The sequence below is a fragment of the Schistocerca cancellata genome, chromosome 2 (genome assembly GCF_023864275.1).
Source record: "Schistocerca cancellata isolate TAMUIC-IGC-003103 chromosome 2, iqSchCanc2.1, whole genome shotgun sequence".
Lineage (NCBI taxonomy): Eukaryota > Metazoa > Arthropoda > Insecta > Orthoptera > Acrididae > Schistocerca > Schistocerca cancellata.
The window spans coordinates 588,636,595-588,907,863 of NC_064627.1; the positions used below are offsets into that span (position 1 = coordinate 588,636,595).

General features: G+C 38.7%; 2 protein-coding genes across 2 annotated transcripts; both read left to right on the forward strand.

The window, feature by feature from the left end:
- Positions 1 to 17,598: 17,598 nt before the first annotated feature.
- LOC126147067 (uncharacterized) lies at positions 17,599 to 20,826 on the forward strand. Its single transcript, XM_049915665.1, has 2 exons — positions 17,599 to 17,757; positions 17,918 to 20,826. Exon 2 carries the CDS (start codon positions 20,263 to 20,265, stop codon positions 20,824 to 20,826), a length of 564 nt encoding a protein of 187 aa, XP_049771622.1. The 5' UTR covers positions 17,599 to 17,757; positions 17,918 to 20,262.
- Positions 20,827 to 24,328: 3,502 nt separating this feature from the next.
- On the forward strand, positions 24,329 to 215,770 carry LOC126147082 (dynein regulatory complex protein 8). Its single transcript, XM_049915667.1, has 5 exons — positions 24,329 to 24,570; positions 77,757 to 77,864; positions 134,989 to 135,112; positions 159,482 to 159,692; positions 215,098 to 215,770. The coding sequence occupies exons 1-5, from the start codon at positions 24,462 to 24,464 to the stop codon at positions 215,104 to 215,106; spliced, it is 561 nt and encodes a 186-aa protein (XP_049771624.1). The 5' UTR covers positions 24,329 to 24,461; the 3' UTR covers positions 215,107 to 215,770.
- The last annotated feature ends 55,499 nt before the right edge of the window (positions 215,771 to 271,269 follow it).

Here is a 271,269-nt window from a genome sequence, read left to right on the forward strand (position 1 = left end):
TCCACATCTGTTTTAGCATGTAACACATATTACAATACCTGTTGTATCAGGTACTCCACATAACCCAATACAGCTCATAAAAATTCCAAGGGGAAGATGATTTAGATATGACATCAAGTACTGGAGGAAGTCAAGTATTAAGTGAGAAAGGAAGAAGCAAATGTGTAAAGAAGAAACCATAATATTTGACCAGTGGAAATTAGATTAGATTAGTACTTGTTCCATAGATCATGAATACGACACTTCGTAATGATGTGGAATATGGCAGGTTAATGAAAGATGCCTATACAAGATATTACATTACACAAAATATTACATGACACTTAATATTTTTATTTTTTTTGTAGGGGTTGTGGAAATTACCCACTTACTATATCCAAAAATTCATCTAATGAGTATGTATATGTATATGTATATGGCTGGAACTGCTATCATCAGGGACAAGGATCCAAACTCGTGTTCTGAAGCCTTGCAGTCTAGCAATAAAGATTAGGGGCTGCAGGCCATTCATGAAGAAATGAAGGAGAATAATATTTCGGTATTGCTTGAGCATCCAAGTGGTGCACCGATTTTGCAGAATCGTTGTGCCTTACGCAAGAAAACTGCAGAAAATGGGAATGTTCGCTTCATGGGTCGATTTGCTGCCAAAGGCAGGGATTTGACTACGAAGAAACATTAAGCCCTGTTGTAAATTATGATTCTTTTCGATACCCTCTTGGCTGCAGAGAAAATGAAGCTCGATCAGTTTGAGATCAAAACATGTTTTCCCAATGGTGTACTCGAAGAGGATGTATACGTGGAGCAACCTGAAGTTTCTGTAGATGGTACTGGACGTGTTTATTTACTGAAGAAAAGTCTATATGCTCTCAAACAGGCACCGTGTTGTTGGAATAAGCGTCTTTGTAGACGTAATGCGAAAGCTGGTTTTAAAAACAGTGGAGCTGATCCCTCTCTCTTCTACAGTAGGAGCAATGAGAATTGTTGGTATGTTGCAATCTATGTCGATGACAGCTTAGTTGTGGGCAGCAACAGAACATATACTGAAGAGTTCATGAGAATGTTGAAGCTAAAGTTTCATACGAGTGTAGGGTCTCTCAGTATGGGTATGAAGAGACACAAAATGAAAGAGGGTTGATAACATTTGACAAAGAGGACTGTTGTTGTTGTTGTGATCTTCAGTCCTGAGACTGGTTTGATGCAGCTCTCCATGCTACTCTATCCTGTGCAAGCTTCTTCATCTGCCAGTACCTACTGCAACCTACATCCTTCTGAATCTGCTTAGTGTATTCATCTCTTGGTCTCCCCCTACGATTTTTACCCTCTATGCTGCCCTCCAGTACTAAATTGGTGATCTCTTGATGCCTCAGAACATGTCCTACCAACTGATCCCTTCTTCTGGTCAACTTCTCTTCTCCCCAATCCTATTCAACACTTCCTCATTAGTTATGTGATCTACCCATCTAATCTTCAGCATTCTTCTGTAGCACCACATTTCGAAAGCTTCTATTCTCTTCTTGTCCAAACTATTTACCGTCCATATTTCACTTCCATACATGGCTACACTCCATACAAATACTTTCAGAAATGACTTCCTCACACTTAAATCTATACTCGATGTTAACAAATTTCTCTTCTTCAGAAACGATTTCCTTGCCATTGCAAGTCTACATTTTATATTCTGTCTACTTCGACCATCATCAGTTATTTTGCTCCCCAAATAACAAAACTCCTTTACTACTTTAAGTGTCTCATTTCCTAATCTAATACCCTCAACATCACCTAACTTAATTCGACTACATTCCATTATCCTCGTTTTGCTTTTGTTGATGTTCATCTTATATCCTCCCTTCAAGACACCATCCATTCCGTTCAACTGCTCTTCCAAGTCCTTTGCTGTCTCTGACAGAATTACAATGTCATCGGCGAACCTCAACGTTTTTATTTCTTCTCCATGGATTTTAATACCTACTCCGAATTTTTCTTTTGTTTCCTTTACTGCTTGCTCAATATACAGATTGAATAACATCGGGGAGAGGCTACAACCCTGTCTTACTCCCTTCCCAACCACTGCTTCCCTTTCATGTCCCTCAACTCTTATAACTGCCATCTGGTTTCTGTACAAATTGTAAATAGCCTTTCGCTCCCTGTATTTTACCCCTACCACCTTTAAAATTTGAAAGAGAGTATTCCAGTCAACATTGTCAAAAGCTTTCTCTAAGTCTACAAATGCTAGAAACGTAGGTTTGCCTTTCCTTAATCTTTCTTCTAAGATAAGTCGTAAGGTCAGAGGACTGTACAAAGGACATTCTGGAAAGATTTGGAATAGCTGAGTCTCATGGAGTTGTAACGTCGGAAATGCATATCCTCCTATTTCCATCTATTGTACTATCATTTTTTTTCCTTGCTTTGTTACCTCAAGATATGACATTCCTGTTTCTTTGTATATTGTAATTGTTTTACTGTTTGTATATATAGATTTATACATTTATGTCGATGTATAATTGGTTTGTTTCGTAAATATTATTTGTATTTTTACGCTGGGTCTTGCCTAGGGAAAACTGCTATCGAACGATTACATCGATAGGTCGTGTGAAGAATCAAAGTGTGTAGGATCTTTGGTGGTGTTAACTCTGCCGCGTGGAGCGCGGGCTGAGCGGAAGGAGTCTGGCGGGAGTAGCGAGTGGAGCAGGTGTGTTGTGTGACGCTCCCGCGAGTTGCCGCGCTTTCGGGGTTTGGCAGCATGTAATTGCGCTCGACTTGCGATGATAGTTTCTGACATGGTGTCGCGGACGGGAAACATTAACTAGCGCACATCAAGAGCCCGTTTCGTCTGGTGACCGTGTCGAGAAGAAGGCGCGCCAACATCCAGCTTCTGCAACAGCGACGGCCGACAATGAGTGACTGTCGCCACCTCCTCGATCGACGGCTTCAAACCTTCAATCAACCATCAAGGATGACTGGAAGCAAGTAAAGTTTTAGAACTGTATGGCAGACCTCAGCTTTTCAAACTGTACCATTTTCGTAACTATATTAACAGCAACTTAGCATGAACCTTTGTTGCTCATTGTCCCAATTGCATTACCAAGCAGGGTCCCTTCCTTTTCCGAAATGAACCCGAGTGTCGTTGAAATTTAAACGCCAGCATTAAAATTATACCATTCGATTTCACTGCTTTAATTTCAAAGTATTCATAGCTGGCTACAATATTCAGATTACATAAGCACAAATTAAGAGTGCGAGTTTTGTTAGCATATTTTAGCGTACCTGTGACTGCAGCTCAGCTTGGTACGTACTAAATTTTACTATTGCTAATTGTTCAGAATCATTTAATTCAAGTTCAAAGTTAAATCTCTTATTTCTAAATTGCGTAGATTCAAGTAGCTTTAGAAATGATTGTTGAGGTAGTCCAAGACTAACCGTATTTTACTTAATTTCGATGTGCTTCAGAAAGAAAGCTCACTATTAACTTCAGTCACTAAATTAACTTTCGATTTTTCGGTTTTATTAATTCTTTTGCTAAATTAAGTCAGGGTGTAGCGAAATTTATTACTTCTGACAAACTTTCAGTTTTCACACTACACGTGTCAACCTTCAGTTGCCACGCTTCTAGTGCTAATTATATGTGTAATAACCTTTCTTTTTCAGTTACTATAGTAATTGTCCTTAGGACTGGCGACCGTGATTTCCCCAAATCTCAAATACCTAATTACCGCTAGTTAATTGTTAACGTAATGGCTGCACATTTACTTTCTTTATTAACTTTACCCCTTTTCAAAATTAATTTCCACCAGTTTCATTAGCACATTTCCGTTCATCTAGATGTAACCCTTTCCTCCCTCTTTACCGACAGGTTAACTTCGGTGACGATTGCTTTTCCAAAACTCCCATTAGGTACACGCGGTTTCATTTTTCACTGTCATTAAGGTCGGAAAGTGAGGGGGAGGTTACACGTGGCGACCTGGTGACAGGACAAGCTTCAGATTTGACGTTGTTCTGGACACGAATTTTGCATTGTGTAAATCTCGTAACAAAGTACTGGTTACGAAATGGTCGTTACGTCAGCGAGAATATTAGTGGGAGTAATCCTAATTATATTTGAGATTTGTCATTTATATTGAAAATTATTAAAATGAGTGAAGGCAACAATTACCAAAATTTGGTAGACTTGGATACGGAACAATCGGTCGAACAGTGGGAAACGCGCACGGCGGTTCCCATTGTTCAGGGGCAGGCGGCTAGCATGAAAGACGCGACCGCCGAAACGCAACAAAGAGCAGAAATGGAATTCCAAACTTTAGAAAATGTTTCGGAATCGGAAGCGAAAATCAAATCTGTACCCCTTGATGATGAATACGGGGGAACATGTATAGAGGAACCAGCTACGGAAGTAAAACCGGTAGTCTCCGGGAATTTAACTGATTTATTGAATGTTTTGATTAATGAAATCAAGAGTCAATCGGCAGAGATTATAGCTCTGTCTGCCAAGCAAGAAGCTCAGTCTGCAAAAATTGAACGAAAGCTAGACAATCAGAAGAAAGCTATTAATGTTGTTAACAACAATGTTGGAGTTGTTAATACAAAAGTTGATAAAATCAAAGAAGATATTGTTGTAATTAATACCGAAATCGGTAATCTTAAACAGGAAATGATAGGCGTTCAGGCGGAAATTGCGAGCATAAATACTCGTTTTGATTCCGAAATTAGCAGAATCGACAAAAGTGTAGGAGAAGCAGTTGCTCCGATCATCGAGAATAAGGTGACGGAACAAATTCAATTAGTGAAAAAAGAGGATCAACAGAAGGTGGAAACTTTAAAGGCTTTAGTGTCCGAAGTAGACACTAAGGTGAGGGAGCAGGCTAATACCTGCGAAGAGAAAAAGAGGGAAGTGGAAACGCTTGCGACAACCACTTGCCAAGTAATTACGAGAGTGTCGGAATTAGAAAAGAAACTTGACGAAAAACAGAGCTATGTGCCAATCTGTTCATATAGTTCGGAATTGTTGACGAAAGAGGAGCGGTTCGACCCCTTGAAAAAAGGCGGTATACACGCGACGGATTTCATTAAAAATTGTGAAAGAGTTTTACCCAGATCATGGACTAATGAGAGAAAAATTAATGCGGTTATTGATGTGCTGGCTGGTGATGCCAAGCGTTGGGGCTTAAACCTCAACATTACGAACCTGACTTTTAACGAGTTTAAAAATTTGTTTCTGGCTGAATACTGGTCAGAGCAAAAACAGCAAAGTGTCTGGCGCGAATTTGTCGTATCGAGGCCTTTCGATGCGAATTCGCGCGGTTCGATGAAGGAGTTTTGTGAGGGCTGGATCCGCAAGTTGGAATATTTGCGTGATCGCCGCACAGAATCCGAAATAGTCTGGGAACTCTACAGGAAGCTTCCAGATGACACAAAACGCTACGTAGGAAGCAATTACAGGACAATCAATGATTTCCTGGAAAGAGTTGAGGACGAGGACAATTGGCGCAATAATCGCGACAGTGGTAGAGGCCGTGGTAACAACAACGGGTACCACAGCAACCACAACAACGATAACCATGGGAATAATGCATACCGCAACCATGGCAGCAATAACAATAATGGTTCGGACCGTAATAACAATCGGTACAATGCAAATAATAACAGGAATGACAGAAACCAGTATCATACTAACGTGATACGGGCTTCACAGAATAGTAATAACGCCAGAGGGTGTGATCAGTCGCCTCAGCAGCATCCGGGGAGCGTATCTGCTGGGACGAGACAGGGAAACCATTAGCCGCGCCGGTGAGGGGCCGAGCGGGCGTGGAGAAATTTTGGCGGCCCAATAACAGGAGAAAACCCAGGTATCGTCATTATAAAAATTCCGTGTGGAATAGTCAACGGCGGGAGTGTGTGCCAGTGTTAGGAGAAAGGAGTGCGCCCACAAGTAGTAGATCAGCTGTATACACGGCAGTAGAAAGTACATTCACTGTCAGTGAGAACAATTTAAGTAGTGTTCCGGAAATCGATTATAAAGTGGCAGCTGTAATACCCACAGCGGAACTGGAGATTGAGTTTAAGAATGATTCGCAACTGTTGAGAGAAGATCAGATGTCGGATAACACGTCCGTCATCGAGCGAGGGGATGCAGAGAGGGATGAGGTCTGGTTAAGGCAGTTCGGTCGCTTGTACGACGAACTAAGAGATTATAGGGGCCTGTATGGGAGAAGTGTTTATGGGGAGCGCGTGCAGGATTTTCCGTGTCTCGTCCCGCAGAAAGATAGTGTTTGTGGAATGATAGAAAGTTCTGGCCCTAACCGGCAGACTTTACTAGAAATAGTTGATGTTAATGGGGAGCACGAGCAAGATTCGTCGTGTTTCGTCCCGCAGGAGTTAGATGTTGAAGTAGAAACGGAAAGTTCTGGCCCTAACCGGCAGACCTTACCGAAAGTTTCAGTGGTAGAAGTAGCCGACCCATCCGACGCAAACCTCCAGTTTAAAAATTGCGAGAGTATTAAGGAGAAAGATTGCGAAAATTTTAGTGATAGCCGGACACGATTGGTAGAAAAGCACATAGATTACAGCGTGTATGAGGTTAGAGCTGACATTATACGGTCAGACGATAGCAGTGTGGGTTGCGCCGATCTAGAGGAAGTAATTGCAGAAACCACTGGGCACATTCCTCCAGGTAGATTGGCAGATGAGATCAATCTGGCCAAAGAGGAATCAACGAAGGTGACAATTAGTGAAATGATAGCAGGGCAACACCCACTAGGTGACGAGTTAGAGGAAAAGGTTTCGGTATTGGAGGCGAAGCTACAGACTACGCCTCAGGACAAACGTGTTGAAATTAAAACTGTATTTGAACAGAGGCTGAAAAAGCCACCAGATAAGCCGGATTTAGGATCAAAGCCGGATGGTTTTTTCTGGAATGACCTGGATATAGACGAGGATTTACTGTGGGAAAATAAAGAGACAGCCGAGGACAAGTGTAGACAGATAGTAGTGTCTGTTAATATGCATGACCTACAACTAAACGTGTTGATTGACACCGGTGCAGAATTGAGTGCTGTATCTGGGAAAATATTTGAGTTACTGAAAGACAGACCTGGCATCGTAGTTATGCCAGTAGCAGGAGTGAAAATTATCGGTGCTACTGGGAAGGCCAGTAAACCGGTCACAAAACAGATTTTTGTCAACTTCGAAATATGTGGGGCACGATTTGAACAAGAGTTTGTCGTCGTCCCAGACTTGACTACGGAAGTAATTATCGGGTTAGATTGGCTATTAAAATACCGTGCAGTGATTAATTGCGAAAGTAAAACTTTGACATGTACGTCACAAAATAAAACAATAGTAGTTAGTTTTGACGAGGCAGGAGACGGTGTGCATAGGCAATACCAGCCTATACACATTGTTAACTGGCCGGATGCTATTGACGTAGGTATGAATTTGAACTACTGTAATGTGAGGAATCTCGGAATTGACTATAGTGTAGAAAGTGAATTGGAAAGTATTGTAGACGGTGTGTCAAACGTAACACACGAACAAAGACGAGGCCTGTATGAAGTAATAATGAGGAATAAGAGTGTGTTTTCAGACAAACCGGGACTTGTGGAAGGATATAAATGCAAGTTGCATGTAATTCCGCACGAACCATTCTTCGTGAGACCGTATGCTATACCGCTGTCCAAAAAGGAAGCAGTGCAACGAGAGATAGATAAGATGATCGAATGGGGAGTGATTGAAAGAAGTACGAGTCCATACAATAACGGTTTGGTCATTGTAGCAAAACGGGATGGTAGTGTGCGTATTGTGATTGACGCACGCACGTTGAATAGGGTCGTTCAACGTGAAACAGACAGACCAGAGAGTATGGAGGAGGTTTTGCAACGTTTTCATGACGTTAAGTTCATGACTAGCCTCGATCTGACGGCTAGTTACTGGCAAATAGAACTCGAAGAAGAATCTAGGCCATACACCGCCTTCTTGTTTGCGGGCAGGTGTTATCAGTATAGAGTACTGCCGTTTGGACTTAATATATCTGTGTCCGTATTCATCAGGGCCCTAGATAAAGTGCTAGGACCGGCTTTGAGTTCAAGATTAACTGTATATGTTGACGACCTATTGTTGGCCAATGCCACTTGGCATGACCATTGTGACCTGTTAGATGAAGTTTTTAGAGCATTGCGCCGTGGCGGAATGACTCTAAAGCTAAAGAAATGCGAATTTGTGAAGCAGGAACTGAAATTTTTAGGGCATGTAATTACCACTGCTGGTATTACGAAGGACCCAGAGAAACTAGAGGCAATAAGGAATTGTCCTCCACCCAAGTCTAGGAAACAGTTAAAAAGTTTTCTAGGGTTAACAGGATTTTACCGCAAATTTGTAAAAGGACAAGTGTTTAATGATGAAAATTTGAATAACCTCTTACGCAAAAACGTTCCGTTTGTGTGGACTGACGGGTGTCAGGCCGCTTTCGAGAGATTAAAAGACGAGTTGTTAAGATCTATCATACTATTTCATCCTGATTTATCGCTACCCTTCCATCTGGGAACGGATTCGTCCAATTACGGGGTGGGGGTAGAACTGTTCCAAGAAGTTGGTGAAGGAGAGGATAAGGAACACCGGACGATAGCGTTCGCGAGTCGAACTTTATCAAAAAGTGAGCGAAACTACACGATTTCTGAGAAAGAGTGTCTCGCTATCGTATGGGGATTCAAGAAGTTCAAGGGTTACCTATGGGACCATAAGGTGATTATTCATACGGACCATAAGGCGGTCACTTATCTGAAGGATTGTAAACTACTTCACGAAAGACTGACTAGGTGGTCGCTGTATTTACAGCAATTTAACTATGACATCTGTTACGTAAAAGGGACTGACAATTGCGTAGCGGATGCGCTGTCGCGGTTGCCCGAGTCTAATCAAGATGTATTGAAAGATGAGTCAGATGGAGTTGTCAAATTATACTATTTTAAAGAAGTTGAGGGACGTAAATTAGTAGTGAACATCTGTAAGAATCTACGTCGTCATCAGAACGAGGACGGTTGTTTAAATATGGTGAAAACCCGATATGACGAAAGGAGTCCAGAAGGAGAGAAATTAAGAAAGTATTACAAGATAGACGATCATATCTTGTACATATGTAAGGGTGAAGATAGTAATATTTGGCGGGTATGCTGGCCCACCAAATACGTCACGGAAATAATAGACTACTACCATTTGGCGTATGGTCACTGTGGACCAAAGAAATGTACGGAAAAGCTGAGTGAAGTAGTGCATTTTAACAACATGTTAAAACGCGTTACTGACAGAGTGAAAACTTGCGATTTATGTCAGAAGGTGAAGGTTACCAACTGTACGAGTCGTGGTCCTATGCAAAGTATAAGGCCTAACGACACCTTTGAGTTACTGTGCGTGGACTTGTACGGACCTTTGCCCAAGTCATCAGGAAACTTTGCCTACATTTTAGTAGTGCTAGAAGCTTTTTCCAAGTTCATCAAGCTATACCCGATTAGGAAAGCTACAGCCAAAGCGGTCTATAGCAAGCTTGTGAACGATTATTTTGTTCATATTGGCAAGCCCAAGGCGATTCTATCAGATAATGGGGCACAATTTACTTCTAAGTTGTGGAATGAAGGCATGGAAAGTAATGGGGTCGAGGTGATCCATATTTCAGCTTACTGTCCGGCTGGGAATCCCGCTGAGAGGTATATGCGCGAGCTAGGCCGACTTTGCCGTACCTATTGCCATCACAATCATAGGGCATGGGGCAAATATGTAGCAGTATTTGAGAGAATTATGAACACCTTGAGACATGAATCGACGGGATTTTCTCCAGAGGAAATCCTGTTGGATGACAGAAGTAAAAGTTTAGTGGAAGAGATAATCAAATTCCCTCCACGGATTGACATTAGTATTGGTGTGAAAAAAGATCGTTTGCGAGAAGTAATGAAGCTAAAAGCCGATGCTCGCATACGTCGTCATGACGCTAAAACGCGTTTTGCTAAGTTTGCAATCGGAGACTTAGTACTTGTAAAAGCTCATGAGAAATCGAGCGAGATAGACAATGAAATCTCTAAATTTAAGTCTGCTTATAATGGACCATATAAAGTCATTGGTATACCTCACACAAATGCTTATTTCTTAGAATATCCAAGCTCTGGAAAACGATTAGGTATACGGAATATTGTAGACTTGAAATTGTACCAACCTAGGATCCATTAATACCACACAATGGGTAATTTGTACAGTATGTAAATATAGAGTGTAAGATTTAAGGATGTGCCATGTTACGATGCTTTTGCCTGACCTAGAGGTCATTAAAGAAGTTGTAATTAATAAGTAATTAATTTTGACTAAATGATTTAAGAGTAACTGAGTTATCCGCTGTGATAGTGTTTATGGACTCCTTGAGATTACTCGGGAGTGAGTTTTTCCGAAAGAATTCAGTCAAACGGACGTTCTGGAAACGCCGTTACAAGGGGGAGTGAGATCAAGCGTGCCGCACAGGCGGGCGCAACAATAATGGAAAGACTGAGCCGCTGTCGGCTCTTGTGTCGCTGTCGGCTCTTGTGCCGCTGTCGGCATTCTTTGTACACGCGAGTACGGAATGTGGAGTTGCTTTTCTTCCCGGACAGCTGATGTGAAAGAATTCTGCTGTCAATATTCATGTTTTTTTTCGATCTGCTGTATATTGTTTTCTTGTTAAGCGTTAACTGGACATGACGAGAAAATTAATTATGAAAAGGTTACATAAAAATGTGTATTCTATGTAATTAATCATTAGTTTGCGTATTTTGATATACCTGTTTTTTATGACCATGTACTCTGATTAATTTTGGAAATAGTGTTCCATTTCTTATAGTGTTACGAATTTTAATGTTTTTGGAATAGCTAAACCATGTTCTAAGCTTTCTACGAATTTTAATATGTTGTCAACCTGTTTTATTTTGTGCAAGATGACAGAGTGGAATAAGATTAGGGGTGTCTCCACTCAATTATTATTGTCTAAAAATTGGTTTATGGTTAATTAGACGAATGCTAAATTTTTTTGATGTTTTGAGCATATGCATTTCCGCTGTTTCTTCTTTGGGACATTTTCTGAGTCTGTTTACGTTACACGAACATCCTCAGATAATGTGGGGCACGTGTAACGCCGGAAATGCATATCCTCCTATTTCCATCTATTGTACTATTATTTTTTTTCCTTGCTTTGTTACCTCAAGATATGACATTCCTGTCTCTTTGTATATTGTAATTGTTTTACTGTTTGTATATATAGATTTATACATTTATGTCGATGTATAATTGGTTTGTTTCGTAAATATTATTTGTATTTTTACGCTGGGTCTTGCCTAGGGAAAACTGCTATCGAACGATTACATCGATAGGTCGTGTGAAGAATCAAAGTGTGTAGGATCTTTGGTGGTGTTAACTCTGCCGCGTGGAGCGCGGGCTGAGCGGAAGGAGTCTGGCGGGAGTAGCGAGTGGAGCAGGTGTGTTGTGTGACGCTCCCGCGAGTTGCCGCGCTTTCGGGGTTTGGCAGCATGTAATTGCGCTCGACTTGCGATGATAGTTTCTGACATGGTGTCGCGGACGGGAAACATTAACTAGCGCACATCAAGAGCCCGTTTCGTCTGGTGACCGTGTCGAGAAGAAGGCGCGCCAACATCCAGCTTCTGCAACAGCGACGGCCGACAATGAGTGACTGTCGCCACCTCCTCGATCGACGGCTTCAAACCTTCAATCAACCATCAAGGATGACTGGAAGCAAGTAAAGTTTTAGAACTGTATGGCAGACCTCAGCTTTTCAAACTGTACCATTTTCGTAACTATATTAACAGCAACTTAGCATGAACCTTTGTTGCTCATTGTCCCAATTGCATTACCAAGCAGGGTCCCTTCCTTTTCCGAAATGAACCCGAGTGTCGTTGAAATTTAAACGCCAGCATTAAAATTATACCATTCGATTTCACTGCTTTAATTTCAAAGTATTCATAGCTGGCTACAATATTCAGATTACATAAGCACAAATTAAGAGTGCGAGTTTTGTTAGCATATTTTAGCGTACCTGTGACTGCAGCTCAGCTTGGTACGTACTAAATTTTACTATTGCTAATTGTTCAGAATCATTTAATTCAAGTTCAAAGTTAAATCTCTTATTTCTAAATTGCGTAGATTCAAGTAGCTTTAGAAATGATTGTTGAGGTAGTCCAAGACTAACCGTATTTTACTTAATTTCGATGTGCTTCAGAAAGAAAGCTCACTATTAACTTCAGTCACTAAATTAACTTTCGATTTTTCGGTTTTATTAATTCTTTTGCTAAATTAAGTCAGGGTGTAGCGAAATTTATTACTTCTGACAAACTTTCAGTTTTCACACTACACGTGTCAACCTTCAGTTGCCACGCTTCTAGTGCTAATTATATGTGTAATAACCTTTCTTTTTCAGTTACTATAGTAATTGTCCTTAGGACTGGCGACCGTGATTTCCCCAAATCTCAAATACCTAATTACCGCTAGTTAATTGTTAACGTAATGGCTGCACATTTACTTTCTTTATTAACTTTACCCCTTTTCAAAATTAATTTCCACCAGTTTCATTAGCACATTTCCGTTCATCTAGATGTAACCCTTTCCTCCCTCTTTACCGACAGGTTAACTTCGGTGACGATTGCTTTTCCAAAACTCCCATTAGGTACACGCGGTTTCATTTTTCACTGTCATTAAGGTCGGAAAGTGAGGGGCAGGTTACAGAGTTTCTACTCTTGTTTGGCATGAATACAGTAATGTCAAATAGAAGATCACAGTCAAAGTTCCTTAACACGAGGCAGTGGGTTGCCTGACGTATTTGACTACAGTCTCACGTAGTGAACAAAGCGGTTAGAGTCATGGAATATCTAACAGTGGAAGTCTGGAATCAAGTGAAAGAAATTTTTAGATACCTGAAGAAAACAGTGGATTATGGAATTATCTACAAACACAAAGAAGGTCTGAAGGTCTGCAGTGACAGATTGTAATGGTGACACGGACACTAGATATTCAATGACAGGTGTTGTCGCAACTCTCAGTCATGGAGCTGTATTATGGACCAGTCAATTACAAAAGACAGTGGTAACATCCCTTTGTAAGCAGAAATAATATCAGTAAATGAAGGAGTAAACGAATTGCTCTCTCCATTCTATGTTGAAAGCACGAGTACAGTGATTGTCTAAAAATGTAATGTATCATCGAAAATAGTAGCACATAGAAGTCCGTCACTTCTACTCACGGAAATATTCTTGCATGAGGAGTTCGGACTAGGATACATTGACGGCACCAATTAGCTTATCTACAAGCCAAACAGTTGGAAAAGTGGAAAAGGTCCGACTCGAGAAGCTGCACGAAAGAATTAAGAGTGCAGCAGATTAAATCCATATGAAATTTTGTAATCACTTTCATATTTTTCTTTGGAGGAAGTGTTAACATTGAAAACAAGAATACTAATGTTTTGTCATACCTGTGTAATGTGACATTTTATGCAAGTACAGCTGAAACTGTGGACTAGTAAAACTGAAAGTGTCTTTGCTGTATGTTGGTGGTGCGGGTATCTCTGATGATAATTTTAGTAAATCCTTTGCAGTCTGTCTGAAGTAAATATTCTTAACACAAGAACCAGCTTTAAATGACGACTCTAGAAATATACTACAACCCTCTGCAAAACGCTCCCATAGGGATCTTGAGGATAAGATTATATTAATTGCAGCACAGACAGAGGCATTTAAACAATCATTTTCCCGAGCTCTGTTTATGAAAGGAACAGGAAAAAGCCCCAATAACTGGTACATTGGGACTTGCCCTTTGCTATGCATTTCACAATGATTAGCAAAGTATTGATGTAGAAGTAGATATCTCGATACAGAGTGACCATGTTTATTTTCATGCTGAATCGTGAAATGAGGTGGATTGCTCTTGGGAGTGGTTGTTGGCTTACATTCGTTTTCTGGTTCATGTTACCTATGTTTTTCAGTGGAGGAAATTCTTCCGTGTTATTTATTCTGCACTGCGTTACAGCTACACTGAAGAGCCAAGGAAATGGTAAACCTGCCTAACATTGTGTAGGGCCCCCACGAGCACACAGAAGTGCCGCAACACGACGTGGCATGGACTCGACTAATGTCTGAAGTAGTGTTAGAGGGAACTGACTCCATGAATCCTGCAGGGCTGGCCATAAATCAGTAACAGTATGAGGTGGTGGAGATGTCTTCCGAACAGCACGTTGCAAAGGATCCCATATACGCTCAATAATGTTCATGTCTGTGGAGTTTGGTGTCAGCGGAAGTGTTTAAACTCAGAAGAGTGTTCCTGGAGCCATTCTGTAGAAATTCTGGATGTGGCATGTCGCATTGTCCTGTTGGAATGCCCAAGTCCGTCAGAATGCACAACGGACATGAATGGATGCAGGTGATTAGATAGGCTGCTTACATATGTGTCACCTGTCAGAGTCGTATCTAGACGCATCAGGGGTCCCAATATCACTCCAACTGCACATGCCTCACGCCATTACAGAGTCCCCAACAGTTTGAATAGTCCCCTGCTGACATACAGGTCCATGGATTCATGAGATTGTCTCTATATCTGTACACGTCGACCCGCTTGATACAATTTGAAACAAGATTCGTCCGAGCAGGCAACATGTTTCAGGAATCAATAAACCAATATCGGTGTTGACAGGCTGAGGCGAGGTATAAGCTTTGTGCCATGCAGTCATCAAGGGTACATGAGTGGACCTTCAGCTCCGAAAGTCCATATCAATGAGTTTTTATTGAATGGTTCGCAAGCTGACACTTGTTGATGGCCAGCATTGAAATCTGTAGCAGTTTGCACTTCTGTCACGTTGAACGATTCTCTTCCATTTCTTGCAGGATCTTTTTCCGGCCTCAGCGGTGTCGGAGATTTGATGTTTTAGTGGATTCCTGATATTCACGTTACACTCGTGAAATGGTCGTACGGGAAAATCCCCACTTCATCAATATCTCGGAGATGTTGTGTCCCATCGCTCTGGAGCCGACTGTAACACCAACTGTAGCACCACATCTAAACTCACTTAAATCTTGATAACCTGCCATTGTAGCAGCAGTAACCGACCTAACAACTGCCAGACACTTGTTGTCTCATATACCGGTAGGTGTTGCCGACCACAGCGCCGTATTCTGCCTGTTTAGATATCTCTATATTTGAATATGCATGCCTATGCCAGTTTCTTTGGCGCTTCTGTGTGTGTTGTTCGTAATATTCTCTCCTGTTGAATTGTATGCTACCAGTGGCATAGCTATTTGACTTTAACTTGCTGCCTGCTTCGTTGCAACTTCATGTTAGCGGTTCCCTTCAGTGGAGGAAATAATTCTGAGTTATTTATTCTGCTGTGCATTACAGCCATACCGTTCATAATACTCTGTCTGATTGAATGCTATGCTACAGTGGCATAGCTATGTGAGTTTCACTTGCTGCCTGCTTCATTGCAGGAAATATTGCTGTAGGTAGCTGTTTCTCGTATTTCTTTACTTTCAGTAAATTCACATTGTTTTGTATCTGTGGCTTAAAGATTTTCTTGGCAGTATATACATAATAATGGACCGGAATGGGCATGTCTATGATGTGTGCTCTCCATCACATCTTGCCTCTATTTGTATTGGCAGCGCAGGCATTTGAAACATTGTCTCACTGAAAGTATGTACAGTTCTACAGAAAACTTCATTCTATGAGCACCGTGTACCAGCATGGGGAGGAGCAGCAGATGTACTGATTCATAACTAAGCTAACACCATGGGAATCCTGCAAAAACAAATTCAAAGAATTTGAAACATTAACTTTACCAAATTGTACATGTAACAGAAAATATTTCTTTTAACGGTAAATTGTACAGCACCTCTAATCATGGATTTTCATCGTCACAACACAAGAACTAGAGAAAATTACCATTTCGTAGGAAAATATTGCAAATGATAGATACAGACCCTACAAATACAGGAAGCTTATTTTATAACAGACTGCCGCTAAGCACAAAGAGCATAAAGGAACTGGGCACTTTCAAAAGAAAACTGAAGCAACATCTCATCAACAGACACTGGTGTAAGGTGAAGAAATATTTGCAGCAAAAATCCAAAGGACGAATTCAAATGTGAAATTGGAGATGAAGTAAAACACTTCCTTTTTCATATGGAAACAAACTTCTTGGAAGAAGGAAAACGGAAAATAAAGTACAGTGCTGAAAATATAGAAGAGAAAATATACACTAAGTGCATTCATGCAAATATGATTTAAATGAGTTTTCACTACTTATAAATATGTAAATATTTTCTGCAGTATGTTCAACATATATTTTCATCGAAAGAAATTAGTATTTTCAGCAGTATAGCAAAACATATAACTTGTAGACTTCCCTTACGTATTCAAGACTGTTGCATAAATTAAATCATTGCATAAATTAGTATACTGGCATGTCATTACTGTGTATTATTATTCATTATTTGAAAAACATTATTACAAAAAATTGTTTTTATAGTCAATGAAATATTTATAGGAAATTTGTTTTAGTCTGTATAAAACCGTAAAGATGGCATGTCTAATATCACTGTAAAATATGGTCTATGGAAAAAAACTAAATTCACTGTATACAAATGCCAATCATTCCTGATCTTCAAATCTACATACACAGGTTTGATCTCGCCAGAACAATTCAACTGTGGTTTTGACAACCTTTGTACATTTCTAACTTTAAATTCACTAACAATTAAGCCAATATCTCCACTCATTAGGAGATCACCATCCCTGATTACACCTTATTTTTTCACCATATGTGTGAGAATGTATGCATCCCAATTTTTCTAAACTTTTTGGTTTACTGCCTCACTTCATGTAAGCTATTTTTTTTCGGTTCTTGTCAATAGCAGACACATTCACAATATCAGACATCATAATCGATACCTTTGTATAAATTTGTTTACCCACAACCATTTCTACACTACATAGACTCTGTGTGGTCCCAGTTGTCTTCTTGTAACTATTTTGATTTTGAGATATCTGTTGATCTGTCGGAATTGAATGTGATCGCTCCTCCGTGTTCTCATTGTTGTATTGCTCCCAAGTGAAACTGGTCGGTTGTACAGGCTTTCCTGTCATTGCCTTTTCAAGAGTCTTCGCTAGAATTTTCACTTGCCAGTTTCCCAATGTCTTTCATTCGTTGTCCTTTTGCCGATATCTCTAAGTCGTCTGCCATCTCTCGAAAATTTATTCCGACCGTAATATTCACTTCAGCACATGATGTCTTACCTGATAACCAGAGATGTGTGTAGCAGCTGACACCATGCGCTTATGTGATGTCAGTTTTTCGTCTCTGCATATCTTTTTCTTGAAGTTACTGTATCTTGAATACCCCTATTCAGGTCTTCCTCCTGCAAGGCCTGTGCAACGGGGGTGAAAGCTATGTGGGCAAAGAGGCAACAAGCCACGTAGTTCCATTCTAGACCACTAGAGGCGCTAGGGGGCAAACGAAGCTGGAATTGACCAATGAGAGCTGCCTGAACTCCAATGGTGTTTTTTTTTAAAATATTCTATCGTCTTGCTCTACAGTCTACACTGAAGTCTGCGGTCCTGGGTTACAGTCGTCTTTGTATTTGTTTCATATTTACATACTACTCATCTTCATTATAAACAGATTTTTTACTTTAAATTCATAAAGTTCACCGTGGAACTGAAGAGACTTCATGCTGAAAAATGTCCACAATTAATTGTAAGGTAAGACATTTAATTTTTCATTAAATAGTCTTGTAGCCTATAAACGAAATGTATTCTCTTCTATCGTGAATTAAGCAGTGTGGTTTCCGTTTGTTTATTTAAATAACTTTGATATGTCTGTAGTAGTTTTATTTAATGAAGACTTTTATGTTGTTTTCAGAATATTCAACACAACAGATTGACGTTGAAATACTCCTGCAAGTTCCCCGGCTGTTGACCTGGCTATTATGTGGGTTCAATGGAGGAAATTTGCAACAAGTATTTGTACAGGTTTCCTAAACAACCTCAAGAGTTGCTTCTAAAGTGGAAGAGTGTTTGTAAACTGTCACCAGATGTGAACTGTGCTTCTTATTTTGTTTGTGAAGATCATTTTCTCGAAGAAGATTTTATGAATAAAAGTAGGCATAGGCTAAACAGGAGTGTGTTTCCAAAGCATGTGACAGGTGTTCCTTGTGAAATTGCCAAAATCGGTAGTGAATCAGGTGACACTGTTGTTAATAGTGAATTGGGCCTACCAAGCACTAGTGATGCTATGGCAACTGTTCATTTTACAGCTGCTAATACCAGAAGTGAAACTGGAGTTAATGAACTACAAAGTCTTAGTTGTGCTGTGACAAGTAGTTCTCATGTAGGTGTTTGTACCAGAAGTGGATCAGGTGAAACTGGTGTTAATAGTGAATTAGACTTACCAAACACTAGTGGTACCATGGAAAATCTTTATTATACAGGTGCCAATACCAGAGGTGAAACTGGTGTTAGAGAATTACCTAGCACTAGTTGTGCAGAGTAATTCATTGAGTGATGCACCTCTTAAATTTTTTATCTCCCTTCAAATGAATCTGCAGATAGTGAGTACACCTTCTTATCTGAAACATTTTGTAATGAGGAAAGTAGGGTTTTAGGTACAGGGGTTTCAAAAGCAGACTTAACTCCAACAAAATCAAAAATGTACAAGATTCATAGGAATACTCTAACAAGGCTATCAAAACTGAAAGCAAAGCTACATGATGAAAAATCAGAACTGAAAGCACTTAAAAGATTTATATGACAGCAGTACTTTCTCTTCCATAATCTAATTTAAACTCTGTTGCCAAAAATTTCATATACACCCAATTATGAAACGCTCATCGATCAGCAAATGCAAGGCGATGGACACCCGCAAAGTATTTGCTTTATCCTTATACAAACGAAGTCCCCGCCTATAGAAATATTTGTCAGTTCATTTTTATCTTCCCTCTATGAGGTATCTGAAATGTCTGTTGTCTTCTATACCTTTTGAACGAGGATTGATTACTTCGGTCATGAATGTAATGAAAGCTGAAGTGACAAATATTGTGCTTTGTTGTTTGATGAAATGTCTTTAGAAAGAGGGTTGTATTATAATGCAACCAAACAAGTAATTTCGGGGTTTCAAGATTTAGGGCATTTAGGGAGGTCAAATGTTCATGCAAATCATGCATTAGTTGTCATGGTTAGAGGCATACATAAAATCTGGAAGCAGGTTGTTGCTTATTATTTCATTCACAACTCAGTTTCAAGTATCACTTTAAAAAGTCTTATTACCTATGTCGTAAGGCAATTGCAAGAAATAGGGCTAAAGGTAATTTGTACAGTTTGTGACCAGGGTGCAACCAACCAGAGAGCACTGAAGGAACTCTGCTGTGAGAAATCTACTGAGTCCACTCCATTTCATTTTGTAGTCAGGGATGAACCTATTGCAGTCATTTATGATGTCCCACATCTATTTAAAAAATACTAGAAATACTCTGCTAGGAAATAAAATACAGTTTGGGTTTAAAAAAGAGACCATTTTTAATATATCCACACGGTTTTTCTTCTGGATCAGCAGAAGATGTTTGAGACATTGCCAAAACTAAATAGGAATCATTTTGAAGTAAAGGATTCTTTTACTAAAATGTAAGTCAAGGTAGCTACAGCCCAGCTTAGTCATACAGTTGCTGCAGTTATTGAAACTTATGTGGCATTTAATATCTTACTTGCTGAGGCAATATACACTGCAAAATTTGTTGAAAAGATGGATTGTTTATTTGATTCACTGAACAGTTCCTATTGTTATCCACAAGATGGTAAGTCTTATAAGAGTACCCTCTCTGCAGAGTCCCCACATATTGAAATTTGGTATAGTCTGTTAAAGGAAATGGAAAATTGGAAAGTGTTGGAGCTAGGCACAGGGAGAGATAAGGCAAATATGTTCAGTTTCATAAGTGGGTTGCAAATTACAATAAGATCACTGATGTTCATTTGGAACAGATTAAAAAAAATGGCTTTAATTTTTTAAGCTTGAGGGCTTTCAATCAAGACCCAGTGGAGAATGTATTTTGTTGTGTGAGGCAGCATGGTGTTGCAAACATCAACCCAACTTGCTTTCAGTTCAAAGCAGCGTTGAAAACAGTTATAGTCAATAACCTACAAATTCACTAGGTAATTGTGAGGATGATAGATGCATGCCATTAAGCAATTTAAGGTAATTTTTGGGAGCTAGTGATGACTGTGATGACAACTTCCTTGACTCCACAACACACCATTTCATCATATTGTGCCCTTGTTGATAATGAAGCTGTTTCTGGTAGTGGTGGGGGTTATGTAAGAAATGACAGACAAGCACTAGCATATGTAGCTGATTACATTCTACAAAAGAAGGGTGTAACACCTGACACCAACTGTAGTGACTGTAAAACAACTCTGTTCTCACCAACACCCACAGAGAATCATTTATTTACAAGTTTCAAAGAATATGATGCTTTAAACCCAAAATTATTGTATGCTAGTGACAGCTTAATGTCCTTTGTAGTAAATGTTCATAGTCAGTTGTATGCATGCTTAGATAAATGTGAAGACCAGGAACAATTGGAGACTACATTCTATTCACTGTTTACATTTCCAGAGGAAATAACATTTTGCAAGTCCCATTTTTCTGAACAGTATATTTTAAGACAATGTGTACCTCTATTGCTTTACAAGTATGTGAAAGATTGGAAACACACCATCAGTAATAAAAGACTTGATATTGTTAAAAACAAATTCAGCAAACGGTTTAAAGCTTTATAACAGTTAAAAGAAAAATTTTCTTGTAAGCTTGAGAAATAAAAAGCAAGTTTTGCTTTCATTTCACTGTTTTTATCCACCTTTCCTGCTTTTCGTACTTGATATTGATGTTTTCTTTTTTTGTGTTGAAGCATTTACAGTAGTAAGATGTAGGAACCTTTTTAAGAAATTAATGGTCAGTAGTGCAAGTTGGCTGCGCAGTTACTCTGAACTTATAGTCCTGAAGCATAGTTGTAACAAATTTTAGAATTCTTCATTAATTAATATTGTGATAAATATTTCTTAATTGAACCTCATTAACTGCTGCTTATTCTCCTAATAATAGGCTTTTTTCTCCATTGATCCAGCAGCTTGTATGGCGTAAAAATTATGACATTATTCAGGAATATTTGTAGTCCAGTTTAGCTGCTACAACGTTATTTTTCTTTTGCTTCAATTATTTACACTACAAGCTTGTTTCTTACTTACTTTCAGTTTCAAGTGTTGCATCTAGTTCTTTGTTGTTGTTGTGGTCTTCAGTCCTGAGACTGGTTTGATGCAGCTCTCCATGCTACTCTATCCTGTGCAAGCTTCTTCATCTCCCAGTATCTACTGCAACCTACATCCTTCTGAATCTGCTTAGTGTATTCATCTCTTGGTCTCCCTCTACGATTTTTACCCTCCACACTGCCCTCCAATGCTAAATTTGTGATCCCTTGATGCCTCAAAACATGTCCTACCAACCGATCCCTTCTTCTAGTCAAGTTGTGCCACAAACTTCTCTTCTCCCCAATCCTATTCAATACCTCCTCATTAGTTACGTGATCTACCCACCTTATCTTCAGCATTCTTCTGTAGCACCACATTTCGAAAGCTTCTATTCTCTTCTTGTCCAAACTAGTTATCGTCCATGTTTCACTTACATACATGGCTACACTCCACACAAATACTTTCAGAAACGACTTCCTGACACTTAAATCTATACTCGATGTTAACAAATTCCTCTTCTTGAGAAACGCTTTCCTTGCCATTGCTAGTCTACATTTTATATCCTCTCTACTTCGACCATCATCGGTTATTTTACTCCCTAAATAGCAAAGCTCCTTTACTACTTTAAGTGTCTCATTTCCTAATCTAATTCCCTCAGCATCACCTGACTTAATTTGACTACATTCCATTACCCTCGTTTTGCTTTTGTTGATGTTCATCTTATATCCTCCTTTCAAGACACTATCCATTCCGTTCAACTGCTCTTCCAAGTCCTTTGCTGTCTCTGACAGAATTACAATGTCATCGGCGAACCTCAAATTTTTTACTTCTTCTCCATGAATTTTAATACCTACTCCGAATTTTTCTTTTGTTTCCTTTACTGCTTGCTCAATATACAGATTGAATAACATCGGGGAGAGGCTACAACCCTGTCTTACTCCTTTCCCAACCACTGCTTCCCTTTCATGCCCCTCGACTCTTATAACTGCCATTTGGTTTCTGTACAAACTGTAAATAGCCTTTCGCTCCCTGTATTTTACCCCTGCCACCTTCAGAATTTGAAAGAGAGTATTCCAGTTAACATTGTCAAAAGCTTTCTCTAAGTCTACAAATGCTAGAAACGTAGGTTTGCCTTTTCTTAATCTTTCTTCTAAGATAAGTCGTAAGGTCAGTATTGCCTCACGTGTTCCAACATTTCTACGGAATCCAAACTGATCTTCCCCGAGGTCGGCTTCTACCAGTTTTTCCATTCGTCTGTAAAGAATTCGCGTTAGTATTTTGCAGCTGTGACTTATTAAACTGATAGTTCGGTAATTTTCACATCTGTCAACACCTGCTTTCTTTGGGATTGGAATTATTATATTCTTCTTGAAGTCTGAGGGTATTTCGCCTGTCTCATACATCGTGCTCACCAGATGGTAGAGTTTTGTCATGACTGGCTCTCCCGAGACCATCAGTAGTTCAAATGGAATGTTGTCTACTCCCGGGGCCTTGTTTCGACTCAGGTCTTTCAGTGCTCTGTCAAACTCTTCACGCAGTATCTTATCTCCCATTTCGTCTTCATCTACATCCTCTTCCATTTCCATAATATTGTCCTCAAGTACATCGCCCTTGTATAAACCCTCTATATACTCCTTCCACCTTTCTGCCTTCCCTTCTTTGCTTAGAACTGGGTTGCCATCTGAGCTCTTGATATTCATACAAGTGGTTCTCTTCTCTCCAAAGGTCTCTTTAATTTTCCTGTAGGCAGTATCTATCTTACCCCTAGTGAGACAAGCCTCTACATCCTTACATTTGTCCTCTAGCCATCCCTGCTTAGCCATTTTGCACTTCCTGTCGATATCATTTTTGAGACGTCTGTATTCCTTTTTGCCTGCTTCATTTACTGCATTTTTATATTTTCTCCTTTCATCAATTAAATTCAATATTTCTTCTGTTACCCAAGGATTTCTATTAGCCCTCGTCTTTTTACCTACTTGATCCTCTGCTGCCTTCACTACTTCATCCCTCAGAGCTACCCATTGTTCTTCTACTGTATTTCTTTCCCCCATTCCTGTCAATTGTTCCCTTATGCTCTCTCTGAAACTCTGTACAACCTCTGGTTCTTTCAGTTTATCCAGGTCCCATCTCCTTAAATTCCCACCTTTTTGCAGTTTCTTCAGTTTCAATCTGCAGTTCATAACCAATAAATTGTGGTCAGAATCCACATCTGCCCCAGGAAATGTCTTACAATTTAAAACCTGGTTCCTAAATCTCTGTCTTACCATTATATAGTCTATCTGATACCTACTAGTATCTCCAGGATTCTTCCAGGTATACAACCTTCTTTTATGATTCTTGAACCAAGTGTTGGCTATGATTAAGTTATGCTCTGTGCAAAATTCTACAAGGCGGCTTCCTCTTTCATTCCTTCCCCCCAATCCATATTCACCTACTATGTTTCCTTCTCTCCCTTTTCCTACTGACGAATTCCAGTCACCCATGACTATTAAATTTTCGTCTCCTTTCACTACCTGAATAATTTCTTTTATCTCGTCATACATTTCATCTATTTCTTCATCATCTGCAGTTCTTATGAACCATAAAACATGCTGGAGCTTTTACATGTTGATAGATAACAATATAAGCATGTCAATTTAAAAGTCTATTTTTGACGTTTGCACCTGACAGTCGCTGCTCCTATCATGTTTTCTTGTCTGTCAGACGCAAACGTCAAAAATACACTGAAAATATTACTGAATAGGTTTCTCTCTACTGTAGTACAGTGTGCTATAGCTGTGTTTCAATTATTTTGTTATGATGCCAGCGAAAATAATTACATAGCACACCCAGAAAATAAGGTAATAGAATTAAAATTAAAATAAAAACCTGCAACGTAAGTATTTTAGTTCATCTCCGTACCACTTAAGGCGCTGCTGTGTTTCCCACTTTTAACACGGGAGTTGCGATTCTCTTTTTTGTTGTTCTGTGGCCTGTGCAGCTATGGCAGCAGTAGCCTATCTTCTAAGATTTTTTGATAAATCATCTTGGCCTTCCTCTCCCAAACCTTCGCCAGCCATACTTGAATATCCACTATAGTCCTATACAGATCAAAATATAAATTATTCTTTCTTTTCTTGTTTCTAAGTATCACGCGCACTTTTAATGAGTTTATCGCTTGATAACCAAAGATGCTGCTGTTGATATCGGCGCAACTGTGTTGCTGGGCAACAATTGTCTTATTTTCTTGTCCTTTTTTACAGTATAATATTATAAACGAAATGGCAGCCGAAGAACAAGGTATGCTTTAGAGTTCTACTTATTCCACTCTAATTTGTTTTTCGAAATTGGTTAGAATAAACTATGTACAGCATCTTAAAATTATTTTGGTGTCTCACGTAACGATGTCTGACGTTAGGAAGTATGTGGTTAACATATGTAGCTCTTAAACCCATACCGGTAACGTACAATATTTTTATTCTGTTTATGGAGCTGACACGTGTTGGCAAACGTTGTATACAGTATATTTGTATTAAAATTAAATTCTCTGACGATATAATGTTTTTTGCTACCAGGGCACTAAAAACCTATGGAAAACCCGTTTAGGTGCGATTTATTATAATACAACTAGGAAATGACACATAAGTAACTAAACCTGCTCCCGTAATTGTATTTTTCTACAGTTATGACGCGACTATTGACTAAATAGACCTCTTATTTGTACTGTAAACAGGTCGTATGGAATAAAATTTAGAACTTATCAGCAGAGCTTCAGCGTCAGTGGATTCTGCAGATGATAAAAGCATCACGTGGATATTGCCACTCTGTCCGGACCTCTATGGACTTATTATATTTAATAAATCAGAAAGAATCGTGTTTTGTGTAGCGAAAAAATCTCGGCAATACATAGGCTGCAAGTGATGTGACGTCGAAAGAAATTGTGTGAAAAACAATAATCACAAAATTATGAAACTGTTTTGTTTTGTTTCTCTCAGTCAGTTTTAACAGCAAACCTTATGAACGGCAGCGACGTGAATTTAGAGACTTCTTCCATCATTACCAATCAGGACCAGGATGGCAGGCATTGAAGATTATACATATTGTTTCCTTGTACTGCTCATGAATACACGGCTTCACACGTTCGGCCAGCTTATACTGTCCTGAGGCAAGAGATTCACTGTTATTACTAGGGTCCGGAAACTTTCCATGCGCGTTGTAAGAAAGAACGGAGACAACGCCGAAATGTTCTGTTAGGTTACTGTATGCCTGACCTAGTACGTTTATGCATGTTATACCTATTGAAAAGTGATTTTTTGCTTTTTATAATACGAGGTAAAAATCAGTTCTGTTAAATGTGTTACTTCAAACAGGCGGGATAGCTTGAAACGACTTGCAGTGATCGTGTTTTAACGTTGGCATTGTGGTGTGCGTTATATGATCATCGGTTTTCTACATTATTCTGAACAATCATACGATGAGCAGTACTTCAGCAAGAAACTGAAGCACACAAATAAACTTACTAGATATCGTTTATGTTGTTGACCAGTAGTGCGCGTGTCTTACTTCTGTACCAGTATATTATATTATAAACCGTAGCTTACCAATCTCAAATAATGGGTTGGAAAGACCGCCATCGAGTTACCACTAGAATCGTGCAGCAATAACAAATCACTTGCCTCAGGTCAGCGATAGCAGGCAGAGGGTGTGAAATCTGTAAATTAATGATTAAGGAAACAGTTGCAGCCTATGGTGTTTTAAACGCCCTGCCATCTTGTTCTGATCGGTAAATGTCGGAGAAAGACTCTGAATTCGTGCTGTTGCTGTTTACAGGTTTTTCTCTTAAACTGACTGCGGGAAACAAAGCAAAATAGAATTTGTAAAGGTTTTTATGTAAATGTTTTTTTTTTTTTTAAATTACCGCTACCAGTCACAAACTTTGTTAACTACCGTATTGTATTGTTTATATAGCGACATGTTTCGAGGTAAACCTCATCTTCAGGCTAAATGGCATTACAAAAACAACTTTAAAACAAGGTCATACCGATGTTACATAGTCTTTCCGTAAATGCTGGGGTCATCTTTTTTCTTCTGGCGAGGCAGTCTCGTAGTGATGCGCTGGGGTGCATCCATTTCCGTGCCTCTCCTGGTCACTGTTCACAAATTGACACTAACATAGCAGTTTCCAAGTCACTGCTATGTCCACTGCACTACAGAACTGTTTGTGATCGTGTTTCGAGTTACTGCTATGTTAGTCACAATTTGTGAACAGTGACCTGGAAAGGCACGGAAATGGAGGCACCCCAGCGGATCACTACGAGACTGCCTCGCCAGAAGAAAAAAAAATGACCCCAGCATGTACGAAAAGACTGTAACATCAGCATGGCCTTATTTTTATATTATATTTAGCTTGAAGATGAGGTTTACCTCGAAACATGTCGCTAAATAAATAAGTAATACAATAGTTGACAAAGTTTGTGACTGGCAGCGGTAATTAAAAAAAAAAAAAAAAAAAAAAAAAACTTAACATATTTCTTGAGACAGTCATAGTCGAAAAATAGTCAAAATGGCTTCAAAATATAATTTTGCTAATATTATTTTTGAAACGATTTTTTTTCAAAATCACCACATCGTTTACATCCCATGTAATATGGAATATTCCCGAATACACAAAACAGTCCAGTTTCTCCATAATTTTTCTGAATTATTAAATGTAATGAACCCGCCTCTATGGCAGACGATGCGCACTGAGTGGAAGTGTCTATGACGCTATCACCATTCGCTGTGCTGCAGTGAATTCCTTCTAATGATAAATAACCAGTTTTCCGTTCGAAAACTATCATTGAAAGCCTATTACATGAAAATAAGAGGATCGGTCTCATACTGACAATTAATTCTGCTTACTGAAATTTAAACTCGTGAAAAACAGTGTACATATTTTTTTTAGTATAATAATTATTAAGATTACGACAGTATGGAAACACTTTATTCAGACAATAACATCACATGCGCATGTTAGAGACCCTTACAAAGACACGTACTGTTTACATTGATGGAAGCCCGTAGTCCAGGGATCAATCTGGGCCGATGGTACCTTATGTCCGGCCACTGATTACATCCTTCACTTGTAATGAGTTGGCTGAAGTCATGAGACAGCGATATGCACATGTACAGATGGTGGTACTATCGCGTACACAAGGTATAAAAGGGCAATGCATAGGCGGAGATGTCATTAGCACTCACATCAGGTGATTCACGTGGAAAGATTTCCGATGTGATTACAGCCACACAACGGGAATTAACAGACTTTGAACACAGAATGGTTGTTGGAGATAGGCACATAAGACATCAAGAGTGCACTGAGAATACCAAATTTCAGGCTTTACCTCACACGCCTGGTCAGATGAGTTTCGATTTCAGTTGGTAAGAGCTGATGGTGGGATTCCAGTGAGGCACATACCCTACAAAGCCATGGATCCCATTTGTCAACAAGGAACTGTGCAAGCTAGTTGTGGCTGCATAATAGCGGGAGCTGCGTTTACATGGAATGGACTGGGTCCTGAGGTCCCACTGAACCAATCATTGAATGGAAATGATTATTTTCGGCTACTTGGAGGCCATTTAAAACCATTAAACAATGGAATTTTTGTGGATGAAAGTGTGCTTCACCACCAGGCCACAGTTGTTAGCAACTGGTTTCAAGAACATTCTGGAGAATTTGAGCAAATGATTTAATCATCCAGATTGCCCAAGATGAATCCCATGAAACATTTATGGGATATAATTGAGGGGCCAGTTCATGCATGAAATCTTGCACCAGCAACACCTTTTGCAATTATGGATGGCTGTAGAGGTAGCAAAGCTCAGTGTTTCTACAAGGGACTTCCAACGACTTGTCGAGTACATGATAGGTTGCATTATCGCTCTACTCTGGGAAAAAGAGGTCTGACATGATATTGGGGTGGTATCTCATGACTTTCGTCATCTCAGTGTAAAACAGTAACAATACTGTATGTAGTATTGTAGTAGCTAACAGTGGCTAGTGAATGTCACATGATGCTTTTGGATTTGTTTGTTTCATAAATGTGCAACGAATAAATTTCCAACCAAGTGCGAATGCTATCTTCAACTCCTGGAAGAAGGTTCATTACAAAACTGAATGAGGCTAGGCAGATAATTATTGGTGTCACCGAATGCTGCCTTTAAAAACTGATATGAAATCTGCACTGCCATTCTTACACTTAGTGCTAGCGAACATTCAAGAATCATTCCTTCCCTGTGTCACTCATTAACAGAAATGTGTAGCATCAGCTACCAACTCTGTGTACGATAGGCAGGAAGAGTGTCGTAGCAGCTTTACTACTCCCTACCACAGAATAAACTACATTTTGTTTCAGTGCTGGTATCCACCAGTGATTATGAATAGTTGGCAAACAGAACTTCAGACATCAGTTACCAAGCTCTGGTCAAATTTCAGAGCCTTCACTGAACATCATTTTCTTTTATTATTTTTCCTGCCTTATCCCGTTATCTTCATAGGGTTGGTATGTTGATCTGAATTTCACAAGATTATTATTGTGCAAATTGTCAATAGAACATGAAAATAACTAACTAACTAATCAGAGATGGTAGCCAGATGCTCTTTCTGTTCCCACCTTTACTGAACATAAAATAAAGAAAATACCTTCCACTTTTTAGAACTGCAATATTGCATGCAGCAGTAAAAGTTTTTGGTCAAATATCTGTCTTAAAAGATATTTTGATAATATGTGAGGACAATCTTAAATGATATCACTGTATATTGTAGAGAAATGTAAATGAATTGAATTCTTAACAGGTATAATTAATGTCTTATAAAATTATATAAAACCAAATTATTACTGATGAGGTCTAATATGTTGGATACATACATATATTTGGGATACTGTTTTAGTTTCATGGCTATTTTGTCCCTGATTGTTATGTGTCACAAAAATAACAACTTTCATGGTTGTCTTTCATGAGATAAAAGACAATAAAATATTTTACAAGAACAACTCACATGACACTTACACTTGCCTCAGAAAATATCCCAGGTTCGAGTCTTGGTGCTGTACACTTTTTTAATCCACCAGGAAGTTTCAAATCAACCCGCACTTTGCTACAGAGTGATAATATATTATATTAAATATTGCTATTTTGCTGTTGCTCAAATTCCTCAGTGGAATTTGGAATAAAGACTAAGTTTTATCATAAATAAGAATATTTGTTTTCATATTGATTAACTAGTGCTAAAACCCTTATGCTTACAATTAGTAAGAGAGAGAGGGAGAGAGAGCAGAAACTATGGAGTGTAAGTGGTAGACAGGCCCGGTTTGAGGCCCAACAGTGCTCGGGGCACCAAGCTGAGAGGGATGCCAGAGGTGTCACAATTGTAAGACCACCTTGTTCCATCAAGAAAGATCTCTGACACTCTTTTGATAGCAGTCTGCTTGAACCTGGGGCTGTGCTGGATGGACTGGAATGAAGAAAATCCCAGGACTGGACCAAGTACCTCCAGGCCTGAAATCTAGTGCTCATACCCAGTAGAACACAGAAGGGTTGTCATTTTCAAATTAAACAAAAAAGACTCTGAAACATGAATTTCACATTTCTTATTACTGTTATTTCTTTCCTGCACCCCCAAATGGAGGCAGGTGGGCTGGCAATGGTACAATAACCCTTTTATCAGCCACAGGTGTTTTGAAATACAGTGATGATAGTGAAGATGTTGAAGGTAACACTGAACTGAGTAGGAGACATCTTCACTATGAAGGAATAAGATAAGGCAGGGAAATGTTGATTTTATGGAGTCTTGGACCCACCAATGGGTTGTGGTAATGGGGACAAATGTAATATGTGAAAAGCTTGGTGGTAGCGAAATATTCGATGGATTGACTAGGACTGAGGAAGTGCTGTGTTGATGTAGAGCAAAGAAAAGGGAACTGTGGGAAATAGGGGAAGCTTAGATCTGGAGAGGGATGGTGATACTGTGGGAATCCACTAGTCACTTCATAGGAAGTTCACAGTTTGTTATTATTTTTGGATGATTTTCAATATATGTTTCATTGTTGGTGTATCTGTTTGAGGAAAGTAGGATGAGACTAAAATACAACTTTCCATTATCTCCAGTTTTAATGTGCCACATATGCTAAGATCTTGATAATAATGGTAATATATAATTCTTAATATAATAATAATAATAATAACAATAATAATAGCAACGATTTGTGTAAATCACTGCTTAATACTTCAGTACAGCCTTGTACAGAACTGAAATGTGCACAATAACAATTTAGACAAGAAGAGAGTAGAATCTTTTGGATTGTGGTACTACAGAAGAATGCGGAAGATTTGTAGGTAGATCAAATAACTATTGGGGAGGTATTAAATCAAATTGGAATGGAAATTACACTGACTGAAAAATGGCTCTGAGCACTATGGGACTTAACTTCTGAGGTCATCAGTCCCCTAGAACTTAGAACTACTTAAACCTAACTAACCTACGGACATCACACACATCCATGCCTGAGGCAGGATTCGAACCTGCGGTTCCAGACTGTAGCGCCTAGAACCGCTCGGCCACTCCGGCTCGCCACTGACTGAAAGAACGGATTCGTTTATAGAACATATTGTGAGACGTCAAGGAACTGTCCATTTGGTAATGGAGAAAAGTGTTTGTGTGTGTGTGTGTGGGAGGTGAGGGAGGGGTTAAGAATTGTAGAGGGAGACCAGTAAGAAGGTTCATATGGATGAAGATTGCAGTAGTTTACAGAGATGAAGAGACTTGCACAGGTTAGACTAGCATGGAGAGCTGTATCAAACCTGTCTTCAAACGCAAGGTGACCACACTGATAACAGCATAATGTCAAAGACATGGCGGTTTAGAGAAATAACACCACTTGAAAAATACATGTTGCAAAATATGGGAAACATGGCATGCAATTGATATAAGAACTATAACAGCAACAGACTTTCACAGCTTTGATGACTTCATAATTTACACAACATAAAGTCCAACTGTGCACTCACTGTTGTTAGAGCTTCCCTTAGCACTGTGAATATTACACATCCTAGGCTAAGGCCATGTACATGTGTAAATGGGGGAAAATGGATTCATTCAGTCATTTCCACCTACTTTCAGGAAAGTTCAAATGTTCAGTTATGTTTTTCCCAGTGGAATGTCTTTCCTTTTCTTACTTTGCTCAGTTTCCTTTTTCTCATGAACATAGCAAGTGTGTTATAGGCATCACACATGCCCAGCTTGTGAATAGGCACCTTTAATTGACTGAAATGGTTTCTACAGCTGGTCAGTCCACCAGTCTGTCTTCAAACAAGCAACAGAAAAATAGAAAATGTTGCCATTTTCGAGACCATCTTTGTCATTCTTTATCATTAACTGGCTAAAAAGGTCAGAAATTGATGTATGTGAAAATATAAAGACTTTTAGCAAATTGTTTTTTAAGGGGGTCATGATCCCCCACTACTCTCCCTTGGATCCACACGTGAGTGATGGATATTTCATATTAGATGAGAGGGATTAATGTCAGACCAGTTTTAATTGTCTTGGAGTGGGTATCAGTTGAACTTGTGCTGGAAGAGGACTTGGAGAGAGTGTATATGCATGATCGGTGGAATATGTTGGTATAGTCATGACAGCATCTTAGTATTGGAAATTACAGAGGAAATTATTAGTTTTCGAAGTTGAGCACATGGCATGTGTAGCATGCAGGAAAGTGTTCACTGTTGATAGTGGAGGCGAATTTGATGAACTGGCACACGTTATTAATAGATGAGGTGAAACATGCAGAAAGCTAGGCACAGTTCATATTATTCAAGAATTTGGAGGGTGTGATAGAACTTGGAGGAACAGATCCCCAAGCGACATTGACATTCCAAAGGATATGTTGGATCAGAGCATTGACGGTGTTAAGAGATACTATCATCATGTTTTGAAAGTTAGTAGTTGTAGTCTATTATGGGCTTTCTGGGTGACTGGAGTTCAGTAGCAGGAAAAGGAAGGGAAGGAAAAATATTAGGATAACATGGACTGAGAGAAAGGAATGACAGAGGAAGCTAACCAGTAGAATTTTGTTCAGTGCATAATTTAATCATCACTAACACTTCAGGTTACTAGTAGAAGTTGCTTTTTAACTCAATTGACTCTCTATCTCATTTTCAGTTTTAAATTGTATATAGCATAATATCCATATGCTTGATGTTGTACTGACTACCATCATTCTGAAGTAACACACTCCACATAGTTTTTGAGATCAGGATTCATTTTGTAATTTCATTTGAATGGAAGAGGGAAGTTTTTGAAGCTGCTCACCATCATTGAAAAATACATTTTCCGGGAAGATGAAAACATGCATACAAGTAGTCCATAAAACCATGAGATAGGTATATACACTGATCAGCCAGAGCTTTATGACCACCTGCCTGATAGCCAATATGTCCATCTTTGGGATGGTTAACAGAAGCGACATGTTGTGGCATGGAAACAGTAAGGCATTGGTGGGTCACCAAATTTCTGAGAATTCCAAGGAGAGGGGCAATGAGCTCTGATGCCACCTTCAATCCATCTCAGATCTGGCGGTGTTGGGGGACCTGCACATCAATTGGGACTTGCCACTGTATTTCTTGAACCACTCCATCTCACTCCTGGCTTTGTGATATGGCACATTATCTTGTTGAAAAATGCCACTGCTGTCAGGAAATATGATCGTCTTGAACAGGTGTACGCGGTCTGAAACCAGTGTACAATACTCCTTGGCCATCATGGTGCCCTGCACTAGCTCCACTGTACTCATGGATGTCCATGTGAATGGTACAGACCATAATGGAGCCACCGCTAGCTTGTCTCCAGCCCACAGTACAGGTATCAAGGAGCTGTCCCTCTGGAAGACAGCAGATTCATGCCCTCCCATTAGCATGATAAGGAAGGTATCAGGATTCATCAGACTATGCAACACACTGCCAATGTGCCAATGTCCAGAGCCGATGATCACGTGCCCATTTCAGTCATAGTTGCTGATGTCGTGGTATTAACACTGACACATGCATGGGTCATCGGCTGCAGAGGCCCATCGTTAGGAACATTTGGTGCACTGCGTGTTCAGACACACGTGTACTCTGCCCAGATTTGAAGTATGATGTTAGTTCCACCACAGTTTGCCACCTGTCCTGTTTTATACCAATCTGCCCTGCCTTTCGATGTCCAACATCTGTAATGAGGGGTGGCTGCCCAATCTCAAGACCTCTGGACTTGGTTTCACCTTATGTTGAAGACACTCACATCAGCACTCTTCAAACACCTTCATAATCTGTCTGCAGTCAAACTCAGATAGATTTGGTGCCTTCCCCATTCAACACACAGACAGCACTCTCTTTGATACATCCTGTGAGAGAATGGTTTAAAAGTCAGGCTAGGTCAGCAGGAGCTTCACTAGGGACTGAGCTGTTGTTCTGTGCCAGTAGGCAGTGACCATAGAATGCAGGTATCTGGTCACAAGACAGGTTCGACAGCTTGGGACAGGAGTAAACACACGAGGGAAGACACTCATTGCCTTTGCAAATCACTATAGTGATATGGGATGTACAGAATTGCTAAGACAGCTGTGTGGTGCAAGGCCGCCACAGAGTCAAAGGACATGAAATGGAAGCCGTAATTGAGCTGTATTTGAGCAGCAAAATAATTGATGATGACACAAGTAGAGAGGATATAAAGTACAGAGTGGAAGTAACTAGAAAAGAATTTCTGAAAGAGAGAAATTTGTTAATATTGAACATAAATTTAAGAGTTAGGAATTCTTTCCTGAAGATATTTGTATGGAGTGTAGCCTTGTACAGAAGTGAAATTTGGACAATAATCAGTTCAGGCAAGAAGAGAGTAGAAGCTTTTGAAATGTTGTACTATAAAAGAATGCTGAAGATTATATGGGTAGATCAGACAACAGACTAGGAGGTACTGTACTGAATTGGAAAAAAATTTATGGCACAGCTTGACTAAAAAAGGGATAAGTTGATAGGAAATATCTTGAGTATCAAGGAATTGTCAGTTTCGTAACAGAAGCTGCATCAAACCAGACTTTGAACATAAGACCACAAAAGCAACAACAACAACAACAACAAAATGGGCACTCTGTTGGATAGTTAGTACTGCATATCTCCAAATGCAAGATGACTGCAAATAAAATATGACCTCCCATTGTTCGACAAGTAATTGCAGAATGTATACATATATGTGGTTTATTTTGAAAACTTACAGATGGTTACCTTATTACAAGTAACTTAAGGAGACAATAAAAATACTAGTACACAGAAAATAAAATCAGATAAAAACCTCCCTTAGTCAGCTACAGATGCCTTTTAGTCCTCCTCACTGTAATGGTCCATTGTCTGGTTATCTTGCATATCCTCTCATAGTAGATCACCTTCAGTCCCATCTAATGCACTTGTTACACAGAATTTATTCAAGCCATTCACAACTGATGCCATTGATCTGCACGTCCATGTAGTCTGGATTCTGCGCAATTAAAGATAAGGCTACATCAGCTTCCTGGAAGGAGTCAGGGCATGAAATAACAAATTGCTGTTCACCTGCTTCAGATGGCCTTTGAATGGCTTATTTGCCACGACACCTAACACTTATAGTTGAGAAGTCATGCGTCCTGGAATGATGTGTGTTTAATTTCAGGATTGCTTCTTTCACTGCTGCTGTCAGACGCCAGTATGAAGGATCAACATCCCATCATTTTTTAGAAGAGCACCTGGCCTCTTACTCCAGACTGTATGGAAATAATCTATAACCAATTCATTGGTCATCCATCCTTTTCCATCCAAAGAAATGTGTCACCAGGTATGGTATAGTTTTATGATTGAGGATGACACAGGGTCACATCTTCGTTCCATTGGCAAGCGCATGCAACATTACAATGATTCGCAGTTTCTCATAGTCTTTAGTGCAAACCAGTACACTTTTGGCACCATTTGTTTCAAATGTTGTAGTGGATCACATGTTGAAGTGAACAGGTGTCTTGTCATCATTTCTGATTGGCCCTAAGAGTAAGCATGTTCCTTTCTCAATCTTACGACATGTCACTGATACTGGACCAATTTCTCCACATACAATGCTGAGCAAGGGATGTTCAACATCACCGCACAACTCCATTGTATCACATCATCCTTGTACACCACCCAGAGCTGGCTTTAAATTGAACACTGTGTTCTTGTGCCAATTCATGTGCTTTATTTTGCATGACATCATGGCAAACTGCTGTTTCATCTTTACGTTTCTCATACAGAAATGCCACTATTTCCATTTCAATGTAACTCTCACTCTGCGGGCCACAGAAAGCTTTTCTCATCAATTTTGAATTTTTCAGATGTCCTTTGTCCTCTCGCCACCTTCAAACATTTGCTTCTGTGGCTCCATACTTTCTCAATGCCACACAATTGTTTGTTGCTTCTGCTTGCTGAATAACCATGATTTTGAAATTTGCATCATATTAATGTCTGAATACTGTTGAAAAATTCAATGTTGAACCACATGGTTGCACAGCATGATCCATTACGCACTTTACTGTGCAGTGTAGAAGTGGGATATCCAAAGTCAAACAACTTATAAAAAAATTTATTTCAACAAACTCTTCCTGCTATAAGACAACAACGCTCAAAGTGCGTGCTTATGTTCAAGGTTAAAAGCTTATGTGTGGCAGAGAGTGAAGTTATAGCTTAATGGAAGCTCAACGCTCTTTTCAGTTAAGAAAAGAAAAATTCCACATCATATGCAGTGAATGTAAGACAACCCCCTGCTTGTGGGGATGAAAGTTTGTAGAACAACATCATGGATTCGGAGGCATATAGTAGCTGGGGTTTCTATGTTAGTTAACTATAAAAGAGTAGTCTAAGATATTTTTGTGTATTGGTTCTTTGCATAGGGTAATCATAAATGTATGATTGGAGATTAAGGTGGAAGCAGCAGGTGGTTCATCATATAATTGTTACCTGAGTTTCAGAAGGATTTCAATTGAGGAGCCATTGGTTATATTAGGGGGTGAACTGGAGTTGGAGGGATTGCTGGAATTTGTGGAGGATAGGCCTGAGGGACAGTGTAAAGAAGAATATGAATGGTAGTAGACACTTTAGAGATATAAAACGTAGTGTAAAGGAAGGACATGAGTGGGTATGGGACAGCATTTGGTCACACTTGTCATGTATCAGAAATATAAAAACGAGCGTATGGCGTCAGTGGCCGGGAGTTCCCAGACGGAAAGTTCGACCACCAATTGCAAATCTTATTGAGTGCGACACTACATAGGGCGACTTGTGCGTTAACAGTGGGGATGAGATGATGATGAGGAGAGCACAACACCCAGTCCCTGAGGGAAGAAATCCCCTCGTCCCAGTCAGCAATCAAACCTGGGCCCCCATGCGTGGCAATCCAACACGCTGACTGTATGTATCAGAGACATGAGTATTAGCATTGTAAATAGTCACAAAGTGTAGATTATTAGATTGAAAGAATCCAATAATGTGTACATATCTAACTGGTAGTGCTTAAGACTGAAGTCTGCACAGGACATCAGGATTCTATACACAATCATAGAAGTCAGAGGACACAAATATGGTGGATTTTCAGCTATTAAACAGTTTGGATAAGAGATGGTTGAGGTACAGGTCAGTGGGTTATCAGAAGAGAGGCTGGAATGGAAACCAGACTCATTGACAGGAGGAATAAGTGCTTTTCTAAGTGATCTAGATGTTTGTGGATTCAAAGACCTTCCTAAATGCCAAGGTGACAATGTGTTGGTAGTAGTAGTAGTTTATTCATACAGCGACAACATATGTTGTATGGATTTCGTCAAAGAACATAGTATAACAAAAATAAGATATGGGTGTACAGTTTCCTACATAATACAATAGTTCATTGTACCCATCACAATATTTCTGGGCAATACAACTTTGATTACTGTAATAATATAAAAGTATGAGAAGGATCTTTTACATGAAATACATTACAAGTAAATAATTGATTTAACACTTTTGTTCAGTGCCTTTTACATGAAATACATCTCAAGTAAATAATTGATTTAACACTTTTGTTCTGAAAAATTAACATTGAGGCTGTGGCAAGCATTTGATTTATGGTACTATTAACATATGGTAAACGATTGTAGTTACTTGCTACAAGGTTACTGCAGATATTCATTTATACTATAATAACAGTTGGTCATTAAGAATTTAAATTTTGCTTCCTTGAATGTAGACAATGTAGGTTTGCTGAGTGTAAGAAAGAATAAGTTATGGGAAGTTTTCCATGGCTCAGTATTGTACCTTGTGAGAAAGTCACATAATAGGGGGTTACAGGCATTTTTAAAAAGAACTGAGAACATTCTGTCAGCCAAACAATATTTAATATACCCAAGACTTAAAGCAACGTTACAATTTTTTGTGAAGTACCTCTTTTGATATTGTGTGCTGAAACTGATGTGTTAAGTTTCATTTGTGATATGTTGTCTAGGTAGGCCTACTGGAAACTAAGATGATAGTAGGCCTACTGGAAACTAAGATGATAAATGGGATAGAGATGCTGTGTTTGTGCAGTATGAGGAATAAGGTGTAACTGAAATATGGGTCACCGGGAGTGTCAGGCAGGAGTGAGAATGTTTAGATTTGTTTGGGTTTAAGTATGAGCTGCTTATTGTGCAGGCTTGGGTTTTAGTAAATAGGATTGTTGGCACTGAGATGGTAATACGCTTTCCAGTACTTACAGCCTGGATTTATGAGTAGCACAGTATTAAGATTTCTGCATGATTACCACCAATCTCAATGTTCCAATACATTTAGTAGGTTTATTATGTGTATCTGGATTTTCTGGTGGCTATTAGTGTCTTGGTTGTAAGTCTGCTGCGAGTAGTGGTATAATCAATGTGATTGGTGAGGGAGGAGGAGAGTTCAAGGTGGGAGAGTTAGGTGATAAAGACAGATGATTTGATTGAGATATTCTCAAGATTTTTAAGGGTTAAGGGGCTGATTCCTGTGTAGGTATCCATGGATTTCTGGTTGCCTTTCTTGGATGAGTTTTGTATTTGCACTGGGGTGATGTACAGGTGGAAGTTGTGTAGGGTATGATGAGCAGAGTTGGTAACTGGTCACTTCCAGAGGGATTAAGGACTTTTGTTGTAATGTGACAAAGTAGATAGACAGTGTCTACTGCAGAAGTCACTAGTATCACTTAAATATTTACTTTGTTCCATGACTGTTGCAAACAGTAATTGTCCAGTTGGGCTCCAGCCTCCTAACAGAGTAGAGTCAACAGCAGCAGCAAAAGCTTATCATTTGTACACATATTGTATACATCATTTATTTTAGTGGTGTTCTATCTTTTGACTGAAAGTGAACAATAGCCAGGGTGAGGGATCAGTCACCCTTTCACCTTTAGCCACCTCTTTTTTTTAAACTGCTGTCACCTTTTTAAATATCTAGCCTCTTTTTCGATCTTTTTTGCACTTTTTGGAAGAAAATAACATATTTACTTTCATTTCCTAGTTTCTGCATTTGTATTCATTCATTTTAGTTTTGGGAATGCTCCAGTGATAAAAGTAGCTAAAATCTACATTGAGGGGCTTCTGAAATTTGAGGAAATTTGTTCCTTTTTGATTTTTTGAGTGTGTGTCTATATTTTGTGCAACTGCTATTTGTGTCAAATATTCCTCTATTACAACTGCTTCAATTTTTGTTCCTGATTTTAACCTTGTTGTAGTAACAAACTGCTACAGTGATATACTCCATTAAATTTTGGAAATAAACGTTTCGTATGGGAAAATGCAATTTCATAGTGACTGGCTTGAAAAGACAGTTCAAAGTAAAGTCTATGCATTTGGGGGGGGGGGGGGGGGGTTAGTGAAAATGAACTATTCTGCAGTGCGTTCTTGTCCTGTTAATTTTGAGACAAAATATTTTCAGACAGTTTTTAATGACTCACTTCCAACAAAATGTTAGTGTAACTTTGAGACTAAATGTGGATCACGTCAATTGTATTTAGGACTTTCTGGTCAGACACAACCTTGAAGTTCAGTACTTCTACCAACAATACAGTTGTTGCATACCAAGGATAGTTCCACCATCACTGAATTGATTTCCAATTACTCTGTGTGTTCTTCAAATGGTATTTGTTATCTTTTTTAAAGATGATGTTGGCTGATAGCATTCCTGAATATTTTTCACATTTGTCTAAGAAAATGAGATACCTAATAACTGATGGACTGGCACCATATTTCCAGGAATACATGTTAGAAGAAGCATGTTCATCATATTACACATTGAGTTTAGATGAAACTATAAGTGATAAAGATAAAAAAGAACTAAAAACAACCATTACATTTTGATGAGAGAGTTAGTTTTGTATAAAAATGCATCACCCAAGAAATTTACTGGCAAAGCAGATGGTGAAATGTTACATCAGATATTAAGTGAAGCACTTTCTGAAGCCAACATGCCCCTAAATAACTGCCTTAAGATGGGATCAGACAGACCTAATGTCAATTTTAGGACTTGAAACAGTGATGTCCAGAAGTCCTAAGGCAGACAACTTATAAACATTGGAACTTGCAACATTTGTTGTTGTCGTTGTGGTCTTCAGTCCTGAGACTGGTTTGATGCAGCTCTCCATGCTACTCTATCCTGTGCAAGCTTCTTCATCTCCCAGTACCTACTGCAACCTACATCCTTCTGAATCTGCTTGGTGTATTCATCTCTTGGTCTCCCTCTACGATTTTTACCCTCTATGCTGCCCTCCAATACTAAATTGGTGATCTCTTGATGCCTCAGAACATGTCCTACCAACCAATCCCTTCTTCTAGTCAAGTTGTGCCACAAACTTCTCTTCTTTCCAATCCTATTCGACACCTCCTCATTAGTTATGTGATCTACTCAACTAATCTTCAGCATTCTTCTGTAGCACCACATTTCGAAAGCTTCTATTCTCTTCTTGTCTAAACTATTTATCGTCCATGTTTCACTTCCATACATAGCTACACTCCATACAAATACTTTCCTGACACTTAAATCTATACTCAATGTTAACAAATTTCTCTTCTTCAGAAATGCTTTCCTTGCCATTGCCAGTCTTCATTTTATATCCTCTCTACTTCGACCATCATCAGTTATTTTGCTCCCCAAATAACAAAACTCCTTTACTATTTTAAGTGTCTCATTTCCTAATCTAATTCCCTCAGCATCACCAGACTTAATTCGACTACATTCCATTATCCTCGTTTTGCTTTTGTTGATGTTCATCTTATATCCTCCTTTCAAGACACTATCCATTCCGTTCAACTGCTCTTCCAAGTCCTTTGCTGTCTCTGACAGAATTACAATATCATCGGTGAACCTCAAAGTTTTTATTTCTTCTCCATGGATTTTAATACCTACTCCGAATTTTTCTTTTGTTTCCTTCACTGCTTGCTCAATATACAGATTGAATAACATCGGGGAGAGGCTACAACCCTATCTCACTCCCTTCCCAACCACTGCTTCCCTTTCATACCCCTCAACTCTTATAACTGCCATCTGCTTTCTGTACAAATTGTAAATAGCCTTTCTATCCCTGTATTTTACCCCTGCCACCTTCAGAATTTGAAAGAGAGTATTCCAGTCAACATTGTCAAAAGCTTTCTCTAAGTCTACAAATGCTAGAAATGTAGGTTTGCCTTTCCTTAATCTAGCTTCTAAGATAAGTCGTAGGGTCAGTATTGCCTCACGTGTTCCAATATTTCTACGGAATCCAAACTGATCTTCCCCTAGGTCGGCTTCTACTAGTTTTTCCATTCGTCTGTAAAGAATTCGCGTTAGTATTTTGCAGCTGTGACTTATTAAACTGATAGTTCGGTAATTTTCACGCCTGTCAACACCTGTTTTCTTCGGGATTGGAATTATTATATTCTTCTTGAAGTCTGAGGGTATTTCGCCTGTCTCATACATCTTGCTCACCAGATGGTAGAGTTTTGTCAGGACTGGCTGGCAACATATATACATTGCATAATTCTGTGTAAAGGCTACGGAGAGTTTTGATGAAGAAGAATCCAAATTTCTGGTTGATATTTACTATTTTTATGAGTGGCCTGTTTTCTGGGAAGAACTTGAAAGAATCCGGTCTAAGTTTAACATTCCACTTTATATGTTTTTGAGGCATGCAACCACAAGGTGACTTAGGTTCAGCTATAACCAACAGGATTTGGGAACAGCGGGACAGTTTTCAGTATTAATTTCTTAAGCATATACCTGTAAAAAAAATACTGCTACTGTTCAGTCCTAATCCTACAATGCCACTATAAATGCTTTAAAAAACCCATCTATGTAAGTGGACCTTCATTTCATAATTTCATATGCAGAACTATTCACTAGTCCACACATTGTTTTTGAAGCCAAGCACTTTTGATTCACAAGTTGCATAGAGAAATAGAAAACATATTTCAGACCTTTTTGACTCATGTTTTGAAGCTTTCTGCTTTGAGAAGAATTAAGAGTTTTTCTGAAGTTCTTCATAATGAACTTTTTACATTGGGTAACCTACTTCCTCTTAAACAGCTGGTTATTAGCCAGCAAGTAACCAAAGCACTGAGTAAAATGTGATGCAGAAAATGTAGAAAACTACAGACCATCTCCCTACTGTCCACCATTTCCAAAATTATTGAAAAAGTAATGAAAAATAGGTTAATACAGTATCTAAATAAGTTTAACCTTCTTTGCAAAGAACAGCGTGGTTCCAGGACCAAAAGAGGTACAGAATCAACTATTGCACAGCTTACAAAGGTCATTCTTGAGGCACTGGACAAAGATGACCATGTGAATGGAATTTTCTTGGTCATATCTAAGGCATTTGATACAGTGGATCACATAATTTTATAACATAAATACTTGCACCAGTGTGCAATATTTCATGACTCAAAATGTCATATTTTGGATACATACACTCAATCCTCAGTTGTGGAATCATGTTTTGGGGAAGAAGTGATGGGAATAATCAGTCTGTCTTCAAGGTACAGAAAAGAGCTGTACAGATAATAACAAATAGCAGCAATAGGTCTCATTGTACTGATTTGTTCAAAAAACTAGAAATTCTGATTTACATTTTCCAGACTGTAATAAATGTAAGGAAAAATATTAATCTTTATGCTACAAACAGCTCAGTAGTTGACCATGAAACTAGATACAGCCTCTACTTATACTTAAACAGGAAAAACAAGTGCAAAACATAGAACAGTATGCTATATAATGACCTAAAACTGTACAACAGACTGCTACAGGAAATAAAAGGAGTAAATGACTTTCATATCTCTAGCCAAAAGCTAAAAACATATTTATTAAGCAAAAGTTGTTACAAGGTAAATGAGCATAATAATTGTAGATAGCTATGTAGTAGACATAAATAACACGTAGGCCTATATAAAGTGACAGCATTTGACATAATTGTATGGGAACTGGATCGGTAATCGGGATATAGAAAACTTAATTCCCATACATGTCATAGCTCATATATATTTACACTTGACACTGCGTTCTTACAGAATGAACTATAACAAAGAACTGACTAAAGTAAAGTTAAGATGGAGGCTTGACAAAGCACTTAGAGTTCACAGATATTAAGTTTTGTGGTCGATATGAACTATCAACACCACACAGACCCCCCACCCCCGCAGTACAGAGTACTACAGATGTCCAAAGGTGAGGGCGTGTGGGCATTGACGTCGGTGGAAATCGTGTGCGTAGGAAGGCGCACCACAGGTACTTCCATCTCGAATGAGGTGGGTTGTGCAGGCAGAGCAGCAAGAGGCAGGTCCACTTCATAGTCAGTCAGCCACTGTGGCCGGATGATATGGCGGCCAGCCTGGGAGTAAGCCGGCGGGGCGGTTGACGGTGTGGTGGTGGCCTGTGTGGCCCTTAAGTGGATCAAGCCTACTGTAGAAATGAAAGCACATATAGATGCTGGGTCACACTCATGCGGAAGTGTGAGGTTGTGTGCAATGTTGAAGTGTGAGGGACCGTCCAATGGTGGGACCTCGGTATGTGTCAAAATAATGAGTCAAACCTCACTATAGAAACGTCATTCACTCGGTGCAGTGGCACGCCGCAGGATAAACAGATAGTAGGTTTGTGTGTCTCTGACGTTGGAGGTGAGGGCGCAAAACCTGTGCAGGGTGAAACGGGGCTAGGTCGGGAAGCCAGCGAACAGTGGCGAACAGTGTTCAGTGGAAGAGGTGTGGCGAGGTTGATGGGAGCACGTCTTTGTTCTCGATCAAGGATAGATCATCTGCAGAGTCCGAGACCATCAGGGCCGATGAAAGCCAGTTTCAGGCAAAGCAGAGAAACTGTCTGTGCGCGATCTTTAATCATGACATCGAAAGTCATGTCCCCCGCCGCAGGACCTTGTAGGGGCCAAGATAAGGAGGCTGAAGAAGCTGCCTAACCACATCATCACGCAGCATGATGTGGGAGCAGTTGGAGAGTTCAGTGGGAAGTCTCGGGTGGTGAGTGACTGATGGGCGGGTGCAAACGCATTTGTTGAAAATGTGCATGCTCATCCGGCTAATGAAATCTGGTGGGGGGGGGGGGGGGGGGGAAGATCCTTGCTAACTGGGGGAAGAATAAGTTCCCCCAGTAGGATCTAATTCTCGCCAAAAACATATTCAGATGTACTCCCGTGTAGGTCAGGCTTATAGGTCGAGTGTAGACCAAGCAGCACCCACGGGAGATATTCCAACCAGAGACAATCATGGCATCGAAGGGCCGTCTTGAGGGTGCGGTGCTATCTCTCCACCAACCCATTGCCTTGTTTGTGGTAGGCGGTAGTGTGTATTTTTTTAATACCGCAGATATTGCAGAGGATGGTGAAAAGGGAGGTTTCGAACTGTCAACCCTGATCGGTGGTGATAGTGATGGGCACCCGAAACGAGAGAGGCATGAGCTACCGTCTTGGCAGTAATGTTAGGGAGAGGGACAGCCTTGACCCAGCAAGACAATTGGGCGATAGTTGATAAGATATATCTGTGGCCCTCCGAAGGAGGAAGAGACCGGATCAGATCAACATGTACGTGATGCAATCGTCCTGCGGGAATGTCGAACTTGCCCAGAGGCGGGGAGGTGTGGCGGCTGATCTTGTTGCACTGGCAAGCGAAGCAGCTGCGTGCCCAGGTTTGACAGTGCCACTTGATATTCTTCCAAACAATGCATTCTGACACGAGGCGTGTGGTAGCTCAAATGCCTGGATGGGCTAGGTTATGCAGGGCATCGGAAACCTGTCGGCGCAGCCCGGGTGGGAGCAAAGGACGTAGGATGCCAGTCAAAGAACCACGCCACACGTCATGGAAAACGTCAGGAAATTTAGCCTTTGTGAAAACAAGTGATGTTAGTGGGTCTCGTAGGAGAGCCTGAGAATCCTCGTCAGAAGCTTGGAGGGAGGCCAGATCGGAAAGATCAACGATGCGGTAAACAGCACTGATCTGCGAGAAGAAATCCGCAGCAATGTTATCTGCACCCTTGATGTAATGGATGGCCGTTGTGAATTGAGAAACCAGGTCAAAGTGGCAGTAACATCGAGGGGGTGGGTCCTCAGGAGGGTTGCAGAACACTTCTGCCAGTGGTTTGTGATCGGTGAGGACGAAAAACGAATGACTCTCGATGTTGAGGTGGAAATGTTTGATTGCCTTGTAAACAGCAAGGAGCTCTCTATCAAATGCAGAATATTTTTTCTGAGCTGCAGATAGTTTCTTGGAGAAGAAGTGAAAGGGGGAAACTGTCTTGCCCTTGTGTTGTTGCAACACTGTCCCCACCGCGATGTTGCTGGCGTCCGTAGTGATAAATAACTCGGCCGAGGGATCAGGGTGGGTGAGTGTCACAGCATGAACTAAAGAAGTCTTCAGAGCCTAGAAGGCCTCTAGCATCGGAGCAGTCCAAGAGACGGGTTTGATACTGGAAGTTTGTTTGCCTGACAGCTCGTCCGTCAGGGGTGCCTGAACAGTGGCGGCAGAAGGCGGATGGCGACAATAGTAATTGATGGTGAGGAGGAAACGGCGTAGCTCTTTGTAAGTAGCCAGGGGCTGCAGAGACCTGATAGCCTGCACACGAGATTTGGGAGGCTGTATTCCGTTAGTGGAGATGGTGTAACCTAGGCAAGTAGACTGATGCCTGGCACAACTGAAACTTGTCTTTGTTGATCTCGACACCGTTGGAGTTCAATGTCTGCAGGAACATAGACAGATGATTTTCATGTTCCTCCGCTGAGATGCTGAAAATGAGAATGTCATCCAGATAAAGAAAGCAAAACTCGAACTGTCACAAGATAGAGTCAATGAAACGTTGCCACGTTTGCGCCGCGTTCTTTAGGCCAAACGATGTGAAGTGGTATTGGAATAAACCAAGCGGCATGATAATAGCCGTCTTAGGAATGTCTTCCAGTGCCATGGGAATCTGGTGGTAGGTGCGTTTACTGTCAATAACACTGAAAATTGCGGCGCCCAATAACATATGAGTGAAGTCATTGGAGTTTGGCACTGGGTGATTGTCCATGATGGTACGAGCATTTAAGCATCTGTAATCGCCGCACATTTGGAAAGATCCGTCGTGTTTGGGGACGAGGTGGATTGGTGAAGACCAGTAGCTGTCTGAAGGTTGCAGAACACGAACCACTAAAAGTTCATTAATCTGCTGCCGGGCCGCACGCAGCTTGATAGGGTTGAGGCGTCGGACCCTCTGCCTAATAGGAGGGCTGGCAGTGGTAACTATCTTGAGTATTGTTCCATCAGTGACGGAAGAAACTGAGAACTGCACATGAGATTGGTTAACGTCCTGGTGCCGAGTCTTCAGATGAGTAGGGCACGACGAGGCGTAGCCGGTAGCGCGAGTGGGGGAAGGTAGCACGAAAGTCACGTCTCTTACGGGAGCGTGGCATGCACTTGTGTGGAGGGGGTGGGTGCACGCGCAGTGCCGAGTGAAGGGGAACGGGTGGTGACTGTCCGCTGTTAACCTTGCACTGGGCAACCGGCATGGGCGAGACCAGCACTGGTGTTGCACGTGGGGCCACAATGGCCGCTGGGTTATGTGGCCGGTGAGTGAGAGAGAAGGAATGTTTATCAACATGCGCAGTAGGTGTCCGAGAGGTGGGCATGGTCGTAATATGCGTGCGACTGTCATTAACAGCACTGTTTGAAACCACACAGCACTGGATGAGGTGAGCGCGACGGGAGGTTTGGAACATCACACGTAAGTAAAGTTTGTGGACTAACCTGATGAGAGTTCAAGCTAGGCTCAACCAAGCAATCTTGTTGAGGTGGCGGTGCCGTGGACTGCAGTTACAGAAGCAGGTACGAGCTTGCTGTAAGTGGATGCAGTGCATTGTTTCAGCTTCTCGTTGTCCTGGTGGAGTTGTGTCGCTGAGTTGTATTTTGACAGTAGGCCGGTAACACAGGCCACAACGTTGCCCGTGAGGGCGGAGCACTCGCGTATGATATTGTATGTTACGGCGGAAACAGAGTGTTGGACATAGGTGCGGGTGCACGGTATGTGAGTGTTCATAGGATGGTGTAGCACTGAACCATATATGATGTTCAGAGATAGTTCGTAATGAGACAAAAAATCCATACCGAGGATCGGTTCATCGATGTCGGCAACGTAGAATGTCCATGGAAAACATAGAGGAGGATATGGGGTCACCGTAACCATTACTGAGCCTGAGGTAGGTAATGTTGATGCGTTGACAGCTCGTAGAAGTCAGTTCGTTTGTGAAGAAGCGGGTGGAGCCATTGAAGTAGGTATGATCGACACGTCAGCACCAGTGTTGACCAGAAAAGCGAGACCTGACGCAATGTCAGTCACATAGAGACAACCACTCGGCCATTTATTTCTGGATTCATTTACAAATTAATAGAAATTGATTTGTCAACAAAATTTATAAACCTTTTGGAATATTACCACAGATTGAGGAGGTAGTAGTGGGCATACCTCTGATGTGACCAGAAGTGTTTTTGTATTGTGGAAGAACAAAGTAATTTTGGCTTTGTTAATGTGAAAATTGAAAAGACAGTATGATATAGTGAAATGTGAAGTGAATAAACGTTTTAAAAAATCTGCACAGGCATTCATCAAATTTATTTAAGTCAACAAATGGTAATGAGATGGGGAGCTATTAATATCAGTGGGGGCTACTCTGGGAAGAAGGTAGAGCTGGCAGAGGCTGCAAGTAAGATGGGGCTGGACTTTTTAGCTGTTAGTGACATTCGGGTAAGGGGTGAGAAAGAAGAGGAAGTGGGAGAATACAAGGTCTACCTGTCAGGAGTCAAAGCAGGAATAGCACAATGGGGTGTAAGGCTTTACATCAGGAAAGAAATGGAACCCAGCGTAGTTGCAATAAGGTATGTAAACGAACGACTGATGTGGATAGATTTGACAGTGTCTAGCAAGAAAATTAGGATTGTGTCAGTATATTCGCATTGTGAAGGGACAGATCAAGATAAGATGGATAGTTTTTATGAGGCACTCAGTGATGTAGTTGTTAGAGTAAAGGACAAGGACAGTGTTCTGCTCATGGGTGATTTTAACGCCAGGATTGGAAATGAACAGAAGGGTATGAAAAGGTTATGGGTAAATTTGGAGAGGATATGGAGGCCAACAGGAACGGGAAACAACTCTTGGATTTCTGTGCCAGTATGGGCTTAGTAATCACAAACTCCTTTTTTAAACATAAGAACATTCACCGGTATACTTGGGAAGGCAGGGGAACCAGATCTGGCCTTGACTATATAATAACAGATCAGGAATTCAGGAAGGCTGTGAGGGACACACGTGTATTCAGGGGATTCTTTGATGACACTGATCATTATTTAATCTGCAGTGAAATTGGGATTGTGAGGCCGAAAGTGCAGGAGGTCAGGTCCATATGTAGGAGGATAAGAGTGGAGAAACTTCAGGATAAGGAAATCAGGCACAAGTACATAACAGTGATCTCAGAAAGGTACCAGTTAGTTGAATGTAGTCAATTACAGTCATTGGAAAAGGAATGGACAAGGTACAGGACACAGTACTAGAAGTGGCTAAAGAATGTCTTGGAACAGTAGTGTGTAAAAGTAGGATGAAGCAAACAGCTTGGTGGAATGATACAGTCAAGGCAGCCTGTAAAAGGAAAAAGAAGGTGTGTCAAAAATGGCTACATACCAGAACCCAGGTAGACAGAGAAAGTTATGTTGAAGAAAGAAACAAAGCCAAACAGATAATTGCAGCATCCAAGAAGAAATCGTGGGAAGACTTTGGAAACAGGTTGGAGACTATGGGTCAAGCTGCTGGAAAACCATTCTGGAGTGTAATTAGCAGTCTTCGAAAGGGAGGTAAGAAGGAAATGACAAGTATTTTGGACAGGTCAGGAAAACTGCTGGTGAATCCTGTGGATGCCTTGGGCAGATGGAGGGAATATTTTGAAGAGTTGCTCAATGTAGGTGAAAATGCGATCAGTAATGTTTCAGATTTCGAGGTAGAATGGGATAGGAATGATGATGGAAATAGGATCACATTTGAGGAAGTGGAAAAAATGGTCAATAGATTGCAGTGCAATAAAGCGGCTGGGGTGGATGAAATTAAGTTGGAACTCATCAAATACAGTGGAACGTCAGGTATTAAATGGCTACACAGGATAATTGAAATGGCCTGGGAGTTGGGACAGGTTCCATCAGACTGGACAAAAGCAGTAATCACACCAATCTTTAAACATGGAAACAGAAAAGATTGTAACAACTACAGAGGTATCGCTTTAATCAGTGTTGTGGCTAAAATCTTCTCAGGTATTGTTGAAAGGAAAGTGCGAGTATTAGTTGAGGACCAATTGGATGAAAATCAGTGTGGGTTTAGGCCTCTTAGAGGTTGTCAGGACCAGATCTTTAGCTTACGGCAAATAATGGAGAAGTGTTATGAGTGGAACAGGGAATTGTATCTATGCTTTATAGATCTAGAAAAGGCATATGACCGGGTTCCTAGGAGGAAGTTATTGTCTGTTCTACAAGATTATGGAATAGGAGGCAAACTTCTGCAAGCAATTAAAGGTCTGTACATGGATAGTCAGGCAGCAGTTAGAGTTGACTGTAAAGTGAGTTCATGGTTCAGAGTAGTTTCAGGGGTAAGACAAGGCTGCAACCTGTCTCCACTGTTTTTCATATTATTTATGGATCATATGTTGAAAACAATAGACTGGCTGGGTGAGATTAAGATATGTGAACACAAAATAAGCAGTCTTGCATATGCGGATGACTTAGTTGTGATGGCAGATTCGATTGAAAGTTTGCAAAGTAATATTTCAGAGCTAGATCAGAAATGTAAGGACTATGGTATGAAGATTAGCATCTCCAAAACGAAAGTAATGTCAGTGGGAAAGAAATATAAACGGATTGAGTGCCAAATAGGAGGAACAAAGTTAGAACAGGTGGACTGTTTCAAGTACTTAGGATGCATATTCTCACAGGATGGCAACATAGTGAAAGAACTGGAAGCGAGGTGTTGCAAAGCTAATGCAGTGAGTGCTCAGCTACGATCTACTCTCTTCTGCAAGAAGGAAGTCAGTACCAAGACTAAGTTATCTGTGCACCGTTCAATCTTTCAACCAACTTTGTTGTATGGGAGTGAAATCTGGGTGGATTCAGGTTACCTTATCAACAAGGTTGAGGTTACGGATATGAAAGTAGCTAGGATGATTGCAGGTACTAGTAGATGGGAACAATGGCAGGAGGGTGTCCACACTGAGGAAATCAAAGAAAAACTGGGAATGAACTCTATAGATGTAGCAGTCATGGCGAACTGGCTTAGATGGTGGGGTCATATTACACGCATGGGAGAAGCAATGTTACCCAAGAGACTCATGGATTCAGCAGTAGAGGGTAGGAGGAGTCAGGGCAGACCGAGGAGAAGGTACCTGGATTCGGTTAAGAATGATTTTGAAGTAATAGGTTTAACATCAGAAGAGGCACCAATGTTAGCACTGAATAGGGGATCATGGAGGAACTGTATAAGGGGGGCTATGCTCCAGACTGAACGCTGAAAGGCATAATCAGTCTTAAATGATGATGATGATGATGATGATGAACTAACTGGAGCCAGCTGTGAGAAAAGAAGATAAGTGAAAAGTTTATTGTAAATCTTACTCTTCTTATATTTTTTTGAAAAGACTTTACCATCGACAATGGAATATGAAGAAGAATGATGCAATGTTCCTTGCAACAAGCATGAATATGTGAAGGAACAGGCACTGTGGCAACTACAGCCATAATGAAATAAATGAAATGTATTCACTGTCACAAATAAGAACAGCCATCAGCTGTATAAGGAAATGATGAGAATGAAAATTTGTGTTGAACTGGGACTCAACCCTGGATTTCCCACTTTACACAATCAGTTACCTTAATCACTTTGGCTGCATCTACACAACCAATGGCCAACCCAAACTCCCATATGCCATGATTCCAGCATCACAACCTGTACTCATACACAATACATGCATTATGTAATTCCCATACAGTGGAGGACATTTTAATTGATTGTTTCTGTTTGGTGTGGATAAATACGATATTGCATTGCCCTTGTTCTTAAGAAGAGTAGTGCAATGTTCCTTCAGAAATGTCAAATGGCATATGCAATGACAGTGCTACCACCCACGAAGAAGTGAATGGGATAAATGGGGTTACCAACAATTTACTGGGAATGGTAGTAGAGAAGATGTAGATTATCAACAGGGATACAGTGATGTAGTAAAGGTAGTATGATGATATGAAGGGTGCTTTAAACTTCAACATCCCAGGGCTGCTGACAGGAGTTCCCGATGAAAGTAAATTCAGTGAAAATGAATGCAGAGGCAGAATGTGCCATAAGGAGTGTAATAAATGGTAGAAAATATAAATGTGGAACACACCACTGTACAACTTGGCTGAAGTAGGAGATAATGATATATGACCACTGAGGTCAGTAATGATGAATTTTTCATTTGAGGCTACTGAGCTTAGACAGTGTGTGGAGGTGGTGTCTCATGTAAGTGAGGGCTACAGCATGATCCTGGGGGTTAGACTTTCTGTATCAGTATCATGCCATAATTGACATTTGACAGTGTATAGTGGAACTCAGTGGGAGGACATTCCAGCTAGAGGAAACTGTTGTCAGTGTTGATCTGCCATGAGGAGCATCTGGTATACAAGACAATTAACTTAAATCATGGGTAATGGCATTAAGGCTTGATTCACATGATTGTGTGTCAGGAGGCATCGGAAAGTTGCTGGGGTAATGTGGAGCCTGGATTTACCAGTTAATGTGTTGTGTGTAGTGGAACCCATGAAGGACAATGAAGTATTCAATGTAGCATGTTGTTTAGTAAAGCAAAGTATCTGTAAGTGTACAGAGGCCAGGTAGAGTACCTATCAATACAAATAATTTGGGTGTCAAGGAAGGAAGTTATTGAAAGGAATGTTGTAGGCTATGTTGGAGATTCTGGATGAGGAAGATTGCTGCACAGAGTATAGGCCATTGGAAGGCCATAGGATGCTGCTAGAACTGCATTTCATGAAAAACTGAAGCGTTTGAAGGGGACAGAGTGGTCATAGATGGAAGACATGCTACTGGAGTTTCATCTCTTTTTTCCACAAGGACCATTGCCTGCTACACCAATGACACAGCCAGAATTCCAACATGAAATGAAACACCAGATTTGCTGAAGACCATATGGAGTACCGAGGTCACTGCAACAATTGTTAGAGAAATTTATGAAACAACAGTTGGCTGACAGGATAATAGAGGAGAGTTGTAGTCCCTGGGGAGTGCAAATTTTGCCCAAAAAATCTGAGAATAGCTCTGTTAAGTTTTGCTTTTGTTGTGATAACTGCCACTTAAATAGTAAGACCATAGCAGAAGCTTACATGATTCTAACATCATGGAGACAATAAATAATCTAGGACAGTTTCAGTTTTCTTGACAGTGGACTTAAAGAGTGGGTACCACCTTACTACATGTTGCTCCAGCAGATAGACCGAGAGCAGCATTTTTGGCATTATGGGGTCATTACCAATACAGAATGGTGCCTTTAGGATTGAAGAGTATGCTGCCAACAGCATGGACAGCATGCTGAGAGGTTTGAAACAATGGCAGTGTCTAGAGCAGAGGTTGTCAATCGTATTTGCTTAATAACCATTGTTGACATTGTAGGGTAACACTTGGGTTGCATATAAAGGGGGAGGGGGGAGATGGATAAAGTGCATACTCAAAAGAGAAATTAAATTCTAACCAAACCATATTGACAGAAGCTTACCACTTACACATTTTGCATCTACAAATTATAAGGTATCACTCTAAATATTTTTAAGTGAAAAAGGAAATAATATATTGGAATTATATACATTTTTCTGAAGGCTTACATAGTGACCAATTTTCCATACCTAAAAGGGTACTGTGGTCAGTGCCATTGCAGCAGAATCCCACATTTGTTTTTCAGATTTTCAGGTAAATATTCTAGGCTTGTTGTTGAGCCCTAGTACCTGTAACAATACCAAGCAACTGTAGCAAACCATTTTCAATCGGTCTTTCGTATTAAACCATACAGAACAGAGACGTTTTTAAATAATATAACTTAATTAATTCAAAATTTTCACAAAAGGATAGAATGGTTGATGATAGCTCTGTATATAAAAGAGTTTGTAAGTCAGTTTTATCTGTTGTATTATGCACGTTTTTCGGAACTAACTCTTACTGGGGTAAACACCTTGACCTCTTTACCTTACGAGGAGTGTGGCCACTTTTCCTGATCAGACACCATGTTAGCATTACTTATCCACAGAAGAAAGTATGAAACTGAAATAAATAACTAGGAACACAATTTGTAGGCCAAAAGATGGTGTCTAAACAGTAACATCCTAAAAAGTTGTTACTGTCTATACAAGTGAGATAACAAGAATATTATGAATGACGTATCTTATAAAAGGCAACTCAGAAACAAAAGTTTTTTTTTACTATAAAAGTAACAAGCTTCCCCTGTCAGTCTCACTGACAAGAATGGCAATGTACATTAGAACTAGTGTGAACATTTCTCAGCAGGCTGCAGTGCTGTTCAGGTCAACAAATATGCAGTGGCCACTTTTCCCATCCTGGTGCCTTCCCCCACCAGTCTTACTATTAATTGCTAGCCTACTTAAATTAATAGGTGATCTTAATTAGTAACAGTAATTCAATATGAGACAGGATCACAAACATTTACAAAATATTTTGAACATAATTTTTTTTAACCTAGTCATTTTTCTTTAACTTGTTGCATTGTGTCACAACAGCTTTCATTTGATTGTATACTACTTGCTACAAAAATATAACACATTTGAAGATGTCTGTCTCTATAATGTGTATTCATGATCCATGTTACTTCTGTTTTACATTTACACCAAAGCAGTTGTTCAGGGCCAGTTGTGCACACTCATGATTTGTCAGCATTGGAAGACAAACAGTAAAATATTCCCCCTCTCACTCCTGTTAATCTCACAGTGGCTGCACTACAGTCAGTTCCACAAGAAAGTGTACGCCATTATTTGTATGAAATAAAATACGCTGTTATAAATATATGTTTACCTGAAAAGATATGTTATTTTTAATTGCACAATCACTTAATAGTTAATCCAATCGCTGCCATTATCTATTATATTTTGGCACCTTAGCCCTCTCTTCAGTAAATCATCCACATTTCCAACCTCCAAATACCATTTGACCCACTTTGTAATGAATGTCTTAGACTTTCTAAGAATTTTAGCAACAGTTCCATATGAAAGCCATGGTCCATTTGCATGATTTACAAGGAACTCTGTCTTGTGACACTTCAGATATTTTGCACTCATTTTAAACTGCAGCCGATAAAACAAAAACATTCAACTCTCACACTGTTTACCTATATACTGTGCAAAAGTGGATTGATTATAGATTCGAGACCATAACCAGAGATATCGCTGTGGGCATTATGTTTAAAATTATGGTGCACACTTTCTTGTGGAACTGACTGTACATACTACTGTGCCCCTGATGTAAGCAGCAAATTTTACCTTTCTCATGGTTGAATTCCCAAGTATCAATTAAAATTGAGCATATCTGAAAATGTTACTGTCTGTAAGTATTTTTGTTTGTTACTGAGCATGAAGGTCTTAACATTAGTTGATGTTTTTGAATTCATATGTTAGTTGCTTGATGCATACTGTTATTAAATTTGGTTTAGAACTCCGGACCACATGAACACTTTATTCATGCCGCATGTGGGCCACAGTTTGATGACCACTGAACTAGAGTGTCTTGATCACATACTTATGTTTCAAGGGATATACAAGTACATAGACAACATGTGAGTGAAGTATTCAAGAGGCTACAAGCAGCCCGTTTGACACTCAGCATGAAAAAATGTCACTGTGAGATGGGAGAAGTTAACTGTGGGCTAATCGTTAATAAGGATGGTGTGAGGATGGATCCCAGGTTATGACAAGTAATACAAGATTTTCTGATACCACAAACAACCAAGGTATTGCAAACTTTTCTCCACCTTGCAAATTATTAAATGAAATTTGTGAGGGGGTTTCCTTGTATATAATGACCACTTATGCTGCTGTTAAAGAAGGGTGTTAGTTTTGTATGATCAGGAGAATGCAAGGAAGTGTTTGTCAAATTGAAGAAATAGGGTCCAGTGTTAGTATTCCCAATTTTCAAATGGAGTTCATATTGTCATATGATGTGTCAAATAATGCTCTTGATTGCGTTTAAAATCAGGAAGTGGGCCATCAGAAACATCCTATTCTTTAGCATCAAGGCAGTTGAACAGAGCAGAGAAGAACTACTCCACAACACAGAGGGAAATGCTTAGCTTGGTGTACACAGTAACAGACTTTCAGTGTTACTGGATAGCAGTAAATTCAAAGTAGTAACAAACCATGCTGCTTTGAAGTGATAACTTGGTTTGAATCACCCATCCAGTAGATTGACGAGGTGAGCATTGAAGTTTAGTGCATTTGAGTGTAAAGGAATGCACAAACCTGGGAAAAAAACATGGAAATACGGATGGATTGAGCAGAAAGATAGCGGTCAAGCAAACACTTGGTCAGGACTTTGGGGAATGGCAGGCTGCACAGAGCAGCAATGAGGAATGGACGCAATACAGCAGGCAGCAGCAGTTCAGCATGCATGATGGTTTGTTGTGCAGACAAACAAGCAAGAAAGATTAGGTCCAAGGGTGGTTGTGCCAGTGGTGCTGAAAAAGGAGGTTTTATGTGAGATGCATGGTCATGCCTTGTCTGGTCATGGGAGTTGCAGAGCAGCTAATCAGAGAGTGGCAAAGAAATGCTGGTGGAGGGGTAGAAAGGGTGATGTGAATCAATATCTTAAACGTTTTGTAGAGTGTACGCAGTGAGCAGATTTGAACCAGAAACAGGTACTACTGCAAATGTTATCGGAGGCTAAGGAACCATTCAGTTCTATTGGGGTGGCCATAATAGGACCATTCAACTTGACTCCAGCTAGTAAATGTTTTGTGCTCACAATAATACTATATTGACCTGAAAATAACCCATGTTTTTTCTCCAAATTTCACCCTTGAAAAGTTAGGGTGTGACTTATCTTGTCTACCTTGTGTTTTCACAAAAAATTGCCATACAAAAAATAAACTCATTGGCAACAATACAAGTAGTGTCTGTAGCTGGAACTGACAACAAGCCATTTTATTACGCAGCAGTGCAAACTTTTACCAATATCCTATTAGCATTAACAATGTACAGGTTTACCAGTATTGTTTTGTTAGCTTATAACTCAGTTTCAGTTGGGTGCTGGTAAGACAGCCTGATTTACGATGATATGCATGACCGTTTAGAGTGAAAAGCATTATCAAGCAAAGGAATTTGGCAAGCATCAAACTTATCAGTTGTGTGTCATGGCAAAACCACAACCAATAGGATGGCCAGAAGAAAGTATGGACTCTATGAATCTAATGTACGGCATTGGATTGGTTCAAAAGAAAAATGGAAGAAGGCAGTTTCAGTGAGAAAATTGTTCAGGGTCCCAATATATGCCAAGTATCCAAAAGTTGAAGCTAAAGTTCTTTAGTACATTCAAGATATGAGGAAGTTATTCAGCTGAAGGCTTTGGAAATCACAAAATATGTCACAACAAGACTCTTGTGTATATCTTGGTGTTGTCGGTTTATGTGGAGAAACAGCTTTGCTCTCCAGTAAAGTACTATACTAGCACATAGAACACCAGCAGATTTTGAGGAGAAGCTGGTCAACATCCAGCATTGTCTCATTCAGTTTTTTCATCAGATGGGTATTGCTGATGAAATGCTAGTGTTTTTTGGCATGCCAAGCAATATGGCAGTAGACAAGGAAGGTGTAAAAAGCATCTCCTTAAGAGGAACCAGGAATGAAAAAAATAGAATAATTGTGATGTTAGCTGTTACAGTTTATGGGGGAAAAGTTATCCCCTTCTGTCACTCTGAAGAGGAAACCCATGCCCAAAGAAAACTTTCCTCTGAGCTTCGTGACTTGCTGCCAAGAAAGGGGCTGGATGACAACACAACTAATGGTTGTCTACGGTCTGGAATTGCAGACCTGAGGCAGTGCTTGCTAAGAGAGCCATGCTAGATCTGGATGCTTTTAAGGGATGTATAACTGCTGAAGTAGAAGATAAACTTACTGCACAAAAGACAAACCTTGTTGTAGTACATTCAGGAATGACTCGAAAACTACAGGTACTAGATGTGGCCATAAACAAACCATTTAAGGACAACCTCTGAAAACTGTATTGAGATTTGCTCATGGAAGAAGACCATGTCCTTACACCATCTCGTGTGATCAAGAACTCACCAGTCATTCCTTTGTGTGAGTGGATTCTTGCTTCATGGTCCTCGGTATCATTGGAGTCCATCATCAAGGGGTTCAAGAAATGCTGCATATTGAATGTGCTGGATGGCAGTGAGGATGACGTATTGTGGGAAGAGTATGAAGAAAATGATAGGAGTGAGGAAGAGTGTGATGAATACCAATACTAATAGTGATGAGAGTAAATAAGACAAAATATGTTGCCAATGTGTTATATCAAATGTTAGATCAAATGTTTATAGTACATAACTATGTTTTACATGTAAGTACAAATGAATTTTTGCTAACTTTTCTCCTCTCAATCAGTATGTGGCCTATTTTCATGAAAAATCTATTTTTTTAATTTTTAGTTTTTAATTTTTATTTTTTATTTCTTCCTCAAAATTTAGGGGTATGACTTATATGTGGCGACAGCTTATTTTTTGCCCAATACAGTGAATCATGTTTCTCATTACGTAGAGATGGTGCCAATACCAGATCAACAAGTGTTAGCGAACAGGTGGATATTGAAGTTTGTCTGGGGATTATAATGATGGACCAGGGAACAAACTCCATGTCACACCTGATGAGAGAGTTGTGTCAGCTACTAAGAGTGAAAAAATTGACCACAAGTCCACCTCATCCTCAGGCTAACATAAGGACACAATGGTTTCATCAGGCAATTTGGAAAATGCTGGGTTATTACATGAAGGCACGCCATCCACTTTGGGATACTTGTTTAGGTTATATAGTGAGTGTATACAATACACACGCTAGCAAAGGCTTGTCGCCGTTTGAGGTGGTGTATGGGAAGAAGGTGCCATCACATTACAACATGATTAGGCAAAGCAGAGGCAGGAATGTTGAGTCAGGCCAAGAATCCACAAGAAAAGTGGAGAATGATCCAGCAAGCAAATACAAAGGCATTTGAGAAACAAGAAGGTGCATGCAATGAGTGGTAACATTGCTGTGGTACAGAGTGGGACAATAGGTGATGTTACCCAGTCCTTATACTCCAAACGGAAAAATGAAGAAGTTTGTAACACAGTACCAGGGCCCATATGAAGTGATCGAGACTACTTCAGCAGTAAATGTCAAGCTACAGTTGCCTACAGTGACAACAATTGTGCATGTTGGGCATTTATGATCATTTAAGGGTTCGTCATGAGCGATTCTGCAGGTAGGGGAAATTAAAACAAAGAAGGATCCAAAGAAAAAGAAACCAAGTGATAGACAATGAGAGGATGAGATAGAGATACCTCATGCATAATATGGGTTAAGGTCTAGAAAGTAATAGTTATGTATTACGTTTCATGATTATTTTTAGTTTTCTTTTGTTTATAGTATGGGTGGTTGACGTTGTTTTAGTTAAGACTGTGTTTTAATACTGATTTACCTACAGTGTGTAAAGATGTGCTGCCACGTAAAACAGGCTTCTGAGGGGAAGAAGGGAGTCAATCATCCCTGTCCTCAGGCTTCCTCAGGCTTCCATATGGTGGGGGGCTAGAAGAGATGAATGCTTGTGTTGCCAGTGCTGTACCCCTTCACTGGAGGCAGAGTGGGGGCTCTGCAGGATCTTCATATGGACAGAGGAGTTGTGTTTTACAGCAGCAAGATGTAGTATTGTCTAGCCATTTAGTTGGTTGCCGAGCTTAGTGTTTAATGTTTGGAGACTGTGGAATGAAGTAAGGGGGCTTGAAGAGGTGTTCTCAGAAGTGCAACTGTTAGCGCGTAGTAATGAAGACCTAGAGAAGTCGCCAAGAAGCATAGGAAGTTACACAGAGGATATGCATGTTTAAAGGAGCAGATTCAGGAGGTAATCAGAGCAGAACCAGCAACTGGCATATCACACAAGGTCAGAAGGTTAAAAAGGGGATGGATAGATGCAGGAGGTAGGATACTGAAATTGTTGTTCAGGACAGCAGACACAAGTGATGTGAACAGATCAAATGAAACTGCAGAACCCACAAATGAGTTGGCTGAGGTAAATAGAGCAAAAACAGATTCCTCACAGATCTGGAGGGTGGGATGCCAAAAACACATATGCTCCGGCAGCTTACCAAGGAAGTTATGGGTGTGTTAGATGTTGGCTAGCACTTTCAATCAAGATTTGGAACCTATGCAAGTACAAAGAAGGTACTGGATATAAAGATAACACTGACAAGATTGTTGTAATAACACTGACAAGATTGTTGTAATCCCTAGGTGATAGCATTTGGGATGCATACATGGAGTTGACAAACATACAGAAAGCTGTGCATCAGGCACTTCTCGAGCAGTTGAATTTGGTTTTGCTGTCCCCTGAGCAGTATTTGAAGGGATTAAGGAAGGTTCAAGAAGAGTTAACACTGGAACTGCAGTTAATAGTGGAGCTGGGTAGCCAGAACTTGCCGTTCCACCATCATAGTGTGGCAGTAGAGGTGACAATAGATAGTGCACAGTTGTGTGTGTCAGTGAGCATACCGGGAGCGAGCATTCAGTAGTTAAACATTGTGCAGTGCACACCTATCCAGTGAAGTTGGCAGTAGTGTGGAAGTTTTATACAAGTGAGAGAAGAGGGGGTTGTTGTTATTGGCAGAAGACAGTGACTGACATGTGGTGATGACCTAAGGTGAGCTTCAGCAGTGCTGCTGTAGGATGGTTACCAAATGCATGGCATGTGAGGTTGCCCAGGTGGAAGTACACGTATAATACAATTATTTAGAGGTAGAGCAGAGTGCCATTTGTGTCGGAAAGAGGTGATCGAGCCAGAACCATATTTTCAAACACCAGGTGAACACTCGATATACTTAGTAAATGACAATGTGCTAGTGGCAGCAAGCTCCTATGAACAAGGGAGGCTCATGGGAGCAAAACATTTACAATTACAAGGTAGTGGATTGTTGATCAACAGGACAAAATGTGATGTTATGGGCCCTATGTTCCATTTGCCAGACACTATGATAAGAGTGCCCGTTAAATGTACCACAGTCAAAGCTGTATTGGCCAGACGAGCCCCTAGAAAATGATGTCCAAGCAGAACCTTACCTTCCTTAGTGCCACCTGAGAATCAAGCTTGAACCATTCATTAAGTCAGTTGATAGCAGTGCAGGAAGGGTGAATCACAGCAGAACAACTGCTACAACGTGTAAGTCCGTTTCTAGATGGCAGACATCAAGTAACTATGACCTTAAGCATTGCAATTCCTAGTGCCATAGCGACTGATGGTGCTTGGGTTAGCCTTTATGTATCTGAAATGATGACGCTTTCAGAGATAAGTATATTTCTCTGTAGATTAAGGGTAGAGTTATCTTACTGGAAGACAGTCAAAGTTAGACCAAAGGGCCCGGGTCTCCTACATAGGGAGTGCTGCTATCTAGTCTTTGGATAGAAAATTATTAGCCTTTAACAAGGAGAAGTAGCATGGAAACTGCTGTAAAGCATTGCATTAACAGCCATGGGTCAGTAGCCACCAATGTGGGGATGTGTGGATCACAATAACAGATGCACCAGTGGGCTGCGAAGCAAGGATAGCTGAACTCAGTGGTAAATGGCACCACACAGTGGTAATCCTGTAGCAAGTGGGGCGGTGTCTCTTGTTATGGCATCATGACTAGGTGCCAGGTGTTAGTGAAACAAATGGGAACCGAAGGCATATAAATAAGTCTGAATTTTAAGGCAGGCTTCACTTCCCATCTCTGGAAACCAACAGCACCACCATGATGCTAGAGCTACACCAGATAGCAAGAAGACTGGACCCTGCCAGCAGAACCCATGGGTTTGTGACTGGGCTGTGTCTCCCATTGGTATTAAGTCCTTTATGGGGTTTGGTCCCACAGCCCCACTGATCCATCATCCATGGCTGCCAATGACACTGACTTCCTAGTGGGACTCGGTGCCATAGCATCTGATTCCTGTCCAAAGGCACAGGTTTAACCCTGTGTACAGTGGATTCTGCATGCCACCATCGTGGCCACATGCAGAACCATTTCCCGAGTGGAACACCACTACAGCACCCAAAGCAGGTACTGATGTGAACAATTGTGGCCTCTACAGCCTGCTGGCATCAACAGCACAGGGCATCAGCTCAGCAGCTCCACGCAAAATCTGACACCCTTTCACCAGACCCAGTCTGAGGCAAAGAGGAGAGACGTGCCTTCCTCACTGTGTCATGTATTGAAGTCAGTAAAAATCTTTTTTAACTGTTAACAGTGTTTTCCGTGGCTCTGCACCCAGTCACCACCACAGTTCATTCAGCCAGGTAAGAATTTAAGAACTCTATTGTTGGTCCTGAGATGCCATACATTTCTGATTTGCATAAAAGTACTGAAAGATTCATAAAACCAAAGGCCTTAGACAAATCTAGAAATGCCACAATGACTTTATTTCCTTTATCCAGTCATTTCATAAGAGACCTTTTGCTGCGCTAAAAATCAGTGAGATACAATCAATGTCTATAAAGGAAGCAACACTGGGATATAGAATTAAACCCCTTAACACTTGGTTAGGCACTTAAGTGATTAATTCTTGATCAAGTTAAATGTGTTTTCTGTTAGTATAACCTATTAAACAACCTGCAGTTTATGAGATAACCATTGCTGCATCTTGATTGATATGAGAATAAATATAGCTCCTGTGAGTAGCATAATGCACAAGTTAACCTATCTGGGCTCAACAATGAGTTCTATAGTTTTGGGTATATGCAACACTGCAGAACTCATTTGGCAGAGTCATTAAGAAAGATTCATTTAGAGCAATCATTTAGCATCTCATTAATGTATCATCATAATATGTGGTCAGTCACGTGTCAGAAAAATATTCAACGTCAGTTTGCTCTAGGGAATGTCATCGAAGACTGAATCATTTACGAAAGTTAAATGTTCTCCAAGTCTTGTGACATGATTTTATTACTCTGATTCAATAAAAGCAGTTGACAAATAAGTTAATAAATCAATAGTGGCATCTTTTGTGATGAATGAACTTCACCCAATGATCATAAAATACTATTCATTATGAAATTATCCAACATTGTCCATGGGAGATGCAATTATCAACAAAGTGAAGCAAGAAATGTAAGAAGCCAGTGTGTTTGTTGTAAGTTGCAAGAAGTGTTGAATAAACTGGGTAAGGAAACAGTCATTGGGACTTTTCTATATCCGCCTAAGGCTTTTGATTCTTTGTTCTCTGAGGCAAATTTGTAAATTATGGTATAAGAGAAGACACACTAGATTTTTTAAATTATCTTCATAACAGAAGACAGTTTGCCAACCTTTATTACATAAATGAAGGAAATTCTAACATTGAAAACACCATATGAGATGTGATGTTTAAAGCTATCCCGGTGTACTGATTGTTCCATAAAAACACGGGAGAACTGCCAGATATCAGTAACGTCCTGCCACAATATTTCGGCGCAGAGTCTTCTGGTCATCTTCCGGCAGTTCTCTTGTGTTTTTATTGAACCATATGAGATTCTTATTTGTGGGAGTCCCAAGGCCAAGCATTCTTGGGCTACTTTTGTTTCATGTGTGTGCTGGGTGACTGTCTGATATTTACAGCAAATCAAACAACACAGATCTAATGCTAAAAGAAGTCAAAAATCTTTGTACATTATTCATCCAAATCAATATTTAAGAAGGTGTCATTACTTTTCTGTAGCTCATAAGTGACAAGTTGGAATAAAATAAAAGTTTCTAATTCATTAATAAAATGACAATAATATGAAGATATCATGTAAGTGCTCCATCTGAACAAAACACATTGGTGACAAAATATATTTATTCATGAACAAAACCAAAGATGGCAGACTTTTCAGAAATGCAGTACTTCCTCTGGGCTTGGCAGGCAGGGCTGGTTGTTGAATTACACCAACAGATGGGTCAAATGTTTCCTCGTAAGTGAGGCCACAGGTGGTTTCCAAAGATCATTCCCTTGAAAAAAAACTTTGAAATTAATAATTATTAACTATAGTGTTGGAGGAATTTTTGTGGGCAAATTGTTTGTGCAGTCTACAGGTGACAATTCTACACACATTGAAAAGTCAGCCTGCAGTAATTATATATCACAGCCAAAAACCTTAAAATTACTAAACTATTGTATGTTATTAAATGGCAACTGCACAAAAATTTTTGTGTTTACATAGCCAATTTTGCCTCCTTGGCCATTGTCAAGTGTTCAATTCTGAATATAAAAAACAACAACAACAACAAAAGGCACAAGCAGCTAAATGTAATATAATTGTGAGTAATGTGGCATAACAACTCATCATAAGTAAAGTGTATAACTGACAAACATACAAAACTTACACAACAGGAGTTGCTTTGTGAGTCAGAGTGGTGTGAAATAGAGTACTAGTGAACTATGCTGATGATAAATTCTTCATTAACTGGGACAATATGAGCAGTTAGCAATGCAAATCAGCAAAGAGAAAATTAGTTGGATCACAGAAGATTTTGTCGAGAATAAATTTATGTTTAATAAGGATAAAGCAGTTAATAATGAAGGTTTTGTTAAATTATAATCCACTTCAAGTGAATGTAAATGCTGTGTCTTTGTTTTAGGTGTGAAATTTGATAAACATGAATTTCTGTGTATTGTGGTGGGTGAGCATCTTATGTATATGTGTAGCTGATGTTCATCATATAATCTGTTTCTCTTGGTGTATGTTAGAATGACATTAACAAATCTTAAAGTTTTATCTCCCTTTCCAGTTTTCTTCGTAATTTGCTTCATAGCTTGCCCACATGTGGATTGAATAACACTGCTGATAGGCTATAGCCCTATCTAATACCTTTCTCAACTACAGCTTCCCTTTCACATCCTAGGATGCTTATAACTGCAGTTAAGTTTTTGTACAAGTTGTAAATAACTTTTTGCTTTCTGCATTTTACTCCTGCTATTTTCAGAATTTTAGTCAGTCAGTTTTAATCCAGTCAACATTCTCGGAAGCTTTCTCAAAATTTACAAATACTATAAATATAGGTTTGCCTTTCTTCTACCTATTTTTAGTATGAGCCACAGGGTTACTATTGCCTTGTCTTTTCTGTCTCAAGAAAATTTATTATATTCATAGTTAGAATACTTTCAAGAATTGTTCAGCAAACTGATGTTAAAGGTATTGGTCTATATTTTGGTAGACTGTCCTTTTACCCAGCTTGCAATACATCCAATTCAAGTAGGGGTCCATGCTATAGAGTACTCTCTGTAAAAATGAATTGGGATTCCATCCCAACCTGGAGACTCCTGGGGGCATATTTGTTTTCAACTCTTTCAATGTTTCTGTATGCCAGGGATTTCTATTACCGTGTCCTCCATACAGGAGTCTGTACAACAGCTTTTTGTATGATGCTCCTGCTTGAATGATTTCTTGAGTGTGAAATTTAAAACTCCAGCTTTTCTTTTGGTGTCTTCTGGTGCCACACCAGACTGGTCGATGAGTGACTGTGTAGAAGCCTTTGATTTGTGTGCTTAATGATTTTATGTAGGACCATAATTTTCTTGGGTTCTCAACATGACCTTTGCTAAAATGTGATGGTGCAAGTTGTTGTATGCTTTGCATATCAGTTTTTTTAGATGCATGAATTTTTTGCCTGTCAATATTTCCACATTATTATGTAACCGAGAGTGCAGCAATTTCTACTTCTTCATTGTTTTTCGAGTTTTATTATTAGACCATAGTTATTGTTTCCACCCTTAATCAACTTATTCAACACATACTTCTCCAGAAGATGATTTACAGTCAGTTTAAACATTGCCCATTATTCCTCATGTCCATCATATTGGAACTAAATAATGTCCATTCACTGTCTGAGTAGGATGCTAACAACTGTTTGTCTGCTCTTTCCAGTGTAGATACTCTCTTAGCCTTCTTGATGGATTTACTGGTGCTGTTCAATAAAGAATTATAGTAATTTTTAGTGAATGTGCTGTACTTGTTTAATTGCTTTTGACATTCTGTTAGCTTAATGTGTAGCAAACACAATGTACTAATATCATTGTTGGCACTGCTGGTTCCCTTGTATGACAGGCGGCAAGCTGAGATGTGTTCAGTATTGCCTATTATTACTACAAAGGTAATGCATGATGAACAATATGCAGCTTTGAAATTCTGCATTTGGCTCACAGATCTTCAATTGAAGCATATGCGATGTTACAGGAAGCCTGCAGAGAGATTATTCTTCCTTATATCACACCTTGAAGATGATGTAAATTTTCAGGGAGGGAGACAATTTCATAGGAAGATGGGACAGGCACTCAAGTTACTACTCTCACAGAAGAAAATATCAACACTGCTGCTGTCATTGTGAGAGAATATTGATGAATAACCTAGCTGCAAACTCTTCCTGAAATTCTGAAAATGTCATTGGGTATCACCTTCATGTTGGTGGTAGAAGATTTACATGAGATGTGTTTGTGGATGGTGGGTTCTATAACAGCTGATTCACCAACAGGACTGCATGCAATTGAAGTTGATGTTAGAGAATATCCAGAGAGTGTTTCAAAGGTAATCACTGCTGACGGAACTTGGCTTCATCATTTTGATCCCGAGAGCAAACAGCAAAACTCAATATGAAAATCTCCATCGCCAACCCCCAGAGAAGCAAAAGCAGTTTTTTCTGATGGGAAATTTATGGTCACCTCAATTTGTGATATTCAAGAATGGTTTATCAGCATCTTGTACCTGCACACACATCAATAACTGGACAGTAGTGCAGAGATATCCTGAAAATTTTGCAAGCTCATATCAGACACAAAAGGCAACATATCCATGAAAGAAGTCGGACACGGGGCCACAATAATGCATGGTCACTTACAGAAAATGTTGTTACTGAATATCTTACAAAAACATATGTGAAGCGCACCCATCATCCTCCCTCGGGTCTGGATTTAGCCTTTTTTCTATTCTCTAACCCAAAGGAAGACATCCATGGGAGGTATTTTCCATCATCAGAAACAGCACTTTTTTGCAGGCTGGCAGAAATACAGGGACAAGTGCATTGCATCAAAAGGATACTATTTTGAGAAGGACCCTCAAAATTAATCATACTTTACGGAACAGCCCTTGTATTAACTTTAGTAATCATGTCTCTATAAGAACACTGTCAATAAGTTCAGCCCTGTTCTTATGAGGGCAGATAGAAAAAAAAATGTAAGTTACGCTTCTAAGCTGTGGCCATTTATTAAACCACTTACATGGCTATGACAACGTACAATACAAGTTCACTTTTCCATATAGTCCCCAGGAGACTGTAAACATTTCTTGGGACGGGTAACCAACTTTTCTATTCTGATTGCATAGAAATCACCTCCAATGCTATGTAATCACCTGGATACAGCTGCTTTCACCTCATCATCATTTCGGAATCATTTCCACTGAGATCATCTTTCATCTTGCTGAACACATGATAATCAGACGGTGATATGTCTGGACTGTGTGGAGGATATTGCTATACCTCCCACTTGATCGGTGCATCAGTTCTGATGTTTACCCAGCTGAGTGCAGTGTTGTGTTATACAACAAAATTACACTGGTGCTCAATTTTTCCCTGTCACTTTTCTTTAATTGCCTTATGTACCTGGTGCAACGTTTGACTGTACAAAGCAGAGTTGATTGTTGTGCCTTTCAGCATAAATTCCATGTGCACCAACCCTCCTTGTGAAAGAACAGTGTTGCCATCACCTTTCCTGTTGAAGGTTCAACCTTGGTCTTCTTTTGTTGTGGTGAGTAGTGTGCACCCATTCCATTAATGTTCTCTTTGTATCTGGGGTGAAATGGTGGACTCAAGTTTCACCCCATGATGATTCACCAAAGAAACTTGTTTCCCTCCATCAGAATACTGTTTCAAAAATGCCAGTGATGGTTGGAAACTTTGTCCCTTGTGATTATTGGTGAGCAGCCATGGGACTTGTCTGGCGCACAGTTTATGACATATAAGGTGCTAATGAGCAATGGAGAACACACTGCCATACGAAATGTTCAGCATGCTGGCAATTTCCTGCAGTGTTACGCCCTGATCCCCTGTAATGATCACATCCACATGTTCGACATTTGCATTGGTACTGGCTGTTGCAGGCCTGTCTTCACGATATTCTTCAGTGAGACTCATGTGTTCTATGTTAAACTGCTTATACCACTTTACAATACCTGGGTGAGAGTTAGCACACTCACCATATACAGCAATGATTTCACAATTAATGTCCATGCAATTGAGCCATTTAGCACAAAGAAATATGATTGTTGCATGCATCTCCAATTTGGAGTAAACATACAGTTGATGCGCTATTGAGCCTATTGTGTTCCACACACGCAACACGACAGGACACCACACCACCCATCTGATTGGACTTGTTAGCAGTTACTGTTGCATGCTACACATTTGCCATGGTCATGACACACAGTGTGCTCTAGCAGTGAGATGTGTAACTTACTTTCTGATTCACCCTCGTAGCTGAGAGGTGTGAAATATTTCTGTTGTGTGTGGGTTTTTGAATTAACTGTTCAATACACTTTTCAAAAAATGTATTCAGAACTACTTTACAAGATTGTCTGTCCGTACTGCATGCAATGAAATCATAGACATCTCAGTCTATACTCAGTAGATTAAAATTGCCTACAAGTAATATTGTGTGACTGAGGTACTTCCGCACCATTGAGTGTAGACTGTGTTTGAATGATTCCACAACTTTTACAACATAATCAGGTGGCCAGTAAAAACATCCATTGATTATTTTGAGTTCACCTAATCTACCTACTCATATCTAGATAACTTCAGAGTCAGACTCAATTTCGACTTCGATAAACATAATATTTTTGTCAGCTGCAATGTAAATTCTCTCTCTTATGGCATCTAGTGTCTTTTTTTATATATGTCCCATGCCTCATTAAATATTTCAGAGCTTTCTCTTCCTGGTTTCATCCAGCCTTCAATTCCCAGTATAATTTGAGTGCAAACAACTTTCTTGTAGGGCAGCAAATTCAGAAACTTTGTTGCAAAAGCTTCTGAAATGTACCGTTAAAGTTTTGGCAGTTGAAGTTTTGTTGGTTTGCACACAATTTTATTTCAGTCTATGCACATTGACTGTGAGAATTCGTCAGAGGACCTCAAACTATTGCCTAAAAACCCCCATGTGCACTCCAAAAGTACTCTGCTACTTCCTGTGTGTAGCACACCTCTGACCCCTCTAGGGGACTCCTACAATTCTGCACCCCATATTGCAGGTCCAGATACCTGCAGCCAAGAGAATCACAGAATCAACAGAGACTCTGGTTGACATCCTTGACTAAGCTCCAAACTGAAGGACCCTGATCACTTCTGTGTTCAATATTGCAAGTTGGAGCTGCACTTGCACACTGTGAGAGAGCCAGCAGCCTTCATCACTTCTGCCAGCTGCCCACACGAACTGAGGATGGCTTCAGAACCCAAGTGACAGGCATCTTTGGTGCCAACATGAGCACAACTTGCAGATGATGATATCCTGTACCCTCAATAGCTGGAGGCAGGGCCTCTTGAATGAGTCAGAGAGGAGGTCCACCAGCAAACATACTGAGTACACATTGGATTTATTTCCTGCCCTGAATGCTGTTCCCCTAACAGGCTCCATAACGCACCTAACATCGGCGCTCCTGATAACTAGCAAACCCCTTTACATGTGTCCCTGCTTGGACTCTGCTGAAGGAGAGGTCACTTATCCTCTCCTGGGGTGAATGGGCAATGCCAGATGGTCAGGGCACATATTGACTCTCTGTCTCGAGTGAATTGAATGCATTACAACCCATCACTCACTCGGCAGTGAGCACAGATCCCCCACATCAAGTACGCTGTAAGTGCCTTGGTAGCAGAGCCCTTGAGGGAGTGTACCGTGCAATGCACCAGATTTTCCATTGTCGCTATGCCCCAAGGCAGCAGAAGGCAGACCATGGCCAACAATGTAGACCACTGCTGATAGTGCCTTCAGTTGTTTGCTAACTGTGACCAGCTCTTCCTGTATCAACACAAAGCATGCACATTCGGTATTCATCCTACTACTACTAATTTAAGAATTAAATTACAAAGCAGATGGAAACAGCTAAATATGTAACTTGCTGTTCTCCTGATGTGTTACAAATGGAGGATGGTACCTGGCAGAGCTATCTCTGATGGTGCATGGCTTTTCAGAACGAGTGACAGCTGTGCTGCAGTCTGTGTAAATGTACATTACAGAGTTATTACAAGTGTTATTTGGACAGGAATGTGTGATTTCTTATATAAAAAAACCGTTACAGGTTTTTGCAAAAAACTGTTTTTCTATAATTCCATTGTTTCCCAATTTTTCCATTTAGTTTCCATATTTGTTTTTTGTAATGTTGTACAAGGTTTTTTATCCCTAAGTCATACACATCTCTGAATTGTGAGGATAACCCACCTTTTAACTGTTTGTTTCATCTCATCATCTGCTGTGAAGTGCTTGCTGCTGAGAAACTCCTATAGGTAGTGGAACAAATGAAAACACTCAGTGCCAAGTCTTAACTGTATGGTGAGTGGACAATCTGTTCCCATCCAAAAGATATGATCAGATTTTGGATGTGAATGGCAGAATGGAATCTGGCATCGCCATGCAGCAAAAAGACTCCAGACGTCAGAACGCCATTGCACTTATTCTGCAGTGCATGTCAAAGTTTTGTCAGGTTAGTGCAGTAAACCATTGTGTTTATTGTTCTTCATTGCTACATAAACTCAGCTAACAAGACTGTAGACATCCCCAAGGACTGTTGCCATAACCTTATGCACTGAGATTGTATACTTGGCCTTGACTTTGGTGATGTGTGATGCTGTTCCATTGACTGATGTGTAGACCCTGGGGTAATGAGAGAAACCCATGTTTTGTCCCCCATGACAGTGTTTTCTAAACACTGATCACCTTCCTTATGGCGTTGCTCCAAAAAATCAAGAGCACAATCAATTCATTCCATTTGTGTTTCTCAGTAAGGAGCCTGGGAATCCAACATGCACACAATTTGCAAAACTGCAGCTTTTCAGAGACAATTTTGTGGACAGTTTTTCTATGTATCTTTGGAAATTCCAATGCTAAAGTTGAAATTGTGAAGGCCGGTCTTCACAAATATTTTGTCCATGGTTTTGACAAAATCTTCTGAGATCACTGATACGTGGCCTGATCGTGGTTCATCACGGATATTGTCCGGTCTGTCCTTGAAAACTTATGCACTAGGCTGTCACTTATCTCATTTACCTGTCAATGAATTTCTGCTGTTGTAACATTCCTTGTTGTCAAAAACTGAATGATTGATTGTATTTCCCAGTCAGTGAGTTGATCAGGTGTTTAAACATTTTGAATTTTCGCTGTAAACAGCACATTGCGACAATATCAGTGCAAATGGTTTCAGTGGAGGAGCAAGTGTGCAGAGAGTCAGTGCACATGTGCGTTTGAATGTTTCTGCAACATTCAGTTAGTTATGTAATTTGGACCTTACCTTCTGAATAAACCTCATAAAATGCATGAATAAACCTCTTAAATACACAGATATGTAAGCACACAAAAAGGTGGAAATGCAATTGTCGCAAATGGATGTGAGTGAGTTCCTGACTGAGCTGTCTCCAATGATCACTTTCTGTTCAAAATGAATGACAACTGCAATACAGATTGCATGAATCTACACTACAAAGTTAGTAAACTGCAAGACTACATCTCCTCTGCAGCCTTCTCTATTTCATCCCTCAAAGCTACACATCTGTCTTTTATTATATTCCTTTCCTGTATCTCAGTCAATGGTTGTTTAATACTCTTTCTGAAACTCTCAGCTACCTCTGGTTCCTTCATTTTAGCCAGGTTTCATGTCGTAATTTCTTACCTTTTGTGCAATTTCTTCAATTTTCATCTGCAGTTCAAAACCAAAAAAATGATTGTCGCAGTAATCACATGTATGTGGAAATGTCTTACAGTTTAAAATTTGGTTTTGAAATCAATATGAAACCATTCTGTATCACCATCGCTTTCCATATACACAACCTCCTTTCATGATTATTAAATCAAGTGTTAGCGATGAATAAATTATGCTCTGTACAAAATTCTTCCAGGCAGCTCCTCGATCCAGTTCTTTCTCTCTATCCATGTTCTCCTACTATGCTTCTGTCTCTTCCTTTTCCTACTACAGGATTCCGTTACTCTATCACAATTAAATTTTCATCTTCATTAACTATCTGAACACTTTCCTTTATCTCTTCTTACATTCTTTCAATCTCTTCGTAGTCTCCATAGATTGTTGGTATATAAACTTAGACTACTGTGTGACCACCAAGACCTTGCTGTTTGTGACCAAACCATCCTATCCTATCCCGTATTAGTGTGATGAATGTTACTTGGTGCGTCTCTTTGCTAAGATAATGCATTCACTTTGCTGTTGTCGCTTAGCCATGTTTCTATTTTCTTATTCATTATTAGTCCTGCTTCTGAATTACTCCTATCTGACTTCTTGTTGATAACCCTGCACTGACCTGACCAGTTGTCTTGTCCTCCAAAACAAAGAGAGACCCTCACATGGCATGACAGTATGTGACTTTTGGTGTTGCCTAGATTTTTTTATGACTGTGCTAAGGTTAAAGAGTTTCCCACCTAAATTTGTTCTTATCATCTGTGTCCTTATGGAACAATTTCTCACACCAGTGCACCATATGTGACTTTCTGATTACCTGCTTACTGCAAAATTGCCCTGTAGACTCTTGATGTGAAGGACAGTGCTAAATGATGTAGTCCGGGCACAGAATAAATTTTAGAAATGGTTCATCCCACTTTAACTGCACTGTACGATTGTTGATGGACAGCTCCAGTTTTACAATTCACAGTTGATACAAGTAAGGAGATGACCATTTCTTCCATTACAAGCACTTGTGAAGAAACTCATCCAGTCATTAAACATCATCACAGTATCAGCTAAAGTTCATAGTGTTAGAATGTTCAATGACAGGAACATGAAAATTACAGTGCACACGAAACAGTTTGAGATATTGTCACCATGGTTAATAATGTAGTCCAATATAGTAGTGATGGAATATTAGCACTTTGAAGTTGGATGTTTATTATTTCACATTAAATGTAAAGTAGCAAAGATATTCCATGATTACAGACACTTAACATTAAAATGACAGAACTATTGCAAGTAAAACACTGGTGGTAGACTTTTACACATACTGACATAATGACATTATCTGTGTGCTAGCAGGTCTAACATGATATGACATAGAGACATTAGGTGTATGATCATTAGACGTGGACTTTTTTTCATACTGAAATTGAGATGTTACCCAAATGCTGCAAACCACCAACAGATTCTTACACAGTCTGACATGAAGATTTTGTCTGTGTGTTGGTGAGTTACTGTACTGCAAACTTTGGAACAGGGTTGATTATTTGAAGGCAGGTGTAAGGATACATTAATTCCGAAACTTATGGTTGGAAATTTTTCTGAGCTAGATTTTGCTGTTTTGCATTGAATCTAAGACTTCACTACTGTTTGGTTTTGTAAACTGTTCCTGGATAGTCATTCACAGAAGTTCATGGAACAATACTGTTATGCATCTTCTGAAATCCTCAGTGCATAATTATGGCATCCACCTTGAAATAAATACTTTATGTTACTAAATTATTTGAAATATTAATTACTGACTAAATTAGTGAGAGGTGGTGTCCAATTCAGAAAAATATACAGCAATAAAATTATGTCAAATTTCAGACTCTTGCAATCAGTAAAGCAAAGTAGGTGATTGAAAGTTTGGGGGTCTGAATTCTTGATGTCAATTATTTCATGAATTAATTAATTTCAGATAATACTAAATACATTCTCAGAAAGTTGGGAGTGCCTGTTTTCGAATGGGTGGAACAGTATCCCTGCTTATTTCCTCACAGTGTTTTTCCTATTATACATGTTATCATAACTTTAATTAGGTGTCACTTTTAATTACTCAAGCTTCCAGTAAAATTGCTTCCATCATTGTAATTAGGAAAGTAAATATAAACAACTAAGCAATAACTTTAAATGAGATTTTGCATAAATAACAGTTTTGGAGTCACCTGCACCTGCATTAGATATACACTGTCATAAAAGAGAATTAGTACACCTGGAAAAACAATGTTGATTTTGATCCGGTGACAGCATATGCCTTGTGGGGGAAAGTATGAGTATTGTCCGTAAAGTAAGATCTCCAACAAGCTCCTGTTAGGACAGAGCAAGCTAGCTTAAATCTGACAACAGTACCATGTTCCTTGCTTCCCACACCACTATTCTTGCCTGTCCCCGTCTCTCTGTGGCACTCATTCTTGGAATAGCAGCCATTAACAATGGATAGACAAATCAATACTCCTACCAAGTGCAAATAGTGTCTTGTGATTAGATTTCTGTGGTTTGAGGGGTCAACACCTATTGAAATTCTTTGCCAGTTGGCCAATGTATATGGAGAAAAGTGTATGGATGTACAAAATGTGTGTAAGTTGTGTAGGGAGTTCACAGACAGCCTTACGAATGTGCATGATGAGGCTGGCTGTGGGAATCCATCAGTTTCAGATGAGACAGTGACTAAAGTGAAAGAAGATTTGATTGCAGATTGGCGTGTAACTGTGTGAGAGATTGCCGAACTGAGAAGGGACATCGCTAAGACTACTGTGGGCAAGATTTTGGTGATTTTTGAGTATCACAATGTGTGTGCCAGGCATCTGGCATGGATGATCACTGATGACCATAAAAAGAAGTGTATCGAAAGTGCCTGCAAGTCTCTGTGCCAGTACTAGGAAGAGGATGAGGAATTTCTGGATTCAGCTCTAAATAGGGATGAATCTTTGGTTCACTACTTAATGCTAGAGACTAAGGAACACTCAAAAAAGTGGCGGTATTCCAGCTCTCCAAATCTCAAGAAGTTCAAGAAAACACCGACAGTGGGGAAGTGATGGCTTCGATATTCTGGGATAGGAAAGGCGTTTGCTGGTCGACTACCTAGAAAGAGGTACAACAATCAATGTGGCAAGGTACTGCAAGACACTAACAAAACTATGCTGGGCTGTACAGAACAATTGGAGGGATTGGCTGACAAAGGGAGTTTGTTTTGCACCATGACAATGCCCACCCTCATGTTGCCAGCACCACAACAGATTCCATTGCCAAATTTGGGTGGGAAATCATAGACCCTCCTTCATAGAGCTGTGATTTGGCTCCTAGCGACTACTATTTGATCCTCTACTTGAAACAACACTTGGTGGGGATGAAATTCTCAAGCAATGAAGAGCTCAAGGCAGCCGTTGATTCCTTCCTGTATGAGTCGGTGGGAGAGTGGTATGACGTGGGTATGAAAATGCTTCCAGAGAGTCTCCAAAAATGCATTGATTGTGATGAGAACTATGTGAAAAATAGCTAAAAGTCCAAGCTGTCAGAATATGTAATTGATTTCATAATAAAATTATGTTTACTATGTGAAAAAGCATTGGAGACCTTGATTTATGAACAACCCCGCAGATGTACTGATAGTGGTTTCAGTGTTGTCCACCAACAGATAGCTTAGTGGTATCACTACCAGAGCACCATCTGTTTCTACTCCGTAACAGGAAATGCTCACAAATAGAAGACTCAATGTGGTGCAAATGTGGGAAGCAAACAGGCAACTATGTCACTGAACACACTCTTGCTTCCTACAGTCAATTGAGTGAGTTTGAAAGGGGTCAAATTGTGGCCTTCCAAGTGGTGGGATGGTCCTTTTGGAGAACTGCCATGCAAGTTGGATGCATTGTGTCAGTTGTGCAATGATGCTGATATCAGTGGTCTCATGAACATTCTCACACTCGTAGATGATGTTCTGGACATCCACATAGCACAGACGCCTATCAGGATTGTTGTATTGTGAAGACAGCAGTGACCGATCATACAGCCAGCTTGTTTTGCTATCAGATGGTCACTTGGAAGATGCAATGGCATGGCATGGTCTTCAGTGAAGAAAGCAGATTCTGCCTACATGTAAGTGATGGATGTTTATGTGTATAACGTATACCTGGTGAGTACTGTCTCGTAGAGTGCATTCGTCCAAGACACACTGGCCCCGTTACAGGCTTTATGGTCTGGGGTGGGATAAACGATAACTCTTGTTCACCTTTGGTGTTTCTGGTGGGGACCCTAACCAGTGCTTGGTATGTGCAGAATATTGTTAGACCCATTATTTTGCTATTCTTGCAATAGGAATGTGATGCGTCCTTCCAATAGGACACACTGTTTGTGAAATTCAACATGCTCTGCAAGACGTGCAGCAATTTCCTTGGCTAGCACAATCTCTGGACTTGTCTCCAATCGAGCACTTGTGGAATATGATGTAATGAGAAGAGGCTCTTGCGACTTGTCAGTCATAAACTCTTACAGAACTACGTCAACAGGTCGAGCAGGCATGGAATAATGTATCCCAATATAGTATTCGCTGTCAGTATGATTGATTGGTTCCCAGAGTCAGCTCCTGCATTGCCGTCCTTGGAGGCTACACCACGTAGTAATGTGGGTGTTTCAGCATGGGTCGACATGTGGTTCCTCAGTACCGCTTGTGCTATTCATTTCATGTACTCCATATGCACTATTGCAACAATAGATCTTGAGTGAAATGAAAATATGTAAAAGATTGTACTAATTTTTTCTGGCAGTGTAGAATATATATATTACAAAAAAGGTTTCTCTTGGAGCAGAAAACACAATACACGGATCAACTTGTTATGTGTCAGACCTATTTATCGGGTAGGTCAAAATGTGATGGTAGGCAACTGATTTACTAGTATTGGCTTGATAGAAGAGTCAGGAAGGAAAGATGTTTCTTTTGTTGGGACAATGAAGAAAAACAAACATCTGATTCCTCTGGAATTTACTACCAGTAAAGGAAGGGCTGTTCCCAGTTCACTTTTTGGCTTTGATAAAAGTTGTATTGTAGTTTCCGATATTCCTAATAAGGGAAAGTACATGATTCTGGCATCAAATTTGTATGAAGACAATTCAGTAAATGCTGACAATGGAGATAATGAGAAGCCATCCATTGTAACATTTTATAATAGCACCAGAGATGGAGTTGGCACATCAGTTGAGTTCATACAATGTTGCAAGAAGTGTGCCATTGGCTTACGGTTGAATTTTTTTGCAGCGATTGATATGATGGAATCAATGCACAAGTAATTTATTGTGGCAACAATGAGAATTGTTCCAGAAGAAAAGGGTTCCTGAAACAACTATCTCATGCATTAGTTCTACCTCAGTTGTCTCAAAGAAGGTTGGACTCCTCAGGAATTCACAGGGATCTTCAACCAAGGCTACAACATTGTAGGCCAACATGACAGCAGAAGACAGACAGTAGAAAAGGTGAATAGGAACTGGGATCCAGAGAAAAAGATGTAACACCTGCACAGTAAAGAAAAGACTGAGAAAATATTGTTGCAAAATGTGTCAAAAGCCAAACTGATTGACACCCTCAAGTGTTACCACAGTCCAAAAGTGATGATGAGACAAATGAATGAGTAATATTATCATCATCATGCTCCAGTGTCACCTTTGCCTTTTTGTGAAGGTGTTTGTCATTTATAATAAGTTAATTAGAGAAATTTAATAAAGAAGCTAGTGAAAAAATAATGTTGTTGTCATTTGTTACCATAGTCCAACAGTGCCAATAAGGAAACTGAATGATTAATATTTCTATTGTTGTTGTGATCTTATGTCACCTTTGCATTTATTTAAAGATATTTTCGATTTATAATGCATTTTGCAAATGAAATTTAACAAATAATTATGCGATGAGTGATGTGATCAGTTTGACACACCGTGCCTAATCTCATTGTGAAAAACACCACTCCTGACAGAAGTTTAAGTACATATGAAAACAGGTATTAATTAAAAGAAAGTTATACTCATTTAAAGATCTCTCAAATAGTTTATTTTTAATACTATTTTTGTAGATATCCACCTCCATCATGTTAATAGCAGTAAATATTTTTAAAGATATTTGAAGTGTAGTATCTACTGTGTTATTTTTTGTATATATCCATTATATTTTTGTATTATTTTATTAATATTGTTGTGCAAGGAGTATAATATCCAAGACTATAAGGTTATTACGGCCAAATAAAGATTATTATTATTATTATTATTATTATTATTATTAAAAGTTTATTGCTGGAGTGTTTAGCTGAAAGGAGCCCCCTGTACTTATAAATTGTTGTACAGAGACAGAAAACCTTTATGGAATGTTACTGAGTAACATTCAAATGTTTGTTTAATATTCATGGTCAATAAAATAGATGTGTCATTACATGACACACACATCATCTTATAACAAAATGTTGTTTTATGAACATGATTTTAGCAATATTTAAATAATATCATTGTTGGAAATATGTATGCTTAGTTACTATCTCAAAAATCTCTGTGTGTGTGGTCCATTTGAATAATACATAAACGTAATTTTTTTATTTTCTTATTTAAAAAAGTGCCTTTGCACTTCTAAATTTCAGTAGTTTTTATAATACTTAAGATTCCTATTACATTAAATCCAAGATATAAGTAGATAAACTAACCATATTATGTAATATATTATTTGAACACATAATTTTCAGATCAGTCTGATTTGGAGAAGAGAATTATTGAAGCTTTTGAAGTATTTGATCATGCTGGGAACAAATCAATTGATGTTCGTGAAGTCTGTACTATTGTCCGTTCCTTAGGTATGGAGAGATGAAACCAAATACGCAAGTATTTCTAGCATTCTTATAATTAAAAGAATTTTTTTTAAAGATTAAATTTCAGATGTTTAACTTTTGGTACAGTAATTAAACATAAATGATATTTAATCTGATGTACAGATGCTCATGACAAACAAAGTCTTCTGCTTCTTATTTTAAGAGTAATTATCTTGGCAATATGCTGCAATCTAAGTATATATTTCAGCATCAGATAGTTCTATTTTGAACAAAAGGTGATTAATCAAGCACAATTTTAAATATCTTGAATCACTGTTACATACTTAATCAGGTACATTTTTAATAATTTTAAATATTTTCAGTATGAGTTATCTGTTTAAATGGATACATATTAATGTTTTATTCTTATTTTATTTTTTAAATCTGAAGATGATTATTAACTGATCTAAGCTAGTTATTTATAATCAGTATAATTGTTTATGTATAAATTAAGACTTTTACTGTTTTTAATTACATTCTCATCCTGTCCCTGTGTGTACATATTCCTTTTTCTTAACATGTGTAATATTTTTTTTATGGTATTCTCATATGGTTAAGTTGCTTATTTTTATCTTTTTGTGTTTCTCAGTAGTTTTCTTAAATTATTAATTTATGCCTTTGGAATGTATTACCATCCCTTTCTATAGTTTTCACTTTATCTAGTCATTTGTACTTCTGTTGTATTGCTATATCGGTAAGATCAAGCAGTAGGCTATCGAATTTCTTTTGTGGAATTAAGTTTCCTTACTTGGGTTGTTCTGCATTTACTTTACGAGATTCTGCACGAGCAGCTGTAATCTTATGCTGTGGGCTTATCACAAGCCTCACTAATTCATATTACTTTCTTCTCCAAAAAGTTTTCTGAGGTGTAAAAACATTTACGTAGTTACTCAAGGGCATTGCTGCTATGTTAGGACAACATTGATAAGCTACACAATCTCTGATAACCATTATCATTTGATTTTTAAACTCCACACTTTCTCAGTTAATCAGCTTTCTGTCAGAGCTTACTCTTAATTGAAATCTGTATTATGTTTATCATAACCTTTTCCATGTAACAATACTGCAAGCCTCTTCCACACCCAAAGAGTTAACTATAAATCCTAAAAAGTGATTGAGAATATTTGAACGTATAAAAGTAGAATTCCTGCTCTTTTGTCAAATATTTATAGCCATCTGCAACTATAGCTTCACTATCTACTGTGTATGTTACTGAATAGTTAATAGTCAAATTCATTGTCATATTTTTTAGACATTACTTTATAAATTCAGAAGAGTTTCACCTAGGATATTCATAAAATATATTATGTATATAAAAAAGGCCAACAGAGTTGAACTGTTAGAATTACAACATGGTAGTAAATTCAGCTAGAGAGAACATATTAAACAATTGCGAATCTACTTAAAAAATCATTATTTGTGATGTGCAAGTTGTCTAAAATTGGGTGCATAAAAAGAAAAAGTTACATATTGTGTTACTTTTATTCCATAATGCCATGTGATGTCACATTATGGGGTAACTCATCCAATGAAGCTAAATTTTCTCAAATCCCAAAAGCAAGTAACACGAATAATTTGTGCTATGAATTCAAGATTGTCTTGTAGGAAACTTCCTGTTGGAAAATTTTCAAAGAACTGGTGTCCTATCTACTGCTGCTCAGTATACTTATATTTTAATGGCATTTGCTGTAAACAGTATATTGGTTTATGCATCTCCTCACATAAGAGAAGCTATAGGGCTTTGTTGATGACCAAATCCTTCTACTCTATCAGTGATTTTATTACCAGAGTCGTATATTGTATATTTTGTTAATAGTATCACTAAACGTGAGTGTTATGTAAAATTTGACTTCAGCTCATTTAAAGTACAGTTATATAATCAGTAGAAATAAATCTAGTAATATTTTTTGTATTTTACAATGCTTTTAGTAATTATTTTTTTATTGTTATTATTAATATTTTGAATACTTCTTTTTTAGAGAGCATTTGAATTTGAGTAGCCAAGATTTTTTCTTGTTCCTTCATTCTTCACAAATTCTTTTCATATGCTCACTGTGGTCTCTCTTTTGTTCTTCTAGTAATCTATTTCCTGTTCTCTTTTCCATGTGTTTCGGTTTAGTGTGTGTTCTTTGTGATGTTTTGAACAGTTCTTGATTGCTTACATTATCCTGTGTGATTTCCACATCTTCAGTATATTCTTCTGTTTTAGTGATTCATTTTATCTTCTTTTTGCTAGTGTTTGGTGTCTCAAACATTTGCCTCATGAATCTGTTGTTGGTCTTCGTGTTGATATGTCCATAGAATTTCATCCATTTTTTTCTAAAGCTGTTTGCTGTTTCTGCCTTTTGTAGATCTCCCTTGATGGCTTGCTTATCCAGAGTCATTCACAAAAATACTGGGTTGAATTTTTTCCAGAGAATTTCCCTTTCCTGTTTTTCCACCTCGAGTGTGTCAACAGATTTTCACAATTAACTGATGCTCCAAATGTCATTTGTAAATCACATAGTATGCACCAGTTGAACTTTTAAGCAAAATTTGAGAAAAAATCTAAACATTTAATCCAAGTAATTGTAGTCATGGTCATTTTACTGAACTTCATATTTTGATCAAGTCTTAAAATACTGGTTAAAACAAAAGGCAAATGCATATCTGGTTATCGTATATTCTGATACTGAGCAATTACCACTCAACCAGATCTTAAAATAAACAGAGCTGAAATCGTGGCAGGAACTTTTTAAAAAATGGAATGATTGTTATGATTGCTGTTAGGGTCAAATAATTTATATGAATAATTTAGTGTTACAACACTAAACTCATTGTAATAAAAGAGTAAATACTATGTGAACTGAATCAGTACAGGCCTTTCAATGTTTTACGGATGCCGCTAGAAATGTGGAGCTGTTATATGTTTACTGGCAAACATTAATCTTGTTGTTACTTAGTGGAACCAGTGGCAGAATAAAAATACATCATCAAAATAATAAAGTACATAATTGTATGAAAATCAATGTATTTGGCTGACAAACACAGTAAATCAACATACTGCGAAACATTAACACCTGACTTGGGTCAGAAGTGGATTAAGCACATTTTAAAAGATTATTGGGTGTACAGACCTCTTAAAGCTACAAAATATTAACACATATTAAAACATCTCTCAACTATAGTTATCATAAATGGGACCAGTCCTATACAGGTACACAATATATTGTCATTGGCAAAGAGAGAAACCTTAGTCAACTGGTGCAAGAGGACAAGGCTCATATCCAGTGGCAAAAGCACAGAAGAGGACTGTTAGACACCGTGTCAAGGGGGAAGCCATACCTTGGATGGAAGCGAGATAGAGAAACTGGTACTGTCAAGAGGCTTCAGCCTAAGTTACCCTTCTTTGACAGAAGAGGAAAGAAAGGGTGGTGTCGATGACACAACTGGAGGATAAGAATCAGACATTTGGGGGGGGGGGGGGGCTACAAAAACAAAATGGATAGCCAGCGATGGCGATCACCCACCACTATCACTGCAGAACAGTCTGTGCTTCAAAGTAGTCTAATGAAACTGTGTCATCATAAATTGTCTGAATATGCTCTTGATTGCTGTAGAAAAACAACACAAAATTAAAATAAAATAATATAAAAAAGTGAAAGCTGTCAAAAGTATCAGTAAAGATTATAGAATAACTTTTTTCACCTACCTCTACCACACTGTCAAATAATAGGAAACTCAAGGTTTAGTGTAATTAGTTTAATAGTAAACTTACAAATATCTAATATTAAAATGCTTAGACTTGGATGCAGTTGATAATTTCTGTAGCTTGGTCAATGTTACAGATGAAGTTTTACGAGACTTCACATGCTCTGAAAATCAAATAATCTTCTTGGTATACGATCTGCACAAAGTTCCAGTTAATTGACTATAACAATGTAGTATTAGATGTTAACCTGGTGGAGGTTTACCACTCAGCATGAAATTAATATTAGCACATATTATTCCTGAAAACTTGTTTAGCAAACTCTGGACTGTGATCCTAATTCACAAAGGATGCAAATGTTAAAATAACCTAGCTGTGCTTCTAAGAAACTTAACTGTCAAAACATAAATCAGGTATGGAGTAGTTTCCAATCACTATTGAAACAATATGTTTTGAAAGTACAGAACATTGCAAACAGGGTGGCAGTTCTGGAAAATGTGGAATTCTCTAGGAATTACATTTTGCCTGAAAAAATCAGAGAAATCTAAAGGAATATAGAGGGGTATCTGTCGACAGGCCTGACATGTATGGCACCTGAAGAGGGGCAGCAGCCTTTTCAGTAGTTACAGGGGCAACTACTAGATGATCTGGCCTTGTAACATCAACCAAAATGGCCTTGCTGTGCCTGGCACTGTGAACAGCTTAAAGCAAGGGGAAACTGCAGCTATAGCTTTTCCCAAGTGCATGCTGTTCTGCTTCATGGTTAAATGATGATGGCATCCTCTTGGGTAAAATATTCTGAAGGTAAAATAGTCCCCCATTTGCATCTCCAGATCGGGTCTACTCAGGAGGATATTGATATTAGGGGAAACAAAACTAGCATTCTACAGTTTGGAGCATGGAATGTCAGATACCTTAATTGGGCACGTAGGTTAGAAAATTTAAAAAGGGAAATGGATAGGTCAAAGTTAGATATAGTGAGAATTAGTGAAGTTCAGTGGCAGGAGGAACAGGACTTCTGGTCAGGTCCGAACAGGGTTATAAATACAAAATCAAATAGTGGTAGTGCAGGAGTAGGTTTAATAATCTTTAAGAAAACAGGAATGCGGATGAGCTACTATGAACAGCATAGTAAACACATTATTGTAGCCAGAATAGACACGAAGCCCACACCCACCACAGAAGTACAAGTTTATATGCCAATTTGTTCTGCAGATGATGAAGAGGGAGAAGGAACGTATGATGAGATAAAAGAAATTATTCAGATAGTTAAGGAAGACAAAAATTTAATAGTCTTTGGGGACTGGAATTTTATACTAGGAGAAGGAAGATAAGGAAAAATAGTAGGTGAATATGGAAAAGGCAAAATGAATAAAAGAGAAAGTCACCTGGCAGAATTTAATCATCACTAATACTTGTTTTAAGAATCAAGAAAGAAGGCTGTATACATGGAAGAGACCTGGAGATACTGGAAGGTTCAGATTGATTATATACTGGTAAGATAAAGATTTTGGATCCAGATTTTAAATTGTAAGACATTTCCAGGGGCATATGTGGACTCTGACCACAATTTATTGATTGTGAACTGTAGATTAAAACTGAAGAAACTGCAAAAAGGTAGGAAATTAAAGAGATGGAACCTGGATAAACTGGATGAACAAGAGGTTGTTGAGAGTTTCAGAGGGAGCATTAGTGAATGATTGGCAAGAACAGGGGGGGAAGAATACAGTAGAAGAATAATGGGTAGCTTTGAGAGATGAATTAATGAAGGCAGCAAAGGGTCAAATAGGTAAAAAGATAACGCCCTGTAAAAATCCTTGGATAACACGAGATATTGAATTTAATTGATGAAAGGAGAAAATATAAAAATGCAGTAAATGGAGCAGGTGAAAGGGATTACAAATGCCCAAAAAGTGAGAAAATATTATAAAAAGGAAAGTTGCTACTTATCACATACTGCAGATTCTGAGTCACAGATGGGCATAACAAAAAGACTGTCACACATAAAGCTTTTGGCCAGTAAGGCCTTCATCAAAAATAGACACACACACACACACACACACACACATACAAACACACACACACATGCGGTTGCAGTCCCAGCCAACTGAAACTACACTCAAACAGTTTATTTTATTTAATTATTTATTTAGCATCCATGTCATCTTACAAACGATATTGGACTTGTCATACATAGAAATTAACAATATAGAATATACAAAATGAAATTGTCTGCAATTGGATTTGTCATACACAGAAATTAAAATATAGAATGTACAAAATGAAATTGTCTATAATAAATGACAGCAAACTTACGGTTTCTTTCCACATAAATGGTTTATAGTAATTTGTTTCTCAGTAACAATATATAACTAGTACTATAGATGGTAAAGTATAACAAAAGCTGAAACAAACAAAGATAGAAAATTTTGGAGGTTAGTTTGTAAAGTCATTTTCTTGGTCTTCAAGATATTCATTTATTGAGTAGCAACATTTTTCAATTAAAAATTTTCTAAGTTCCAATTTAAAATTTGTATTGTCCTTCAAATCTTTAATGTATGGAGGCAGTGCATTATAGAGCTTAATGCCCATTTGGCTTACATGCTTCTGAGTTCGTGTTCTTCTTACTTGTTCTGTGTGGAGACCATTCTTGTTCTTTGTGTTATAGTTGTGACAGTCTGCATTTGTGTGGAGATTGCTTAGATTAGCTTTGGTTAAGAGTACACATTTAAGTATATAGACTGATGGCAGAGTAAGTATTCCTAACTTTTTGAAAAGAGGTCTGCAGTGAGCTTGTGTCAAACTGTGGGTAATTATTCGAACAGCCCATTTTTGTAAAATAAAAATGTCTTTCAAATTAGATTTTGAGCTGGACCAGAACACTATTCCAAATGAGGCAATAGAATGAAAGTATCTAAAGTATGCCATTCTGATGCCTTCTAGAGTGCAAACATTTGCAATAACTCTCAGTGCAAAGCAGGCTGAGCTAAGTCTGTGTGTAAGAAATTTTACATGGTGTTTCCAATTCATAGCTTCATCTATATGCATTCCTGACACTTTTGCAAAATACACTCTCTCTATTAGTCTGTCATCCAGTTCTAGACTAATGTCTTCATCCTGAATCATTTTACCAAATTGTATGCAATTTGTTTTCTTTGCATTGAGTCTAAGTTTTTTTGTACTGAACCAAGTCTCAATACTTTTTAGGATTTTGTCAGTAGTTGACTGTAACGAGTTTTTAAAGTTGCTCACTATCAGACTTGTGTCATCTGCATATGGTACAATTTTGGCTTTATCATATTGTAACTGTAAATCATTGACACATATGAGAAAGAGTAGTGGCCATAAGATGCTGCCCTGGGGTACTCCTAAAGGAACTTCTTTTGCTTCTGAAACTAACCTTATTTTTTGATTTGAATTTACAGTGGTGAGCTCTACAATCTGATATCTGTTTTTGAGATATGACTCAAACTACATTTTAACTCTTCCTCTAATACCTACTGCTTCCAGCTTATCAAGGAGGATTTCATGGCAGACCATATCGAAAGCTTTAGATAGATCTAAATTGATTCTTACTACACTTTTGTTTTTCTCCAAATTTTTAATTATTTCTTGGGTGTAGTCTATGACTGCAGTTTCTGTGCTTCGTTTTGCACAAAAACCGTGTTGATACTATTCCAAAGTTTATTATGGTCTAGGTAACTAGTGACTCTCACTTTCATCAGTTTCTCTAATATTTTGGAGGAAACAGGAAGAAGTGATATGGGATGGTCGTTTTCTATTTTATGTCTGTCTCCATTTTTAAATAGTGGCCTCACTTTTGAGATCTTCAGTCACTGAGGAAACACACCTTCATTAAGGATAAATTTGCAATATGTGCTAAAGGTTTTGCAATCTGCACTGCAGTCCTTATTGTGATTGAAACTGGTACTTCATCAACACCTGCTGCCATTATTGGTTTTAAGCTTCTAATCACTCTAATTACTTCCAGTTCATTTGTTGAAGGAATATTCATGCTGCAGGCAACCCTTGGAGCATGTATTATTTTTTGTTTTGTGAAGTTTAAGTTTAGTGAATGTGGTACATTTAAAAAATAGTTATTAATATAATTTGCCATTTCCTTCTTTTCTGTATTGCAATTTTCACTGCTTTTGGGTATTATTTCTTCCTCTTCTCCCAAGGTAGTAGTTTGATTCCTGAGATTGACATGAAGTGAAAAATGAAAAAGCAGGAATGGCTAGAGGACAAATATAAGAATTTAGAAGCATATGTCACTAGGGGAAAGATTGATACTGCCTATAGGAAAATCAAAGAGGCCTTCAGAGATAAGAGAAGCAGCTTTATGAATATCAAGAGCTCAGATGGAAAACAGTCTTAAGCAAAGAAGGGAAAGCTGAAGGTAGAAGAAGCATATAGAAGGGCTACACAAGAAATATGTACTTGAGAGTAACATTATAGAAATGGTAGAGGAAGCAGAAGAAGATGAGGAGATATAATATTGCAAGAAGAATTTGATAGAGCACTGAAAGACATAAATCGAAAAAAAATGCTTTGGGCATAGTCGACATTCTGTTAATACTACTGATAGCCTTGGAAGAGCTAGCCATGATGAAACTCTTCCAACTGGTGAGCAAAATGTACATGAGAGAGGCAAAATACTCTCAGGTTTCAAGAAGAATATAATAATACCAGTTCCAAAGAAAGCACGTGCTGAAAGGTGTGAATATTATCAAACTACCGGTTTAAAAAAATCATGATTGCAAAATACTAACATGAATTCTTTACAGAAGAATCAAAAAAAATGGTAGAAGCTGACCTTGGGGAAGACCATTTTGATTTCCAGGGAAATGTTGTAAAACATGAGGTGATACTGATCCTATGACTTCTCTTAGAAGACAGGTTAGGAAAGGCAGATCTACGTTTATAGTGTTTGTAGACTTAGAGAAAATGTTTGACAGTGTTGACTGGGATACTCTCTTTGAAATTCTTTGAGTAGCAGGGGTAAAATACAGGGAGGAAAAGGTTACTTACTACTTGTACAGAAACCAGATGACAGTTGTAGAAGTCAAGGGGCATGAAAGGGAAGCCTACGTTTATAGTGTGTGTTATTCAAACTGCACTTTGAGCAAGCAGTAAAGGAAACAAAAGAAAAATTTGGAGTAGGAATTAAAGTTGAGGGAGAAGAAATAAAAACTTTGAGGTTTGCTGATGACATTGTAATTCTGTCAGAGACAGCAAAGGACTTCAAAGAGCAGTTGAACAGAATGGACAGTGTCATGAAAGGAAGACATAAGATGAACATTAACAAAACCAAAATGAAGATAATGGAATGTAATTGAATTAAATCAGGTGATGTTGAGGGATTTAGATTGGGAAATGAGATACTTGAAGTAATAGATGAGTTTTTCTATTTGGACAGCAAAATAACTGATGTTGGTCAAAGTAGAGAGGATACTACATGTAGACTGGCAATGGCAAGAAAATGGCAAGAAATCAATATGGTGGCAAGTGTACACGTATCTTTAAACCGCTCTGCAGTTTTTGAGGACTTAATTTCAATCAAGTGTATTGTTTGTGACGAAACAGTGCTAAATGGAATTAGAATATGCGTGTTTAAACATAAATGGTGCCATTCACACTGCTATGCTCAAGAAGATTTACAAATACAGTGTAAATGTGAAATAGAGTGTAACGGCCGCGAGATCGCTAGTGAAAAGTGCTACGTGGGAATAGAAGACAGCGTGCATGACGAACTTCAAAAAGAACTTGACATTATAAAAAAATATATAAAAACAATGGAAAATTTGGTACTAACCATACGGGAATTGTCTGAATCGTCAAGGCAACAAGATCTCATTAATGCTAGCCAAAAAATTCGTAGGTCTGCACAACCAAATGTACAAAGTGTAAACAGTACGACTGTAACTAGAAATATGAACGAACTGATCACTCAAAAAGACACAAGTGAATCAAACGCAACAAAAGAAAGTGTTAATAGTGCATCTATGGATAAAAATATGAACAAACTATCCACACAAAAATATACAATTGGATTAACGGAGAAAAACACAAGGTAAATATTCGTAAAGAAAAAAAAGTAAACAACCATGTTATGCATAAGCAAGGATACAAGCAACAGACATATATTTTTGCAGATAGTCATGGGAGATGAGTGACGGAAATTATGAGAAGAAATCACCCAGACCTTACAGACAATACTAAGACCCTACTGGACTTATTGTGCATATACAATCTAAAAATAAAAATAGATAAACCAACCAGAGTAACAAAGCATAGTGAAACTATTATTGATCATGTAATAACAAATATTCCTACATGCTATTGTGACACACAGGTAATAAACTCCACATTAGCAGACCATTTTGCAATCATGATAGACATAAATATAAAGACTAGTGATTCAGTGCAGAAGATATGGGAGATGAGAAGACAGAACTACCCACGTAACATAAATCTGCTAAAGAAGATGTTAGAGGCAGAAAACTGGGAAACAATATATGCAGCTAAAGATGCAAACACCAAATGGAACCAGTTTTATTCTTTATTCAATTATTATTATGATGTTACATGTCCTGTTAGTAAAATGCTTGTCAAACAGCAACAGAAAAAGAAAAGCCGGGTGACTGGAGAAGTAATCCATGCCAGAAATAATCTGAGGGTGTATTATGACCTCTCCAAACAAAAAAATACTGAGGCCTACAACACACTGTATAAAATAAAAAAGAAAGAGTACTATAGTTTTATCAGAGAAACTAAAGCATCATTCATCAGGATGTCTATAGATAAGGGAAAGAACTACTCAAAAGGTTTATGGTCGTTCATTAATGAAGAGAGAGGAAAAGTAACAAATCGGGCAGAGGACATCTGCCCACTGATGAGTGGGAAAAACAACGCAAACCCTCTCAAAGTAGACAATACTTTTAACAGATATTATATTACCGTAGCAGACGAATTAATAAGTCAAAATAAAACAAATGCAGTAAGTAAATTGTTAAACTCCCCACATACAAATCATACTATGGTTTTCATACCTACAACAGAAGCAGAAGTGTCAAACGTAATAAAACAACTTAAAATTAAACATTCATCTGGCTTGGATGGTGTCACATCACATCTCATAAAGGAATGCAGGGAATGTATATTAAAACCATTGACACACATGCTGAATGCTGCGATAGAAGAAGGTATATTTCCAGATTCACTGAAAGTAAGTAAAGTGAAGCCAATATTTAAGAAAGGGAACAGGGATGAATTAGGAAATTACAGGCCAATATCATTGATCTCAACATTTGCTAAAATCTATGAAATGATAATAAAGAATAGAATTGTAAGTTTTATAACAAAGTACAGTATACTGCATTCATCACAACGTGGTTTCAGAGAAGGGAAGTCAACAAAAACAGCATCAACAGATATAATTGACCACATTCTTAATTTACTTGACAGGCAACAAAAGACTTGTGGGATTTTTATGGACCTATCTAAGGCCTTTGATTGTGTGAACCACTCAAAATTAATGATGAAATTATATCAGTATGGAATTAGAGGAAAATGCTATGACATACTTAAATCATACATTACAAATAGGAAACAATGCACAGAAATCAGACATACTAGTGGGGGAAATATAACAAACTACAGATCAGAATTACAAACACGGTGTGCCGCAAGGGTCTGTGCTTGGGCCAATACTATTTATACTCTACGTAAATGACTTCCCTAGCTATATAAATCAGAAACTTATAATGTATGCTGATGACACAACAATCATTTGCACAGCTGACACAAAGGAGGAGCTTGAGAAGGAAGCACTCCTGACTATTGAAAATGCAAATAAATATTTAACACAAAACAACCTCTTTATGAATCAGTCTAAGTCAATGAATGTAGTATTTCAGACCCAGCATAGTGAAAATTATAATATAAATGTTAATATAAATGGAAAGACTATTAAAGAAGTAACCAGCACAAATTTTCTAGGAACTATAATAGACAAACATTTGGGATGGGGGGAGCACATAGATGCACTGTGTAAAAAGATAAACAAACAGATCTTCATCATGCATAAAACAGCTAAGACTGTGGATGATAAAGTCCTCAGATCAATGTATTATGGACTTGTCTTCCCACATTTGTCTTATTCAGTTCATATATGGGGAAATGCACAAGCTGGCTACCTAAAAAGAATATTCACAATTCAGAAAAGGGCAGTGAGATGCATTGCAAAAATACCACCAAGACAGACCTGTAGGCAAGCTTTTGTACACTATAATATTATGACAGTATATTCACTGTACATATACCAAAGCATAATGGTGGTAAGGTCAAGTGATAAACACCTCCTAAATAAAGATGTACACAAACACGGTACAAGAGGAAATGAAAATTACTACATGATAAACAGAAATCTAAAACTGTCTATGATTGCCCCAGAAGAAGCAGGCAAAAGGTTTTTTAATAAACTCCCCAAAATCATTAAAAAAGAAACAGATCTAAAATGTTTTAAAAATCATTTGAAACTATATCTCACAGAGAAATGTATGTACAGTTTGAGTGAATACTAAGATGGTGTTGAAATATATCATTACTGAAATGTACCTTTAAAAATTATCATTTCTGTATGTTGTTTGGATTTGTGTGTACATATAATGTGAAACATGTAAAACCTTTGTATGATTATGGACTATTTCTGTTTAATTATTTGTTTCATTTATCTATAATGAAATCAAGTTTGAGGTTAATAGGCTATTGTATGACACACCCAATACTCTCAGCTGGATTTTCAGCTGGAATCCATGGGCAAAGAATAAATAAATAAATAAATAAATGTTTCTGAAACAGAGAAACTTGTTAATGTCAAGTGTAGATTATGTGTCAGGAAACCTTTTCTGAAAGTATTTGTGCAGCCATGTATGGAAGTGAAACATGGATGATAAACAGTTTAGACAAGAAGAGAATATAAGCTTTTTAAATGTAGTGCTACAGAAGAATCCAGAAGATTAGATGGGTAGATCAGGTAACTAATGAAGAGGTACTGAATAGAATTGGGGAGCAAAGAAATTTGGGCCCAACCTGACCAGCAGAAGAGATTGGTTGGTAGGACACATTTGGAGACATCAAGGGATCACCAGTTTACTACTGGAGAGTAGTGTGCGGGCAAAAATCGTAGAAGGAGACCAGGAGATGAATACAACAAGCTTTTTCAGAAGGATGAAGGTTGCAATAGGTACTCAGAGATTAAGAGGGTTGCGCAGGATAGAGTATGATGGAGAACTGCATCAAACCATTCTTCAGACTGAAAGACCACAACAACAACACAACCTAGCATTGAAATGTAGTTTTATTGCATTTTATAAATCACAAATTTTAATATAGTTAATATTTTGTAGTGTTTTCATTTTATGAATGTTATTCCATATAAATTATTGATGTTTAAAAACACTCTATCCTGATTGCTACTTACCCTGTGGTGGAGACATTGAGCTGCAGACAGGCACAACAAAGACACTGCTAAACAAGTAAGTTTCAGCCAACAGGCCTTCTTCTAAAGTAAACAACACACACACATTCATGCAAGCAAAACTCACACACACATAACCAATGCCTTTTTTTTATTCACAGTTGCCCACAATCCATCCTTGGCAGCCAGAGACAGTGGTCTTGTGTGTGTGAGTTGTGCTTGTATAAATATGTGTGTGTTGTCGGCCTTTTGGCCGACAGCTTACTATTATAGTTTAGCAGTCTTTTTGTTGTGCCTGTCTGCAAATCAACATCTCCACTGTATAGTGAGTAGCTGTCTGTAGTACTGTTATTATTCCATCCTGGATTTTCCATTGTTCATTGTTTATAAATTGGGATCAGACTACTGATTATGGATACTATATCTCAGCTGAGAGGAAAGCAAAGTCATTACCAGGATACGCCACCCCCTCCTCTTCCACACTCACCATCAATTTATTAGTTTCTTCTTATGACACCATCTTTGTCCCAGTACTTATAATTCTCAGTTAAAGTTCTTCACCCTTATAAAAGTTGTCAAAGTTTTATCATAATGAAGGCAATGAGAAATCACTAAAGAGTATGGTACCAATAATAACAGTAAAAATAATGATAACAGTTTTCCAAGTACTCATTATATAAATGTTATCGAGATGGCTTGCCTTTTGAGGCTAAGATTTTTGGGCTTTGCACACAGTATAACAATTGGAGAAAGACTACTATAAAACATAATTACAATAAAACTGCAGAATTCAACTATCAATTCATTCATTATGAAATATCATATTCATGATCTATTGAACAAGTATCAATGTAATGTAATGTAATGTAAGTCAAAGGAATGGTGCATCATAAGACACACATACTAAATCTCATGTCTAATGACCCATGACACACAGATTTACTATCTTCAGTTGCTCCAAAATAACATACTTATTTGGAAATGATATCTCTAATAGTTCTGAATAGCTGTCAGGATTGAAGGCCCACTGTAGGCTTAATAACTGATACAATACTTATTCACAGTGTTTTATGCCTATAATGGGTCACTTTCGACTATAAAAGTCAAAGGCTAATGCTTTTCATTGACACTCTTCAACAGAATGCAATCAATAATATGGTTTGGTATAGCGGAAAACTCAAAAGTTATTCCACTCAAACACTGCTTGTGATGAAGCAAGCTGGGATAATTTTAATTCCCCCTCCTGTTTTTCCATCTGCCTCCTTAAAATTCGTTTCATTACTTTTAAATATTTAACATTAGCATACATGAATAGAATCTGCATTTTCAAAAATGAGAAAGGTTGGCCCTCAGTTTTAAAGAATTTATTACCAGATCTAATTTTGTGCCTAGTTTTATGGATGTAATTGATTTTCTAATTTGTTTGGACTTTTACTAGTTGGTGTCTTTCATTATAAGGTGAAATCAGTAATTGTTTCATAACTTAAATGCTATTGTTGACATATCAACAAATATGAATTCTGCAAAAATTGTAAACATTTAGAAGACGAAATGCTAGTATTCTTAAAGTATCTATTTGGCTCTCTTCGAAAACATGTTAACAAAGTCAGCCATTAATTAATAGCAAAGTAATTAACAGTTTTGTCATAAGTATTGTTTGTGTAACTATATTTGTTAATTTTATGATTTAAACAAATAATTTGGCCTAAACATTATAGTAGAAGAAATGGTTAAAAGGAATGAATTTTTGATGTATGCAGTTAATTTAATGAGTTTAGTTTCAATTTACAGAAATTAAACTTTAAACAACGTTTAGTTTCAGTACCTATTATTGTGATGATATATATGGGCCCGATTTTTGGTAATGAGACAGTCAGTCCACAGCCGAGTTTCAGAGGAGTAGCCTGTGCTGGTTGGAACAACAACAATGCTGCAACAGTGTAATAAGTTTTAAACAATTAGGCCATGTGTTAAAACAGTGACAGTGTCTGCCCCATACATATCTGGTTATTCTTCAAGGACTGTGAACTTTGTGGTTATGTTTTTACTGCTCATAGATGATCAACAGCAAACTATTGTAGCAGTATGTGGAGGTTCAGCTGTGAACTGTTAATGAGGCTTATGGAAAGTTTAAATAATAGTGCACTGGCCATACATATACAGAGGGGTCCAAAAAATGTATCCACTCTTCAAAAGTCCATAACTTACAAACTAATTGACGGAGTTGCCTCATTTATGGTGAAAGTGTAGCTTAAAGATATCACTGTAGGTGTTTGAAATGGTCACCATTAACATCCACTCACAACGATGCCGCCAAACTGCAGCACGAACTACTGACTGCAACGTGTTCAGTTGGATATTTGCACATGAATGTATTATGTATTCTCGAAGTTCATCCAATGTGTGTGACTTTTGTCGATAAATGATGTCCTTTAGTGTTCCCCACAGGTAAAAGTCCATAGGAGTTAGGTCAGAGGAACGTGGTGGATACTCCACAGCATCTTTACAGCCTATCCATCTTCCTGGTAGATTTTCATCGAGATACACCCTAACATGATTTTAGTGGGCTGGGGCACCATCTTGTTGAAAGTAAACGCTTCTGTCTCCATACAAGTCTCAGATGGCAGGTAAAATGGATGTCTGAAGCTTCTGAAGGTACACCTCACCGGTAACTGGGCTGTCAAAGAAGAATGGTCCAATCAAGCCCTGGTAAGACAACCCACACCACACACTTAGTCCTGCCAAATTCTCAGCTTTGTCTACATGGACGTTTGGATTTTTGGCGGCCCAGTAGATGAAGTTGTGGCAATTTACTGTACCATTGAGTTTGAACTGTGCCCCATCAGACCACACAATCATCTCTGCAAACTCTTCATCATTGCGCACCCTGTTAGTAAACCACTCGCAGTACTCCATTCTACGATCTGGGTCGTCCTCGTTCATTGCGTGTAGCAATCGTGGGATGTAGCACTTCCTCTTTGCTATCTTCAAAATTCACCGAACACTTGAGAGTGACTCACTCGAGTTTCACGGGCACACTGTCTCTCAGACTTCTGTGGTGAGCAAGTGAATTGTTGTAACACACAACGGGAATTAGCTGGACTTGTTACTGTTACAGGTCGTCCAGATTGTTGTTTGTGTACATCTTTAACACAGCCTTCGGCTTCAGATTTGTCTGGAATGCGAGGAATCATTAAACTTGTCAGTGGCTCTGTTTGATACTCATTTTGCTATTGCCGTTGACCCTCATTAATGCTTTCGTACTTAAAATACCACTTCAAAACTGACTTCCTTTCATCAAATTTAAGCCTTGTGCCAGCCATGTTTACTCAAGTAACTAGGTGCAACTAAGAACAAAACACTGACTATCTGGCGACTGTTATCTGACAAAACAAAACAATGCAATACAACACTTTTGTGGTGATTGCCGGAACTACAAACTATTACACTACCAAAAATGAGACAACTCGGTCAATTAGGTTGCCAGTTATGGACTTTTGCACAGTGGATACATTTGTTTGGACCCCTCTGTATAACTGTGTATTATTGTGGGGGGGGGGGGGGGGGGTTGTGTAAACAGTGAAAGTAAAAGACTGTGCAATGCAACTGTGCATTTGTCAGCTACATTATTTACAGTAGTCAGTGTCCAAATTACAAACCCATTTTTCAGCCAGTGTAGCAATGCAGAACTTCGGCACCAAGGACAATCAAACAAAGAATTAAAAGCTGGTGGCACCGTTACATGTTGAGATGTTTAACTACAGCTCTGCACAATTACATTACATACTGGACATCATAATATAAAAACAAAGAGAGAAGATATGCCTGTTCACTTTTAAAAAAATCTTAATATTACTTCATGAGATAGTAGTCCTTACGCACATAATTTAGTTAAAATGATACAAACAGTTTTACATCTAGATTAATTAAGCATAATTGAGGCATATAAAAATTAACAAGGATGAAATATGACCACCTTGTGGCCTGCTTGGTTATAGGTTTGCAGAATGAATAATATAGGTTTCGTCAGTGAATAACTGTAAACCTCACATGGAGTAAGAACCACTCAATCAATATTTTCCAGAAGTTATTGTTCAAGACATGACATAATATTGTCCAGCTGCAAAAATAGAATCTGGCACGACCTTAAATGTTTGTGGAGCGAACACACCTAGTGTAAGGGTTTTCCAGACATCATACTTTTTCGAGCTAAACTACACATTAATTGTAGAAAACATACAAACCGTTGAATGTTTATTGAATTACCAGAACCACAAAGTAAAATCATCAACATGTATCACCTCATTACAGTAAAGTTATAATAGGAAAATGAAGCAAAAAAAGTACTTGATGGAACAAACCCATGGCAAATCATTAAGATCCATCACATGAAAAACTATTACACTCATTCCACATTAGTTATCTTACACAAGAATGCTGCATCCTAATCATCGTCTCATAGGAAGAGAGAAAAACACTTAACAACCACAAAGGTTTCTTCGTCTGTTCATAAGGCAAAACTGACATGGTTTTATGTGAACCAGGATAAAAGACTGAAATGATTCTGTATAGGAACCATAATTTATGTTGGTCAAGTACAATGGAATAAAACTTAGATGTATGGCTGTTTAGTGGAATATCGTTGATACATAATTAGGGCAGTCATCAGAAATGCTAAGATAGCTATTAGTCAAAACTTGAGGGCATCACTTGGCATTATACCTTTTATGAAACCAGCCAGATACGCCAGGAAAGTACAAAACATAAAGTTATAGGCATGGAGAAAAATCCAGGCTACATTCTATAAAGAGTAAATAAAATGTAGGTGTTCATCTTACCAAAACTAAAAAATTTCTGGCCCTATTCATAAAACTTCACATAAAGAAAGGGAAAGAATGCATTGTGTCATTAATCAGTTCATCTAATACAAAAGACGTCACAACTAGAATGTGTTTTTTTTTCTGATAGGAGTGCAAGCATTGTTTGTAAACGAACTTCTTAACACCAGAGACTTTTATGTGGATAGGGTGGTGGGGAACAGTGATAACCGTGTGACGTCATTAAAACATGTCAGCTCTAGTAGGCAGATGGAGGACGGGGTAGGGGTGTGGGGGCATATTCTCTGCAGTGTAAAACAAGTCCTGCAAGAGGGGAAGTAGTGGAGAAGTACACGCTGCATGACATGGAGAGGGAGGAGAGTGAAGATGCAATTATATGGGAGAAGAGAGGAAATGCTGTTACTAGAGATAGGAAGTAAGAGTGAGAAGGTGAGCCTTTGGGTAGTGACATGAAGATGGGGGAGCAGAAGGAATAGTGGTATGACAGTAGCATGAAAGGTAAGTGCAGCCAATAAATGACAAGTGCATATGTGTTGCTAAAATGACCTTGAAGAAAACATGTTTTCAAACAGACAACTGGTGGATTGTAGCAGCAGTATGATGCTGAACATACGTAAGAACGGAGTAAGAAAATGATATCTGACAGCAGCAGGTTAAGCACTGATGACAGTCATCAAAGAGTGACACCAAATATGAAAGGATCTTAAATTTTGTATGACCAATAGACCAAACACAAGCCAGCACAGGAAATAATGTTTAAGAATACCTGGTTCAGATTGTTAGTACAATTCTTGTACTATGGTCATTTGAAACAGGTATAGGATGATAGAATGCATCTCTGTGTTGAATTTTGGGAAACACAAGGTTTCAAAAATGGTGTCCATCCATTTTAGAAATATGTTGTCCACATAGAAAGCACAACAGCCACATCAAAATGGCAAAAAATTCAATACAGAAGGACCAGAGTGTGATAAGGAGTACTGCAATTTGGGCTTCAGATATCATGTAAAACACATACATAAGAAAAGAGTACATATTGATATTGCTGGACGCAGATCACAAAAATTAAATAAAGAGAGAATGAAAGGAATTGTCAGTTTAGTGAACATAAGAATTAAAAATGTGCAATTATTTTTAACCCTTTTAGTAACAACCTGAAAGAAAATAATGGAAATAAATGAATAGAATAGAATAGAATAGATTTTTTTTAGAATAGAATATTTTTTTATTAGACTTTCAGTATTTTTCATACAATTGGCTTCGTCAAAGTTTACAGAGGGTTTTAGTTGCAGTATGATATTCAAATAGTTGCAGAAAGTGGAGAAAAGGAACTAAAGACGTTTTCTTCAGCATTATCTAAAACAATATTTTATACACTAATTAAATACACACATAAGAAAAGAATCACAGTAAATAACTAGCTTATGTAATATCAAAACATTTTCTTCATAACATAGGTAAAACATATATTTTGGTGATTAGTTTCTAAGATTTCTTCAGTTGTATAGAATTCGTTGTTTTTTAGCCAGGTTTACAATGTATTCTTATATTTATTTAGTGGTACTGTACGAGCTGAGCATGTAACTTATTGAAAAATTTTATGCTTGAATACTTATAGTTATTATGGACTGCAGCAAGTCTTGTGGAAGGCAAGTCCAGCAGGTGACTGTTTCTTGTACTGTGTGCATGCACATCACATCTCATGTTCAATTTTTTCAGATTTTCTCTGGCATATATTAGACAGTTATATATGTACGTGCTTGGCACTGTCATTACGCCAAGAGATTTAAAATAATTTCTGCAGGACTCTCTGGGTGCTAACCCCTCCATGCACCTGATTGCTTTCTTCTGCCATCTGAAAATACATCCAGCCCCTGGGGAGTTACCCCAAAGCAGTATTCCATATTGCAGTTGGGAATGAAAGAAAACATAGTATGAGTTGAATAGCAATTGCTTGCTCACACTGTTTCTTAGTTTATACAATAAGAAAAGTACTCATGCTAGTTTACTACATAGATAATTGGTGTGTCCTTCCCATGAGAGCTTTTGGTCTATGATTAGTCCAAGTAATTTCACTGTTTTGTTTTCATTTTTAGTTACTTTGAGATTAAATATTATTTCCATATCATCAGCATATAGTATGTACTTACACGGTATGTAATTCGAGAAGTCATTAACATAGACAATGAACAGAAAGGGTCCAAGAACAGAGCCTTGGGGTATTCCTCTTTCTATAGGGAGTATTTCTGACCTCTGCTTATTTGTATATACAAGTTGTAACCTATTGCTTAGATAAGATCTGAATAGTTGGAGTGTGTCATCTTCAATGCCATAGTATTTCAACTTTTTGATGAGTATGTCATGTGATACCGAGTCAAAAGCTTTGCTTAGGTCAATAAGTGTTCCAGACATTGATACCCTTTTTTCATACCCTTCATAAACATTGCTCACCAAAGCTTCAACTGCTTTTATAGTTGATAGGTGTGACCTGAAGCCAAACTGTTGTTCATTTAAAATTTTGTTGGTTTCAAAATACCTGTATATCTGCTTATGCACACAATTTTCTACTAACTTGGATATGATTGGTACTATTGAAACAGGTCTGTAGTCATTTGGGAGGTTTCTTTCACCTTTTTTATACACAGGCAATGCAACTGTGAGCTTAAGACAGTCGGGGAATATTCCTTCATCAAGTACTCTGTTTGATAGTGAGAGAAGTGGCATTTCAATTTCTTTTGCTATACACTTAATGATGAGATTACTGAGTCAATAATAATCTTCTGTTTTGGAGTTACTTAATTTGCTTATTGACTTATGAATATCATTTAATGTGATTCGGGTCCAAGTGCACTTCTCACTTCTTGTCTGTTTTGCACGAGTGAGCAATGCTTCTGCATCAGAGGCAGAATTGATGGGTGGGGTGGTGACGCTATTTAAAAAATATTCATTGAGAATATTGCAGTCAATAGGGATAATCCTTTCTTTATTGGTATTATTAATTTCCCTTTTAATGACAGTCCAGGCAGCTTTACATTTATTTTTAGAATTTAAAATATATTCATCATTAGCACAGCACTTAGCATTTTTTATTTATAATCTGTAAAGGTTTCTCATTTTAGTGTAACTTTCCTTGTCCCTATCACTGTTATGAGATTTGTCTTTCATAATCATCAGTAGTATTCTGAGTTTGTTAAGTTGTGGGGTGTACCACTTGTTAGTATTTTGTTGCTTATGAGTAATATTACTCTGGTACCTTTTGGTTACCAAGGGGCATGTCACTTCTACTATATGCTTGATCTCTGTCAGGAAAAAGGAAAAACATTTATTAATCATTTTCTTTTTATCCATTACATGAGTCCACTCCATTTCTTTTAACTGGTGTATCGTTTTGTTTACATTGGATTCACCTAGAATTCTGTGTGTCATTTCTCTCTCTGTAGAACTGAAGGCTGACTTTTCTATTTGAAGCCATAGCCCTGCATGGTCTGATATACCTAATTCTATTACATCACATTGTATGGAGTCTCTTTGTACATTGCTAATTATGTTATGAAGGCATGCGTTCAGTCTAGTGGGTTTTTCATTGAGACAGTAATAGTTAAATGACTTCAGAGTGTTAATCATATGAAGTACATTTTTTCTCTTTGCCCTTATATCTATGTTAATATCACCTACAATTACAATTCTATGCTGTTTATATTTTGACAACAACAATATTAAAGTATTAATTTTTTCTATAAATACTATCTCATCAGAGACTGGGATTCGATAGATTGAGACAATTACAGTCTTCTGATCGTGCATTACCACACCGGCTACTTCTATTGTAGCTTCAAGGCATATTCTACTAAGGTCTATAACTGAGTAATGCAATTCAAGGTTACTTTTGACATATATTGAGACCCCACCATGTGTAATACTTTTTCTGCAGTAGCTTGTAACTAACGAATATCCAAGAGGAACACACAAGTCTATTTCAGGGAGAAGAAAGAAAAAACTCGACACCTAGAAGTGTGAAGCAACAGATGGAGCACGTTTTTTATATCAGTGAACATAAAAAGTTATTAAATTTATTACAGACTGTACAGATTGCATAATTTATATCTACTAGAGAAGCATGATGCATAGGTTTGCTCTCCTTCCCACACCTGCCTGCATACACTGCTTGCTATGATGCTGTATGCATTGTGCGTTGGCATGTGTCAGGGTAGTGCAAGTGCGGATGAATAGGTGCAAATCACAAGCTACACTTGGCAGACACTTTAGGACAGCTGATGATTGGACATACAGAAGCTTACTCACTCAACATCATTCATCATGTTTCTATGTGTGGCTGGCTTCCTGCAAGGTGATGTCTGTGCTGGATCACATGTTCACACAATGCGGTGTCCTCTTATAGCAGGCATTTACAGGTGACAGAGGCTGCTGATTAAATGACTCAAAAGCATTTTGGTACATCATCTGGAAAATCACAGTGAGGCAAAATGAAACATGGTTAATGGTTTTATTCTGACATTTAGGAGTGGCAGCATAAAACAGACCATTACCATCCTTTGTCTTCACTCATACACTTAGTGACATAATTTCAATTAATTAGCATTCAGTATGTCCTGCTCCACTTCATTAGCATTCTGAACATCTGTTCGCAGCAAGGTGGTTGCAAGGCAGGAAACTACATCCCACCAGGGCTCGATAGGAAAGATAAAAAGAAGGTATAAAAGGGATGGCAGTTATCTCTGAAACAAACAGTTTCCACCCCATTTTAACCTGACTTTTAAACCCACACAAAATAATCGGTTTCTGAAATAACTGATTCTCGGTTGTTTATTCATATTATACACTGTTATAAACATAGAACAAAGACTGAAAAATTATAACTCTCTCAGTTTCAGGATACTTAGAATCAAAATATTAAATTAAATAGACAAATAAAAGGAAACTTAGTCTGTCCAACATTCGCTGCTTTTCTCGAAAAAGAAGAAGTGGTTGAGTACTACAAATAATCACCATTATTCTGCTGTTGGTGCTAATTTTTTGAAACTCTTCTTAAAAATCATATTGTAATTGAAAATCATACCACTATTTGTTCCATAAAATTTCAGGCATGCAGCTGCATAAATTTATGCAGCTGCATTTTTTTGTGTTAATTTGTGTTAATTTGCACGTATTCAGTGGCTGCAAGCAGGTAAATGCATATTATGTAGACAAAGGCAGCAGATCAGCAACTTTCTATTCTAATTGAATACTATGAATGAATTGTTGTTAAGTTTTTAATTTATTGCTATTACCATAATTTCCTTTGTCTTTTATTATTTCATAGAAATGGCAGCCAAATCTTTAATCTTTTAAGGGGAGTTAGAATGGAATTTTTTTTCACATTTTTGGATTTTTATCTCATTATAAAACTTGCAGTTTCCAAATAAAATGATATATACCTCACTTATAAACTCATATGGGAAGTATTTTATTTTATTTTTGAAATATAATCTACACCGCTTGAAAACATTAAAATGTTTACCTGCATTACTTCAATATCTAATAAAATCAATAATTGTTTATATAGAAGGCTGTGAATTGCTGTGTTATAAAGGTTAAATTACGTGTTTGTATTGGTAGCACTGTCAAAAACAGTATCATATTGTTTCGTAGTATAAACACGCGTTGTATGTCAAAGTGCTAAATTTTTTCTGAGGCTGACAGACAAAATGATTGATGAACTACAGCAGAATTATGGGATGGCCATTAGAAATAACACTGATGATTTGTTGAAAATGAAGCAGGCAGTATGGGCTACCTTCTTCCACAGACTGTCCGTTGATGAAAAACCAGTACACCACCTTTGCCCTCCTGGACCTGATTCATGGTGCAATTACCACAATGCCCAGTACTCAAACAGTTCATACTGCCATAAACATTTCATCCCAGCAGCAGTCATGGATATCATAAAACCTATTTATAAAGACCTGGCAAATCCTGAATTACTGAAGCAGTGTTTGCATAGTCAGACTCAAAATCCCAATGAGTCATTGAATAATCTTATATGGACCCACTTACCAAAAAATGTTTTTGTTGGAATGAAGACACTAAAGTAGGGGTCGGTGATGCTGTTACTGTATTTAATGATGGCATCATTGGTAGAGTGAAAGTGCTACAGCATATGGGAATTAATCCTGGAGCAAACTGCATCAGAGAACTTGAACCTATGGACAAGCTTCACATTGATAAAACGAAGTATGCAGCACAGTTGGCCACTAAGAAATTCAGAAAGAAGCAAAGAAGAAAAAACTTGGAAAAAGATCAAGAGGATGATATACAGTAAGGTGCAGGGTGCTTCTGAGTGACTAAAAATAAAAAAAATTAAACATATATTAAGTGATTTACAGTCTTTTGAAACTTTAGATTGTTAAGCCAACTTGAGTAAAAAATATCTGTTAGATTTCATTTTTGACAACACTTTGTCACAACAGTCAAGATTAGGTATTTTGTGTATGATAAATTTATTAACAGTGCATAACAGTGTTTCATTCTTACAGCATGTTAATTCTGTAAATATTAGTTGTTCTAGTTTACTGCATTGTATTAACCTATTTCAACTATCTCCTGACAAATGATCAGGGTAGTAAGTATTATATTCAAATGTGTTATGTTTTTATGTTATACTTTCTGACATTTTCCACACCCATGAGAATCATTTCAATTTTTGGGTCTATGGAATGAAAACTGTATCTAATCTAATCTAATCGAGAAGCTGTTCTTGAAAATTTATATTTTCTGTTGCATTTTTCCCTAAATCTCAGAAACCATGTAGAGTAGTGTATTCAAATTTTCAGGGAGTAATAACATACACATCCTGAATCTACTGAACTAAAAGAAGAACATAATGTTATGTATAATTAAAATTATTTAGGATAATGTACAAGAAAACTACACAACCATGTAATTAAAATATTGTATTTCCAAAAGCAGTGGCTGAAATGCAATTATTGTGGGTCAGTAAACTCAGAACATACAGTTTAATGTCCTGTAAAAGTGTCATGTCAATGGCTACAGTGGTTCCTGAATTACAGGGAAGCCAAGTAACTAACTTTAACATTGTCAGTACATGGCGTTCCAACTCCCCTTAAAGCAAATGAAGCAGTGTACTTCAGTGCTGTGTCACTTCATAAAATATTTCCAGACTAGGGTTGGTCCCACTTTGCAGTACATCAGATTTCTGGCAATGACAGTGAGAAACAACTGAATAGACCAGATAGGGGCATGTCGTACACATTGCACATACCTAAAACCATGACACAGGACGACAGGAACATTACTTGTATTATCTCAGCCATGCTGCACCAATTCTTATGTCATGTGCTTGTTTCTAATTTGTGTTGGCATTGTTATTAAAATAGCACAGATGGCTTTTTGCATTTTCAATAATGTCACAATATTTTGAACCCATGCAAATTTCTGAAATAAAAATAACTACTTTAAAAAAAATAATTATTTAAGGACAAAAAATTTTAGCATTGCTGCTATGGGTAATGGATATTTCAGTTTCTTACTCATATAGTAATAATAAAAAACACCTATTGTAACTGAGACAAAAAATGAAAAATACCAGTTATTTAAAACCAAAATACTGCTATCAGTTTTAAACAGTAAGTATTTCTGATCCCTAGGTCAGAATAGACTGTAGCAGGAAAAGGAAAATTGAAGGACTCTTGCGAATGCTTCGGCTCTCTGTGCATATCAAACACTACATGCAAAATGCAAGACCCTGGAGATTAACTGAAATTGTATTGTGAAAACATCTTAACACATAACATTCAAAAATATGTCTATAGGAACTTCTCTGCATCACTTAACAACTAAGCATGAAATACTTCAGCGACAGTGGAGTTTAAAACGAGGATAAGAAACCGACTACAATACACAGTTACAATGGGAGTATGTGTGTGATCTCCACAGGAATTAACCCATACATAAAAATTTAAAATTTAAATCATTCTACCATGTAAAGACACCTCCTACCAAAAGGCAATAACTGAATAATATGCAAAATTTAACTCTATACAGTGTACTGTTCTGCTAGGTATTGAGAGGGAAGACCCATACAATCAGCAATGCTAATGAGGCATAAAATCACAGCCTAGTACTGCAGCTTCCAGAACAACTGTCTGTCACAATGTATTTAAGTCAGTTATGATTTATGCAGTGACCTTCTAGCAAAATAGTTTCGTACTCATGACATTTTCGTATTACAGGTAGCAGGGGTCAAAATAATGGCATATGAGCTCTAAAAATCACACTACTTGTTTATTTAAAACTATAAATTTCCTGATCAGAGAGTCCCTATTCACTCTCAACATTCTCCACAGAACTTATTGCTACAGTGGCTTAATACATAGCAATACTTTTATTCTACCCATCATGTCACAATGTGTGGAATGCTGTAACAGTGGTAATGGTGACAGTGGGACAAGGATGGGTTGGTGGTAGGTATGGTTGGCTGTGGGCTGTACACCATGATAACTGGACTGTACCAGCGCTTAGTTAGGCCATGAGAATGGCCCAAATGCATCACATGTTTTTGTATGTCCTGTGTGTGCGGACGACTTTGCTATGGCGCAGCTTCGGAGTGCCAGCAGTCAGCTGCGCCCAGTGTGATGCCAGTTGGCATGCAGCACACACGTGTGTCTGCTGCTCCAGGTGCCACAGTGAACTTCATCCAGGGTGCCGTTGGAATGTGTTGCTGCAGCTCCACCTGGCAGGAAAGCTGGCATGCTATGGCACCCTGGTTCAGCTCATAACAAAACAATGGCAAGTACTTCCTACCAGCTACACAACATTGAATGTGAAACAAAAGTGAATGGCAGCCATATGGACCAAAAGGTGGGAATGGATTGTAACACCAAATTTGTACAAAATTGAGGAGAAGGATGTTGTTGTGACCCGTTTCTGACAGCAAATTTGTACAGGTAGTTGAGTGGTCAGGACTGGAGGGAGCATGCAGGGTGATGTTAAATGAGAACAGGTAATTTGGTTAAATAAAGGGGATGTAATTCAGTATGAGGAATACATGAGGCACACCTAGGACAGGTAGTTACCAGGTGTAAGCGAGGCTAGGAGACTGGACAAATTAAAGTGGACAACGGGTGAGGTGGGGCTTTGTCTCCAGTTACGCTGGGGGCCAGTCATGGAGTGCACAATTAGAGACTTTGCCTCTCGAGAGACATCTGTTGCTCCATTCAAGGTCTGGATCACAAGAGAGGGTGTTTTGTGCTCTCCAGAACCTTCCAGCATCTACACATGTGACCTACATCCCACGCTACCATTGACTAAGCCAATGCTGTAAGTTCAGCAGAGAGCTGAAGGTGTCTCCTATCAACAGCTTTAACCGGACTGATCTGCTGCAGTTCTGAAAAATAGGTAGCTTGGGCTTGTAGGTATGGCAGAAGTTTACACTGGCAAGGAGAGGTCCCTAGTGGTGGTATCGATTTTTTGAAACCAAACATACGATGATGTAGGTCAAGATCCCAGGTATCACACACTACAGCCATTCAATCTGGTGGGCCCTCATTTGCAAGTAACCGATTAAAAAAATTTCAGAATTTTATGTGATGCTTAATAACATTGAAAAGTCAAATTACATAGTGTGGTTGTGTGGTGTAATGAATATGATAACAGCCTCACATTCAAGAGGATGTGGGTCGTAATCCTGTCAGGAGCAGTTTTTTCTTTTTTTTAATCTTTATTGAAATAACTTTGATTATTATTATTATTCAATTCATCATCATCATTTAATACTGATTATGCCTTTCAGCGTTCAGTCTGGAGCATAGCCCCCCTTATACAGTTCCTCCATGATCCCCTATTCAGTGCTAACTTTGGTGCCTCTTCTGATGTTAAACCTATTACTTCAAAATCATTCTTAACCGAATCCAGGTACCTACTCCTTGGTCTGCCCCGACTCCTCCTACCCTCTACTGCTGAATCCATGAGTCTCTTGGGTAATCTTGCTTCTCCCATGCGTGTAACATGACCCCACCATCTAAGCCTGTTCGCCCTGACTGCTACATCTATAGAGTTCATTCCCAGTTTTTCTTTGATTTCTTCATTGTGGACACCCTCCTGCCATTGTTCCCATCTACTAGTACCTGCAATCATCCTAGCTACTTTCATATCCGTAACCTCAACCTTGTTGATAAGGTAGCCTGAATCCACCCAGCTTTCGCTCCCATACAACAAAGTTGGTTGAAAGATTGAACGGTGCACAGATAACTTAGTCTTGGTACTGACTTCCTTCTTGCAGAAGAGAGTAGATCGTAGCTGAGCGCTCACTGCATTAGCTTTGCTACACTTTGCTTCCAGTTCTTTCACTATGTTGCCGTCCTGTGAGAATATGCATCCTAAGTACTTGAAACCGTACACCTGTTCTAACTTTGTTCCTCCTATTTGGCACTCCATCCATTTATATTTCTTTCCCACTGACATTACTTTCGTTTTGGAGATGCTAATCTTCATACCATAGTCCTTACATTTCTGATCTAGCTCTGAAATATTACTTTGCAAACTTTCAATCGAATCTGCCTTCACAACTAAGTCATCCACATATGCAAGACTGCTTATTTTGTGTTCACATATCTTAATCTCACCCAGCCAGTCTATTGTTTTCAACATATGATCCATAAATAATATGAACAACAGTGGAGACAGGTTGCAGCCTTGTCTTACCCCTGAAACTACTCTGAACCATGAACTCAATTTACCGTCAACTCTAACTGCTGCCTGACTATCCATGTAAAGACCTTTAATTGCTTGCAAAAGTTTGCCTCCTATTCCATAATCTTGTAGAACAGACAATAACTTCCTCCTAGGAACCCGGTCATATGCCTTTTCTAGATCTATAAAGCATAGATACAATTCCCTGTTCCACTCATAACATTTCTCCATTATTTGCCGTAAGCTAAAGATCTGGTCCTGACCACCTCTAAGAGGCCTAAACCCACTCTGATTTTTATCCAATTGGTCCTCAACTAATACTCGCACTTTCCTTTCAACAATACCTGAGAAGATTTTACCCACAACACTGATTAAAGCGATACCTCTGTAGTTGTTACAATCTTTTCTGTTTCCATGTTTAAAGATGGGTGTGATTACTGCTTTTGTCCAGTCTGATGGAACCTGTCCTGATTCCCAGGCCATTTCAATTATCCTGTGTAGCCATTTAAGACCTGACGTTCCACTGTATTTGATGAGTTCCAACTTAATTTCATCCACCCCAGCCGCTTTATTGCACTGCAATCTATTGACCATTTTTTCCACTTCCTCAAATGTAATCCTATTTCCATCATCATTCCTATCCCATTCTACCTCGAAATCTGAAACATTACTGATCGCATTTTCACCTACATTGAGCAACTCTTCAAAATATTCCCTCCATCTGCCCAAGGCATCCACAGGATTCACCAGCAGTTTTCCTGACCTGTCCAAAATACTTGTCATTTCCTTCTTACCTCCCTTTCGAAGACTGCTAATTACACTCCAGAATGGTTTGCCAGCAGCTTGACCCATAGTCTCCAACCTGTTTCCAAAGTCTTCCCACGATTTTTTCTTGGATGCTGCAATTATCTGTTTGGCTTTGTTTCTTTCTTCAACATAACTTTCTCTGTCTACCTGGGTTCTGGTATGTAGCCATTTTTGATACGCCTTCTTTTTCCTTTTACAGGCTGCCTTGACTGTATCATTCCACCAAGCTGTTTGCTTCATCCTACTTTTACACACTACTGTTCCAAGACATTCTTTAGCCACTTCTAGTACTGTGTCCCTGTAGCTTGTCCATTCCTTTTCCAATGACTGTAATTGACTACATTCAACTAACTGGTACCTTTCTGAGATCACTGTTATGTACTTGTGCCTGATTTCCTTATCCTGAAGTTTCTCCACTCTTATCCTCCTACATATGGACCTGACCTCCTGCACTTTCGGCCTCACAATCCCAATTTCACTGCAGATTAAATAATGATCAGTGTCATCAAAGAATCCCCTGAATACACGTGTGTCCCTCACAGCCTTCCTGAATTCCTGATTTGTTATTATATAGTCAATGACAGATCTGGTTCCTCTGCCTTCCTAAGTATACCGGTGAATGTTCTTATGTTTAAAAAAGGAGTTTGTGATTGCTAAGCCCATACTGGCACAGAAATCCAAGAGTTGTTTCCCGTTCCTGTTGGCCTCCATATCCTCTCCAAATTTACCCATAACCTTTTCATACCCTTCTGTTCGATTTCCAATGCTGGCTTTAAAATCACCCATGAGCAGAACACTGTCCTTGTCCTTTACTCTAACAACTACATCACTGAATGCCTAATAAAAACTATCCATCTTATCTTGATCTGTCCCTTCACAATGCGAATATACTGACACAATCCTAATTTTCTTGCTAGGTACTGTCAAATCTATCCACATCAGTCGTTCGTTTACATACCTTATTGCAACTACGCTGGGTTCCATTTCTTTCCTGATGTAAAGCCCTACACCCCATTGTGCTATTCCTGCTTTGACTCCTGACAGGTAGACCTTGTATTCTCCCACTTCCTCTTCTTTCTCACCCCTTACCCGAATGTCAGTAACAGCTAAAACGTCCAGCCCCATCTTACTTGCAGCCTCTGCCAGCTCTACCTTCTTCCCAGAGTAGCCCCCATTGATATTAATAGCTCCCCATCTCATTACCATTTGTTTGCCAAGTCGTATCTTAGGAGTCCCTGGTTTGTCAGTTAGAGGTGGGACTCCGTCACCTCCAAAGGTCCTAGGCATTTTGCTCTGATTGTTGCCAGCATCATATTTAAAGTACCAGGGAAGCAGGTTGCTAGCCTTACTTGCCCCGAGTCCCATTGGGTTTTACACCTAACGGCTGAGGGACTAACCGGTGGATTTGGTAGTCTTTGCCGTATGAGCACAAAGGTGACCACGACTCAGAATATGTCCGAGATGCCCAGCCTTGTTCCGAAGTAATTGGTATCCCGACTGTCGGGACCACTTACTTGGCCACTCATATGTTGCCCGTGGTTCATGAACTAGGACATGACTACAGGAACCCACCCCATTATTCAGTTAATTGGTTTAAATGTAATTTTTTTATTTATATCCCTGTGACACATTGTTGTACTCATCTTATGAACTTCTTGTTCTGGAGCCAGAATTTATTTATGAATTTGCCTTTGTCCTGTGAGCTGTGCTCTGTGAGGATGTATATGCATCTGGAACTCTGATAGATTTAGAGCAATATAGCAGTAGTTCGTGATAATGTGTGATCAAGAAAGTAATAGAAAGATACTTATTGGCCAGTAGTTCTTCAATAATTTGTTGAAATTTGCCCAGTAATCTGTAGCTACTGCTCCATGCCAGCCATCTAAATGAAACACTTCTTCATGCTGAAACAGTAACTTTGTTTTTTGTTGTATCCCATTTACTACTTACTTGATCATTTCAATATAAATGTGTTGCATCTTCACCATCTCATCATGTCATTAAGGCATTCAGTTGAGTCAGTTCTTCTTAAGTGTGTGGTTAACTTTCTACACATTTCCAGTAAATTGTTCTCTCAAAAACTTCTTGTCTAACATGTAAAACAGTTGAAAGAATGTGTTAAACACATGGTAGATGTCAAAACTTGGTAGGCTATATCACATGTTTTATGCTTCAGCAGTAATAAACACTTTTTGTAAGTTATCAGCAGTAATGTTGTACTGCTCCAATTATGCAAGTATTTCTCTTTTAAATATCAAGTCCTGTTTTTGTCTTCTTACAAGGAGATACAAATGCGTATAAAAATCAAGTCATCGTTTCAAAACCTAGGTTATTTGTTGAGTGGCTCAAGTCAAATATAGCCTTCATTTTATTTTTTTGAGCATGAACTTGCTTCAAAAACCACCGTGTTCTGTAGAGCCCGTCAACAAGGAGAACCTTCAGGGATGTGAATGAGTCATTAGCAAGGGACAACAAGATAATAAAAACTTAATCTGTGTACTATATTGAAGTAAACTATCATTGTTCTGTTTAATTCTACTCACACTTCTGACAGCAAAATTAAATTAAATAAGTTAGAAAGAAAGCTGATACTTTGAATAAATGTCCTACCTCCACAATTACATTAAACAGCTGCTGTTTATCTTCTAGTTGAATATTTACTTAATTACATGGGTCTTCTGGTATCTAGCTCTAAAGCAGTCAAATGCTCTCTGGTAGATATAGACCTAAATGGCCATTTGATGACATGGTATTGCTGTAGTGCTGTGCTCTCGTAGTGAGCATGCCCGTCCCACCTCCTCTTGCCATGTGAATATGCCAGCCAATAGTATTCCTCGCAGCCGGTATAGAGGAGCTGCCCAGCAAATAGTTGGTCAACTCTATACTTGCATGTGACTGTTGGTTACTATCATCACTGTACTATAACTATGTGACTTGACACTTGGTATTTCTCTGTGGTCATGATTTGGATTGTGTCTGTCTTTGCTCGTGGCCTGTTAACATCACTGTGGCGAATGTTTCTGCTTTTTACCTTGTTGTGGTATGGGTTGCTTTGGGCTTGTCCTTGTGTGTTTCATCTGCCACCAGTCGGCCATGTTTAGTTTTACAGCTGCACCTTGGTTGTCATGTTCTCTTCCACAGGTTGCTCTTCTGACTTGCAGATCCACCCAATTCTCTCCTGGGTTCTGAGGTGTGTGCTGATACCCGACTACTTGCAGATATAGCATTGGTGATGAGGGAAAATTATGTTGTTTGGTAGTGTGGATGCTAAATTAGTTTGCCTGCTGTAGCAACGGCATCACCCAGTACAACAGCAGCAGCGACTTGCTATAAAAGTTGGTTCCAGCTACAGGTGGACAAACTCCGAGTGAAAGAGGTCTCTTTGGTCTAGGCCTTGGTGGTCCACACAGTCAACACCCCCAATTCATCCTTCACTGTTTCTGCCTTTCAGTGATGCTACAGAGGACTGGGACTCATATTTGCATTGAGTGAGGCTGCATTTCATAGCATTTCAAGTCACAAATGATTCATTACAGCGATCATTATTTCTGTCATGGGGTCACCAGAAGTGGTCCTTCTGTTCTGAAAACTACTGCGTCTCACCACACCATTCTCTCCTTTCAGGAGATATACACTCTGTTGATTAATTATTATTCCCAGAGATATCATATAGTTGTCTCCAGGATTGAGTTTCACCAATACCATAAACACCCTGGTGGACAATCATACCACTCCAGGATCACCGGTTTGCAAGATCTCAGCCACAAATGCAATTTAACTTGTGCCTGTCAGTGTTGAAAGGCTTTGTATGTGGACTCCTTGACCTGTGACGTCATGGTTCAGCTAGCACCTGATTCTGAGGTCCGCATAGTGACACTGAAACTGGATAATCCATTACTGGAGGACATCTTGTGTATCGCCCACTGGTTCAAAATAGTGCAGTGTGTTAACAAATGACTCATGGTGAGGTCTCAGGTTGCAACAGTTAATGCCCAACTATGCATTCCACCCACACGTTGCAGGCATAGGATGGTTCCCATGTTTCAGCAGAATTGTCATTTGTTGTTCTTCCGACATCTCTGTGGCACCCAAATCTCCAGTCATCCCTTGTCGACCGTTCAAGGGGCTGCTTTGCTAATGCTCACAGTGTTTTTCCACTCCCTACCGAGCAGACTGCGTGGGTTGCTGGAGGTCTTGCAAGCACTACAGTAAAGTGGGGCATCTAGGTCCTGCAAGCACTATAGCAAAGTGGGGCATCTCCACTCAGTGTGTCAATGCTGTGCAACACTCTCCCATCCCACCCAATGGTATACCAGACACTGTGCATGTGCTGCAGTTGGTAGCCCTTGTGGCTGACCCCTTCATGTGGAAATTGTTTCTCATGCTTTGCATTTCCCAGCAGGACGTCTGTCTACATGTGGACATACAGGCCACTATTTCTTCGATATATCAGGTGATGTATGCACAACTCCCTCACGGCATTTGGTGGCCTACGGGGACTGTTCTATTCCTCTTTGTGGGAAGTTCTCAATCACTGTAGCGTACAAAAGCATTATACATTGACCACCCTTCTCCTACCAACATTTCTGGTCTGGATGATTTTATGTTGTCTGGTCTGACTGTTTCTGATGAAGCCAAGGTAAAATCAAGCAAAGTTCCTTTCCAGGAACAGAACAGTCTCTGTACTGCATTTGCATCACTATTTCAGCCAAATTTGCAGTGTGCCTCAGATTTTCAGGTGCATGTCACTCTTCAGCAGGATGCTACATCTAGGTTTTACTGTGCCAGGCCAATTCTAGTTACCTTAAGTACTGCTGCAAAGCAGATGTTAGATTCTCTCCAGGCTGCTGGCGTATCACGCAGGTGAAATCTAGCATGTGGGCCTTCCCTTGATCATCATCAGAAAGCCCAATGGTTCTCTCCAAATGTATGAAGATTGCAAGTCTACAATCAAAGCTTACTCTCAGGTGGAAACTTTCCTATCCTTAGCCAGAAGACTTCCTCACCATACTTGCTGAATGGGAAAACTACTTTAAGATTGATCCTGCTGGTGATTACCTCCAGTTACTCTCAGATGATGAATCATAGAGCTTCATTGTCATTAATGGGCCTTTTAGTTTGTACAAGTACAAGCACTGCCCATTTATCCAAAGATTTCTGAAACAGCTGAAGTTGCATACTCTGGCTTGCATAAATTACTCGGGTGATCTCATCATCATGGGACCCTCCTGCCAGAATCATTTGCAAAACCTCCTTATCCGTTTTACTACTTTGTGGGACACAGACCTGTGTTGTTGTTTAGAGCAGTGCAGGTTTTTGAGTATCATCACAACAGACTCCTTCCCCTGCCCAAAAACGCCCTGATTTGCAGATTTTTTGGCAAACACAACTATTAAGCCAATTTCTTACCCCGTGCAGCCTATATTTTCACAATCCTTCAATCAGTCTGCATAGAAATGGTGTGCCCTACAACAGGACCCCTGTGCCTGTGTCTGAGTGGATTTTCTCTTGAAGACGATGCTGTAATGTGCCCCTTGCCTCAAGCCATTCTGTTCCAGTTACCAGCTGGTTGTGGCAGCCGACACATCCACTTATGGCGTAAGGACAGTCGTGGTCATAGTAACAGGTATGGCTCCGAACAGCCTATAGTATTTGTGTCAGAGCCATTGACCCCTGCACAGTGTGAAACTATTCCCAGATTGGAAAGAAGACATTGGTGATAGTGGTAGCCATTAAGAAATTTCATGTCTAACTTTTTGGAACACAATTCACTCTAATTACAGATCACAAGCCATAGGTGGCATTATTCAGGCCACACTCCAGCCTCCCAGAGTGAATAACCCAACACTCCAGTGCTGGGCAGTGTTTCTGAGTGCATATAGTTATACCATCTGGATAAGCCCAGTGTGGAGCACTCCAGTGCCGATGTGTTGTAGCATCTCACCTCTGAGCTGGACTCTGATTTCAACCAAGAGCAGGTCCTGTGCTACCACATTGGCACAAGTGGCAACATACAATGGATGGTTTCCCCATTTCCCTCACACATTGATCCCAGATAATGGGCCACAATTTATGGTATCCACCATCTGAGATTTCTGTGAGGCCAATGACATAAAACATACTTGCAGCCCACTGGTTCCATCCTTCCTCAAATGGTGAAGTGGATTGTCTCATTCTGACTTTTAAGTAGCAAATGCAAAAACCTGTTGTATCCTTTGCCAGTATGTCAGCCCTCACAATGCTGATTAACGATCGTAACCCACTCCAGATACTCCAGGGACTGCAGTTGTGGACCTTGCTTCATTGCTCTGTCATTGTTAGCTGCAACAACCAGGAGACATCCTTTGCTGGTGCTGCATATTTCTAAATTTTAACTGAGGTAAATGTAGACTGCAGTGTTCTCCTTTGGCATGCCAATGTTGAAATTGGCACAAAAACAGCTAAGTAAAAAATATGTGCAATTTGCTCATTTGTTTATATGTAAAAGCTGATTTCAGAATTATCCTTTGTGTGAGACCACATGTGCAAGAACCATGTCTAGATTAAGATATTTTACTTTTTGCATTGCTTCTCCATAAGCTTTCATTGATTGTATTACGATGTGTTTGTATTGCATTGTGAATTTTTGAATATTTGCAAGTGCTGTGATAACCTAGTACTGGTACTGTATCGTCAGTTGTAGGCTTAAACTTATTTGTGCTCATTTAAAATTTTTGAGAACAGTAAGCTTATCCTCCTTCAAAACAATTCTTCTCTAAATTAATTGCATAATTATATGAGAAACTGGCTATTTTAGAGAATTTTCGGATGCTTACCAAATAATATGTTTGTAAGTTACTGCATCAGGTGTTTTGGATAACTTATTTTGTAGCAAATCAGTATTTGTGATTCACAATTATTGCCAAAGAGTATATCACCCCAAATTCCACTGTGTATTTACCCACAATTTTCAGAAGTTAACCTTGTCCTGTGCGTAATCCAATTTCTAGTAAATCGGTGCTTGTGATTTAGTTATTGTATCAGATGATGTAACTAATATATTGTGTTACATCTATCTTTCCCTTAAAGAGGAGTATATATTATTTACTTATATCATAAATTAACTTTGTTTTCGACATTGTTAGCCTCAAAAAGTTTCAGGAAACTATTATTTTTTAACACAGGTTTTTCTCTTGCCTTGTTACAAATCTCTTTTCATTTATTAGTTTCATTTTTCATAGTGAATTAGTACTTTTTAGCTCAATAGATTAAAAGATAATCAGAAGGTTTAGTTATAGTTATTTGTTCAGTGTCCTGTAATAAATTGCACCAGCCAAAATGCATCCCCACTGTGAATGCTGTTCATGAGGTGTGTTGGATGAGTTCCTGAGAGTCATATACCTGTGGTACTGCTACCAAACTGCAAGTACTATCCTCTCCTGTGTATACTGTCTCCTCTGCAGAAAGTACACAATCTGTCCTAATCATCTACTTGACTGCAAGTGGTGTGTTGCTGGTAGATCTAGGCATCCTGTACAGGGTGGACAGGGACCAGGGAGAACTCAGGGTGTTATACCATTTCCCTAACCAACAAGTTTGAGGTGCTATCTTTCAGTGAAACTGAACCTGAGGGCAAGAACCGATTGTGGTTCCTCAGTTTTGTGTCAAGTGTAAGGACTCAACAAGGGACTTTGAACCTTCTGTAACAAGCTGGGCTGTGACTTCCTGGAGATGTACCAGAAGTTGAGAACTGTAGGGGTCCCTTAAATTGGTGAGGTGTGCACTATACATCAGAGGCTGATATCCAGGTAGCTGACTATGTATGGGATGCACACTAGGGTTTTTTTTAGATTAGGTGACTCCTCATCCAATCCAGGTAGTGATAGTTGTAGGAAACCCAGAAGTATCAGTGTAAGATTGAAAGAACTGTCTCCCACAGGGGAGAATATTAAAATCCTAGTGGTTAACTGCCAAAGCATTTGCAACAAATTGCTGGAGTTTGAAGTGCTCCTGAAGCAGTGAAGCCTTTGCTCTAATAGTACTATGCACATAAAGCTGGCTGAAACATGAAATTAATAGCGGTGGAATTTTTGGAGAAATTTTAATCATATATTGAAATGATAGGCTAATGGGAAATGGAGGTGGGGTATTTGTTGCAGTAGACAAAAACTCAAAACCAACAGGATAAAAAATTGCAACTGTGCGTGAAATTATTTGGGAAAAATTCAGTATGAGGGGTGAGCATAAAATGCTTATTGGATCCTCCTATCGCCCCAAAGACTCATCTCCTGATGTAACGGAAAACTTTAGAGAAAACCTCTGTTCACTTGCACCTAAGATCTCCATTCATACTGAAATAATCGGTGGAGACTTCAATCATCCAACAATCAATTGGGAAAATTAGAGTTGCATTAGTGGTGGATGTGAGAAGACATCCTGTGTGCAACATTACTAAATACCTTTTATGAAAACTATATCAAACAGATAGTTCAGAACCCAACTTATAATGGAAATATATTGGATCTAATGGCAACAAATAGACCTGACCTCTTTGAGGATGTCCTCATCAAAACTAGTGTCAGTGGTCACATGACAAGGTTGTGACAACAATGATTATCATAGTACAAAGGACAACTAAAGCAAGCAGAAGCATATATATGTTCAGTAAACTAGATAAAAAATCAGTAGTCTAATATCTCAGTGGGGAACATGAATCTTTCAGCACAGGGTATACAGCTGCTGCAAAGAAACTTATAAAGAAACAGAGGCTACTGCTTTATAGCTTTTTTAAAAAAGCATAGGACTATAGATAGAGACATGCTGAATGAAATGCATCTGGCTGTCAAGAGAGCAATGCATAAATCCTTCAATGACTACCATAGCAGAATACTATCAAATAATCTTTTGCAGGACCCAAAGAAATTCTGGTCATATGTAAATGCTGTTGGTGGCACAAAAATTAGTGTGCAGTATGTAGGGAATGAGACAGGAACTGAAATTGAGGGTAGCAGTGCCAAAACTAAAAAGCTTTACTCTGTTGTCAAGTGTTCCTTACAAAGGAAAACCCAGGAGAATTGCCCAAATTGAACCCTCATACCACTAAAAAAATGAGTGAAATTAACATTAGTGTCAGTGGTGTTGAGAAACAGCTGAATCATTGAAATTGAGCAAAGCTCCAGGGTCCAATAGAATAATCTATACTGAGTTTATGCCTGAATTTATATACTGAATTTATCCCTCCAACTAAAAACTGTGCCCAGTTGTTGGAAGAAAGCACAGGTCACACTCATCTACAAAAAGGATAGAAGAAGTAATCCACAAAACTACTGTCCAATATCCTTGACATCAATTTGTTGTAGAATCTTTGAACATATTCTGAGCTCATACATAAGCGATCTTCTCCATGCCAACCAGCACAGTTTCTGAAAACATTGTTCATGTGAAACTCAACTTACACTTTTCCCACATGGCATACTGAAAGCTGTAAATTAAGGCAATCAAGTAGATGTAGTATTTCTTGATTTCTGAAAAGCATTTGACTCATATCACACCTATGCTTATTATCAAAATTTGATCATGTGGGGTATCAAGTGGAGTTTGTGACTGGGTTGAGGACTGTTTGGTAGGGAGGATGCAGCATGTTATCTTGGATGGAGAGTCATCGTCAGATGTAGAAGTAGCTTCAGGTGTGCCCCGGGGAAGTGTCATGGGACCCTTCTTGTTCATGTTATTGATAATCTTGTGGACAGCATTAATAGTAACCTCAGACTTTTTGCAGATGGTGCAGTTATCTATAAGGCAGTGCTGTCTAAAAGAGTCTGCATAAATATTCAGTCAGTTTTGGATAGAATTTCAAAGTGGTGCAAATACTGGTGCCTTGCTTTAAATGTTCAGAAATGTAAAATTGCGTGCTTCATAAAATTAAAAAAAAAGATATAGTGTCTCATGCCTATAATATCAGTGAGTCACAGCTGGACTCTGCTGACTCATAAAAATATGAAATGGAATGATCACAGCCAGCTGCTGTGGCCAAACAGTTCTAGGCACTTCAGTTCAGAACTGCACTGCTGCTGTGGTTGCAGGTTCGAATCCTGCCTCGGGCATGGATGTGTGTGATGTCCTTAGGTTAGTTAGGTTTAAGTAGTTCTAAGTCTAGGGGACTGATGACCTCAGGTGTTAAGTCCCATACTCCTTATAGCCATTTGAACTATTTTGGAATGATCATATTGACTCAGTTGTCAGGAAAGCAGGTGGCAAGCTTTGGTTTATAGGTAGGATACTGGGAAAGTGCAATCTGTCTACAAAGGATATTTCTTACAAATCATTTGTGCGATCCATTCTATAATATTTCTCAAGTGCTTGGGACCCATATCAAATATGACTAACAGACGATATTGAACATACATGGCGAAGGGCAGCACAAATGGTCCTGGGTTTGTTTGACCCATGGCAAACTGTTACAGAGATGCTGAAGAAACAACTGGCAGACTCTCGAAGGTACAACTATCCCAAGATAGTCTACTAGCAGAGTTTTTTGTAGTGGTAAGATCTTATGGGACCAAACTGCTTAGGTCATCAGTCCCTAAGCTTACACACTACTTAATCTAACTTAAACTAACTTATGCTGTGGACAACACACACACCCATGCCAGAGGGAGGACTCTAACCTCCAATTACGGGGAGCTGCACAGACCATGACAGGACACCTCAGACAGTGCGGCTATCCTGCGCGGCAGCAAAGTTTCAAGTACCAGCTTTAAATGATGATTCTATGAATATACTACAGCTCCCTAGATATCTTTCCCATAGGGATTGTAAGGACAAGATTACAATAATTACAGCAGGTGCAAAGGCTTTCAACCAATCATTCTTCTCATGGTCTATATGTGAATGGACTGGGAAGAACCCTAATAACTGGTAAAATGGGATGTACTCTCTGCCATTCATTTCACAGATACTGCCACCTTCAGAGCCCCACTCCCATTAGTCTCAGAGTAACACACCTCGTTTTGCTGTGTAGGGCTACTCCTGCAGGTGTACTGTTGCTTAGTTGCTGGCAGCAGCAGAGGAGGCCTATGGTCAGTAGGTTATGTTGGGCCAAACACAGAATGGGCTCAAGCAATCCCACCACAACCAGCTCCATTGTTAAGCGCAAGTGGCCACCTCTTGCACCACATGCTGGTGATAATGTGATGCCACAGCTGGTGCCCCTGGCGACTGCCTGTGACTACCTGCTGTTGTGCTGGTGATCCCCTCCACATCTGCAAGGATCATCGGAATCCCTTGTATGTCTGTTGCCAGTGATGTCCCAATGGATGATGCCACACACTCTCCCTTCTCGCAGCTGGTACTTGAAGGGACTGTCTCTATGCCTGTGTCTCCATTCCAACCCTCACATCACCAGCTGGATTGTTTCTACCCATATGTGCCGATTTTGATGGGACGTATCTGGTATCCAGTTGCTCAGAAGTTGAGTGCATGCTGGAGGCTATGACCTAGATGGCCATTAGAAGGAATAATATTGCTGAGGTACTGCACTCACATAGTGAGCATGCCTCCTGTCTCACCAAATGAATATGCTTACCAATAATGTTTCTCATGCTGGTATAAATTTGGCCACCCAGCTAGTCTTGTACTCACATTGTTTTCCAGTTACTATCATTACTTTAGTACAACTATACAATAACAACCTCATTTACCCTTTGGTCTTTCTCTTTGGTTGCCATTCGGATTACAGCTGTCTTTGGTCATGGCTTGTTGACATCAATTTGGTGAAGTTTTCCACTTTTCACATCGTTGTTGCATAGATTCTTTCAGGTTTGCCCTTGTCTGTGTCTCTTTAAACTGTGAATTATGTCACATCACTGACTTTTATGTAAGGAATTATATTATTAAAATATACTGTTTAATTATTATTATTATTTGGTTCATTGCATGCAGCTCCTGTTATTTAGCTGTTTTTAATTAATTGGTAATACCACAAGTCAGTGGGTTTTGAGTAGCTCACAAAATTTTGGAGGATTTCCAGAAGTCATTGTACTGGTCTTTGAAGATCTCCCTGGTAAGCTGCAACTCTTCTAAATAACATAAGATCTCCTGAAACTTGATATTGTATTTACTCTCACACATAGAATCTCTGGAGCCTGTACTAGTGGAATTACAGTACACATTTGACTCATGAATGTCCTAGCTGGATATGTAGATTTCTACAAAATAGCAATGGATTATTAATGCTCCCAATAAAGAGAACATGCTTGCACATTAACCAGGAAACATTCAGAAATAAATTTCCAAAAATCCAATGGCAATATGTATTTACACAACTCAGATCAGTCACTTTTGGATAAATAAAAAATTCTATGTACTTCAAACTTTTGTTGTTCTATTTTATTGAAATGACTACAGTTCTTTAAGTCAAGATAACATCAAACACAATCTATGTCAAAAAATAGGCTTTGGATTAACACAGGCCATAATGGCAGTCGATAACAGTACATACTGCTGCTAATCAATATACAAGTCTATACTCGTTAAGTACACAACCCAAAGTGAGTCACAATCGCTGCATACATATATTACAAAGTTTGCTCTACAGGGAGAAGTACTATAGCCATAGAATGTCTAGTGGGCGCCCACAGTCAGAAAAAACTTTTTGTGATATGTTTAATAATGTCTGTTAAACAAAAGAAAAAGTCTTTCACCTTGCATTTTTATGTGTGAGCCTTAAATAAAATTTCTCTTAATAAAAGGACTGAACAAACACAAACCATGTTATACTATAAGGTGAAACATCAGTCTGCCTTGTTTAACTCGACTACCACTTGGCATCATGTTCTCTTCTCCAGGTAGCCCTTCCATCTTGTGGCTTCACCTGCTTCTCTCCTGGGTTCTGACATTTGTTCTGATATCTGTCTACTGTCAGACATAGCATTGGCAATGAGGAAAAAAGAAGTTTTCTGGCAACATAGATGCTAAATTGGTTTGCCTGCTGGAGCAACAATAACAGCTGATGCATCAGCAGCACGTCACATAGAATTTTTACAAACATTGGTTTACCTTTGGGTGGATAAATTTCAAGTGCTTGAGGCCACTTTGCTCCAGGCTTCAGCGCCCCCTGTGTGTGACACCCTCAACCTTCCTCCATCATATCCATCTTTCAGTGACACTACAGAGAACTGGGACATGTATTTACATCAACTGTAGCAACATTTCACAGCATTTCAAGTCACACATTATCCATTGCAGTGATCATTATTTGTGTAATGGGGTTGCCCGCCAAACGTGTTTTTTCTGCTCCGTAAATTGGTACCTCTGTCTCACCACATCACACTCTCTTTTAAGAAGATACACACTCTGTTGACTAATTATTATTCCCAGAGATATCGTGTAGTTGCATCCAGGCTCGAGCTTCACCAATACTATAAACAGCATAGACAATCATACTGCTCCTGCGTCACTGGCTTGAAAAATGTCTTGGTTCAGCCTACAATCGATCCTGACATCTGCACAGTGCCATTGAAACTCGATAACCCACCATTGGAGGACATCTTACACATTGCACAGTTGTTTGAAATTGTGCAAGCTGCTAACAAACAACTCTTGGCGAGGCCACAGGTTGTGGCGGTTAACACATCACCACTCATTCCACCCCTACATTGCAGAGGCATAAGACGTATCCTAGGTTGCAGCAACATTGTGATTCATCATTGTGTGACATCACCATGGCATTCAAGCCTACAGTCACCCCTTGTTGATGGTTTTGGGGACCACTCCCTTCATTCCTGCAATGTTTTTCTGCTCACTCCTGAGCAGACAGTGAGTATGGCTGAGGCCCTGCATGCGCTGTGGCAAAGAGGGGCTTCTCTGCTCAGTGTGTCAGACCTGTGTAACCTGCTCTCATCCCATCTACAAGTACCAGGACACTGTTCATGTGCTGCAGTCAGTAGTCCTTCTGGGCAATCCCTTATTGTGGAAATTGTTTCTCACACTTCACATTTCTCGCTAGGCTGTGTGAAGAAAACAGTTCCTGGAGATTTACTATGACCTTGAATTTGTAATCACAAAATGTTTAAAGAAAAACTGCATGACAAAAATTAATGTTGTGTAAACCCCATGAACCCATTTTACTTCCAAAAATTTCAAAAGCACACCTCTATATGAGAATTTTCTGAATCCTGTTAAACTCCTGATAATAAAATCCTTTGATAGTGGAAAACAGTAAAACAATTTGAAACTAATTTGATAAATAATGACACAGTGTACTGTAATTTTATCTACGTAACAGTTAAACCCAGATAAATTTGGATCTAAACATGAATGAATGGGAATATGACATTAAGTGGCATGTAAACAAAGATCACATACTTTGACAACTGTCAGATTCAAAGTTCCCTAACTTGAACCAATGGTGTAAATAAAATCAGTGACAGATGCCTGAACTTGCACGTTTGGCCACATTTCACAGTGCAACACACAAATTCTCCTGTCTAAATTACTGCAGATACATATCAAAGCAGGCCCTTCCAAAAGACACATACAACGCATGTAACAACTAATGCAAATACTTTGAAGAATAAAAACAAATAAATGATGGCAATAACTACTGTTAGTGGTGGGGTCAACAATCAGTGAATGTGATCCATTTTTGCAATACACTACTTTTATTTATAGAGGCAAACATTAAGAGAGAGTCTATTACAAAGCATAAGGCAATTAAATTGGTTACATTTGTGCTTCTCGAAGAGAGGAATGTTTTAGATCTTAGCTGTTCAGGGTCAGCATAATGTGGTGATGATGGTAGAAGCAGTTTGCTGATATGAATCCTATAAGTTCCTCCAGTTGTGTCCTTGGCATTAAAATATCACCTATCCTTACATTCTGTTTTGACTGGTGGTGGTAATAGGTGCCATAGCATCCATTTGTCGTAGGCTGGAACAAAGTAACTGCTTATGCAGCATGTGAAGGTTGTATTGGTTCAACTGCAGCTTTCGCACCCAATAGTTTTGCACAGTCCACATTGTGTTTAAATTAACATTCCACTTGCTGCACTTTGCCAATTGTGAAGCTAAACAGTCCATCTACTGTTAACATTCGAGATTCATAATAACACTTTTCCCGCGAAAACAGTCACTTACGTAGCAACACAGTTCACAGTTTCCACATTGGCAGTTAGTGTTTTAGCACACATCATATATCGTAGTGAAGAAAAGAGCAATATTAAATTCACAGTTCATGTAATGCAGCTCAATTCTAAACCGACGACAATACTGCCTGTTCACGAGTGCCTCGTCACTGTCACAGGCATCGTTCCGGAAAAACCAAGAGCATTTGCATAATATAATGTCCGTTTAGTATATCCATCATAAAGTGAAATTCCAAACTGGTCTAACACAAGAAAGTTTGGTATTCATATCACGATAAGCGCACACCATTACCACACACAGTACTCGCTTCCATACCACCATGCTTTCAGGCCAACTGCCACTGTCTCCTTCAGTGTTTGACCTGACAATTATTGATACCTCTCTCACTCCACAGTTCTTACAACAGTTCTGCCTATTGCATTCTGTTTCACACAATACATTTAATAAAAGCATTTGAAAGATCACCAGGAACAAAATCAAAAGTTTTGTCATAAGGAACTCGTATAAAAAAATAGCACAGTAAACATAGTCATACACACTTCATGTTCTACACTATACAATGAAATGAAAAATATTCTATGTCATCAGAAATATATTTATGAGTAAAAGGTAGCAAAAGAACACTGTGTGTATGTTTGTGTTTGTGTTTGGTTGTTTTTTGTGTGTCTATCGACCTGCCAGCACTTTCATTTGGTAAGTCACATCATCTTTGTTTTTAGATATATTTTTCCCATGTGGGATGTTTCCCTATATATATATATATATACACCTAAAAACAAAGATGATGTGACTTACCAAATGAAAGTGCTGGCAGGTCGACAGACACACAAACGAACACAAACATACACACAAAATTATGCACACAAAATTCAAGCTTTCGCAACAAACTGTTGCCTCATCAGGAAAGTCAGTCGAGGCAGAAGTGCAGAGGCAAAGATGTTGTTGAATGACAGGTGAGGTATGAGTGGCGGCAACTTGAAATTAGCGGAGATTGAGGCCTGGTGGATAACGGGAAGAGAGGATATATTGAAGAGCAAGTTCCCATCTCCGGAGTTCGGATAGGTTGGTGTTAGTAGGAAGTATCCAGATAACCCGGACGGTGTAACACTGCGCCAAGATGTGCTGGTCGTGCACCAAGGCATGTTTAGCCACAGGGTGATCCTCATTACCAACAAACACTGTCTGCCTGTGTCCATTCATGCGAATGGACAGTTTGTTGCTGGTCATTCCCACATAGAATGCATCACAGTGTAGGCAGGTCAGTTGGTAGATCACGTGGGTGCTTTCACACGTGGCTCTGCCTTTGATTGTGTACACCTTCCGGGTTACAGGACTGGAGTAGGTGGTGGTGGGAGGGTGCATGGGACAGGTTTTACACCGGGGGCGGTTACAAGGGTAGGAGCCAGAGGGTAGGGAAGGGGGTTTGGGGATTTCATAGGGATGAACTAAGAGGTTACGTAGGTTAGGTGGACGGCAGAAAGACACTCTTGGTGGAGTGGGGAGGATTTCATGAAGGATGGATCTCATTTCAGGGCAGGATTTGAGGAAGTCGTATCCCTGCTGGAGAGCCACATTCAGAATCTGATCCAGTCCCGGAAAGTATCCTGTCACAATTGAGGCACTTTTGTGGTTCTTCTGTGGGAGGTTCTGGGTTTGAGAGGATGAGGAAGTGGCTCTGGTTATTTGCTTCTGTACCAGGTCGGGAGGGTAGTTATATATATATCGCTATTAGCCAAGGCATCACAGATGTCAGTTTCAAGGTGGATACACGCCCCATTGTTCTTTTTATAAATCAGACAATGTATACACATCTGGACTTGCTAGAGGGGAATATTACTCCAAGACCAACCTCTCTTACGATTACCTCTAGTTACCTTCAGAGGAGGAATCATGGAAAATTGTTGTGATTGATACTCCTTTCGCATGGTAGAAGTGGCTCCCATTTGGCACTGCCTTGCCCCCCACAATTTTCTAAATGTCTCTGGAACAGCTGATGTAGCATATTCTGGCTTCCTGAATTACATGGATGATCTCCTTGTCACAGGATCCTCCTGGTAGGATCGTATAAAAAATCTGTACAGCCTTTTTATGAACCTGTGGCAAGCAGGCCTGCATTGTTGTTTACAGAAGTGCAGGTTTTTTCAACTGGATGTGGAGTATTTGGTGCACTGGCTCACCAAAGAATGAATCAGGCTTACTGATAGGAATATCACTGCAGTAGACTCCTTGCCCACTGAAAAAAGTGCATTATTTGCAGGTATTTTTCAGCAGAATCAACTGTTATGCCAAGTTCCTATCTCACATTGGGCAATGTCTGAATCAATTTGTGTAAAAAGGGTGTGCCTTACAGCTGAAATCCCACCTGCAAGCAGGATTTCTCTTAATTGAAGACCATGCTGAAATCTACCCATTGACTCACGCCATTCTCCTCCAGTCACCACTTGGCTGTGACAGGTGACGCATCCCCTTATGGCATCAGGACAGTCTTGATGCATAGTAATGATGATGGCTCTGGACAGTCTATAACATGTAGCACCAAACACATTGACCTCTCCACAGTACAGCTACTCCAAGATTGAAAAGGGAGCATTGGCAATAGTTTTTGCCATTAAAAAAATTTCATTTCTTTTTAATGCGTGTTACAAGCTGTTGGTGACATTATCGGGGCACGCTCCAGCCTCTGGGAGTGGACAGCCCAATGCCCCCAGTGCTGGGCATCGTTCCTGAGTACATACAGTTATACCATCTAATATAAGCCAATTATGCAGCATTTCAGTGCTGATGTGTTCTCACTTCTCTCCACTGGCTCAATGCTCTCCACTGGCTTGAACCCTGATTTTGACCAACAGAAGTACCGGTGCTTGTATGTCAATATATGTTGGACAGTTTCCCCCTCACAGCCACTGGAACCCCACCTTGGGGCACATCCTCTACTACATGAGCCATGGCTGACCAACTTATCTCACCCACTGGTTGGCGAACAAGTTAAGCTTCTGGAAACATTTCTCACAGACTTGTTGTTTGTTAGTGATGTCATTCTCTTGGACAGTGAGAGGAATGAGCATCTGGTGATCATCTCAGCCGAGTTGCGGCAGAGGATGTTGAGCTTTCACTACTGGGGAAATTGGTGGAAGTGGAATATTGTGACAGCAGATACTTATTTAGTTATTGACTTTTGAAGTTAGAGATGAAGGGAGCACAGTGCATATGTTCTCTGATAATATTCAGTTCCTATTTCTTCGAAAATAATTCTGTGTTCTTAAGTGCATTTGTTTGTTATGTGGCAATGATTATGTATCTTCTATTAACTATGCACGTTGTCATAAAGCCCTATGTAAGTTATGCTAACTGTTTGTAAGTGTTATGTATGTAGTTTTGTGCCTGTTGCATCAAGTATGGAACTGTACATGGTTATTCATTTGTGATGCAATATCTTTAGTTTGAATTAATTCCAACATCCTCAAGTGTGTTTGTCAGCAGAGTTTGTTTCATTTTGAGTATTTTACTAATTACATTATTATTCAAGTCACACTTGAAAACAGTCTCCACCTGGAGACTCTTAAGTGTGTACATTGTCCCCCCCTGCTGCCAGGCAGCGAAAACAAATCTGAAAACTTCAAGCTGATAGATGAACGTGTTCGCCTCTGTAGAATAGCTGGCACTAAAGTGACACACATCTCACATTTGAAGTCCAATGTTGTAGTCAGTTCTTTAGAATGACCATCCACCCTCCTGCAGGCCTTAAAATAACATTATTTGAATTTAATTTTTTTTATATATATTTTTATTTCACATGTCTATTTCTATAGGAACAAACTAAGAAGCAAGTCTCAATGGTCATGTAATGTGTCAGTATATGAAATTGAAATCATAACAGTTAACAAAAAATAAAATAATTTTACGTAAACCCTTTGCAAACAATGAGCTATTGAGTATATGTTTACATAATCAGCACAGGAATTTGCTATAGTATCTTAGAACATTTTCTGAGCTCAAAACATAATGAGATATCTCAAACAGAATGATCTACTACATGCCAAGCAGCATGGATTTTGAGAACAAGCATGGATTTTGAGAACATTAATCATGTGAAACCTAACTCACAGTTTTCTCGCATGACATCCTGAAAGCCATGGAACAAGACAGTCAGGTACATACAGTATTTTTCGATTTTTGAAAAGCATTTGACTCAGTGCCATACCTACACTCATTATGAAAAGTGTGATTGTATTGGGTAGCAGACGAAATATGTGACTGGATTGAGGATTCTGTTGTAGGGGGTATGCAATGTGTTATCTTGGGCAATGAATGATTAACAGATGTAGAAATAACTTTGTGTGTACCCCAGGGAAGTGTGTTTTGGTCGCTTGCTGTTCATGGTGTATATTATTAATGTTGCGGGCAATATTAATAGTAACTTCAGACTTTTTTGATGATGAAGCAGCTGTCTACAATGAAGTACCACAAAGTACAGTCTGAATGAAGCTATACAAATATTCAGTCAGACCTTGATAAGATTTCAAAGTTGTGCAATGATTGGCACCTTGTTTTAAATGTCCAAAAATGTAAAATTATGCACTTCACAAAATGAAATAACATACTATCCCATGGCTATAATATTAGTGAGTCACAGCTGGAATCTGTAAACTCCCACAAATACTTGGATGTGACACTTAGTAGGGACATGAAGTGGAATGATTTATAGACTCAATTGTGGGTAAAGAAGAGAATGGACTTCAGTTTATTCGTAGAATACTAGGGAAACACAATGGGTCTGCAAGTTAGTTTTCTTACAAATAACTTGTGCAACCCATCTTAGAATATAGGATAGGAAATAGGACTAGCAGGGGATATTGAAAATAAACATAGAAGGGGAGCACAAATGGTCAAAGGTTTGTATGACCTGCAGAGGAATGTCACTGAAATGTTGAAAGAACTGACCTGGCAGACTCTTGAAGATAGACAGAAAATGTCCTGAGAAAATCTACTGATAAAGTTTCTAGAACTGACTTTAACTCATGACTCTAGGAATATACTACATTGCCCTATACATTACTCCCATAGGGATTGTGAGGATAAGATTAGATTAATTACAATATACATATAGCAATTTAAACAATAATTTTTCCCATGGTCCAAATGTGAATGGTACAAGAAAAAGCCCTAATGACTGGTACGGTGGGATACCCTCTGCCATGCAGTTCTCAGTGGTTTGCAGAGATGTAGATGCTTAATTTTTTTGCAGGAACTCCCTAATGGAATGAGCCATGAGGGAATTCTTCAGTTTAGACTTGAGGATTATTGCCCAGAATTAAAAATTCTTGTGTTACCTTATTGAAAATGTATGCAGCAGAATACTGTATGCCTTTCTCCACATGAGTCATGGAGATGTCATCCAGATGCAGATTAGATTTCTGCCTAGTATCAACTGAGGGAAAGCTTTCCCACAACATCAGTGGAGCTCACACCAGTAGCTACAGCTGTAGCCATGATGATGGAATCTTATGCTTTCTGAATTTGCTGCTTTATTTGAGCCATTCATTCCCCTATGCAAATTCATTGAAGCTGTAAAGGTGTGTCTCCAAGAGATGCTAGTGAAGTATTCACTGTGTAGCAAATGTAAACTGTATCATTAAAATCAGTAGACATTCATACTTGCTGATTCTGAGGCTGTTGTTGTGTGTGTACACCTGGGATAAAGCTGCTGGCCAAACTTGAAAATTTCATCAGTGAGCCCACCTTACCTACACAGCTCCCACCACTAAAAGGCCTCAATATCTGCCTTGCATTTATTGTCCTGAGTTTTGTCAAGTGACACAGATAAACTAAAATTAGTTAATGTAGTACCTGTACACAAAAAGGGAAAGCAGTTTCAACTTTTCAACATGAGAAATATCAATTAGGTATAAACCATTCTTAACTTTATATTTGTTTTGCCCACATAGATTACCCCAGGTATTTTGCAGAAACTGAAATTTTGTGATCAGCATGGCCTCATGACGTGACCAAATTTGAGCGTCTTCTGTAAAATAAGATGAGATCTTAGTTTTAAAAGCTCTTCATCAAACACTGTCATTTCTTTTGCTGGGTTAAACTGACTTTCTACAAGGTGTAGAACTTTGCTTCCGCCATTTTTTCCCCAACATTTGAGGCTTTAATGAAACAAATTGGTTACACATTTATCATACAAAGCATTTTCCATTGCTGCCCACTACTTTCTCCCATCTTTCAGGCAGTGTACAAATCCTGTGTCGAAAAAATTGTTCATCTTTTGAAGCAATCCATGAATCGATCCAGTTTGTGACTTCTTCATGAGATCAGAAGTGTTGGTCAGCCAGGCCACACGCCATTGATCTAAACAGGTGATAGTTAGAGGGAACAATCTCTGGAGAATATGGCGGTTGAGGTAGGACTTCCCATTTTTCCAAGTCGTTTTGACCTCTTTTGCAACATGGGGTTGAGCATTGTCGTGCTACAGAATCACTTTATTGTGCCTATTGCTGTATTGTGACTATTTGTCTTTTAATGCTCTGCTCAGACACATTAATTGCATTCAATAATGAGCACTTGTGATTGTTTCACTTGGTTTTAACACCTCATAGTACACGACACTAAGCTGGTCTCACCAAATGCAGAGCGTGATCTTGGAGCCGTAAATATTCGGTTTGGCTGTCGATATGGAAGCATGGCCAGGATATTCCCATGATTTTTTGCATTTAGGGTTATTGTAATGAACCCATTTTTCGTCCCTGGTCACAATGTGATGCAGAAATCCCTTCTGTTTTTGCCTCTAAAGCAACTGTTCACAAACACACAAACGCTGTTCAATGTCTCTTGGTTTCAGCTCACACGGGACCCAAGTTCCTTCTTTCTGAATTATGCCCATAGCCTTGAGATGTTTTGAAATGGCTTCCTGTGTCACTCCTACTAATCATACAATTCTTCTTGAGTTTGACGCTAGCCTTCACTCAGAAATGTCTCCAATTCTGAATCTTGGAAAACATTCTCTCTTCCACCACTATGGCAGTCTATGACATTAAAATCACAGTTCTTGAAGCGTTGAAACCACTCACAACATGTTCTGTCACTAATAGCATCCTTACCATATGTACTTGAGAACATTTGATGAGATTCAGCTGCGGTTTTCTTCATATTGAAACAAAACAGTAACACCTCCCCTAATGATGAGAATTAGGCTCATGACATTTTCAATCAAGAACAACTTTATGATGCAGACACAAACCGACTAATGTTTGAATGAGATTATGTTGACTGAGGTCCAAGCTAACTGCCTGACATCTGCAATCTGTTTTTTTCGACCACTACTTACCACTGCGTGACCTATCGGCAAACAGTGGAAGCAAAGTTGTACACCTTGTACTATCACAAAATGGTAAGGCTTATGACAGTCAGAGCAGTCTCGACCACTAAAAAAACAAGCTTCAGGCACTTCTTGGTTTGTTTCACAAAACACAAATTAGTTCAGTCAGAACTCTGTGCAAGAGTGAGATAATCACAAGATCAAATATTCCTGCAACAGGAGTGTAAAAATGTGTTGGCAATGTTTTAACCATGTTTTCAATAATCCTTTAAATGATGTGAAACAAATTTCATTAATGAATTTACAAAACCTTTTGGAGGTCATTTCATTCATTAGTAGGCATGGGTCTAAAATTTAACTGTATAGTTTCTGAAGCTTAAACGATACTCTTTCTAGATACAGCAAGATAAAAAAGATTAAGTAACAAAGAATTGAAATATGGGCCCCCACAACTACAAAATATGTGGTCCTCAAAGCATTTTCATCAAATTTGCAGGTGCATATATTTGGATAGAGTAGGAGAGAGGCTGTTGTACAAAAAGCGCGAGAAGACAGCATGGCTGAATGTCATGTTACAATTTTTGGGTGGATATGTCTTTAAAATTACAATTTATTGCTGGCTAAAGTTGGGCTCTCCTAGTTGCACAATAAATTTTCTGTCAGCTGTCACTAGATGTATTTAAAAATCTAATCAGTAATATATTCTTAATTCAGAACAATAAGTTGTTTAAATATATGAAAGTAGGGGCTTGTAATTTAAGATACTTTTCATAAAAGTTACCCAAAGTTTGCACGTCAGTACGTGTGTAGGTGGTGAAAGCGTGGAACCTCTTTATACAAGAGCTGCAGAAATGGAACGTAGGGAAATATCAAGCTGAAACTATGTACATATCCATACAAAACATTGTGGACCCTTCCCATAAAATTTCAGGCAGATTTGGAATGGTCATGTGGGGACCCCTAGTCCACTTGATAAGGAGTGATACTACTACTACTACTACTACTGCTACTGCACTACAATTAATGCTACTTCCACAAATACATCACATGATTACGTGTCTAAAATAAAAATTTCACATTTAATACTAGACATAATAAATAAAAAATCACTAGAATGATTGCAGAAACAGACTTTCTTTCAGCCAGCCTTATAGAGTTATGTTTATTTTCTGTCCTTTCTTTTTTTGTTTTCACACTTTGTATGTACTTCTCATTCCTTCCATAGCGAAGCACATTGAAACATTCCCAACTCTGTCCTCTTTCAAAGCCATGTGCCAATATAATATTTCTGCATCACATCTATTTACAAGTATTCATTTACTATCAGTTCTTGTAGTCCTCCCCACCATAAGTATACATTTGTTATATTATGTTTCCCAGAGATCCCTTAACAACCCGAGGAAGTCTCTTTTAAATGTACTGAGACTTCCTTAAGATTAATTAAAGATATGTTTCAAGTGATAATACAGTTGATATTCTTATCTCAGTGGCTTTAAGATATGCACAGAGTTGTAATTTTATTTTATATTTCTCTCACAAATAATCAGGTGGGTGGATTTTTGGTGTACATTACAGAAATACAGAGAATCATCAAGATGGCAGGACAGGTAATGCTTTACACTGATGAAAATTTAATGTGATTCAGTATGATTATTATTTTGGCCAAAACAATCTTCCTCCTCAGTCATGGTAAGAAGAAAAGTGACATTACTCTCCAGGAAAAAAGCAATTTGGAAATTCAGAGAAATGAACAGGTAAATGAAACAAAGGTAGTTCACCAAGAATGAACTTTGATATTATTATTCACTACTGCTAGTCAGCCATTATCTTATTGCTAAAGCTGATTTCTTAAATTAATTTGGAAATGAATGATTTTATACAAGGAAAAATGTGTTGTGGTCAATAGACAAACTTTGCATCTGTGACACAATTTACTTCCAGCTACACAGGTGTGCAAAGTGGACATTATTTGTGTGCTTAAAGGATTTGTTGTTCCTTAATGTGTGGCTCTATGATGTAATGAGACAACCCTTGGGAGTGTTATATGTATCAGGGCCCTAGACAGGACTCTGCTATAGGCCAAGTGATGTATAGTGTGTACCATACTTGACAGAGAAAATGTGGTGAATGTATAAGATAATAGAAGCAAAAACATTTTGGCAAACTTGGATCCAAAAATGGGCCATTTGTGAGATAATTGTGGATATATGGTTTTGAACTTCTTCTGACTTCACTACAAAGTTTTGTTCTAGTTAGCACAAATGTATTTGAAATGTAACTTTTTCAGTTCTCCCTCCACCTAATTGGGCTCAAATTTCACCCATTGTCCATCGTTGGGGAATGTGCTATGTGCGTAATGGGGCACTGAAACATTTTGCTGCCAATGCAAGATGACATCTAACACACTGATACAACCCTACATCCACATCTACATCTACCTGGATACTCTGCAAATCCCATTTAAGTGCCTGGCAGAGGGTTTATTGCACCACCTTCACACTGCTCTACTACTCCAATTTTGTATAGCGCGTGGAAAGAACGAACACCTATATCTTTCTGTATGAGCTCTGATTTCCCTTATTTTATCATGGTGATAGTTTCCCCCTATGTAGGTTGGTGTCAACAAAATATTTTCACATTCGGAATTTTGTGAGAAGATTGCGCCGCAACGAAAAATGCCTTTGTTTCCAAATCCTGTATCATTTCAGTGACACTCTCTCCCCTATTACAGGATAATACAAAACGTGCTGCCCTTCTTTGAAATTTTTCGATGTACTCCGTCAGTTGTATCTGGTAAGGATCCCATGCTGTGCAGCATTATTCTAAAAGAGGATGGGCAAGTGTAGTGTAAGCAGCCTCCTTAGCAGATGTTACATTTTCTAAGTGTTCATACATTAAAACGCAGTCTTTGGTTAGCCTTCCCCCACAACATTTTCTAAGTGTTCCTTCCAATGTAAGTTGTTCGTAATTGTAATTCCTAGGTATTTAGTTGAATTTACAGACTTTAGATTTGACTGATTTATCATGTAACTGAAGTTTAACTGATTCGTTTTAGCACTCATGTGAATGACCTCACTTTTCATCATTTAAGGTCAGTTGTCAATTTTCGCACCATACAGATATCTTTTCTAAATCGTTTTGCAATTTGTTTGGATCTTCTGATGGCTTTATTAGTAGATAAATGACAATGTCATCTGCAAATAGTCTAAGACAGCTGCTCAGATTATCTCCCAAATCACTTATATAGATAAGGAACAGCAAAGGGCCTATAACTCTACCTTGGGGAACACCAGAAATCACTTCTGTTTTACTTAGTGACTTTCCATCAGTTACTACAGACTGTGACCTCTCTGAATGGAAATCACAAATCCAGTCACATAAGTGATATGATATTCCATTAGCACACAATTTCACTACAAGCTGCTCGTGTGGCCCAAGATGGATAGGCCCAGCAGGGCCTGTACCTTGGCTTTTCAAATTAGCTGACTGGACTTATTTGTCAAGGGTCATCTCAAACATGAAATGTACAGTATCCAGACTGATAAGGTTAAAGAGTTGTACCAGTGACTTTCAGGACTTGCAAGATGATCCAGTTATGATAGAAAAAATCTTAAACTTGTCATGCCCTTCCCTTAATATAGCAATCAGAAAACAGTTGTTTTTCTTCATGACTTCATTGCAAAATAATGTAAACCACTGAACAAGTGATATATTTCCGTTTTTACGAAGTTCACAGTTGACATAACAAAAAATGAGAAAAAGTTTAGTTAACTTCAAGATGGTATCAGTTCATCTAGGGATCTGTCTCATTATTAACCAAACAGTTCAGGTCCGGGGTTGTTATTGCAACAGGCAAGAAGCAATAACGTGTTTTTTCCCAATAAATGGTTTCATTTCCATTTTACACATATCAGTTCACAATCATAGTCACAGTTTCATACCACAAGAAAACACAAATTCAGATCAAATATAAAAACCTGAGAACAGTTTCAATGGCTTTCTCAATACCACTGTCTCCAAAGAGCTTTACATGATGTTAAGTCTTTCAATAACAAAACGAGTCTGATGTAGAAGGCACCAAACAATGATAATATAAACCTTGATAATTATTCTTGTTGCTTCCAGAATGTTCTCCATGTCAAAATGTTGTTTATGTAACTTTCATTTTCATATTATAATTCAGTTTTAATTTAATAAGTGTTGTCAAGTGTGTCAACTTCTTCGAGGATTTTTGAAAGTAATCACTGATGCTAAAGTTTCTATAGATTTAAAAATATTCTTAATGCTCTTAACTTCATTTTATAATGAAATATTTATTGAGTATCATTAGTATCACATAAAAAATACTAATAGTAATGTACATATTTTGTCCGATATTAAAAATTACATGGAAAAATTATAATACATGATATAGTTTTGTTTTATTAGAATTATCTGTCATATATTAGCAAACTAATCTTCATAGTGCAGCATCACAGTACGCATAAACAAAAAGATATATTTATGACAAAAGTTTGCCTGGAAAAGTGTGAAAGCCCATAGTTATGGATAATATAATTTATGAATGAAAATGAATCCAAATCTCACCAGATTTTAGATGGTATAGCATATTTCATTATCTGAGCAAAAGTTCTGTCAGTTAGTTACTGATGCATTACAAATTTACTGCAGAGATGAGTGTAATATAGCATACAAACACAAAGATGACATGTGGACAACTTCTTTAACAGGCACGGATGTTCAGTAAATTGTAACATGTTGCATCCTGAAGTAACATTGTATTTCTTGTTAAGGCAGACCATGATGAACTTCAAGCTGCATTACATATGAACCAAAAACATTAATTTCAAATATATTTGTACTATGTATGACAATATTTCGTACTAAAGTCAATGGTGACTCATAACAACGCAGTCACAGTTCTCAAACAAACAGCTTGTTGTGTATACTTTGTGCCTTACTATCATCATACAAGTATAAATATATTGGTACTAGTTTCCTAAGTACCTGTTCATGATGTTTTGTTATAGCTATTATTCATTTGTGTTAATGTGAATGAGTTAATATTCAAGACAAGAGGTACTAAAAATATGCATAATGTTATAGTGGAGATAGGCAATTAAAATAAAACTTGTAATTCTTCAGGATGTTGTCCAACTGAAGCAGAAATACAAGAAATTCTTGTTGCAGTTGAAGATCAAGAAACATCAGGAAGTGTTCAGCTTGACAAATTTTTACCAGTAATGAAACAGATAATCCAGGAAAACAGGTATCCACTTTCAACATTGCAAACAATATTAGATATTTAGACAACCTACTTGTATGAATATTACTAGTTTTACTGTTATTTCTTTTTTCTCAGAACTATAAGAGGATTACTAGCTTTAATAGGTTGCAGCTATAAATTAATTTGAAATGATGTCTTTCCCATTTTCTACAAACGCAAATAAAGGTCAGCTACTATGCTAACATTCTGATTACTTTTAACTCAAGACCTGAAATTAAAAAAGTATTACCAGAAATCATTCTCACATCTCCAAAAATTGTTTTTTTACAGTCCGCAAACCTCTATAATCACACTCATCATCTACTGTTAAATTGTGGCCAGTACTTCAGAGAGCAAAATGTTTTTTACTGCTGACAGAAAAATATAAAAGTAAAAGTACACAGCAGTATCATAGCTTTTGGAACTGTTAGTTTCTTCCTTGAGGAGGAGAGGGGCAAGTTTCAGAAGGTTGAAATGAAGAGCAGATCACTCAGACATCAGAATGAGCAGAACCCACATATTGTGAGGAAGAGGGTAAACAAAGGTGAAGGATGATACTTCAAAGACAGGCAGAGGTCTGGAGTAGTAGATTGGTAAGTGCTATGCCAGTTTTAATCCAGAGAAGATGATAACGAAGGAGAAATAAAGATAGATTAGTGGAAGGGGAATAAATATTGCAATTGTGACTGAGAACAGGAAAAAAATGAAAAAGAAGGGGGGAGTAGAATTAAGAAGAAAAGTAAAAGCAATAATCAAAATATTCCTAATAAACAAAGAGTGGATACAATATAATGAAATTTGTATCCAATTTAATGAGAAAAGATATCATAAAGGTAAAAAGAGGGAAAGGGGCAGGTGGAGTGTCCATGACAGTATTGTGATGTAAAGATGTGTTGGAGAGCAAGTTCCCAGCTCCAGAGTTCTGGAAAGTGATTGTATTCTTTTATTTATTATTTCTGATTTAATAATTTCTTTATTGCTCTTAATCTTTGTCTTTGTTCTTCTCCTTCCATTCTTTCTCATGTTCTCCCATCCAAGTTCTTAATATTTATTTCCTATACTCTTAACCCCTTAACCTAAAACTCTGTGTTATCTCATTTTTATTATGTTGGCAGGAACATAAAATCCTAGGTATCCTCAAGTAACAAAAACATAAAACCCCACTTATATCTGCTTCAACACTTATATTTAAGTGTTTGGCCCTCTTGAGAGCATTAGTCCTACATTTGTAGCCTGGATGTAATGTTTTGGTTGAGGTGGTTGCCACTAGATATCATCTTTACTGTGTCTCACTTTGGATACTTGAGAACAAAATGCACACTTTTAGCCTCTCTCCTGTATTGTTAATAAGCCAATGCTTTCAAAAAAGGACTGCAATAGAGATCCTGAATTTGACATTGAATTTAGTAGCTCAGAAATGAAGAAAAATGTGATGTTACTTCAGCCAGCCAGAAGGGAAGAGTAACAATGGAGAATATACACATCACATTCCAATAGACTTGGAATTCTTTTTAGTCCTTTGTATTGGTATGACTGACATCCAATATCCAACAAGAATGAACTGCCACAGAACTCTTGAGACCAGTAGTATATAATATTCAATTGCTGAACATGCTGTGAAGCACAGTGTTCGTGATTTAGGTACTTACCTCACCTCTTTGACCTTTTGGATTCCTCACACCTACAACAGTGATTTCATAGTTTAAAGATAAATCTCCAATATAGTTGTGGCTTGGACCATCCATCTAGTTTCACCTTAAACAACGTTCATCTTACTCCCTCATCTCTCATCAGATCTTTGCTACAGCTTGCTTTACTACTCCTACTCTGAAGTCAGAATGTCATGAAGACAATACAGAAATTGAAAACTTAAAAGTCAGCAGGTGTAGATGAGTTTCAGCATCTGTTCTGAAAATGTATGTATACAGCATACAAGCCCTGTTAAAGAACATAATAAATGAGTCCTTTAGCTCAGGTATTTTTCCAGAGTAACTAAAGCGAGTTGCGCTTTTACTATAGAAAGTTATTGCGGGGAGTATTGAAAACCACAGTCTTGTTTCACAACTGTCTGCTTCTTTAAAAAAATGAAACGTTAATACTTGAATAGATACAACTTTTTTTTAATGCAGCTCTCTTTGGTTTCCAAAGTGGAAGAAGTACAATGTTGAATATCGCAGAGTTCGTGAAAGTGGTACGTGAAGCTCTTGACAAGGATGACTATTTTACAGGCATGTTCTTAGACTTGGCTATGACTTTTGACACTGTTGACCAGGAAACACTATTAAACAAGCTAGAAGCACTAGGTATAAGAAAAATAACAAATGAAGGTGTGATGGCACATACCTGTACTGTCCTCAGACTGTCATGCAGTTCAATGTCTCATTGGAATAGGTGGAATGGGTTTTCCAGGATTGTCCAAAATACATATACAGGACAGTTCTTACAGTTATGTGGCTCTTTCCACATTTATTACTACTGTAAATTATGCAGCGACCAGGTCCAGTTTCGCATTTGTAAGTTGTACACAGCTAGGTACCTCAAACTTCTACATACAAACATTCCCTTGATTACACCGTCTCATTGAAGTGACAAAATATTTGATGAACATAACAATGGTGTGACACTGTGGTAAGATAATAAAAGGAACAGTGCACACTATTTTGTCATGTAGGAAGTGACAACACAATTAAAATATCCAGTAAGTATAGTTTCATGGAACAGTTACATTTAGATATTGCATGTTTACTAGCACACCTGGGAGTCTAATACAAGATGTTACTCTGTTTTGTCTGAGGCTTTTTATGGGCTAGTTGTACATAGATTTAACCATTGCTGTATCTGAGCCCAGACTAATTACATATGAACTGACTTAGTTGTTATCAAGGTGTGATGGAGATGCAGGCTCTACATAGCTGTTAGCATGTTAACACTCGAGTGCTGATTGTCTCTTTTGGGGTGGGGTCAGTCATATAAAGACTATCGTGAAGATATTTGCTGATTTTGGAAGCTATGTAATATTTAGAAAAATTACTAGGTATGATTATTCAATTCAGAGTGGATTTTATACCAAGATGATAATGTGGTGTGTAAAATACGCAGAAGATTAATAAATTTTAAAAATGCATAGCTACATTTTGTGCATCAACAGAGGGAATACCATATTTACGAGTGTAATAGATGTCTTGAAACTTATTTTACATTGTGATAAATAGGTAATTAGTGGCTTAATTAATTAACACATTATCTTCCCTTGTTCATAAAAATAATGGCAACAAAATGCAGTGTTAAAGTACAGAATCTACCAACCACAGAGACGAAACTGAAAGTAGCAATTATGGTGGCATAGTCTTTCAGCATCAGTTATCTCTTAAGCTAATTAGTTTTGTGAAAATGGAAATAATTCTCAGAGAGAGTGAAGTGATTACTTTCAAATGAATGGTGTCAACACTTCAGATTCTGTCAAATACCTCACAATATTTTCCCACTATGTGTTGTTACTGTAGCATTAGCTATCCAGCCGCTTTAATTAATAATATTCTCTTGAAAGCTATGTACCTTAATGGAATCAACATAACCAAAAAAATAATTTAAACTATGAATTTAAGTGACTCTCATACTAATTACTGATTTGAAATATTTATGTATGTATCACCAATATATATTACATAGATGACTGTGAAAAATGGGTAAGAAATGCAAATATTAAAAGGAATTCAATTATAGCAGTTGGGATGGTACCAGTTTGCCACTTTGCTTTATTAGATCAACCATTTTTTATTCACACCCTATGAATGTGCGCTTGGTGAGTCCATTTGTAGCCACTCCCTATGTTGTCACTGATTCTATTCTTTCTCAGAAAATTGGACAAGAGAAAAGAATTACCAGCACAAATTAGCAAAATTATACATTTACTCCCATGCCTGAAATAAAATGATTCATATTTTTATTATACAATAGTTATGTTGTTATGAATTCAGTAGCATAAATTGTATAACAATAATTAGTTTGGTTGGAGAGAGAGGTAAGATGATAACACCGTAATCAACAGTACCAGAAGATTGGTATAGTTTTTTCTTTCACACAAGCATCATGCAATAATTAACTCTGGAAGTTCTCCTCTTATTAAAGATAATTACCTCTTCTCCCTCATAGTACAATAATGACAATGACAATGTGGTGGTCATCTTCTTGAAGATTTTTACCGTGCTTCTGAAGATTTGACATAATGTTTCATGATTCACATAGAGGGAAATAGATGTACTTGAAGCTCGTAGAAATAAAATATTTTTCTTCCATGAGCTAGCCATTTCTTATTTGTTAGGCACATACGAAACAAGGTATGTCCATACAACAAGGTGGATGAGAAGAGAAGAGATGTGTTACAAAGCATTAAAACAAGAGTGGTGTTAAAAAATTCGAAGGTACAGAATTTTTAATTTTTCCATCAGCCTCTCAGATTACATTAATGCGGCATAATATAAATTAATATATCTTTGGCACATTCAGCTCACATCCGTATGAATTAATATGTCTCATTTTCCTATGCAGATAAACCTTATAGGTAACTACATAACTACCCTCCTACTGTATACTGACATGTTCCACATAATCGGACAGCAGTACACAGTAGCGATGCAATCTAACATCTTCAATTTTGTATCTTTTAAACATTTTAAAATGTGATTTTTTTGGCCTGTATGACTACAAAAGACCTTTACTGATAGCCAAATTTTTAATTTGTTCTTTGCCCAGAACTTGTCAGCATTATAATATGTACATTTATGATTACAAATAGTGTACAATAAGTGCATAAAACTCAAAAGTTTTTGCTCCTCTAATTGAAGTTTAATCATTGCCTGCTACTGGCATAGTTAAGCACATCTATCTCATGTGGTGTATGCTGCATGTGTGTTTTGTGAGTTCGTTGGTACTGCAGCTACAGATAGACTGTCCGAGTTTGGAGTACTGTTTCATTTTTTATCACAAAGTTTGCAGTGAAAGTGTTCGTCATGTTGCTTCAGGGTTGTGTGGTGTCATGCGTGCATACTTGTGTTATCAATGCTGAGATGTGTAGGCTCATCACTTATGCCCCAGGCAGTGGTTCCCTGCCATAATTCACATATTTCAGTGATCAGACCAAACTCACGCATTCAGCACCACATCGACACTTGACCGAGGTCAATGTAAGTTCACAATGTTTTCTAATTTATTCCAAACCCTCACTTTTGTAAAATGTATGTCATCCCATGACTCTGCTGAGGGCTGAAATATGTTTCTTTTGGTAAGCTCTTTGACACATTGGTACAGTAGTTTTCTGGATTTGTTAAGTGTTGGTATGACTTCACAGTCATGACTTTTGAAGAGGAAAGGAGTAGACTGGAAAGAGAGATGACTGATACAGAATCTATACTTACACCAGAAAGTAAGGATAAGGATTGGAAATGGAATGTCAGAAGGAAGCAGCATTGGAATAGAATATATAAGATTTGCTGATGACATGGTATTAGTGGCAGTAAGTGAGTGGACAGTGAATAACTTGCTGAAAGATCTGAATGATGCTTTTGTGGAATATGGGATGCAAATAAACACAGCAAAAACAAAGAGTATGGTTATCAGTACAAGATGCAGACTGTCCAATATTAAAGTAGGACAATCTACCATTAGCCAAGTAAGTGCATTTAAATATCTTGGAAGCACAATAACTGAAGACTTGAGATGTCGCAAGGAGGTGAAAACTCTAATTACCATAGTGAAGGAGGCATTGAACAGAAAGAGGAGACTCTTACGTGGCAAATTAGATAAAGGTCTAAGGAAAAAGCTTGGCAAATGTTTTGTCTGGAGTGTGGCACTATATGGGGCAGAAACAAGGACACTGAGACGAGAGGATGAAAAAAGGTTAGAAGTATTTGAGATATGGATGTGGAGGAGAATGCAGACAGTAAGATGGATGGAAAGAGTGAATAATGAAAGAGTATTGGAAAGGGTTGGTGAGAGAAGATGTCTGCTGAAGGTTGTAAGAGAAAGGAAAAAGAACTGGTTGGGACAATCACTGAGAAGGGAGTGCTTGCTAGCACATGCTTTGGAAGGATCGGTTTGTGGGAGGAGACTGAGAGGAAGTAGGAGATACAAGATGATAGATGACATAAAGAAAAGAGAAAATTATGCAGACGTGAAGGGGATGGCAGAAGACCGGACAGCCTGGAGAACTACCATGTGAAAACATGCCTTTTTGGCAGAACACTGATAATGATGATGATTATTACCTTAAACTGGGTATCTAAGGATTTATATTTTAGGACCACTGACATGCCAGGTTTACTCACTACTTATTTGGCAAATACATATATTTTTAGGTGGCAGTTACATTTTTTGCCACATGAGTACCACTCAAAACTATTACTACTATATACATTTTTTCATAGCCTCTTTGTCGCAAAACTCTGCATTGAGACATTCAATATGCGTATTCCATTTGATGTTGCTCTGCAGCCAAAGTCGTAAGAATTTGGTTTCAGTATTGTTACCATCTAATTCATGGTTGATAGAGACCGGTGGGAACATGTCCCTGTTAGGAGTATTGTGACTTTTTAGTGCAATGTTTTTTTACTGTTTATTACAAGTTCATTATTCTGTGCCCATCTGCTAAGTTGTTTTGTGATCATGTTTACTGACTGCTGTAACTTCGTTGCTGTCTCCTTTTAGTACAATTCTGGTGTCATCTGCAAACATGATTGTTTTATGTGCATCAACTTCTAAGTTACATTTATGTACAGGAGGAACAGAAGGGGTCCCATACTGATCCTTGGGGTACACCACATTTAATTTGTTTATAGTAAGATAAGTGTTCGGATACAGTTCTTAGTTCAATATTTGTGTGCTTGATGCACACTGTCTGCTTATGATTAATCAGGAAGGACCTGATCCATTTGTTAGACAAATCTCTAATACCATATATTTCAAGCTTTGATAGAAGAATTTTATGATCCACCATATCAAAAGCTTTTGACAAGTCAATAAATACTCCTATTGATTCCTGTTTTTTGTCCATCAGGTTTAGGATGGAATTGATGCACTCGTAAATAGCAGTTGTCATTGACCTCTTATTTCTGAATCCATGTTGGGGCCTCCCGGTCAACAATGCCATAAGCTCATTTCATTTTCATTACACATTATGCTGTTTTTATTTATAAATTTCATAAGTTTGTCATAACATAACATTTTCTAATACTTTAGAGATGCAGGAGGAAATTGTGATGGGTCAGTCATTATTTACATTATCTTTCTCACCTTTTTATATACTGGAATAACTTCTGATGTTTTCAACACATCAGGGAAAGTGCCTGCCTGAACTGAGCAGTCACATAAGTGTGTGAGTATTTCAATTAGGTTTATTCACTCGACTTTAATATTGTTGCAGGTATACCATCAATGCCTGCAGAGTTGAAATTTTTTACTCCTTTCATTCCTTTAGCTACTTCATCTTGTGAAACAGAACTGATGTATATTGATCCTCTACATGCACTTATTTTATATTCATTTTGCCCGGGTGCTCTTAAAGTTTGATTGTAACATGTTATCAGCAACACCTGTGAAAAAATTCTCAAATGTGTTGGCTACTTCTAAAGGATTTTTTATTTTTTTTATTTTTTTGTGATAATGTTATATTTTTGCAAGATTGTATTCTCCAGATTCTTTTTTTATAACACTCCACATGGTCTTTGATTTATTAGCTGAATTATAAAAGTATTCATCATTATGTGTTATTTTTGCTACTTTTATTACTTTTATTAATATTTTGGAGTATTTTTTATAGTATGCACATACTTAAGGTGAGGAATTTTTTGAGTTCCATATTTCATGAAGTAGTCGTTTCTTCTGGCATGAAACCCTTATTCTCCTTGTGATCCAGCTGTTTGTTCTAGAGTTCCCCCGTATTGTTACAGGTTCCAGTGGGAATGCAATTTGAAAGAAATGGGTTAACGTATCAATGAAACTGTAGAATTTTTCATTTACGTCATCCTTTTTGTACACATCTGACCATTTTTCTGTCTGTAACAAGCTGTTGAAGTAGTTTATAGATTATCTTGATTATAACTTCTTCTTAAAGACATATTGTTAATAATACTGCCTTTTACTTTTATGCTTAATATTTTAGCATTATGGTCACTAAAACCTGCATTAAAATTTTTTAGTGAAGTGTTGTGTAAACTCTTCTTGACCAGAAATTGATCTAGAGCCATTTGGCAAGTTTCTGTTACTCAGGTAGCAGCTTTCACTTCAGCCTTTAAATTATAGGATGTAGCAAGATTCGAAAGGGTCTCTCTGTTTCCACTATTTGTGAGGAAATTGATATTGAAGTCAGCACAGATTATCAATTCACAATCCATTTTATTTACTTTATTTAGCAATTACTCCATTTTGTTTAAGGAAAGTTCAAAATTTCCAGATGGTGATTGGTAAATTGTAACAATAACCAGGTTGAGCTGAGTAATTTTTATAGCTGCAATTTCACAATCCTTTTCGACATTTGTTCTAGTTAAGTCAGACAGGGTAAAGAAATCTACATGTTCCTTAGTTAGATAGCCACCCCACCCCACGTTCAGGAAATAAGAGGCAGCTTGGAGTTCAAGCCCCATACATATGCAAAATATATACAAAGGTATTTACTTACCTGTTATCAGGCCATGACAACTGATAATGGGTGTGTTCAGAATTTTTTGTAAAATGTTGCATGGAACTTAAAAATTGTAAAATGATAACCAGTTGCCTATTTGACGCAATTATTCTATGTGACACCTTTTTGAAACTTATGCCAGCTACACAGGTGTACTAGAAATACAGTTTAAAAATATGTGCATAAGTTAATGATGGGACCAAGAAATGAAGAATCATTTTACATTGTCTTTTAAATATGACACTATTTTTAGCCCATCAAAATCTTGCATTCTGTGGTCATCATGAAGACATTCCATTGTAAAACAAGGAAGTTTCTGTGCGGTTATGGCAACAGATAAGCCAGTTTTGAAAGAGCATTGTTTAAAACTTTAAGAGTCTGCTGATGGGTCAAAGAGAGTATCTTTTTATTTGTCAAAAGGGATACAAAGTGTATTTATTTTCATTTTAGGTGAACATGTTAAGGAAAACATTATTGCAGGTGTAACAAAATGCTAAATATTGTGGAATAATATTTGACATCACTCCTTATGGAAGCAAAACTGACCAAATAAGCAAATTAGATACATCCACATAGAAGACAACATTGTGAAAGTCCAAATATTTCTTAGGTTTTTTAATGTTGGGAAAGACTGCAGATGATATGTTGAAAGTTATTCGACACTGGCTGAAAACATATGGTCAGGTGTGTGTTCTGCAGAGCTCAAGGATATGACAATGCTGTATCAGTGTCAGGCATATGTGGAGGGTTGCAATGAAAAATTCAAGAAGGCAGTCCAGACATTGTTCTCAGTCCCTGTGCTAATCATTCATTAAATTTTTCTAGAGTTTGTGTGTTCTCATGTGATCCCACTAGTGTCACCAGTTTGGTTAACTGTAGGGAAGTTATATTCATTTTTCTCATCCTCTACATGTAGATGGGGTCATTGGAAGTGTTCAATGCCACACGTGTGCTTTGACTCATGAATTAAAGGTGTTGTATGTGATGTCGCTGTGTTTTTGATTTGGTTCATATTTGTGGGTGCCATGTTGTTATATTTGTTGGTGCCCTCAGGTGGTGGATGTTGATATGTTAAGTTTAACGTGTGGTATTGGGTTCATTTGAGTCTTCATTATCACTATAGCAATTTTTTTTCTTTTTTTTTTAGTTAGTACTGTAATGTGAATTTGGAAACATTTGCTTTGTTTTCAGTCAGTTCTTATAGTTTATTTGTCTTTTCTTTATGCGTTTGGAGAGAGAGAGAGAGAGAGAGAGAGAGAGAGAGAGTGGCCAACAAGTGACTTTGTCGACGGCTCGATTTGGTTTTACTCTGTAGCAAATTTTAATTGAGCTACTGAATATGGTGGTTTTTAGGTTATCGAGTTGTTGGGGTTTTGGTTTCGCTGCTGTTTTTGAGTTATTTAGGTATGTGAAGTTTTAGGTTGTGGTTTTTTACTAGTGGTTTTCTAGTAGGTATCAAGAGCTGTTTTTGAGCTATATAGGTCAAGGTAAATGTCTGATTCCACTTTTTGGAGTTGTAGATGTTGTTATTTTTGGTATTGAGAGCTGTGCTTGGATTGTATATGTCAAGGGGAATGTCTGACTTTACTTTTCATATTTAAGGGTGTTAGTTTTATGGTACTGAAGGGATTTGTTTAAGCTATATTAGTCAAAGGAAATGTTTGATTCCACTTTTTGGAGGGATTCGTTTTGGCCATACAGGCAGACTGAAATGTACAATTCTTGTCGGTTTTGTGGCTGTAGCATTATGTCACAAGTTGAGATTATTTTTGGATACTATTTCCTTTGGGATGATGTGGCATTTTGTATTGTTATATATTCAGCTTGTCCCCACCCACGGCCGAAGTGGCCGTGCGGTTAAAGGCGCTGCAGTCTGGAACCGCAAGACCGCTACGGTTGCAGGTTCAAATCCTGCCTCGGGCATGGATGTTTGTGATGTCCTTAGGTTAGTTAGGTTTAACTAGTTCTAAGTTCTAGGGGACTAATGACCTCAGCAGTTGAGTCCCATAGTGCTCAGAGCCCCTGTCCCCACCCTAAAGCCCATATTTTCCACAGTTGTCCCTTTAGTTTCATTTTATTGTTAAAGTAAGATGTTTTTATGTCATTTTTATTTTTGTTCATGTTTGTTGGCATGAATATGTAGTGACGACATCATCGTCATTTCGTACACACTGGAAGTAGGCGTTTCTGTTATGTTGATGACATCTCAGGTCAAAGCAGGTGGGTGGAATCTAACACTTCCCTAATTCCTGTAGATGAAAATTAGTTATCAAAAATACTAGAGCAAGTTTGACATGTTTGTCTGATCATGACTGGAGTGCTCGTTACAATTCAATTAAAGTCATCAAAGATAACACGGAAACCATTATGAGTAGTTTGGAAGATATGCAAGATACGTCCAAGACCCACTTTGGTAATAGATCTGCAGCAAGCTTGGTCCTTCCAGCTATAAGTTATTTTCCCATTTTGACCTGCATCAACTTCTGGCACATGATACTGCAGGAAGTAAATTTAGTCCAACAATATCAACAGTCTCAGAAATGATTCTGGATAAAGGACTCACCACATTAAAAACCCTGAAAGAGTTTTTAGTTATGAAACAACTACAATTATAGGCAATGCTGTCACTAAAAAATGTAATGGTGTGTACATTAACAATGACCCATGAAGAAGAAGTGTCTTAAATAAAACAATGCCGGGTGAACTAGTCCATGGTGCTGGATTATCTGTTCCAGAAGGAGTTTGTCAATCAATGTTTGAATTCATAGACTGATTTTTACAAGAACTGTCACAATGATATATGACCATGCAGGAAATCAACTACATTTCCTGAATTGTTGAAACAAAATTTATGCTTGAAGCTTCCGATGATGATCTAGCCATAGCACTGGAGAATATAGTAGAAATTTTTCATGAGTTTGATAAGGATCAGGTGCTGCAAGATGTAAAAAAGGTATCTTAGGCATCTATTTGCAGCCAATACAAGTGTGGATGTTGTTGTTGGATAGACAGCCTAAGAAATCCTTCAATTTATAATTAAATGGAACTTCAGTGAATCGTTATCCTGCACATCATGTACAATTCAATACTTCTTGACCATTTGTGTTTCAGTTGCATCATGTGAGAGAAGTTTTTCTAAACTGAAACTAATTAAAAAATTATCATTGCTGTATGATGAATCGAGAAGAACTAGTCAGTCTGTCCATTTTATAAAATGAAATAAAAGTTTCAAAGGGCATTATAGGGAACTTCTGTAAAATAAAGGCATGAAATTATGTACTGTAATACCATCAGTAATAACTTGCAGTTCATATGTGTCTTTGTGTGTTTGTATGTGTGGCAACTTGACTCTAACACAATGAGGAGGGAACACTGTGTGGTGGATCTGTCAGTATGGTGTGGTGTATGTTAGCTTTTACTGTCCTTTTTCAAATACACTCACCTTTTGATTTTGTTCATGTAGCCCAGCTATTCTGTTCTGTAGCCATGTGTGAAATTATTATTCTTGACTTCATCTCCATGCAGTGTGATACTGTAAGAGAGTTTCTCAGCATTTCCAGCTACTGAATGGCAAACACATCTTCAATGATAATGTGATGTATTGCTTCAATTAATCACACCAAATGTGAAGACAGGTCCAATTATCAATAATTCATAACTTCAAATACATCAGTCAGTATGTCTGACCACACTGAACTCAACATAAGATCTACAATTTACAGTCTTCATTTGTCTTGAGCATTTACAGCATAGTCTGTCCATTTGCTCTGAGGTGTTCATGACACATTCAGGGGGCATCATCAAGGAATAAATGTCCACGTCCAGCAAGTGTCACCATGTTGTGCCTTGCTCCTGCTGTGTTACATCACTGTATATGTACCATCTGCACACAGCACAGAGTGTGGTGCATCACATACAATGTTTGTAAAAGACATGACCATCTTTTGCCAGCATGAGTGTCTTCACATGTCAACACATGGAATGTGTTTTCTTCATTTAAATTGAGATACATTATTAGGTAACAACAGTGGTTTATCATTAACAATGCAATGTACTTAATTTCATCTTTAACTATCCAACTCTAAGATTTTAAAACATCAACATATATCGATTGCAGATTATCACACATTGGTTCCACAGTAAATTTGTTTGCCTCTTACTGATTTGGATACCCCCTTTGACAAAATGACCAGCTGTCACTCGACATGTCTTTTCCAACCCCAGTAATTGAGTTCAACCCCTTCTTTGAGCAGATACTGTACAACCATTCTTCCTTTCAGATGAAAGTGCTGCCTTCTCATTCCCCACCAAAAATGGTTTAGGTTATCACTCTGTGGACTCACCTAACCAAAGGACTAAGCACCTTCATTGGATATATCTGTCTCCAGACTGCTCTACAGAAAATATGGGACAAGCCATTTATTTCTCGAATGTACCTGACCTTGGGTGTAGGACAGCCTCTCTCTATGTTTGCCTACCCATTTCAACTCCCTCAGTTCACCTAAAGCAGGGTACACTTCACCATATAAAGTCTGTCTGTACAGTATCTCAGCTTCATTTGTCACATCCTGACAGGAAGGGTTTCCTTCACTTCTGACATGTCTTTACCACAGTTTAAAGCATACCGCAGGACCACAGTTTTAAAGCATACTGCACCATGCTCCATATACAGAAAACAAGTTCGTACTATATGAAAACAACACATCTGTATTAGTGTATAACTTTAGGTAACAGTAGTCCCATGTTCATTTCTTTTTCTCTGCATCATTTAGATGCACTGTTATGTTTGTATTTAACATTTTCCAAACTAACACATACAGCTCAATGAATCATTAGAAATGTCACAAGGTGTACAAAACAGGGACTGAAATTGCCACTTCATTCTTTGAAAATCAACAGATTTTATATTGACGACAAAAAGCGCTAGGGTAGTCGAGATCAATCTATTTTCTTTTCTCCATTGTCACTTACTTTATAAAACATTTTATCATATATACACCTGGGTGATTTAATATCATTTAAGTCTTCTGACACTGATTCAACATTATGTTACTTAAATATAGCCTTAATTTTGTGTCCGATACTAAAATGATCTTGTTTTATTTATTGCACATGTGCGCTAATTAATCAATTTCTTGCTAGATGGCACTGTCATCTTCTACTGATCCTGCTCATGTCAGCATGTCATATTTCAGACTTTTGCTGCATGCATGGGCTTTCTCTCGTTATCTTCCCCCACAATGTGTGATGTGCCTAACACGCAGCATCTGACATTGTACACAATATGTGTATGGTGCGAAAATTATGTCCATTTGTCCAAGTCATATTACCATACATTTGTTGCTCCCCTCAGCCATCCTGTGACAACAGGTTGTGATAGAAACATGTGGAACAGAGAAGGGTTTCACCGGTAGATACTTAAGAATATGGACAGAGGGAAAGTTAGAACTGACACTTCTGGCAGAAAAGAAAGGAACCTCCCATATAAAACTAATAGAAGCTGTACCATTTTGTATGTTACCTCATAAAAAAAATACAAAATCCCAGTTCTACTTAACAGTATACATAGATTTCATATGTATGTATCTTTTACTGTAAGAAACAAAATACATATTAGTAATAATTAATAATAATAGTAATTCCAGTTGTCTGAATAGGAACTTGGAGTGCAATATTCCTGCTTTTATAAACAAGGATATGATATAGTTATTCAAAGAGGTAGAAAAGTAAGAGGTACAGAATATAGAATAGTTTAAGGAAAGGGAATGGCTCTGGAAAAAATGAAAGAAGAAATACCAGAACCATTAACTTGGGTTTCCAACCGGCATATTCTGCCAAATTTGCAAAGTGTGCAACATCTCCTGAGGATCTATATTTCTTAACTATATGAACATTGTGTATTCCCTTTTCCGGGCCTGTGACTGGATCAACCAGGAAAAATGCTTTATGTGGTATTCCTACCACCTTAAAATGTTCACAATATCTCGGAAAGAACTTAGTCGCCACTTTATGGATGTCTTTTATTAAAGCTAAGTCATCTATAGGTACATCTGATACTTATATAGTCAACTCTGGTCTGACTCATATAATTTGCTTCCTATCTAATTGCCTGTTACTGCTGTCTCTTCTGTCTTTGGAAACTTTTTAGAAAAATGTATTCCACTTCCCATTTGAATATCCTCAAAAACTTATAATTTCTATTTTTGTATTTTCTATGGCAATTCTGTATTCCCTTTCTAGGGTCTATAGTATTTCCCAAAGAACTGGTTTTAGTACTAGTAGATTCAACCGTATGCTGTACTTTTTTGTGAAGAGTACCTGTAATCTCTCTCCCAAACTAATTGCGGTAGCTCGGGGACTGAAAATTTCATTCAAAAATTTTCCCTGCAACAATACTTCAACCTGCTCCTGTGTACCTGAGATTTGGTTGTCTAAGATTTGTACTTTATCATCAGTTTCTGTCAAATTATCATGTACTTCATTCCTCACGAAATCACACTGTGTCGTAATGTCTGTTTGCACTTTGCTTTGCTTGTGATTTAATTACTGCCAACTTGTTATTTTCTTTCTTTTAGCTTCTTAAGAGTAGCGTCTCCTTGAGCCTTAATGGTAGCTTTCAGTCAATGGCGGCTGATGTGTAAGAGCCTGTGAACACTTTAACTTTCGAAACCCAGCGGATTTTTTGGTTATTTTTCCTTGAATGCTTTTAAGCGTAATACAGATGCTGCAATCTGAAAGATATGCCACTTAAATCTACTGCACTGCTACTCCTCTAGGCTCTGTGAATCTTGGCATCAGGGTCGTGAGCACAACTTCAGTTGTGCATGTTTTAAGGAGCTTTTGCCCATGTGCAACTCGTGTGACGTAATTGCCCTACACACCAAATACATATTGTGCTGGTGTAAGCTGTCACTAGCACACCATTGGCAAAGATGTAACGCGAAAATCAATAGTAGGCACTGGATCAAGCTCACCTACCACAACAGAGACCAGAAACACACCCGCAAGCAACAAGCTGTCAACGTCCTCTCGACAACATGTATTTGCATTCTGTGCCTCCTGCCCCATGGCCACTGGTAGGTGTTAGGAATGAAGATGCTGACTCACCGTTATTGTTCTGGCACAGATCATGAGATTGAACATTTAATTGCTGCTTGTTCTATGTGTGCAGGCCACTGCATGGTAATTTTACTCTACATGGCCAGAAACTTCACATACATGGGAGCACTTCAACTTAGGTTTTGCAGCCCCTCTTAGGATGCTTATTAGCTGGTTGTTATAGACACCAACTCTCAGTTTCCATAGATCACAAATTGCCACTCTGCAATAGCAGAATTGACGGTACAGGCCCTCATTCAGATCTTTGCCATTCAAGGCATCCCCTGCAGCATGATGATAGACAATGACCCATATTTTACCTCAGAGACTTGTCAAGGTTTTGGTGCTCAACATGGTAGTCACCTGGCCAGGGTTCCTCCAATCCACCCTCAGTTGAATGGGGAGGCAGAAATCCTCATATGAACTTTCAGGACCCAAAGGAAGGAGTATATTGGCAACACTCTGGCAGAAGATGCATCTAAATCTTTTCTCAGTTCTTACAGGTTCATGTCTATCAGCAAGAGGGGATCAGCAGAACTGCTGCACCGGTGTCAGCTGCGCACAGTCGTGAACTTACTGCTGCCTGCCCCTGCCCTTGTTGGTCACATCAGTCACCAAGGCACATACCACGGACCCCCATCTGACCTTCCACTTTTGGTCACTGCAAGCACTGGACCCTAAGGGTTGTCCACAGACAACAGGGTCAGAAAATTTTCATGTTTCAGCTGGAGGACAGATTGGTGACCCAACATTGAAAGCAACTCCATCAACGAGTGGGCATCCAACCAGAGCCACCCCCACACTCAACTCTCAGGCCTTCATACCTTCAGGGATCTGGGTGCTACCCTTCTCCTCCACCCTTGGAGTCCCCGTATCTGTTTTTTTCTCCACCTCTACCACTAAGTGCAATCTTGCCTTCTTCACTCCTTCATCCTCCTCTAATGTTTCTCTAGCCCTCTGCATGAGTATCAGGGGCCACATTTGGACAAGTTTCATCAACAAACAGTGCTGTTGCATGATCAGCAGGTGCTGTACCAGCCAGCTCCTGCCCCCTGAATCCCCAGTGTCCTCATGGATCCATCTTCGTCAGTGTCCTCCATAGCTAGCATAACATCTGTGGCATCCACCTTCAATGGAGGCATCACCACTAGGGACATTTCTAGACCTGTTCTCCAGTGGCAGCCGATGGAGAACTTTTTGTTCTGCTCAGAGCACCAATCATTGGTGCCCCAGACAATATGGATGACAGTTTCCTGGGTGTCGTGCACTGTCCCTCGCTGTGATCGAGGAACACCAGAGGTGCACCAGTCTCACAATCACCCTGCCAAGGGGTCTGGATTATAGTAACCTCATGTTACCACATCTGCCACACTGGTACCCCACTGGCTGTGAACATAACAACATGTGAGTTGCTGACTTATATGTTACACTTCAGCTTGCTCATCCCAACTGGATAGCGTGGATGTAGCCGACAGACAGTGGCACAATTAAACAGCAACAGTAGCATCAAGGTCAGCGTGTGCAGCCAACACAGAGCACCACCTACATCTACATCTACATCTACATCCATACTCCGCAAGCCACCTGACGGTGCGTGGCGGAGGGTACCTTCAGTACCTCTATCGGTTCTCCCTTCTATTCCAGTCTCGTATTGTTCGTGGAAAGAAGGATTGTCGGTATGCCTCTGTGTGGGCTCTAATCTCTCTGATTTTATCCTCATGGTCTCTTCGCGAGATATACGTAGGAGGGAGCAATATACTGCTTGACTCCTCGGTGAAGGTATGTTCTCGAAACTTTGACAAAAGCCTGTACCGAACTACTGAGCGTCTCTCCTGCAGAGTCTTCCACTGGAGTTTATCTATCATCTCCGTAACGCTTTCGCGATTACTAAATGATCCTGTAACGAAGCGCGCTGCTCTCCGTTGGATCTTCTCTATGTCTTGTATCAACCCTATCTGGTACGGATCCCACACTGCTGAGCAGTATTCAAGCAGTGGGCGAACAAGCGTACTGTAACCTACTTCCTTAGTTTTCGGATTGCATTTCCTTAGGATTCTTCCAATGAATCTCAGTCTGGCATCTGCTTTACCGACAATCAACATTATATGATCATTCCATTTTAAATCACTCCTAATGCGTACTCCCAGATAATTTATGGTATTAACTGCTTCCAGTTGCTGACCTGCTATTTTGTAGCTAAATGATAAAGGATCTATCTTTCTGTGTATTCGCAGCACATTACACTTGTCTACATTGAGATTCAATTGCCATTCCCTGCACCATGCGTCAATTCGCTGCAGATCCTCCTGCATTTCAGTACAATTTTCCATTGTTACAACCTCTCGATGCACCACAGCATCATCTGCAAAAAGCCTCAGTGAACTTCCGATGTCATCCACCAGGTCATTTATGTATATTGTGAATAGCAACGGTCCTATGACACTCCCCTGTGGCACACCTGAAATTACTCTTACTTCGGAAGACTTCTCTCCATTGAGAATAACATGCTGCGACCTGTTATCTAGGAACTCCTCAATCCAATCACACAATTGGTCTGATAGTCCATATGCTCTTACTTTGTTCAATAAATGACTGTGGGGAACTGTATCGAACGCCTTGCGGAAGTCAAGAAACACGGCATCTACCTGTGAACCCGTGTCTATGGCCCTCTGAGTCTCGTGGACGAATAGCACGAGCTGGGTTTCACATGACCGTCTTTTTCGAAACCCATGCTGATTCCTACAGAGTAGATTTCTAGTCTCCAGAAAAGTCATTATACTCGAACACAATACGTGTTCCAAAATTCTACAACTGATCGACGTTAGAGATATAGGTCTATAGTTCTGCACATCTGTTCGACGTCCCTTCTTGAAAACGGGGATGACCTGTGCCCTTTTCCAATCCTTTGGAACGCTACGCTCTTCTAGAGACCTACGTTACACCGCTGCAAGAAGGGGGGCAAGTTCCTTCGCGTACTCTGTGTAAAATTGAACTGGTATCCCATCAGGTCCAGCGGCCTTTCCTCTTTTGAGCGATTTTAATTGTTTCTCTATCCCTCTGTCGTCTATTTCGATATCTACTATTTTGTCATCTGTGCGACAATCTAGAGAAGGAACTACAGTGCAATCTTCCTCTGTGAAACAACTTTGGAAAAAGACATTTAGTTTCTCGGCCTTTAGTCTGTCATCCTCTGTTTCAGTACCATTTTGGTCACAGAGTGTCTGGACATTTTGTTTTGATCCACCTACCGCTTTGACATAAGACCAAAATTTCTTAGGATTTTCTGCCAAGTCAGTACATAGAATTTTACTTTCGAATTCATTGAACGCCTCTCGCATAGCTCTCTTCACACTACATTTCGCTTCGCGTAATTTTTGTTTGTCTGCAAGGCTTTGGCTATGTTTATGTTTGCTGTGAAGTTCCCTTTGCTTCCGCAGCAGTTTTCTAACTCGGTTGTTGAACCACGGTGGCTCTTTTCCATCTCTTACGATCTTGCTTGGCACATACTCATCTAACGCATATTGTACGATGGTTTTGAACTTTGTCCACTGATCCTCAACACTGTCAGTACTTGAGACAAAACTTTTGTGTTGAGCTAACAGGTACTCTGAAATCTGCTTTTTGTCACTTTTTCTAAACAGAAAAATCTTCCTACCCTTTTTAATATTCCTATTTACGGCTGAAATCATCGATGCCGTAACCGCTTTATGATCACTGATTCCCTGTTCTGCGTTAACTTTTTCAAATAGTTCGGGTCTGTTTGTCACCAGAAGGTCTAATATGTTATCGCCACGAGTCGGTTCTCTGTTTAACTGCTCAAGGTAGTTTTCAGATAAAGCACTTAAAAAAATTTCACTGGATTCTTTGTCCCTGCCACCCGTTATGAACGTCTGAGTCTCCCAGTCTATATCCGGCAAATTAAAATCTCCACCCAGAACTATAACATGGTGGGGAAATCTACTCGAAATATTGTCCAAATTATCCTTCAGGTGCTCAGCCACAACAGCTGCTGAGCCAGGGGGCCTATAGAGACATCCAATTACCATGTCTGAGCCTGCTTTAACCGCGACCTTCACCCAAATCATTTCACATTTCGGATCTCCGTCAATTTCCTTCGATACTATTGCACTTCTTACCGCTATAAACATGCCTCCCCCTTCACTGTTCGGCCTGTCTCTGCGGTATACATTCCAATCTGAGTTTAGGATTTCGTTACTGTTTACGTCTGGTTTCAGCCAACTTTCTGTCCCTAGTACTATATGGGCGTTGTAATCGGTTATTAATGAGAGCAGTTCTGGGACCTTTCTATAGACGCTCCTGCAGTTTACTATTAGCACATTAATATTGTTATTCCCTGTTGCATTTTGCCTACTCCTATCTTGCCGCGTCTCAGGAGGCGTCTTGTCGGGCCTAGGGAGGGGATTCTCTAACCTAAAAAACCCCCATGTGCACTCCACACGTACTCCGCTACCCTTGTAGCCGCTTCCGGCGTGTAGTGCACGCCTGACCTATTCAGGGGGACCCTACATTTCTCCACCCGATAGCGGAGGTCGAGAAATTTGCACCCCAGATCACCGCAGAATCGTCTGAGCCTCTGGTTTAAGCCTTCCACTCGGCTCCAAACCAGAGGAGATTGTATCTAATACACACATCAAAAAAGTTTTGCATCACCTCAGTTCTGAGAATTCTGGAACCTGTACAGAAAATTGGAATAGAGTTCAAGATAAACATCATTTCTGCCCTTTTTATTGCTCATGAAAACCACAAATTGGATGTTGTACCACCATACAGTGAGACCTTCAGAGGTGGTAGTCTAGACTGCTGTACACACCAGTACCTCTAACACACAGTAGTACGTCCTCTTGCACTGATGCATGCCTGTATTCGTCATGGCATACTATCAACAAGTTCATCAAGGCACTGTGGTCCAGATTGTCCCACCCCTCAACGGCAATTCGGCATAGATCCCTCAGAGTGGTTGGTGGGTCACGTCGTCCGTAAACAGCCCTTTTTGGTCTATCCCAGGCATGTTCGATAGGATTCATGTCTGGAGAACATGCTGGCCACTCTAGTTGAGTGATGTCGTTACCCTGAAGGAAGTCACTCACAAGATGTGCATGATGGGGGCACGAATTGTCGTCCATGAAGATGACTGCCTGGCCAATATGTTGCCGATATGGTTGCACTATCGGTCGGAGGATGGCATTCACATATCGTACAGCCATTATGGCACCTTCCGTGACCACCACCGAGGTAGGTCAGCCCCACATAATGCCACCCCAAAACAACAGGGAACCCCCACCTTGCTGCAATTGCTGGACAGTGTGTCTAAGGTGTTCCCCCTGACTAGGTTGCCTCCAAACACGTCTCTGATGATTGTCTGGTTGAAGGCATATGCACCACTCATTGGTGAAGAGAATATGATGCCAATCCTGATTGGTCCATTCAGCACATTGTTGGGCCTATCTTATCGCACTGCATGGTGTCGTAGTTTCAAAGATGGACCTCACCATGGATGTTGGGAGTGAAGTTGCACATCAAGCAGCCTATTGCACACAGTTTGAGTCGTAACATGACGTCCTGCGGCAGCAAGAAAAGTGTTATTCAACATGGTTGTTTTGCTGTCAGGGTTCTTCCAAGCCATAATCCATAGGTAGTGGTCATCCACTGCAGTAGTATCCCTTGGGCGGCCTGAGCAAGGCATGTCATCGACAGTTCCTGTTTCTCTGTATCTCCTCCACATCCGAACACTATCGCTTTGGTTTCCTCCGAGACACTTGGACACTTCCCTTGTTGAGAGCCCTTCCTGGCATAGAGTAACAATGCGGATGTCATCGAGCCACAGTATTGACAGTCTAGGCATGGTTGAACTACAGACAACATGAACCGTGTACATCCTTTCTGGTGGAATGACTGGAACTGATTGGCTGTCAGGCCCCCTCCATCTAATAGGCGCTGCTCATGAATGGTTGTTTACACCTTTGGGCAGGTTTAGGGACATCTATGAGGGACTGTGTCTGTTATACAATATCCACAGTCAACATTTGTCTTTAGGAGTTCTGGGAACTGGGCTGATGCAGAACTTTTTTTGATGTGTGTATAATCTTGGAGCAGAGGGCTCTCTTACTCAGTGTGTTATGGTTCATTTGTGTTGTCACTGGACTCTGCTTTCGAGACACTTGCTACTTGTTTGGACGTGGCCTAGCAATGTTCACAGATCTTGTATGTAGATTATAAACTGTGTTCCCAATAAAGTAATTTGGTTATTCTGTGCAAACTTACTTGTGTGCCTTCCTACAGTAATGACTGTAGGTTCTCTCCTCAGTAAGGTATGTTATTGCTGTCAGCAAATTTGTAAACTTTGCGCAGAATAACAGCTCCGTTTTGTTGCCATCATCTGTGTGACTTTCAGATTCACTGTCAGACTATAATTCATTTCTAGCTTATGTTCCCTGTTCTTGTAGATGTAAGATACATATTATAGAATAAATTTGATGACTTGTCTACATGCTTAGGTGCTCTATAATATTTTGTCCTTGGTTAGCTACATGGTGATGGATTAATATGTCTTTGCAATAATGAGCAGCATTCATATCTTGTCAGAGGTATTCCCAGTGATGTATCATTGGCTGATTGCAATATACACATTTAACTTTTTGAGAATCAGGCAGGGGACATGAAAATAGTTATGTTTCATTATACATTATAGGCATACATGGACGTATTGGGTTGGTGTACAAGTTCATAGTGTTTTTACATAAGTTTAATAAACAGAACAGATACAGGTAACAGGGACTTTAGTCATCAATAATATATTCTCCTTCAATATTTACAACAGTCTGTCAATACTGGGGTAACTTTTTGATTCTACGACTGTAGAAATCACATAGTTTTGAGGTGAAGAACTCATCAAGCCTTGTTCAGAGCATGTTTTTTTCCCAGAAAGAAAGTTCCTTGAAGATTGTTCGATAGAGAGCAGAAAACGTGAAAATCTGAAGGTGCAAAAATGGGTGGATAAGGGGGGCGCAGAAAGACTTCCCAATTCAACTCCTTTACAATGTTTTTTGTCAGTCTAACAGAATGTGGGCAGGCTTTATCATGCAGTAGAGGTACTTCACGCAGTCTTCCTTGTTGTTATTCTTGGACTGCATCTGCAAGATGTCTCAGTTGTTGACAGTAAATGGCAGCAGTGATGGTTATGTTTGGGGAAGCAATTTATAGTACACCACACCATCACTGTTCCACCTGGTGCGTAACATTATCTTTTGCAGATGTGCACATAGGTCTTTGTGGGGAAGCTGCTGCTTTGTTTGTGCTCAACCATTCCTTTGTTTTCACTATGTTAGTGTAAAGATGCCATTTCTCTTCACCAGTAACAATGCAGGACAGAAATGGTTGATGCTGTTCATGAGCACTTATGGTTACTCACTGATTTTGTAATTTTGGCTTAGATGATACGCTACCCATATACTTGATTTTTCAACCATCCCCATTGCATGCAAATGTCACAAGATTTTGGAATGATCACAGTTCATGACATTTGCCAGTTCTCAGACACAGACATGGATCATTGTGGATTAATGTGTTTGAACAATCTTCATCAGACTCTAAAGTTCTTCCTGAGTGTGGAGTACCAATGTCAACATGATTCTCCTTGAAAGGAGGAAACAATTTTCTTGCCATGCTCTGTCCAGCAGCATTATACATGTCACAAATGTTTGTGGCTGCCTACACTGCTGTCACCCCTCTATTGAACTCAAACAGAAAAAAATATTGACTGCTATGTTAAAAATTTTTTAGTACACAGCTATGAAACTAGAAACCAATACAATCTGCACCTAGAGAGGAAAAATAAATTTAAAACTCAGCAGAGCTTGTTGTACAATGCCATTAAATTATATAATAAATTACCCCAAAATATAAAAGAAATTGACACAATTGGAAAGTTCAAAACAAAACTAAAAAAAATTTTATTAAATAAAAGCTATTACACAGTAATGGACTATCTGAATTAAAACATTTAGTGTAATTAAAGTAGCCTGCATTGTAATACACAAGGAAAAAATTATAATATGAAATCCAGAATTGTTCAGTACTATAAGAAAATTACATAAGGATATAAAACTAATGTAAGATACCTTAAAAATGTGTGTAAATATTAATTTTATGTGTATAAATTGTAGGTATATTGTATTGTATATGATTTTGCTGAGAAAATCCACACAATTTAAATTGTTACATGGATTAATAAAGAAATCAATCAATCAATATATCAGAAATGTTCCTATTTCTCCACTTGGCACTCCATTTTCTAGTGTCCACAGCCCACACACTATCTCCAAATCACAAAATTACAATAAGTAAACTCGAAGAGCAACAGTGAACAACAAATAAGCAATGACAATCAATAATAAACTCATAGTAACCAGAATACCAACGTGCAAAACAAAAACAAAAACGCTGCAAGCTTGTGCACCAACATAATACTTTTTCTAAAAGTGTAGTAATTTCATTTGTCATCATTATAATTTAAAACATCTTTTGAACCATTGTTTTATACTAATTTAAACATTATTTACTTTCCTTTTATCATCTTGTAGATTGCAACCAGCTTCACCCGAAGAACTCTTAAAGGCATTCCTGACACTGGATCCAGAGAACAAGGGGTATCTCACCAAAGATTATCTGAGTAAAGCAATGATGGAAGAAGGTGAACCGTTCACTCAGGAAGAATTGGATGAAATGATGGCTATTGCTATTGATGGTGAAACAGGGAATATCCCTTATGAATACTACATTAATCAATTGATGGTAAGTACTCTTGTGTAATTTAAAGAATTTTGTAGGCATCAAACACTATGTTCTGTTTTTCTCCTTCTATTCTTTTTGCTGCAGTAGCATAAGTATTTTCTTTCATATATTCTCATTAGGATACTTAATGCTAAATAAAGCCACTGACCTCAGGAATTAGATATTATTTTCAGAATGGAAATGAAGTGTTCTGAAATATTGTTTATTTATTTATTTAATTATTTATTATTTGTCACATACATCAAATCAGTACAATGGCTTGTACAACTGATATGGGATAAGTCAATACAAATATACAGTTTACAGGAGTCTAAAACAGTAAACAAGAACACAGAAGAATGATTATTTTACATTACCTACAAAATTATGTTACTTAAAGTTGCAGCTTTACAGAGAATTGTTACATAATGTGACAAAATTGACTTAACATCATTCAGCTCTGATACATTATCATGCACTAAGACAATTTTGATTCCAAATATTCCTGGATGGTATAAAAGCAGTCTTTTATTAAAAGAGATTTCACTGTCTGTTTGAATTTATTTATTTCTTAGATTTCTTGTATAAAAGTTGGAAGATAATTATATAATTTTATTCCCATGCAGTTGACACTATCACTGTACAGTTTTGTTGAGTGGGGAAGTATTCTTAGAGAGGTTTTTGATCTTGTGTCATAATCGTGGTAATCCATATTTTTGCTTATTTTGTTGATACTTTTTTTGGTAAAGAATAATAATTCTAGTATGTATTGGCATTGGAGGGGCAAAATATTTAGTTTCTTAAATAATGGTTTACAAGTGTCTCTTTGTTTTTTGAACATAATTGTTCTGACTATCTTCTTTTGCAGTTTGAATATCTTAATTGATTCAGAATTTTGGCCCCAGAAGATGATTCCGTAGTTAAGTACAGAGTGAAAGAGTGCATGGTACATTGTGGTTAGGGTACCTGTGTTAGTGACGTTCCTTATTGATCTAATCATGAAGCATACTTTACTAAGTTTTGTGCTGGTAACGTCAATGTGCCTTTTCCATGTGAGTGTATTAGTAATAGTGACCCCCAAAAATTTTATTTCATTTTAAAGTTTAACATTATTTTTTTCCAGTGATATAGTTGGTAGTAATGGATTTCTGTTTTGGGCAGTGTGGAAGGTTATTCCAATTGTCTTTTTTGCATTAAGCAGCAGCCTGTTACTTTGAAGCCATCGACTTATTTGATCTGTGGTCCTATCTATATTAGATTGGAGAATTTGTTCAGGCGCAGATATGAGTATAGAGGTGTCATCAGCGAACATACATTAGGCTGTGGGATCTTTTCTACCAGTCTCCATGAACAATTATTTTTTCCTGATTCAATTTCTTTACACCAGAGGTTGAAAGTTTTTCTTAATGTTACACTAAAACTTACTAATTTTTATTTATTTTATTTTTCAAGTCAAACACCATACATCTGGTAGGTATGCTCGTAGTATGTATCTCAGGAATGACTGCAGGAATTTTGATACTGTTTTCTCTAACAAATAGACTGATTCATGATGTAGATTAATGTGTAGAATTTGTTACCAGTACACCAGACAAGTCAACTAGCCATAGACGGTTAATGTTACCCAAACAAAGCTAGGGCAGTTCTATAGTGTTTGCCCAAACTGTAGCTTCTTACATCTTTGACCTTTAACCATAGTTTTTCTACATTTTTTGTATTTGAACTAATTGTTCTCATATTATTTTTTAAGTAGATTATTAATAATGATCTGTCGGTTTAACCAAATAGAAGTACCCTCCCGTATTGTTGCCTTTAATTATCATTGTAACAGCATTTATCTCTCGTTGACATCTCTTGTGAAAAAATCATGTCTATACGTAGCCAGATAGTCTGAAATATTTCTTTTGCTTGTGGGTTGTAGGACAACTTGTTTGACACAGTTGTTTGGGAATATATTCAGAATTATTTTGCAAGACTGTTTGTCCTGATTCACTCACCCTTTATTCAGGCTTGTGCTCTATGTCTAATGACGTTAAACCTTAAGCTTCCTTTCTTAAGTGGTGTATAAATGTGCATATTACCACCTCACTATGATGGTACAGATCACTTATAGGTAAATGAAGTCTTCGCTGATCGGCAGAAAGGACACAGTTAGTCGATGCTTGGTTTCAGCCTTCAACAACTTATTACAGAAAGAAAAATGGCTAGGAGTGTACAAAATGAACGATATAAATGAAAAATTCAACACTTTCATTGATACATTAACCCATTTCTTTGAACTTGCATTCCCACTGAAAACATTAACCATACGGGGAAACTCTAGAACAAACAGCTGGATCACAAAGGGAATAAGGGTTTCATGCCAGAAGAAAAGACTACTTCATGAATTATGTAACTCAAAAAATTCCTCACCTGTAGTACGCGCATACTATAAAAAATACTCCAAAATATTAAGAAAAGTAATAAAAGTAGCAAAAATAATGCATAATGATGTAATCATTTATAATTCAGCTAATAAATCGAAGGCTATGTGGAGTGTTATAAAAAAAGAATGTAGAGAATACAGACAACCTTGGAAAAATATAACACTATCACATAAAAAGAAAAAAGTAACAAACCCCTTAGAAGTAGCCAACACATTTAACAACTTTTTCACAAGTGTTGCTGAAAATATGTTACAATCAAAATTTAAGAGCATCCAGGCAAATGAATATAAAATAAGTGCATGTAGAGGATCAATGCACATCAGTTCTGTTTCACAAGATGAAGTAGCTAAAGCAATAAAAGGACTAAAAAATGCCAAATCGGCAGGTGTTGATGGTATACCTGCAGCAATGTTAAAGAAGAGCGCATCAAACCTGATTGAAGTACTCACACATTTATGCGACTGCTCACTTCAGGCAGGCACTTTCCCTGATGTGTTAAAAACATCCAAAGTTATTCCAGTATATAAAAAAGGGGATAAAGACAATGTAAATAATTACAGACCCATCACAATTTCCTCCTGCATCTCTAAAGTACTGGAAAAAGTTATGTATGAGAAACTTATGAAATTTATAAATAAAAACAGCATCCTATGTAATGAACAAATGGATTCAGAAATGAGAGGTTAACGACAACTGCTGTCTATGAGTGCATCAATTCCATCCTAAGCCTGATGGACAAAAAACAGGAAACAATAGGAGTCTTTATTGACTTGTCAAAAGCTTTTGACATGGTGGACCATAAAATTCTGCTATCAAAGCTAGAAAGATATGGTATTCGAGGTCTGTCCAACAAGTGGATCAGTTCCTTCCTGACAAATTGTATGCAGGCAGTGTGTGTCAAGCACACAAATATTGAACTAAAAACTGTATCTAATCATTTATCTGACTATAAACAAATAAAATGTGGTGTACCCCAAGGATCAGTATTGGGACCCCTTCTGTTTATTCTGTACACAAATGATCTAAGCGTAAATATTGATGCACACAAAAAAATCATATTTGCAGATGACACCACGATTCTACTAAAAGGAGACGATGATGAACAGTTACAGCAGACAGTAAACATGGTCACGAAACAACTTAGCAACTGGGCACAAAGTAATCAGCTTGTAATAAACAGTAATAAAACCGTTGCTCTAAAATGCCACAATGTTCCTAACAAGGACATGTTTATCCCATCAGTCTCTATCAATGATGAACCAGTTGGTAACTGTACTGAAACCAAATTCTTAGGACTTTGGCTGCAGAGTAACATCAGATGGAATAAGCATATTGAATATCTCAATGCAGAACTGAGCAAAACATGTGATCTTCTTTGTTCATTAAAATCATGCTGTAGTGAGAAAACAGTATTGAATGCATATCATGCGAACTTTCATTCTCATCTTAGATATGTAGTCATGTCTGCTTGTGTCTGTGTATATGCGGATGGATATGTGTGTGTGTGCGAGTGTATACCTGTCCTTTTTTCCCCCTAAGGTAAGTCTTTCCGCTCCCGGGATTGGAATGACTCCTTACCCTCTCCCTTAAAACCCAAATCCTTTCATCTTTCCCTCTCCTTCCCTCTTTCCTGATGACGCAACCGTTGGTTGCGAAAGCTTGAATTTTGTGTGTATGTTTGTGTGTCTATCGACCTGCCAGCGCTTTTGTTTGGTAAGTCTCATCATCTTTCTTTTTAGATATATTTTTCCCACGTGGAATGTTTCCCTCATTATATTATATTCATACAATTAAATAATTTTATACATACAATATTCAGTAGTTTTTATTTTATGACAAATTAAGATACACATTAACAGATTATTCAATGTAATTGAACATTTTAACTGTAATTAATTATATGAGATTTTTTGAAAATGTTGTGTGTCCACGTGACATACATAGACAATTGGTATAATAAATTAAGCATTTTAATTATGATTAATGATGTTTATGTAGCTCCAACTTCCCACTTAAAATTGTTTGCAGTTATGGACCAGTTTTACTGGTGGAAATTATCAGCAGCAAAATCAAATGCTCATCAGTTAGTTTATACTTGTAAATATTTTTTGTGTATTTCAGTTTGGAGAATTTTTTTGACAGAAAAAAGTGCAGAAAGTGGAAAGAAAGCCGTGAGCATACTTGTGCAACTGGTCTTACTGTGAGAGTAGAATTCTCATAAAATTCCAGCAATGGTGAATTTAAATATTTATCTTTATCAAAATTACTGTCTGAAGTTCTGGGGCAGGAGTGTCTATATCAGCATTAAAAGGATTTTGAAAATCTCAATATCATTTGCAATTGCATGAAAAGCTGAAAAATGAGACTCAAAATTTATTTTAAAGCACTCAAGTTTCAACTGCAAAATCTACAGGAAATGTAGTTTCTGACTGCAGATTGAATAAGGTTTTTCATTCATTTGAGATTGAAACAAAATCATTTTTTGTTGACAGGATTTAATACGAGTGTCCAAGTCAGGCAGTAGCTGGTTTTCTCAATGTAGTTTTAAATTAAGGTCATTCAAATGTTTAGTTAAATCTGTATACAATGATAACTTCTACAACCACTCATAGTTTTGTAAGCTAGAGGACGATTTCTTTCATTCAAGAATATTTCAGTTGTTATTTGAGCTTAAAAAAACCGTGTCAGAGGCTTTCCACAGCTAAGCCACTGTACCACAGTATTACATGGTAGGTCACTTTCTTCACTTTCTTTAATAAACTCACAGTATTGATGATAATTGAAACCATGTGATATTACATAAATTTTCAACTACTTTAAAAATTTCTTCTCCCATGGCCATGCCATGAATGTTACGAACATCAAGAAGCTCTTCATACACTTCATAATTTTTGTTTGTCCTTCAATAAAATTACCATCTGTGAAGTATCTGAGACATCTGTTAACTCATCTAGAATCAAAGTGAATCACTCTAAGTGCTGAATTTTCTCAGACAACTGAGTTAATATATTTTCAGCAATATCATTCATGATTTGAGCCTAATTGTTGCCTGACAAAGTGATGTTTTAAAATAAATTCTGGACATATCTCTTCAACTGATCTAGTCATGCGATCCTTAATTGAGTTGCTATCAGTAAATTGTTTCCCATGTTTTGCTATTGAGTGAGTGAGCCACACAGGAACTATCATGAGTTGCTGCTTCTTGTTCAGCATCTACTTTCTTAAACAATATTTGCTGAGATTTTAACACATGTATAAAATAAGCATATATTTCTAACCATTGGCTTCCAATAAATTTGTAATAACTCTGAGAATATGTAGTCTCATAATTGTATTCTTTGGGAACTGATATTCTTTCATTGTAAATTATACACATTGCCTTATTATTTGACTCAGTCACAAAATACACTATGTAATCAAAAGTATCCAGACACCTGGCTGAAAATGACTTACAAGTTTGTCGCGGTCTCCATTGGTAATGCTGGAATTCAATATGGTGTTGGACCATCCTTAGCCTTGACAGCTTCCACTCTCACAGGCATACGATCAATCAGGTGCTGGGAGGTTTATTCGGGGATGGCAGCCCATTCTTCACGGAGTGCTGCACTGAGGAGAGGCATCGGTGTTGGCTGGTGAGGCCTGCATGAAGTCGGCGCTCCAAAACATCCCAAAGGTGTTCTCTAGGATTCAGGTCAGGACTCTGAGCAGGCCAGTCCATTACAGGGATGTTATTCTTGTGTATCCACTCCAGCACAGGCCGTGCTTTATGAACAGGTGCTCTATCAAGTTGAACGATGCAGTCGCCACCCCCAAATTGCTCTTCAACAGTGGGAAGCAAAAAGGTGCTTAAAACATCAATGTAGGCCTGCACTGTGACAGTGCCATGCAAAACAACAAGGGTTGCAAGTCCCCTCCATGAAAAACACGGCCACACCATAACACCGAATTTTACTGTTGGCACTGGCAGATGATGTTCACAGGGCATTCGCCATACCCACATCCTGCCATCAGGTCACCACATTGTGTACTGTGATTCATCACTCCACACAATGTTTTTCCACAGTTCAATTGTCCAATGTTTACACTCCTTACACCAAGCGAGGCATTGTTTGACATTTACTGGCGTGATGTGTGGCTTATGAGCAGCCGTCCAACCATGAAATCCAAGTTTTCTCACCTCCTGCCTAACTGTCATAGTACTTGTAGTGGATTCTGATGCAGTTTGGAATTCCTGTGTGATTGTCTTGTTAGATGTCTGCCTATTACACACTACTACCCTCTTCAACTGTTGGCAGTCTCTGTCAGTCAGCAGATGAGGTTGACCTATATGCCTTTGTGCTGTATGTGTCCCTTCACATTTCCACTTCACTATCACATCAGAAACAGTGGGCCTAGGGATGTTTAGGAGTGTGAAAATCTTGCGTACAGATGTATGACACAAGTGACACCCAATCAACTGACCACGTTCGAAGCCCATGAGCTTCGCAGAGGGCCCCATTCTGCTCTTTCACAATGAATAATAACTACTGAGGTCGCTGATATGGAGTACCTGGCAGTAGGTGGCAGCACAGTGCACCTGATATGAAAAACATATGTTTTTGGGGGTGTCCAGATACTTTTGATGTCTCCATTGGTCTTTAAAATTTCTTCACTTACTATCTTCTGTTCCTTTTCCATATTTACATAAATTCACACAAAACGAATGCTATTGGGAACTATTGCCATTGCGTAGTGAGAAATGTGGGAAAATACTCTACATTGCTAACACTGTATGCAGCTTATGCTGTGCTCTGACCACTCACTGTGATGTTAATGACATGGAAGTAACAAGGTTTTGTGAGAGTGTGTAACAATGACATTCATGAATGGTATTTATTTGCAGCAATGTATAAGAAATGAAATTAAGGTCACAGTTCAAGGATGATCAATAAGCAGTTCACTGAATAATGACTATTGCTGTACCACTCAGTATCAGCTTGTAAAGAAAGACAGTAGAGGTTAGCACCACAAAAACTTTTGGACTGTACCAAGAAGTTCCTGGCAGCACTAGGGCACCAGGCCTCAAGAAAACTTAACATAACTAAATCTTTCTCCTTAGGACTTCGCAGAAGTGCCAGAGTTGCCCTTAAGCTAAAATGGTTGGAGACCCCTGCATTAGGCTACCCGAGCATTATGTATGTATTATTGTATATAGTACATATGAGCAGTGGTAAACATCACAAAAACTTTTAAATCCTGCTGGGGAGTTCAGAGGAGTACTGGATGTCAGGCCTCACGAAAACTTAGCTTGTAGCTAGGTCTTGACCCTTGGAACTTCTGTTCGTGGAAGAGCCAGTGTGGCCCTTAGGCTAAAATGTTTGGCGACCACTGCTCTAATCCCGCAAACACACACACTCACACACTGACTGGGAGAGGGGGGGGGGGGGGGGAATAGTCTCCAAAATTGTTGAATAATCAGATTTATGTAAGGATTTCTGTTGATATATGACAGGCTACTCGCAACACAAGTACACTTCAGACTGTATTTTGGATACAACTATAAGAAAGAAATGAGATACAGCAAAATCTTGTTAAGACTCTCTTCAAGGGTATGCGAGTAAAGCACACATTAAGCAGAAAAAATTTAAGTGGGAATTATGATAGCAGACCTTTATGTAAGAAGTAATCTTAATATGCATCTGCATAAAAAGATTCCTGATGTAAGAAAGAACTGTATGTGCTATTGTAATGAAAATTCAGTTATTTTTTGCAATAGAGTACAAACTCCTTTTTTAGGAACACAATAATTACACCTTTTTAAAAAATGGGTGAAGATAATATTGCTTCAGTTTGCACTGATGATTAAGTACAGACTTTTCTGTGTGATTAATCATCATACCATTTACATCATCAGACAATTCAACATTTCCTGCAAAGACATACTGCACACCAGAGTAATTATGCCCAGAAACTGATGTTTCAAAAGAAGTAATTCTGATTCCGATTCCATCTTTGCATAGTTTTCAACACTAATCTTCTGTATAACCTTCTGTTGCTTCTTTTATGTCCAAATCTGATGTTTTAGTATTCTTATGAAGCCAAATAAAGCCTTGAAACTGGATGTTGCTGAGTATTCTGCAGACTACCTGTAAGTCTTCAACAGCAGAATTTTTAACATAGACATTTTCCACTCTACATGTTTACAACATAACAATTTTTATCCATTTGGTCATGAACACTATAAAAATATTTCCCCAGAAATTCCAATGCACTGTTACATATGACTCAAAAGTTCTACAGCAACCAACAACTAAGTACAGCTAGGCAATTTAATAGCTTCATGGACTTCAGGACATTGATTGCACATTGTGTTATACATAATGTTGAACAAGGTGGCTGCAATAAAAAAGTTCTCACACTTTTATGATTGCTGAAGAAGTTTGTTTGTTATAGCAGTCTCCTTATCCATTTTGTGATCAAACACTTTTAGTTATGTGACAAATTAATCTCTTGTTATCCAGACACCTCACCAATAAGTCTATTCACCTGGCAGTTTACATGTTTTTGAAGAAATGAAGATTCGCAGTATTATCAGTGACAAGCAACATAATTTTATCTTGCCTTTCGGCACTGGCACTATTGAGTACCAGATCTCTTTCTTGCTGAGATTTCTACTATGTTAAGTTTCATTTTGCACAATGTAAAATTTATCAGGCATAACTTTGAAAAACAGACAAAATTTGTCTACTTTAAAAATATTGTCAGTGCTTTCATTCTGTGCCATCAGTTCTTCTAGGACACCATATTTATATAATCTATGTTTATGGTCTCATCCTCATCACTGATTTTTCAGTAAACAGTTCCAACATGTATCTTAATCCTATGGAGCATACCCACAGAGAAAATAAAGATTTTCTTTTTTCATCTTCTTCTCAATTTCTAGAATCTTCTCCTCAAATTATTGTTCCATTCAGAGGAATGACACAACCCTAACTTGTCATATCGCTAAATTAAAACTTGTCCAGCTCAGCACGTCTTTGCAGCTCCTGGTTTCTGATTAAATTTATTCAACATCATTTCATTTGCTAGCAATGCATAGTAACATTTAAGACATCCAAGAGGCTGCACAAATTATTTTTGTGACAGCATCTTGTCTTCTTTGTACTTCCATGTTTGTCAGTCACTGAAAATGTTCTCTTTTTATTGTGAACACACTGCACAATACCCCAAACACTTTACGGTATGGGTATGAAAATGTTCTTCCATGTCCATGCACTTTGTCACAACTGGACAGGTAATAGGAAATCTCAGGTGACATTATTTGTTTTAGCACATTCGTAACCATTGTCAGAGTTACATGTTCTCCAAGGGCTTTGCCACTCTCCAAAGTAGGCTGGCAATACTAGGAGCTCATTTGCATCTTTGCAGGTACTTTCTCTTGTGAAGTTACTGTATTGCAATCCCTTCATGAAGACGCTTGTTGTACCTAAGCATGGTTCTTCACATGCAAATAAAATAACAAATATGTACGATATTTGTGCTCTCCTCTACAATAACTTGTTTTATGGTTTTCATTCACAAGCATCATTTGTCGGTAAGAATATCTAGGTATACACATCACTGCTCTGGAATGGTATGTAACACCACAAATCTATGAAACCATCAGTAGTACCAAAATTTTGAAGAGCTCATACTCTATTGTTTGCTGTCAGAGATGGTGTTTGCAACAATTTTGCATGGCTACAGGAACTAGGACTCATTTCCTTGATCTCAACCAGTCAGTGGGTGATGTCTGTGGTTGTTATTAAAAACCTAATCGTTCTTTACATATTTGTGAGGATGTGTTAAGGCAACCATCAATTCTCAGTCCACCCGACAGTGTGCCCAGAGCATGTGTTAGCAAAACAAGCCGGGCAACAATATTATTCAAACATTACTTTAAACGATGCCAGTCTGCAACTTCCATCAGAAGCAAATCAAAAGAGTTACTGGTCTTAAATACACCATTTGGATTTTACCAGTGCTGGTTTCCCAGCCATATCCCAAAATAATTAGAGCCACTGATCCATGGTATTCCACACTGTATAAAGTATATAGCCAATATTTTTATTGTAACAGACACTGCTTGCAGAAAACAGCATGAACATTAGATTCATTTTGAAACTACTCTTTGAAAATGGTTCATTTTGTCAATTAGTGCAGTGTTTTCACTCAGTCCAACAGATCCTCTGTGACAAAGGTATCACACCTACAAGTAACTATGTTGATGCAGTAATAAGTATGCAAGTGCACACTAATCTCAAACAATATTGGCAAAATCACTTACTATGCAAAGTTTATACCACAAGAAGCATAAATTGTGCACCTGCTCTATTACCTGTACAGAAATGACAACAGATTTGTGTAGTCGGCTTCCTTTCAACAGGCTTTTCAATGCCTTAAGGACTTTTTCAAAATGTTGTAATGCTGATACTGTACCCATCAGGCCTAGAGTTAATGCTACCAATGGGGCATCCATTAATGAATGCAAATCTTTAATATTGATTTTTGAACAAAGGTCTTAGATCACAAAAAAGACAGCAAAATTTCTGCAGTGGTGGTTGTTTGTTTTTAAGTGGGTGTAACTATGAAATCCGCTCTCATAATACTGCCCAATGCGTCAAAGCAGAAGCCATATCCTGCCTTCCCACTGACCCTGACAAAGAGTTCAGTCATTGCTAAATGGTTTGTTTTGTGCTCAGTCAGCACCAAAACAAACTATGTAATAATGTTCACTGACAGCATATAAGGTAGCCATGTTACTGTCCTGTGATCCAGTTCTGCTCAAAGTTTTGTCAGTGATGCAATCAGGGTGGCCAGAATAAGCAGAGCCAGCATTTCATAACTATTTTGCAGTGAGACACAGGCTCAATGATACAAATAGCATCTTAATGTTGACCACAGTTGACTGGATGCTGGGTAATTATTCCGTTACTGCTCTGGCACCACGTCCTCCAGCTCTTCGATGCCTCACAATGGGTGATGAAATGCATGAAGGCATTACCATGGTGAAATGTATGCTGTGTGGGTATTTGTGCTAAAATCGAACTTGCCTGCCTCTCCTGTTATGCATGCTCCCTAAACCATGTGGACCTGGCACAACAGTTCACTCAGTGGACACGCCCAGACCACACATTGGAGAGAGTACACTTTAATTTTGCCAGGCTATTTCAGGTACCTTGGTGGTTGCTGTTGGTGGACACCATTTCCAACTTCCTCCTCTGTCGCAGTGATTTTTTTAAGTGACCACTTATGCTGCCATCCATTCTCTCTCTACAATCTTTGCAATAAAAGTAGCACTACACACAGTAGTGTCTGATGACAGTCCCCAGTTCATGGCATCGCATTTAGAGGTCTTCTGTTGTCACAGCGTCATAGAGCACTTGACCACTGCCCCTTTCATCCAGCCTCCAGTGCAAAGTTTCTATCAACAGGGTCAGTTCAGTTGATATATTACACAAGTGCAGATGTTAAACCCTGCTAGGCCTCCTGCACCCTGCGAAGCCTACCCAACCTAAGTACGGGTTCTGCCTACATCCAAAGCACATGTGCCTTGGTATGCCCATTTGGGCAGCACCTGGTTGACCCGAAGTGTCATTGAAAGCCACAAGGGCCAGTAGCTTTTTAACATAGTGGTGAATCACAACTTCATAACCCCCAGTGCTCCCATCCTCACGCTGCCTCTGACCCAGGGACTTGACACTCCAACAACAATTCACTGTGCTGCTAGCTGTAATCTGCACTGCGTTTTCACCAATACAACCTGTGCCCCCCAATTAACCCATTCAAAAGCAAGTAGGTGAGTGGGCTATTATGGGAGAGCCCATTGATGTGAAACTATTCTCACTGCCCAAATCTCTCCTAACCATGATTGGACAGGTGCAGCATTCTGCCTCCAACATGCTGCCAGCTCCCTGTCCCTGCCGTAACAAGCTAGATCATTTGAGTTGGCCAGTCCAGACGAGGCTGTGCTGCTCATTTCTTTGGCGAGGAGCTCAGCCACGTCTCTCACACTGGCAACAGCACAAACTAGGCCTTTCATCAGCCCTACATGCCGATTACACGGTGGGGGATTTAGTATATGCATTTACAGGTGGTTTGATAATGACTGAGAGATTCTGCAGCTTGCTGCTGTGGCCACTGCCTCTGGCCACAAGAGGAAAAATAAATGTGTCTCTTGGTTGGTGCCACTCGCATGGATATAAGGTCAGCCGGACAACCAGTAATAACTTGTTCCATGTTGTATGAAGTGCATACGTCATCATATTGCTATACATACAGTGACTCTCCTTTTGTTCTGGACTGTCTGGTTTTTGCTATTAGGGTATGTATTCAGTAGGTAGCTGATGATGATTCTTGTTCTATTTACAGTTTACACTTTCAAATTGGAAGCAGACAGAAAGCACTTCCTTATTCTATGATAGAACTAAATATTTAATACAGTCAGGTTATAAGCTAGACAGATGTTTTACAGATATTGAATAAAATTATTACAATTAATCAGATAATACTATCCATCTAATAGTATGTCTGGTAATGTTTGCAATATGAGAAATCTGTTTTTGGAACAAAATGCCTAAAATTCAATTATGATGAAATCAATTACAAGACATTTACTTTCTCTGCCACTTTATAGGATGGATCCTATATTTTATGAAAGTCAAAGGCTTGCACTGGTGATATGGCTGTTTGATCTGTTAAGTGATGATATAAGAAGATACAGTATCGCTTGTACAACTCTAACTGTAGTTCATAGTGTTTCGTTATACCTTAGAGGTCCCTAAACTGTTTAGTGGCAAGTTCTGACCTTCTGTATATTGCAATTTCAGGTTAGAATAACAAATGAAAATGTGTATGAACTGGCAAAGAAGATTAAGCCACCAGAAACCCCAAATAAACCCACGATTTCACAATTATTGAGTAATTTGTGATGCTGCTTCCTATCATTTTGACTTGGGCTGCAAAAATTGGACAAATAATGATACTATAATAAAGGATAAAATTTCGCAATTGTTCTTTAAATTTCATTAATGCTTTTCAAATGTAATCTTTCTGTTTATATAATGATAACATAAATCTTAGACAGAAAATATGCCATGATTTTTACAGTTCTATAATAAACAAATATACAAAAGTTTTGATTCTTGGATTGGTGCTTGTAGAAAGCAGAGTATTCTTAAGAGTGAAACATGTGTACTGTGCCAGAGCTGTTACAAATGGGTTTGAAACAGATAATCTTTTCTGGTACTTTCCTATTACCTTGTTACACTTGTTACATATGATTGACAATTTAAGTTGAAAAAGATAGGGAATAATTAAATTTAGGCTGAGGAATGATACGGGATAAAATAAGATATGATGGATGGTTACATGGAGCAATGAGAGAGGCTACAGGACAAAGAACTTAAGGAGGTGGTTACAGGTTGAGGTAATGGACAGAGAACCAAGCAAACAGGGGTGGGGGCTTAAGGAAGAGAGGGAGAATTGAAAGAAAAAGTGAGACAAAACAGATTTAAAATTGAAAGTATTGGTGATGTATAAATCAACATGGGGCAGAAAGTAGAAGATAAAGAAAAGATTTAAGATAAAGAAAAGGAATTGAGAAAGAAACAAAAGTAAGTTGCAGGGCAAGATGGGAAGATTCATACTGTAGTGGTAATATGTGTACTATCCTGAACAGTGCTGTATTATCTGAGAATTAATTATTTTATCAAAAAGATTTGATCATACCACTACTATAAAGATGCAATGATTGAATATGACTGTGCATACTGCCAACAGAAAAGAAGTCATTTGTAGACAACTAAATTTCTTAATTTCATTCCAATCATTGCATTTTGTAAAATGATTCTTTTTCATGTATTTTGATTAACTGTACTTGCTGTCCATGAATATGATACTCACTCTTCAAAAAATAACAACACTTCTATCAAAGGTAGAAATATTCAACACATAATATTCAGTTTCATTTCAACTCGTATGCATGACTAATGTGTTTTAACAGTTCTTCTTCGTCTTTTATGATGATATATTCTAGTTTCACCTATATTAAATTTTCTAACAGCCATTTTGGGAATACTCTCCACTCCCCAGGCTTTGACCTATTAGAAACAGTGATCAGCAACTCACAGTATACTATCATCTGCAGAGTGAGCATTGCTGTATAGATCTCAGAAAGACAATATTTTCTCAGCACATACAGAAATGAACAAAGGATATAAATTAGTGCTTACAACACACATATAACCAAAATCTTTTATAAATTGGTGTTAACAGTGTTAAATTCTTTATTTCCTTTTTCTTTAAGTTTACACTTACAAATCCCGTGTTCACTAAGATTATGAAAAACGTGGTAAAACATGCTCTTAGTTTCACCACATTTTCCTACTGAAACTGAGCGATGGTTCAACATGGTTCTTACAACAGTTCTTGAACATTATACTGAGCCACTAATTATGATATGGACTACTGTCCATCTTTATCAGGTGAATAAAAAAAATACTGGCAGATCACAAAGTCGGTTGTAGCCAACTAAATCTTTTCATTACATTCCAGTCTTTGCATTTTGTAAAATGATTCCTCTTCACATATTTGAGTTAACTTGTCTTGCTGTCCATGAATAATATAATCACTCAACAAAAAATTGAAGATTGGAAAGTAAATTAATTATACAGTATAAGTCATACTTTTAATGACAGAAGATATGTCTAAACATATAAATTCATTTTTCAGACAGGAATTGTCTTTACTTGAACTATTTATAGCTCTTTATCATATATAATCACATGTAATGAGCATGTCACCTCTAGATTGCTACTTATACAATATAGAATTCATTAAACACTCAAGCTACAATATTATGATATAGTTCTGTACCTAAATCTAGTGGCTACTTGTGACACAATTCCTTCTAGACTTCTAGTTTTTTTCAGAGAAGTTCCTGAAAAAGTTATTGTGCGGTTGGGTCTTACCTGTATAATGTTTTTGTTGTCATGGTAGTCTTCAGTCTGAAGACTGCCTTGATACAGCTCTCCATGTCTCCCTGTGAAATATTTACAACTCCCCCTCCCCTCCATGACTTGCACACACACACACACACACACACACACACACACACACACACACACACACACAAACACAAGTGTACATCTGTCAATTACCAAATTGGAATTATCAACTGATTCCTTCATTTAGTCAAATTGTGCCATAAACTTCTTTTCTCCCAAATTTGGTTCACTTCTTGCTCATTAGTTGCCTAATCTGCCCATTTAATACTTAGCATTCTCCTCGTGCAGCATGCAGCACAATATTTCAAAAGCTTCCATTCTCATTTTATCTGAACTGTTTTTTGAACATGTTTCTTTTCTGTATAGGGCTATACTCCAGGCAAATACCTCCAGGAGAGACTTCTTAATATTTAAATTTGTATCCAATGTCAACAAATTTCCCTTTTTTGTAAAAGTTTTCTCGCTATTAGTAGTTTGCAATTTATATCCTTTCTTCTTTGGCTATTATCATTTATTTTACTACCCAAATAACAAAAAACATCTACTACTTTTAGTGTCCCATTCCATAATCTAGTTTCCTCTGCATTGCTTTCTTTAATTTCATCATCATCATTATCCTTGTTTAATGTTTGTTGTTCATCTTGTAATAACTGTTCAGGACACTATCTGTTCTGTTCTATAGCTCTTCCAGGTCCTTTGTCATGTCTGATAGAATTACAATCTCATGGGCAAACTTCAAAATTTTTATTTCTTCTCTGTGGACGTTAGTTGCCTTTCCAATTTTTTTGTTCATTTACTGCTTACTGAATGTACAGATTGAATAATATTTGGGATAGGCATCAACCCTGCCTCACTCCTTTCTTAACTAGTGCTTTCTTTTCATGTCCTTTGGCCCATGTAACTGTAGTTTGGTTCAGAATTTCATAGTCCGTACTGTCAAAAGTTTTCTCTGTATCTACTCTACAAGATGCTGAGCAGTATGGGTGAGCATTGGAAGGAAAGTGGCACAATGAAATAATTAATTAAAGGAAACCCATGGTATATTCTGAAATTACGGAATACAGAAGGATTCACATTGGGGGGAAGGTGAAAATTGACTGTCAGTCTAGGGCATTGAGGATAAAATAAAAGGAATAGGGAATGGAAGTTGCAGCAGATCATGTTCATGTGGTCATTGACCTATCTTGATGAGCAGAGACAAAGGCAGAAGGCACTACGCCATCCACATGTGCTAAACTCTGGAAACTAAGAGATTCTGCTCTGTCTGATGTCTGGATTGCAAGAAAGAGAAGCAACAGCTTTCTGCCCATGGGGCCCTCTAGTGGCCACACATATGACCCACCACCGACACTCTCTGTTGACTAAATGGTGACGTGGAGTTACCATTTTATTCAGCAGAGACACAAGGAAAGAGACACTGTGTTGAATTCAGCATCTTATACTGGATTCACCTGGTTCTGTACTGAAAGGCAGGCAGACTTGCACATAGGCTGCAGTTGAAGCTATACTGGGAGAGTTTATGTAAAGGCTTGGCTGGTGTCTTTGAAATAAAAATTTTTAAACTGTATCCCTAAATATTCTCAGACTGGGGAGAGCTCCTTGTACACTAAAAGTGCTAGAAACACAGATTTGTCTTTCTCCAATACATGTTGTTGTTATTGTGGTCTTCAGTCCTGAGACTGGTTTGATGCAGCACTCCATGCTACTCTATCCTGTGCAAGCTTCTTCATCTCCCAGTACCTGTTGCAGCCTACATCCTTCTGAATCTGCTTAGTGTATTCATCTCTTGGTCTCCCTCTATGATTTTTACCCTCCACACTGCCCTCCAGTACTAAATTTGAGATCCCTTGATTCCTCAGAACATGTCCTACCAATCAATCCCTTCTTCTAGTCAAGTAGTGCCACAAACTGCTCTTCTCCCCAATTCTATTCAATACCTCCTCATTAGTTATGCGATCTACCCATCTAATCTTCAGCATTCTTCTGTAGCACCACATTTCGAAAGCTTCTATTCTCTTCTTGTCTAAACTATTTATCGTCCATGTTTCACTTACATGCATGGCTACACTCCATACAAATACTTTCAGAAACGACTTCCTGACACTTAAATCAATACTCGATGTTAACAAATTTCTCTTCTTCAGAAACGCTTTCCTTGCCGTTGCCAGTCTTCATTTTACATCCTCTCTACTTCGACCATCATCAGTTATTTTGCTCCCCAAATAGCAGTACTCCTTCACTACTTTAAGTGTCTCATTTCCTACTCTAATTCCCTCAGCATCACCCGATTTAATTCGACTACATTCCATTGTCCTCATTTTGCTTTTGTTGATGCTCCAATACATCTTCTAAGGTAAATCATAGGGTCAGTATTGCCTTGTGTGTTCCTAAATTCCTCCAGAACCCAAACTGATCTTACATAAGGTTGACTTCTACCAGGTTTTCCATGCTGCTGTAAATAATTCATGTCAATAATTTGCAGCCATTACTTATTAAACCGATAACTCAGTAATAATCACTCATTTCGTGTCCTGCATTCATTGCAATCACTACATTACTCATTAAATCTGAGGATATCATATGTCTCGTTTATCTTGTATATCATGTGGAACAATTTTGTCGTGGTTGGGTCTCTGAAAAACTAACATATAGGACTGGTGTCATGACAATCCTTTGCATTGTGGTCAGTAAAAAGAACAGAAAAAATTAAAAATCTCAGTCTTGACAAAAAATAAGTAGACCCCCAAGGACAAACACCCTTTCCTCTTCCTACCCCTAGCTCTCATACAAGAATATGGACTGTCTCAATGGCACAGAGAAGTGGTGTTCGTCATGCTACAGAATGCTATTACAGCTCCAAAAATTGATCCTGATCCCTTGCTACTGCAAAATAAATATCACAGTATCCATTAATGCATTCCCTCTGATAAACTGTCACAAACAATATCTCACTGATGCTTGAGAATTTTTAAGAAAAAGAATTGGAGCATGCTATTTATGTCCCTCCAAAAAATCTGATGTGAGATCATGGTACAACTATGAAATGTAAACTATTCTTCCAGTATAGGTGCTGCTATAAATATTATGAGGATTGTAGTAGAGTACTGGTGCATGTAACCATTCCACCATTTCATCAAGAATGAAACTGAAATCAATAGTCCTTTTATTACCTCCACGTTCAACACAGTAAATTGGCCATCATCAGTGCCCTCCATCCATTCTTTGATACATAATGCTACAAGGATATTGAGATGGGAGGGATGGAAAGGATAAGCTTTTGTCTGTTTGCCTCTCATTCATGCGAAACACACATATATTGCTATGTATTACATATAAACAAATGGCCAGTCCTTGTAAATAACTGACTCTCCATGAAACTATTTCTTTGTAAGCAATTTCTCCATGGATCAATTTCTTCACAAGAGCATTTCTCCCTAAATCTATTTCTCCATTGAACCGTTTGTCTATAAAACATCATTCATATTCTATCACATCACTTCCTTTCATGCTCCCTGTTGTAATGGTCGCCTGGTCGTAGATATTGCTAATTGCTATAATCGCACTATTTCACTCCCATTTACGGAGCTTGTTAGCACTTGATGTTAGGTTGGCGCCATTAAAATGCATTGTGTTGTGGTAATCGCTGCTACTTGCTGGATCGCTGCTGTCTCTCGATGCTGATGCTGGCTCTACATCTGGTTGTCTAGGGTTAAAAACATGAGGTCCCATGTTTTTTATGTGCTTTTGATGATAAAGAACGAGCGAAACCAACAAATATGTAAACTTCAAATATTTATTACTCTGGTGGCCATCTTAATTCCACTGTCCACCAAAGACCATGACACAACACAAAGTAGTACTTTCTTTACATGTTCTTTGCATTGTTTATCCACCTCAAACAATAACACACAAACACACTTTACCAAAGTGACATTCCGACTGCCTCTCGACCGTTCTTGCTGCTTGTATTTATAACATTGTCAAAGAACTACTAAAAAGAGATATAGTTTACAAGTCACATGTACATCTGTTATCATAATTTGTGCAGAAAAGTTATTAATTTGCATCGAGTAACATAATTTAACATGTTATTAAAATGACAGACAGATTTGTTGACTTGACAGAATAATTCTTTGTTACAAAAAGGCCATTGTTTAGAAGATTGTCAATTGACTTCTCTAATTTGCATAAATAAGTAAATAACATGAATTATTAAGAATTACATTCGTTTTCATCTAAAATAGGATTGATTACGTGAATACTGAGTGAAAACTCTCCTAGTGAACAAATAGGTTTCACTGGGTGATTTTTATTTAAGGAGATCCAAAATACCTAAGTTGGCCACTATTTTTTGTACTTCATATTAGTTACTTACGATGAACTCAGTGTTTTTACATGATGATATTTGCTGTATCAGTGATCAAGTGATATTAACTTTTGTGTGGGTCAGTTACTCAGTATAATTTAATGGGTTGACTGTTTATGGAGACATGTTATGCAATCATTGTTAACATACACAATGCCTTTGCTATAATCATAAATACTCGTTAAACTGGTTGAATTTGGAGGGTATCGCATACTTCGGTACAGTAAAGCCTTTAATATGTTCCGTTACACTGTCAACCTAGAAAATCATCCTCACATCCTTGGAGGCTTGTACAGTATGTTGAGAAATTCTCATTACAAACTTTAGCACTTGCAGCGGGAAGTGAGTACATAAGATTTTGAATAAGAACCCATGTCCAGAAACATATCATTTCTGTTCTATGATGGTTTCAGTTCACATGTGTAATGCATTCACATCTGCTGAGAGTAAGAGAAAAGTCTCAGAGTTGCTTGTCCTGGAATACAATAGAATAGACAAGATGATGTACACTATGTCAGACAGTCATCTGATGTCACTTAATGTCTGTCTTTCTGCAACACTCCTGCGGAGACAGAGGAAGATATGCTGGCACAAGTTCTGGTGGCTGCATTAGAAAGTGAAGAGACAGCAGGTGAGATAGAAAGTGTGTACCAGAATGTGCTTTGTAGGTAAAATGTCTGTGATAACAAATGGTGATCACCACATCAAGCCACTGTTGTAATGTATCAGTACTGTTCTGTACATACAGTGTGCTGGTTCGCTCTTGGGTTGGGTTGGGTTGTTTGGGGGAAGAGACCAGACAACAAGGTCATCGGTCTCATCAGATCAGGGAAGGACGGGGAAGGAAGTCGGCCGTGCTCTTTCAAAGGAACCATCCTGTAATTTGCCTTGAGTGATTTAGGGAAATCACGGAAAACCTAAATCAGGATGGCCGGATGTGGGATTGAATCGTCGTCCTCCCGAATGCGAGTCCAGTGTGCTGCTAACCACTGCGTTTGTTCTTGTTTTGCAATAATGTAAACAAGTAATGTTGAAGTGTTAATACAAAAAAATTTATTTAAGTTGTAAATGGATGATTCCTTTCAAATATTTAGCTAATAATTGTACTGTGTCACACCTAATTTAGTTCCTCCAGCAGAATGTGTTAAACCTCTGAACTGAAACCATTGTAGAAGTGAAACGGTATGTTTCAGGACATGGGTTCCTATTCAGAGTGTTATGTACTCACTCCCCTCTACAAATCATAAAGCTTGTAATGGGAATTTCCAAACAGCCCATATAATGACTAGCAATCCCAGCAATGCTTTGCAATTGCCAAATATATATGGAAGGTGAATATACTTCCTAATCTCCTTTTCCCAGCTCTCTCTGCCCATCTTCTCCTCCTTCCCTGTCTCTCTGTCCATCTGCTCCTTCCACCACTCTATTTGCCTCTCTCCCTTAATGTCCACTATCCTTCCCCTCTTTCTGACATTGAAACTTATTTATTGATACTGCAATCAAAACTTTAATTGTGAACTGAAGCTACCTAAAATGAATGGGTAAAGCAGTTGGAATCATCGGTATACGAGGTATGAGAAAGACCTCTCCAGCTTCTGTATCTCTGAGGATAGAAGCTACAATGACACTATTTCACATAGTTTTAATCTGTGAACGAGTAAGATTAAAAGTTTCAGACAATTCAGATTTCCTAGTAGTATTCTAATCATAATCTGGCAAGCAAAAAATACAGCTTTCCTACTTTCTGTTAAAGATGATTACAAGAAAGATAAACAAAACAGTGTATTGTTTCATATATAATATTTGTTTAAAATTATATACAGGGTGGTCAGCAACAGTCTGAAAAGCTTGTAGGCTATTGCATGGCAGGTTGTGTTGAAAAATAGTGGTTAAGAAAAATAATTTGATCATTGTGCCATTTCCAGTTTAATTAACATTAAAGATAGGCATCAAATGATTGCCCACACAAATTCAAGCAGTCTGCCAGAGTTGCTGTTGCCAAAAATTTTCTTCATTAATCATTGGATGTTACCAAGGATCAAACCCACAGCCAATAGGCCAATAGTCTGCTGTGCTACCATCCACATTATGAGAACGACTCCCACTAATTGGGTATAGGGAACAGAAGGAGTGAATTGAAAAAAGAGCATATGTTATTCTCACTTGGGTTAGCTTGTGCATTCAAGTAATTGCTGACATTCGGTTCCAGGGTACCTGAAATGAACAAGTTATATTTTTAAATGTTTACATTGAGTGTAAATTTCAAGGAACAGGGGCAGTTGCAAAAACTTTTGTCTCAGAAGAGTGTATCATATTATTTTTCAGCATTGGTAATTGTAAACTGCACTTGTGTATGCTAAAATATAGTAATGCACAGACATCTGTCAATCCACGAGTTATCACTTGTGAAATGCTCATTACCATTTAAAACATGCCTTTTTCAGAAGTGATAAACTAGTGAAAACTATCGACCACAGAAACAGCACTTTTGAGTTTTAACTTGTGGTCTCATCGAACTATGTTCTTTGACATCTTTATCTTTGCGTGGTTTTCTTCATGTTTGTGCTTTGTGTGTGTGTTCTACAGTTCTGTAGTAAAAGTTGTTCTTCAGCATATATCAAGATGGTAATTTATATTCCTTCTTCATACAAGAAAAGGGCAAATTTAACAAAAATGCAAGCTAGTTGAGAAAAGCTACAGTTAAGACTGGTATTATGAGAATGTTCACAAATTTAGCCTAAATTCCAGATAAAGGTACCTAATTTTGGAAACTTAGAACAAAAATTGTTTGACCTTTTTTCCTTCAGAGTCCAAGACTAATAAGATTTTCTTATTTTTGCATAGATGTTTATGATTTTACATAAAAAGTGGAAATCTCATACGTAAATGTGCCTTCTGTAAGAACAGGAAATCATACTGCAAAGGTTTAGGTAGCAAGTTAGATTGTTAAGATTCATTGATGTTTTAACAGTTTTTGCTTTTATCATCTTTCACTTGTTTTTGTTCATGTTTAACTGATTGAGAGAAATGTTGATCACAAACACATCCACTTATTCCAATAGATACAGTATTTACAATGTTCAATAACTGCTTATATTGTTTCACCCAACAAAAGCCCAGTAATGTGTAACACTTTGGATATAAATATGAAAAGCAATAAATTTTATACATAGTCAGCAGCCATAAATGTAACAAATACATTCCTCCCGGTCCAAAGGCTGCACCTGGAAGATCTGGCCACAGCGCTGACGATTGTTCCCAGAATCTAGGCTGGTTGCTGGGCAAATTCTTTTGCCCACACCCGGGTCCCAGGGCAGAACTTGGAAGCAGGCAATATTGGTGGTGGCCATGGCATCAGCATGAGCAGGCTCAGGAGGGTCAGGGCCTGCCATCAGCGGGAAGTTTTGCAGGACTTTTTTCTCCAATTGGTGTGGACCTGTAACTGCTCAAAAAAATAGTTAGTGATGCATCAGTGGAATGATTCTGAAGGTATTTCTTCATCTGAGTTTTTAAAGTGCAGTCCATTACCTCAGCTTCTCGCATTAGATTGTGCATGGAAGGGGGACATTGAAAAGTGGCTAATGCCATGCTGGGCACAGAAACCATGAAACTCCTCACTACAGAATTGTGGACCATTGTCCATTATGAACACTTTCGGTAGACCTTAAATCACATTTTTTTTTCTAAGGCTATGATGGTGGTGGTGGTTGACATGGCATTGCAGCAGACAATGTACAGAAATCAAGAACGTGCCATTAACCACTGGCCCGGCAAAATCAATGTGTACCCACTCCCACAGGCGAGCACATAGTGGCCAACAAGCAAGTGAATGTTGTGGGGCTGCCAGCTGGCTTTGGTAGGCTGGACATTTTTGGGTGAGTCATTCATTCTCCTATTTCATACCCAGCCAGTAAGTCAACCTGCAAGCCAGGAGTTTAATTCAGGATACCCCCCAGTGACCTAGGTGCAATAGTTGCAGGATGTGCCGACGTAAAGAATAAGAAATGACTACTCGTGGGTGTCACTCATTGGAAACAAGTAGAAATACTGTGTTGATCAACATGAGCTGATGGCGGGCATTAAAGAACTGATGGAAGGCTGCAGAAGCCTTGCGATATTGTCATTTGGGCCATTCACGAAGCATGTGGCTCTGTGACTTGTTGGAGTACCTCATCATTGCCAGTTGCGTTTGCGATACAGGAGCTGGTTATGGGAAAAGGATCTATAGTGGCTTCTGCTTCTTCATCAATGTGAAAACACAGAATTTCTTCTTTGTCAACCTCTGGATCAGGTCCCCATGGAAGGTGGGAGAGGGCATCAGCATTGACATGCTCAGTCGTGTTGCGGAAGTGAATCTCACTCTGGTAGCATGCCAAATATGAGACAGTGAACAGTCCTGTCTGGAATCTTTGCTGCATGGTTGAATAAGGAGATCAGCGGTTTATGGTCTATGATGAGGTGAAACTTCATTGCCATAAACAGAAACGTGGAATTTCTGTAGTGCGAAGATGATTTCTATTTGGGTGTATCTGCACTGGGTGTCAAGTCAATGAATACTTGGAAATGCTTAATTTGTAGGTTTCCCAGGCCTCTAAAGCCTCATCAAAGGAAGGAGAAGCTGACACTTGCTGTGTTACTTGCATCTGCAGTAAGCTTTGAAGAAATGGTTGGAGGGTGTTCAGTAGCAGCTTTTGGTTCTTGACCTGCTGATGCATAAGTTGCTTGAGCAGAGCTTCCTATGTAGGTGTTTGCTGGCTCATCACAATTTTTTATTGTGTTATAACCAGGAATAACACAATAAATATTTCACCATTCTATGGTTTATTGACACAATACTGACACATATAATTCTGTCACTAAGCGCCAAGCTGCAGATGAACACTTTACAGAAAATTGTAAAATTGATGGTCGTCATACCAGTGTCCAGGAAGTGCAAATGAAATGCAGAATTCTGTCAGAACCACAAGTTCATTGACATTTTAAGCCTAGTGAAAATTGAAGTTAGAGTTCCATTACAGCATTCAGATTCTAAGTCCCGAGAGCAGCCAAATCAACATCGAACAGCAGAGCCACCCAGTGTAGCACTCCCGATTTGTGGAGTAGAACGTGGCATAATGAGAACCGGCTTGTAGACATCAGTAGCAGCAGTAAATAAGGTTCCATAGGTAATGGAGCTGGCAGTTGGGGTCGCTGTATTTTCTGGGCAGCCAATCACTGAGTGTTATGGGTTGCCATTCACTGTGGGTTGAAGCATGTGTGTGCAAAGGCAGCCTGTGATATTAGCATTGGGCCATGCACGGATAAGTGCAGCCAATGATGCATTTCTCGGCCACACATAATGGAGCACGGCATTGTTTGGTGCGGAGCTTTAATCATAGTGGATACCACATGAACCTGCTTGTATTTTTTAATTTCATGTTACATTTATATATTAATACACCCTGCACCAAGAGGAAGTATTTATTCAGACATGTTAGACTATGTATAAATCTTGCTCACTAGAATTGTAAGAAACACATCTGCAAACATGTGATTTGTGATCAGAGATAAAAATAAGTTCACTGGATATGTCAATAATCTATGTGGGACACTCAGTTCAAGTAACAGTTTTCACTGAAGATTGGAACTGTATTGATGATAAGTTCAGATGCAGAAATTCTATTTATTGTTCCAACCAGTCACCTGTTCAGACTCCTTGAATATGGGAATTCTCATCTTGTAAAACCAATGTGGAAGTATCCCATCAACTGTACAACTAGATGTAAACATTTTAGTTGACACTACACTTCCTCTCAACATGGGAACCAATGTCTATATAACCAAAGCATTTACAAATAATCAGATAGCTTCATCAAAGTTGTACCATACATAGTTTGAAGTCATTCTTGGAGGAAGATCTACAAATTGTTGCAATGTGTGGGAGAGGGGGGTTGTCATTTATCTTATCGTAGAAACATAAGATTTCAGCTCACCATAATCTTTTTCTTGTTAGTCATTGTTTTGATTCAAAATTTCTTGCTCACTGAGATATTCATAACTGCAGGTTTATATGTACTGATATGCCTGTGAAGAGTGATACTTTCTTCATGAGATTGCCTCTGATATCCTTGAATTCTATAGACCTTTCTTTTTTCCAAACATTTCCTTTGTTTTCCACGTAACACACAGAAACATTCATACACTTTCTGTACATTTATATCTCGCTCATTTAGCACCTGTAAGTATTACCGTTGCAAAGCAGTTTGGTAACTCTTTTTTATCTAATGAAATTACTTTAGATTTTTGTTATAGCCATTTTCCTCTCTGTATCTCATCTTTATTACAGCAGTCATATTTTTCTGTAAAATTGGGCTGTGCATTACAGGGCATTGTACCAATATATTTCAAAAATCTTCAAACAGTTAATATCTTGGATTCTATTGATCACAGAGCTAAGTGATCAAGTATTTTGGATAACCATTGGCCTAGTGTCCAGTTGTATACCTATCAGAAGAATGAGCATACTGTAGTTATCCTACAGTACAGGGGCAAAATTTAAACATTACATACTTCCCATGACCCAGAAAAATTTAGCATGATGCATCATCACAGTTTTTACCATGTGTTCGGAAGGTGACATTCCCAGGTAGCTTCAAAACTTTTTTCAATATCATTATCTGTTGTCATGATCTAAAAGTTCAAAGTTACTGTACTTACACAGAAAATCACAAAAGGCAGTTTTTGCCATTTTTCCATTGTGGGGTGCAATAAGTAACAATAGCAAATAGCTCAAATTTTAACTGTACCTTCTTTTGACATTAGTCTAGAAACTCAATTTTCGAAAATCTTTACCATCCGTATGCCCATAATGGAGTTTTAACTTATGTTGTGAACATATGGCAAGACTTCTAGGGTCACTGCAAGGGTTCTGAGGTCACCAAACTATTACCCTGGCCACAGTCACATTTCTCCCAGTGAGAGACCAGTTTATTCATACCATCACTATAGACTGTTCGACTTTGTTGAAGAAGACACATCATCATCTCTGCTTGTACCACTTCATCACTGTTGTTGTTGTTGTCATCGTTGACGTCTTCAGTCCAAGGACTGGTTTGATGCAGCTCTCCATGCTACTCTATCCTGTGCAAGCCTCTTCATCTCCGAGTAACTACTGCAACCTACATCCTCCTGAATATGCTTAGTGTATTCATCTCTTGGTCTCCGTCAATTTTTACCCTCCACACTTCCATCCATTACTAAAGTGGTGATCCCTTGGTGCCAGAGAACATGTCGTACCTACTGTTCCCTTTTTCTAGTCAAGTTGTGCCACAAATTCCTCTCCTCCCCAGTTCTATTCAGTACCTCCTCATTAGTTACGTGATCTACCCATCTCATTTTCAGCATTCTTCTGTAGCACGACATTTCAAAAGCTTCTATTCTCTTCTTATCTAAATTGTTTATTGTCCTTGTGTCACGTCCATACATGGCTACACTCCACACAAATACCTTCAGAAAATACTTCCTGATAATTAAATCTATACTTGATGTTAACAGATTTCTCTTCTTCAGAAACGCTTTCCTTACCATTGCTAGTCAACATTTTATATCCTCTCTACTTCAACTGCCCTTAGTTATTTTGCTGCCCAAATAGCAAAACTCATCTGCTACTTTAAGTGTCTCATTTCCTAATCTAATTCCCCCAGCATTGCCTGACTTAATTCGACTACTTTCCATTATCCTCATTTTGCTTTTGTTAATGTTCATCCTATAGCCTCCTTTCAAGACACTGTCCATTCTGTTCAACTGTTCTTCCAAGTCCTTTGCTATCTCCAACAGAATTACAATGTCATCGGCAAATCTCAAGGTTTTTATTTCTTCTCCCTGGATTTTAATTCCTACTCCAAATTTTTCTTTGGTTTCCTTTACTGCTTATTCAGTGTACAGATTGAATAACATCAGGAATAGGCTACAACTCTGACTCACTCCCTTCCCAACCATTGCTTCCCTTTCATGCCCCTTGATTCTTATAATTGCCTTCTGGTTTCTGTACAAATATAAATAGCATTTCGTTCCCTGTATTTTACCCCTGCCACTTTCAGAATTCGGAAGAAAGTATTCCAGTCAACACTGTCAAAAGCTTTCTCTAAGTCTGCAAATGTTGTAAACATAGGTTTGCCTTTCCTTAACCTAGCTTCTAAGATAAGTTGTAGGGTCAGTATTGCCTTGCATATTCCTACTTTTCTATGGATGGGCCTATACAGTGGTGATGTACTTCATCACTATCAAAGCATAATTCTCAAAGATGTTCTTTAAGTTTTGGAAACAGATGAAAATCAGATGGGGCCAAGTTGGGATTGTATGGAGTATGATCCATGAGACTGAACCCACGAGGTCAGATTGTTGCAAATGTTACAGCACTCATATGTGGTCTGGCATTGTCTTGCTGAGGTAGAGGGTGCTCCAGGTGTGGCTGAAATCTTCTAATTCTTAACTCAATTACAGTATGCTCTTTCTCATGCAACGACATAGTTACGGTACAGACTGCTATGTTACACACTACAATTTGGACCCCTCAAGTGGCAGTGGGCTGCAAATATGTAGACATCAATAATAAAGATGTAGAATGTTCATAACATTTCTTTTCTTAAAAAGCTTTAAGAATTTGCACATAAAAATTCGGAGGAAGTACTTTTCAGCATGCCCTCATATGTCTAATAACATTTTTACTCTTTTAAGATACAAATCATTTGATGGGAATTTTCAGTGGAATGTGATCCATGAGCAAAGTACCCAGAAAAAAATGTAAAGTAAACGATTTTGTGTTAAACTTACATTATGCATACCTATTTGTTATTTGTATGTGTCAAAGTCAAAGTACATAAATAAACTGTCAAAACTTTACTGACCTACAGAATTAATTATGTATAAGCAGCTTACTGTGCTATAGCAAGAAAAAGAAAGGAACCTGTGGGAAAATGCTCCTGTTGGAACAGAAGAAAGGGAATATGCTGTTCTTTAAAAGACTATGACAGAAGAGTGGGGAACCAGCTGCCTCAATCCTCATTCTGCCAACCGTACCAAAAATATTAGCATGCAAACATGTTCACACTTCTTTGTGATGCAAGAGAGTAGCAGAGAGAGAGAGTGATCCTGGAAGAGAGAGGAGGTAGTGCCAACGGGAGAGAAAGAGAGAGGAGACAGTGAATGTGGGAGAGAGAAAGTGGCAATGAAAGAGGAGAGGAAGGATGAAGACCAGTGAGAGCCAGAGAGATTGAGAGAAATATTGATGATCAGTGAGAGACAGTGGCAGTAAATGAGAAAGAGTGATTGTTGGAGATAGAAGCAGTTGGAGCAAATGAGAGAGGAGTCAGTAGAAGTGAAAATCACAGATGAGTGGAGACCGAAAATCACAGATGAGTGGAGTCCATGCCTATGCTAGGGGGTCTAGACCCCGCCAGACCAGAGAAATTTAACACGTAGGTATATGAGGGGGCACATTCAGAACTGAAATTTTAAACACTTGGGTATAGGGGAAAAATACATTATATCCTCTAAAAGTTTTGGGCAGCCAAGGCATGGTGGAGACAGTGGCAGTGGTAAAAAAGACAAAAGGAGACATTGTAAGTAACAGAGGAGACAGTGGCAGTGGGATATACTGTAAGTCAGTGGGAGAAAAAGGAGATACTGTGAGGGAGACATACATAGACAGTGGCAATGAGAGGGAGATGCTGAATTTGAAGGCTTAGCTACAAAGAGAGACTAAGTAAAAGGCTTTAGAATGTTTTGTGTTAAAGGAATATGAATATATTTGCAAGCCAAAATTTTTGGTGAGGAAGGTGGAATCAAGATTGAGGCAGCTTGTTTCGCACTTTTCTGACAGGGGAATGTATTTGCCTTTCTTGAGCTCAGACAGGAGCTTTCTTCCACTGCTTATAAAATATGGGACAGAACTGCTGGCCAGTACTTACATCTATTAGGTGAAATGTTTAGTACTGGCATACACTCACATTCTGGTCATGTTATCACGTGATCTTGGTTACTATGATATTCCATCAAGACAAAGTGATACTCAGGCAAGCCTTCTTGTGTTTTGTATTTCAAGCCTTTGTCATCATCCTCACTTCTGAATTGTGATACGGCTGTATGCAAATGTCGTGAACATCTCTGCACTTTTATCTCCCTGATGTAGGAGCACCATCTATGACTTCATAGGAAAAGTTGCGCAAGTAACACAGGAGTTGTTATGGGCTAAAGTAGTGTTCGTCCCTGGGTTATTGTGAACACCACCAGAGTGGTGTTTGTTGCCTTCATGTAAAAATTATAACATTCACTGTCCTTATCCTGGGCATCCAGGGCCCATATGCATGTTACTTGTCTTGCTTCTTTGATTCTGATGATGAGGTATTAGGTGTAATCTTTTTGAGATCTGTCAGATTGAAATGGAAACAAAATATACATTGTTATTTCAGCCTGTCAATTATGTGTCATGAAAAATTATATGAAATCTGTAGTGTCTTGCTCTGTTGTGTTATACGCAAAATTCATGACAGACAGTACCTATCCGTACAACATAAGTTTACATTGAGAATGTACCTGCGAATGTCCTATTGAAACTTCCCTGGAGGTCATTTGACTGCAGAGGATAGGCAGTTGTAGCCCTGTGGAAGATGTTGCATTGTGAAATGACACCTATTGTGACTGGAACACTGTGCCACAATCAGATATTACACACAGTGTTCTGTGGTTCAAAGCTGTCCTCTGCAAGGAACCTGGTGATTTAGAGTGATTCAGCAGTTGAAACAACCTCTGTGACAGTGTAGTGGGTGTAGTAGTTAGTGCACACTATTATTGCTTATTCCCATTTGTTAGGTTGGGAAACCTCCCCAAGTGGTCAATTCCAATCCAGTTAAATGGAGAAACTGCAAGTTAAATTGGTACAAAATTTCCAGATGACCGGCGGTGAGGAGGGGAGTGGGGAGGAAGCATCTGATGCTCATTGTCTCATCATGCTCTCTACAGTGGTTTACATTATGCCTGACAGGTCAGTAGAGATTTGGGCATTGATACCCGTTTCTGATTCTGTCAAGAGTATTTGCACATCCTAGATGACCTGATGTTGGAGATATGTAATAGTTCAGTATGGCGGGTTGTAAATGATCTGGGATGATGAGCAACCACTTTTGCCTCATAATTCCTTTTATACCATGTTCTGTCTGTTAGTTTCGATTCTGCTTTTATAGCTTCGTTCTTGTCCAAGGCCTCTATGGTCTTCAGTAATGCTTACCTTTGTTCAGCTGAAAATGACTAGGATATCACTAACGATGTAATGTTCTTTCAGTGGATTCCTTGAAAGGCTAGTCGGCATCCTTTTGTAAGCATTTGTTTTTGTACATAACTGTGATGTCACAGTCCTATGGCTTCAGTGCCCATCATGCAAATCATCCTAATGGATCATTCAGGTCTGTCAATCAGTGTGGAGAATGATAGTCTGCCACAACAGTGAATGGTCTACCATGTAAAAAGGGGTGGAACTTGCTGACTGCCCAAACAGCTGCAAGGCATTCTTTCTTAGTCACGTAGTAATTCTTCTCGGACTTTGGATACCCTGGAGGTGCCTTCCAGGATTCACACTATAACTGTGCCTACCCACTATCACTAACATCAGTGCATAGTTTCATCTCAGAACTCTTTATCAGAAAGCACCAGTATTGCTGTAAATGTCAGCTCCTCCTGAAGGATGTAGCAGGATCTGTCTTGCTCCTCTCTCAAAGTAAATTTGGCATTTTCCTGCAGTAGTTCCCATAATGACCTCGGTTTGCACTTAACACCCTTTATGAAGCAACTTTAGTAGGAGCATACTAAGGAAGCCTTTCACACCATGAATGTGCTGAGGAGTTGCATAATATGTTATGGTTCTTACTTGCTTTTGATCAGAATGTGGACTTCTTTTCTATTAAGTAAGTGCCTCCAATTTTTATTTCTTGGAGACAAACATGCAGTTACTTGGATGTGGACAAAGGCCTATTTCGTGGCCACACTTCAGCATAGCTGTCAAGTAGCTGAGATGATCATCAGATGTCCTCAAGAAGACAAAAATGTAATCCAGGTAGCAAAGATGTATCATCCACATAAGACAATGAAACAAGTTGTCAGTGATGTGTTCATAGGTGAACCATATCACTGCACACGACACAATTTTTTACTCTTAAAGGCCATCAGTTGTTATGAAACCAGTCTTTTCTCAGCCAGCCTCATCAACCTCAATCTCCCAGTAACCAGAGAATGTCAAAGGTGTCATTGATTCAGGCAGTGGGTATAAATCCTTATTGGTGATTTTGTTCACTCATTAATAATTGGTGTGGGAATCATCTTTATTGTTTAATGTGGCAATAGGAAAAGTGCATGGACTTCCTGATGGATGAATGATATTGTCTCACAGTATCCTGTCCAGTCCATTCTGAATTACATGCTTTCTATTGGAGATACCCTATACAAGCACATATTGATGTCATCTGAATTCTTGTGTTGACATCCAGTCCCACATTGGCTTATCTGGCCTGCATTGCCTCTTTCCTGGACTTCAGTATGTATGAAAATTGATGCAGCTCTATTAGTGGCTGGATAGTAAATTTCTTTGGTAGGTGGTTGGAATTGGTAGTGTAGTACGATACACCATCTACAGCACTGAGCTGACTTTCCTGGACTGGTCATCTGTCCCTATGCACATATCATTGCGGTTTGTGCATGGATTGTAGCTGTTCATTGTAGATAATGACCCAGAGCGCTCCTCGTGCAATTATGGTGGCTATAATCACTGCTGGTGCATAGATATCTTTTGTAAGGCTGAGTATTTTTTTGCACTTAATTAGAGCTTTATGGTCTCACTGAGAGTATGGACTATTGACTAGAACTTGGGTGTAATAAGTTTATCTTCAGTTGCAGACTATCACCCTGACCAGTCATTATTACATGAAGTTGGAGTAGCTCTGTTAATGTGGAACTCTGCTCTTTCATGCTTCATGATTGCTTATGATGCCTGGAAGAAGTCTCATCCCAGGATAATATAATGCTGTATTCTAGTGAAATTACAAATTCAAAAGATTGGGTTCTGTCACCGATTATCGTTCTCACAATACGAGTTCCTGTTAATTGGATATATTTTCCATCTGCAACCTTCAGCTTAATAGTGTTTGATTATTGAAACATAATCTTCTCCAACTAGCAATTATAAGTAGCTCATATCACAAAATTACATACATAGTCAACTAATGCCTGAAAATGTTGGTCCTCAACGTAACAGTATGATTTCCTAACATCTTGGCAAATATCATCTGTGAAGGATTTCCATCTGTAGCAGACTCCCTTCGATAGAAGGTCACCTTATTTAGTTTTTCTTGGCTGGATGGATGGCTAAATCCTCGATATGATGGTGAATGAGTGTGTTGCATTGGTTTGGAGTGTGATCTTGGCCAGGATACGCCAGTGGATTCCATCTCAGTGGTTGGCTATAGTCAACTGCAGTTGCTCAGTGTGTGCCAAACTGCCCTGTTGTTTGACATTGTGCAATATAATAATCATTAGACACTCTTCTCCTTTCCCTACAGTATTTTGTGGAATTAGCAGTTCTGTTTCCTCTATCATCAGCGTCAGGTACAGCTCTGCTACTTCTGGTCATCTGGGTTCACCATTAAGAGACTTCAGAAACATTCAAATCTTTGTATCATTTGCAAGTCTGTTGAACACCATTCTGCACATTTTTTCCTGGTACATTCCCTCATACTGCTGGCATCACTTGATTAAGTCCTCAGTTACAGTGACACCTTTCAAAACAGTGCTTGATCGACATCCACTGCCATGCCCTTTATTACTTTTGAATCATTGCTACCATTTTTCATATTTTGGTTTAATATGTGATGCAACCCCAGAACACTCTAGTTTTCTGACTGTATTATCTCCACTTGACATTAGGCTCTGTTCTTCAGTTGTTCTTCATGTAATGCAGACATGCTATTGGTTATTACCAAATATTTTTTCAATTTCTTTCTGAAGTTTGTTCCAAATAGAATCAAGTGATAGTAATGAAAGCAAGGTTGTCAACAAGAACTAACAGTTCCTACTGATATCACATTTATTGAACACACACCAAGCACATGAGGAACTGAACTGCCTGCCACAGTAGAGAGTGTTTGTATTTATTGATACATGGAATGTTCTAGCAGATTACCATACTGCAAAACTAAGTAAATCCTTGAATGTTCCAGAAATCAGAAACATCACAATTTAAATGTTGCAGTTGGCAGAAATCCAATCTGTGATTCACATGTAACTAACCAGCAACTATATTGACTAAACAGTCACACATGATGCACAGCACATGATAGTATTTACTTGTTAGTTTTTCCATTTTTGGAGTCTACTGCTGCTCCACGCCTATGTACTGAATTAACGAATACCTATTCCATTTGCTAAAATGTTCTTAATTTTAGTTCACAACAAGTTTTGCCTTTTATTCAAGGTCATTAGAAATGTATTCTTGGGTTTTTATGAATGTATTTCAAAACACATTAAATAAAAAATGGAGAATGAAAGAGCACATTTTCAAGTTTCTCATACATCATTAGTTATGTCCTATGTGCTGTCCTCATGTTACACAACAAACATCTATGCAGTAGTCAAATTCATCTCATACACATTCAAGCACATCCATGTGAATGTTCACAAGTGCATGAGTGACGTAATCTCAGAGTTCAGTCAATGTTGTTGGCTTAGGTCATTCATAAATATTGCCATTCAGATATCATCAAAACAAAAAACTGTAAGCTCAGGAGACTTTGGGAGTTGTCTGAAGTGTGCCAAGTCATCCTTAGTGTAGTGCCCAATCCATTTGGAATTTACTCATTCAGATAGCAACACATTATTCTATGTCAATCGGGCGTATCTCCTTTTTGTTGGAATATGAAATTTGTGATATCAGTTTAGGAAACAACCATTCTTGCAGCATGTGTAGATACATTGTACCATCAGAATTTTCCCAGGAAAAAAGTAGGGCCCATGCACTTTATTATATGTAATAGCACATAAGTCATACATCTTTGAAGAATCTCTTTCAATCTCCATTGTAGCATTTGGATTGGCTGTGTCCCATATGCAGACATTTTGACAATTCTCTTGACGATTTGTGTGTAGCATCACCTCATCAGTGAACATGAGTCATGGGGTAAATTCTTCATGTTCTGATGCTTTGTGGCTAAGACTGATGGTGCGGCCACTTGGGGATGAACATACCAGCAGTTGAAGTTACTCATATGAGTACTTATGTATTAGCTTGCACATTTGGTTGTAGAATACCCGGTTCACTATTTTCACTACACATAAATTTGTTTGTGCTGTCAGGGAATGTCCCCTGGACACCCTCCAATGTTTCAACCGCAACACCTCCTCCTCTGGAGCTTTTTTCTTATACAGAAGCAACATGTCTTCTTGAATTGTCAATATCACTGCAAAATGCTTTGATGGGTTGGTGGCTGTATGCCATACTATCCTTGGAACACGCCCTGTGTGAATTGCAATGAATCTGCAGCGACATAAATTAAAGTTAAAAAAATGCGCTTTTCATTAGTTATCAGTACAAACAAGGTGCCATGTTAGGATTTAAGTTACAGTCCAGCATACAGCTTTGATTTGTCAAGAAGTTTCAATAGTGTACACATGTTGCAGATTTTAAGATTCATCCTGGAAACAATCTCTAGGCTGTATGGAAGTAATTATCTTCCATATTCTTTTCTTAGGATTGTTAGTGCAAAAATCTGCAGGAGAACTTCTGTAGAGTTTTGAGAAGTATGAGAGAGGTAGTGATGGACTGCTGCTATGACCTTTCTTTGAGAGCTCATTTGGTTACAACATTGTTCATGAAAGGCAAGGGAGGGAGAGAGAGAGAGAGAGAGAGAGAGAGAGGAGGGATTATGTCATGGACTGACACATGGAGCTTTGTAATAGTGTCTATTGTACAGCAAAGTAAAAGATTTATTCTAAAATACTGAAAGATGAAGCGCAACAGATGAGACACAATCTTTACATACTGGTATGGTAAGCAGTCGTCTTACATGTCAAGCAATGGTGATTGATTCTGAATGTTTAATCCCACAAGCAGTCAGAAAGAAAGTGCATTTACATTTATGCCACCATGTCAGTGCAGCACAAGCTGCTCATCCACCTCAAGTGCTATGTATCGAAACATCATTTCATTTTATACCTTAACATTGGAGAATTTTCCATAGGATGTTTGGCTTGGGTTTCTGGTGCTCTGAGCTATTGTTGTCATTATAATGGTGAGGTTCTAGATATGCTTTTGTAGAAATGTAAGTTAAGCTGTTCCCATTGATGAGATATGTATTCAGTCGTCTGTGGAGAAATGATAACTAATTTCACAAAAAATTTAATTTGTTAAATTATTATTTGTGAAAATCAATCTATGAACCAAAAAACACACTATGATTTGTGAAGTTGGTCTTAATTTCTCTGAGGAATAAAATAAAATATACCTAGTATATCTTTTGTACTGAGTCACGAAACATTGAAAGTGGATGAAATGAAACTGCAGGGTGCTGTGATAACTATGTCCAAGTCCTTGGACTGAAAGGTTCAGCCCCAGATATATTTAAGCTGTCAAGATAAATAGAATGTTATTTTTTCTTTGGAGACAATAATAAGGGTTTAAAATATTTTCAGTCCAAATTTACAGCACTGAATAAATTCAAGATATAATAAATAAAAGTTTGTAGTATTAGTGAGTGTGTGTTTGTGTTTGTGTGTGTGTGTGTGTCTATCTATATCTTTTCTTTTATTTTTTGGATACATGTAAATCACACTACATGATCTCAGTTTTTCAATCTAAAGGTCAGTTTGTCTCTTAATTCATTTCACATGTCACACGAAGTTTAATCTCCATTTGTATTTTTCATGAGAAGCTCTAATAAATTCTGTGATTAATTTTATTTCATGTACACTGATGAGCCAGAACATTATGGTCACTGACCTATTTATTATTGATATAAATCTGTCCAGATGGCAGTCAGATACATGCACAGTGCATGTAGTATCAGTGATTGTGCACTCTTGTGTAGGATGGAAAAGGTGTATGATCTATATGAGTATGGCCAACAGCAGATTGATGGCCCGGAAGCTTGGCATGAGCATTTCAGAAACTGCACGACTTATTGGGTGTTTGAGGAGTGCTGTGGTGAGTGTTTTCAACATGTGGTGAAACCATGTCCAGATGTCGTGGGGTCGGGCCATCCCTCATTACAAATGTCGGACATTGTTGGCTGTGCAGACTGGCAAAACAGGACAGGTGGGGAACCATGGCAGAACTATCATCAGACTTTAATGGTGGGCCGAGAACAAGAGTGTCTGAACACACAGTGCACCGAGCACTCTTAATGATGGGCCTCCGCAATCGATGACCCTTGCATGTGCCACTCTTAACATCACAACATCAGCAACTATGACTGAAATGGGAAAATGACTATTGGCACTGGATGTGGCACAGTGGCAGTATGTTGAATGGCCTGATGAATCCCGATACCTTCTTCATCATGCCGATGGGAGGGAGAGAATCTGTTGTCTTCCAGGAGAACAGCTCCTTAACACCTGTTCTGCTGGACGGAGACAAGTTGGCAGCAGCTCCATTATGATCTGGGAAACATTCATGTCCAGTGGAGTTTGGGCAATGCCTCATGATTGCCAAGGAGAATCTAACACTGGTTGCAGAGTATGTGTCCACCTCAATAGCTGAGTGGTGACCATGGCAGAATCCCATGCAAAGGGACCCAGGTTTGATTCCCGGGTGGGATGGAGATTTTCTCTGCTCAGGGACTGGGTGTTGTGTTGTCTTCATCATCATCATCTCATCCCCATCAACATGCAAGTCGCCAAGGTGGCGTCAACTAAAAAGACTTGCACCAGGCAACCGGTCTACCCACGGGAGGCCCTAGTCACATGACATTTCATTTCATTTTGCAGACCATGTACACTCCTTCATGAAGATCATGTTTCTCGACAGTACAGGCTTTTTTCAACAAGATAATGCACCATGTCACAAGGCCAGGAGTGTGATGGAATGATTTGAGAAACACCACAGTGAGTTCCAATTGATGTGGTGATCCCTAGTTCACCAGATCTGAACCCTATCAAACAAATCTTGAACGTGATTGAACATCATGTTAGAGCTCATTGCCCCCTCCCTGGCATTTATGGGAATTAGATGACTTGTGTGTGAAGATGTGGTGCCAACTCCCTCCAGCAACCTACCAAGGCCTCATTGCTTATGACATATTGCTGCTGTCATCTGTGCCAAAGGTGGACATACCGGCTATTAGATAGGTGGTCATAAGGTTCTGGTTGATCGGTGTAGTTGCCTAGCCTTATTCACTGTATGAGATCTCCTTTACACAAAATGACATCATCAGCAATTAGTAACTCTTATCCAAAAGTTTCATGTAGAAATAGTGATATGTTCTTCAGTTTTGAGTAACGCAATTGTAAATGAAGTATTGTTATAGACATTGTTTCTTCTGCTTTAAATGTTTAATTCCTCTTAATGTGTTTTCATCTTCCTAAATCTTCTAATTAGGATTCTTCACTGCAGATTCTTAAAACACTTTGGTATAACTGTATGAGAGGGTACCAGGTGGCAAATTAGTGAAAAATATTCTTCCATACTTTACAAGTAAGCACCATTGAATTGTACATACATGTTCCTTCATTATGTAAATACACTCCTGGAAATTGAAATAAGAACACCGTGAATTCATTGTCCCAGGAAGGGGAAACTTTATTGACACATTCCTGGGGTCAGATACATCACATGATCACACTGACAGAACCACAGGCACATAGACACAGGCAACAGAGCATGCACAAAGTCGGCACTAGTACAGTGTATATCCACCTTTCGCAGCAATGCAGGCTGCTATTCTCCCATGGAGACGAACGTAGAGGATGCTGGATGTAGTCCTGTGGAACGACTTGCCATGCCATTTCCACCTGGCGCCTCAGTTGGACCAGCGTTCGTGCTGGACGTGCAGACCGCGTGAGACGACGCTTCATCCAGTCCCAAACATGCTCAATGGGGGACAGATCCGGAGATCTTGCTGGCCAGGGTAGTTGACTTACACCTTCTAGAGCACGTTGGGTGGCACGGGATACATGCGGACGTGCATTGTCCTGTTGGAACAGCAAGTTCCCTTGCCGGTCTAGGAATGGTAGAACGATGGGTTCGATGACGGTTTGGATGTACCGTGCACTATTCAGTGTCCCCTCGACGATCACCAGTGGTGTACGGCCAGTGTAGGAGATCGCTCCCCACACCATGATGCCGGGTGTTGGCCCTGTGTGCCTCGGTCGTATGCAGTCCTGATTGTGGCGCTCACCTGCACGGCGCCAAACACGCATACGACCATCATTGGCACCAAGGCAGAAGCAACTCTCATCGCTGAAGACGACACGTCTCCATTCGTCCCTCCATTCACGCCTGTCGCGACACCACTGGAGGCGGGCTGCACGATGTTGGGGCGTGAGCGGAAGACGGCCTAACGGTGTGCGGGACCATAGCCCAGCTTCATGGAGACGGTTGCGAATGGTCCTCGCCGATACCCCAGGAGCAACAGTGTCCCTAATTTGCTGGGAAGTGGCGGTGCGGTCCCCTACGGCACTGCGTAGGATCCTACGGTCTTGGCGTGCATCCGTGCGTCGCTGCGGTCCGGTCCCAGGTCGACGGGCACGTGCACCTTCCGCCGACCACTGGCGACAACATCGATGTACTGTGGAGACCTCACGCCCCACGTGTTGAGCAATTCGGCGGTACGTCCACCCGGCCTCCCGCATGCCCACTATACGCCCTCGCTCAAAGTCCGTCAACTGCACATACGGTTCACGTCCACGCTGTCGCGGCATGCAACCAGTGTTAAAGACTGCGATGGAGCTCCGTATGCCACGGCAAACTGGCTGACACTGATGGCGGCGGTGCACAAATGCTGCGCAGCTAGCGCCATTTGACGGCCAACACCGCGGTTCCTGGTGTGTCCGCTGTGCCGTGCGTGTGATCATTGCTTGTACAGCCCTCTCGCAGTGTCCGGAGCAAGTATGGTGGGTCTGACACACCGGTGTCAATGTGTTCTTTTTTTCCATTTCCAGGAGTGTATATGCAGTGGGTATCTGTGAAAAACAGCATTGAACTAAAACAAACAAACACTTACGGATTTTAGATCTGATCTATCTATTTTCAATTTACAATCTCCCATGGTTATTCTCAATGTCACCTACTCTGAGGGTCCCTTCAGTGGTCTGTGCCATGTTAGAAGCTCCATGACATACTTGTTGTGATATTAAGGTGTCTGCTGATGAACTGCCATACACAGTCCAAGTAGTACCTCAAACAAAAGAATAATACATCCTAAACACCTCTGAATCTTGAGGTGAAATCCTGAATTTAACTACACAAAAATTCTCTACCCACACAATAATAGCATGATGGGTACTGAGGTGTGGGACACTCATCTCCAAGGTCATATAGGTACTGTGATTTTCTCATAATGTCAACAATGTACAAGTCCCTTGGTTTGGGGGAAACTGATACTGTCAGAACCATGCACACAGGCTCAGCCTGTTGACACTGCTGCACTGCTCCACAATAGTTTTGGGTAAGTTAGCCCATGAAGTCACAGCAAGGATAGAGGAATACTGCACATAATCACCACTGTGGTATGGGCTGATGGTAGCAGTGACTGGGGTTGTGAGCTGCGATGTATTAACAGTGAGTAAGAGGCAGTCCTGATTGGAGTAGTGTGACAGAGTTTGTAGGCTAGTTTATATTATCTCCAACTTTTTTTATTTTTTTGTTATTGTAGTTACTGAACTCAGATACTGAATATGGTTTACAGAGGAAGGAGAGCATGTCAGAAAAAAGGAAAGTAAAAAAAGCTAATCACTAGTGAATAAACAGGGTGTAAATGATAGTCATTTACAACATACTATGGTACTATAGAGGAAGTCGAGATGAACAGTTTCATACAGGACACTTTTCTTTCACTTTCTGCATGCCAACTATTGGTCCTAAAAAAAGAATAGAACCTTTTTTGTAGGAAATTTAATACAGTTAATTTTGTACTGGGATATGTTTTCACTAGAGGTCAAAAAACGTCAAGTGTGGGTGATAATTCGAGTACTCACAAGATTTGGACACTGGTATGAGGGAGTAACATGAACAGCATACTGAAAATCCTGACTCTTTGACGGTGCGTATCAGATGGGGGTGCATTTGAAGGCCACTTTTGTATGTTTTCTTGAGTAACTCAAAACACACAGCCATTAGAGTAACTCAAAACACACAGCCATTAGCAAAAGTATATCCCAGTACAAAATTAAATTACTTTAAATTTCCTACAAAAAAAGAGCTATTTCAATTTTACTCTCGGACCAATAATTTGGGTGCAGAGAGCAAGATAATATTGATTATGCATTATTCTTATTCTACTGCTGTATTATATTTGTCGTATGAGATTTGGATGTTCTTACAAATCTTTCAGGAAGTTCATTTGCTTCCAGATGGAATTGTGCAGCTCTGTAAATTTCAGCAACCCTTTGATGAAAAAATTCCTGATGACATTTGTAGCACAGTCAGAAATTTTGAAAACAAATCTGTGACAATCAGCCAGTAACTTTATAAAAATGATCCAGCATAGTCTGTGTATAAAGATGACCAGGTTTCTCATGCCCGCGTCCATAGAAAATACTGCTGCAGCGCTGCTGACTGGTATTTCAGGCATAACTGGTATTTAACCGTCATCACTTCCATGTCTTTATCTATGTTTGTCCAATAGCAGTGCTCACTGGCAATGGTTTTGTACTTACAAAGGCCCAGTGGCATTGTTTAGAATTTGAATAACTTTCAATTTTAGCACTCCTGGATTCACATTTTTTTCTGATTTTGAATGTACCAACCAATGTGATACTTTTGTAGACCTTGAGAATATGTCTCACGTGTCAGTATGATTTATGTTTGGGTTGACTGATTAACATTAAAAGGCCACTCTTGTAGAATATATTGTTTTATTTTGGACAAAACTGACTCTTTTGGCACTATTTTGATATCAATGAAATCATTTTTAATGAAAAATTTTCTACAGTGTTGATACTAATGATACCTCAAGTGAAATATATATCAGCAGAAGCATAGAAGTTTTTATCCTATCCTACGCAGTTGTAATACCAAGTCAGCATTTTCAGGTTGAAATGCAGACCTGAGAACTGTTCCATAATCATAATTTCATAGAAGGAGCACCCATCATTGTCAGCATTGTACCATTCTGGTAGAACCACTATTGTTTGATCCATGTATAGCAACTTACGGTTCATGATCTGTAAGGAGAATGAATTTTTCAATTTGACTGTAACCCTTTGAACCATTACTACTGTTTTGAACATGAATGCAGTCATTCTTTGTAGATCATATTGTGTTTTGTGGTAAGACTATGCCTATTCTGTATTCAAAGCATCAGCAGCAGTAGTTAACATTTTACAGTAGTATGTGTATTAATGGGGACAAGATAATTAAACTTTAACTGTTCACTTTTGTTACTATATTAGTAATACAGTTGGTAGTTTAGTGAGTATTAATAATTACTGTGCCCTCCTTTTGCTTAATGAGCTTCTGAACATGTTGTGGCATGTATTCGACCAGGTTAGAGCAAAAGTTTCACAGTTTGTCATCATGAAACCACACTTTTACCACATTCACTAACATTTATTCTTTTGTTGAACAGTCTATTTTACCATGACACTTTTTCACAATACACCTCAAATTCTCAATGAGATTTATGTCTGGTGAACTACCAGGCCACTGAAGAACATTAATGTTGTTTTCTTCCATAGATGTATTCTCTGGTTTAGAAGTGTGATACAGGATCAGATCATGTTGAAATGTTCTTCCACCGTCTGCAGAGTTCTAAAGGAATGGCACAGTCCTGCACCTAAGGATTTCCATGTACTTGGTTGAATTCATCATTCCATTAACTGTAATAGTGCCCAGGGCCACCTGTTTCTTAAGGCGGGGGGGGGGGGGGGGGGGGTATTTTACGGTCTGTTCAGTATGCTTAGCTCTCACTGCCTCATGGGTGCCTCATGTGACATCCATTGCTCTATATCTTGAACAATAAAATGTGACTCATCACTGAAAATTACACATTTCCAGTCATTGTAGGTCAAAGATTTATATATCTTTATGCCAAATATTTTTTCTTCATGGGGGTGATAGCAACTGCTTCTTTATTGGCTTTATGCCTTTCACCCACAATCAAGAAGCCTATGCCCTACTGTTGAAGAGTCATTTTCAATCCCAGTAGACAATAAATCTCTCTGAAGGTCCTTACTTGTCTTGTGATGATGAATTCTACTGTTTCTATGTAGAATTTTGTCAGTTCTAGGAGTGTGTTTTTGATTTTTTCTGCATCTGCCTTTTCTCTTTAGAGACAATGAGACATAATCACTGAATGCCCTAGTAAGTCTTGAAATACTAAATTTTTCCACACCAACAACAGTGGCAATGTTTCTTATTGCTTAGATGTTTGCTCATGAAGAGCAACTACATGTATTTTTGCCCACTTCATAGGTGAAATGTCCATATTAACACAAAGTTTTCTTGTCAAGAACACAGAAATAACACACGCTGTTGGTACACAGACATTCAACTGAACTGGAGGGGACCTACAATTGTTGATCAAAGTCATGATAAAATTGGTTACAGCTAGCCAAATACAATTTCTTGTAAAATATGAGGCTGTCCCAGTTAATTTTACACTACTTTAGTTGGATCTATATGGTGAGAAGTTTGGCATGTTGTAAATTTTGTTTTACATTGTCAAATGCACATTTGAACTCATAGTTCCAGATCCATTTTGTTCCTTTTCATAACAGTTTGTTTAGTGGTTCAGCCATGGCTACTGCTTGGAGAATGAATTTTTTGTGCTAATTGATATGTCGTAGAACAGCACACAATTGCTTGAGACCAGCTGAAAGGTTCTTAAGTGTTACAATGTTAGCCTGATGCCTTTTTGTGACAAAAGTGTCCTATGTATTTGACTTGTTGCAGAAGGACATCCACTTTCCTTGTTATATTTTCATTTGGCTACTTATAACATCTGAAATATACATTCTAAATTATGTAATATCTTTTCTGGAGCTTTTCATGAGGCATGATAACTGATTTTGTTAGCAGCATTAGGTGCTTGCCTAATTAATTGTTCTAAATAGCACTGGAACAACCTTGGGGCACTGCACTGGTAATCCCTAATGACAAAATTATGAATTTATAAAATTGAAATGGAGTATTTATGCTGAAACATTTCTCAGTTTCCTCCTCCAAAGGTAGTTGTCAAGAGGCATTTTTTTTAAATCTAGGTTTGAAAAATACATGCTGCCAGCTAATTTATACATCAGTTGATCCTGTTTTGAAATTGGATATGGTTTAGAATACTATAGTGTAACAGGAAATGCTGCAGAATGGTTCAAATGTTATATCTCTGGCAGGAAACAAAGGGTGTTATTAGGAAAGAGACATGTAACAAGCTATCAGGAATCATCCAACTGGGAACTAATTACATGTGGGGTCCCACAAGGTTCCATTTTGGGGCCCTTACTTTTTCTTGTGTATATCAATGATCATTCATCAGTAACATTACCAGATGACAAGTTTGTTTTGTTTGCCGATGATACAAACATTGCAATAAATAGCAAATCAAGTGTAGTCTTAGAAAGATCAGCCAATAAAATATTTGTGAACATTAATCACTGGTTCCTAGCCAATTCTTTGTCACTAAACTTTGAAAAAACACATTACATGCAGTTCAGAACTTGTAAGGGGTGTCCCAAGAGTATATGTCTAACATACAATGACAAGAAGATAGAAGAAGTGGACAGTGTTAAATTCTTGGGATTACAGCTTGATAATAAATTCAACTGGGAGGAGCACACCACAGAACTGCTGAAGCGTCTTAACAAATCTCTGTTTGCAATGCGAATTTTGTCAGACATAGGGGATATAAAAATGAAAAAGCTGGCATACTATGCTTACTTTCATTCCATAATGTCATATGGGATTATTTTTTGGGGTAATTCATCAAGCCAAGCTAAATTTTTCTGGGCACAAAAACGTGCTTTAAGAGGTATATGTGGTGTGAACTCAAGAACATCCTGCAGAAGCCTGTTTAGGGAACTAGGGATACTAACTACTGCTTCCCAATATATTTATTCCTTAATGAAATTTGTCATTAAAAATATATCACTTTTTCAAACCAACAGCTCAATTCATGGAATCAATACTAGAAATAAGAATAATCTTCACAAGGATTTAAAGTCACTTAGTCTTGTACAAAAAGGTGTGCATTATTCAGGAACACACATTTTCAATAACTTGCCAGCAGCCATAAAAAGCTTAACAACCAATGAAATTCAGTTTAAGAGAAGCCTAAAGGATTTATTGGTGGCCAACCCCTTCTACTCCATGATTTCAGGGGGGTAATGTGTTCATTGAAAATGTGTGTGTGTGTGTGTGTGTGTGTGTGTGTGTGTGTGTGTGTGTAAGTATAATCTAACTTATGCACCATTTCAGTGCAGTAGTGTGTTCATTGTAAATAAGTATTACAATAGTTGTATTACATGTTTATTACCTTATAAATAAATAAAAAACTTTTTTATTTTAAATTCAGTGCATTAGTATTTGTAAAATGACTCTTAGTGTTCATTAAAAAATGACGATCATTCCACTTGGGACCTGTGGAATGGTACATTAGCTTATTTGTTTTAGTTGTAAATATTTGTCATGTATTGTTGTTTTTCTGACATGTTCCACATCCTGGAGGACCTCCTCCCTACAGATCAATTGGAATGAAAGTAAATCTAACCTAATCTAATAAATTCTTAGCACGCCATTAATTGACTGACTGATTGTTTTATTGATTTGTTTCATCATTTTTGTACATAGCTACAAATTGATATTGGACAAGTCAATTTTTGTGAGATGATGAGATGAGTCAACTTCAATTTATGTGATGATTATGAATTGTATATCTACTACAACATGAATAAGTTTACATATACAAAACTTTAAACAAATATATACATATAGGTTAATGTTTTCAAGCTCTTGTCAAGAATTTATATCAGATTTCAAGTTAAAAAGCAAGAGGTTTTTTACAATATTGTGTTGATCATAGCTTACTTTTTTTTGTAAAAGAAAACAAATTTACATTAAATCATGACACTTTTCTTTGAATTAACAACAATTTCTCTTAATAGTTAAGAGAGCAGAGTAATATTTATCATTTTTGTAGCATCTCTATGATTACAGTTTACAGCTTTTGCATTTGTACAAATGTCTAAGTTTTGTTTTTGCACACTCACTATGCATTTCCACTTTCTCTCATGTATTGTACTTAAGGAATGTTTCATTTTTTGTAATAGTTGGTCTTCAGTGTCCATGATTTTCCTAATGAAATACATAACTTCTGAAATGTATAAGCAAGGTAGTAGAGGAATTTGTAGGTTCTTGGATAGTGGCCTGCATGAGCTTTAAGTAGTTGCATTTCCTGGGGTTCTTACAATTCTTTTTTGGACAATGAGGCAACTTCTGCTCACAGGTGAACTGCCCCAAAAAATTATGCCATATCTAAATGGTGATTCCACCTGCATGTAATATATTTTTATCATTTGTTGAGTCATGCGGCTAGTAAGAATTTTCATGCAATAGCAATTGGTACTTAATTTCTTATTGATGGAGCTTATATATTTGTCGCACTTTAGGTTTTCATGGATCCATATTCCAAGAAATATAATGCTGTTTACAGTTTCTAATTATTTGCCAGATAACATTATGACAGGATTTGAGGAGTGTATCCTTTGTGTTGTATGTAAATGCATAGTTACTATCTTTTCTGGATTTGTGATAAGACTGTTTCTGAAGAACCAATCAGTTGTGTGTGATGTGCATACTTTGATTTCATTCTCCAGTTCATCTACAGTCTTCCCTTTTATCAGACTGTTGGTGTCATCTGCAAATTTTATACATGTCTGGGAAGGGGTTGCTGAATCTAAGTCATTTATAAACAGCAGGAACAAGATTGGACCTACGAGGGTCAGTCAAAAAGTAATGCCTCCTATTTTTTTTTCTACGTTTAATTGTCAGGAAATTTAAATGCAATTGCATAGGTTGAAAACCACAACATTGAGGATCATTTTGTCATTTTTCAATGTAATCTCCGCCCATCTCTACAGTTTTGGTCCATCTTTGAACAAGGGCATGTATCCCAGCACGGTAAAAATCACAGCTCTGCTTCCTAAGCCATTGACGCACGGATGTTTTGACGGCCTCCTCATCTTCAAAATGAATCCCACGATGAGCTTCTTTTAGTGGCCCGAACAGATGGAAGTCTGATGGTGCCAGGTCAGGGCTGTATGGGGGATGAGGCAAAACTTCCCATCCAATTTTGACAATCTCGTCAGAGGTGTGACGACTGGTGTGTGGTCTTGCATTGTCATGCAAAAGAAGAACATCTGCCATTGATTTTGTTGGGCGAACTCGCTGAAGACGTTCTTTAAGTTTGTTGAGGGTTGTGACGTATTGAACAGAATTTATTGTGCATCCCTGCTCCAAAAAATCAACCAGAATCACACCCTCTGTATCCCAGAAAACTGTTGCCATAACTTTCCCTGCCGATCGCACAGTTTTGAATTTTTTCTTCCTCGGCGAGCTTGTGTGACGCCACTCCATTGACTGCCTCTTTGATTCGGGTTCAAAAAAATGCACCCATGTTTCGTCCCCGGTCACAATTTTTTTCAGAAACTCATCTCCCTCCAAACGGAAGCGCTGCAAGTGTTGGGAGGCTATTGTTTTCCTTGCCTCTTTATTCTGATCGGTTAACATTCTTGGAACCCACTGTGCACAAACTTTTGAGTACCCCAATTGTTTAATAATCGTGATCATACTGCCTTTACTAAGAGAAATAATGCGACACACTTCATCTGCAGTCACCCGACGGTCACCACGAATGATGTCATCAACTTGCTGAATGTTGTGTGGAGTCACTGCACTCACCGGCCTGCCGCTCCGCTTTTCGTCAGTCAACGGTGTTTGCCCTTCAGCTTCCTTACAACGACGAACCCATCGTCTAACAGTGCTAACATCCACTGTCACAACACCATACACCTTCTTCAGTCTTTCATGAATGCGTATGGGCGTTTCACCTTCTGCATTCAAGAATTCAATCACACAACGCTGTCTCAAACGAACATCGATGTCGGCCATCTTACAAACTTCTGCTGTGCTGCCACCTGTTGACACAGAAAGTTACTACTGCAGTGGATTGCAGAAGAAGGTTTGAGGAATGGCGCCAAATTCAAATTTTTCACTTAACTTAATTTCTTTAAGTAGAAAAAAAATGGGAGGCATTACTTTTTGACCGACCCTCGTAGAATGGAACATTAGGGCACACTATATTTAACATTCTGTTTCCCTGACTGAAACCTATGTGTGTTGTTTCCTTCTTGATATTTAAGTTCCACTATTTGTTGTCTGCCATTCAGGTATGGTTGTATCCATTTGTGACCCAGTCCCTGACACCCTCATGTTTCAATTTTGAGAGTAGTATTGTATAATTAATTACATCAAAAGCTTTGGTGATGTCCAAAAATATAATTGGTGTTTGTATAACTACAATTCCCCTTTTAATACAAATGGAATATTGGGTGCTTTACAGAACTTTGGCACAGTGTTCAGTTTCACCATGATGTGAACTTTGTAGCTTTTAATGCTATTTGTTGTTTCAGAAAGAAATTGTGTCATTTTTTGCAATAGGTTTTGCAACTCTTCATTAAGAACATCAGTGTGACTCTGTGAAGCCCAGTTTATTGAATAAATCAAGACCCAACATATGTGTTGTTCTCTGCAGGTTAACGACTATAATTCTGGTCTGGTTTGTGAATTTTTTTGTATGCGGTATCTGTTATGAATTGGCTGTTGACTAATGATTGTTGGTTGCTGAAGCTAATAGTGAACTTTGAAATTCAGTTAATTTTGGCAATCCCACTTTATTGTACACCTGTAAGTTAATTATAAAAATGGAAGAGCCCATGTCAATTTGAAATTTCAGTTGCACTTTATTTACTCAGAATATCACAGATAAAATCTTATATAAGCTGAGAATACAAGTGTTTATTTCATATTCTGCATGTGAAATTTTATTTACTTATGTATGTTCATCTTGAACATAATTTTTACTCTTAGTGTTTCTGTTATGACGTACTTCCATGTTTGTTAGTGTTTTATTATATGGCAGATTTGCATATTGTTGCACACTTTATATTTATGACCATTTTATTTCACAGTAAGAACGTTGTGCAGCTCTGAAAAACAGTTTTCACACTTGTGTTTAATAGTACAGTGCCCACATTTTAATGTCACCATCTGATGTAAGTCCGTAATCAATTCATAATTGATAATATTATGAAAAGTATAAATTGCTACTCATCATATAGCAAAGATGTTGAGTTGCAGAGATGCATGACAAAAAGACTACTAAACAAGTACGCTTTCAACTAAAAGGCCTTCTTCTGAATTAGACAGTCTGGCCTTAGCAGCCAGAGACAGTGGTCACAAGAGAATAGGGAAACATTCCACGTGGGAAAAATATATAAATATATTTAAAAAGAAAGATGATGAGACTTACCAAACAAAAGCGCTGGCAGGTCGATAGACACACAAACATACACACAAAATTCTAGCTTTCGCAACCAACGGTTGCCTCGTCAGGAAAGAGGGAAGGAGAGGGAAAGACAAAAGGATTTGGGTTTTAAGGGAGAGGGTAAGGAGTCATTCCAATCCCGGGAGCGGAAAGACTTACCTTAGGGGGAAAAAAGGACAGGTATACACTCGCACACACACACATATCCATCCGCATATACACAGACACAAGCAGACAATTGTAAAGGCCTTTACAAATGTCTGCTTGTGTCTGTGGGATGTGGGTTTTAAGGGAGAGGGTATTTAAATATGTCTGCTTGTGTCTGTATATGTGTGGATGGATATGTGTGTGTGTGCGAGTGAATACCCATCCTTTTTTCCCCCTAAGGTAAGTCTTTCCGCTCCCGGGACTGGAATGACTCCTTACCCTCTCCCTTAAAACCCACATCCTTTCGTCTTTCCCTCTCCTTCCCTCTTTCCTGATGAGGCAACAGTTTGTTGCGAAAGCTTGAATTTTGTGTGTATGTTTGTGTTCGTTTGTGTGTCTGTCGACCTGCCAGCACTTTCATTTGGTAAGTCACATCATCTTTGTTTTTAGGTATATTTTTCCTTCGTGGAATGTTTCCTTCTATTATATATATATATATATATATATATATATATATATATTTGTGTGTGTGTGTGTGTGTGTGTGTGTGTGTAGGGCCTTTTGGTCAAAAGCCTACTTATTTAGCAGTCTTTTTGTTGTACCTGTCTGTGACTCATTATCTCCACTATATAATGAGTAGCAATATATTCTTTTCACAATATTGTCAAATTTGTAAATATTAAGTTTGTGATTTTCAGGTCAGATAGTCTGTTAATGTCGCCGAGAGATAACAGCATGCATGGCAATCCAGAACAAAATAAATTTCGTAAGAAATACTTACCTACGAGGAATAAATGTCACCTGGTATTTCCACATGAAAGTCAAACAACAATGCTCACTATATACTTTTTTTATTTGCACTCTGAATTTCACTTTCAAAATTGTAATTTAACTTTTTAGAACTTCACCATTTACTACTAAACATTGCATGGTGACAAATTTGATCCAGGACTACCTACATATTAACAAGGACTTAATACAACTACAACTGATACAAGATGAGGTACTGGCAGAAGTACAGCTGTGAGGACGGGGTGTGAGTCGTACTCTGGTAGCTCAGTTGGAAGAGCACTTGCCAGAGAAAGGCAAAGGTCCCGAGTTCGAGTCTCAGTCCGGCACACAGTTTTAATCTGCCAGGAAGTTTCACAACTGATACACACATTACAAAATTGGTGAGAATTAGCACTATCTCAAAATAACCTGACACTGATTTGTTGGGCCTCACTACTGTGCTATGAGTATACTCATAACAATTACCATATTACAAAATATTGTTGATGTCGTTATGAAATGAAATGTATAATTAAAAGTTACATGTTTACAAATGTTTAGATCCAACATTGAGATTTCCAAAAGGTAGTAACATGTCTAAGATTTTTAATTAAATATGTTCTTCTATAAACATTTTTAGAAAGTGAGACACTGAAACAGTTACTTAAAAAAACTTTAAATTACTTTGTAATTAGACAATTAATGTAGATGCTAAGATACTCAAACATTCTTGCACAAAAGCTAACAATTTATCATAGTTATTTCATTAGTACATAACATACACTTTTAAGTTAGTTTCAGATGTCATAGCATGTTCAAGAACATTTCATTTAGTAGTTTTACATCAAATAATGTTGGTTTCATAAGTATAACAACATTTGTAAATCCATGTAAGATTAAAATTATGAAAGGCTAAGTATCAACAGTAGTTATACAACACTACTATACTCGTAGCTTTGTATTGCTTTCTACACTAATCACAAAGATCTTGTAAACTAGTACTTGTATACAACAGGTGTGTAATGCCCTCTCTGGAATCTTTATGAATGGCTATAGCCTATAGGCACCCTGTGACTACTGAACATGGTCATGCAAGCTGTTGTTTGGTCTCTAGAATCTTCGAAAGGAAGCATGTGAGCCAAGGCAAGCATCTGTTCATGTACCCAGATTAAAGACAACATTCATGCAATGATGGGTTAGTCAAACAAAGAAGATCTTTCTTTAATTTGTTGGTGGGCAAGTTATAATGAGTGTGTCACAAATGAGAGAATCACATAAGACTTTTTATGTTACTCATTTTCACACAGGAATTTGCAGTCTCTCATGAGGCCCCTTTCATTGTGCTATCCAATCTTTGTAATCTCGTTTGGGTTTAAAAAAACACTGCAAAAATTTATGCATGGTTGCTGCAGCTAAAACTGTCACACTATAATCACTGAATTCTTATTATTGTGGTGCCAGAAATTTACACCTACATTTTTTTCTCATTAGGGCTATATTTGTTTCACCTTTTTATGAGGGCTATACTCCTTTGTCCTCAATGCCAGAGTTTTATGTTGTGTTCACCAAATGCACTTGGTGAGCAACATACAAATGTGGCAGGAAAGGAACCCCCCACTGTTCTGTTCTGAGATTGCTTACTTGCACTTGCTTGCTCACAGCAGTTGTACAGAGTTGTCAGAGGGCAATAGTGTTAGGCAACAGTTATGTGCAAAAATAGATGGAAACACAAATTAGCATCAGTTTACAATGATTTAAATATAAGAGCATAAAGAATGTGAGTGGCAGTCTAGATCAATGTTCACCTGCACTAATCTTTCTTTAAACACTGGTGCTGCCCCAGATCCAGGGACTGATGACTAACAGCACTTGTATGTCGAGTTTGGCTCTTCCTGGCAGCAACTGTAGAATAATTGTGAGACATGGTCCTGTGGAGGTATTATGCTGTGGTACTGTCTAACTGCTGAGAGGAGTTGTGTGTCTGTTTATATCCACATTTGGCACGTGGATGCCCATGTGGGAGCTATTTGTGTAGTGGAAGATGCAAACACAACATAGTCCTTCACGAGTTTGTCCTCTCTAGAATCAAATCTAAACTATGTTGTGCCTGAGTTGCAGGCAGCTTGGTGCTCTTCAAAGTAGGCTGTGTCCTGCATCTTCTGGAAGACACAGTAATGATTATTGTCCAGTTCCCTTACTGGCATCTTCCCCTAAAATATCAGAAAAAGTAACACACTTGAGTAGTTTCACTTTGAAGCAAAAAAATTTACTTAACAGTTCACAGTTTGGATTCCAGAATGGTTGTTCAATTAAGAATGGTGCTTTTACATTCACTGACCAGATACATTGCCTGACAAAGACGTGAAGCATTCAGAAATGGAGGAAGAAACAAAATTAACTTCACAAATCAAGAGGGCATGTGTATTTCAGAGATTACAAATTGAATTAAATTTACAAAGAACTTGACATTTCGTTACTAACTGTGGGCAACCTCTTCTGACATGAGTCAATGACTGGCTGCCCAGGCCGTGGTGGTCCCGTTTATATAGAGCACGTAGACGGCACCACCCTTGCGTCACGTGGGGCCGGCTGTAAGTCTATCTCTGACTAATGTCATCATTCTCGAATTAAGGTAACCGATTGCCACTTCGTTAGTGCAAAGTCGACCACCATATCTAGTCTAACTTTAAGCCTTCCTCTTTTCTATTACACTTATTGTGGTGTTTCTGAATCTCTATAGCTTCCCTACACGTATGTGCATAACAATTCAATTTTCTGGCTAGCATGCTCATCTCATTAAATTTTATTTCAAGATCACCGTATTTCAAAACATGTTCCGCTACAGCTGATTTGTCGGTATATCCCAGTCAACAGTTCCTTTTGTGTTTGGTTAAGTGGGTATTGACACTTCTTTTCATTGTTCCAATATAAACCTTCCCACAGCTACACAGAATTTTATACACCCCAGGAAATGCTAAGGGGTTTTGTGCATCTTTCGCTGATCTTAAACAGTCACTAACCTTCTTGGTGGGTCTAAAGATTATTTCAACTTGAAACTTGGTCAGAACATTCACAGTACAGTTTGTAATATTGTGAATAAATGGAAGAAAAACTTTTCCAGCCGACAGTTGCTGTTGCTGAATGTTGTCAGACACTTTTCTTCTGGGATGAAGTGCTCAATCTATCTCATTGTCAACGTATCCATTTTTCTTAAAAGCCATTCGCAAATGATTTATTTCATCTTAAAAATAAAGTGGCTCACAAATCTTATTATCTATGTCCATCAATGTTTTAATGACACTTCTCTTCTGCCTGGGATGATGGTTCAAATATTTATGGAGGTAATGGTCAGTGTGTGTATCTTTTCTATACATTTTATGCCATATGTACCAGCAAGAGGACAATCAGATTTGTTAATTATGTATTTTGATGAGTCTTAGGTACATTATTGAGGGATCTGTCTTGAATACGTGGCTAGCAGCTTTCCATGCAATGGCCCATAGTTTCCAAGAAAAAAATTGTGTGTACCTCCTATACCCATAACTTTAGTAATATTTTGATCAAGTGAGCACAGCAGTTAATGTTCATGCCTACCACACTGATGGTACGGGTACAAACCCTGCTCGCAGCTCCCATGTTTCATTGCTTCAAGGGAAGATTCCATAGAATTACTTTTTTTGATTCTGCATCAGCTTAGTGCATGTTTTTTGACAGGAATGATCAAAGAAGGAACAGTCTTTCTGAATTCAACCAGTTGGCTTTTGTCGTATCGCTTCTGGAAAATCTAAATACATGCAAGGTATTAGCGTTTATTAAATGTCCATTGTGCTCTGCGAATTTGTTTCAGTTGCATCTGCAATAAATACTGTCCAGAATTCTGTTCCAACACAGCAAGTGAATGTGAGTAAGATGATTATATAACCTATTTTCTAACAAATGGAACACACATTTGAAGAATGTTTGCTGCAATGACTGATACGTTAGTGAAATTACTTTGTGAAAATGATTGTTTTTTAATACTTATGTGTGACGTATACAGATTAATGATATTGAAGAAAATAGGAATACATGGGCAGGATTTGAACCTATGCTGCAAGCATGGTAATCCTAAGCCTTAGCCACAGTTCTATACTCTCTTGGTCAAAATATGACTAACACTACAAGGTATAGGCCATAGGCATAAAACTTCAACATCAATTTTCTCAGAAACTAGGGATCATCACACAAAAAGCTAGGCACTACTCTCAGTAGCAATTTACCACCAGAAGGAGGTTCTTGCTCATCGGTCTGAAGATGACCACAGTAGTGGTCAAAACTGGTCACTGTAATAAATAAATTGTGATCAAGACTGTTTTTGATAGTAAATATTTGTAACACATTGATCACTGTTCACTCCCACAATGTATTCAAAAGTAATGAATAGTGTGTGTTTCTGGTTTTTTTTCCCTACATTGTTGACTCATTTATTCACTTGTTCCACACATGCATTGCCATAGCAGAGCAGCATGTCTACCTCTACAGTGCCATCTGTATTACATGCCCCTTTTGGTGTGTGGTGGAGGATACTTTGTGTACCAGTGTCACTCCCCCTTTCCTGTTTCAGTCGCCTACGGTTCATGGAAAGAACAATTGCTGGTAACTCTCTATGTGGGCTTCAATCTCTCTAATGTAAACCAAAATGTCACAGGATGCTAAGCCATGGTGCTAGAGATCAATCACTCTGCACTCCCTTAACCCACTCACTTGCTGATTTCATTTTCATGTGCTAAATGTTGATGAGACATAATTGCATTTGCTGTCATATCCCTAACTCATTTTTATGGCTTGCTCATCAAATTTGGCTCAACTTTGGCTGGGTCACATAAAAGGGGATGCCAATAAGGCTATGTGAATATTTATACAGCATTTGTTTTTATTTTTCAGGTGGAGTGAACAGTATTGTTTTGTTCAGAGATCATTAAATAAGAGGATTTATATCCATTTACTACCCAAATCATCTCTGGAACATGGAGCAAAAAAGTAAACTTCTTTAATACATATACACGCAAAGAGAGCAGTAGAATGTGGAAAAAAAATCTATTTATAATGGAAGGCCTGTAATGACAGCTGAGTTTAATTATTTCCACTAACCATTTAAAACTGCATATCATACATCAAGGTTAACATTAGAATTCATTAACCCACAGTAACAACTAACATATGTCTGACAGTTGTTAGCTACTTTAATAGATATACCATCACAAGGGTTTGTAGGTAGCCTTCATTAGCCAATAAGATTACCATAACTGATTGTAATTAACATACATTATGATTTTAAAAAGTTATAATCTGATGAACATCAAACCCAAAAATGAGACATAGCCCACTCTTACTGTGTAATAAGTTGAGAGATTCATGCATGAAACAGTGTGGCAAAATAATAATGGTGAATGAAAGTATTTCTAAGGTGTAAATAAGTCAAAGCAGGCACTAGAAAGCCAAAACATTAAGATGTCATCATAATTGTGTCCATGTTGTTCCTCAACACTACTTTTATAATGAGTAATGTGTTTATCACTAGTTTCTTTTTTTTTTTTCACATTAGAAATATACTGAGTATGATAATTTTGTGTATTGCTGTGGACTTATTTTAATGTGGTGGTTAATTTTGATTTTTAAGTCAGTGTATTTACTTTATTCTTCAATTTCTTATTTTCTTATATGTGTGGTTAAGTTAAGTAACCCAGCTGCTACAAAAACTACTCTGACTATCACCTGATTACCACAAAATACACAATATTGCAAAACTAAGCATATAGTGGCCATCAATTACTATGATCTGCTTCAGATACAATCCAAATAAGATTATGTAAACAAGAAGCAGGAACTGTGATGAAATGAGACTCTCCTTCATATTCTCTCTCTGTTTTGTGAACTCTTCAAGTATGTGGATCAGTCACCATGAAATCCCAACTAACTGCAATATTGTCTCAAAATTATAATACTGTAGAAATTAATACTGAGTAACAAAACAACTGTAGTGGTTTCTGCTTTCAGTCAGGTGAACAAAACAGTACATTGAAAGGTATTTAGTACTAAATTTTTATCCTCAGTATCAATGATTTAAAGACCAAAAATGTGATAGCTTCTTGTGCTGTATAGAAAAAGCAAAGAAAGAAACAATTAATAAGATTCTTTGTTGTTATAGTACATAAAGTAGATTACCCTCTTAAGTAAAAGAAAACGTTTTCTTTTTTTCACAAGGTTTTCCTTGGCAAAATTCCAATAACAAATTAAATTTTATTATGAACTGTCTGGAAATGCTTCAACAATGTAATGCAATATTTTCTCCAATACAGACCATTAATTTCTTCCCAGTGATCAAGATTTTGAAACAATAAAGAACAAACTTTGGAATTATGATTGTGTATATTCTAGAATTCATAAATATTTGCCTAACACTCATAATGTTTAATCTATCCTGTCCAAGACTATTCATCTCAGCATACCACTGCAACCTACATCCATTTGAAACTACTTACCATACCCAAACCTGTGTCCTCATGTTCTGTGGTCTTCAGTCCAAAGATGCAACTCTCGAAGCTAGTCTATCCCATGCAAGGCTATTCATGTATGCGTACTACTGCAACCTACATACATTTGAAACTATTTACATACCAAACCCTTAGTCTCCCTGTTCAGTTTTTATCCCCCACACTACCCCATATTACCAAATAGATGATTCTGTAATGCCTAAGGACATGAGCCAACAATCACTCCTTTCTTTTAGCCTATTTTTTCCATAAATTTCTTTTCTCCCAAATTTGATTCAGTACCTCTTCATCAGTTATCTGCCCTAATCCATCTAATCTTCAGCATGCTTCTGAAGGCCCACATTTCAAAGTCTTCTGTTCTCTTATTGTCTTGTTTGTATTGCTTGTCTTCCATGATTCACTTCTGTACAAGGATAAACTTCAGACAAGTACTTTTGGAAGACAGTTTTTAACCATACATTTCATTACATGGTAACATAATTATTTCTCTTTCAGAAAAGTAAGATTGCTATTGCCATTCTGCATCTTGTGTCTTCTTTACTTTGACCCTCACCATGTAATTTGTGCCCAAAAAGCAAAACTCATGTACTACTTCCAGTGCTGCATTTCCTAATCTAATCATCTCACAATTGCTCAGCTGTACTCCATTACCTTTTTTCTTTTATTTACTTTCATATTATAAACTCTTTTTCAAGTTAAAATACATTCTTTTCTACTGCTCATGCATTTCTTATCCCATCCACAGGTCTACAGTTTTGCATTTTTCCTGTAGCTACTTCTGTTTTGCATTTAAACACTTTCTGTCAATTACTTTTAGACACCCAAATAACCTTTGTTCGTTTCGCTTTTATATTTTCTCCTTTCATCAGTTAAACATCCTAGGTTTTGTGTTTGTCCTTGTCTTTTTATTTTCTTCTTCTTCTGTTGTTTTCATTTCATTATTTCATTTTTTAAAGCTACCCATTGATCTTACACTGTATTTCTTCTGCCTATCTCAGTGAGTCATTGCCTAATCCTCTCTGAAATGCTGATCATCCTCCAATTATTTCAACTGAACTATTTCTCATCTCCTTAATTTCCTACCTTTCCATAATTTCCTTAATTTGGGTATGCATTTTATAACCAATAAATTATGGCCAGATTCTACATCTGCTCCTAAAAATGTTTTCCAGTGGCCCTTCAGTCAAGTGATAGAAATTTTTAAAATTTTCTATAAGAAATTCTACCAGGTTGCTTCCTCTTTCATTCCTTTCATCAATCCATGTGTCCTACTTTTCCTTTTCCCACTATCAAATTTCACTCTGACCCATCAAACTAAATTTAAAGTTCCTTTAACATATCAAACAGTTTCTTTTGTATTGTCATGTATCTTCATTATCTGGGGAGCTTGTAGTCACACACATTTGTACTACTGTGGTGAATTGTGACTGTATGATTATCTTGGCTATAATTTGTTTACTATCCTGTTTGTAGGAGTTTACTACATCCTGTTTTGTTGTTCATGTTCAAACCCACTTGCGCCATATCTGATCACAATTCCTGTTCATCGTACCACTGCACTTCACTAGCTCCTTCTGTACCTATTTATGGCGTTACCTATGCGTAGTGTCGTAAAAATAAAGTCTGGCCCCCCCATTCAATATAGTTTGCTGCAACCCCTCTTGCAGATTTCATCTATGTAATGTACCAAATGTAATGGCCACAGTTGATACCAGATCTCTGGTCCCAAAGTTTACACTTGCTATCAGGTTTTAATGGCTCAGTATTTATTTCAAAAACAATTCACGGAAGATTCTAACAACTGACATCGGACACATTTATGCACACCTGCCAATCTGTGTTTGGTTGAAATTCATAAAAATGGAAAGTATTGCTGGTCTGCGTGACTTACCACATCAACAACTCACTCTCAAGTGGTGTGTGGAATCTCTCTAAAATGTATTTAAAGGCAGGCCTTTCACCACCAGTTTAATGGAAGTGATGTCACAAAATGAATTATAAATATGTACTTCACAATAAAATGAAACTGCCAGAATGTCAATGTTATTTTAATTTATATTAATATTAATTTAAAAGAGATTTTTGTTGCATATTAAATTTGTATATTATTGTATAAGTAACCATACTTAAGTCCACTATTATTTCCAAAAACCTGTCTGCAATCTTATCAGAATTAAATAACTAGTTATTTTTTATGAAATTTAAAATTCCTGAGAATTTGTGTGTAATTTGTCTCACCTTAAAGAACTTTGATCCTGATTCCAAAACTAGTCTTAGATTTTGCGAGTCTGTAATATTTCCAAAATTATGGATGACGTAATGTTTCAACTTATAATTTTACTAGTATTCATGCAGCTGACACATTTGGACTACACCTGTATACATGAAACATGATCTTTTGTCCTCCAGCTGGCTGATCACTTGCAAAAATCGTAGATGAACCAGCTACCCAGATAACGCATTAAGAGCTTCTCCCTAAAATTTTAGGAAAGAAGTCAGGTATTTCACAGAACCCTAAAAGTCGCTCCACATTCATGTCATTGTCAGTTGAAATAGAGGGCAAATCTGCAGGTAAATTAGCTGCTTTCATCTTGTCTGAATATAAAACACAGTCAACTAAAGTGTGACACACTGTGATCTGTATGCCACAAGCACCACTCCCAGTGAAGCAGGAAGCCATGCATCAGAGGACTTTATCCTAAGTGAAAACTAGTGACAAGGCCGTCATCCCATCTGCGTGGCTGGAAGGAGGTATACCTAGTTCTCGCTATTGATTTTACTAGTTTCAGCTTATTGTTGGTATCTTCCAGCCACTCTTCTTCCCACCTATGCATGACACTGTAGCTCAACAATGAGGTGAGAGCATGTAGAGGGATGGCACACTGTACTAGCTGATGATTGTGAAAAACATCTTTAGCTGCCATGTTTGCCATTTTGTTTCCCTTAATACCCATGTACCCAGCAGAGAGACACCTTCTTGAACTACTGTAGGTGGAGTAGAGTGCACTGGATTTTCAGTACTACTTTAACTGTTGGGTACAAGTGTTGTAGAGAGTGAAGGGCACTCGAGGAATTGGAACAGACGAGGAATTTAGCAGTTGCAGCGTATCTCATTTGCTCCGTTTCCCTGAAGAATGCATGTAATTCAGCACTGAACATAGTGAAGGCTTGATGTAACCAGATCTTGACAGCACAATCAGGTAGAACAACAGAGCAGCCAAGGCAGTTTCACTCTTTGGAACCATCTTTGAATGCAGCTGGGTGGTGCTCATCTAAAATGTCATAAAATACTGTATTAAAAACAGAGACAGCAGTACAGCCTCTACTGTATTGCAAAATCTGAAACTATTCTCAATCTGTGTGGTAACCATGATGCCAGCCAGTTCCAGCTCTGTATTTGGGTTTGTATTTGCCTAACACCAAGTAACTCAAGCTCTTGTTACACCGGTATCCCAAAAGGTCTTGTTGCTTGTAGATGATTTGCTTTTCAAAACAATCTTTTAAATGAATATGAATATTGCACAATAGCCTCCTTTGTTAATAAGTGATACAATTTTGGAAATATCCTAATGCGTTGGTCTTCCATGAAATGTATTGTCCTGTTATGGTCTTTAGTTGCTATAAATTCAGTAACTGCTGAGTAAATGTTAATTTTCAGAACAGCATTGTAATTGAATTGAATATTATACAATAGCTTTCTTTGGAAATATGTGATAATTTTTGAAATTATCCAAATGAGTTGATCTCTCATGAAACCTGTTATCCTATTATGATTTTTAGTTGCTTAGATCCTCAATTAACGGTAGCAAAATACGAGAGACCATATTGAAGTCATCAAAATACAAAATGTGGATTTCTTATAGGGATCTTTAAATACCCAAGAACTTTTTATGCAATTGGCAATGTTGTGCTGTTGTCATAAATGTGTTTTATATATAAGAAAAAATTAGAATTCACATACTACAAATTGTATTTAGGGCTACATGATCGACTTTGCTTCAATAATTGATTATGAAATCTTATTACATACTTCAGCCTACCCATTACTGTTTTTAAATCCAACCTACCTACACAGTTACACGATCTAAAATTCCATAATCTGATCCACGGAATGCTAGATTCACTTTTTCTGATGATACATCCCAGAAGCATAAATCTATCTGTGGGATTAATAATCTCCTAAGTATTATAAACAGGAGGATGCATTCATCACTAAACTGTACAGTGGAGCTGAGTTTTCTTAGGAAATAATGAGAGCTGTACAATACCTTCACTTTTAAGCCATCTGCAGTATCAACAAAGCAAGGCCATATTGGAAAATATTAAAAGGCCAGTTTTTATCTCACTAGGAATCTTATTTTGAATTATATCTGTGAACAGTTTATAAAACAGCTGTGTAAACAACATCCACATTCCCTTACACATGCCTCTGGAAGCATGCATTTTTTAAGTTGGAATCTGTGGACAAGTGGGTAACTGGCTCAGATCATATCTAGAAGACAGACAACAAAAAATAATATTAGGTGTTAACAATCTACAAATAGGAGAGGTAGAGTCTGACTGGGGAATAGTACATCATGAAGTTCCACAAGGGTCAGTCCTTGGTCCCCTCCTATTTATTATATATATTAATGACTTACCCCTGTCCTCAAACAGTGCTAGCAATATCACAATGTTTGCAGATGACACAAGTATAGTGACAGCCAGCAAAACCTCCACTGACATAGAGTTAAATGCTAACCAAGCACTTGCAACTGCTCTGAACTGGTTCACACCAAATTCTCTAGCAATAAACCTCAGTAAAACAAATTACATGCAGTTCCAATACAGTTACATAAGCCCAGAAGAGATTAACATTGCACACGAGAGCCAACAGTTACAGAGTGTTCAGTGCACAAAGTTCCTAGGCGTTCACATAGATAACCTGTTCAACTGGGAAATCCACATACAGCAAACACTAAAAAAGCTTAGCTCAGCAGCATTTGATATCCGAATAATCTCCAAAATTGGAGACATCAATGTATCAAAGTCTGCATATTTTGGCTACTTTCATTCAGTGATGTGCTATGGAATAATCTTGTGGGGCAAATCACCACTTTCAAAAAAAAATTTTTGTGAGCCAGAAAAAAGTAGTCCGACTTATATGTAGTGTTCCTCCAAGAACCTCATGTCGCAATCTTTTTAAACAGTTAGGTATATTAACCACTACCTCACAATATCTCCTCTCACTCACGGCTTTCACACTTCTCAATTCCTCTGAATATGAAACAAATGAGTGATACCATCATTATAACATAAAGCAGGAAGGTGATATGGACTGTAAATGGAAAAATTTTTTTCTCCGGTACAAAAAGGAGTAAAGTACACAAGTACAAAAATCTTTAATGCACTCCCGAGTAATATAAAGTGTCTAAAAGAAAAGAAAATGCTATTAAAAAACAACTAAAGGAATTCCTACTGGAAAAATGTTTGTACTCTTTAGATGAATTCTTCAGCAGAGATAAATAATTTGAGTAGTAATTCAGATTATTTCCTTTGTCATTGTATCTGTATTGTTTTTTTTTTTCACTACTGTATTTTTGTATTGTATTGTTTATTATCTCAGTTATATTACTGCAATGTACCAGTTTTGAATCATTCATCTACCATGTGTAATATATCAGTATGTATCGTATTGTTTGATACGTATATTGTATCTGCTTTGACTCGTTCCACATCCATGCATTATCACGCCATACTGGATCTATGGAATATGTATCTCAAATTTAAAAAAAATTTTAAAAAAAGTTGTTAATCTCACACCTTTTCATTGTGATCATGAATGCCAACTGTTGTTGTTGTTGTTGTTGTGGTCTTCAGTCCTGAGACTGGTTTGATGCAGCTCTCCATGCTACTCTATCCTGTGCAAGCTTCTTCATCTGCCATTACCTACTGCAACCTACATCCTTCTGAATCTGCTTAGTGTATTCATCTCTTGGTATGCCAACTACTGGATAATGAAAATATAAGTTAGGATCTTCAGCCTACCTTCAAAGTTTGACCATTGTTATATTCCATTATCACACCATAGACTTGTACAATTCTGGTTTTGTAACTTGTTTATTTATAGTTCAATTTTTGCAATCTCATAGTTTATCTCAATTTTTCCCAACACTTTTTGAGGTAGAAAGCATGTGACACCCTGTCACATAGTGGTATACATTCTTGTTTAGGAAGTGGCAAGATTAATCTTCGCAGTTATGATGCCCTGCCAAATGCATTCCCATAGTGGGGAGTGTGGTGTCTGTTGTATCTGTGCTCACTTGCTGGTTCAGAATGACAGTGGCTAACTGTTGTACAAGTCTCAGTTTCATTATTGAAATAATTTCAAGATTTTTAAAATAAGATAAAAACCAAAACTGATAGCTTCCCATTGTAACCAACATTCATACACTTCAATAAGTTTTTATAAATGCTTCAGATGATGACTTAAACTGAAAATTTAGCCATCAAAATGGCTAATTAATTGATTTTGTTCAGAACAGAGTAAGTTAGGCAATGTTCCAGTTCTATAATAAGAATGAATCTTTTCACTTGTTTGATAAAATTATTTTCATTTGTTGTGCTTTCTGAGTGAGTGAGGGTGTGAATATAGCATGTGATTTGTGTTGTTGTTGTCTTCAGTCCAGTGACTGGTTTGATTCAGCTCTCCATGCTAATCTATCCTGTGCAAGCCTCTTCAGCTTGTATCCTTCTGAATCTGCTTACCATATTCATTTCTTGGTCTCCTATGATTTTTACCTTCCACAATTCCCCACAGTACTAAGCTGGTGATCTGCTGATGTCTCAGAATACATCCTGTCAACTGATACCTTTTTCTAGTCAGGTTGTGACACAGATTTCTTTTCCCTCCAGTTATGTTCAGTACCTCCTCATTAGTTACATGCTATACCACCTATTCCTCAGCATTCTTCTGTAGCACCATATTTCAAAAGCTTCTATTCTTTTCTTATATAAATTGTTTATTGTCCACAGTTCACTTCCATACATGAATACACTCCATCAAGGGCATATCCAGGATCTGAACTTGGGGTGGGGGGCAGGTCATACTAGTCTCAAGAAACAATGACTCGAGACAACATACAGCACTTCTTATTAAGTAAAACAGTAAACCAGTGAAAAACTGCTTTTAATAAACATTTTAAATACAAGAATGCACTTGTACAATCCGAGAAAACACGCAGCATTTCTTATTAAATAAAACAGTAAACTAGTAAAAAACTGTGAATATCTCCGTGGGGGGGGGGGGCAGCTGACACCCCCCCCCCTGCCCCTCGCTGGGTATGCCCATGCGCTCCATACAAATACTTTCAGAAAAGACTTCCTGACACTTAAATCTATACTCAATGTTAACAAATTTCTCTTCTTCAGAAACACTTTCCTTGCCACTGCCAGTATACATTTTATATCCTCAAGCATCATCACTTATTTTGCTCCCCAAATAGCAAAACTCATCCGTTACTTTTAGTGTCTCATTTCCTAATATAATTCCCTTGGCATTATCATTGTTTCACTTTTGGTGATGTTCATCTTCCAAGACACTGTCCATCCCATTCAACTGCTCTTCCAAGTCCTTTGCTGTCTGAGAGAAAATTGCATGTGATCAGAAACTCAAAGTTTTTATTTCTTCTCCCTGAACTTTAATTCCTTCTCCAAATTTTTCTTTGGTTTCCTTTAATTCTTGCTCAATGTACAGACTGAATAACATCAGGGATAGGCTACAACACTCTCTCACTTCCTTCTCAGTCATCGCTTCCTTTTCATGCCTCTTGTCTCTTACATCTGCTGTCTAGTTTCTGTACAAGTTGTAAATAGGCTTTCCCTCCCTGTATTTTACCTATGCTACTCTCAGAATTTCAAAGAAAGTATTACAGTCAACATTATCAAAAGTTTTCTCCAAGTCTACAAATGCTACAAACATAGGTTTGCTTTTCCTTAACCTATGTGTAAGCTAAGTGGTAGTGTCAGTACTGCCTTGCTTGTGCCCACATTTCTCCAGAATCCAAACTGATCTTACCCAAGGTCGGATCCTATCAGTTCTTCCATTTTTCCAGCTTTCTTTGGAATTGGAATTATTACATTCTTCTTGAAGTCTGAGAGTTTTCGACCCGTCTCATGAATCTTGCCCTCCCGACGGAAGATTTATGGTGAATGAATGTGTGAAACATGTTGTGAAATTGAGCAGTGAGCCACACATGTGGCATGATGCGTTTAATGTAAAGTTGCTAGCTTAAGGATTGAGAAGCAAACTCTCTACTTCTGCCATTAAAACAGGTAAATATGAGACTGTTTACAGCCTATTTATTTTCTGGGAACTACAGGTTTTCAGAATGGATTTAAGTAAATTTGGGATTGGGGTTGGTCAAGGATAGAAATTATGGTGCTGCTGTCTGCAAAAACTATGAAACTGACTGACTACAGTATTTTAGCTACAGTATTTCAGCCAGTCAGATGAGAACATCTGCACATTGTGAAGCACACTGCTAACCATTGTTCTGTGAACTAAAAATCGTGACTGTAATAAACCTATATGTTTACTATGTTTATAAGTCCACACAAAAAAGAAGTTACTAGAAGCAAAACATAGAGAAAATATACATTTCTACAACACTTCTTACCATAGACTGTCAAATCCATTTAACAGCTATGAACTGATGGGCACAAATTATTTAATAAGCTTCCACAATATGTACAAGAAGTACCTGAACAAGCATTCAAACAAAAACTGTATGAATGGCTAGTTGCTCACCCAATCCATGACATGAATGATTATTTCAAATGTTATATAATTTTGTAGTATTAATCTCATGTCAGTTGTTTTCTTTGAATTAACAGTCATATTGTATTATACGCCTGGCGTTGTCTATTGCTGCAATGTTTGAATCACAATAAAATTACTATTATTACTATTACTGTGTCACAATCTCTGATTGTATGATGCATGTTATGTGGTAATCAAAATCTAATTGGTACATATATGGTACAGTTTATACATATTCATGTCTAGATTCATTATAATGATTATAGCTTGTGCAGAAAATAACATTTCAGTATCACTGTATGTTCTTTAAGATTTTACTTCCAGCTTTAGGATTTATACAACATCTTAAATACACAATAGTTAACATTTTCTCTGACAATTCAAACACTGTTTGTCTCTACAGGCTAGTCATGAGCAAGTAACACTTTTAATCTTTGAGTTCATGCAATAGTTTTACCTTACATGGAATAACAATTAAAATCGTTTTCAATTTCAGGGTTGAAAGGCCAATATAAAAATAAAAGTTTAGGAATATGCATAAACCACTGCCCTCACATTTAATCCAACTCTCGCACATGTAAATCCATATAGCTAACAAAAGAGAAGAAATCTTCATTATGCATTAACCTACAAAGCTTACACAAGCACAACAAACATAGCTATGCTTGGCCCCACCTATCTCAAGTCTGCTAGAGAAGCATCTACTGATCTACAAGGAATGGTGACAGGGAATGAAAAGAAGCATGTCTATTTATTTTTTTTCTTTCTCTCTCTCTCTCTCTCTCTCTCTCTCTCTCTCTCTCCCTCTTTTTTTTTTTTTTTGTGCTGCTGAATTCCATCATCTATGCACCATAGAATAATTGAGTAAACTCTTTGTGCACACTTCTTTGCATCTTTGTGAAACTATTTATTTCGTGTTTGCTGAACTACTTGCAGAATTCTGAAAGTGCAGTGTCATATAAGTTATCAATATTACTTGTTTGAAAGTACCTGTAGTGAGCATAATTCAGTGTACCTAACTTATACCCATATCTTCAGGATACCACTCTTGCGTACATAATATACTTAAATATGTCACCACACTGGTTGTGCTGAGAAAGTATTGTAGAAGAATATTCAGATGAGTTGTTATCCTGTGTAAATGCATCATGAATACTCATATTTGGTGGTCTTATCAGTAGCCTGCACTTTTTAATATATGGTCTGACCCCTTTTTGCCTTGGTAGTACTAGACCTAAACTTCATTTAACAACATTTTATGTACTGTAATCTCTTTCTATATATGAACATATTCACACTGTCACATTTGTACACATATTTGTATACATATAATTACTTATATCATGGTGTGGCCCGTTTTCTTTGGTACCAGCTACCTAGATTCTCCTTCCTGCCTTTATTATTCTTATACAATAATTCTTTCTTTTGTTGTATATTATTATAGTGTTCAGTTCACAGTTTATATAACGATTATCTAAATTTTTACATACTGTAAAGAGTAGTGTAGTTTGTAGATAGGTTTCTGTAGTTAGTCATTCTTTCTTCCTCTGTAAAACTTTTAATTTAAACCTCTTTACTGTATTAGTTTTATCCTTATGGTTTAGGGTCCTTCATGTTAATAGTAATTAACTTATATCAAAACCTCCAGAATATAGTTTATTTAGTGGCTAGATGTCATCTTTGTGTTGCATCCAGCATGCTAAGTGGTGCGTTGGACTGAACTATTTCTCAGGTTACCTTCCATTAGGAATGTGGTGCACTAATCGACTGTGAGAATAACTTTCAAATGATAGAGCACAGCAATCAATTATCCTTTTCTTGCACGTTTTATTCAGAAATTCTTCATTTCGGCTAATGCCTAGCTGTTATCAATGCTAAAAAATACAAGAAGTACATGTTCAGGCAATATTATAAAAAGTTACAACTTGTGGCATAGCCTATATGGCTTATACTTTAAATTACATACCACCATTTCATAGTATCAATGCATGTTCTAGTATATCAGTCCACAGTTTTTCGGGCTTTTCTCACAGTTCTTTTAAGACTACTGTATAGTGAAGGTAGGCTTTGTGGAGAACACTTCTATTGGCTGTATGATGCCATCTATATGAACTACATAATATGTAACACTGAAAGCAGATATGGTCTCTAGTAAAAAACTTCAAATTTGCATAGGAATAACTCTAAATAAAGTACAAGTAAAATTATTTACATTGGTATCAGACTTGTTTCCACATTTAACAGTAAACATAGAAAATATTTTAAAAATTTCAGATTTACTCCCAGTGAGTCAGTTGTTTTGTTATTCTTTAAAACATATATGTAATGTCATATTGGGGAGAAGAGGAGCTTGTGGCACAACTTGACTAGAAGAAGGGATCGGCTGGTAGGACATGTTCTGAGACATCGAGGGATCACCAATTTAGTATTGGACGGCAGCGTGGAGGATAAAAATCTTAGAGGAAGATCAAGAGATGAATACACTAAGCAGATTCAGAAGGATCTAGGCTGCATTAGGTACTGGGAGACTGGGAGATGAAGAAGCTTGCACAGGATAGAGTAGCATGGAGAGCTGCATCAAACAAGTCTCAGGACTGAAGACCACAACAACAACAACATCAACGATGTCAGATTGGTAAAACTTTTTTAAAAAATATGTACAAAACACAAGGAGGCATATGCTATATGCTGCAACTATTAGAATTGATTTGATTTAAATGCTTTTGTCTTTTGTACTATTTGTCTCTTTATTTAATCATCATGATGGGTATGTGGTTCCTCTTATTTACGGAACAGTTCATAGGTGGCACCAGATGTCAGCAAGATGGATAGTTAGTGTGACTTGCATTGCATTACAGATGTGGAGAGTACTAGTCTCTGTGCCCTTTCAAACAGATTTTAATTATAAATACAATAAAATCAGTATACTGAATTGCTGTTATTAACAATGTACATGCATCAAAACTAATGTACCATGGAAAAAGTTCTGTATGTTCAATGTTATAACCATCATTCTTGTACAGTATTATGTTAATGGCTACTAGATACTGGCAAGATGGCAGGAGCTACTTCATACCCCCCTGGGCCAAACCGTTCACTCATTCCCAGCAAGAAGTTTTCTAACTATTCCCAAAACTGCGCATTTTTCATAATGACCTGATCATTAAGCAGGTTGCAGTTGACATTTTTGTGATGACAAAAGATCATCAGCTCTTCTAGGATGTTAAGGAACCTGCCTTTCTCACACTTAATGCGGCAACCTCGCATTAGATGTCAAAGTTGGCAACTTATATTTTGTTGTAACTTGTAAGTAAATAAGTAGCCATACTTAGTTTCTTCATGTGTCTTTCTGCTCAATGTGACATGTTCCCCAAACCTAATTTCAAGCCTCCTTCCTGACTGGCCAATGTAACAGCCTCCACAGTCCAGGCAATCAATTTTATAAACTCTAGAAGCATGAAATAGGTTCTTTGTATCTACAGTATGTTGCAAAATACATCCTAAGTTATTTTTGGTTCTAAAAGAGACTGTCACATTGTACTTTCTAAAGACAGTTGCTATACTTTTACTCATTTTTCCATAGTAAGGTAAACTAACAAACTTAGTACTTTCTTTAGAAGCTATATTATTGTAAAGCATCATCTTATTTTTGTATTTATTAGCTATGTTCTTATACATACTGCCTAGTAAGCCATGTGGATAGTTATGCACTTTCGCAATATGTCTTATGTTGCCAATCCATCACCATGTTCATCTTTCGACAACAGATTATTGAACAATTGACTGATAGCAAAATTGAAAAATGCTTTTTTATGTTGAACTGTGTGGTTTTAAGTAAAATCCACAATACCATCTGTACAAGTTTCTCTGCAAAAGATACCAAATGTGTGCCTGCCATTTTCATTCTGAATTGATAGATATAGAAAAGTAATAGATCTATTTGATTCAATCCCACATGCAAATTTAATCATTTGATGCAAGTTATTTAATGTGGTTACTATAGTGTTGATGACATCAATGTTACCCTTTATTAACAGCAGCATCTCATCTATGTACCAATTTTTTCTGCCAATGAGGAATTTTCAGAAAAGAATCTGTTTTCTAGATGATTGATAAACATGTCAGCATGCATCCCAGATGTCAAGTGCCCTGTACTTAGACCTTCTTGTTGGGAATGTATATCTCCATTAAATTTAAAGACTTATTATTATATTTTTCCCTGAGGCATTTAAATGTCTCAGGGAAAATATAATTATAAGATATGTAAGATCACCTATGATACAGGACTTTCCCATTATGTCCAATGTTGGGGTGCTATTCCCATGCCAGAGAGCAATGTAAGAGAAAATAAGCAAAAGATACGAATGGAAGTTTGTGTTGGGAAGGCACTCAACTTGGGTAGTTTGTACAGTAAATTTAAAGGAGTTAAATTTCAAAATTATTCTAAGTACCCCAATGAATTCATCTATTTCCCTCATAGAAAGCTCGTTTTGTTTCATTAAATTACACTGAATTACCTGCACAGTTTTTTCAATAGATACGCTTCTGTAAGTTAATGATATCAAGAGAAACAAATTTCATGTCATCAGTTATTGGTGTATTTCTAATTTTATTGATAAGTTCAAAACTATTTCTAATAGGAAAATTGGTTATAGAATTTATAATGAGTTTCAAGAAACCACAGGCATTGTCCAGCTACAGTATAGAAAGGACTTCTCCTACCATCCACCACTGAGTGCATCGGATAGCCATCTTTGTGTACCTTTATTTGTGCCCTAAGTGTGAGTGCCAGGGGGTCATAACCATTAGCCTCCATACCTCTCTTGGTTATATTACATGCACTGTAGAATTTTAACTGATAATGCAATTTCTTTTGAGCATTAGACATTACATCCTTATCAATTTTCTTAATATTATTATCTTCAAAGAATTTTAGGCTTTTAGCAGTATAGATATATTTGCAGCAATCACAATTGTTCCCCTTTTGTCCACCCTAGTTACTATAGCGTTGCTTTCAGAAAGCTTAGAATTGATACTTTCAATGACTGTCTCCTCATTTATAGACCTGGGGACAGGTTTATTTACCTCATTTGTAATAATATTATTAATTGCTAAACAAATCTTATTCTGATCATGTTGTGGCACTCTCAGTGAATCAATAGCATACTTAGTATGGACCACTGTGTCTTTTATAGCCATGGAATCCACTTTCCTATTTATATTATACATCATACTCTTACTAAACATTTCCATTTCACTCTGATCAAAAACAATATTAGTCAAATTCAACACTCTTGGGAAGAAGTCAAACTTTGACACACAATCATCATTAATCACTGTTGCTCTATTTTCCAACCTCAGAATCTTATTATGATGTCTTTGCTATGCTTTATGCACCACTTTACCCACTGTGTTACTAACACCATGCAGCACTGTGTCGAACGTTAAAGGTGAAAGTACATTGGCAAGTTCAAAATGTAACCCATATAGATATCACTGACCATTTGTTTTTTCACAAACAGAGCCATAATCTCATTTTTCATTACGATGACTTCACATTTCCACCTACATCGCGGCATTTGACTGTCTGCATTCTTGTTGTTGAACAGTGACTGTATGTACCTTGGCGTGAGCTTTATAGAAATGGACATTTTGTTCAGTGCTACCTCCGGATGGTGATTGACAGTTTTATCTTGAGCTTCTTGTACCTGTAAAATGCAGTGCTGGCCCAGCTAGGCAAAATCTTGATCATGTTACCTTCCATTAGGAATGTGGGTGCACTCAACAACTGCGATATGACTTTCAAATGATAGAGGATAGCAGTCAGTCATCCTTTTAGTGCAGGTTTTATTCAGCAAATCTAGATTTCGACTGGTGCCTAGCCATTAGCAATGCTAAAAAAAATACAAGAAATATATAGTCAGGCAATATTATAAAAAGACAACTCACTGCATAACCTATATGGCTTATACATTAGATTACATACCACCATTTCATAGTATCAATGTATGTTCAGGTGCATCAGTCCCCTGTTGTTTGGCCTTCTATCACAGTTCTTTCAAAACTACTGTGTAATGAATTTTTGTACTTGCGCTGAGGTTGCTGACCTATGTGTTAGCTCCTACTACGCCTGTACATCATCTCCCTCTCATAATGCTGCTTCACATGTTTACCTCTCAAATGCATTATCGCATTGTATTTGGGAAATGCATGTATTGAAGAACGAATCAGTACCACTGCGATCATGTGTGATTTTCAGGCTTCATATAGTCTTTTCACATTAAACAGAATCTTAAATTACTATAACATACTTTGCTTCAATTTAAAAACATATAAATAAATAAAATGAAAATTTTCTCTTAAAACTAAGTGAACAATTATTATATACACTCCTGGAAATGGAAAAAAGAACACATTGACACCGGTGTGTCAGACCCACCATACTTGCTCCGGACACTGCGAGAGGGCTGTACAAGCAATGATCACACGCACGGCACAGCGGACACACCAGGAACCGCGGTGTTGGCCGTCGAATGGCGCTAGCTGCGCAGCATTTGTGCACCGCCGCCGTCAGTGTCAGCCAGTTTGCCGTGGCATACGGAGCTCCATCGCAGTCTTTAACACTGGTAGCATGCCGCGACAGCGTGGACGTGAACCGTATGTGCAGTTGACGGACTTTGAGCGAGGGCGTATAGTGGGCATGCGGGAGGCCGGGTGGACGTACCGCCGAATTGCTCAACACGTGGGGCGTGAGGTCTCCACAGTACATCGATGTTGTTGCCAGTGGTCGGCGGAAGGTGCACGTGCCCGTCGACTTGGGACCGGACCGCAGCGACGCACGGATGCACGCCAAGACCGTAGGATCCTACGCAGTGCCGTAGGGGACCGCACCGCCACTTCCCAGCAAATTAGGGACACTGTTGCTCCTGGGGTATCGGCGAGGACCATTCGCAACCGTCTCCATGAAGCTGGGCTACGGTCCCGCACACCGTTAGGCCGTCTTCCGCTCACGCCCCAACATCGTGCAGCCCACCTCCAGTGGTGTCGCGACAGGCGTGAATGGAGGGACGAATGGAGACGTGTCGTCTTCAGCGATGAGAGTCGCTTCTGCCTTGGTGCCAATGATGGTCGTATGCGTGTTTGGCGCCGTGCAGGTGAGCGCCACAATCAGGACTGCATACGACCGAGGCACACAGGGCCAACACCCGGCATCATGGTGTGGGGAGCGATCTCCTACACTGGCCGTACACCACTGGTGATCGTCGAGGGGACACTGAATAGTGCACGGTACATCCAAACCGTCATCGAACCCATCGTTCTACCATTCCTAGACCGGCAAGGGAACTTGCTGTTCCAACAGGACAATGCACGTCCGCATGTATCCCGTGCCACCCAACGTGCTCTAGAAGGTGTAAGTCAACTACCCTGGCCAGCAAGATCTCCGGATCTGTCCCCCATTGAGCATGTTTGGGACTGGATGAAGCGTCGTCTTACGCGGTCTGCACGTCCAGCACGAACGCTGGTCCAACTGAGGCGCCAGGTGGAAATGGCATGGCAAGCCGTTCCACAGGACTACATCCAGCATCTCTACGATCGTCTCCATGGGAGAATAGCAGCCTGCATTGCTGCGAAAGGTGGATATACACTGTACTAGTGCCGACATTGTGCATGCTCTGTTGCCTGTGTCTATGTGCCTGTGGTTCTGTCAGTGTGATCATGTGATGTATCTGACCCCAGGAATGTGTCAATAAAGTTTCCCCTTCCTGGGACAATGAATTCACGGTGTTCTTATTTCAATTTCCAGGAGTGTACATATTATACTGAAATATTTCATTTGCTCATTTACAGTACTTCAACTGAGGTCTGACCCTTGTCCAATCCTTTTAGTGTACAAATTCTCTTTGATCCTTGTCTTTTCCACTATTCAGGTCAGGCTAATCTACATGCAACTGGACATGGGGTTTTAGTAGCTATGAGTGTCCCAGTGTACAAAGGCTGCCAATTACAACTGAACTTCCCACATTTCATAGATTTAGATTGTGTTCGTGGTAATACCTCTTGTCCTACTTGAAATTGTATAATACGCCCTTATCATTTGTTGTACAACTTTTTCCTCTGTTCAACCTTTTCCTCCATATTAATCTAAGCCTGGCGTACCTTTTCTTCAATTGATATCTCTCCCCTGGATATCTTGGGCAATGGTTTCTCCCACTAGTCGACTTCTCTCCTCTTAAACATCAATTCAGTAGGTATAAAATCGGTTGAAGTGTGTGGTAAGTTGTTAATCCCTAGCGGAGTAATTTGATGATGTATTCGAGGCCAGGATAATATTGGGTGACAAGGGGGATGCTTCTGTGTGGTCTGGGGGTAGGAACATTGTTGTTGGACGGGGAGGAATGTATTGCTCGGGAGATCTGTGTATATATATATATATAAAAAGAAAGATGATGAGACTTACCAAGCAAAAGCGCTGGCAGGTCGATAGACACACAAACATACACACAAAATTCTAGCTTTCGCAACCAACGGTTGCCTCGTCAGGAAAGAGGGAAGGAGAGGGAAAGACGAAAGGATTTGGGTTTTAAGGGAGAGGGTAAGGAGTCATTCCAATCCCGAGAACGGAAAGACTTACCTTAGGGAGAAAAAAGGACAGGTATACACTCACGCACACACACACATATCCATCCACATATACACAGACACAAGCTATATATATATATATATATATATATATATATATATATTCGTCACCAACTGTGCTAGTTTCATTTTCCTCCTATTATCTTGTTCCGTTTAGAGTCCACTTCTCTTTATTTATTTATTGATTTATTTATTTAATATTCCATAGTTTTAACGTTCGTTATTTGCTGTTTTCCAGCCAACAATCACTGCCAACAAATTGTTCCACACCTACCAGTTTCATCCATTTACGTCGATTTTGTGTTGTTGGCGATCTTTTTGTGCCATTGACTATCTTTCTCTGCCACAGGAAAATTTTTTTGGGACATTTCTGCGCCACCCGCGACCTTTTTTTGCATCACGCGTCACCTTTTGCGTCACGCGCGATCTTTTTTTGCGTCACGCGCAATCCTTTTTTGCGTCACTCGTGATCTTTTTTGCGGCACGCGCGATCTTACCCTTTTTTTTCCTTTTTTCCGCCACTCACTACCTGTTTTTTTTTTAGGCGACGTGTGTTCTTTTCCCCTGATCTGGACACATACTTGCTTCGTCTGGTCAACCTTTATCCGTACTTTTCTTGTTTAGTGGTCTTCCTTTGGTATTGAACATTACCAACACAATTTCTTTCTTTCTCATCCTTCCCTCCGTGTTTTATTATTACTGTTTTTCTTTAGTTATTTAATTTCCCTACCCACCAGTTACCCACTATGTACCCTAATCCTATACCACATTATTTACATTCATTCCGGAAACATGCATTCACCGTAGCCAAACTGCAATCCCACATACTTTTCCTCTGGTCCTGCTTAACCTTTGCAATTACCCCTAAAGGATTTACCTTAAAAGTTCCCATCTCTGGGTGCAATTCCTCCTTCCACCAGTTTCTCCTGGACTTCCAGAACCTTCAATCCTTAGCTCTTACCCAACTTGTCCTGAATCTCTACACTACTTCATGTAACCAACACTCCCAACAGCTCCTATCTCTCTTCAAAGTCCTCCACCTCTCAAACCCTTGCTTGGAGAACACACTCAGGAACATCAACCAAGAAACCAACTGTAAACTTGAGTTCCATGCAACACACGACCTGAAAAAACTATCCACAGTGCTAGTGCAACACCTAAGAAGTGGGGTCCCTCTCCCTATCACTCACAAACACCAACCACAACAGAACCTTCAACAAAACCCCTCATAGCCAACAAACCTAGCCTAGCCACCCTACTCAATCTCCCAATCCCAGCACACACCCCACACAGACCAAATCTCAACTATAACCACAGTCAAGTGCCACATATCACCAGTCCCAATTCAGTTCTAAACCTCTCATCCAGATCCCTCTCTCCTCCAGAGACATCTGTTCTATCAAAAGGCTTAACCTTTAGCCCCACGCCTAAATTCAACCACACTGCCCTGGTTAAAGATCTCCTCTCATTCACCCAGAACCTCGACTGGAAATATCACTTCACTACCCAAACACAGCCCCCAAATACTACACCCAGTGTTCAACCCTGTCTAGAGCAGTTCCGACCGCCTTCTCAAAGGGATCCTCCACCCTTCCCCCCAAAACCATCCCTTGCAGACATTTCAGGAATTCCTCACATCCAGTGTTGCCTCCCAGTCCTTCTTGAAGAACATCCTGACAACCCGCAACATCACCCCAGCCGAATCCCATGTCATTAAGGAGCTGAAAACAGACCGCTCTATTGTCATCCTCCTGGCGGATAAAGGCTCCACAGCTGTGGTACTTGACCGTATGGAATATGTGGCAGAAGGACTGCGTCAACTCTCCGACACCTCAACCTACAAAGCTGTTACCCAGGATCCCATTCCCTCCATCCAGAGTGAGCTGCAGAAAATCCTAAAAATCCAAGGTCCCTCACAAGGCCTCACAACGGCTTCCATAGACCTACTCACTCCACCTGAGCCATGTATCCCTACCTTCTACATCCCTCCCGTCCTACATCTAAGACACAAACCACTTCCTAGAATGCCTCAAATCCATTCCCACTCCTCTCCCACCTGAAACCTTTCTTGTCACCATAGATGCTAAATCCCTTTGCACAAACATCCCACATACCCATGGTCTCTCTGCCCTTGAGCACTACCTCTCCCAACGCCCACCCGAAGATCTTCCAAAAACCTCGTTCCTTATCACACTTACCAACTTCATCCTCACTCATAATTACTTCAGTTTTGAAGGCCAGACCTACAAACAAATCAGGGGAATGGCCATGGGAACCAGGATGGTTCCGTCCTATGCCAACCTCTTTATGGGCCACATGGAGGAGGCTTTCCTGAAGACCCAACAGCTGCTTCCCCTAGCCTGGCATCGGTTTATAGATGACATCTTTGTGGTCTGGACTCGTGGTGAAGAAGCACTCCTTAATCTGCTCCATAACCTCAATTCCTTTTCGAATCTGAATTTCACCTGGTCCTTCTCCAAAACCCAAGCCACCTTCCTGGATGTTGACCTTCATCTTGTTGAAGCTCACATCCACACCTCTGTCCATATCAAATCCACAAACAAACAACAGTACCTTCACTTTGATAGCTGTCATCCATTCCACATCAAATGCTCCCTTCCCTACAGCCAAGGTATTCGTGGCAAATGTATCTGCTCCAGTGACGAATCCCTCACCAATTACACCAATAACCTGACCAGTGATTTCCTCTCCCACAACTATCCAACAGACCTTGTCCACAAACAGATCTCCCGAGCAATATATTCCTCCCCATCCAACAACAATGTTCCTACCCGAGTCATTCCATGTCAAATCAACACACTATAAATAAAAATTTTACCTCACCCTCTTAGATTGCTGAAAGTTTGTATACTTATAGTGGGTGCTGAAACTAAGAAAAATACCAAATTTCAATTTTTTACCTCAAACCATTCCTGAAATATGGTCATGTAAACTTTTCAAAAACTGGCCAAAAATGTGTGAACGGACTTTTTTTTAAATTTCCCTAGGAGCTGCCCTAATTGAGCTAGAGAACTGGTAAAGGTGTCATTTTGCAGCATTTTTCATGCTCTTTCCAGTGATAGACAAAAAAGCATAGCTTCTAATTAATAACCTTTTTCAAAATGGTAATTAATATTTTGATTTAATTTTTTTACAAAAAGTACATAATTGAAAATTTTCAAAATATTTCCATAACTATTTCATACTATTGTAAATCACATGGCAAAATATAAATGTGGGATGATGATGGGTTCATTGTTAAAAAAAAATTATTCCGGACTCTTGTTTTTCACTAATGGCCCTAGTTTGACCAAATTGACCTTAACAAACAGGAATTTCTTTAAAATATACTGAAAGGTAAGTAAAAAAAGTATTAGAAATATCAAAACATCACCTTATTAAACCAAAACTAATCAGCATATTTTGTAATTAAGTTGATTGCTTATGTTAATTTCATACAACTTCACTAACAGAATATTAACCGATATAACAAAAACAAGAAATTGAGCATTTAACTACAAACTGAAATAAAGTATGAATAAGTACAAGTATTTACAATATAGTTCTGGTCCATGATGTTTGAAATGGAACTATTAAACAAATTAAATTTGTAATGCTTGTTTTTGACTAACAGGTATCTGTACATAGCTAAATTTAACACAATAGGTACTAACAATAATTTTGAAACAACTTTCTGTAAAATATACATTAACACTAACCTGAGACAAAAATTAAGTTTTGAGTTGAAAGCAGTTTTCCAATAAATTGTCTTGGAACTTCGTATATTACATTTTAATAAAGCTGACTGGCTTTGGTTTACATCACTTTCATTAAGAATGTATGTTCTCCCTGTCGGAGTAAATGGATTCACTTTTGTGAGAACATTCACAACTAACACCCACTGGACATCTGCATGTGCAGGATAAGAGAATCACTTAGCTGGTCCACATGGATGAAGAAAAGTTATTTTTCTAAAATGTACCCAAGCCACCAGTTTCTGCCATATACAGTGATGACATAGCCTGATACATCTTGTAACTTCAGTTTGTTTGGTGATGTAGTTACTCCCCTCTCCCAACTCTGCATATAACCTGAGAAGTATTTGACTGTTAATTTTGATGTAGTGTTGGGAATGAAAGCGTGAAATTGCTGTGTTCCTTTGATTGTCAATGCCTCTACAAATAGGCTTTTTAAGAATATTTCTGAATCAGCGTAGTCTTCTTGAGTGGAATATGCAAAAATCAACATTTGTGATATTATTTACTGCCCACTCAAATAGCTCTTGTGCAGTTTGGATCAGATTTTGGTATGGCCTTTGCAAACTTGCATGAGCTGCCAGTCTCTTTACTGAACCCCCTACTCCATCACAAGGCCATTTCCCATGTGCTGTGGCTGAAAAGTGCCACTCACCTTTTATGTTGAAGGCTTCATCATGAAGGCAAAGGTTCAGGAAGTTTTTCTTATTTTTTATACTGAGTGGCAGAACCGTCAGAATAATAGTATTTCTTTTTTGGAATCTTTTGAAATTTATTTGTTAGATATGAAATTAGCTTCTTTTGAAAGGTGTAAAACCACAGTTGTATTGTGCTCCAGGCAATCAGAAACAATGACAGCGCTCATTTGCTCAATTTTGTCTTCCTGTTTGTAATATATAACAAAAGGATGAATGGTAATCTGTAGTCTTGTCCAGTGGAAACTCTGAGCTTCATTCTGTAGAACTATACTATAATTTTCTGAAAAATCACATATGACAACAAATTCAGATTCCATAAGGTTTCCTCTTGTGGCGTTAAGGAATGTTCGTTGTTACTTGGCAATGAAGTCATGCCAAATCAAAGTCGACATCTTACTACAGAATAAATCTATGGATTCTTCAGAAGTTTTTTGAACAATTTCCAGATTACATCGGTCAAGTGACATCCACTATCGGAACTGAACTTGTTCAGTTAAGTTTTCATGAAAAGAGTCTTTTTAAAATTTTACATATGACAGTTTCTCCTGGGCAGTATTCACAGTTTCCCATGTTGCAATCAACTGATGATGGGTTGCAAAGCATTTTTGCAATGCACTGCTTGTAAGTGTTTAAGCTGCTGTTTGTTACTGTATTTAGTTTGGCATTTTCTATCATTAATTTTATTTTTTGGTGAGTTGTGCACACGCAGACATTGTGTGTGCCACTCCAGCCAGCTAATACACAATGTTTTGGTCTCAACTCAGCAAATTTAGAGAAACCTATTTTTATGTTAGGAAACTTATCTTTAAAATGCTTATAAGCTTCTTTAAGGTTACACAAAATAAGTCTTTTTGATATTTTTGTTTTATTTCCACTTGTTTCTGTAATTGTCTTACAATCTTTAATACCTGGAATTGCCCTGCTAACTTCATCATTTTCATAAAATGAATGTACAGTTTTGACAGTTTCTGTTGGTAAACACTTCCCTGGTTTTGGGTTTGGACCTTCCATGAATCCTTTCTCTTTCAAAATTTTTTTGGACTGCCAAACAATGTAATTAGGAGCATTAAATTCCCTCATTATTTTCCTGACACTCCACTTTTCAAGTAAACTTGTAAGAATCATTAGTGTTTTTGCTCTACTTATATAATTTTTAAATTTTCTTTTCAGATTTTCAAGCATGGATTCATCAGTATCAGTATCTGACGAAGAAGTTTCAGGAGCAACAAAAAGTTTATGTGTCATTGATGAGATTTTCTTCGCTTTTGATTTGGCATAATGCCTAGATGTTAGTTTTCTCTTGTCAATTGGGGACTCACCTAGTTCTTGAAGTGTTGTGTTAAATGTTTTAACAGCTACTGAAGTTGGAGAAGTCAGGGTCTTGGTCTCGGATGATTATCTCTGATCCAGAAGATTCTTCTTCAACACTTTCATCACTGATGGGCTCGGGTGTATTTTTCAATTTGGTTACATCTTTCCTACATTTATCACAAATCTTGGCACCACTTGGTATTTGAGGAAATAATTTGGGCATCCATGTTGAGACATTTCTCAGTTTTTTTCTGTCTCTAATAAAATGATTTGACTTCTTCAATGGGTTACAACACTGCACTCTTACAGCACTGCATTTTTTACTTGGTTCCATACTTATACAAAAACCACTTATAAACTGTCCTTCAATGCATAGATTTATTTGAAAATGAACTATTAAATATAATAGATACAGACTGGTCAAAACAGAGGTAACAATTGATTTGCACTAAAACCACAGTGCGCAATAATTCTGTAGGCACACAAAGCCTTAGAAGGTAACAATGCAGACTACATCATCTCAACAATGGCTCCAGTCTCTGAATTATTGTACAGACATCAAGCCCTATGTATAATGTCCTCTACTGACGTACTACCTTAAAGGTCAGTTTGGTCAAGCTAGGGCCGTTAGTGAAAAACAAAAGTCCAGAATAATTTTTTTTTAACAATGAATCCATCATCATCCCACATTTATATTTTGCCATGTGATTTACAATAGAATGACGTAGTTATGGAAATATTTTGAAAATTTTCAATTATGTACTTTTTGTAAAAAAATTAAATCAAAATATTAATTACCATTTTGAAAAAGGTTATTAATTAGAAGCTATGCTTTTTTGTCTATCACTGGAAAGAGCACGAAAAATGCTGCAAAATGACACCTTTACCAGTTCTCTAGCTCAATTAGGGCAGCTCCTAGGGAAATTTGAAAAAAGTCCGTTCACACATTTTTGGCCAGTTTTTGAAAAGTTCACATGACCATATTTCAGGAATGGTTTGAGGTAAAAAAATTGAAATTTGGTATTTTTCTTAGTTTCAGCACCCACTATAAGCATACCAACTTTCAGCAAAATCTAAAAGGGTGAGGTAAAATTTTTATTTATAGTGTGTTGATTTGAAATGGAATGACAGGAACATTGTTGTTGGAGGGGAGGAATGTATTGCTCAGGAGATCAGTTTGTGGACAAGGTCTGCTGGATAGTTGTGGGAGAGAAAAGCACTAGTCAGGTTATTGGTGTAATTGGTGAGGGATTTGTCACTGGAGCAGATACATTTGCCACGAATACCTTGGCTGTAGGGAAGGGAGCATTTGATGTGGAATGGATGGCAGCTATCAAAGTGAAGGTACTGTTGTTTGTTTGTGGATTTGATATGGACAGAGGTGTGGATGTGAGCTTCAACAAGATGAAGGTCAACATCCAGGAAGGTGGCTTGGGTTTTGGAGAAGGACCAGGTGAAATTCAGATTCGAAAAGGAATTGAGGTTATGGAGCAGATTAAGGAGTGTTTCTTCACCACGAGTCCAGACCACAAAGATGTCATCTATAAACCTATACCAGGCCAGGGGAAGCAGCTGTTGGGTCTTCAGGAAAGCCTCCTCCATGCGGCCCATGAAGAGGTTGGCATAGGACGGAGCCATCCTGGTTCCCATGGCCGTTCCCCTGATTTGTTTGTAGGTCTGGCCTTCAAAAGTGAAGTAATTATGAGTGAGGATGAAGTTGGTAAGTGTGATAAGGAACGAGGTTTTTGGAAGATCTTCGGGTGGGCGTTGGGAGAGGTAGTGCTCAAGGGCAGAGAGACCATGGGTATGTGGGATGTTTGTGTAAAGGGATGTAGCATCTATGGTGACAAGAAAGGTTTCAGGTGGGAGAGGAGTGGGAATGGATTTGAGGCATTCTAGGAAGTGGTTTGTGTCTTAGATGTAGGACAGGAGTCTGCAGGTGATAGGTTGGAGGTGTTGGTCTACCAGAGCTGAGATACATTCTCTTGGGGCTTTGAAGCCTGCTACAATGGGACGGCCAGGATGGTTCTCTTTGTGGATTTTGGGTAATAGGTAGAAGGTAGGGATACATGGCTCAGGTGGAGTGAGTAGGTCTATGGAAGCCGTTGTGAGGCCTTGTGAGGGACCTTGGATTTTTAGGATTTTCTGCAGCTCAGTCTGGATGGAGGGAATGGGATCCTGGGTAACAGCTTTGTAGGTTGAGGTGTCGGAGAGTTGACACAGTCCTTCTGCCACATATTCCACATGGTCAAGTACCACAGCTGTGGAGCCTTTATCCGCCAGGAGGATGACAATAGAGTGGTCTGTTTTCAGCTCCTTAATGGTATGGGATTCAGCTGGGGTGATGTTGCGGGTTGTCGGTATGTTCTTCAAGAAGGACTGGGAGGCAACACCGGATGTGAGGAATTCCTGAAATGTCTGCAAGGGATGGTTTTGGGAGGAGGGGAGGAGGATCCCTTTGAGAAGGTGGTCGGAACTGCTCTTGACAGGGTTCAACACTGGGTCTAGTATTTGGGGGCTGTGTTTGGGTAGTGAAGTGATATTTCCAGTTAAGGTTCCGGGTGAATGAGAGGAGATCTTTAACCAGGGCAGTGTGGTTGAATTTAGGCGTGGGGCTAAAGGTTAAGCCTTTTGATAGAACAGATGTCTCTGGAGGAGAGAGGGATCTGGATGAGAGGTTTAGAACTGAATTGGGACTGGTGATATGTGGCATTTGATTGTGGTTATAGTTAAGGTTTGGTCTGTGTGGGGTGTGTGCTGGGATTGGGAGATTGAGTAGGGTGGCTAGGCTAGGTTTGTTGGCTATGAGGGGGGTTTGTTGAAGGTTCTGTTGTGGTTGGTGTTTGTGAGTGATAGGGAGAGGGACCCCACTTCTTAGGTGTTGCACTAGCACTGTGGATAGTTTTTTCAGGTCGTGTGTTGCATGGAACTCAAGTTTACAGTTGGTTTCTTGGTTGATGTTCCTGAGTGTGTTCTCCAAGCAAGGGTTTGAGAGGTGGAGGACTTTGAAGAGAGATAGGAGCTGTTGGGAGTGTTGGTTAAATGAAGTAGTGTAGAGATTCAGGACAAGTTGGGTAAGAGCTAAGGATTGAAGGTTCTGGAAGTCCAGGAGAGACTGGTGGAAGGAGGAATTGCACCCAGAGATGGGAACTTTTAAGGTAAATCCTTTAGGGGTAATTGCAAAGGTTAAGCAGGACCAGAGGAAAAGTATGTGGGATTGCAGTTTGGCTACGGTGAATGCATGTTTCCGGAATGAATGTAAATAATGTGGTATAGGATTAGGGTACATAGTGGGTAACTGGTGGGTAGGGAAATTAAATAACTAAAGAAAAACAGTAATAATAAAACACGGAGGGAAGGATGAGAAAGAAAGAAATTGTGTTGGTAATGTTCAATACCAAAGTAAGTCCAATAAATAAGAAAAGTACTGATAAAGGTTGACCAGACCAAGCAAGTATGTGTCCAGATCAGGGGAAAAGAACACACGTTGCCTCAAAAAAAGAGGTAGCGAGTGGCAGAAAAAAGAAAAAAAAAGGTAAGATCGTGTGTGCCACAAAAAAGATCGCGCGTGACGCAAAAAAGGATCGCGCGTGATGCAAAAGGTGATGCGTGACGCAAAAAAAGGTCGCGTGTGGCGCAGAAATGTCCCAAAAAAATTTTCCTGTGGCAGAGAAAGATAGCCAATGGCACAAAAAGATCGTCAACAACACAAAATCAACGTAAATGGATGAAACTGGTAGGTGTGGAAGAATTTGTTGGTAGTGATTGTTGGCTGGAAAACTCCAAATAACGAACATTAAAACTATGGAATGTTAAATAAATAAAGAGAAGTGGACTCTAAACGGAACAAGATAATAGGAGGAAAATGAAACTAGCACAGTTGTCTTTCGTTGCCCCCCCTGACTTCCGTAACATCCTTGTCAAACCCTACCATATTCCCAGACTACCTTCTCTACCCAGCGGTTCCTACCCCTGTAACCAACCCCGCTGAAAAACCTGCCCCATGCATCCCCCCACAACCACCTACTTTAGCCCCGCTACTGGTAAAACATACACAATTCAAGGCAGGGCCACATGTGAAACAACACATGTCATTTATCAGCTGACATGCCTGCACTGCACAGCCTTTTATATCGGTATGAGAACAACTAAACTGGCTGAGCGTATGAACGGACACAGACGAACTGTCCGCCTAGGAGATGTCCAATACTCAGTAGCAGAGCATGCCCTCCAGCATAATTCTAGGGACCTAGGAACCTGCGACACCGTATGTGCCATTTGGCTTCTCCCACCCAACACCAGTCCCTCGGAAGTGCGGAGATGGGAACTTGCACTCCAACACATCCTTTCATCCTGCCATCCCCCTGGACTGAACCTATGTTAAACATCCTCACTCCCATTTGCTCTTCAGTCTTCTCCTCTTTCCCTTTCCTCTTTAGCCATTCACGCATCTTTTCATCCTACATAGTTGTGTTTATCTTTATACTATATACCTCTTTACTTCTGTATGCATCCTCTTTGGTTTGAAGCTGGCACAGTACTTACAGTAGAATATCTTTGGCTTCCCTCTGGCAACCATGCCTCCATCCTTGCTAGCCTCCCTGTTTTCCTTTCCCTGTTGCTTCATAACCTGGGTTGTGAGTAACTGAATCCACTTTCCCTTCTTCCCTTTCTTTCCCCTCTTCCCTTTCTTTCCCCTCTCTCCTCCCTGATGAAGGAACAAAGTTTCAAAAGCTAGGAACATAAATTTTCTGTTCTGTTTTGTGTATCAATCGGCTGTACTGAGCTGAGGTAAGTACTGGCCAGCCCCTCTATCTCTTTGTTAAAATTCATTTATAATTGATCAAAATGTTACCTAGTAAATTCATTTACAATTGATAAAAGGATACCTAGTGATTTAAAGTTACATAATGATTGGAGAGTCAGTCCCCCCAATAAAAAATACCTAGTGATTTAAAGTTACATAATGATTGGAGAGTCAGTCCCCCCAATAAAAAAACATGCATCTAGGCTGAATAACACTGTCTTTAGCAGTCTTTGTAAACAATTCACAAATATCAGACACAACACACATTCCAGCTGACAGTTGCTCAAGTACGTTACCCAGCACCCATGACCTCTCGCAAGTTGACTGGTGCAGCAGGGTACAGCCATACAGGAGTGTGGGGAGTGGATCTGCCCACATCTTTCAGTTTCCTCCGTAGAGTTATCATCACACATTCCAATGTATAGGTAACTTCCTGTCTACCATTCATATCAAATCCTGAAACATTTTTTGTGTACTAAATATGCTGTTCAATACCTCCTTCACATCGCACAAGATATGCTCTCCATCTTCATTTTACATAGTCAGTTATGTGATATTTATGTCAGGTGAAATTAAAAAGTGTTCACATAAGAACCATTAATAAAAAAAATTAAATGCAATGAAAAGTATGGACTAACAAGGTAATGCACACAGATATGCTGAGATACCATTCCTAATCTTTGCAGAAAAAGTTATGAATATTGTTCCATTTCAAAACTGTAAAAGGCTCTACTCATTTAGTCTCATGGCATCTGTGTATTAAATTCTAAAGCACAAACCTATTGCAGAACATAATTCTACACTATGTGATCAAATGTATCCAGACACCTGGCTGAAAATGACTTACAAGTTCGCTGTGCACTCCATCGGTAATACTGAAATTCAGTATGGTGTTGATGACAGCTTCCACTCTTGCAGGCATACAGTTAATCAGATGCTGGAAGGTTTCTTGGGGAATTGCAGTCCATTCTTCATGGAATACTGCACTGTGGAGAGGTATTGATGTCAGTCGGTGAGGCCTGGTATGAAGTCGACATTCCAAAACATCCCAAAGGTGTTCAATAGAATTCAGGTCAGGATTCTGTGCAGGCCAGTCCATTACAGTAATGTTATTGTAGTGTAACCACTCCGTAACAGGTCATGCATTATGAACAGGTGCTTGATCGTGTGGAAAGATGGAATTGCAGTCCCTGAATTTCTCTTCAATAGTTGGAAGCAAGAAAGTGCTTAAAACATCAATGTGCTGTGATAGTGCCATGCAAAACAACAAGGGGTGCAAGCCCCCTCCATGAAAAACACGACCACACCATAATACCACCGCCTATGAATTTTACTGTTGGCACTACACACGCCGGCAGATGTTCACCGGGCATTCACCATACCCACACCGTGCCATCAGATCACCACATTGTGTACTGTTATTCATCACTCCGCTGTTCAAATGTCCAATGTTTACACTTCTTACACCAAGGGAGGCATTGTTTGACATTTAACGGCATGATGTGTGGCTTATGAGGAGCCGCTCGACCATGAAATCCAAGCTTTCTCACCTCCTGCCTAACTGTCATAGTACTTGCAGTCGATCCTGATGCAGTTTGGAATTCCTGTTTGATGGTACTCGATAGATGTCTGCCTATTACACATTACAACCCTCTTCAACTGTCGTTGGTCTCTGTCAGTCAATAGACGAGGTCGGCCTGTACACTTTTGTACTGTACGTGTCCCTTCACTTTTCCACTTCACTATCACATTGGAAACAGCAGACTTAGGAATGTTTAGGAGTGTGGAAATCTCACGTACAGGTGTACGACACAAGTGATGCCCAATCATGTGACCACATTCGAAGTCCGTGAGTTCTGCAAAGCACCCCATTCTGCTCTTTCACGATGTCTAATGACTACTGAGGTCACTGATATAGAGTACCTGGCAGTAGCTGGCAGCACAGTGCACCTAATATGAAATACATATTTTTTGGGGGTGTCTGGATACTTTTGATCACATAGTGTATAGTGTATCAAAGATTTTAAGCCAGTCAATAGATAAGACAAAACTTTACAAATCACATCATCTTACAGACTAAATTCCAGAAAACGAAACACACTTATATAGTCTGATGAATCTATCCACAAATAGATTTAACCTCAGTCAATGGATAAGACAGAACTCTAGAAACTACATGATCTTGCATACTAAATTCATGACAATGGAAAAAAAATTAAACACTTGTTGATCATGTCTATCAACACTTCAGATTCCTCTTTGGCTTTCACCAACACAAGATATCCTTCTTCAAACTTAGAAAATCTACCTTTCGCATCATGTCTTTGCTTTCTCCTATCCCACTGTTTTTTGATCATCCCCCTCTCAATAATAAGACATAAATTTAAAACTACATGATCTTACATACTACATTTTCATGGCAAACAAAACACAATCATATAGTATTATAAATCTACAGACGTAGTGAATATTTTGTTCTAGACTTAAGTGTCATTGTGCATCTATGTTCATATATCTTGACCTCTATACTAAAAATTAACAGTACTTGATATTTCACACAGTTGCTTACCTGTGGCTCCTCTTATCTTTACATGTGCAATGGATACTTCCACAAAATTCTTACTATATTGGATTTTATCTCTAAATTGTTCTGATATACCACAAATCGGGCTACCTGTGTCAGTCAAACAGTTCCCTTCCCACTGAACAATCTTAATCTTAATGTAAGGACATCCACAATCTGAATCATCATCTGTGTTATTAAACACTTCTTGTAAAAGATCACTTTCAATTTCATCAAACGCTACTACATCTACACTGTTTTTGCAAGATTTTCACAACTTTATTGGTATCATAGCATTACTTTGGTTACACATGTTGTCAGGCAAAGACTGAACACACTGAATAAGTTCCATAGCACAATTAACATCAGTTATTACAAAAGGAACGTGAAATACATTACTGTCAAAATTACATTTCCTACTTAGATCTTCTTTCATTTCGTTCCACCAATTTGGATACAGATTTTGACTAACCACAGCTAATTTATTCCAAAATGCAAACTTATCTATGTTGTCATTAATAATGTCTGAAACAAATTTCAAAAAAAATTTTCACCTTTATTTAAGCTTACAGATAACCCATCTTTACTGTCTTGATCATTACTCTGCTTGACATTAGTGAAAAACTGCTTTGACTGGATCGGAATTCCATGACTCTCATTTACATCATCACAAACTTCACCTATCTCACCTGTATTTGCAAATAACTCTGAAACTTCATTAGTCTTAACTCCACAAATACCTGATACTTATCATCATCATTATCATCATCATCATCATCATCATCATCATAAGTATTACCATATTCTTCCAAAATTACTTCATCAATAACATCATCAACACCACAATTCTCATCTCTATCAAAGTTGTACACCTCACCTTCATTCATTTGCAGTAAGCTACCAGTCTCGAACTTACCAACTTTCACAGTTCTCATTCACATTTATATCAAAAATACCACCTAATTCAGATCCAATACAGTCATTACCTGTTTCACATACGTCAATAACACTGTTTTCTGACCAAGAGAAGAAATCATTAGTACACACTACATCAAAATTCTCATTACTCTCACATTCTGGTTTGTGATTAGTACCTACATCATTATAATTAAACATAGTATTCCAAAACTTTTGATCAAAACATAAATGAGAAATCTGATGTTCCTTCTGATCAACTTCAGATACCTGTGCTACATTATTAGTACTATTATTACTGTCTAAATGTACGTGGAAATTGGGGGTCCTGTACTTATTGTGTTTCCTCACCCCAAAACTGTGGACCTTCATTGAGGCAGACCACTGTTTCCTGAATAGTTGCCTCTATGATTGTTTCTGCTATTAAATTGCCCATAGCTATCCCCATTATTCCTGTTCTGCTGAGGTTCAAAATTTATCTCTCTATTACCACACTGACACTGATTAAAGTTACACAGGGTACTCATGTGGAATTGATGGAATACCAGATGCAATTATTAAAAAATGCTGTCTTGCCTTAGCTGAACCCTTGACACACTTGTGCAACAGCTCACTGGCATCAGGAACCTTCCCTTCATGCTTAAAAACAGCAAAACTGAAACCACTGTTCAAAAAAGGAAATCCAGAATGTGTTTCAAATTATAGACCAATAGCCCTACTGCCTGTATTTTCAAAAATGTTAGAAATTTTTTTTATAAGAGATTGTCTGATTTCCTAAATAAAAATAAAATTCTCTCTCCCTCACAGCATGGCTTCAGGAAAGGCTATTCAACTGAAAGTGTAATATTTGAATTTCTTAATGAAATCTATACTAAACTGGATGCAAGTGAGTTTGTGACGAGCATATGTCTTGATTTATCTAAAGCTTTTGACGTCATTGACCATAATGCCCTACTGCAGAAGCTTGACCAATTAGGAATTAGAGGTATATCCAATGAGTGGCTCAGGACATACCTATGTGGTTGCAAACAGGTGGTTGAAGTGCAATATACTGACCATAAAAAAATCAGCTACTACTATTCAGGATATGAAAATGTGAAATATGGCGTCCCTCAAGGATCAGTATTAGGACCCATTCTGTTTCTCCTCTATGTCAATGGTCTTATGTACAACAAGTATTGCCAAACTACCCTCCAATTTGCAGACAATACAAGCTTCCTTATTAGTGGTAAAACAGAAGGAAAACTAAAAGACTATGCTATCCAAACAATCAACAGTGTAGAACAGTGGTTCAGCTATAACAAGCTAATTATAAACAAAGAAAAGACAGTAGCACCGAACTTCTATAATGCGAAAGGAAGATACCACCCAAACATAAAAATAGAACTTAGGGACAGAGTTCTTGAAAGTGTTGACAGCACAAAATTTCTGTGACTCTGGCTCCACAACAACACAAAATGGGAGGTACACATTGAATTTTTGCAAAGCAAACTAAGCAAAACCTGTTACATGATAATGATGTTAAAAACCTGTTGCAGCAAAGCCAGTCTGTTAAATGTATACTACTCCTATGTGCATTCTGTAATTAAATATGGCATAATCTTGTGGGTCAATGCAACAACAAATATTAAACTTTTCAGGATGCAAAAGAGAATATTAAGAATTATTGAAGGGGTAAACAATACGAAACCATGCAGGCCCATATTCAAAAAACTGTCAGTTCTTCCCCTTCCTTGCATTTTTATCTACGAAACATCAGTTTTCATCAAACAATATATTGATAGACTCCCAGATATATTATTAAAAAATGAAGAATTACATGCATACAATACAAGGCAAAAATCTGACCTTCATATGAAACAGGTGAGAACGACATTGTGCCAAAAAGGCACACTACATACTGGGATAAAGATTTACATCAATCTGGCTAACCATATTAAATCATCAGGTAAACTCTGCAGTTTTAAGGCTGAAGTAAAGGCATATTTAATTGATCATTGCTTTTACAGTCTGAAAGAGTACATACAAGCCAAATGACAAAAATAAAGATGTGTTATGAATATTCTACTTTGTATGTTGCCTCTAATGTTTGTTGTATGTATGATTCTTTGCTAAATTACTTCAATATCTAGTCCTTAGGACTGCAATACAAACTGTATTTTATCTTTTAAATACCTAAACATGTCCGATATCCTTGTATATGTTCTATACGTGTAGGATTTGAAGGACTAAATAAATAAAAACAAATAATAATGCACAACAGTAAGACATCCTTCCCCAAATGGCCCACACTTCGGTAAAGTTTGGAAAGTGGAGGTCAAAGCCAAAAAGGGGACAAGATTTTAAAAAGCCAAAAAGCTGAGAGAAAAAGTGTTAAAAATGCGAAAAGAGCAAAAACCTTTGAAAGTCTGAGAAACAGTCACCAGACTAAGGTAAGAAGCTCGACCCAATAAAAGTGCCTTCTATTAGTCGCCTCTTACAACAGGCAAGGTGAGGCTGCAGGTATATTGTAGCCTCCAACAATGCAGAGGGATTCATTCCCTTAATCTCTGTTGAAAAATTTGGAAATTGCCTATGATGGAACAGGCCATTGTACATGAATAAAGTAGACAAACATACAGTGTTGTCTATTGCTGCCGTCACATTGTTTGGATGCATATGATTATACTCTGGGTATGTTTTTGCAACTGGTATTGACGTTGGTAGTGCCTGTTACATTTTGTAATTACTTTTTTCTCCATCTGAAGGGCTGGTAGTAAATGGTTGATAGGTATTACCGTTATGTATCCTATATGATTGCTTGCTATTGGCGTCTCTCTTGCGACATCCACAGCATTAATTAGACTGCTCTCCAACTTCTCTTCTGGTGCCTTTATGTCTAGGTCAATCCTAGTAATAAATTCGTTTTCCCTTTCCTTTATTACCTCTTCAACTATTTCAGCATAGGTCTTATGCTCTTGAACGATGTCCTGTGCAAAGGTCATACTCTTATCTTGCATTCCTTCTTTGGCTCTGTAAATTCTTTACCTCCTTTTCGATTTTTTCTTGTGCTTTTTTTATGAACTTAGTGTCTAAATCTAAATTATGCAATTTTACCAATAGCTCCTGTACTTATAACACAAATCTTTACATAAAGATTACAGCTCTTTAACAGTACCTGTCACAGTTTCCAAATTTTTGCAAATTTCCGAGAGAGCCTATAGCATCTGAGTCTGTGCATTGTTCATGACCTTTAGTTTACCTGCCATTTCCCCTTGTGTCTCATCTGTAGGTGACACCTTTTGAACTAGGTTATCTCCTGAGACAAACCAGTGAATATATCCACCTTTAATTTCTTCTCCATATTGGCAAGTTTATATGTTAAATCATTAGAAAGGTCAGTCTTAAAAACCATCAAATGTTTGCTTTTCTTTATTTTTAAAATCACGAAATTTTTCATCAAATTTTTCAGTTTGTTGTGTAGAAAAATTATTTAGTAAGTTCTTCATTAGGTCAGTGAAGCCTTCATACACCTCCTTCATATGCACTAATGACGCATTAGTGTCTTGTGTACCTATTGTGTTTTGTTCTGTCATATTTGAAACACGTTTTCATGACATTGGCAAACTGAAATTTACTAATTCCACACTAGCACGTCTTTTACTGGCTTCATGCAAAAATATGCTTCTCGATGAGATTTGAGAATTAGTCTTGCTTATCGTGACTGTGGTAGCATTATGAGGTAAGACATTATTATCATCAGCATAAATTGCATAAACTGAATTTCTATAATACTCCTGACTGTCGTAGATATGATCAACATTTTTTTTGTCACTATCATTTGTCATCACACCCATTGGGGTGACACTTCGTATATCTACACTATTTTCATTAGTCGGCACATATTTTTTAACTGGTTCTATTTTGTAAATCTTTTTTAAAGTTATAAATATGAAATAATATTTAATTTTATTATTTAATTTTAATCTTAAAACTGATAGCGAGAATTTCCCCAATCAGTATGTGAAGTATTCTATGCCAGTATTGCAGCTTATTTTTGCCTTTTACAATTTTAATATCCACATTCCAAAAAATCAAAATGATGTTAACTGAAATCTCTGCTGCTTTTAAAAAATTCTTCAAATTTATGACTAGATAGGATATGTACAGAAACTACTTACCAAGTACAGCCAAGTGAGCTCTAAGTTGGAGTTCTTTCCTATCTTGTGGACAATCTTCTTAAATAATGTTGCTAAAATTCCTCCGGTTAACTATTTGTAATTCATGCATACCATGTGTTTGTTTTCAGTTCTCTCAGCAATATTCCAATTATGAAACAAAATAAATAAAAAAAACAATTAGTACAAAAGAATGTTACACAACATGTTTTATATCATTGTCCAGGGAACTTTTGCCAGCTCTACTGATTAATTAATAATTTTAAGAATAATAATTACAATGGAAATTTGGTGGCACCACCCAAGATGTGCAACAATAGTGAGTTAGCTCAGAAGTGTGTGTCTCAGATAATTTACGCACAGTAACACACTCTCTTAACAGTCATTCTTATGATTTCTCATATACACAAAAAATTTGTGACATATAATATTGGCATATTAGATTATAGTTCTTAGATGATGATGTTTGGTTTACGGTGCACTTAGCTGTGCGGTCATGAGCGCCCGTACAAATTCCCAATTTTTACATAGTCCAATTTTTTTTTTTACACAGTCCAATCTAGACACTGTCACAAATGATGATGATGAAAAGATGAGGACAACACAAACACCCAGTCTCCAGGCACAGAAAATCCCCAACCCACCTGGGAATCAAACCCAGGACCCCGTGATCACGAGGCAGCAACGCTGGCCCATAGACCACGAGCTGCAGACGATAGTTCTTAAAGCCTTGAAGTTATTTACCCTCTCTTCTTCTTTGAAGACAATGTTACAGCAACCATCTTGCTCTTCTATCATGGATGGAGAAATACAGACAGTACAAATCAATGAAACATCCAATAGGTTTTTTACAAGCATAAGAAAATTAATGTTGTTCATCTTTTCTCGCTAGCTCCACAGACTTGTTTGCTGTGGGCATACCACATTTTACTCTTAGCCATAAAGTACTTAGGTGAATGAATGGATAGGACAGGAAAACATAAAACATGTACCCATATGGGTAAACCACAAAAAGTTCCAGCACAATGTGATAGCACAGACTGTGAGCAAATACTTATTTTTACATCAAGAACTGTGCATTAGGATGGATGTGGTAGCAGTTCAGCGTTATTACATTCAGAATGTAGTACAGATATTTAGTCAAGAACTTGTTTTATGCTGTAACTTTACTTAGACCACGATAAATAACCCTCTTTGCAGCAGGAAACAACGTTTTATGCACCCAGCTAACACGTATAGCCTGTCTTTTAAACAGCTTTTCCAGGTTGAACTACATATGTGAGCACATTGATTCAGTGCAGGCCTTGGTTCTAAGAACATTTATGGAGGTAAGTGAGTAAATTCCAACAGACAGATGAAACCCACACCATCACAACTCTATCCAGAAATAAATTTTAGGAGGCACTAAGAAAGAAGGGGATAGAGAATCTGACTGTACTAACAATAAAGAGTTTTATCAATTGGTGTAAGTTGTGAGAGGGTAGGAAGAGAGAGAACAGAAAGTGTAAAACAGAGGAACAGCCTGAAACAAGGAAATGAACTATCTCCATTACTTTTAATAGTGACGATTTATAATATAACGACAAGTGGTAAGAGTGATAGGAGACATGATTACAGCTACGTGGTTTGCTGATGATTTGGTGCTCTGGGGGGAACAATAAGGAGGAAGCAAAGGAGCAATTAGGTGTTCAGGAAGAAGTTGTGCAAGAGTGTGGCCTAAAGAATTGGAAGCTGGTAGTGACAAGAAGATGAAAGGATATATCTGTTGTAAACATCTGCATACATACTCCACCAAGCTGTCCAAAATGTCCTGGATCCTCCTACAATCACTTATATGCTCCCCCAGTCATTTACAGAAGACACTTTGTGTACATTATAGCATAATCAGCAAACAGATGGAGATTACTGCTCACATTATCTGTCTGATCGTTCATGTGTATAGAGAATAAGTGTGGTCTTATCACACCTACCTAGGGCACTCCTGATGAGAACCTTGTCTCCGATGAACACTCGCCATCCAGGTCAAATTCCTGGATTCTGTTACTTAAAAAGTCTTTCAACAACTTACATATCTGAGAACATATCTTGTATGGTTGGTTCTTCATTAAAAGTCTGTAGTGCGGCACTGTGAGAAGTGTGCCTATCTGCAACTTGACATTTCTTCTTTATGATGAGTAGCAATATGTCTTTTCCTACATTGTTGATATTTCTACCAGTAGTTTCCATAGCTTGAACAATGAAATTTGTTACATTCAAACTGCTTAATAATTCTGCAGCAAACCAGCATTAAAGATATTTGTTTGTAATTTTGCAGGACCATTCCTTTACCCTTCTTATACACAGGGGTCACCTGCATTTTTTTCCAGTCGCTTGGAACATTCCACTGAGTGAGATATACATGATAAATGCAGGATAAGTAAAGCAGCCAAAGAGCACACTCTGTAAAACTGTATTAGGATTCCATTTGGATGTAGTGACCTCTTTCAACAACAGTGATGCTTATTTCTGTCCTACATACAAGAGTCTGTGCAGTAGTCAAATGCTGGTATATCTGTACAGTCCTCCTGTGCTACAAGTGAATAAATAAAAGCATTTTAATCACATAACAATTTTACAAAGAACCAGAATGCGCTAGAGTTCTTGGAAAGATCTTTCGCTGAGTTGTGATAGTTGAAATGATATGCTCTGTGTTTGCCATGAATTGTGAATATACATATATATATACATATTACATTAAAGGATCCCTGACAACGATATTTTGTTTACACATTTGAATTTCCCAGGGTAAAATGGTCTAGAAGCACATACTTTAATATCAGAAATAGAACCCATGTCGAACAGTGTAATTAATCTAATCTAATCTAATCTAATCTAAGTTGCAACTGGCAGCTTGCTGTTGCAACACTGCCCTGAGGAGCACCATTCTCCTGCTCAGATCAATCAGACAGCGTGTTATCAACTTGGGTCCTAAAAAACCACTGAGACAGAAAAGACAGTATGAAGATGGGAAGGTGGCCACGAAAACCCCATTGATGCAGTTGTGTGAGAATACAGTGTCTCCAAGTAGTATAATATGCCTTACTTACATCAAAGAATATGCTGATACAGTGATGCTTATGGAGGAAAGCCAGATGAATAGCCACCTAAAGGAGGGTGAGACTGTCGACAGTGGACTGGAATCTTCTGAATCCACACTGAAAGCTGCTAAGGATTTGCCTGGTCTCTAAGAACCAGACCAGATGATGGTTAACCATTCACTTCAGGGTCTTTCCTACACAGTTTGTTAAGGCAATACTCCGATAACTACTGGCACATGTGCAGTCCTTTCCTGGTTTGAGGAGAAGGGTCAGAATTTCCTCCCTCCACTAGTTGGGGAAGTTGCCTGTCTGCCATATTAGATTGAAACATTCGAGGATAATTTCGTTTGATGCCACTGCCAAATGTCAAAGCATGTAGTACCGGAGTTGATTGTGACCAGGTGTAGTGTCACGAATCTCAGTCAGTGCCAATTCGAGCTCCCACATGGAGAAAGGGGAGTTGTAGGCCTAACAACTATTAGACCTGAAGTCCAACTTTTCCCTTTCTACAGTTGCACAATAGTGACGAAATGCCAGATCCTGGCTTCCATTGGCAGTAGTTTGTGCAAAATGTTCGGTCAGTGACTGAGCAATGTGGGTGTTGTTTGGAGGCACCTGTCTCAGCACTGCTGCTGTAGGTAAACAGCTTTGTTTACTGGAAATCCTCCGGATGGCTTCTCATAGTTTTATTTAAGAAGTGAAACGATTGTTGGAGTCCAGGAACGCTTGCCATGACCTTTACTTACTCATCCTAATGACGCATTGAGCCTTGGCCCTTGTGACTCGAAAGGCCCTAAGGTTGTCTGCTGTCGGTCAGCATTTAAAATGCTAAAGAGCCGCATGCCTTTCCTGGATCATGGAATGGCACTCATCTCTTCACCAAGGTACTGGTCACCTCCTAAAATGACCTGAGGACTGTGGGATGGAGAAGTCAGTGGCACGATGGATCACTCATGTGATGTGGTCCACTCATCCTTCGATGCTGTCGTAGTGTTCAAACACAGCCAGCTAGCTGAAATGTGTCCAGTTAGCCCTGCTGACCAACCATTTTGGGGGCTTAATTTCAGTTGGTGAGCCTTTTAGTAGGTGAAGGTGCATGGATGTGCAGGATGATTAAGAAGGTGCATGGGAAGTGGTCACTGGAATGAAGGCCATCAGTGATCTCCAGTAACAGTGTCGGTGAGGGTGGGAGAACAGAAAGAGAGGTCGATGGCCGAGAATGATCCAGGAGCAGTAGAGAAATGTGTGTGAGTACCTGTGTTCAGGATGCACAGCTTGTGAGACATCATGAGGCCCTCCAAAACCCGATCCCAAGGGCAAGTATTGGTCGAGCCCCACAGGAAATGATGGGCATTGAAGTCTCCCAGGTGGAGGAATGGTGGCAGGAGTTGTGTGATAAGATTCGTGAGAGCCTCAGAGCCTAGTGCATCTTGTGAAGATAAATACAGAGAACAAAAGGTGATCCTTCGACATACACGAATTTGAACTGCAACTGCTTGCAGGTCAGTAGTCACGGGGAGAACACAGGATTGGCATGTATTAGTGACAAACACTGCAACACCTACTTTGTCCCTTTCCCCAGATAGCACAGGGACATCTGTATCTTTAAAATGTGTTTCTTGTAAATAAAAGCACAAGGGATGTGCCTGTGCTAGGAGTTTCAGTTCCTCCATATGAGTCCTGAACTCATTCATGTTCTGTAGTATGGAAGCCATGTCATCAGTGCAGTTTTAATTTACCCCTACCTTTGCACTGAAGAGGTGAAGCACTAGAAGAGTGAGGGGGAGTAGAGAGGCTGCCTAGATCCAAGGCATCTAACTCAATGATATCCTCATCATAAGTCAGATGGGAAAGAATGATATCTGACGGCATTTAGGACAGCTTTTGAGCCAAATGTCATGAGCCTTTCCCTGCACCCTGTCTCTTTGAGGATGAGGGGGAACGGGGTCGTTGAGAGGCACTCTGCTTTTCTTGTACCTTCTGGATGCTCACTGCAGAACTGTTGTTGGTCTTTCCTGGTGCAGCTGCCTGGATTAGTTTGTCCTTACTCTTTTCCTCTTGACATGTACATGTGCAAGTACAGGTGCTTGTGGTGGATGTGGGCACACTAGGCGTCATCTGTGTCAAAGTGTCTGCCTTGGGAGTAGGTTTCAACACCATGGAAGAATATGAAGTGGTAAAGACAGGGGATTTAGTCACCTTATATTCTTTCTTGGCTTTGGCATAGGGGATCTGCTTGGTCACTTTTACCACCTGTATTTTGTGTTCTTCAGCAAAAACAGGGCAGTCTCAGCTCCAGACTGGAGATGGGCAGACAGTCCCAGCGTCATGAGCGGCTTTTCTACAGTTCCTGCAGATCTCTTCACCTCCACAACTCATGGTTGTGTGGCCGAAATGCTGGAATTTATAGCACCGCATAGGGTTTGTGGAGTTGAGAGAAGTGTGCATTTCAACAATGGTATCATAGTCCCCCAGTTTGTCCAATTTCTTAAAAAGGTCTACCTGTTTTGACCTGTTAGTTTCAACCAACAATGAGCCATTATGCAGTCGTCTTATAGATTTTAATGTTCCAGCAAGGCCTTCCAAACCTTTGTGGATATAAAAGGGGGACACTTTTTCAGATGTCCCCTCCTTCCTCTATATCAGCAGAAACATATTGTTATTCATGACTCCATGAGCCCTGTTACTGCAGTCCAAAGTATTCTTATAATCAGGAAGACTAGCATCTCTTTCTCATTCTTTTGGATGAATGGGTGTCAGTACTCCCAGGTGGTACACACTTCCCACTGGTAGGAGAAGAAGATGATTTCGAGGGTTCCATCTTGGTCCAACGAGCAGCTAGGGAAATAAGGGTCCACTCAGACAGAGCCCTATGTGCCTGAGTAAGCCTTATACAACTGAGGTGTGGCAGGTTCCCCAGAGGTTTCCCGCTAATGACTGTTCCATTTCAACAGCCATGCATCCCATCAGTGCACAGCACACCTTGAGACTGAGGGTGTTTTATAGAGGTTTATCCTGTCCTCACAATCTGGGCAGTCAAGCCAAAACCCCCGTTCCCTGAAACACACACACTGCCCCGCCCTGCTGTGCTCACTGGAGCATACCCAGAGCTTAAAGTGACAGGGGATCGGCAGCTCTTACCAGTCCCCAGCTCAGGAACCATGGGTGTCGCCAAGCCCATACCCAACAAATCAATGCTGAGCCCCTGAGGGGGTTGGGGGTGGGGGGGGAGGGGTCAGTTGTTGGCTGCAGAAAAGGTAGAGAGGCACCGACATGAGTACCCTGTGCATCTGCATTGGCGACAGCCAGTGGGTCTGGTGCAGCACCAGCATAGCGTGATGAGTCTTCCATGAAGCTTTTGGCTGTAGTGTTGTAGGCGGGCATGTTGTGGGCTGTGGTGGTTGGGGTGGTTGGCACGTTGTCGTTGCAGGGCCTAACATTGGTAGTGGCATTCATCTGCAGGTTATTGATGTAGTCGAGCTGGGTGGCATGGGGTCAGGCAGGCGTACATGTGGGCTTTAACTTCTACTGATCGAAACACAGTTCGGCGTGCTGTGCAGATGCAAAGTGAATGTCTTTAAGTCCCATTTCAGTACCAGGTGCAGCCCAAAGTAATGCAGTCAGAGTTGGTGGGCAATTATGTACAGCATAACTTAGGTGCTGATGAAAATTACTGTGAATGAAAGTTCTGAGATCACCGTGGCACAGGGAAGGGCTGGGTTGCAGGCAGGCCATTCAGTTCTGCAAACAGCAATGAACTCAGAGATGACATCACCTTTGGGCAGGTTGGCAGGCTCCAGAAAGTCACCTGGCATTGTGAACAGCTGGCCATAAACAAGATCAGTGGCTTACATCTCAAGGTCTGCCTTGTGAGTGAACGGAGACTGAGATGTACCTGTGGTAGGGCTGTGGTCCACCTGTTATTGTGACTGGTGAGGGCAGCCAGGAGGTGCAATGTTGCCATTCACCATACCGTTGTAAGATGTGTGGTAGCTCAATGTCAGGTGCGAGTCACCCCCACACAGATCTGTCAGCACTTGAAAAAAGGCCAATGTAAATTGGTGCCCACAGTCCGTACTGATGTTGCGTGGGCAGCCGAATGGGCAGTCCATGTAAAGACGAAGGTGGGTGCAACCAAGGTGGCAATAATGTCAGGTACTGGCATTGCCTCAGGTCAGCAGGTGAACCTGTCCACCATTGTAGGAACATAGCGGCAGCCATCAAATGAAGGTAGGGGCCGACGATGTCCACATGAACGTGGACGAAGTGACACCCGGTGTGTGTATGTGGCAGCTGATGTTAGCGTGCTGACAGGCAAAGCAGGTGCAGACCCAAGTGGCCGGCAGAAGACAGGTAGTCCAGCAGTGGTATCAATGTAATGTACAGTTGAGTGGTGGACCTTCCAAGGCATGCTGGATGGGCGTGTAAGAGCAGGGAATTGTACCAGGAAGTCGGCGTATGGGCCATAATATGCCACTGCTTTACATAAAAGAGAACAGTGATACAAGTGGTGGACTTTGTTGATCTCCTGGTATCACTGTCAATGAGGCACAAGCCATCAATGTCAGGGAGCAGTAGTGTCCAATGAAGTCTGCCCGATAATGGGGTCAGTGACATTGGCAATGGTGAAGGACCAGGGCAGGACTCATTGCACGTCAAGATCTAGAACAAATATAATACATAGTGATGGCAGAATTATTCACTGCCATCAGGAGAATGGTTGTGGCGATGCCAGAATTCCTTATGAGCCACTGTTTGAAGATAGACAACTTGGAGCCAGTTACTATGAGGAATGGTGTGGCGGAACAGGTGTTGTGGACGAACAGCTGCTGGGAGACAGAGCAGAAGCCGGGCACACTTAGTACAAGTAGTCAAAAATGGGTGCCAAGAGCAGGTTTATCTGCAGTTCGTGGCATCCGGGCTGAAGCACGAATGATATCAGCAGAGGCAAGCCCTGTCACAAGGGGCATCAAAAAGTCAGCTGGAGCTGTGGCGTCAGTAGTGGTGGTTGTGCCAGTGGCTGGGGCTTCACGGGCAGCGGTGATCAGAGTTGAGTCAAGCCACGGTTGCTTGCAGTGTTGTCATGTCAGTGCTGAGACAGGCGAGCATGTCATATATTCCTGGCTGTTGAGTGCTGTGCTGCACAGGCCCGCAGTGAGGGGTGGGGCCGGTGACACCATAAGCTTCACATTGAGCGGAAAGGGTAGTGCGGGATGGGGTGGCTGGCAAGGTGATGGCCAGCTGGCTCCACCAGGTGCATGTGAGATTGGTGTGTTGTGGCAGTGGTCACAGGCACGGAGGCCAGAATCTCATGCACCCTGTCAGTGAGGCTGGCAGTGGCGGTGAGGGAGAGGTGGGTGTGTGATGCTACTGCTGTCTGTATTGGGGCCAGGAGGCGAGCCAGCCAGATGTTATAAAGAAAAACATCAGAGTCCATGTGTGGCTCCGTCGGACTTCGAAGGTGCGCAGGAATTAAGAGAGTTGTTGGTTCCCACACTGCTCAAGGGAAAGTAGGACCCAGACATGCTGCATTTCGGCAGAAGTGGCACCAGAGTATCTTTTAGTGGTCAGTGACTGGGTGCAATGAGTTGACATTGCGGGCATCCATTGCGTATGTAGGCTCAGGCTGGCTGCTCACCAACGTGAATTTTGTGGCACCCTAGGTGGAGCCACAGTCAGTGAAGATAGTGTCCGCCAAAGAAAATCACAGGCGCTTGCCCCACGGGTTGAAGGGCATCAGATGAGCCGTGGCATGGCTGGATGGAGTGGTGCCAGTGTGTGTGGGTCCGACAGCAGTGTTTCAAGGCCAGGAGGAGAGGTGATGGTGGTGGGTGCGGCCGGTGCAGTCAATGGTATGGAATCCAACATTAGGGACTGGGCCACTGGCAGTCACGTCGCTGTGAGGCAGTGCTTCAAGGCCGGGAGGAGCCGCAATGGTGGTGGGTGTGGTTGGTGTGGGCAATGGCATGGAATACAACATTGGGGACTGGGCCAATAGTGGTCACATTGCCGTGAGTTGCATGTGCAGGTCAGCATTGCAGTGTTCCAGTTCTGTGAGGTGTGTGGTCAGCTCGGCAATAAAGTTGTGCAGCATTGGCATGGCACTTGCTTGCAGTGGGGCATCAGGTGGGCCATTGCAAATAGCCATTGGTCACTAGGTTGCACAAGTGGCTGCAAAACAAACATAAAGGAATGAGTTTGTGGTGCGAAGCACACCAGCATCCATAGCACAAAAACAGAAGTTCCTGGGCGCACACATGCGGGAGCCGGAGCATGTGGCTAATGGGGTAAGGTGGCCAGTAACATGCCTAAATAGAATATTAAGTTGACCAAGTTCATCATCAGGTCACCAGTGTAGGAATGTTCATTACTTTATTGAATGAAGTAACATGCAAAGTTACAAACACATAAAAGTCAGGTCCACAGGGGCTAGAGTAACACAAAATGGCCTCAGGTTCAAAACGTAATTCAGTCACTCATTCAAAATGGGAATGCTCTAGCTGGGTACAAGTGCAGTTGGAGAAATTATTGTCTCATCCCAGTGTTCACCACACAAGATCCACACTTATGATACCTGCACTGAGACGTGTGAAGTGAAATTTATAGTCTGCACAGGAATGCGAAGTGAAAGCATATGCTCAGCAGTTGTGTGCCAAGCATAAAGACCAGCATCAGATGCATGTGGCCATTTCCTCACAGTACAGGCACAGAGCAGTAACTGAACTGGATGCTATGAGGGATGGACAAAGACTGATGAAGCTCCGTCAGCAGAGCCTTGCTAAGGGCAGCTGTTGTTCCACACTCATAGTCAATGACCGTAGCAGTGAAGTGTCCTGTCGCATAAGATCAACAGGCATGAATTGAAGTACTGTGTGAGGGATGAAACTCACAACCATAGCAGATGGCCATAGCGAATTGTGACTGAACGAAACTGCTAAGACAGCTGTGCACTGAAAGGCCACCACAGTATTAACCTTTTTGTTTCAATTTTTATCTTTGAACTTTGTCTTTGTAGCTCGGTAGGAAGTTATGGGTGGGAGAAGAGGTCATGTTTGTCAGTTGGCACTGATAGCTCAAGGAAGCAAATGAATGCTACAGTTTGTTATTCTAAGTTTGAAGATTTAAAATATGAATATAAAGACCTGAGGACATAATCATACCTTTACAAGAAGACAATGAAGATAACTTTAAGACAATCAGCTAACTAAAAAGTTACATTCAAGTAAAGTGAATATACTCTTCAACACAGCTACATTCAGAATAACAACAAATGTCCGTTCCACAGAAAAGTCATTGTGTAGACAGTATTGATCAGTTTATTACAATAGTAAAACACTTCTTAAACATGTTAATTTTATATTTTAGTAACATTATGATTTCTGTTGAGTAGTATTATTTTCATTTGCAGTGCGTCTGAGTGAATAAATGCAGCATATATACGACTTATGAATCCTTGTAATTCTGAGTAGCAAAGTATGTATGAGGTTGGGAATCTGAGTATATGTTGCTTGTGTGTGTCACATACATGGGAGAAATTGCAAATTGAAAAGAAGGCAGTTTTTCGTACTTTGTGTATTCCCGATTAGTAAACATAAGGCCAATTTTCTTTTATTTGTTAATTTTGAGCAAAAGTAATTATGGAATGGGACAGATTCAGTATGGGAAAATGACAGGTTTTGTGTCTGCAAATGGAAAGTGGACTGGCAATGTTGTGATACAGCCAATCAGAAGTGAGACACTTCATGCACTTTAGGTCTGGGAGTAGGTTTACATGCTGGAGTCGAGAGGAGTCATGCATAGCTCTTGGGAGAACCTGATGTGTCGCACTGAGCTCTATACAAATTTACTAAGTCGGAGTAATTGTGAAATTTAGGAAATTGTAGACACTGGAAAACAATTAAGAACGAAGGAAGGTGACATTCACAGAAATCCCGAATATTTTCTGTGCAAACTATGATTCTATTTTTGAAGAACAAAATCCATGTCATATGCTGTCCAGGCGTGAACAAGAAATTTGTAACTGCAAAGTGAAGATTTGCAAAGTATAGGGTTATCAATCCTCAATGCAAGTACCTGGCAACGATTTTATTGCCCAGTCAGCCACCAACCAAAATGGCAGGGAGTATATTTCCCTTAATTGTGAGGCTTTGGTTTGTGCAGGTAGTACATTTTGTTAGGCGATGCAATACAGTGTATTGAGTGAACGTGCTAAAAGTGAAATTGCAAAATATACTTATGACAATATTACGAAATGCTACTCACCATAAAGTGGAGATGATGAACCGCAGACAGGCACCTAGTTGCTCTTCCCTGTCCCCACCACATCCATGTATGCTCCCACAAGCATCACTTTACTGCTTTACTGGCCCCCTGCTATCCCTCCCTCCTCCCCACCCCAGCCACCTTCACCTTCTCACTCCCACCACGCAGATCGCTTGTCCCATCATGCAGAGTAGCTCACAGTCTGACCTCATTGGACAGAGACAGTGCTCATGTGTGATTTGTGCTTCCATGAATGAATGTGTATGTGTGTGTGTTTTGTCTACTTTAGAAGGCCTTTTGGCTGAAAGCTCACATTTAGCAGTTTGTTGTATCTGTCTGTGACTTAACATCTCTGTTATATGGTGAGTAGCAACCTATCCTTTCATAGTATTGTTGTTATTCTAAACTATTTTATTTACCAAAGAGTATACATTTATGATCAGAGTCAATTCATCAATTGATGAATTTCACAAAACAGAAAGTATTCTTGACAGGAAATATAGACAACCATGTATTGTACTCACAAAAGGAAGTGGATAACATTGAGCATACTCTGAAAATTTCTCCTAGAAAATCAGTTAAACATCTTTCTCAGCAAATGAGAATTTCCTTGGTCTCTGTTCAAATAGCCACAAATGTTACTGAAGTTACAGCTTTATAAAATACCTGTAGTGCAATGACTTAAACCAGTTGTCCCTGGAAAAATGTTGGGGTTTTGTGAATGGATTTTGAATAGGGTCTGCTGTTGAATAGGATCTGCTGTTGTGGTCATCAGTCTGAAGACTGGTTTGATGCAGCCCTCCATGATACTCTATTCTTGCCAAGCCCTTTCATCTCTCTATTCATTCTACTGGGTTTGCTTCTGGGTGAAAAAGGCTTACTAATATGTGCTTTATGCCCTGTGAGGTCATAAATTGTTTCCACTTCTGCCCAACAAAATATGAAGCATTGTCAGTTAATAGTATAGCTTTGGTTTACCTACTCTTCTCAAATAGTCTCCCTCAATTTTTTTTCTGATATTTGTGGCTGTTGCATTTTTAATGCCATACATTTTGATATGTTTTGAGAAATTATCATATAGTGCTACTATGTATCTTACTAATCCTTTACTTCTTGGATATGGACCAGTTATGTCCAGGGATACTATATCTATAGGTTCTTTTGTGAGTATTGTGTGTAGTTCAGTATATTTTGATACATTGGACTGTTTTGATTTTTAACATATTGCACATTTTATTAATATCTGTGGGACTCGCCTTCTCAAATTTGGAAAATAACAAAGTGTTGCAATTTTTTCAGTACATTTGCATCTACACACACACACACACACACACACACACACACACACACACACACACAAATTGATCAGATTTTTCATGTTTCCTATGGAATAAAATGCCCTTTCACTCCTGACAATTTAATTACCTTTCCACTTTCATCTTGCTTAAGGTTTTGCATGACTTTACTCCATCTGCAAACTTGCTGTGGTATAATTTCCATTTGCTTACAGAACTTATGGTAATCAGACTGTTGTGCTGTACCTTGCATTAATAACATTCCGATTTCTGCATCCTGCTCTGTTAATTCACAAATTTCCTCTAAACCTTGTGGTAACCTGGAAAAGGCATCTGCAATAACATTCTGACTTCCTTTAATATAAATGATCTCAAAATTGAATTCTTGACACCACACAGCTAATTGACGTGTAACAGTTCACGTGTTAAAAGAAATGACAGTGACTGATGGTCACAATAAACTTTGGTATTTTTGCCCCACAAAAAATATTAAAGCTAAACTTTCCAGTTCTGACACAGAGTAAGATCTTTCTACTTCTTATAACATGGGAGTAGCAAAACTGATGACTCTGGGTATTTCCCTACCTTCTTCCTCTCGCATAAAGATCAAACACGCCCCCAGCCCTTTAGATGAGGCATCTGTGCATAGACAAAGATCCTTGCACACATCATGGCAGCTAAGAATGTTTGCATTGACTAATGTCTGCTTAACGTTAATAAAGCCCTCTTGACACTTATTATCCCATAACCAAAGCCTATCTTTTTGTAACAAGTTGAGCAATGCATCACTGTTCATCAGTTGTTGTGGTACGAACTTACAAAAAAATGAAACTAGTCCTAAATAGGCTTTAAGTTGTTTTTTTGTTCCATGGAGCTGGACAATTGCATATGGCATCAAGTTTTTTCAGATCAGGTAATATACCTTGTTCTGATACACCATTTCCTAAAAAGTTGACTTGCTACTTATCGAAACTAGACTTTTTTAAATTGGCTGTTACTCCATAATCTGCAAATCGTTGAAGCACCTGTTCAACGAGCCTGATATGTTCTAACCAAGTGGGTGTGGCTATTAGCTTGTTGTCTACCTAGACAGTGACTTTGCTAAGCAATTCTGGTCGGAAAACCTTGTCCAATGCAGATATAAACACTCCTGCAATGTTCAGTTCAAAATGTAGAACACGGAATTTGTTAACTTCTGGCACCAAAAACAAATGCTGTATATTTTCAGCTTTCTTCATGGAGCTTTATTTGCCAGAAGGACATCTTGAGATTGAGTATACTGAAATATTTTGTATTGTAAAACTTTATAGAAGCTGTTCATCCAAGTTGTCTGGTCTTACGCAAACTGGTACCTCTAGCATTGAGAACTAATCTTACAGAACCATCTGGTTTGCTTACTGGTAATGTTGGACTACCATAGTGTGAAAATGAAGGTTGTATAATTCCCCATTTAATCATACAGTTGATCTCTTCCCTTACTGCCTCTCGTTTTGCCCAAGGAATAGGATATGACATTACACGAAATGTTTCATGTGGATAGACTTCAAATTTATATTTATTGTCTTTGATTACTCCTGGCTCCTTACTGAAAACATTGGCATACTTAAATAACAATTCGGAAAGTTCTTGTCGTTGCATCTCATTTAGTACCTGTGATTAGTTTCTGCTCTACCTTTTCGTAACTAACCCCAGTATTTGCTTTTTGTTCAGTATCAAATTTGTTTGTGAAATATACAACTGGAAAGAAATACTGTACCACTACACTTGACTCTGGTTTGGTTTTGTTGCTTTCATCAGGTGTTCTGACTAAATCAATAGAAAAGATCTGTTCATTTACCAAAAAGTGACATTTAGCATTACCTATGTCAGTCCGTGTTTTGTATGTTTTAAACATTCCCATGGCAATAAGACAATTAACTATAAGTTTGTCGATTATATGAACTTCACTGTTATGTTCAGTTTGTAATGGAATAAGTGCCTGATGTTTAACCAATTTAGTCTTACTGCCAGTAGCAGTTTGCACCTTTCAATTATGGAAAGGAAATGTTGGGAAGTTGCCCCTCTTCTTCAGTTCACAAAAAAATGCATTTGTCATTAGGTTAGTAGTTGAACCTATATCTAAAATTAACTATGTGTCAATGTTAAATATTTTCACCTTAATGAATGCTTGTATTTGTTCTTCCTTGACTTTATCTACTATATCTAACTCATTCTGATACAAACCATCCTTGGTATCACCTTGTTTGTCAAACCTTATAAAATATGTATTTAGTTCTGCCTTGCCCCCACTCCCTGAGAGGTCACTAGCCTGAGGCTTAACTACAACCGGTTGGTGTTTCCCAATGTCGTAGTGTGACTTATTTTGTTACCTGGAGAAATTTCAGTTAGTTGCACTGTGTGGGTACTTCATCAGTTTGTGTCGTTAGCTCTGTACAGTTATTTTGCTGTCCAAAGGTCGGCTGTGGTACAGCGTACAGCATTGCATTGTTGCCACGCTTCGGCCACTGCTGTGGCTGACTGTTCCTGTTCATGTTCGGCATAATGCCTTGTGATGGTGAATTGTAATTCGCTTGTGCATTGAAATTACCCAAGTTGTTTTGGAAATTTCCTTTAAATCTTTTGTTTACTGTACTCATTACCTCTGGGTATGTAATTTTGCTGTTGTGTGTACCATCCTTTGTGTGTGTTTGGATCACGGTTTACTGACTGATTTACATACTATGTTGTTGTTGTGCCTGATTTTCTGTTGCTCTATTGGGTGCAGGTCTTTCCTCATAGATTAAGTCGATAGAATCAAGCACTGACAGAAAGTATTCTGTGTCGTGATCTGGCATTGTGACTAATTTTTCTCTAATGTGCAGTGGTTAATGACTTTTCAAAATTTTTAACACATCTACCTGTGATATTGGGTTCGTTCAGTACCGTGTCTAGTTAAGGTATTTTTCAAAGTATCCATGTAGACTACCGTATTTGCCATTGAATGGTGCAGGGTTGAAAACCTCGCATCTGAGTTGTTCTTGCACTGCCTCAGACTAGTGTTTGTCGAAGAAAGCTCGTTCAAATTCGATATAAGTGCTGCAATGTTCGGCCTCTTCAGTTGCTCATAAAAGTACATCACCTTGCGTATGTCCCACGACAAATCTGATTTTCTGTGCTTCCGTCCATTTGTGTGGAAATAAATGACAAAAAACACTGATAAATACTACAGGATTCATCCTTTTACCTTCAGTAGTGAATGTAGGAAACTGTCTATGTCCCAGCAAACCTTCGTCTGCAAAAATAGTTAGACACACAGCATTTTCGGTCGTATTTGGGTAGTTATTGTAGTTGCCTGTAATTCTGACTAGTAATTGTTCAGCTATTGGAGTTATGGATATGTTTAGATTTTGCACTGTACAACTGTCACCGGTATCTGCTGTGGGACTAGTGACAATTTGTGGATAAATCCCAATGGCTTGTGGTTTGTTCACTGTTTCCTGTGTATTATTTACATGCATATTTCGAGATTCAGTAATATTTTCTTCTAAAAGATTGTGGATCCTATTTTTTGCAGCTTGTAGATTAATGTTTACCTTGTTCACTATTTCATTTTCTTTTTTCTGAATAGCCTTTTCTACTATATCTGTGTACAGCTTACAATCTGTTACTAACTTCTCTGCAATGGTATTACCCTTATCTAATGTACCTGCTTCAGCTGGACTAATGATATTACTCAAATTTTCATTGATGTTCTCTTTCTCCTTAGCATATGCTGAGCCAACTTCTAATGTTGCTACCCTTAAAGTAAGCTCTTCTACAGCTAAAGGTACACCTTCATAGTCTTTATTTAGTTTGTTAACAGCGGTTACCTTTTTTAGTGTCGAATACAATTGGTTTTGTGTGGCTTCAATGTTTGTGTTTGCGTCTGTGATTTTCTTTATCTGTTTTGTTACTAGGTCATTATAGTTGTTAAAGGAATCTACCTCTTGTCTTAACTTCGTAATGTTACTGTTAAATTTAGATAGCACTTCATGCTTTACCTATGTTTTCATATCATTCAATTTTTCATCAACTTCAGTGTAAAAATTTTTGTGAGACCATGTCTTGCAAATCATTGAATACTTTTTTTTCTTCTTGTTTCAATGTATTTACATCTTGGGTGATGGTGTTCAGATTGTGTGTCAAACTATCAATTTTGGTATTCACATCTTGTTTCATATCACTGAAATTGGTGTTGATATTGTGTTTCGTATCATCAAATTTCACGATTACGTTAGATAATAACTGCCATAGCAGTGCTTCAGTTGTACCACTGTGGTTGTTGTCAGCTGCACTTACCAAGTTAAATGTTTGTGTTGTGACCAAGTGGTGTTTGTAATGCGTTGTCAAAATTCATATTGGAATCGTTCTCCAATGTTTCATTCATAAGCGGTATGTCGCTCTGGGAGATGCGTAATATTGTCTCGTCAATTGTAAACATTGTCTAGCCAAGGTGGTTGTTCTGTGGAGCGTCGCTATCATTTGTTGCTCCTGCGACACTGATCTACTTAAACTTTCTGTAGTAGGCACGCATGGCACCTGAACTTCAATTTTTGATCTTGCAATTCTACGCCATCTTGGCTGATTGCGCTTTTGCTGTTGTTATAAACAATAGGCATATATTTTTCAGCCATGTTGTATGAATATGCAAAAAATAAAATTCTCACAAAAATGTTAAAAAATGCATATGCTAACCATTACACTTGACAAATGCAATTTATGTGATGTCAAAGCATGTTTTACAGCTATTATGATGTTCAAACTATTGTGTCACAACTATTTATGTTTTACTGACAATATGTATCACACTGAAAAATTTTTGTAATTTTTTTGCACATAAAATTCAAGGAAGGGAATACTGAGGAAAAGGTTTCTATTTAAATAAAATGAGGCACTACCAAGCGTAACCATGCAAGCAACTTTGCTGCGCCAAACAAAAAGGCTTACTATTGAATTTTATGTGACCTGGGTCCAATTCTTATTCCTTTCAAAATTTTTCTCCTCAGTTTTGCCAAATTTGTAGTACTTGCTCCCCATTGTGATTCATGCAAACAGAAAATGCAGGCAACTAATTTTTATGATTCATAACAATGTCACAGAAATTTGTTACTATAACAATAGTTAACAAACCCTACTTACAACCGGTGCTCTGAAGTCGAGACACTCAGGTCCCCAGTTATAATAAAAGAAGAATAAATAGGTTAATAAATATTACTTAATATTCTTGACTATGCATATGAAGACATATTTTTGTGGAATATAACCACCCTCTAGCTGTAGGTGTTATTAAAATGTTCTGTGCTTATTTGCATCTTTTGGCCATCGGACTTAGCTTCCATTTTAATTGTAGCTGCAGGCAGCAGACTCCAAGAACACCAGCACTTGTCGTAATCAAGAAAATCCTCCTTATATGTTCTTCACTTCAATAAATAAAAAAATACTTGATACTGTTATTCAATATAAAAATACTTGATACTGTTGTTTTGTATAATATTATTCATGCACACACATGATACACAGAGCTCGCAATACTTTATATCTAAGATCGCACATCTTCATCGTCCTACATAAGAAAGAGTGTAATATAAAAACTTTACAACAATTGAATGTTTTTTCTTTCATTTGTCTGCACCTTATCACACTTTCATAATAATGTCTTTGCCGAACTCTCTGGTCACTTGGTGTTTCTTTCTTTCGTTTTTTTTTTTTTTTTCTCTTTTTTCTTTTTTGTTTTTTAATAAATCTTAATTTTACGGCATCCTGGGGACCTTTCATCATGTACCACATACAGTATTATCAAATTGTGTACATGTAGGTGCATGTGTGAAGGGGTTCTAGTTGCATACACCCATAACACCTTTATTACATGTGTATCTGCATCTCAACGTTGCCAACAGGAAGGGGCAAGTAATAGAGGGACACTTCTTTAAAAAAGCCTTGGACCAGATGCTCCACTGGTAGCACCTTTTTAAGAGTCCCTTGCCAGAGCTATGATGAAGATCTCAATAGGAAATCATTGCTGGAGGAAGCATTTGATACAGCACAGCTGGTGGAAGAGGGAAAGCTGCTTCTTTGGGGTGAAGTAAGGACTACTTCCTTGGGGTGAAGATGACCTCCAAAGACTACAACAAGAAAATCTGGCTTGTCATTACACCATAAGATGGGAACCTGCATCAATTGCCTACAGCTAGAGGGTGGTTTCCTGTAATGATCACACATGGGTATATCAAAATCTTTGAAAGGTGCAGTTGGCCAGACTTAAAA

Bases quoted from the DNA above. Each gene is read 5' to 3' on its own strand.
- LOC126147067 (XM_049915665.1), top strand. From the start codon at position 20,263: ATGACTGTGATGACAACTTCCTTGACTCCACAACACACCATTTCATCA.
- LOC126147082 (XM_049915667.1), top strand. From the start codon at position 24,462: ATGCTGCTGTTGATATCGGCGCAACTGTGTTGCTGGGCAACAATTGTC. The intron at 24,571-77,756 runs GTATGCTTTAGA...CATAATTTTCAG, and splicing joins AATGGCAGCCGAAGAACAAG to ATCAGTCTGATTTGGAGAAG. The intron at 135,113-159,481 runs GTATCCACTTTC...ATCATCTTGTAG, and splicing joins CAGATAATCCAGGAAAACAG to ATTGCAACCAGCTTCACCCG.